This window comes from Heterodontus francisci, chromosome 2 (genome assembly GCF_036365525.1).
Source record: "Heterodontus francisci isolate sHetFra1 chromosome 2, sHetFra1.hap1, whole genome shotgun sequence".
Classification (NCBI taxonomy): Eukaryota; Metazoa; Chordata; class Chondrichthyes; order Heterodontiformes; family Heterodontidae; genus Heterodontus; species Heterodontus francisci.
The window spans coordinates 211734378-212022735 of NC_090372.1; the positions used below are offsets into that span (position 1 = coordinate 211734378).

Here is a 288358-nt window from a genome sequence, read left to right on the forward strand (position 1 = left end):
AAAGGTAACAGGGTTGTAGTGGTGAGTGATTTTAACTTCCCCAATATTGACTGGGACTCACTTAGTGCTAGGGGCTTGGATGGGGCAGAATTTGTGAGGAGCATCCAGGAGGGCTTCTTGAAACAATATGTAGATAGTCCAACTAGGGATGGGGCCATTTTGGACCTGGTATTGGGGAATGAGCCCGGCCAGGTGGTCGAAGTTTCAGTGGGGGAGAATTTCGGGAGCAGTAACCATAATTCCATAAGTTTTAAGGTACTTGTGGATAAGGATAAGAGTAGTCCTCGGGCGAAGGTGCTAAATTGGGGGAAGGCTAATTATAACAATATTAGGCAGGAACTGAAGAATTTAGATTGGGGGCGGCTGTTTGAGGGTAAATCAACATCTGACATGTGGGAGTCTTTCAAACGTCAGCTGATTAGAATCCAGGACCAGCATGTTCCTGTGAGGAAGAAAGACAAGTTTGGCAAGTTTCGGGAAGCTTGGATAACATGGGATATTGTGAGCCTAGTCAAAAAGAAAAAGGAAGCATTTGTAAGGGCTGGAAGGCTAGGAACAGATGAAGCACTTGAGGGATATAAAGACAGTAGGAAGGAACTTAAGCAAGGAGTCAGGAGGGCTAAAAGGGGTCATGAAAAGTCATTGGCAAACAGGATTAAGGAAAATCCCAAGGCTTTTTATACATATATAAAGAGCAAGAGGGTAAACAGGGAAAGGGTTGGTCCATTCAAGGACAGAGATGGGAATCTATGCGTGGAGCCAGAGGAAATGGGCAAGGTGCTAAATGAATACTTTGCATCATTATTCACCAAGGAGAAGGACTTGGTGGATGATGAGCCTAGGGAAGGGAGTGCAGATAGTCTCAGTCACCTCATTATCAAAAAGGAGGAGGTGTTGGGTGTCTTGCAAAGTATTAAGGTAGATAAGTCCCCAGGGCCTGATGGGATCTACCCTAGAATACTGAGGGAGGCAAGGGAAGAAATTTCTGGGGCCTTGACAGAAATCGTTGCATCCTCATTGGCTACAGGTGAGGTCCCATGGACTGGAGAATAGCCAATGTTGTTCCTTTGTTTAAGAAGGGTGGCAAGGATAATCCAGGAAATTATAGGCCAGTGAGCCTTACGTCAGTGGTAGGGAAATTATTAGAGAGGATTCTTCGGGACAGGATTTACTCCCATTTGGAAACAAACGAACTTATTAGTGAGAGACAGCATGGTTTTGTGAAGGGGAGGTCGTGTCTTACTAATTTGATTGAGTTTTTTGAGGAAGTGACGAAGATGATTGATGAGGGAAGGGCGGTGGATGTTGTCTATATGGACTTTAGTAAAGCCTTTGACAAGGTCCCGCATGGCAGACTGGTGTAAAAGGTGAAGTCACATGGGATCAGAGGTGAGCTGGCAAGATGGATGCAGAACTGGCTCGGTCACAGGATACAGAGGGTAACAGTGGATGGGTGTTTTTCTGAATGGAGGGATGTGACTAGTGGTGTTCCGCAGGGATCAGTGCTGGGACCTTTCCTGTTTGTAATATATATAAATGATTTGGAGGAAAATGTAGCTGGTCTGATTAGTAAGTTTGCGGACGACACAAAGGTTGGTGAAGTTGCGGATAGTGATGAGGATTGTCAGAGGATACAGCAGGATATAGATCGGTTGGAGACTTGGGCGGAGAAATGGCAGATGGTGTTTAATCCGGACAAATGTGAGGTAATGCATTTTGGAAGGTCTAATGCAGGTGGGAGGTCTACAGTAAATGGCAGAACCCTTAGGAGTATTGACAGGCAGAGAGATCTGGGCGTACAGGTCCACAGGTCACTGAAAGTGGCAACGCAGGTGGATAAGGTAGTCAAGAAGGCATTCGGCATGCTTGCCTTCATCAGTCGGGGCATAGAGTATAAAAATTGGCAAGTCATGTTGCAGCTGTACAGAACCTTAGTTAGGCCACACTTAGAATATTGCATGCAATTCTGGTCGCCACACTATCAGAAGGACGTGGAGGCTTTGGAGAGGGTACAGAGGAGGTTTACCAGGATGTTGCCCGGTCTGGAGGGCATTAGCTATGAGGAGAGGTTGGAAAAACTCAGATTGTTTTCACTGGAACGACGGAGGTGGAGGGGCGACATGATAGAGGTTAACAAAGTTATGAGCGGCATGGACAGAGTGGATAGTCAGAAGCTTTTTCCCAGGGTGGAAGAGTCAGTTACTAGGGGACATAGGTTTAAGGTACGAAGGGCAAAGTTTAGAGGGGATGTGCGAGGCAAGTTTTTTTACACAGAGGGTGGTGAGTGACATAGAACATAGAACAGTACAGCACAGTACAGGCCCTTCGGCCCACGATGTTGTGCCGAACCTTTAACCTACTCTAAAGGTTCGGCACAACATTGCGGGCCGAAGGGCCTGAACTGTGCTGTCCTGTTCTATGTTCTATGTGCCTGGAACTTGCTGCCGGGGAGGTGGTGGAAGCAGATACGATAGCGACGTTTAAGAGACATCTTGACAAATATATGAATAGGAAGGGAATAGAGGGATATGGGCCCCAGAAGTGCAGAAGGTGTTAGTTTTGGCAGGCATCAAGATCGGCGCAGGCTTGGAGGGCTGAATGGCCTGTTCCTGTGCTGTACTGTTCTTTGAATGCACTGCCTGAGAGTGTGGTAGATGCCTTCAAAAGGGATTTGGATAAGCACCCCAGGAGAAAAAAATTGCGGCAGAGTGCTTATTCTTGCAGAGAGCTTGCACCACATGTAGAACCAAAAGGCCTTCTTCTGTTCTGTAACCATTCTAAGATTTAGTGTCCAGGACATTCTTGGAAGGTTGGTAACCAAGGGAGTTACAGTAGAATTCCCCTTGGAGCTGCCCAAGGCGCAGGTAATACACAATCGGCACCGATAGTCCTCCAAGGTGGCGGCGCTATGAGAATCCTGATGAGGGACGCTCTTGTTATTTCCCTCGCTCGTTGTTTGAGTGTCGCACCAAACCGTCTGATTGGTCGGATGGGATCATGTGATGCTGTCCGTGCCTATAAAAGCCGGTGTGGCGAGCAGGTTGGTCTTTCTTGGTTTGCGGCTGGTAAGTGAGTTTTGTTATGTGGCAGTTCCGAATTCAGGCTCAGTCTCCGGCCACGTGGAGCCGTTATTTTCCCGCCCGAGCCGATGGTACCACACGGGGTGGGCTCGGCGCGCTTTTTGTTTGTCTGTACGTCGTTGTGAATTTGTCTCGGTTTACTGTCCCTCTACTGATCCTGATTTGTCTAATGGAGCTGGGGAGGCGACGGGTCATTAACCGACCGATCTGCTGCAAACTGCGGCATTGGCTAGTTGCGCGTTCTCTTCTGGGGGATTGGCTGGCCGGGGTGGGAACACCCGGCGGTGCCGCGGGATTCGCTGGCTGAGGGAGGGGGCGGGGGGCGATGGTGCCTGGTGCCGCGGGATTGGCGGGGTGGGGGCGCGCGATGGTGCCGCGGGATTGGCTGGCTGGGTTGGGCGGAGTGGTGCCGCGGGGGTCATGGCGCGGGATTGGCTGGTGGGGCGATGGCACGGGATTGGTTGGGCTGGGGGGCGGTGGGGCCTGGTGCCGCGGGATACCCTGGGTGGGGGGCGGTGGGGCCTGGTGCCGCGGGATTGGCCGGGTGTGTTGGCGCATTGGCTAGTTGGAAGCGCCCGCTCAAGCGGAACCCACGTTTTTGGCAATGCAAGTCACAGCTGAACAGATCTCCCTGTGATCTGTATCTTCCTATTACTTGCTAGATGAATGGTGAGGGGAGAGTTTGAGGCCTTCTTCCGCTTAAAGAACAAGGTTATAAAAACCTCACACATTTTTGCTGTTGATTTTACAGCTGAGAGCTTTAAAGTTCTCTTCCCATTAAATGTACAAATTGCTCTTGTTACAGGGTTGGGTACAGTGAACACTGGTGACTGCAGCAGATGTTTTGCACCTCTGGACAGAAGGAATGTTTGTATTCAGAATCATCATTTTAAAAAGCTTTTGGCAGTCCCACATGGCAGACTTAAAAAAAAATCCCATGGGATCCAGGGAAATGCAGCATGGTACATATAAAATTGGTTCAATGGCAGGAAACAAAGGGTAATTGGCAGCTGTTAGCAGTGGTGTTCCACAGGGCTCAGTGCTGGGTCCCCTGCTTTTTTGTGGCATGTTAATGATTTGGATATAAATGTAGGGGGCATGATCAAGAAGCTTGCAGATGATGCAAAGATTGGCCATATGATTGATAGTGAGGAGGATAGCTGCAGGAAGATATTTATTTATTTAGAGATAAAGCACTGAAACAGGCCCTTTGGCCCACTGAGTCTGTGCTGACCAAGAACCACCCGTTTATACTAACCCTACAGTAATCCCATATTCCCTACCACCTACCTGCACTAGGGGCCATTTACCTGTCATCTGCAAGTCTTTGGCGGTGGGAGGAAACCGGATCACCTGGTGAAAACCCACACGGTCACAGGGAGAACTTGCAAACTCTGCACAGGCAGTACCCAGAATTGAACCTGGGTCCCTGGAGCTCTGAGGCTGTGGTGCTAACCACTGTGCCATCCATCCCATATTGATCTGGTCAGATGGGCAGCAAACTGGCAAATGCAATTAACTTGGAAAAGTGAGTGTTTGGGGAGGTCAAACATGGCAAAGGAATACACAATTAATGGAAATTACTGAGGTGTAGAGGAAGTGAGGGACCTTGCAGTGAATGTCCACAGATCTCTGAAGGTAGCAGGCCAGGTGAATAAGATGGTTAAGGCATTTGGAATCCTTTCCTTTTATCTGAGGTATAGAATGTAAGAACAAAGATGTTATGCTGGAACTGTATAACTCTGTTTGGCCACAGCTTGAGTACTTTGTTCAGCTCTGGTCACCATTACAGAAAGGATGTAATTGTACTAGAGGGTACAGAGATTTGAGGATGTTGCCAGGACTAGAAAAATGCAGCTGAGGAAAGAATGGATAGACTGGGGTTCTCCTTTGAACAGAAGGGTGATCTGATTGAAATGTGCAAAATTGAGGGGGCCTGGATAGTGGATGTGAAGGGTCTTTTCACCTTAGCAGAGAGGTCAGTGATGAGGGGGCATAGATTTAATGATTGTTAGATAAATTAGAGGAGATGAGAGTTTTTCCACCAGAGTGGCAGGGACTGGAACTCTGCCTGAAAGGGTAGTTGAGGCAGAAACCCTCTTCATTTGAAAGGATTCTGGATATGCAAATGCTGGAAGGTGGGATTAGAGTAGGTGGTTTGTTTTTTGGACAGTGCAGACATGATGGGCCAAGTGGCCTCTTTCTGTCATAAATTTTTGCTATGATTGTAATCATTTTGCTACATTCATTCTGGTTTCTAGCTGCTTCTGCAACTGGGATCATGCTAATTGATTACAGTTAACTGGAGAATTGTCTGGTATATGTAGGAGCGGTAGCATTTCTTTTGTCAGTGGGATCTTTGGGCTTCTGTGGTAGCCTTTGTACATTGCTATTAGCCTGCAAACCACTGGGTTTATTGATGTGGTTACCAATGCTGTTCCTTTGTCTGTCCTGAGACTGCCTTGTGTGGTTTGAATCTAAATGATGTGCTTGGAGTTCTGCAGATGTTTCACTTGTATTGATTGCAGCTTCCTGTAGCTTTGTATTGCTGTCTGCATGCTTCAACTGATTTCTGTCCCTTTGCTCTCATTTTTCTTTACCTACTTGCTCCTTTGCTTCCAGTTTTATAAATTGGCTCAAGTCCTGTCTTTTCTGACTTTTTGGTCACCCCTCTGGCTCTTTGCTTATCTTTCTCTTGTACACTCCCTCCCCTGGAATGGATTAGAGATGGGGAGGGGTAAGGCTGTGGAGGGATTTGAAACCAAGGATGAGAATTTTAAAAATCAAGACCTTGTTTGATCAAGTTAATATAGGTCAGCAAGCACAGGGCTGATTGGGGAACAGGACTTGGTATGTGTTAAGATAGTCAATTTTAGATGCCCTCAAGTTTACAGGCTCAAATGTGACCAACCAGGAGTGCATTTGAATAGTGATGAGATAATAAAGGAAATCACCAAGTAGTTATGAACTCCTTTTTACTGGTCATTGCATTCTGTCCCAGTCACCCATCCTCTGACCTAGACCACCTTTTTAAATTCATTCTCTGGATGAGTGTCACTGGCAAGCATAGCATCCATTGCCAATGAGTTGGTGAACTGCCTTCTGAACTGCTGCAGTACATGTGGTGTAGGTAGACCCACAGTGAGAGTTCCAGGATTTTGAGCCAGCAACAGCAGCAATTAGGTGGGGGGGGGGGGGGAAATGGGAGCAGAGGTTATGGTTGCAATCAGTCCAGAAAGTGTAACAAAGATGAGGTGCTGTTCCTCCTGCTTTGTTGGAGCAGTATAGAAGTGCAAGTTGGGGCAGAGAATTAAAATGCCAAGCTAATGAAAGCTCAGTTCATGTTCGTGAACTGAAGAGATGGGATTGTAGTTTCCTTTTGATGTAAAGGAGATCACAGGAATGAAATGGAAATCTTGTAGGTCAAGGGGCTCATCAGTAAATTTTTAGTACTGATGTTCTTCATGCTGATCATAGAGTACAGTAGGCCTGGACTAAAAATCCAGAGTGCAAGACCCAGTCTGCTATGGGCAGAGAACTTGACTTTAGTTTCTAAATTCAGTAAGTGACCATCTCAATTGCCATTTTAAAAACTCAACTTTCACTAATTTTCCTTGATGGAAAAATCTTACCCAGACTGGCCATGTGACTCCAGTCCCACACTGTCATACCAACATACCACTATCATTCACCCTGACTCCATATAAATAAATGCAGTGGCCTCAATGCAGAGATTAACCATTTACTGCTATCAATTAGGTGTAGGTTAGAGGTGGATTTTCTGGGTAGATGGCTGAATAGCTTCCGTACAAGTGCAGCATTTTGAGATGAGGTCCTTTATTGGAAAGGTATCAGCCAACATTGGAGTAGCACCTGGCAGGTTTAACTTGGATACTGCACTTTTCCCATGATGTAACATTTTTGGGGGGCAGGGGGAGAAATTTGTATTTTCAATGATTCTAACCACTACCATTTTTAGAATAAAAGTTGGTATGATTCACCCAGAAACAAAATCTCAAGTTGGAATTTGTTTACAATTTACTATAATTGTCTAATTTTTTAGTGGTTTTCACAAGTGCTTTAATGTAAATATAATTGTGTTGAATAAATTACTTACAGCAGTTTGTCTGGTGTTTTTGCTCTATGCATGCTTCATCTCCCTGTGAATAAATGTTGCTTTTGCCATCTTGACCATGGTGTACTTTCTGCAATCCTACTACAGTTTGGCTTCTTTGGAGGAGGCACCTTCAGACACTCAATACAGCAAAATTGATTTTAGTTGCATTGAGTAACTCCCAATAGCATTGGGTGAAGAATTGCACAAATGCAAATGTGAACTCTCATGATTGGTATTCAGCTGCTCCAGTGGGCAGTCTAGTGGATGCTATGCCACATGCACAGTGGAGCCTGTATGGATTGTTGCTTCAACAAAGTCATGGTTCTGGCATTAACAGCAACTTCTCCCAATAAAAGCAGTGCAGTTTCCAGCAAGGTGTAAGTGATTTTATGCAAATGTAACTGTTTGCCAATGGGATGATTGTTGGTGTTCCTTCACATGGACAGTTGTCCTAATTTTCTCAAGCTGTCCTGTTCCCAAGCATGTTAACCACTGGAATTAAGGCAAGTGACACAGGGGCATCTTGGTGACGGACAGGAATGCACTGCTGCCATGACCCTGTACATTCTTATGTTTCTGATCTAATTTCCTTTCAAATGCCTTGATTGGACCTGCCTGCACCACAGTCAGTGCATTCTTGACCTTGTTAGCTCACTGCATGACAACAGTTTTCTTAATTGCTTTTGGTACTGAGCAAAACTACATAGTACTCCAGTTATGGTCGCACCAAAGCCATATACAGTTGCAGTAACAGTTCCTTTACTTCTGTAATCCATGGTCAACTATCTCTCTGGCCCCATTGTCTTGAGACAATGGGTAAATGCCTAGAGGTGATTTGTGGAGTGGCAATTAAGGTTGATTCTAGTAATAGACTCTTCCACAGGCGCTGCAGATAAAATTGGTTGGCAGGGCTGTTAGACAGTTGGCTCTCTGTCTCTGCCTTTATGGCTATCTGCCAGTTCTGCTGATGGCTGGCAACTGACTCCCACGACTTGTGGTTGCTGTCACAGGACTTCATGTCGCGTTCGCAGCTGTCTTTAAAGCAGAGACATGGACAACCCGTGAGATCAGTGACAAGCTTGCTGTACAAAATGCATCCTTGGAGATCCTGCCATCTTCCATGCAGCTCACATGGCTGAGCCATCTTGAGTGCCACTGGCTCAGGGTGTATATGCTGGAGCTGTTGGCTGCATTGGAGATACAGTGCTGCCACCTGATGTCAAGGATTCTCCAGAGGCAGTGTAGGTTTGGACAGGTGTGTTGCATATTCCCCTGTTTATAGCCGTTCAGATAATATTTTGCCTTCCTGTTTTTGCTACCAAAGTGGATAACCTCACATTTATCCACATTATATTGCATCAGCCATGCAACAAGACCTGGGTGTTCTGGTACGCAAGTCGTGGAAGGTAAGCATGCAGGTGCAACAGGCAGTAAAAAAGGCAAATGGTATGTTGGCCTTCATATCAAGAGGATGCGAGTACAGGAGCAGGGATAACTTGCTGCAATTATACAGGGCCTTCGTGAGGCCACACCTGGAATATTGTGTGCAGTTTTAGCCTCCTTATCTGAGGAAGGATGTTCTTGTAATAGAGGGAATGCAGCGAAGGTTTAGCAGACTGGTTCCTGGGATGGTGGGAATGCTGTATGAGGAGAGATTGAGTCGGTTAGGATTATATTCGCTGAAGTTCAGAAGAGTTAGGGGGGACCTCATAGGAACCTATAAAATTCTAACAGGACATGAAATGGTAGATGCAGGAAGGATGTTCCCGATTGTGGGGGGAGAAAGAGTCCAGAACCAAGGATCATAAGGATATGGGATAAACCATTCAGGACTGAGATGAGAAATTTCTTCAGAGTGGTGAGCCTGTGGAATTTGTGACCACAGAAAGCAGTTGAGGCCATAACATTGTATGTTTTCAAGGAGTTAAATATAGCTCTTGGAGCGAAAGGGATCAAAGGATATGGGGCAAAAGCGGGAACAGGTTACTGAGTTGGATGATCATAATGAATGGTGGAGCAGGTTCGAAGGGACGAATGGCCTACTATTTTCTATGTTTCTATATCTCATCTGGGATGAGGAGTACTTGCTGAGATACTTCAGGACGCTATGATTGTGACTATTCAAGAAGGGAGATGAGACAGATTGTGGCAACGACAGAGGAATCCCCCTGCTGTCTGCCGAGGTGAGATCATTGCAAGGATTGTCCTCAATCACCTCCCGTTGGCTGAAGAGCTGTTTCCAGAGTCAGTGTGGTTTTTTCCTGAGAGGCACCACCGACACGATCTTCATTGCACAGCAAATCCAAGAGAAATGCAGGGAATGCCATGTACAGTTGCAGTAACAGTTCCTTCACTTTTGTAATCCATGGTCAACTATCTCTCTGGCCCCCTTGTCTTGTGACAATGGGTAAATGCCTAGAGGTGATTTGTGCTGCACATGGCCTTTCTCAACCTCACAAAAGCCTTTGACTCTGTCAATTGTAAAGACTTAGAGAACATCCTGCTCAAAATTGGCTGCCCTCAAAAGTTTGTCACCACCAACACAAGTAGACAGGGTGGTGAAGAAGGCGTATGGCATGCTTGCCTTCATTGGCCGAGGCACTTGAGTACAAAAGTTGGGACGTCATGTTTCAGTTGTACATAACGTTGGTTAGTCTACATTTGGAGTACTGTGTGCAGTTCTGGTCGCTGCACTACAGGAAAAAAGTGATTAAGCTAGAGAGGGTGCAGAAAAGATTCACAAGGATGTTGCCTGGTTTGGAGGGCTTGAGTTATAAAGAGAGATGGGATAGGCTGGGTCTGTTTCCCCTGGAGCGAAGGAAGCTGAGAGGGGACATAACAGAGGTATATAAAATTGAGAGAGGTAGATAGGCAGAGTCTGTTTCCCATGGTAGGGGTGACTAAAACTAAAGAGCTTGGATTTAAGGTGAGAGGGAGGAGGTTCAAAGGGGTAAATTTTTCACACAAAGAATAGTAGGTATCTGGAATGAGCTGCCTGAGGAGGTGGTGGAGGCAGGAACAGTAATGACATTTAAGAGGCATCTGGACAGGTACTTGAATGAGCAAGGCATAGAGGGATATGGAATTAATGCAGGCAGGTGGGATTAGTATAGATAGGCATTATGGTCGGCATAGAGACGGTGGGCCGAATGGCCTGTCTCTATGCTGTATGACTCTATCTGTGGAGGGTGTTTAACTGGGATATCAGTGTGGAGGGTGTTTAACTGGGATATCAGTGTGGAGGGTGTTTAGAACAAAGAAAATTACAGCACAGGAACAGGCCCTTCGGCCCTCCAAGCCATGGATCCCTGTGGAACACCACTGGTCACACGTCTCCATTTTGAGAAACTCCCTTCTACTGCTACTCTCTGTCTCCTGTTGCCCAGCCAGTTCTTTATCCATCTAGCTAGTACACCTTGGACCCCAAGCGCCTTCACTTTCTCCATCAGCCTGCCATGGGGAACCTTATCAAACGCCTTACTGAAGTCCATGTATATGACATCGACAGCCCTTCCCTCATCAATCAACTTTGTCACTTCCTCAAAGAATTCTATTAAGTTGGTAAGACATGACCTTCCCTGCACAAAACCATGTTGCCTATCACTGATGAGCCCATTTTCTTCCAAATGGGAATAGATCCTATCCCTCAGTATCTTCTCCAGCAGCTTCCCTACCACTGACGTCAGGCTCACCGGTCTATAATTACCTGGATTATCCCTTCTACCCTTCTTAAACAAGGGGACAACATTAGCAATTCTCCAGTCCTCCGGGACCTCACCCGTGTTTAAGGATGCTGCAAAGATATCTGTTAAGGCCCCAGCTATTTCCTCTCTCGCTTCCCTCAGTAACCTGGGATAGATCCCATCCGGACCTGGGGACTTGTCCACCTTAATGCCCTTTAGAATACCCAACACTTCCTCCCTCCTTATGCCGACTTGACCTAGAGTAATCAAACATCTGTTCCTAACCTCAACATCCGTCATGTCCCTCTCCTCGGTGAATACCGATGCAAAGTACTCGTTTAGAATCTCACCCATTTTCTCTGAGTCCAAGCATAACATTCCTCCTTTGTCCTTTAGTGGGCCAATCCTTTCTCTAGTTACCCTCTTGCTCCTTATATATGAATAAAAGGCTTTGGGATTTTCCTTAACCCTGTTTGCTAAAGATATTTCATGACCCCTTTTAGCCCTCTTAATTCCTCGTTTCAGATTGGTCCTACATTCCCGATATTCTTTCAAAGCTTTGTCTTTCATCAGCCGCCTAGACCTTATGTATACTTCCTTTTTCCTCTTAGCTAGTCTCACAATTTCACCTGTCATCCATGGTTCCCTAATCTTGCCATTCCTATCCCTCATTTTCACAGGAACATGTCTCTCCTGCACGCTAATCAACCTCTCTTTAAAAGCCTCCCACATATCACATGTGGATTTACCTTCAAACAGCTGCTCCCAATCTACATTTCCCAGCTCCTGCCGAATTTTGGTATAGTTGGCCTTCCCCCAATTTAGCACTCTTCCTTTAGGACCACTCTCGTCTTTGTCCATGAGTATTTTAAAGCTTACGGAATTGTGATCACTATTCCCAAAGTAGTCCCCTACTGAAACTTCAACAACCTGGCCGGGCTCATTCCCCAACACCAGGTCCAGTATGGCCCCTTCCCGAGTTGGACTATTTACATACTGCTCTAGAAAACCCTCCTGGATGCTCCTTACAAATTCTGCTCCATCTGGACCTCTAACACTAAGCGAATCCCAGTCAATGTTGGGAAAATTAAAATCTCCTATCACCACCACCCTGTTGCTCCTACATCTTTCCATAATCTGTTTACATATTTGTACCTCTATCTCACGCTCGCTGTTGGGAGGCCTGTAGTACAGCCCCAACATTGTTACTGCACCCTTCCTATTTCTGAGTTCTGTCCATATTGCCTCACTGCTCGAGTCCTCCATAGTGCCCTCCTTCAGCACAGCTGTGATATCCTCTTTGACCAGTAATGCACCCCTTTTACCTCCCTCTCTATCCCGCCTGAAGCATCGATATCCTGGGATATTTAGTTGCCAATCATGCCCTTCCCTCAACCAAGTCTCAGTAATAGCAATATCATACTCCCAGGTACTAATCCAAGCCCTAAGTTCATCTGCCTTACCTACTACACTTCTTGCATTAAAACAAATGCACCTCAGACCACCAGTCCCTTTATATTCATCATCTGCTCCCTGCCTGCTCTTCCCCTTAGTCACACTGACTTCATTATCTAGTTCCTTACAGGCTTTTGTTACTACCTCCTTACTGTCAACTGACCTCAATTGGTTCCCATCCCCCTGCCACATTAGTTTAAACCCTCCCCAACAGCGTTAGCAAAAGCACCTCCAAGGACATTGGTTCCAGTCCGGCCCAGGTGTAGACCGTCCAATTTGTAATAGTCCCACCTCCCCCAGAACCGGTCCCAATGTCCCAAAAATCTGAACCCCTCCTTCCTGCACCATCTCTCAAGCCACGCATTCATCCTGACTATTCTTTCATTTTTACTCTGACTGTCACGTGGCACTGGTAGTAATCCTGAGATTACTACCTCTGAGGTCCTACTTTTTAACTTGGCTCCTAACTCCCTAAACTCTGCTTGTAGGACCTCATCCCGTTTTTTACCTATATCATTAGTGCCTATGTGCACAATGACAACTGGCTGTTCACCCTCCCCCTTTAGAATGTTCTGCAGCCGATCTGAGACATCCCTGACCCGTGCACCTGGGAGGCAACATACCATTCGGGAGCCTCGTTTTCGACCACAAAACCGCCTATCTACTCCCCTTACAATCGAATCCCCTACGACTATAGCCCTTCCACTCTTTTTCCCGCCCTTCTGAACAGCAGAGCCAGCCACGGTGCCATGGACCTGGCTACTGCTGCCTTCCCCTGGTGAGCCATCTCCCTCAACAGTATCCAAAACGGTATACTTGTTTTGGAGGGAGATGACCGCAGGGGACTCCTGCGCTGCCTTCCTGCTCTTTCTCTGCCTTTTGGTCACCCATTCCCTTTCTCCCTCAGCAATCCTAATCTGCGGTGTGACCAATTCACTAAACGTGCTATCCACGACCTCCTCAGCATCGTGCATGCTCCAAAGTGAGTCCATCCGCAGCTCGAGAGCCGTCATGCGGTCTAACAAGAGCTGCAGTTGGACACACTTCCTGCACGTGAAGGAGTCAGGGACATCAGCCATGTCCCTGAGCTCCCACATTGAGCAAGAGGAGCATGACACGGGTCTGAGATCTCCTGCCATTTTTAATCTTAAGCTGAACTTAGTTAAATGAAAAAGGAACGAAAAGTTTTTACCAATCACAATAAAACCAGAGAAATCGAAAAAGCCTTACCTTAGAAACACCCCACCGAGTCCTTTCTTTTTGGTTAGAGGAGGAGGGCGGGTGGGAGACACGACAAGTGTGGTGTCTCGGGTTCAGAAACCGCCCAAATATATAGTGTTTTACTTACCCAGCAGCCCCCTGGCCTCCGCCGAAAAACAAAAGGAAATTAAATTTACTTTCAAACTGACCTTCCCAGCTGCTCACTCGCTCACACTCTGCTCCCGAAAAAGCTGCTGCAATGAAAGGAAAGTTATTTTAAACCGCCCAAATATATAGTGTTTTACTTACCCAGCAGCCCCCTGGCCTCCGCCGAAAAACAAAAGGAAATTAAATTTACTTTCAAACTGACCTTCCCAGCTGCTCACTCGCTCACACTCTGCTCCCGAAAAAGCTGCTGCAATGAAAGGAAAGTTATTTTAAACTGCCTAAATATATAGTGTTTTACTTACCCAGCAGCCCCCTGGCCTCCGCCGAAAAACAAAAGGAATTTAAATTTACTTTCAAACTGACCTTCCCAGCTACTCACTCGCTCACACTCTGCTCCCGAAAAAGCTGCTGCAATGAAAGGAAAGTTATTTTAAACCACCCAAATATATAGTGTTTTACTTACCCAGCAGCCCCCTGGCCTCCGCCGAAAAACAAAAGGAAATTAAATTTACTTTCAAACTGACCTTCCCAGCTGCTCACTCGCTCACACTCTGCTCCCGAAAAAGCTGCTGCAATGAAAGGAAAGTTATTTTAAACCGCCCAAATATATAGTGTTTTACTTACCCAGCAGCCCCCTGGCCTCCGCCGAAAAACAAAAGGAAATTAAATTTACTTTCAAACTGACCTTCCCAGCTGCTCACTCGCTCACACTCTGCTCCCGAAAAAGCTGCTGCAATGAAAGGAACGTTATTTTAAACCGCCCAAATATATAGTGTTTTACTTACCCAGCAGCCCCCTGGCCTCCGCCGAAAAACAAAAGGAAATTAAATTTACTTTCAAACTGACCTTCCTAGCTGCTCACTCGCTCACACTCTGCTCCCGAAAAAGCTGCTGCAATGAAAGGAACGTTATTTTAAACCACCCAAATATATAGTGTTTTACTTACCCAGCAGCCCCCTGGCCTCCGCCGAAAAACAAAAGGAAATTAAATTTACTTTCAAACTGACCTTCCCAGCTGCTCACTCGCTCACACTCTGCTCCCGAAAAAGCTGCTGCAATGAAAGGAAAGTTATTTTAAACCGCCCAAATATATAGTGTTTTACTTACCCAGCAGCCCCCTGGCCTCCGCCGAAAAACAAAAGGAAATTAAATTTACTTTCAAACTGACCTTCCCAGCTGCTCACTCGCTCACACTCTGCTCCCGAAAAAGCTGCTGCAATGAAAGGAAAGTTATTTTAAACCGCCCAAATATATAGTGTTTTACTTACCCAGCAGCCCCCTGGCCTCCGCCGAAAAACAAAAGGAAATTAAATTTACTTTCAAACTGACCTTCCCAGCTGCTCACTCGCTCACACTCTGCTCCCGAAAAAGCTGCTGCAATGAAAGGAAAGTTATTTTAAACTGCCCAAATATATAGTGTTTTACTTACCCAGCAGCCCCCTGGCCTCCGCCGAAAAACAAAAGGAAATTAAATTTACTTTCAAACTGACCTTCCCAGCTGCTCACTCGCTCACACTCTGCTCCCGAAAAAGCTGCTGCAATGAAAGGAAAGTTATTTTAAACCGCCCAAATATATAGTGTTTTACTTACCCAGCAGCCCCCTGGCCTCCGCCGAAAAACAAAAGGAAATTAAATTTACTTTCAAACTGACCTTCCCAGCTGCTCACTCGCTCACACTCTGCTCCCGAAAAAGCTGCTGCAATGAAAGGAAAGTTATTTTAAACCGCCCAAATATATAGTGTTTTACTTACCCAGCAGCCCCCTGGCCTCCGCCGAAAAACAAAAGGAAATTAAATTTACTTTCAAACTGACCTTCCCAGCTGCTCACTCGCTCACACTCTGCTCCCGAAAAAGCTGCTGCAATGGTTCCAGTCCGGCCCTGGTACAGACTGTCCAATTTGTAATAGTCCCACCTCCCCCAGAACCGGTCCCAATTTCCCAAAAATCTGAACCCCTCCCTCCTGCACCATCTCTCAAGCCACGCATTCATCCTGACTATTCTTTCATTTCTACTGTGACTAGCAAGTGGCACTGGTAGCAATCCTGAGATTACTACCTCTGAGGTCCTACTTTTTAACTTGGCTCCTAACTCCCTAAATTCTGCTTGTAGGACCTCATCCCGTTTTTTACCTATATCATTGGTGCCTATGTGCACAACGACAACTGGCTGTTCACCCTCCCCTTTCAGAATGTTCTGCAGCCAATCTGAGACATCCCTGACCCGTGCACCTGGGAGGCAACATACCATTCGGGAGTCTCGTTTTCGACCACAGAACCGCCTATCTACTCCCCTTACAATCGACTCCCCTATGACTAGAGCCCTTCCATTCTTTTTCCCGCCCTTCCGAGCAGCAGAGCCAGCCACGGTGCCATGAACCTGGCTACTGCTGCCTTCCCCTGGTGAGCCATCTCCCTCAACAGTATCCAAAACGGTATACCTGTTGTGGAGGGAGATGACCGTAGGGGACACCTGCGCTGCCTTCCTGCTCTTTCTCTGCCTTTTGGTCACCCATTCCCTTTCACCCTCAGCAATCCTAATCTGCGGTGTGACCAATTCGCTAAACGTGCTATCCACGACCTCCTCAGCATTGCGGATGCTCCAAAGTGAGTCCATCCGCAGCTCCAGAGCCGTCATGCGGTCTAACAAGAGCTGCAGCTGGACACACTTCCAGCACGTGAAGGAGTCAGGGACATCAGCCGTGTCCCTGAGCTCCCACATTGAGCAAGAGGAGCATAACACGGGTCTGAGATCTCCTGCCATTTTTAATCTTAAGCTTAAGTTAGTCTTAACTTAGATAAATGAAAAAGGAACGAAAAGTTTTTACCAATCACACGAAAAAAAAAGAAATGGAAAAAGCCTTACCTTATCTGCACACCACCGAGTCCTTTTTTTTTCGTTAGAGGAGGAGGGCGGGTGGGAGACACTACAGGTGTCGTGTCTCGGGTTCAGCCACTGCCCTAATATATAGTACTTACTTACCCAGCTGCCACCTCACTCTCCCTGTCGCCGCTGCAAAAAGAAACCGCCAAAACAAAAAGGTAAGTTTATATAAGTTGTAAACTCACTTACCCAGTTTAACCGGATATCTGTGGATGGTGCTTAACTGGGATATCTGTGGATGGTGTTTAACTGGGATATCTGTGGATGGTGTTTAACTGGGATATCAGTGTGAATGGTGTATAACTGGATATCTGTGCGTGGTGTTTAACTGGGATATCAGTGTGAATGGTGTATAACTGGATATCTGTGCGTGGTGTTTAACTGGGATATCAGTGTGAATGGTGTATAACTGGATATCTGTGCGTGGTGTTTAACTGGGATATCAGTGTGAATGGTGTATAACTGGATATCTGTGCGTGGTGTTTAACTGGGATATCTGTGGATGGTGTTTAACTGGGATATCAGTGTGAATGGTGTATAACTGGATATCTGTGCATGGTGTTTAACTGGGATATCAGTGTGAATGGTGTTTAACTGGATATCTGTGCATGGTGTTTAACTGGGATATCTGTGGATGGTGTTTAACTGGGATATCAGTGTGAATGGTGTTTAACTGGATATCTGTGCATGGTGTTTAACTGGGATATCTGTGGATGGTGTTTAACTGGGATATCAGTGTGAATGGTGTTTAACTGGGATATCTGTGAATGGTGTTTAACTGGGATATCTGTGAATGGTGTTTAACTGGGATATCTGTGAATGGTGTTTAACTGGGATATCTGTGAATGGTGTTTAACTGGGATATCTGTGAATGGTGTTTAACTGGGATATCTGTGTATGGTGTTTAACTGGGATATCAGTGTGAATGGTGTTTAACTGGATATCTGTGTATGGTGTTTAACTGGGATATCAGTGTGAATGGTGTTTAACTGGATATCTGTGCATGGTGTTTAACTGGGATGTTGGTGGATGTTGTTTAACTGGGATATCAGTGAATGGTATTTAACTGGGATGTCTGTGTGCATGGTGTTTAACTGGGATATCTGTGTGAATGGTGTTTAACTGGGATATCTGTGAATGGTGTTTAACTGGGATATCTGTGAATGGTGTTTAACTGGGATATCTGTGTATGGTGTTTAACTGGGATATCAGTGTGAATGGTGTTTAACTGGATATCTGTGTATGGTGTTTAACTGGGATATCAGTGTGAATGGTGTTTAACTGGATATCTGTGCATGGTGTTTAACTGGGATGTTGGTGGATGTTGTTTAACTGGGATATCAGTGAATGGTATTTAACTGGGATGTCTGTGTGCATGGTGTTTAACTGGGATATCTGTGTGAATGGTGTTTAACTGGGATATCAGTGTGGATGGTGTTTAACTGGGATATCAGTGTGGATGGTGTTTAACTGGGATATCAGTGTGGATGGTGTTTAACTGGGATGTCTGTGTGAATGGTGTTTAACTGGGATATCAGTGTGAATGGTGTTTAACTGGGATATCAGTGTGAATGGTGTTTAACTGGGATATCAGTGTGAATGGTGTTTAACTGGGATATCTGTGAATGGTGTTTAACTGGGATATCAGTGTGAATGGTGTTTAACTGGGATATCAGTGTGAATGGTGTTTAACTGGGATATCAGTGTGAATGGTGTTTAACTGGGATATCAGTGTGGATGGTGTTGAACTGGGATATGTGTGGATGGTGTTTAACTGGGATATCTGTGAATGGTGTTTAACTGGGATATCAGTGTGGATGGTGTTTAATTGGGATATCTGGGGATGGTGTTTAACTGGGATATCTGTGAATGGTGTTGAACTGGGATATGTGTGGATGGTGTTTAACTGGGATATCTGTTGTGAGAATAAAAAATACTGAAATGTTGTTTCTACAGCTTGTGGAAAATTACCAAGAAGTCATTTCTACACAACATAATGAAATCACTGAAAAAGAGAACTGATAAGGGTATGTAAGTAAAGACCTTGAGACAGTACAGCAGTTAAAAATTGTGCTTAGGCAGAGAAAAGAGAAACAGCAAGAGTTAGAACAAAGGATGTAGTGAATAAGAAACTGCCCCACTAAGATAAAGGCTGACAGCTGCAAGTTAAAACACACAATGGAGAGCCAAATAAGGTAAAACAACAACAAGAGTTAGGAGCTAGAAAGTTAGAGTAGGGGGAGAAGTAAACAGAGGGGGAGACTGTAGCAACTATAGGATAGGTTAGTGTCATAATATGTCATAACCAATAATGTAAACTAAAGGCGTGGAAAAATGGATTTGTATTGTATGAACTGAATATGTTGATGGGTATGCCTGCTTGTAGGACACCCGATCTTGCAAGAACGTTAAATAAACTTACTTCTTCAGAGTTTGACTTGGTGTAAATTATTATTAAGTGGGCTACGTTTCTCACAATTGGGGGCTCGTCCGGGATCTCTTCATCATTGCCGGGACCGCGGCCGACGACAGACGAGAAGACGCATCCCGTTAATTTAAAAACGGTCTCGTTTCTCTCGTTGGTAGCGGACCCGAGCAATCGACTGAAAACGATCCTAGGGAAGTCACTCTGAACGAGTATTTAGTGCGGCAGGTACACACGTGAAGTCAGGCAACTCCGTGCACGGACGAAGGTAAGAAAAACGACTTTTAAGTATTATCTTGGTGACTTATGGTTAACTGTAGGATAAGACCTTCTAAGTACTAAAAGTCCTTGAGGAGTGAATTTTATAGTCCTGCAGTATAAGACCCTTCAGCTAGGAGGTGAGTACTGTATGGTATACCGTAGGGTACAAGACCCTTCAGTTAGGAGGTGAATACTGTGGGGCAGTATAAGACCCTTCAGCTAGGAGGTGAGTACTGTTTGGTATAAGACCCTTCAGTTAGGAGGTGAATACCGTAAGGTATAAGACCCTTCAGCTAGGAGGTGAATACCGTAGGGTACAAGACCCTTCAGTTAGGAGGTGAATACTGTGGGGCAGTATAAGACCCTTCAGCTAGGAGGTGAATACCGTAAGGTATAAGACCCTTCAGTTAGGAGGTGAATACTGGTTAACTGTAGGATAAGACCTTCTAAGTACTAAAAGTCCTTGAGGAGTGAATTTTACAGTCCTGCAGTATAAGACCCTTCAGCTAGGAGGTGAGTACCGTAGGGTATAAGACCCTTCAGCTAGGAGGTGAATACCGTAGGGTACAAGACCCTTCAGTTAGGAGGTGAATACTGTGGGGCAGTATAAGACCCTTCAGCTAGGAGGTGAGTACCGTAAGGTATAAGACCCTTCAGTTAGGAGGTGAATACCGTAAGGTATAAGACCCTTCAGCTAGGAGGTGAATACCGTAGGGTACAAGACCCTTCAGTTAGGAGGTGAATACTGTCGGGTATAAGACCCTTCAGCTAGGAGGTGAATACCGTAGGGTACAAGACCCTTCAGTTAGGAGGTGAATACTGTGGGGCAGTATAAGACCCTTCAGCTAGGAGGTGAGTACTGTATGGTATAAGACCCTTCAGTTAGGAGGTGAATACCGTAAGGTATAAGACCCTTCAGCTAGGAGGTGAATACCGTAGGGTACAAGACCCTTCAGTTTACCATGGGAAATAAATCGTCTAAAAAGGAAGACGATGGGAGACAAGGAAAGTCTGCCGGCAACATCCCTCCAGAAAGTCCATTGGGACGGATGTTGGAGTATTGGGATTTAGAGTCAAAAGCCAAGGAGAAAAAGACCCAAATATGATCTAAGGACAGCAAGAAGGACCACCCCTAAACCCGACGATAACGACGACGATAGAGACAGAGAGTCTCCTAAGACAATGATGCCCTTGAGAGAGGTACCAATAGGAAATAATGAAATTGGATTTGTTAGTGCACCATTAACGTCAGGAGAGGTAAGAGTGTTTAAAAAGGAAATGAAAGTCCTCGTAGAAGACCCCTGAAAATTTGGGAAAGAGAAAACCCTCCCGGGGTAGGGGGAAACGAACCAGCCGAACAAAAATACCCTAATCAAGACCCGCAGTGGCAGAACAATAACGTCGGCCATAGGGGCCAGATGAAAGACCTTAGAAATCTGATAGTAAAAGGCATTAGGGAATCTGTCCCGAAATCACAAAATTTGAATAAGGCCTTCGAAGTAAGACAGGAAAAGGATGAGACTCCCTCAAATTTCTTACAGAGATTACGGGACACAATGAGGAAATATTCAGGTTTAGATCCAGAAGACTCGGTTGCCCAAGGACTCCTTCGAGTCCATTTTGTAACAAAATCATGGCCAGACATCCAAAAGAAAATTCAAAAGATAGATGGATGGAGTGAAAAACAATTGGATGAACTGCTCAGAGAAGCGCAGAAAGTTTTCGTTAATAGAGATGAAGCCAGAGAAAAACAGTGAAGCTTAAATGAGATGGTAATTGTACAAGTGTTCCACCCTTTTATGTTGTAAACAAGTAGTTGAAGCCCCTGCAAAACTTATGCCTTTACAGAGTTCCCGCAGGCCCCTCTTATGGCACAAGCAGGCGGCGTATTGAGTGTGACCCCTCTGGGTGTTGAAGGCTGTTTCTAGACAAATAGAGACCATTAAAGGCACCTAGGTGGGATCAAGGGAATGATTTTTAAAAATGTTTTGAAGAATCAAAGGGGGGACTGTGAGAACAGAATTTAGATTTTAGAATTTTTAAGAACAGAATTACATGGGAACATTTAAGATGAAACAATTAATCAGTCATGTATTGCTAACAAGCTAGCTTCAGTGCTGCAGGGAGGGACAGCTCATCAGAAATGACTTCATAACTTCAGGGCTGCAGAGGCAACTTGGCCTTGCAGCTGGTACAGCGAGAGAGAGAGAGAGAGAGAGAGACATTGTACTTCAACAGCACTCTTCTTATCACCCAGACATGACAATCCTAGGGGAAAGTTAGAATGAAAAACACACCGACCAGGCTAATACACGCCCCCTTGTTAGAGGGTGGCTCAGCCTACCCTTCTGATTCAGCAGTTGCTGAGTTTTTTATATTTGCTTTTATATTATACTGTTTAAATGTTATTTGAGTAAATAGATCCACATAATCCTAGTGAATATATATAATCATAAATAAGTTGATCAGTGGAGAGAAGGTTATCATAGAATGATAAAAGGGGGGAATGTGGAAGTGAGCAGAAAGGCATGGCACTGGTACTTGAAACAAGGTTACCCTGGACCAAATGTTTACCTATAACGATACTCAGAATTCGGACAGCCCCTAGAAAAGATGTGGGACTGTCCCCCTATGAAATGCTATTCGGATTACCCTATATGGGAACCAGGGGCGAGATGCCAACCTTAGAAACTAAAGATTCGTTTCTAAAGAACTATATACTGCTGTTGTCTTCCTCATTGTCATTCCTCAGGAAGCAAGGCCTGTTAGTACAGACCCCACCTCTCGAATTTGCAGTGCACAAGATCCAACCAGGAGATTGGGTTCTGGTGAAATCGTGGAAAGAGACTAAACTACAACCGAACTGGGAAGGACCATACCAGACTCTCCTAACCACTGAAACAACCATAAGAACGGCAGAAAGAGGTTGGACCCACGACACAAGAATCAAGGGGCCGGTACAACCCCCCCGGCCGAGGAAGGAACTTGGACAACCGAATTAACAGAAGAACCATTGAAAATAAAGCTAAAAAGACTTTGAGTAACGAACTTTTTTATATAGCGGCGCGAGCGCGGAAATACTGTCTGTAATATTGTGTGCCTTTTCTCTTTCTCTCTTTCTTTTCAAAAGTAGCCAGGAAATAAAATGGGTTGGATGTTTTTGTATGCAGTATTAGTCATCCCAGTAATGGGAAAAATAACAATGTGGGACGGAACTGACGGGGACAACGGTACACGAATTGAAATCCCCAAGAGCCAGGACCCTCAGGTGGTAGAAGTAGACTTATGTTTCCTAATCCCATGTGGGGGCATACATAACCAAAGAAATTATTATGTGGAGTCCCTCCATTATTATGGGGATGGACTACTAACAGGAGACCCACTCCCACCGATTATATCCATTCACCAGAGCCCCATAAAACCAGGCCCAGATTGTCCAGATAAGGAATGCAACCCTATTTGACGATAAAAAGAACCGAGTGGACAGAAACGCCTGGTGGAATATCCATCCAACGCCAGCGGAATGGCTCAATAACAGAAGAACGACAAATCAAAAGTACCCACTTCCAATTAGACAACAAGGTGTTTGGAGTAACAGTTAGAGAAGGGAAAAAGAAAGGTGAATTAAAATGTTGTTTTCAGGTAACAATAGATAAGACTGGTAAACCATCTAACAAACTAAAAGGGACCTCTCATAATGACCCTAACATAGTAAAAATAATAGAGGTAAAAGACTTGAGAAAGACAATTGAGATAGAAACCGGTTACGGGGACACAAATGCCTGGGTCGAATGGATAAAATTACCTGTAAAAAGTTTGAACAAAAACAATTGCTATGCTTGTGCATCTGGTAGACCGATAGCTCAAGTAGTACTTTTCCCACTGGGGTGGGAGCGTGACCGAAAGGGCATGGAATGCATGTTAGCCCTATATCAGGATAAGACGGCTTGGGGTATTCAAACTTGCATATCCTTGTCATTAATGTTCCCTCCCCTAGAGAAAAAAGATTCAAGGACTCCCCCTTCATTTTTAGCCACCGGTGTGAATCACACATCATGCGTAAGTCGACACGGTGCGGAGCTAACCAGAAATATGGGAGAGTTGAAGTCATGCATAGAGACTGAGGACGTAACTGGAAGAGTCAGGGGAGGGAACTACTCATCATTGAATGTCCCAAGAGTGGATTTATGGTGGTATTGCGGAGGAAAAATCCTGAGACAGACCCTACCCTCCCAGTGGAAGGGGACGTGCGCAATTGTTCAATTGGCAATACCATTCACCTTGGCATTTGAGAAACAAAAGATAATAACGAGGGAAAGGGGTAAAAGGGAAGCGATAGCGAACTCTTTTGACGACCAGGTATACATGGATTTCATAGGGGTCCCAAGAGGGGTACCTGATGAACTCAAGGCCCGAAACCAAATAACCGCCGGTTTCGAGTCTTTGTTTTGGTGGGTCACGATTAACAAAAATGTAGATTGGATAAATTATATTTAAAACAACCAACAAAGATTTATAAATTATACTAGAGATGCGGTAAAAGGTATAGCTGAACAATTAGATGCCACTAGTAGAATGGCTTGGGAAAATCGACTGGCTCTAGATATGATCTTAGCAGAAAAAGGAGGCGTGTGTATAATGTTAGGAGGGAAATGTTGCACATTTATCCCAAATAACACAGCACCCGATGGTTCAATCACCCGAGCACTGCAAGGGTTAACAACTTTAGCAGAGGAGATGGCCGAAAATTCAGGAGCAGACACTTCCCTGACGGGGTGGCTTGAATCCTGGTTTGGAAAATGGAAAGGCATGATAATCTCGGTTTTTACCTCCCTGATCACGGTTGTCGGAATACTAATAGCCATCGGGTGTTGTATTATTCCTTGTGTAAAAGGGCTGACACAGCGATTGATTGAGACAGCTTTGACGAAGCAGATGTCAATACAAAGAGGCCAGGAAGAGAGTATGTACCTGTTAGGTAATGACAAAGTGGATAGTATCAACGGAAATACAGACATTGAAAAGGCGGCTGAAATAATGCTCAGAGAATTTGAGAGGACATATGAGAACCCTCCGCAGTATGTAGAAAACAACAAGGATTAAGTAAAAGAAAAGGGGGAATTGTGAGAATAAGAAATACTGAAATGTTGTTTCTACAGCTTGTGGAAAATTACCAAGAAGTCATTTCTACACAACATAATGAAATCACTGAAAAAGAGAACTGATAAGGGTATGTAAGTAAAGACCTTGAGACAGTACAGCAGTTAAAAATTGTGCTTAGGCAGAGAAAAGAGAAACAGCAAGAGTTAGAACAAAGGATGTAGTGAATAAGAAACTGCCCCACTAAGATAAATGCTGACAGCTGCAAGTTAAAACACACAATGGAGAGCCAAATAAGGTAAAACAACAACAAGAGTTAGGGGCTAGAAAGTTAGAGTAGGGGGAGAAGTAAACAGAGGAGGAGACTGTAGCAACTATAGGATAGGTTAGTGTCATAATACGTTATAACCAATAATGTAAACTAAAGGCGTGGAAAAATGGATTTGTATTGTATAAACATGAACTGAATATGTTGATGGGTGAGCCTGCTTGTAGGACACCCGATCTTGCAAGAACGTTAAATAAACTTACTTCTTCAGAGTTTGACTTGGTGTAAATTATTATTAAGTGGGCTACGTTTCTCACATCTGTGAATGGTGTTTAACTGGGATATCTGTGGATGGTGTTTAACTGGGATATCAGTGTGGATGGTGTTTAACTGGGATGTCTGTGTGGATGGTGTTTAACTGGGATGTCTGTGTGGATGGTGTTTAACTGGGATATCAGTGTGGATGGTGTTTAACTGGGATGTCTGTGTGGATGGTGTTTAACTGGGATGTTGGTGGATGTTGTTTAACTGGGATATCAGTGTGGATGGTGTTTAACTGGGATATCAGTGTGAATGGTGTTTAACTGGGATATCAGTGTGGATGGTGTTTAACTGGGATATCAGTGTGGATGGTGTTTAACTGGGATGTTGGTGGATGTTGTTTAACTGGGATATCAGTGTGAATGGTGTTTAACTGGGATATCAGTGTGGATGTTGTTTAACTGGGATATCAGTGTGGATGGTGTTTAACTGGGATATCAGTGTGGATGGTATTTAACTGGGATGTTGTTTAACTGGGATATCAGTGTGGATGGTGTTTAACTGGGAGATCAGTGTGGATGGTGTTTAACTGGGATGTCTGTGTGAATGGTGTTTAACTGGGATATCAGTGTGGATGGTGTTTAACTGGGATATCAGTGTGGATGGTGTTTAACTGGGATATCTGGGGATGGTATTTAACTGGGATATCAGTGTGGATGGTGTTTAACTGGGATATCAGTGTGAATGGTGTTTAACTGGGATATCTGGGGATGGTATTTAACTGGGATATCAGTGTGGATGGTGTTTAACTGGGATATCAGTGTGGATGGTGTTTAACTGGGATGTTGGTGGATATTGTTTAACTGGGATATCAGTGTGGATGGTGTTTAACTGGGATATCAGTGTGGATGGTGTTTAACTGGGATGTTGGTGGATGTTGTTTAACTGGGATATCAGTGTGGATGGTGTTTAACTGGGATATCAGTGTGGATGGTATTTAACTGGGATGTTGTTTAACTGGGATATCAGTGTGGATGGTGTTTAACTGGGATATCTGTGTGGATGGTGTTTAACTGGGATATCTGGGGATGGTATTTAACTGGGATATCTGGGGATGGTATTTAACTGGGATATCAGTGTGGATGGTGTTTAACTGGGATATCAGTGTGGATGTTGTTTAACTGGGATATCAGTGTGGATGGTGTTTAACTGGGATGTTGGTGGATGTTGTTTAACTGGGATATCAGTGTGGATGGTGTTTAACTGGGATATCAGTGTGGATGGTGTTGAACTGGGATATCTGGGGATGTTGTTTAACTGGGATATCAGTGTGGATGGTGTTTAACTGGGATATCAGTGTGGATGGTGTTTAACTGGGATGTTGGTGGATGTTGTTTAACTGGGATATCAGTGTGGATGGTGTTTAACTGGGATATCAGTGTGGATGGTGTTTAACTGGGATATCAGTGTGGATGGTGTTTAACTGGGATGTTGGTGGATGTTGTTTAACTGGGATATCAGTGTGGATGGTGTTTAACTGGGATGTTGGTGGATGTTGTTTAACTGGGATATCAGTGTGGATGGTGTTTAACTGGGATATCAGTGTGGATGGTGTTTAACTGGGATATCAGTGTGGATGGTGTTGAACTGGGATATCAGTGTGGATGGTGTTGAACTGGGATATCTGGGGATGGCTGGTTCTGATTCCGGGTTTGCTGTTGAGATGCGTCACGTGACGGGAAAATGTAGCAAAATCAAGAAATACAGAGAGAGAAACCGGGATCAATAAACACATCGAGATCCAGAGGAAGTTCACCCCTCTCCGTCTCTCGGTCTGACATGCTCCGGCTCCAGGTCTTGTCCCGTCACCTGTCCCCGGGACCCGGGCAGCTGCAGCAGCAGAGTCCGGGGCCGGGACAGGGGGAGGCCGGCCGCCTGCAGCAGGAGGTGGTACTGGTTCACGGAGTGAGGACAGCGATCGGCAGGGCCAAGAGAGGAAGCTTCAAGGTAACGGAGAGAGGGGAGGGTGGTGGTAGTGGAGTGTGATATGGTTGGAGTTGTTACTGCTTTGAAATATTTAAGGTGCTCAGTTGTTCAATGGCAGTTCCCGGGAGATCCATGCAGCATTCCAGGGATTAGTAATTCAAGCTGATTTGCTGTAGGATAATTCTCAATTCTGGTTCCCTCCAGAAGTTAGCTGTCTTTTGAGCAGACACTGTCTGCTTGACTGGGATTTTTTTTCTTAATTTATCCCACACTAGTCTTTAAATGAAAGACTTCCTCCCTTTTCCCGAATAATTTCCCCAGGAACCATTCCTCCCCGAGCTGTATTTGGAAATAGAATTGTTTATTGGATGCTCTCCCACTTGTAGCTGTAATTTTTATTTAATCAGGGCCATATTGAGGGGAGTATTTCTTGACAATATTTCCCGCATAGTTATTCCTTCACCTTTCATGTGTTTCTGACTTAACTCTGGTGGACCAGTAACTTCTGTGCTTCTTGCAGGACACAACACCAGATGAGTTGCTGTCCGCTGTCTTGCTGGCTGTGCTCAAGGATGTCAAACTAAACCCTCGCGAGCTGGGGGACATATGTGTTGGTGAGTGAAAACTTTCTTTTTGAAAAGTTCCTTTATTATCCATCTTTAACCCAATTCAGATCCAGAGTGAAATTTCACAGTAAGTACTATCATTGAGGATTTGGTTCTAAGATCCTCAGTACAAGGTTGAGGGAGTGCTCCACTTCAGTGGCCAATGAAGTACTCTTTAACATAGGGCCTATTGTAATGTAGCTTATTTGCACATTGCAACGTGATAAATGACCAGATAATCTGTTTTCCTGCTGAGGGATTAAGTATTAATTATGAATCTGGGGCGAACTCCCCTGCTCCTCTTCAAAATAGTGCCCTGGAATTATTTACGTGTACCTGAGGGGGCAGATGGTTTTATGTCTCATCTGAAAGATGGCACCTCCTTCAGTACTGCACTGGGTAGGTCAGCCTAGATTCAGTACTCGAGTCTCTGGAGTGGGGCTTGAAGCCACAATCTGCTGACTCAAAGGCGAGAGTGCTACCCAGAGTCACGGCCACATTGGGTGTCTCCAGTTCCACTCCTTTCACCGGCCTGTTAATCTGAATGCATTTTCAATTGTACAGAAGTAGTTTCAAACCCGAGCAGGTTCTGAATTGTTCACCTTAACAAAGCACAGGTGAGCGCATCACTGGTCTCACAGCTGCTCATTTAGGGGTTAGCACTGTGACAGAATAGCTGCTGTATTGTCAGAAACAATCCCTGGCCAAAAGTCATTGACAGTGTGAAATGGTTTGAGAATTTTCTTCGATGTACAAAGACAAAATGCAGGCCTCTTTCACCATCACAATGAGCATTCATTTGATCTTCCGTTAGGGAATGTCTTGCAGCCGGGTGCTGGAGCATTGATGGCGAGGATAGCTCAGTTCTTGAGGTACTCGTTTTCATTCTGCTTCTCTCCAAATTGTCTTAACTCACAGACTCTGTCCTGTTGGTCACTTCAATCCGTTTATTGTTTCTCCTTCCCAGCGGTATTCCCGAATCTGTCCCTGTGTACTGTGTCAACAGACAGTGTTCCTCTGGGTTACAGGCTTTCATCAACATAGCAGGTCAGTGCTTTGTCTCATAATGGAAATATTCTCTTGCTGTAACTGTTGTTCATGTCGGGTCTGGAGTATGGGAGCTGTTACCTCATTAACCATCCATGATATAGAAAGAAAGACTTGCATTTATATAGCGCCTTTCACAACCTCAGCATGTCCCAAAATGCTTCACAGCCAATGAAGTACTTTTTTGAATTGTAGTCACTGTTGTAATGTGGCAGCCAATAGGAACACAGCAAGCTCCCACAAACGCAATGTGATAATGCCCAGATACTCCTTTTTGGTTGGTTGAGGGATAAATATTGGCCAGGACGCCAGGGAGAACTCCCCTGCTCTTCTTTGAAATAGTGCCACGGGATCTTTTACGTTCACCCGAGCAGGCAGAAGGAGCCTCAGTTTAATGTCTCATCTAAAAGACGGCACCTTCAACAATGCAGCACTCCCTCAGTACTGCACTGCAGTGTCAGCCTGGTCTTTCTGCTCAAAGGTCTGGAGTTGGACTTGAACTCGTGACATTCTGATTCAGAGAAAAAATGCTACAAACTGTGCCAGGACTGACAGAAGCTAAGAAACACTAAACATATAAGATCCTAAGGGGTCTTGACGGGGTGGATGTGGAAAGGATGTTTCCTTTTGTGGGAGAATCTAGAACTAGGGGTCACTGTTTAAAAAAAAACCCATTTATGACAGAGATGAGGAGAAATTTTTTTCTCTGAGGGTCGTGAGTCTTTGGAATTCTCTTCCTCAAAAGGCAGTGGAAACAGCCTTTGAATATTTTTAAGGCTGAGGGAGATAGATTCTTGATAAGCAAGGGGGTAAAAGGTTATCGGGGTAGGCAGGAATGTGGAGTTGAGGTTACAATCAGATCAGCCATGATCTTGTTGAATGGTGGAGCAGGCTTGAGGGGCTGAGTGGCCTACTCCTGCTCCATTACGTATGTATGTAAATCAATCAAAGAGGGAGGCAACTATATGAAAAGGCTTGTGTTATGTGTGTACTGGGAAGAGATGAGAAAGCAAGGCCATAACCGAGACCCATGGTTTCTGGTTAGTGAGTACAATAAACATAATGCATGGACTCGGTTAACCAGATGTAGGGAGAAGCATATAAAATATACAACAAGCTTACAACTTAAGAACAATCGGGATATATGACATTCAATAACCCAAAAACTGTTTTCCAACAGATTGATTACAGATCCGCGGTAATACCAGGTACCTCTTGGCATTGGAACATCGCCATAGACATTGGATTTGTCTGGGTGGGAGGGGGAGGGAAAGATTTATATTATGGAACCTCCACCAGTGAAAGCAGCTGCACTGAGTGTTGAGGACATTGTTGCACTGGATTTTCCCCATTCACACTAAAATGCTAAACAACATCAGGTACAAAGCTGCCCTGTGCCAGAAGGTTCCGAGTCCACCGTGCCCGCTAAGATTCCTGTGCTACTAGACACAGCCATTTTGTGTTCAAGCCCTGTTTATACTTTGCCTCCAGACACAGCTTGGAAGCCCACTTTACCCTGTCAGATAGGCCACACTTGTCATGACACACAATACTTGGACTGTAACGGAAATGGGAACTAGAACTCATCTGTTCCCTGAATCTGGCAAGGCTGGCATTTATTGCCCGTTCTCAGTTGCCTTGAGAAGGTGGCAGTGGACCTTCTTGAACCACTGGTAGTGGTTTTAATAAAACTGAGTGGCTGGCTTGCTAGAACAGTTCAGAGGGCAGTTGGGGTGAGACTGGAGTCACTTACAGGCCAGACAAAGGTGAGAACAGCAGCTTTCCTCCCCTAAATGGTCAAGAAATAGGAGCAGGAGTAGGCCATTCAGCCCCTCAAACCTGCTCCACCATTCAGTAAGATCATGCGTAATCTGATTGTGGCCTTAACTCCACTTTCTTGCCAGTCCCCCATGACCCTTGACTCCCTTGTAGATCAAAAATCTGTCTAACTCGGCCTTGATCCAGTGACCCAGCCTCCACTGCTCTGAGGTAGAGAATTCCAAAGATTAACAACCCTCTGAGAGAAGAAATTCCTCCTCATCTCCGTCTTCAATGGGAGAGTCCTTAATTTGAAACTGAAACTGTGCCCCCTAGTTCTGGATTCCCCCATGAGGGGAGACATCCTCTCAGCATCGGTAAACCAGTTAGTTTTTTGTGACAATCCAACAGCTTCATGACCCTGACTTTTTAATAGCGGTCTGGTAATCATTGAGGGCTGTCTTCACTGTCAGGAGTCTTTTTTTAAATATCCTGTGACGTGGGACAGTTTAACACTGATTGTATTTTTATATAAGTTTTATTATTGTATGAAAGGAGTCAGCAAATAAACGAGCTTCATACTGCTGTGAAAATTGCAGTTGGCCCCAAACATTCTGTCATTTTCCACTTGTTTTGAAAGTGTTTATTGATATTGGCTGTGTGGATTCAGACTTTGGATGAAGGGCAATGTTTGAGGCTGAGCTCGTGGGTCACTGTACTCTGGAGACTCTTGGCCTTTAGTAGCTGCTCGCAGATAAATGCTATGGACTATGGACCTGTCTTCTAAGTCAATAATTAAAAAAAAAAAGACAAACATTTATATAGCTCCTTTGTCCCAAAGCGCTTTACAGCCAATGAAGTACTTTTGAAGTGATGTAGGAATCACGGCAGCCAGTCTGCGCACAGCAGAGTGATAGAGATAACCTGTTTTAGTGATGTTGATCGAGGGATAAATACTGGCCAGGTCACCGGAGAGAACTCCCCCGCTCCTCTTCGAAATAACTCCATGGGATCTTTTTTATGCCCACCTGAGAGGACAGATGGGGTCTCGGTTTAACATCTCACCCAGAAGACTTCACCTCCAACACTGCAGTACCCCCTCAGTACTGGACGGGAGCGTCAGCCTTGAGTTTTGTGCTAATTGGATAGAGTCATTACAACACGGAAGGAGGCCATTCGGTCCATCGACTCCATGATGGTCTGTAGAGCCATCCAGTCAGCCCCACTCTCCTGCTGTATCCCCATTGCCCATCCAATTTCCTTTTGAAATCATTGATCGTCTCCTCATCCATCAGCCTCATAAGCAGCGAGTTTCTTTCAAAGAGCTGGCACAGGTGTGATGGGCCAAATGGCTTTCTGTGCTGTGGCCTATTAATATGAAGGATTAAAGTGCAGTCACTTCAAGTGTAAATTGCTGTGTTTTTAAATGAATATAATTTACTTGTACTTTAAACAGTAAATGTGTGTGCAGTCTGTGATGAACTGACTGAAGCAATGTGTTCCTTTCCAGGTGGGATCAGGAATGGTTCCTACGACATCGGGCTGGCTTGTGGGTAGGTTTGTTGTTGAACAGAACGTTCTGCAGCAGTTTTATTTCTCTGCCGTGTTGCCCCACAGTCATCCAAAGGCAGTGGTTGCTGCTGAGATGCGGCTGTAAGGTTTGCCTGCGTCCCTCGGTACCTCTGCACGAATACAGCTGTTCTTTGCAAGCCGACTGCTGGTTTCCTTGCTTGCAGTTTGAATGGGATCCACGAATGGGGCTGGTTGTACAGAATCTGTGGCAGGAACTGACGGGCTGAGCAGCTGTTTCGTCTTCCGCCTTTGGCGTGAGAGTCTGGGCGGTGGACGCTAGCAGGCTGCTTGACCGTATGTGGGGGCGATTGTATTAGAGCCTAATCCGATCAGATGCACCCAGCTACAAATACCTGTGGAGAGTCAACAATCGGTCCTGGAGGGATGTTTGTTTTTGCCCACCCAACCGAGATGAACTAGCTTGCTAGTATGAACAAGAATTTCCCCACCGTGTTGATTCTTAACAATACATTGATGGGTCACGTTCCTCCTACATTGTGCTGGTTGAGAGATGGCTACTCCATGTGTGACTCTAGCTGTGGCCCAATGACTAAGGCCCTTCAGCCCATCGAATCCCATCCTGCCCCTCTTTTCTAGTGTATAGTAGTCGTAAATGTTTGCCTCAGATTCTCCGGGAGTATGTTCCAGTTTTTCTAATTCCAGTGGGGCCTTAAAAATCCACAACTTCTGCCTGAAGTGGACTCATGGCATCGACAGTGATTTAAGTCTGTTCAGTTTTAACCTCTCAGTTCTTGTATTTAAAAAAAAAAGTCTCTCTTGATTCATCTACAACAGACCCAGAAATAAGACCCAGTTTGGAGAGCTTTAGGACCCAGATGTCCAATGTCACCTGTTCCTCCCAAGCAGGCTACACTCCTGACACAATGATGTCTCACATCATTCAACTGTGTCGCGCCATCGTGTGAGAGTGGTTTATGATGTGCTCTGAATCTATGTATAGATCACTGGCTCTAAGTTCACTCACCTGTTTGTCGTTTTTTCAACTGGGATTTCATTAAAGTAGAATGGTGGGTCTGTGAAATTTTCACATGGTGTCCACATCAACTGTGGAAAAACGCCCACAATTGGGTTGTGCGTGGAGAGAGTATGCTGAGCTCTAGAACACCAGAGGGAAGTGCTGAGGTCTGTCACTCAAGGTTATGGCAGGTGACAGTTTTAAGTGATAAACTAAGAGCACCACCTAATACTAATTGGTTAATAAACTGGTAAAATTTAGTGTCATTCTTTCCGCCCTGAATTGGTACCAAGTGTGTAAATCAGCCTGGAGAGATTTAAAAAATGTTAACTTTTCTTTCAAATTATTACAGCGCAGAAGGAGGGCATTCGGCCTGTCCTGGCTCTGCTGGCCCTTTGAAAGTTCCACTCTCCCTTCTCTTTTCGTCAGAGCCCTGTAAAATTTTAACCTTTCAAGTATTTATCCAATTACCTTTTGAAAGTTACTATTCAATGCGCTTCCACTGCCCTTTCAGGCAGTGCATTCCAGATCGCAACAACACGCTGTGTTTATTAAAAAAAAAGCTTCTCATCTCCCCTCTGATTCTTTAGCCAATTACCTTAAGTCTGGGTCCTCTGATTACTGACCCTTCTGCCAGTGGAAACCGCCTCCTCATTTACTCTATCAAGGCATTTGTGATTTTGAACGCCTCTATTAGAGCTCACCTTAACCTTCTCTGTTCTAAGGAGAACAGTCCCAGCTTCTCCAGTCTCTCCACATTAACTGAAGTCCCTCATCCCTGGTACCATTCTAGTAAATCCCCTCTGCGCCTTCTCCAAGGCCTCGACATCCTTCTGGAGGTGTGGTGCCCAGAATTGGATGCAATACTCCACCTAAGGCTGAGCCAGAAAAGTAAATAGATGATGATTTAAATTATTTTAAAGGACAGTGTACTGATTTGTTTGATGCAGAGTTGAGAGCATGAGTCGAAGGAGTGCAAGTGATCCTGGCAGCTTGGGGGATATTAGCAGTCGGATGATGGACAATGAGAAGGCCAGGGATTGCTTGATTCCCATGGGGTAACACACTCTATTCTCTTCCTACTTCAGTGTTGTATGTGAACCGTAATTGACTGGCTCCTTCATTACTCATTAACATTTTGATATAAGAACCTGCTCGAGTCTCCTGTCGCTAAACTGACAAGTGTGCTTTTTGTCATGACATTGATATCAATATTGTTTACAGCTGCCTTTTTATTTAAAATATAAAGGGTAAGTGGTTAAGATTCATGAGGTACTGCTGCTGCAGGTAGACCTGGGAACTGAAAGCCTTGTGACTAATTGATTGGAATTGGCTGCACTTGATATTATGACAGTATTGGCATAGTGAGAAGCTATTAGAGTTAGAGTTAGATTAGGGCCAATCAAGGATAGTAGTGGGAAGTTGTGTGTGGAATCAGAGGAGATAGGGGAAGTGTTAAATGAATATTTTGCGTCAGTATTTACTGTAGAGAAAGAAAATGTTGTTGAGAATACTGAGATTCAGACTACTAGGCTAGATGGGATTGAGGTTCACAAGGAGGAGGTGTTAGCAATTTTGGAAAGTGTGAAAATAGATAAGTCCCCTGGGCCAGATGGGATTTATCCTAGGATTCTCTGGGAAGCTAGGGAGGAGATTGCAGAGCCTTTGTCCTTGATCTTTATGTCGTCATTGTCGACAGGAATAGTGCCGGAAGTCTGGAGGATAGCAAATGTTGTCCCCTTGTTCAAGAAGGGGAGTAGAGACAGCCCTGGTAATTATAGACCTGTGAGCCTTACTTCGGTTGTGGGTAAAATGTTGGAAAAGGTTATAAGAGACAGGATTTATAATCATCTTGAAAAGAATAAGTACATTAGAGATAGTCAGCACGGTTTTGTGACGGGTAGGTCGTGCCTCACAAACCTTATTGAGTTTTTCGAGAAGGTGACCAAACAGGTGGATGAGGGTAAAGCAGTGGATGTGGTGTATATGGATTTCAGTAAGACGTTTGATAAGGTTCCCCACGGTAGGCTATTGCAGAAAATACGCAAGTATGAGGTTGAAGGTGATTTAGAGCTTTGGATCAGAAATTGGCTAGCTGAAAGAAGACAGAGGGTGGTGGTTGATGGCAAATGTTCATCCTGGAGTTTAGTTACTAGTGGTGTACCGCAAGGATCTGTTTTGGGGCCACTGCTGTTTGTCATTTTTATAAATGACCTGGAAGAGGGTGTAGAAGGGTGGGTTAGTAAATTTGCAGATGACACTAAGGTCGGTGGAGTTGTGGATAGTGCCGAAGGATGTTGTCGGATACAGAGAGACATAGATAGGCTGCAGAGCTGGGCTGAGAGATGGCAAATGGAGTTTAATGCGGAAAAGTGTGAGGTGATTCACTTTGGAAGGAGTAACAGGAATGCAGAGTACTGGGCTAATGGGAGGATTCTTGGTACTGTCGATGAACAGAGAGATCTTGGTGTCCAGGTGCATAAATCCCTGAAGGTTGCTAACCAGGTTAATAGGGCTGTTAAGAAGGCATATGGTGTGTTAGCTTTTATTAGTAGGGGGGTCGAGTTTCGGAGCCACGAGGTCATGCTGCAGCTGTACAAAACTCTGGTGAGACCGCACCTGGAGTATTGCGTGCAGTTCTGGTCACCGCATTATAGGAAGGATGTGGAAGCTATGGAAAGGGGGCAGAGGAGATTTACTAGGATGTTGCCTGGTATGGAGGAAAGGCTGAGGGACTTGAGGTTGTTTTCGTTAGAGAGAAGGAGGAGGAGAGGTGACTTAATAGAGACATATAAGATAATCAGAGGGTTAGATAGGGTGGATAGTGAGCGTCTTTTTCCTCGGATGGTGATGGCAAACACGAGGGGACATAGCTTCAAGTTGAGGGGTGATAGATATAGGACAGATGTGAGAGGTAGTTTCTTTACTCAGTGAGTAGTAGGGGCGTGGAACGCCCTGCCTGCAGCAGTAGTAGATTCGCCAACTTTAAGGGCATTTAAGTGGACATTGGATAGACACATGGATGAAAATGGAATAGTGTAGGTCAGATGGTTTCACAGGTCGGCGCAACATCGAGGGCCGAAGGGCCTGTACTGCGCTGTAATGTTCTAATTCTAAATCTAATTCTAATTACGATATCCCAATATATAATCATTAACCAGGAGAACTAATTCTTCAAATACTGAGCATGTGAAAAAAGAGACTTGCATTTATATAGCTCCTTTCACCTCCTCAGCATTGTCCCCAAGTGCTTTATAACCAGTGAAATACCTTTTGAAGTGTAGCTATTGTTTTAATATAGGTAGCCAGTTTGCACATCGCTGATTTCTCACTGTTGATAACTGATGTGTCCCAGACTGACCCAACTGCTGATTGTTTTGCAGGATAACGTCGGAGAACGTGGCCGAGAGGTTTGGAATCTCCCGAGAGAAGCAGGACGCCTTTGCACTTGCCTCTCAGCAAAAGTATGTTCCTCCTGCCCCGCCCCTGCCATTTCAGTATGTATTCCGATCAGACTAATAGAACAGAAGGATTTTTACTACATGGCCCCTGACCGTTCGGCCCTTCATGTCACTGCTAGAGCAATCCGAAACCTAATCCCACATCGCTGCTCTCATTTCCCCCGATGGCCATGCATCATTTCACTGCTTCAAATAGATACCCAGTTTCGTCAGTCACTTAATGGCAAAACATTCCACACTCCAACAGCCTTCTGGTTAATTAAATAAAAGAATATTCTGCTAACGTCTCTCTCCTCACTATGACAATTTTACTTTGATCCCCCCAACAAGATGACTTTAGTGAATCAGATTGGTTCTAATGACAGTCCGGTAGTTATATAGTCACGGGTACTGAGACTGGCTTTTTAATTCCAGGCTTTATTTAATTAATTGAACTTAAATTCCCCAGTTGCCTTGGTGGGGTTTGAACTCATGTCTGCAGATCGTTTGTGCAGGTCTCTGGACTACTAGTACAGTAACATAACCACCATGTTACTGTACCCATTTATTGTGTGTTTAATGTACATACATGTGTGTGTGCGTCTATACCTATATCTGAACCTATCTATCTACATTTTTTTTTGATTTGCATTGCAGAGCAGCCAAAGCCCAGAGCACGGGCATATTCGAGGCTGAGATCACACCGGTAAAAACCACCATCCTCGACGAGGCTGGCAATGAGAAAACCATCACGGTCACCCAGGACGATGGGATCCGAGCCAGTACGACCCTGGCTGGCCTCAGCAAACTGCGGCCCGTCTTCATGGAGAAGGGCACTACGACTGCAGGTACAGGCCCCACTGCCAAAAGTCACTAGTATTTACCAATTCCAGGGGCAGTGGTTTCTCCCTACTACCTTAATGGACCTCCCCCAGTGCACTAGCTGTATTCATATTAATCTTCCCCATCCTGGCAAATCAACTGTCTTTTGAAGTTGAGAAGGTTGCTGGAAAAGCCTACGAGATCCTTGACTTTATAAATAGAGGCATAGAGTACAAAAGCAAGGAAGGTTTGCTGAACCTTTATAAAATATTGGTTAGCTGGAGTATTGCGTCCAATTCCGAGAACCACAGTTGAAGAAGGGTGTTCAGGCCTTCGAGAGGGTGCAGAGGAGATTTACCAGGGCTGAGGAACTTTTGGTATGTGGAGGGACTAGAGAAGCTGGGATTGTTTTGCTTGGAGGAGGGAAGGTTAGGAGGAGATTTAATATTAATATGCTTAAAATTATGATGGGTTTTGATAGAGTAGATAGGGAGAAACTGTTTCCATTGGCAGGAGGGGCAAGATGAATTTTTATGCAGCGAGTTGTTGTGATCTGGAACGCGCTGCCTGAAAGGGCGATGGAACCAGATTCGATAGTTACTTTCAAAAAGGAATTGGATAAATACTTTGAAAAGGGCTAAGGGAAAACGGCAGAGGTGTGGGATGAATTAGATCGCTCTTCCAATGAGATGGCACTGGCATAATGGGCCGAATGGCCTCCTCCAATGCTTATATCATTCTATGAATGATTGTCACCTTGTATTGCATTGTGGTCCGATTGGGGAATGTCGGTGATGGAAAATAGGGAAGCTCCTTGATTTATCTCCTCTCTTGCTCTTTTCAACCCTGGCAGCCTCCTACGCTGTTACAGCACAGAAACAGGCCCTTCGGCCCATCGTGTCTGTGCCGGCCATCAAGCACCCAACTATTCTAATCCCATATTCCTGCAATAGAGACCCACAACTTTTGAATTAACCTTTGTTAACCTGAGATCTTGCGTAACATTTCACAGTGCAATTCGTTGCCTGGAATGGATCTAGAAAAGGCTGTGCACAAGATGCACTCCAGGCTGTAAAAACGTGTAAAGCAGGTCAGGACTTTAATGAAGGTTGTACCCATGATTTCCTTTTATAATGTATTGCTAAGTAAAGTGTAAATGAGAAGGCCACTCTCTGTACTGTCCTGCAGTCTTCTCAACCCATTACATCTGTTACCAATCTACCTTCAACACCTGATGTACCTCAGTTTTCACATATCTGTGCATTTTAAATGTAAACGTTGACGACATTCTTGGTGTTGACAGGGAACTCGAGCCAAGTTAGTGACGGTGCTGCCGCAGTTCTGGTGGCGAGACACTCCAAGGCCATCGAGCTTGGCCTTCCCATCCTGGGTGTTTTGAGGTCTTATGCAGTAGTTGGAGTCCCACCTGACATCATGGGAGTAGGACCCGCCTACGCCATCCCAGTAGCACTGGAGAAGGCAGGTAAGATGAGCGGGTGTTTGGGTTGGTAAGTAACCTATTACTTCAAAGTGTAATGGCTGTTCCACTCTGGCTGTGTTCCAACATGACTGTGCATCCCAACACGTATAACAACCTGCATTTGTATAGCACCAAAGCGCTTCACAGGAATGTTTACAAATGAAATTTGACTCCAAGCCATATAAGGTATTTGGACAGATGATCAAAAGCTTGGTGAAAGCAGTAGGTTTTAAGAAGCCTCTTAAAAGAGGAGAGCGAGATGGAGAGGTTTAGGGAGGGAATTCCAGAGCTTAGAGCCCAGGCAGCTGAAGGCATGGTCACCATTGGTGAATTGATGAAAATCAGAAAGGGGTAAGGGGCCAGAATTAGAGGAGTGCAGATGTCTGAGTGTTGTAGGGCTGAGGAGGTTACAGAGATGGTGAGGGGGTCAGTCCATGGGGAGATTTGCAATTGATGATGAGAATTTTAAAATTGTGACATTTCTGGGCCATTGGTGCAGAGCAAAAGCCACCAGCAGTTCTGTATATGAAGGGGACCCAGCAGGAGCCTGGCACTTGGCCCATCTACCTGGCACCTGGCCACCATCAGAGTGGAGGTGTTCCAGTCCCTCTTCCCCACCATCCCCACTTGCGCACACCATCTTCTAAGTAAGGCAACTGATCTGAAATGTCTTTCCTTTTGGTTGCCCTGGGCAGTTCCCTTTCCCCAGACCTTCATCCCCACCAAGTGGACCATCACCCAACCAGAGGCCAGTACTCTTCAGTTATAAAAATAAATGAGGAATACAACTTGTTAAAACATGGACTCCTCACTACCCTAACCTCTCAAAGCTAACACAAAGGCAAAATACTGCGGCTGCTGGAAATCTGAAATAAATACAGAAAGTGCTGGAAATACTCAGCAGGTCGGGCAGCATCTGTGGAGAGAGAAACAGAGTTAACGTTTCAGGTCGATGACCTTTTTTGTCAGAAATTGCTTCAAACCTGTCACATCTCTTAACTTTTTCCAATTCCAGTTAACCTGAACATTGATTCTTCTTTCTCCCTCCGTGGAAGATGCCTGACCTGCTGAGCATTTCCGGCATTTTCTGTTCTTGTCTCAGAGCTTAAGCTGGTTTTAGAAACACAAATGGCTGCTTGCTGCTGCTGCTGCTGAGAGAAAAACGCTTGCCTTCTGTCTGAGTAAGAACCCTCTTGGGACTGCCTCCCAAAGTCTTTGAGATTGGGGGAAATGGGATGGCAGGGGGAGTGCTCAGCCACTGGACCACCTTCCCCTCCCCCACCCCGAGGTGAACGCCTACCTTTTGACTTGTGAGCAGGAGGTGCTTTGGGGATGGGATGGAATGGTACCTGACCCCCTTGCAGCTCAGTAACCTACTCACAGTGGCCTCAAGTGTTTGAGTTTATCCATATGATCCTAACTCTGTACAACTTTATATTTTTGAAATATCGAGGAGTTGAGGGCTATGAGGAGCTGGCATGAAAGAGGTCTGGGGCAGATCAACCATGATCTTATTGAATGTCAGGGCAGGCTTGAGGGGCTGAATGGCCTACTCCTGCTCCTATTTCTTATGTTCTAACTAATAACTTTGTGAGCTCAAATTAACTTTCTGTCTAATACAAAAGCAAAATAATGCCGATGCTGGAAATACTGGCAGCATCTGTGGAGCAAAAAACAGATTTAATGTTTCAGGTCTGTGACTTTTCATCAGAACAGATGCAGCTGACCTGCTGAGTATTGCCAGCATTTTCTATTTTTGTTAACTTTCCATTTGCTGGCTTATGTTTTATTTATTTATTTAGAGATACAGCACCGAAACAGGCCCTTCGGCCCACCGAGTCTGTGCTAACCATCAACCACCCATTTATACTAATCCTACATTAATCCCATATTCCTACCACATCCCCACCTTCCCCCTATCACCTACCTATACTAGGGGCAATTTACAATGGCCAATTTACCTATTAACCTGCAAGTCTTTGGCTGTGGGAGGAAACAGGAGCACCCGGCGAAAGCCCACACGGTCACAGGGAGAACTTGCAAACTCCGCACAGGCAGTACCCAGAACTGAACCCGGGTCGCTGGAGCTGTGAGGCTGCGATGCTAACCACTGTGCCACTGTGTTGAAGAGGGGGGATAAAATTGCTCAATCTTGCAACACAGAAATACAAAGTTAATTTCAAACAAGTCTACTTCAGTGACCCAGAAAGGAAAACTGTCACATTTGGGGTTCAACTCTGATTTAACCTGCCACTCCCTCCCCAGGAATAATTGAATTCCCTGCTTAATGCTCATCAGCTGATAAAGAAGAAATGGCCGCTTGGTTGAGCTACCAGACGGTGAGCAGTATTCAGGAACTGTACCCCAGTGTGTCAGCACTTTTAGGACAGGAAGGGGAGTTATCAATGGAGGAGGATATAGCAATCAGACTGTTGGTACGGAGTTTAGCCAGCCGAAATTTAGGAGAATCTTCTTTGAATCTTTTGGGATTTAACTTGCAGACAAAAATGTTCTGACAAAAATGAGTTCCAAGTTTTGTTCATCGTACGAACGTACAAACTAGGAGCAGGAGTAGGCCATTCGGCCCCTTGAGCCTGCTCTGCCATTCTATAAGATCATGGCTGATCTGTTTGTGGACTCAATTCCACTTTCCTGCCTATCCCTGATTACCCTTTGACTCCCATATTTGTCAAGAACCTGTCTACCTCTGCCTTAAAAACATTCAATGTCCCTGCCTTCACCATTCTCCGGAGAACAGAGTTCCACAGACTCACGACCTTCAGAGAAAATATTTCTCCTCATCCCTGTCTTAAATGGGAGACCCATTATTTTTAAACTGTGCCCCTAGTTTTAGTCTCTTCCCACAAGGGGAAACATCCTTTCAGCATCCACCCTGTCAAGTCCCCTCAGGATCTTTTATATGTCTCAATAAGATCACCTCTCATCCTGCTAAACTCCAATGAATACAGACCCAACCTGTCTAACCTTTCCTCCTAAGATAACCCTCTCATCCCAGGAATCAGTCAAGTGAACCTTCTCTGAACTGCTTTCAATGCAATTATATCCTTTCTCAAGTAAGTAGACCAAAAGTGTATACAATGCTCTAGATGTGATCTCACCAATGCCCTGTACAACTGTAGCAAAACATCACTATACTTTTATATTCCAGTCTCCTTGCAATAAACAACAACATTGCATTTGCCTTCTTAATCACTTGCTGTACCTGCATACTAACCTTTTGTAAAAGCAAAATACTGCAGATGCTGGAAATCTGAAATTTAAAAACAAAAAATGCTGGAAATACTCAGGTCTGGCAGCACCTATGGCGAGAGAAGCAGAGTTAATCTTTCAGGTCAGAAGTTCTGATGAAAGGTCACTGACCTAGAACGTTAACTCTACTTCTCTGTCCACAGATGCTACCAGACCTGCTAAGTATTTCCAGCATTTTTTGTTTTTATTACTAACTTTTTCATGTTTTGTGTATTAGGACACCCAGATCCCTCTGCATCTCAGAGTTCTGCGATCTTTCTCCATTTAAATAATATGTTTCTTTTCTATCTTTCCAGCCAAAGTGGACAAGTTCACACTTTCCCAGATTATACTCCATCTGCCAGATCTTTGCCCACTCACTTAACCTATCTATATCCCTTTGCAGACTCCTTATGTCTTTTCACAACTTACTCTCCTACCTATCTTTGTGTCATCAGGAAATTTAGCAACCATACATTCTGTCATTGATATAGATTGTAAATAGTTGAGGCCCAGCACAGATCCCTGTGACACTCCACTAGTTACAGCTTGCCAACTTGAAAACGACCCTCTGTTTCCTGTTCTATTTCTGTTTCAATCCTCTATCCATGCTAATATGTTAACACGGGCTCTTATTTTGTTTCGTAACCTTTTGATGTGGCATCTTGCCAGATGCCTACTGGAAATCCAAGTACACCACATTCACACGTTCCCCTTTATCCACATTGCTTGTTACTTTCTCAAAGAACTCTAATAAATTTGTTAAACACGATTTCCCGTTCCCAAAATCATGTTGACTCTGCCTGATTGGATTGAGATTTTCTAAATGACCTCCTTAATATTAGATCCCAGCATTTTCCCTAAGACAGATGTTGAGCTGACTGGCCTGTAGTTTCCTGCTTTTTGTCTTCCTCCTTTCTTGAATAGCGGAATTACATTCGCTATTTTCCAATCTGATGGAGCCTTTCCAGAATCTAGAGAATTTTGGAAAATTAAAACCAATGCATCCACTATCTCAGCAGCCACTTCTTTGAAGACGCTAGGATGAAGTCCATCAGGACCTGGGGACTTGTCAGCTTTTAGTTCTAATAATTTTCTCAGTACCTTTTCCCTGGTGATAACTGTTTTCAGTTTCCCCCCCTCCCTTTCAACTCTTGATTCACAGTTATTTCTGGGATGTTATTTGTATCCTCTACAGTCAAGACATTTCCTTATTTTTCATTATTAAATCCCCAGACTCTCTCTCTAGATGACCAACACTCACTTTACTTACTCGTTTCCTTTTTTAAATACCTGTAGAAGTTCTTACTGTCCATTTTTATATTTCTAGCTAGCTTTCTCTCATACTCTTTCATACTCTTAATTTCTCTCTCATTCTTTTAGTCATTCTTTGCTTTTTTTATATCCTGTCCAATTTTCTGACCTTCCATTTCTCTCCTCTGAATTGTTTGCGTTTTCTTTCAGTTTGATACTATTTTTAACTTCCTCAGTTAGCTGTGTGTTTCACCCTCTGATCACCTTGTGGCCAAAATCACATGATAGAGTTTAATGGCACCAGTTGTACACTTAACACGGGAATTACCAGGCGATTTTAAAAGACAAAGATCTGTTTGTCTCCCCTTCTATCCTCCTTGTAGTCACATGATACAATGATAGCAATCAATAGCTGTGAATGGTGGTGGACAATTAAACAACTAACTGGAGGAGGTGGCTCCACAAATATCCCCATCCTCAATGATGGGGGAGCCCAGCACGTCAGTGCGAAAATTAAGGCTGAAGCAAAACTAAGGTCATTGGGAATCAGGGAGAAAACCCTCTGCTGGCTGGAGTCATACCTAGCGCAGAGGAAGATGGTTGTTGGAGGTCAATCATCTGAGCTCCAGGACATCACTGCAGGGGTTCCTCAGGGTAGTGTCCTAGGCCAACCATCTTCAGCTGCTTCGTCAATGACCTTTCTTCAATCATAAGGTCTGAAGTGGGGATGTTCGCTGACGATTGCACAATGTTCAGCACCGTTCGTGACTCCTCAGATACTGAAGCAGTCCGTGTAGAAATGCAGCAAGACCTGGACAATATCCAGGCTTGGGCTGATAAGTGGCAAGTAACATTCGTGCCACACAAGTGCCAGGCAATGACCATCTCCAACAAGAGAGAATCTAACCATCTCCCCTTGACATTCAACGGCATTACCATCACTGAATCTCCCTCTATCAACATCCTAGGGACTACCATTGACCAGAAACTAAACTGGAGTAGCCATATAAATACCGTGGCTACAAAAGCAGGTCAGAGGCTAGGAATCCTGAGGCGAGTAGCTCACCTCCTGACTCCCCAAAGCCTGTCCACCATCTACAAGGCACAAGTCAGGAGTGTGATGGAATACTCTCCATTGCCTGGATGGGTGCAGCTCCAACAACACTCAAGAAGCTCAACACCATCCAGGACAAAGCAGCCCGCTTGATTGGCACACCATCTACAAACATTCACTCCCTCCACCACTGACGCACAGTGGCAGCAGTGTGTACCATCTACAAGATGCACTGCAGCAATGCACCAAGACTCTATCGACAGCACCTTCCAAACCCGCGACCTCTACCAACTAGAAGCACAAGGGCAGCAAATACATGGGAACAACACCACCTGCAAGTTCCTGTCCAAGTCACACACCATCCTGACTTGGAACTATATCGCCGTTCCTTCACTGTCGCTGGGTCAAAATCCTGGAACTCCCTTCCTAACAGCACTGTGGGTATACCTACCCCAAATGGACTGCAGCGGTTCAAGAAGGCAGCTCACCACTACCTTCTCGAGGGCAATTAGGGATGGGCAATAAATGCTGCCCTGGCCAGTGGCGCCCACATCCCATGAATGAATAAAAAAAAAATCTCTGTTCATTAATCTACAACAGGCCCATATAGGTGGGAAAACCCTCAGTGGTAGAGAGCTTTGGTCCAAAATCGCCTGTTCCTCCCACGCATGTTACACTCATCACATGTCATATCTCAAATTATTCATATACTTTATTCCAAAATGTTAATTTCCAAAATAAATCTCTAATTTGCATTGTGTGAATCAATACTAGCAGCTTCCAGCATCTCCCTCAGGAGCCTATTCCATAGATTGACCACTCTCACTCACTGAAATATTGTTTTCACAGGTTAGTCTCTAATTGAAATGCAGGCTGCGTCCTCTGTTTCTACTGTTCTGCACCAGCTGGAATAGTTTATCATGGTCGATTATTATCGAGTCTTTTAGAATCTGAAAAACAGCAATCATGATGGCCGGAATTCCATCCCCCACAACTTTTCAGCTGGCGGGCAGTGCTACCGCCTTGATATTAAATTCCGGCCCGTGTCCCACTCTTAGCTTTTTCAGTTAGAGCATGCCTGATTTACATAATCGTTGCTCATAATCCAATCCCTCCATCCCTGCCATCGTTCCACTTGCTCTTTGTATTCTTTCAATGGGCAGCACAGTGGCGCAGTGGTTAGCACCGCAGCCTCACAGCTCCAGGGACCTGGGTTCGATTCTGGGTACTGCCTGTGTGGAGTTTGCAAGTTCTCCCTGTGTCTGCGTGGGTTTTCTCCGGGTGCTCCAGTTTCCTCCCACAGCCAAAGACTTGCAGGTGATAGGTAAATTGGCCATTGTAAATTGTCCTTAGTGTAGGTAGGTGGTAGGGAATATGGGCTTACTGTAGGGTTAGTATAAATGGGTGGTTGTTGGTCGGCACAGACTCGGTGGGCCGAAGGGCCTGTTTCAGTGCTGTATCTCTAAATAAATAAAATAAATATCCTTTCTGTACCGTGGTGACCAGAACCAAACACAATATTCTATTTAATTGGCACAAGACCCAGGGGAGGGGCGGATGAGAATTGTTTTACACAGCGAATTATGATGATCTGGAATGCAGGAGAGAATGAGCAGGGAACAGTACACGAAGGTCCATTGTTCCCTGAAGGTGGCAACGCAGGTCAATAGAGTGGTCAAGAAGGCATACGGCATGCTTTCCTTCATCGGATGGGGTATTGAGTACAAGAGTTGGCAGGTCATGTTACAGTTGTATAAGACTTTGGTTTGGCCACATTTGGAATACTGCGTGCAGTTCTGGTCGCCACATTACCAAAAGGATGTAGATGCTTTGGAGAGGGTGCAGAGGAGGTTCACCAGGATGTTGCCTGGTATGGAGGGCACTAGCTACGAAGAGAGGTTGAGTAGATTAGGATTATTTTCATTAGAAAGACGGAGGTTGAGGGCGGACCTGATTGAGCTGTACAAAATCATGAGAGGTATAGACAGGGTGGATAGCAAGAAGCTTTTTCCCCAGAGTGGGGGATTCAATTACTAGGGGTCACGAGTTCAAAGTGAGAGGGGAAAAGTTTAGGAGGGATATGCGTGGAAAGTTCTTTACGCAGAGGGTGGTGGGTGACTGGAACGCGTTGCCAGCGGAGGTGGTAGACGCGGGCACGATAGCGTCTTTTAAGATGGATCTAGCCAGATACATGAATGGGCAGGAAGCAAAGAGATACAGACCCTTAGAAAATAGGCGACATGTTTAGATAGAGGATCTGGATCGGCGCAGGCTTGGAGGGCCGAAGGGCCTGTTCCTGTGCTTTAATTTTCTTTGTTCTTTGATAGTCAAGGCAGTGGATGCAGAGTCATTGCAGATTCAATAATAACTTTCAAAAGGAAATTGGATTTCTACTTGAAGGAGCAAAATGTGCGGGGCTGTGGGGAAAGTGCAGGGGAGTGAGAGTAATTGGATAGTTCATTCAAAGAGCTGGCACAGACATGATGGGTGGAATGGCTTCTTGTATCATTCTGCGTACCTCCCTCCTTTTGACCAAAGCTACGCTGTGACTTCATTAATGCCTAAGGACCGTGTTTGATTTGATTTTACGTTTAAATTTTTTTTTCCCTCCTTCAGGACTTACAATCAATGACATCGATGTGTTTGAAATAAATGAAGCGTTTGCTAGTCAGGTGAGAAACATTTTTAAAAAGAGCTGCCTTGAATGTGGGAAATCTAAAACAAAGACTGGATGAAGAGTTGCATCTGAGTTTGTCCATGTTTCTTCTTTCAGATGTAGCTATTAATCCTCAGGGTTTCCATCATTGTGATTTCTAAACTTTGTAACTCATATTGAGTAAATAAGTGAAAAAATGCAAGTTCCCATTCAAGTCACACACCATCTTAACTTGGAACTAAATTGCCTTTCCTCACTATCGCTGGGTCAAAATCCTGGAACTCTCTCCCTAACAGCAATATGGGAGCACCTTCACGAGACGAGCTCACCACCACCACCTCGAGGGCAATTAGGGATGGTCAATAAATGCTGGCTTTACCAGTGATGTCTACAGTTAGTATTTGGACTGGGCTGAACAGTGGCTGACTGCTGTCTCTGTTTTCTTCCTCCTCTCAGGCTCTGTACTGTGTTGAGAAGCTGGGTATCCCCATGGAGAAGGTGAACCCAAATGGTGGTGCCATAGCACTGGGACATCCATTGGGCTGCACTGGGACTCGGCAGATCGTTACTCTGCTGAATGAGCTGAAACGCAGGGGAAGGAGGTGAGTGTGACTGTACAGCCCACCTCCATGCAGCAAGAAATTTTAACCAATAACGTGGTTCTACTCGGTAGAATTCACACACTGCAGACGAGTAGGATTTCTGTTCATTAGGGACATCTAACAGCTCAGTATAACAGTCGCCACTCCCCACTGATATCTGGATTGTGGAGATGGGGGGGGGAACAAACATTTTAAACACTTAACATGGGAAAAATCCAAGGATGAGAAAAGGCTGTTCAGCCCATTGAAGCTCATCCTAGTGAAATCTTTTTTTTTAGAGATACAGCACTGAAACAGGCCCTTCGGCCCATCGAGTCTGTGCCAACCATCAACCACCCATTTATACTAATTCCATATCACTACCACATCCCCACCTGTCCCTATATTTCCCGACCACCTATCTATACTAGGGGCAATTGCTAATGGCCAATTTACCTGCCAACTGCAAGTCTTTGGCATGTGGGAGGAAACCGGAGCACCCGGAGGAAACCCACGCAGACACAGGGAGAACTTGCAAACTCCACACAGGCAGTACCCAGAATTGAACCCGGGACGCTGGAGCTGTGAGGCTGCGGTGCTAACCACTGCGCCACTTGAACTCACAATTCTGTCTCTGAGGTAAAGAGTACTACCCACTGAACCATGGCTGACACAAGTTCATTGATTCCTCCATCATGGCATGTAATTGTATTTTGAATAACCCCAATGTTTTCTCCCTCCATTTCTCACTCTTTGGAGTAAATCTTCTCCTGGTGTTAGCCACCAAGTTTATTTTTCACTCAATCCCGTTGATGTCCTCTGGTTCTGCTGTCTAGTAGGAGACTGCTGGGTTTTTAACGACTTTGTACTTGTGTTCCAGATCCTATGGCGTAGTATCCATGTGCATTGGGACAGGAATGGGAGCTGCTGCCGTGTTTGAGTACCCTGCAAACTGAGATCTTCAGAAAGAGCATGGGGAGAAAAACTGCTTGACCATCAATAGCAGCAAGCACGTAATACTGAGCCCATTATCCTCTAATTGACTGTTCTTCGTGTCTTGTTCCCTGCTCATTCTCTCCCTAATTCAGGTTCCCTTTTTGCTGCAATGTTGCCCCGCTCAACACAAGGGCATAACCTTCTCAGCTAACTGCCCAAGTCTAATGGAATGGGTTGATTTTTCTATTGATACCTCATCTGGACTCTTCCTCTTCATGGTGGGGTGCTGTCTTACTGGCAGCAAGAATTTGTTGTTTGGGGAATTGGAAAGCCACTCGAATAACTGGGACAGGACATCCGTATTCCATTAGACTAGGAATTCCACTATATGATGAAATGGAAAATGTGAATTTTGTTTTAGTTGCAAGAATTAACCTCAGTGATTCAAAACAGGGGGAATAGTGGTGGCTGGTGAGTGCATGCAGCCCATTATAAATTCAGCTGCCTTGCTTGATCTGTAGTCAACTGAACAAGTCCACTAGCCTAGCTGCATTTACACTCCTAAATAGTCAACCTTTAACCTGCAACTTCTGAAGCCTAGACTCATTGCATGATCTCCTCACTCTCAAAACTGCACAACTCCTCACCCCCCACCACGGTCTTCCCTTCCTATTACTGTCTGCAGACTTTTAAAACCAACATTTATGGCATCCCTATTCAGCTGGTCCTCCTCATCTCTCCTATTCTCTTCAGCTTTGGGGGCCTGTATTACGGAACCGTTCCTTCACCAAGGTCTGTCAGTAGAAAGGTTGGATGCCACTCAACTGGCCTGGAATGGATGCATGAAATACTTGAGAAGGAATCTTTTCATTCTTCCCTTCTCCTGACTCAAAAACCACTTACAGCAATAATTAATGTACTTCGACTGTAAACCATGAACATATTCGTGTTCTGGTGAAAGGTCACTGACCTGAAATGTTAACTCTGCTTCTTTCTCCACAGATGCTGCCAGACCTGCTGAGTATTTCCAACATTTTTTGTTTCAAATACCCCATCCTACCTACTCTCCTTCCTCCTTGCACTGATGATTAAGTCTCACTCAACCATAACCTACTCTAACCCATTCTTTTCCTCTAAATGCTGAATTCCTTATTTTCAAATTTGCCTCCACTTAAAAGACTTTTTAAGCACAGGCTTCCTTATCCACTGCTTAATCAATCTCCTTGTATCTTTACATAGTCAAATACTGCGGATGCGGGAAATTGGAAACTTAAACCGGTCAGGCAGCACCTGTGGAGAAAGAAACTGAGTTAACGTTTCAGGTCGATGACCTTTTGCCAGACCTGCTCAGTGTTTCCAGCATTTTCTTTTTAAAAATAGGAAGCGATACGAAGATAATATAAACTTGATAGCTGGGCCTCAACTGAACAGATTATTTTGAAATTGTGCCTATCGTCTGATGGCAGGGATTTGTGGGTGTCTGTTAACCTGAAGGCTGACTGTCGAACATGAGCAGTAAAAACCGTTTTCACATACCAGAAGGCCTCTCTATTACATTTCAAGAACAAAAACATGGTGCAGTGGGTCAGAACACTATTCTTTCATCTTACTCTGGGTTCAAATCTGGCCTCTTGGCACCAGTGACATCCCTACTTGCCTAGTGAGCCATAGCACATCATAAAATGGCGTTACTTCTATTCCAAATGGGCAGTATTTCCCCCAGAGACATAGCTGATTTATGGCACTGAGGACTATTTGGCCCATCTTTTCCAATGTTAGCCCCTTCCCCCAGGGAGATTTAGTTTAATCCCATCTCAATTTTTTCTCCATATCTGTTAAATTAATTGATCTAATGAGGTTGGGATTCAGGTATTTTTGTTAGGGCTGAGTGTTGGTACTTGGGATGGGAAAGTTGCCCTTTCCATGCACTGATTCGCCTTCCCTTAACCAAAAAAAAAATTAGCATTAACTTTCAGTCATCTGGATGTGTTTGGCAGTATGATTTTCCTAAATAACCTATAGAGATACACTGGGTTGCCCCAGGGATATCAACTAAAAACCAGATAAACGTAACCCCCCCCCCCCCTTTATAAAAAAAAAGGGGCACAATTACTAACAGAACTTAATCACAAGAAGAGAAAAAAGGAAACTTATCAGAATAACTGACAATGCTATTCTGGTTGTCCAGCTCGTCCCCATGGTGCCCACTAGTTATGGAAGGCCTGAGGTGTACTGGCAGACACCACATGCTCCTTCTCCAGGGCCACCCAGGCGGGGACACAGCAGTGGAAGAGAGGCAGACAACCAGAGCAACCTCCCTCGCCCTTGGGCCACATCCAACCTGGACCTGTTGGTGGCTGCCTTGGAGCTAATCCTCCGACTTGCCTACTCCCTCTCTACACCGACTGCCAAAGGTCAGGAGTGTGGGACTGCAGTGCAGCCAGAAATTGAGTCGCAGCCTTTTCAAATAACTGGGCAGGGGCTGCAGCTGCTCTCATTCAATAAAAATATGGACTTACTCATCCAGGCCATTCGGCAGTATGTGCTATAAATCGCTGTCACTGCCCTCCATTTCAGCAACAGGTTACATTATAAACTGAACATCTTATTAAACCTGATTAAAACTGGGATGCTTTGGTAACTTATAAATGAGAGGAAACATCTTTCCCGAGTGCTCAACAGAGAGGGGATTGTTTTGCCAGTGTATTCTGTTTCGTGACTAAAATTGTTTTTTTCTTAAAAACAACTTATGGTGATTGATCTCAATCTTTCTAATAAAGATGTTATTTTTAAAAATAGCATTGGTTTGAGTCTCCGTTGACTGACTCCTCAATTCATTATCCTCTTAAGATTTGAGGAAATGTGCTGATCTCCTATTAGTATCCATGCCTACAATAACAACTTATATTTATATAGCATCTTTAATGTAATAAAACATCCCAAGGCGCTTCACAGGAGCATTATAAAACATTACACTGAGCCACATAAGGAGATATTAGGTCAGATAACCAAAAACTTGGTCAAAGGGTTAAGTTTAAGGAGTGTCTTAAAGAAGGATAGTGAGGCGGAGAGATGTAGGGACAGAATTCCAGAGCTTAGGTCCTCGACAGCTGAAGGCATGGCCACCAATGGCACAGTGATTAAAATCAGGGATTCTCAAGAGTCCAGAAATAGAAGAGCGTAGATAACTTGTAGGGTTGTGGGCTGGAGGAAATGAGAGAGAGAGAGGGAGGGGCGAGGCCATGGAGGGATTTCAAAACAAGGATGAGAATTTTAAAATTGAAATGTTGCAGGTCAGCAAGCACGGGTGATAGGTGAGCAGGACTTGGTATGAGTTAAGACGTGTGTAGCAGAGTTTTGGAGATGGAGGTTAGAATGTGGGAGACCAGCCAGGAGTGTGTTGGAGTAGTCAAAAATGTAGAATGAGGGTTTCAGCAGCAGATGAGCTGAGACAGGAGTGACATCAGACCATGTTACAGAAGTGGAAATAGGCGGTCTTAGTGATGCACATTTTGCGGTCAGGAGCTCATCTTGGGGTCAAATGTGACACTGGGGTTGTGAACAGACTGGTTCAGTCTCAGACTGATAGGGAGAGGGATGGAGTCAGTAGTTAGGGACCAGAGTTTGGAGCAGAGACTGAAAGCAATGGCTTTGGTCTTCTCAATATTTAATTGGAGGAAATTTCTGCTTATCCGGTACTGGATGTCATAATCAATCTGATCGAGCAATAGTGGAGGAGGCGACAAAGGTAGTGGTGAGGTAGAGCTGAGTGTCATCAGTATACATGTGAAAACTAAAGCTGTGCTTTTGATGATGTCGCTGAGGGGTAGCATGTATAAGAAATAGGAGGGGGCCAAGGATGGATTCTTGGGGGACACTAGAGGTAATGGTGTGGGAGCAGGAAGAGAAGCCATTGCAAATGATGCTCTGGAGATCATTAGATAGGAATGGAACCAGGGTAGAAATTCTGCTGTCCTTACCTGGTCTGGACATAGATGTGACTCCAGTCTCACACCAACATATTAACTCTTAACTGTCCTCTGAAGTGGCCTCTCGAGTCACTGTTGTATCAGCCGTGATCTAATTGAATGGCGGAGCAGATTCGTAGGGGGCTGAATGGCTTCCTCCTGTTCCCATTTTTCTAAATGAAGACATTCAAAACCCTGGAGACATGACCGAGAAGAGCCATGCGACTGGTGGTGACTTATGAAGAAAGAACGGAGCGGCACAGTGGTTAGCACCGCAGACTCACAGCTCCAGCGACCCGGGTTCAATTCTGGGTACTGCCTGTGTGGAGTTTGCAAGTTCTCCCTGTGTCTGCGTGGGTTTCCTCCGGGTGCTCCGGTTTCCTCCCACAGACAAAAGACTTGCAGGTTGATAGGTAAATTGGCCATTATAAATTGCCCCTAGTATAGGTAGGTGGTAGGGGAATATAGGGATAGGTGAGGATGTGGTAGGAATATGGGATTAGTGTAGGATTAGTATAAATGGGTGGTTAATGGTCGGCACAGACTCGGTGGGCCGAAGGGCCTGTTTCAGTGCTGTATCTCTAAATCTAAAATCTAAATCTAAAACCTTTACAGCCATGAAGGAAAGTGTCTTAAAGAGGCATGTAAGTCAGTAAATGGTATGGAAAAGGTAAATTCAGAAAATTACTTCAAACTGAACAGAGCAGGAAAAGTGGACACAGGTACAAACTAGTCAAAGGCAAATTTAGGACTGATACCAGTAAGTTGTTCCAACACTGGGGACAGTGAAGATGAAAACCCTTAAGTTATTTAACAAAGCAATTGGACGTGGCCATGGGGAAGGGACAGTGAGGTCTTGCTGGACTGGGGAACAATGGTTATCATTTGACTTTGCCTTGTAAGATTGTTACTGATGAACATCCAGTTGGGTGTTATTCTTCAGGAATATTCTAGTGGAGGGGAGGGTTGAAGGGAGACGAACAGCAATATGAACAATTCTAATTAATAACAAGCCATGGAGGTAATTTTACTTTCATCCGCCCATCAAAAACAGATGCAACAGCAGCTTTACACTTTACCCAATATTACTGTCTGTTGAGCATACATATGTACAAATTAGGAGCAGAGGTAGGCCATTCAGCCCCTCTAGCCTGCTCCACCATTAAATAAGATTATGGCTGATCTGTTTGTGTCTCAAATTCCACACTCCCATCTACCCCCGATAATCTTTGATTCCCTTGCCTAACAAGAATCTACCTCCACCTTAAAAATATTCAATATCCACCACCTTCTGAGGCAGAGAGTTCCAAAGTCGCACAACCCTCTGAGAGAAAAGATTTCTCCTCGTCTCTGTCCTAAAAGGACGACCCCTAATCTTAAAACAGTGCCCCCTAGTTTTGGACTCACCCACAAGAGGAAACATCCTTTCCATATCCACCTTGTCAAGACCGTTCAGGATCTTACATACTTAATCAAGTCTCACCTCACTCTTCTCAACTTCAGGTGTAAATAAGCCCAGTCTGTCCAACATTTCCTTATAAGACAACCCACTCATTCCAGGTATCAATGTGATAAACCTCTAAACCACCTCCAACGCATTTATATCCTTCCTTAAATAAGGAGACCAAAACTGCACGCAGTATTCGAGATCTGGTCTCACCAATGCCCTGTATAACTGAAGCATAACATCAAATTACATGTTGATGTAAAGGGAGAACAATATTGGGCAGTATAGAATCAGCATTTCACCCGATCCTGTGGGTTTCTCATGTGGTGAGTTAAGTTAAAATAAACCCCCATCTAAAGAAGTTAAAGACACTGCTGCAAGCCTTTCACATAAGGAACTAGTCTCCGTCACTAGAAATTTAGATTTAATAGAAAAAAAATGTTCAGAGTTTAGGGAGATGATAAAATGTTAACATTTAAATTGACAGATTTGTTATAAGGTAGAGACACTGTGCATTTTCAATTTCTGCTTTCGCTACTGTGTGTACATAGCTTCGTATTTTTCATCAACCGATCCTCTTCCTTGGACTGAGAATGTTATGGGTTTCTCTCCCAGTATTCCTTGGATAGTGATGCTTGTTTTATATACTTTACTGCCTCTGTGGTGAAGCAAAAGAAAACTGAAGTTACTTCATCTGCAGAAGGAGTGGACATTGGAAAACCGGCAAGAACTTTTAGCAGCAAAGAAAATGTTGGTCTGAAGAGATCAACCCTCATTCAGACATCAACCCCACCTTCTCACCCTCCCCCTCCCTCCGGAAACTCATCCAACAGTCTCTTGATCAGCACCCTCCCCATTCCTTTAATTACAAAATTACACCACAAGATTATGCTACTCCTCTTTAATGGCAATACCATCCTTGAATCTCCAATCATCAACATCCTGGGGGTTACCACTGACCAGGAGCTTAACTGGGCCAGCCACATAAATACTATAGCTACAAGAGCAGGTCAGAGGCTATCAACATCCTTGGGGCTACCATTGACCAGAAACTGAACTGGAGTAGCCATATAAATATCGTGGCTACAAGAGCAGGTCAGAGGCTGGGAATCCTGCGGTGGTAACTCACCACCTGACTCCCCAAAGCCTGTCCACCATCTACAAGGCACAAGTCAGGAGTGTCATGGAATACTCTCCACTTTCCTGGATGGGTGCAGCTCCAACAACACTCAAGAAGCTTATCCAGGACAAAGCAGTCCACTGATTGGCACCTCATCCAACACCGAAACATTCACTTCCTCCACCAATAGCGCACAGTGGCAGCAGTGTGTACCATCTACAAGATGCACTGCAGCAACTCAACAAGGCTCCTTCAACAGCACCTTCCAAAGCTAGAACCTTTACCACCCAGAAAAACAAGGGCAGCAGATGCACAGGAACACCACCACCTGCAAGGTCCCCTCCACATCACACACTATCCTGACTTGGAACAATATCGCAGTTCCCTTCATCATTGCTGAGTCAAAATCCTGGAACTCCATCCCTAACAACACGCAGGTGAACCTACCCCACATGGACTGCATTGGTACAAGAAGATGGCTCATCACCACCTTCTCAAGGCCAAATCGGGACGCCCACATCCTGTGAGCGAATAAATAAAAAGGTGGCCATTCTGCCCATTGGACCTAAACGACTGCTAGCTCTTTAACCAGAGTTAGTGCCTCCAATCCCATTTCCCAGCCCTTTCCCGGTAAAGTTAAGGGAATACAACCAAGTTTATGCAACCTTGCCTCATAATTTAACCCTTTAAGCCCCAGTATTATTCTGGTAAATTTGTGCTGTACCCACTTCAGGGCCAATATATCCTTCTTGAGTTGCAGTGCCTAGACTGAAGGTAGTACTCCAGATGGGTGCTACCAAGGCTCTGTACAATGAGCCATCCTTTCCTCCCCTTTGTATCCTAGCCCCCTTGATATGAAGACCCACATTACATCAGCCATTTTGTATCTGTGCACTTATTTTGAGTGATTTGTGCACATGGACATCCAAATGCCTTTTGCTTCTTGACAATTTCTATTTGGAAAATATTTGATGTCTTTTTCTTGGATCATGTTTCCCAACATTTTTGCCAAATTACTGTCTATGCTCCTTCGTAATTTTCTGTTCCCATCTACTCATGCACTTCCTACTTTACCGTTTTTCTTTGATTGAGAGGTATATGTTGGCCAGGACATTGGGGAGAACACTCCTGCTGTTCTTCAAAATAATGTCATGGGATCTTTTACGTCCATCTGAGAGGGCAGACAGGATCTCAGTTTAACATCTCATCTGAAAAACGGCAAAACTGACATGCCTTGCTACTGCAGTTAAGCTCCACTCCAGGACCTAAGCATCTAATTTGGCTGCCTTTCAGAGTGCATTTCAGAGGTGCCATCTTTTGTTAAGCTGAAGTCCTGCCTATTCTGATGGTTCAGTGAATGTTAAAGCCTCCTTGGCATTAAAAGGCAGATCATGCTTGACTAATCATTTGAATTTTTTGATGAAGTAACGGAGAAGATTGATGAAAATGCAGTGGATGTTGTTTACCTGGATTTTTAAGAAAGCGTTTGATAAGGTACCACATAAAAGGCTGGTTAACAAAATTGAGGGTCCTGGAATTGGAGGGGGAGTGTCCAATTGGGTAAAAAATTGGCTTAAGGACAGAAAACGAGTCGTAGTAAATGGTTGCTTTTCAGACTGGAGGATGGTAGCCATAGTGTTCCCCAAGTGTCAGTGCTGGGACCAGTGCTTTTATTTTGCTAGATATAAATGACTTGGATCTTGGAATAGAGTAGAATGTCAATATTTGCCAAGGACACTAAACTTGGAGGTGTGGCAAACAGTGAGGATGATATAAACCGCCTGCAACAGGACATAGATAGGCTAGCAGAATGGGCAGAAAGGTGGCAGATGGAATTTAATACTGACAAGTGTGAGGTGATGCATTTTGGCAGAAGGAATAGGGAGAGTCAATGTAGTGCAGGAACAGAGGAACCTGGGAGTGCATCGATCTTTGAAGGTGGTAGGACACATTGAGAGAGTGGTTAGTAAAGCATATGGGATCTTGGGTTCATAAACAGAGGCATTGAGTACAAAAGCAGGGAAGTTATGGTGACCCTTGATAAAGCTCTGGTTAGGCTCCAACTAGAGTATTGCATCTAGTTCTGGTCACCACATATTAGGAATGATGTGAGGGATGACGAATTTTAGTTACAAGGTTAGGTTGGGTAAACTAGGGTTGTTCTCTTAGAACAAAGGATATTGAGGGGAAATTTAATAGAAATGTGCAAGATTATGACAGAATTAGATAAGTCAGACAAGGAAAAACTGTTCCCATTGACTGATGGTACAAGGACTAGGGGACACAGATTGAAGGTTTTGGACAAGAGATGCAGGAGAATATGAGGAAGAATTTTTTTTTTACATAGCAAGTGGTAATGACCTGGAACTTGCTGCTCACAAGGGGGTGGAACTGGAGAGAATCAATGACTTCAAAAGGAAATTGGATGGCCACTTGAAGGAAATAGACTTGCAGGGTTATGGAAGTCGAGTGGGGGAGTGGGACTGACTGAACAGCTCTGTGGAGAGCTGGCATGGACCTGATGGGCTGAATGGCCTCCTTCTGTGCCATTACCAACTCTGTGATGCTATGACAGCAGGCAGCTCTTCCTGTATCCTGGGATCTTTCTGTGTGCAAAATGGCTGCACAATTGACTACAAAAACAACAGTGATTTTATTCAAAGCAATTCAATGTATGGAAACTGACTTGGGATGTTTGAGGGATGCAATAAGAGATTATATAGAAATACAACAATTCTCCTTTATAAATCAAGTAAAGTCCAGTTATGGAGTTGGTGGCACCATGATGTTATCTGTTGTTACTGTTTTTTCTTTGTTCATTCTTGAGATGTGGACATCCCTGCATCTATTGCCCATCCCTAGTTGCCCTGGAACAGGTCTTGTATTATTTGTAGCAGCTTGCTAGGCCACCTTAGAGAGCAATTAAGAGTTAATCAATTTGGCGTGGAGCTGGAGTTACATATAGGCAGGTAAGACCCGTAGGTTTCCTTCCCTAAAGGACATTAGTTGGGTTTTTACGACAATCGTCAGTTTCTTGGTAACTTTTATTGACACTGGCTATTTTTGCTGACATTTAAAAACTAAATTTGCATTCGCAAACTGCCCATGATTGGGATTTGAACCCACCTTCTCTGGATTACTATACCAGCAACTTGACCATTACATTACTGATGATGGCAACCTGATGTCCCAGTGCATCTCAGTGTAACAGGGACTCGAGAGCCCCTCGTGGTTACCTGGCGGTGAAGTTGATCTGTAATGCTTCTCGGCTTGTTGATAGATGGATGGAGTGCGCCTCCAGAACCCCATGTGTGGGACAAATTTCAAACACACCCTGGTGCTCCTGGCTTTCACTCGGATCTGTAGATAGACAATAGGAATTCAATACTAAGTGATACTATCCATTCAATCTGGCAACCATTTCCTTTTGGATAGAAAGAACCTGAGGGCTCAACAGTGCTGAAAAGTGAGGGAGAGGAATGAAGCACTTTCAAAGCACTGATACGTAGCGTCAATACTGACTACTCCCCAGGTCAAGTATAGCACCCTGGAATGCTCCCTCCATTGTGCTTCAGTGGGTGGCACAGTGGCACACACTGCAGCCTCACAGCTCCAGCAACAAGGGTTCAGTTCTGGGTACTGCCTGTGCGGAGTTTGAAAGTTCTCCCTGTGTCTGTGTGGGTTTTCGCCGGGTGCTCCGGTTTCCTCCCACAGCCAAAGATTTGCAGGTTGATAGGTAAACTGGCCATTGTAAATTTCTATGTAGGTAGGTGGTAGGGGAATGGTGGGGCTTTGGTAGAGAATATGGGGTTAATGTAGGATTAGTATAAATGAGTCTTTGTTGGTCAGCACAGACTCGGTGGGCCGCCGGGCCTGTTTGAGTGCTGTATCAATAAATAAATAAAAGGAGGCCATTTGGCCCATTGCCCTCTGTGCTGGCTCTCTTAATAAGCTTTCTACTTTTATGTGAAAAGGTGCTTCCTGACAACTCCAAAATGGCAGAGCTCAAATTTTAAGATTATGTCCCCTTGTTCTGGATTCCCTCACCACAGAAAATATATCATACTGCTTTCTCACAGCTTAATTTTTATAAAATTTTAATAATGTGGTTCAGTGGCTTAGTGGGTATGTTACTGGCCTAATAATCCAGAGATCTGAACTAATGATCCAGAAATATGAGTTTAAATCCCACCATAGCAGCTGGGGAATTTAAAAATTCAATTAATTAAATTTTCAATAAATCTGGAACAAAAAGCTAGTCTCAGTAATGGTGATCATGAAACTACTGGATCATCGTTAAAAACCCATCGGGTTCACTAATGCCCTTTACAGAAGGAAATCTGCTGTCCTTACATGGTCTAGCATGTATGTGACTCCAGACCCACAGCAATGTGGCTGACTCTTAACTGCCCTCTGAATGGACTCACAAGCCAACTAGTTATGTTCAAGAAGGCAGTTGGGCAATAAAGGCTGGCCTTGCCAGTGACGCCCATGTCCAGGGAATGAATTAAAAAAAAAGATTCTCATTGGCAGACTATGAGGAGAGTCACTGGTCTGCTTTTGGTAACTAAAGGCAGTAAGAAAATCTGGAGTACAAACAGACACTTTGGACTATTAAGCCCGTGTCACCCAGAGTCTGTGTGTGCATCATGGATTTCCCTGTTACACGAGGATTAGATCCTTGGATCTAATCCAACTGACAAAACCCTAAATTTATAAAAGGGACCAAAGCTTGAAATTATGCTGCTTACTATTAGCAGTGGAGTCAATAACACATAGGTAGCAAGTTCATCACAAAGGCTGAGATAACGTGCCACACAAAACACTGTGCCTGGTCCACCCATTTGTACAATCTATTACAGAGGTCGTTGGATTATAAAATCGATGGCTGCCTCGCCTCAGTGAGGCATTTGGAGACTCACCAGTCACTGCGTTCCAGTAACTCTTTGATTCTGTCCTGTTCAGGAGGAAGATCTCCTTTCTCCTGGCTTGTCCAACCAAGCAGGTACCAAAATCGACGTTATCAGTGGAGAGCTCAAAAAACGGCAGGGCGAAGTAAGCATGGAGGGGAATGAGCTGTAAGGAGGAATCCAGGTTTTCAATCACAATCTGCTTAATAGCATAAATATTTCATAAATATAGATTGCAGTATTTCAGGAGTCTTTGGTATGATCTAAATTGAGCTCATCAATATGCTCCACGTGAATTGGAAAGGATTCAAATACCAGGAAACATGTTAAAATGAAGACTAAAAAGGCAATTCAGTGACAACTATTTCACATAAAGAAAAATAGTTCATGGGAACATGTCATCAGGAAAGCCTCTGAACATTGTAAACGGGGTCCCTTTAATTTCTGCAGCTCTTTTAAAGTCCATTTCCATAGCTAGCCTAGCCAATGTTTGTGTCTGAAGAATGTAGATTCTGCCTCATTTCCTTGGTTTTAATCTCCATCCCAACCTCCTTTGAGAAGGTGGTGGTGAGCCACCTTCTTGAACCACTGCAGTCCGTGTGGTGTAGTAACACCCACAGCGCTGTTAGGAAGGGAGTTCCAGGATTTTGACAATGACGGAACAGCGATATATTTCTAAGTCAATATTCATGTCATCTCCTGGATCTTTCCATCTCCCTTGGCCTCTCTACTCCCATACTCTCGATCACGGACAAGGCCATCTCTGACCATTTCCTGAATGCTCCTACCCATCCACCTCTTTCAACCCCACTTCTTTCTGTGTTGCAGGCAGGGGAGGCGGTGGCGTAATGGTATTGTCACTGGACTAGTAACCCAGAGACCCAGGGTATTCCTCTGGGGACATGGGTTCAAATCCCACCACAGCAGAAGGTGGAATTTGAATTCAATGAATAAAAAATCTGGAATTAAAAAGCTAGTCTAATGATCGCCATCAAACCATTGTTGTAAAAACCCATCTGGTTCACTAATGTCCTTTAGGGAAGGAAATCTGCTGTCCTACATGTGACTTCAGACCCACAGCAATGTAATTGACTCTTACATGCCCTCTGAAATGGCCTAGCAAGCCATTCAGTTGTATCTAACCGCTACGAAGTCAATAAAAAGGAATGAAACCGGACGGACCACCCGTCATCGGCCGAGGCACCGGAAACGACAACGACAATCCCAGCCCTGTCGACCCTGCAAAGTCCTCCTGACTAACATCTGGGGGCTTGTGCCAAAATTGGGAGAGCTGTCCCACAGACTAGTCAAGCAACAGCCTGACATAGTCATACTCACAGAATCATACCTTACAGACAATGTCCCAGACACTGCCATCACTATCCCCGGGTATGTCCTGTCCCACCAGCAGGAAAGACCCACCAGAGGTGGCGGCACATTGGTATTTAGAAGGGAGGGAGTTGCCTTGGGAGTCCTCAACATCTACTCAGGACCCCATGAAGTCTCATGGCATCTGAACAATCATGCACAAGGAAACCTCCTGCTGATTACCACCTACCGCCCTCCCTCAGCTGATGACTCAGTACTCCTCCATGTTGAACTGCACTTGGAGGAAGCACTGACGGTGGTGAGGGCACAGAATGTACTCTGGGTGGGGGACTTCAATGTCCATCACCAAGAGTGGCTCGGTAGCACCACTACTGACCGAGCTGGCCGAGTCCTAAAGGACATATCTGCTAGAGAGGGTATACGGCAGGTGGTGAGGGAACCAACAAGAGGGGAAAACATACTTGACCTCTTCCTCACCAATCAGCCTGCCAGAGATGCATCTGTCCATGACAGTATTGGTAGGAGTGACCACCGCACAGTCCTTGTGGAGACGAAGTTCTGCCTTCACAGTGAGGATATCCTCCATCGTGTTGTGTGGCACTATCACCGTGCTAAATGGGATAGATTTCGAACAGATCTAGCTATGCAAAACTGGGCATCCATGAGGCGCTGTGGGCCATCAGCAGCAGCAGAATTGTACTCAACCACAATCTGTAACCTCATGGCCCGGCATCTCCCCCACTCTACCATTACCATCAAGCCAGAAGACCAAACCTGGTTCAATGAAGAGTGCAGGAGGGCATGCCAGGAGCAGCACCAGGCATACCTCAAAATGAGGTTTCAACCTGGTGAAGCTACAACACAGGACTATCTGCATGCCAAACTGCGTAAGCAGCATGCGATAGACAGAGCTAAGCGATCCCATAACCAACGGATCAGATCTAAGCTCTGCAGTCCTGCCACATCCAGCTGTGAATAGTGGTGGACAATTAAACAACTAACTGGAGGAGGTGGCTTCACAAATATCCCCATCTTCAATGATGGGGGAGCCCAGCACATCAGTGCGAAAGATAAGGCTGAAGCATTTGCAAAAATCTTCAGCCAGAAGTGCCGAGTTGATGATCCATCTCGGCCTCCTCCTGAAGTCCCCAGCATCACAGATGCCAGACTTCAGCCAATTCGATTCACTCCGCGTGATATCAAGAAACGACCGAAGGCACTGGATACTGCAAAGGCTATGGGCCCTGACAATATTCCGTCAATAGTACTGAAGACGTGTGCTCCAGAACTTGCCGCGCCCCTAGCCAAGCTGTTCCAGTACAGCTATAACACTGGCATCTACCCTGCAAAATGGAAAATTGCCCAGGTATGTCCTGTACACAAAAAGCAGGACAAGTCCAACCTGGCCAATTACCGCCCCATCAGCCTACTCTCAATCATCAGTAAAGTGATGGACGGTGTCATCAACAGTGCCATCAAGTGACACTTGCTTAGCGATAACCTGCTCAGTGACGCTCAGTTTGGGTTCCACCAGGGCCACTCAGCTCCTGACCTCATTACAGTCTTGGTTCAAAGAAGGACAAAAGAGCTGAACTCAAGAGGTGAGGTGAGAGTGACTGCTCTTGACATCAAGGCAGCATTTGACCGAGTATGGCATCAAGGAGCCCTAGCAAAACTAAGGTCAATGGGAATCAGGGGGAAAACCCTCTGCTGGCTGGAGTCTAACCTAGCACAAAGGAAAATGGTTGTGGTTGTTGGAGGTCAATCATCTGAGCTCCAGGACATCACTGCAGGAGTTCCTCAGGGTAGTGTCCTCGGCCAACCATCTTCAGCTGCTTCATCAATGACTTCCTTCAATCATAAGGTCAGAAGTGGGGATGCTCGCTGACGATTGCACAATGTTCAGCACCGTTCGTGACTCCTCAGATACTGAAGCAGTCCATGTCAAAATGCAGCAAGACCTGGACAATATCCAGGCTTGGGCTAATAAGTGACAAGTAACATTCGCGCCACACAAGTGCCAGGCAATGACCATAGAACATAGAACATTACAGCGCAGTACAGGCCCTTAGGCCCTCGATGTTGCGCCGACCTGTGAAACCATCTGACCTACACTATTCCATTTTCATCCATATGTCTATCCAATGACCACTTAAATGCCCTTAAAGTTGGCGAGTCTACTACTTTTGTAGGCAGGGCGTTCCATGCCCCTACTACTCTCTGAGTAAAGAAACTACCTCTGACATTTGTCCTATATCTATCACCCCTCAACTTAAAGCTATGTCCCCTCGTGTTTGCCATCACCATCCGAAGAAAAAGACTCTCACTATCCACCCTATCTAACCCTCTTATATGTCTCTATTAAGTCACCTCTCCTCCTCCTTCTCTCTAACGAAAACAACCTCAAGTCCCTCAGCCTTTCCTCGTAAGACCTTCCCTCCATACCAGGCAACATCCTAGTAAATCTCCTCTGCACCCTTTCCAAAGCTTCCACATCCTTCCTATAATGCGGTGACCAGAACTGCACGCAATACTCCAGGTGCGGCCGCACCAGAGTTTTGTACAGCTGCAGCATGACCTCGTGGCTCCGAAACTTGATCCCCCTACTAATAAAAGCTAACACACCATATGCCTTCTTAACAGCCCTATTAACCTGGGTGGCAACTTTCAGGGATTTATGTACCTGGACACCAAGATCTCTCTGCTCATCTACACTACCAAGAATCTTCCCATTAGCCCAGTACTCTGCATTCCTGTTACTCCTTCCAAAGTGAATCACCTCACACTTTTCCGCATTAAACTCCATTTGTCATCTTTCAGCCCAGCTCTGCAGCCTATCTATGTCCCTCTGTAACCTACAACATCCTTCGGCACTATCCACAACTCCACCGACCTTCGTGTCATCCGCAAATTTACTAACCCACTCTTCTACACCCTCATCCAGGTCATTTCCAACAAGAGAGTATCTAACCATCTCCACTTGACATTCAATGGCATTACCATCGCTGAATCCCCCACTATCAACATCCTAGGGCCTACCATTGACCAGAAACTGAACTGGAGTAGCCATATAAATACAGTGGCTACAAGAGCAGGTCAGAGGCTATGAATCCTGAGGCGAGTAACTCACCTCCTGACTCCCCAAAGCCTGTCCACCATCTACAAGGCACAAGTCAGGAGTGTGATGGAATAATCTCCACTTGCCTGGATGGGTGCAGCTCCAACAACATTCAAGAAGCTTGACACCATCCAGGACAAAGCAGCCCACTTGATTGGCACCCCATCTACAAACATTCACTCCCTCCACCACCGACACACAGTAGCATCTACAAGATGCACTGCAGCAATGCACCAAGGCTCCTTGGACAGCACCTTCCAAACCCTCGACCTCTACCAACTAGAAGGGCAAGGGCAGCAAATGCATGGGAACACCACCACCTGAAAGTTCCCCTCCAAGTCACACACCATCCTGACTTGGAACTATATCGCCGTTCCTTCACTGTCGCTTGGTCAAAATCCTGGAACTCCCTTCCTAACAGCACTGTGGGTGTACCTACCCCACATGGACTGCAGCGGTTCAAGAAGGCAGCTCACCACCATCTTCTCAAGGGCAATTAGGGATGGGCAATAAATGCTGGCCTGGCCAGCGATGCCCACATCCTATGAATGAATTAAAAAAAGGCAGAAAATACTGTCCCCACGGCATTTACAACGGCACTTCAAGTTGACTGGGTTTTGGCCCTCCATTCGTTATGTTACTTGCACAGCCGTCAATATGTTTGACCAGCTTTTAGCAGGGAATAAGGTCATCTGAGGTGGAGGTACCCCACCCCACCCCACAAAAAACTTTTACTGTCTCCCATTCCAGTCTTTCCCAATCTTCGCTTGATCAAGTCCAAGTGGTGCAGACTTGAGTGTATCTGGAATACAACTGGCTTAGTATTCATCACTAGATCTGTGCGGACCACTATCAGGCCACACTCCCTTCTGCCAAAACTGTTCACTATTCCAGGAGCATCCTGGAATGCAGAGACAAGCCCTGGCTTCTTTTCTACACAATTCAATGTAGCTGTCTCCTTAAAGCCCTCTTCTCTGACTCCTTCTACCCTCATCACCAGTACCAAGGGGAGGGAGCACATGTTCTTAATTGTCACTATGATTGACCATATTATTTAGCCTGAAATAGTAAGTGAGGAAAGGGGATGGACCAGAGAAGTAGCTCCTTTACTGGAACAATTACCAGCCTCAACCATTCATCACTCTTTTGTAATCTACCAGCAGAAAATACTGGATTTTCCAAAATATGATTAAGTAACAGTAGCAAAGGCAATGAATGCAGCTGTGCCATCATCCCAAAATGAAAAAAACACACACACGCAACTTACAAGATGAAATCTCTCCCTGGTTTCCTTTTTTAGAAATTTCCAAACACCTTTCTCAAAAATCACACCATGAGACAAAACCTGCTATGGAATACCAGCAGAATTCTGCTTCTATTTTTAGACGCCTCAACAAGAGGACAGAGAACATGATGCAAAGGCTTTGAACGTGGCTCTGTGCAGGAATCCACCCTTCCCTTACCTGGGTAGTCTTGTTGTTGTACTCAATCACAAGGTCCTGGTTAAACTCCAATTTTCGTTGTGTCCTCCGACACCAATTCTCCTGGGATTTCAACAACTGCACAGAAGTGCAAAATGCAATGGTGACCTGCAAAGATATACCAAGAAACATGAGCCACACACAGCACTGAGCACCTGTTACTGTATTAGAGCACTGCTGTGAAATCGACATTCAAAATGCATAGCAATTCACATATAAAGAAAAGACTGGCACGAATACAGCAGATTTCACTACCTCAGGACACCCAACACACTTTATAGGAAGATCCTCAGGAGGAACAGGTTAGGTTGGAGTTCTGCCCTCTATACAAAGATGGCCTTTAGGTTGGCAATACAATATTGAGCAATGTTTTCACTCCCTCACAGTGTGCAATATTTCCCATTCTATGGTGTAAAGCATTCAGGCAATGTAAATTCATCCTTTAAAATATGTCAATTTGCAAAATCACATTTATTCCTGTAACATCAGCAGTTAACATCTACAACACAGTTACATACAAAATAAAAATTACAAGCATTTTACCTGAGCTCAGCACTCTTGTCCCTTTTCCTCCTATTTTAATTTTATAGTTTTAAATATACTTATTTTCTTTTTCTAGTTTATAGAACATCTATCCTCACTTTGTATTCTCTTAACTTTTTGTGTCTTTAATTTCCAGTCCCCTCAGCCTACCGGCTCCTAATGTTTTCAGTTGATGGCAACTCTGCAAAAATGGCCTATCTGATTAGCTAAGGGACTGTTCCAAAGACCAATTTCCCAGCACCAAAACCAGGAAGGAATGTGTACCTATCAGTGGGCCCTGCAGCCCAATGGTAAACATGTCCAATGTTTTTGTTTCTATTGCATTAACCTCCATGTTGTGTACTGATCATCTCTCAACTGTTCCTTATGCCTCTAGCTCAAGCACTCTGCACTCATTTATTTATGGCATCCATTGCATATAGATTTTATCTATTAGATTGTAGAGCAAGGAGTAGGTGAGGTGATTAGCATAGTTGCATTTAAGGGGAAGCCAGATAAGTACACAAGGGAGAAAGGAATAGAAGGATATGTTGATAACGTGAGATGAAGTAGGGTGGGAGGAGGCTCATATGGAGCATAAACACTGGCATGGTCCAGTTGGGCTGAATGGCCTGTTTCTGTCCTGTACATTCTAATATATAGGTTTTTTAAAACTATATTGGTATCTTCGCCAACATTTATTCCTTAGTCAACACCCCAAAAAGAGATTAACTGGTTATTTATTGCTTTACTGTTTGTGGACCTTCCTGTGTGTAAATTGGCTGCTATGTTTGTCTATAAAAACAACACTGATTCCACTTCAGAAGCAATCCTTTGGCTGTCAAGTGCTTTGGGACATCCTGAAAAAGGGGAAGATGCTACATAAATGCACTTTACTGCACTCTTGGTATTTTGTGATGTCTCACTAGTTCTATGCATGATTCAACCTGTAAATGAATATTAGCTTTATGGGATGATATTTTCAAACAAGGCAGGAGAATGTGGTGGGCATCCCACGTGATTACTAGCATACTAAATGCTCTAACAAGGGGTAACTGTTCACCCTGGGTGTACTATTTCACATTTGCAGCATGTATAAGGGCACAGGCATTGGTACGTGGATGATTCGGCATTTGGAAACCGTGGCCGAGAACTGCTCCTGTTTCATTGCTGTAACTTTGTCTAAGTGGAACAGAAATGCCTTGTGTGTGTAAACAGGGTTTTTGCTACACTGCTGGTAAAGTTACGGTAGAGGAGCAGAAGGAAATTCCTCAATTACGATTCTGCTATGACCTTAAGGCAAAGGTAATGGTGGGGAGAAAGCACAAACTATATCATAGTCCAGAGTCTGGTTTGAAGAGAATTTTGTACTCAACTCCCATTCCCCCATTACCCAATTTGAAGAGAACACTGTACACCCCTGAAACATACATGCATGTGTTGCTGTGGGTTTAACACCAGCATTTTCATATTCTCCTCCCGGTCACTGTTTGAAGATTTCAGGCTGTCTTTGGGATCTACATTCAAGATACAGAAGGGTCTTTGCAGCAAAAACTGAAAGTAGAGAGGGGTCTCAGTGGGGTTCATCAGCTTCAAGCCACGTGTCGTCAGCATTTCTCTTTGCATCTGATGGAGATAAGGGTGGGAAGAGAAAAGCATTACATAGTTCCTCTGTTAGAGAAAGAGAGAATAAGCAGTGTGCATTACGCAGTGTGGTTATGATCTGAATGCACTGCTTGATAGGGTGGTGGAAGCAGATTCAATAGCAGCCTTCAAAAGGGAATTGGATAAATACTTGAAGGAGAAAAAATGCAGGAATATGGAGAAAGAGCAGGGAATTGGGACTAAATAGATTGCTCTTTGAGAGGGTTGATGCAGACTCACTGGGCTGAATGGCCTCCTTCTGTGTTATGCTATTCTATGATTCTCTGAAACCAGTGGAATTTCAGCCTCTCATTGATTAACCTCATACAGAGAGGCTAACCACTTGTGTGAGGTACGGAAGGAAATCCTCTGCCTATGCAACTGTACACCAGTGAGAATCTGCTGCCTTCTGCACAGGAGGGAGAAAAAGAACAAAAATATTGGTTTCAAGCATGTTTTTAAAAGTAAGAAGAGAAGCAGCAAGGTGAAGGGTTGTTGGGCCATGATGGTTAAAAGCTCTGCCAGTGATGGTAAAGCAGAGGAAGGGGCATAAACAGGAGGTCAGAGGCAGAAGACTAATGGAGATGGAATGTGACGCAGGGCTAGAGGAAACATGGAGGGGTGAGGCATTGGAGGAAGTTGTAATTGCGGATGGAGATGTTAAATCTTGAAAGGTTGGCAAGGACAGAGTGATGAATGAGCAGGTCTGGATATGGAGTTTATAAAGGCCAGAACATGGGGAGTGGCATGTTAGAAGCAGAGCGTGGAGGAGGTGACAAAAGTGTGGACAAGGAATGGAAGGTCTGTGCTGGGTTAACAGAGTAGGGGTTGTTGGGGAGAGAGAAATGCAGCCAAGGTTCTTGCTCATGGTCACTATCCAGTGACTTCTTCTGGAAAGTGCATGTATTAGCATTGTGTGAGGGCACAATCGGCCTCAGCTCCAATCCCATGGATAAAAAGGCTTCTGCCAATCAGTCTAGAATCACAAGTCAAAACAAGGCCACTTGGCCAAGATAATGGAGACCTTCCCCCCCAGCACTCACTGAACTGTATCTCAGCAACAAATCATGGCCTTTGATGGGAAGGGAGAATCTTTTTAAAAACTTGTCCGAGTCAATGTTGGACTTTTACTCACCCCACCTTTCAGTCCATCTGGGAACAAGTCACTTGCAGCTGCATTAAAGGAAAGGTCTTCATCGTCATCATCCATCTCCACTCTTAACCTGGGCATAGAAAACTTGTGAGTACAAGAACAACCTCGTTGTTTTCTGCTGCCCTTTAATCATGTCCTGTGAGGCCCATGAATTTCGTGTTCCCCTCATACACTGTGCATCCCTCATGTCCCTTGTACCCACTCTCGTTTTCAATATTCCTTATCTCCTGTATGCCCCTGTGTTCTGTGCACCCGCCTCCTTGCAGTCTGTATAGTTTACATTCCACAACTTAAAGAGCTGGTGGTAAACTCCAGCACAGCAAGCTTCTGACTGAAAGTGCATCAGAGTGTCAGACAGGGGTTTCACTGGAAGGAAGGAGTTAATAAAGGAAGAGGAGAGCTGCTCTCCCCAAGGGCTCAGTGGGTAAAAATACCATCCATGTGACAACTGACACCTGAGCCCTGTGGACCAGGGTGGGCTCACTTTACTGATCGCAACAGGACATGAAAGGCGGTAAGGTCATTACAAGATTAATTTTGTATAAAATGGTACTGGAGGTTCCAATTGATTTCAGTGTGTTGGAAAAATCAGCCAATCAGCCAGGGATCCTACTCCTGATCACTAACCGGTGACCTTGACTGGAAAGTACAAGTATGTGGACATCAGGTGAGGAATGGAGCGGGCTCTGCTGTGATATTCCCCTGTTATCAGGGCTCATACACACAGGGGGCTCCTCCTGTCTGAGGAAATAATACTTCAGGAAAGGAAAAGGGAGATAAATGGGGCAGGATGGTGAAACGAGCGACAGGCAAAACTTATCCCACGGTTGTTCTCATACACCTCCTGAGAAGCAGACTTGGTACAATACCCGCTTGCTCACAGATGCTGAATGTGTAAGGAGACTCAAGAAGTAATAGAGGAGAAAGAAGCTGGGAAAAGCCAGAGTGTTGTACTCACAAAGCAGGTTTTACAACAGCCTTGAAGTCTAGACGTAAAGCCTCTCTATCATATCCTTGGGCTCGACTCACCTTTCCAGGTACTCCAACTGCCATCTGGGGAAAGTGCACGAGAAATACAGGAAGGTTATTTGACTGATTAAAAATAACTACACTATACAGCGCTTTTACATTGGGATGTTTTACTACATTAATCAGATAAAACGTGACACCGAACCACAAAAGCAGATTTTATGACAGATGACCAAAAGCTTGGTCAAAGAAGTAGGTTTTAAGGAGCATCTTAAAGGAAGAGAAAGTGACAAAGAGGTATGGAGAGGGAATCCCAGAGCTTATGGCTCAAGCTGCTGAAGGCATAGCTGCCAATGGCGCAGCAATTAAAATGGGGGAAGTGTAAGAGGCCAGTATTGGAGGAATGCAGCTATCTCAGAGAGTTGTAGGGCTGAAGGAGGTTACAGAGATAGTGAAGGGCAAGGCCAGGTGTGTGTTGGAATAGTCGAGTCTGAAGGTAACAAAGGCATGGTTGAGGGTTTCAGCAGAAGGCAGGCTCTCTTCTCCTAGAGTCCATTCCACACATGTACTATCCTGGAGCAAGCCTTTAGTGGTAGTATTCACACCTCTGAGCCAGGAGGTGCAGCACCAGAACCCTGGTCCAGACAGTCACGGCGAGCAGGGACTGCAGCTTCTGCTCTGAATTCGGGGTTAGCATCCATCGGGAGTGGGAATGGATTGCTCCCACTCCCACCCTCATCGTGTGGATGGTGGGAGTCCATAAAAGCTTTCTGCCAATATAGAACTAACCAACATACTGGCTGGTATAAAGATGGTTACCACAACGGAAGAAATGTTAACGTAGTGGCATGTCATATTGTTAATCAGCCTGTGAGTTCTTCCACTACTTCACACTCTCCACGGGAAGAACATGATGTGATAATAACAACCACCTGCTAATCCATTGGAAAACAAGTTTTACTAATCTTTCATACTGCTCGAAGTCTGAATTTTATTTAAAAACAGAAAATGTTGGAAATAGTCAGCAGGTCAGGCAGCATCAGTGGACAGAGAAACAGAATCAACTTTTCAGGTCGCTAACCTTTCATTAGAAGTGGACAAAGTTAGAAATATAATAGGTTTTAAGCAAGTGAAAGGGGGAGGGTGGGAAGAAGAACAAAATGGAAGGTCTCCGATAGGGTGGAAGTCAGGAGACAAAAGGATTGGTGGTGCAAGGCCAAAGGGAGTTGGGAATGTGACAAGTAAAGAAACAAAAGATTTGTCTAGAGGAAGTGTGAATGGCAGAATTTTATATTTGTGTCTTTCATCCTTTTCGTCAGAACTCAGCTTTTAATGAACTCAGCTTTTCAGATGTTGACAGACCTTCTGTGGATTTCTACCATTTACAGTTTGTCTTTTTGGCTTGGGATTGTATTATTAGGAGAAGAAAAAGCTCTGGAGTTACACTGCATGAATATAATCCTACAAATGCTTAACTCACTCTCAGTTATTTTATTTTATGGCTGAAGGAATTTCATGATAAACGCTGGGATGCCGATATCTGCACAGCATAATTTCAGGGCTCTGTTATGCTCTCTGTAGTTCTTAGCATATGAACACTTTATGTGCAGTTCTCTATCTTAATGGAGATGATACATCACCTGATCGTCTAGACTGAGATATCCAAAAGCAAAGCCCTCGCATTCTACACTTTTTGTCACTCCAGTCAGTGTGAGCGGGGTGAAGGAGACATTGATGGTGACAAATCCACCAGTGGGGATCACCTGGGAACCAAGACAATTAAAAATAAATCATCATCATTCATGAACATGAGCACTGGGGCTGCAAACAATAAGTAAACAGGCTGACGTTCTGCATGTCAGCTAACTGTCTGTCCCAGTTGCTGCACTTCCTCATATACCATATGTCAGAATTTTCCAACAAACCTCGAGTCACCTTACTGATGAGTACCTTCTGAAAATCAACATGCACTATATCTACTGTGTTCCCTCTATCAATCCCATTGGTCACTTCTTCAAAGAACTCAATTGAGACTGTTATCATGGCTTTCCTTTAACAATTCTCCGTTGGCTGGGTCATTGATTATTCTGAGCTACTAAATGGTCACTAATTTTATCTCAAATTGTGAAGTCTCAATTTTAATATAAGCTGCTCAGTGGTTGGGGTTGGTTGGGGAGATGGGGGCAATAGTGCCATTCGGGTTGAATGCTGATTTACACCCTACCAGATTTTACAATCCACAGGCAGCATGTAAAATTTGCTGTTCCATTTCTGCTGGGCAAGTTAGGTTAATATTGGGATTTACAACTTTGCCCGCAACTGATGGTAGACTAATTGGATTATAGTTACCCAGTTTTTCCTTCTCTACATTCTTGAGTAAGGAGGATGTTACACTGGCTACTTTCCAGTCCAAAAGCACAATTGGCAAATTTAAGGAACATTGGAAAATTGTGACCTGACTCTCTGACACGCCTCTCTGACGTCTTTCAACAGCCTAGGATGTGCAATCAGGGCTGGTGATGGATGGAGTTCTGCTCATTTATTTTCAGAACCAATTGCTTTTCTATAACTACCTCTACCAATAGTTGTTCTAAAAGAACCATTAGAGATGAGTGACCATAATACGATAGAATTTTACATGATGCTTGAAAGTGAGGTAGTTCAATCTGAAGCCAGGGGTGTTAAATTTGAACAAAGGAAATTGTAAAGGTATGAGGGGCAAATTGGCAGAGGTGGATTGGGAAAATACATTAAAGGGTATGACAGTACATAGGCAATGGATAGTCTTTGAAGTATTACATAGCTTACAGCAACTATACATTCCTTCAAGGCACAAAAAACTCAAAAGTAAAGGCAGTCAACCGTAGAAGTTAAGGATTGTATAAGATTAAAAGAAAAGGCCTATGAAGTTGCCAGAAATAGTAGTAAAACTGACGATTGGGAGGATTTTAGAATACAGTAAAGGAGGACCAAGAAACTGATAAAGGGAGAATAGAATGGGCGGCACAGTGGCGCAGTGGTTAGCACCGCAGCCTCACAGCTCCAGGGACCCGGGTTTGATTCTGGGTACTGCCTGTGCGGAGTTTGCAAGTTCTCCCTGTGTCTGCGTGGGTTTTCGCTGGGTGCTCCGGTTTCCTCCCACATCCAAAAGACTTGCTGGTGATAGGTAAATTGGCCATTGTAAATTGCCCCTAGTGTAGGGAGGTGATAGGGAATATGGGATTACTGTAGGGTTAGTATAAATGGGTGGTTGTTGGTCGGCACAGACTCGGTGGGCCGAAGGGCCTGTTTCAGTGCTGTATCTCGAAATAAATAAATAAAAGAATATGAATGGAAGCTAGCAAAAAATATAAAAATAGACTGAAAAGCTTCTACAGGTACGTAAAAAGGAAACATTTGGCTAAGACAAATGTGGGTCTATTAAAGGCAGAGTCAGGAGAATTTATAATGGGGAATAGAGAAATGGCAGAGAAGCTAAATGATTACTTTGTGATTGTCTTCACTGAGGAAGATACAAGAAATCCCCCAAAATTAGAGATCCAAGGGATTAGGGGGAATGAGGAATTGAAGAAAATTAGTATTAGTAAGAAGGTTGTAGTGGAGAAATTAATGGGGCTGAAGGTTGATAAGTCCCCAGGACCTGATATTCCACATCCCAGAGAGTTGAAAGAGGTAGCTATGGAGATAGTGGATGCATTGGTGATCATCTTCCAAAATTCTACAGATTCTGGAGTGGTTCCTGCAGATTGGAAGGTCGCAAATGTCACCCCACAATTTAAGAAGGGAGGGAGAGAGAAAACGGAATTACAGACCTGTTGGCCTTACATCAGTCATTGAGAAAATGCTAGAATCTATTCTAAAGGATGTGATAAATGGACACTTGGATAATAATGATCTGATTGGGCAGAGTCAACATGGATTTATGAATGGGAAATCATGTTTGACGAACCTGTTGGAGTTTTTTGAGGATGTTACTAACAGAATTGATGAGGGGGAGGCAGTGGACATAGTAGACTTAGATTTTCAGAAGGCTTTTGATAAAGTCCCCCACAGGAGGTTGGTTAGCAAAATTAATGCACATGGGATAGGAGGTAATATACTGGCATGGATTAAGGACTGGTTAACAGGCAGAAAGCAGAGAGTAGGAATAAACAAGTCATTCTTATGTTGGCAGGCTGTGACTAGTGGGGTACTGCAGGGATCAGTGCTTGGGCCCTAGCTGTTCACAATATATATCAATGATTTAGATGTGGGGACTAAATGTAGTATTTTCAAGTTCGCGGATGACACAAAACTAGTTGGGAATGTGTGCTGTGAGGAAGATGCAAAGCAGCTTCAAGGGGATTTGGACAGACTTAGTGAGTGGGAAAGAATGTGGCAGATGGAATATAATGTGGAAAAATGTGAGGTTATCCACTTTAGTAGCAGGAACAGATGTGCAGTGTATTTCTTAAATGGTAAGAGATTAGAAAGTGTAGACGTACAAAGGGACCTGGGTGTCCTTGTCAATAAGTCACTGAAAGCTAACATACAGGTGCAGCAAGCAATTAGGAAGGCTAATGGTATGTTAGCCTTTATCACAAAAGGATTTGAGTACAGAAGTAGTGAAGTCTTGCTTCAATTGTATACAACCTTGGTTAGACCACACCTGGAGTACTGTGTGCAGTTTTGGTCCCCTTACCTTAGGAAGGATATTACTGCCATAGAGGGAGCACAACAAAGGTTCACCAGACTTGTTCCCAGATTGTGGGACTGTCCTATGAAGAGAGATTGGGGAAACTGGGCCTGTAGTTGCTAGAGTTTCAAAGAATGATAAGTGATCTCATTGAAATCTACAAAATACTTAAAGGGATGGACAAGGTAGATGCAGCTAAGATGTTTCCCCTGGTTGGGGAGTCTAGATCCAGGGGACACAATTTCAAAATACGGGGGAAGCCACTTAGGACACAGATGAGGAGAAATTTCTTTACTCAGAGCGTTGTGAATCTTTGGAATTTTCTACCCCAGAGGACTGTCATTGAGTATGTTTAAAACGGAGATTGACAGATTTCCAAATACAAATGACATAAGGGGATCTGAGGATAGTGTGGGAAAAAGGACTGAAGTAGATGATCAGCCATGATCATATCGAATGGCAGGGCAGGCTTGATGGGCTGAATGGCCTAATCCAGCTCCTGTGTTCCCTTTCCTGCCCTAGAACTCCCATGCTCTCACTTCCAGCATTCTTTGTCTCCATGATTGAGATAAAGAATTCTGAGGGGAGGGGAAAGGGAGTCAAATTGTCAACCCATTACCGACATGACATTGGTGCTCCCTCACCACCCTGCGCTGCTGTCTTTGATGGGCTCCAATGGCATCAATAGCCACTCACCGTCTGTCTTGGGGTCACATAATATGGATAGTCTGCCACAACGCCCTCGTGAATCCGTAGAACCACAGAAATTATAGAGTTTGTTGACAACTCTTTTTCTTCCTCCTCTGACTCCTCCTCTTCCTCTTCCAGATCCTAAAAATGATAACAATTAAAGAAAGGAAACCAGTTTTTGTGAAGTGCTGTGAGAAGTTATGAAATGTAATGTTTCTATCATATTTTTGCACTCAACTCCCAGTTCAGGTAAAAATGGGCTTGGTTTCAAGAGTCCTTCTACTGGAGCCCCATTTAGGAATAGGCAAAGCTCATTAAGCCAAACCTGAGAAATGAAGCTGTGCAATATTTGCCACTCAAAATTGGGATCTGAAACTTAGCTTGAGTTCAAACAGGACCAAAAATGCACATCAGCACAAATGTTCAGCCAGAAAGGGAGATAAAAAAGAAAGATAAAAGGTACAAATATTCTGCTGGCAGCAGATGATGGTGAGTTCAGTCTTGTCAGTTGTGATATGGTGTTGAACGTGCACCGGTGAGATCTGTTAAAGGTTTGTTTTGTTGCACGGGGAAGAGCAACAAGACAAATCTGTTAGTGTTAGTGCTGTGTGTTGTCTGAACCCGGCAGTGTTAGCGCTGTGCATTGTCTGACTTTTTTTCATTTGTTCGTGGGATGTGGGCATCGCTGGCTATGCCAGCAATTATTGCCCATCCCTAATTGCCCTTGAGAAGGGCATTCTTGAACTGCTGCTGTCCTTATGATGTAGTTACACCCACAGTGCTGTTAGGAAGGGAGTTCCAGGATTTTGACCCAGTGACAGTGAAGGAACGGTGATATAGTTCCAAGTCAGGATGGTGTGTGATTTGGAGGGGAACTTGCAGGTGGTGGTGTTCCCATGCATCTGCTTCCCCTGTCCTTCAGGTGGTAGAGGTCAAGGGTTTGTGCTGTTGAAGGAACCTTGGTGAGTTGCTGCAGTGCATCTTGCAGATGGTACACACTGCTGCCACTTTGCGTCGGTGGTGAAGGGAGTGAATGTTGAAGGTGGTGGATGGGGTGTCAATCAAACGGGCTGCTTTGTCCTGGATGGATTCAAGCTTCTTGAGTGTTGTTGGAGCTGCACCCATCCAGACAAGTGGACAATATTCCATCACACTGCTGAATTGTGCCTTGTAGATGGGGACAGAAACTGGGGAGACAAGAGGTGAGTTACTCCAAGCCTCTGACCTGCTCTTGTAGCCACAGCATTTATGTGGCTGGTCCAGTTCAGTTTCTGGTCAATGGTAATCCCCCAGGATGTTGATAGTGGGGGATTCAGCAATGGTAATACTATTGAAGATCAAGGGGAGATGTTAGATTCTCTCTTTGTGATGGTCATTGCATGGCACTTGTGTGGTACAAATGTAACTTGCCACTTATCAGCCAAACATGGATGTTGTCGAGGTCTCTCGTGTCTGGAAACGGACTGCTTCAGTATCTGAGGAGTTGCAAATGGTGCTGAAAACTGTGCAATCATCAGCAAACATCCCCACTTCTGACATTATGTTGGAGGGAAAGTTATTGATGAAGCAGCTGAAGATGGTTGGGCCTTGGACACTACCCTGAGGCACTCCTGCAGTGATGTCCAGGGATTGAGATGATTGACCTCCAACAACCACAGCCATCTTCCTTTGTGCTCGGTATGACTCCAACCAATGGAGAGTTTTCCCCCCTGACTCCCATTGACTCCAGTTTTGCTAGGGCTCCTTGGTGCCATACTCGGTCAAATGCTGCCTTGATGTCATGGGCTCACGTCACCTCTGGAGTTCAGCTGTTTTGTCCATGTTTGGACCAAGGCTGTAATGAGGTCAAGAGTTGATTGGCCCTGGCGGAACCCAAACTGAGTGTCAGTCAGCAGATTATTGCTGAGCAAGTGCCGCTTGATAGCATAGTCGACAACCCCTTCCATCACTTTTCTGATGATCGGGAGTAGATTGATAGGGCATTAATTGGCTGCATTGGACTTGTCCTGCTTCTTGTGTACAGGACATAACTGGGCAATTTTCCACATTGCCAGGTAGATGCCAGTGATGTCGCTGTACTGGAACAGCTTGGCTTGGGCGCGGCTAGTTCTAGAGTACAGGTCTTCAGTATGATTGCCGGAACGTTGTCACGGCCCATAGCCTTTGCAGTATCCAGTGCCTTCAGTCGTTTCTTGATATCACGTGGAGTGAATCGGATAGGCTGAAGACCGGCATCTGTGATACTGGGGACCTCAGGTGAAATCAAGACATGGCTGAAGGCACTGGATACTGTAGAGGCTGTGGGATCTGACAACATTCCAGTAATAGTACTGAAGACTTGCGTTCCATAACTAGCTGCACCAGAGCCAAGCTCTTCCAGTACAGCTACAACACTGGCATCTACCCGACAATGTGGAAAATTGCCCAGGTATGTCTTGTCCACAAAAAGCAGACAAATCCAATCCAGCCAATTACTGCCCTATCAGTCTACTCTCGATCATTGGCAAAGTGATGGAAGGTGTCATCAACAATGCTATCAAGCAGCACTTACACAGCAATAACCTGCTTGCCAATGCTCAGTTTGGGTTCCGCCAGGGCTCCAGATATTATCTGAAAAGGAAGAATGTGAAAGACTATGGGGAGAAGGCAGAGGAGTGGCACTGGATGAATTACTCCTTCAGAGAGCCAACACAGACAAGAAGGGCCGAATTACCTCCTTCTGTGCCGTACCATTTGATGATTCTTTTGCGCTCTTGTGGAAGGGTAGCATAATTGTTATGTTACTGGACTAGTAATCCAGAGGCCTGGACTAATGATCTGGAAACATGGGTTAAATCACACTATGGCAGCTGGGAATTTAAATTCAGTTAATTAAATAAATCTGGAATAAAAAGCTTGTCTCAGTCTTATAAAGGTTCAGATGAGTTAGACAAGGAAAAGCTGTTCCCATTAACTGATGGTACAAGGACTAGGGGACACAGATTGAAGGCAAGAGATGCAGGGGGGATGTGAGGAAGATCTTTTTTACATGGTGAGTGGTAATGACCTGGAACTCGCTTCCCACGAAGGTGGTGGTAGCAGAGACAATCAACAATTTCAAAAGGAAACTGGATGGGCACTTTAAGGAAATAAACTTGCAGAGCTACGAGGATTGAGCAGGGGAGTGGGACTAAATGGATTGCTCCGCAGACAGCCGGCATGGACTCGATGGGTCAAATGGCCTTCTTCTATGCCGTATATGATTCTATGACCTCATTACTGCATTGGTCCAAACATGGAGCTCAATTCAAGAAGTGAGGTGAAAGTGAATGCCTTTGACATTAAGGCAGCATTTGACTGAGTGTGACATCAAGGAGCCCGAGCAAAATTGAAGTCAATGGGAACTGAGAGAAAACTCTCCGCTGGTTGAAGTCATACCTAGCACAAAGGAAGATGGTTGTGGTTGTTGGAGGTCAATCATCTCAGCCCCAGAACATCACTGCAGAGTTGCTCAGGACAGTGTCATAGGCCCAACCATCTTCAGCTGCTTCATCAATGATTTTCATATGGTCAGAAATAGGATGTTCGCTGATGATTGCACAGTATTCATTCTATTCGCAACTTCTCAGATGCTGAAGCAGTCTGTGCCCCTTGTAGCAAGACCTGGATGACATTCAGGCTTGGGATGATAAGTGGCAAGTATCATTCATGCCATCCAAGTGCCAGGCAACGAACATCTCGAACAAGACAGAATCTGACCATCTCCCATTGACACTAAATGACATTACATGTTATTGCTATTACTGAGACTTGGTTGAGGGAAGGGCACGATTGGCAACTAAATATCCCAGGATATCGATGCTTCAGGCGGGATAGAGAGGGAGGTAAAAGGGGTGGAGGAGTTGCATTACTGGTCAAAGAGGATATCACAGCTGTGCTGAAGGAGGGCACTATGGAGGACTCGAGCAGTGAGGCAATATGGACAGAACTCAGAAATAGGAAGGGTGCGGTAACAATGTTGGGGCTGTACTACAGGCCTCCCAACAGCGAGCGTGAGATAGAGGTACAAATATGTAAACAGATTATGGAAAGATGTAGGAGCAACAGGGTGGTGGTGATAGGAGATTTTAATTTTCCCAACATTGACTGGGATTCACTTAGTGTTAGAGGTCTAGATGGAGCAGAATTTGTAAGGAGCATCCAGGAGGGTTTTCTAGAGCAGTATGTAAATAGTCCAACTCGGGAAGGGGCCATACTGGACCTGGTGTTGGGGAATGAGCCCAGCCAGGTGGTTGAAGTTTCAGTAGGGGACTACTTTGGGAATAGTGTTCACAATTCCGTAAGTTTTAGAATACTCATGGACAAAGACGAGAGTGCTAAAGGAAGAGTGCTAAATTGGGGGAAGGCTAACTATACCAAAATTCGGCAGGAGCTGGGGAATGTAGATTGGGAGCAGCTCTTTGAAGGTAAATCCACATTTGATATGTGGGAGGCTTTTAAAGAGAGGTTGATTAGCGTGCAGGAGAGATATGTTCCTGTGAAAATGAGGGATAGAAATGGCAAGATTAGGGAACCATGGATGACAGGTGAAATTGTGAGACTAGCTAAGAGGAAAAAGGAAGCATACATAAGGTCTAGGCGGCTGAAGAAAGACGAAGCTTTGGAAGAATATCGGGAATGTAGGACCAATCTGAAACGAGGAATTAAGAGGGCTAAAAGGGGTCATGAAATATCTTTAGCAAACAGGGTTAAGGAAAATCCCAAAGCCTTTTATTCATATATAAGGAGCAAGAGGGTAACTGGAGAAAGGATTGGCCCACTCAAGGACAAAGGAGGAAAGTTATGCGTGGAGTCAGAGAAAATGGGTGAGATTTTAAACGAGTACTTTGCATCGGTATTCACTGAGGAGAGGGACATGACGGATGTTGAGGTTAGGGACAGATGTTTGATTACTCTAGGTCAAGTCGGCATAAGGAGGGAGGAAGTGTTGGGTATTCTAAAAGGCATTAAGGTGGACAAGTCCCCAGGTCCGGATGGGATCTATCCCAGGTTACTGAGGGAAGCGAGAGAGGAAATAGCTGGGGCCTTAACAGATATCTTTGTAGCATCCTTAAACATGGGTGAGGTCCCGGAGGACTGGAGAATTGCTAATGTTGTCCCCTTGTTTAAGAAGGGTAGCAGGGATAATCCAGGTAATTATAGACCGGTGAGCCTGACGTCAGTGGTAGGGAAGCTGCTGGAGAAGATACTGAGGGATAGGATCTATTCCCATTTGGAAGAAAATGGGCTTATCAGTGATAGGCAACATGGTTTTGTGCAGGGAAGGTCATGTCTTACCAAATTAATAGAATTCTTTGAGGAAGTGACAAAGTTGATTGATGAGGGAAGGACTGTAGATGTCATATACATGGACTTCAGTAAGGCGTTTGATAAGGTTCCCCATGGTAGGCTGGTGGAGAAAGTGAAGTCGCATGGGGTCCAGGGTGTACTAGCTAGATGGATAAAGAACTGGCTGGGCAACAGGAGACAGAGAGTAGTAGTGGAAGGGAGTTTCTCAAAATGGAGACGTGTGACCAGTGGTGTTCCACAGGGATCCATGCTGGGACCACTGTTTGTGATATACATAAATGATTTGGAGGAAAATGTAGGTGGTCTGATTAGCAAGTTTGCAGACGACACTAAGATTGGTGGAGTAGCAGATAGTGAAGGGGACTGTCAGAGAATACAGCAGAATATAGATAGATTGGAGAGTTGGGCAGAGAAATGGCAGATGGAGTTCAATCCGGGCAAATGCGAGGTGATGCATTTTGGAAGATCCAATTCAAGAGTGAACTATACAGTAAATGGAAAAGTCCTGGGGAAAATTGATGTCCAGAGAGATTTGGGTGTTCAGGTCCATTGTTCCCTGAAGGTGGCAACGCAGGTCAATAGAGTGGTCAAGAAGGCATACGGCATGCTTTCCTTCATCGGATGGGGTATTGAGTACAAGAGTTGGCAGGTCATGTTACAGTTGTATAAGACTTTGTTTCGGCCACATTTGGAATACTGCGTGCAGTTCTGGTCGCCACATTACCAAAAGGATGTAGATGCTTTGGAGAGGGTGCAGAGGAGGTTCACCAGGATGTTGCCTGGTATGGAGGGCGCTAGCTATGAAGAGAGGTTGAATAGATTAGGATTATTTTCATTAGAAAGACTGAGGTTGAGGGGGGACCTGATTGAGGTGTACAAAATCATGAGAGGTATAGACAGGGTGGATAGCAAGAAGCTTTTTCCCAGAGTGGGGGATTCAATTACTAGGGGTCACGAGTTCAAAGTGAGAGGGGAAAAGTTTAGGGGGGATATGTGTGGAAAGCTCTTTACGCAGAGGGTGGTGGGTGCCTGGAATGCGTTGCCAGCGGAGGTGGTAGACGCGGGCACGATAGCGTCTTTTAAGATGTATCTGGACAGATACATGAATGGGCAGGAAGCAAAGAGATACAGACCCTTAGAAAATAGGCGATATGTTTAGCTAGAGGATCTGGATCGGCGCAGGCTTGGAGGGCCGAAGGGCCTGTTCCTGTGCTGTAATTTTCTTTGTTCTTTGTTCTTTATTACCATCACTGAATCCCCCATCATCAACATCCTGGAGGTCATCATTGACCAGAATCTTCACTGGATCAGCCACATAAATATTGTGGCTACAAGAGCAGGTCTGAGGCTGGAAATTCATGTCTTGACTCCCCAAAGTCTTTACACCATCTACAAGACACAAGTCAGAAATATGATGGAATACTCTCCACTTGCCCGGATGAGTGCTGCTCCAACAACACTCAGGAAACTTGACCATCCAGGACAAAGCAACGCACTTGATTGTCACTCTATTCACCACCATAAACCTTCACTGCCTCCACCACTGCCGCACAGTGGCAGCAGTGTGTACCATCTGCAAGATGCACTGCAGTAATGCCAAGGCTTCTTCAACAGCACCTACCAAACCCACGATCTCTACCACTTAGAAGAACAAATGCTGCAGATGCATGAGAACACCACCTCTTCAAGGTCACACACAGTCCTGACCTCGAAATATATTGCCGCTCCTTCAATGTTGCTGGGTCAATATCCTGGAACTCCCTACTTAACAGCACTGTGGGTGTGCCTACACCACACTACTGCAGCTGTTTAAGAAGGTGAGTCACCTCCACCTTCTCAAGGGCAAATTAGGGATGGACAATAAATTCCAGTGACATCCAGATCCCATGAATGAATAAAAAAAAACTGGTAGCGCAGTGCCTGGTTTGAACTCGGGAATCTTAGTGCTTTGTCTGATCTCAGGATTATTAATGGTGTGCATTGTGAATTCGGGAGCACTAACATTGTGCCTTGTCTGAACTCAGGAGTGGTAGTGCTGTCCATTGTTTGAACTCAGCAATGTAAAGGGCATCCATGTAGCCTGTCTACAGCCTACCACTTACAGAATTAATTTACACATTCCATAAAGAATGCTGGGTAAGTTTTGCTATTCAGTTCAAGAGTAGGTGCAACATTTGCCATTAAATATGTCCCAAAAAGAAAATCAGGTCTTCCTGCATGGGTGGCCTTCGAATCTGGCAAGATCTGGCCAGGGTTGCTGCCGGCTGAGATGAGAACAAAATGTTGTGAGGCCATGGCACCAATATCCCGATAATCCAACATAAAACATCAATCTTTCACTCCAACCCATCCCACTGATCCAGTGGTTGAAACCTAGGTTGTAAATAATGAAATTTCTTACACATTCTGTTGTCTGGAGTGCCAAAGAGCTGCTCTCTAAACTATTAGGAATAGCATCCCAGTCCAAGCCGAGATCGCTCTCGCTGGGTGGGATGCTGGTTTCGATTATCTCGTTACCGCTTTCATCCTTCAGTGGGAACTGCTGCCCATACGAAATGATCAGATCCACCAACTGCAAATCATCCTTCTCTTGGTTATATGTCTCCCAGTCTAATCGAATATCTAGGAATTTTAATTGAAAGAAGGATCTTTAACCTAAAGTGACTTTGGGTCAATTTGTTGAAAGTGCATCGCGCGTAATTTCTTACTGAATAACGTTGATGCTGGTGGACACCAAACTGGTTTGACACAACTCCAGGCCATTATACTGTGTGGGTGGTCAAGTGTGGGCTTGTGCACTCAATGAACCACATGTCCACCTGCGCTGGGGAGGCCGAACAGTGACACAGAAGGTCATTCTTGCGTCCCTCCAAGCAGAGAGACTCCAGCAGAGGACCCACTTTCCCACCATTCCACTGATCACTAATGGAGAGCTAGGAGAAAATTTTAGTTCCGCCTACTTAATTGCATGCATATCCCACAGCAGTACCCCACAGGGTTCTTTTTTAAAATTTATTTAGAGATACAGCACTGAAACAGGCCCTTCGGCCCACCGAGTCTGTGCTGACCAAGAACCACCCATTTATACTAACCCTACAGTAATCCCATATTCCCTACCACCTCCCTACACTAGGGGCAATTTACAATGGCCAATTTACCTATCACCTGCAAGTCTTTGGTGGTGGGAGGAAACCGGAGCACCTGGCGAAAACCCATGCGGTCACAGGGAGAACTTGCAAACTCCGCACAGGCTGTACCCAGAATTGAACCCGGGTCCCTGGAGCTGTGAGGCTGCGGTGCTAACCACTGCACCGCCCTGTTCTGTTCTGGGATCATTGCCTCAAGGATTTTGGGAGAGGGCTAAAGGGAGTGGTATCCAAATTTAGAGAGTATCCTAAAATAGGTGGCACAGTAAATAATTCTGAGGACCCAATAAAGCTGCAAGAGAATACTAATAAGATGGTGAAATGGGCTAAAAAGTGCCAGATGGAATTCAATGTCAATAAATGTGAGTGTGATGCATAATATCTTTATAAAAATTGATAATCATACTTTGCATGAGGGAGAGAAGGGCAGAGGGACTTGGGGTCCAGGTTAATAAAACAAGAGAAGCGGTATCTCAAGTAAGTAAGGCCCTTCAAACAAAATAATGGAATACTGAGTTTCATGGCAAGAGGTAAGGAATGTAAAAAGCACAATGTAATGGTGAATCTACCTAACAACAATAAAAACTTGCATTTATATAGTGCCTTTAACAGAGTAAATCATTCTAAGGTACTTCACCGAACTGTTGTCAAAGAAAATTTGGCATGTAAGATATCAGGTCATGGGAGGTAGATTTTAAGAGTGTCTTAAAGGAGAGAGAGGAAGAGAGAATTCTAGAGCTTAGAGCCCAGGCGTTGAAGGCCTAGTCCTCAATGGTCAAGTACTTTTTAAATGTTATGAGGGTTTCTGCCTCTACCACCCTTGTAGGCAGTGAGTTCCGGATCTCCACTACCCTCTGCGCGAAATGATTTCCTCTTGAATCCCCTCTAAACCCTATCTCTTACCCTAAATCTATGCCCCCTGGTTATGGATCCCTCCAACAAGGAGAATAAGTCCTTCCTATCCACTCCACCTAGACCTCTCATAATTCTATACACTTCAATTAGATCTTCCCTCAGCCTCCTCTATTCCAAAGAAACAATTTTAGCCTATCCAATCTTTACTCATAATTAAAATCCTCCAGTCCAGGCAACATCCTCAAAAACCTCCTTTATACCCACTCCACTGCAATCACATCTTTCCTATACTATGGAAACCAGGGGCTGAATTTTATTCGGATACCATGCTCCGCAGCGGTGCCCTTTGAGCTCGGTGAAGTGCCCACATTCAGTGGCCGCCGAGGAGCCCCCACGATGTTTCACGCAGGGACTCATTTAAATAGTGGGGACAGCCTCCGTGGCCCGGCAACGGTGTCCGGCGCCACTGCGCAGGTGCCATTTTTGAAGGGCTTTAAGCTCTTCCAATTAATTTTAATTTTTAAAGACAAAACATAATGGGATTTTATTAAATATAAAAGTCAGTGATGGAGGCCCTTTCTCAACCCCCCCAAATGGTCATGTCATTGCCTGAAATGACCATCAATTGATTTTTCAAATACCCGAATTTTCCCCCCAACCTTCAATCTTTGGCTCTTCAACCCCTTCCCACTATCCCCACACCCAATAAAAATTGATTTTCCTGCTGCTCCACCCCTCCCGCCCTGAAATTTTTATTACTCCCCCTTCCCCACCAGGTTCTCACCTTGGAACTCCGTGTGGAGTTCCAAAGGCGCACGAAGGCCGAATGGAGGCCATAAAATCAGCATGGGATGGCAGGTAAGTTATTTTGCATATATTTAGTGGCAATCTACATATGGAGATGAAGGGCCCGCCACCATGTGGCAGGGTGGGGGGGGGGGGGTGGAGCCGCACTGAGATCCCCCCGCCGCCAGTAATTTGTGACGGGCCCTTCTGGACGTCACGGGTCAAGGCGGGCCTCTCCCCACAAAATTTTACCGGCACCCGCGCCACGACCCATGGTGTCAAGGGGCCGGTAAAATTCAGCCCCAGAACTGCACACAGTATGCCCACTGTGGCCTTACCAGTGTTTTATTCACTTGTAGCATAACCTCCCAGCTGTTATATTCTATGCCTTGGCTAATAAAGGCAAGTATCCCGTATGCCTTCTTGACCACCTTATCTACCTGTTCAGCCACCTTCAGGGATCTGTGGACACATACTCCAATGCCCCTCTGTTCCTCTATACTTCTCAGTATCCTGCCATTTATTGTGTATTCCCTTGCCTTGTTAGCCTTCCTCAATTGCATTACTGCACACTTCTCCGGATTGAACTCCATTTGCCACTGTTCCGCACACTTGACTACTCCATTGATATCTTCCTGCAGTCTATAGCTTTCTTTTGCATTAGCAACCAAACGGCCAATTTTTGTATCATCTGCAAATTTCTTAATCATGCCCCCTATAGTCAAGTCTAAATCATTGATACCACAAAAAGTAGAACCCCACTGGAAACAGCCTTCTAGTCACAAAAACACCATTGACCATTACCCTTTGCTTCCTGCCTCTGAGCCAATTTTGGATCCAACTTGCCACTTTGCCTTGGATCACATGGGCTTTTACTTTCATGACAAGTCTGCCATGTGGGACCTTATCAAAAGCCTTGATCAAATGCACTGCCCTCATCAACCCTCCTTGTTACCACCTCAAAAAATTTGATCATGTTAGTCAGACACGACCTTCCCTTAACAAATCCATGCCAACTGTCTTTGATTAATCTGTGCCTTTCTAAATGAAGATTTATTCTGTCCTCCAGAATTTTTCCACCACCGAGGTTAGGATGACTGGCTTGTCATTACTTGGTCTATACCTTTCTCACTTTTTAAACAATGGTACAATGTTAGCTGTCCTCCAGTCCTCTGGCACCACACCAGCAGTCAGAGAGGATTGGAAAATGAAGGTCAGAGCCTCCGCTATTTTCCTCTTGCTCTTCTCTTGGATAGTTATAATGGGGGACTTTAATTATCCAAACATAGACTGGGATAATAGTAGTGTAAAGGGCAGTGAGGGGCAAGAGTTCCTAGAGCGTGTTCAGGAAAATTTTCTACAATAGTATGTTGCTAGTCCAACTGCGAGACCTGGGTCTTGGGAATGAGATGAGCCAAGTGGATCAGGTATCAGTAGGAGAGCATTTAGGGAATAGTGACCATTGTATCATAAGGTTTAGGCTGTCTATGGAAAAGGACAAAGAGCAATCCAGGGTAAGAATAATTAACTGGGGGAAGGCCAATTTCAGTGGGGTAAGAATGAAGCTGGGGCAAATAAATTGGAGGCAAAAGCTGGCAGGAATACCGGTAGATGAACAATGGGTTACCTTCAAAGGAGAGATAGTTTGGGCACAGTCAAGGTATGTTCCCTCGAAGGGGAAAAGCAGGGCAAACAAATCCAGAGCTCCCTGGATGACAAAAGAGGTAGAGATTAAGATAAAGAAGAAACAGTGTGCTTATGACAGATGCCAGGTAGAAAATACTAATGAGAACCAGGCTGAATATAGAAGGTGCTGAGGGAAAGTGAAAAAAACAAATAAGAGAAGCAAAACTGGCAGCTAGCACTAAAGGAAATCCCAAAGTTTTCTATAGGCATATAAATAGTAAAAGGGTGGTAAAAGGAGGACTGGGGCTGATTAGGGACCAGAAAGGGGATTTACATATCGAGGCAGAGGGCAGAGCTGCGGTATTAAATGAATACTTTGCATCTGTCTTTACGAAGGAAAAAGATGCAACCCAGGCAATGTTGTAAGAGGAGGTAAATCAAACACTAGAGGGATTTAAAATTGGTAAAGAGGTAGTATTAGATAGGCTATCTGCACTTAAAGTTGATAAAACACCAGGACCAGATGAAATGCATCCAAGGATACTGAGGGAAATGAGGGTGGAAATTGCAGAGGCACTAGCCATAATTTTTCAGTCTTCCTTAGACTCAAGGTGTGGCACCAAAGGACTGGAGAATTGCAAATGTTACACCCTTGTTCAAAAAAGGGTGTAAAGATAAGCACAGCAACTACAGACCAGTCAGTTTAACTTTGGTGGTGGGAAAACTTCTAGAAAAAATAATTTGGGACAAAAATCAATAGTCACATGGACAAATGCGAGTTAATTAAGGAAAGCTAGCATGGATTTCATAAGGGAAAATCATGTTTAACTAACTTGCTGGAGTTTTTTGAGGAGGTAACAGAGAGGGTTGATGAGGAAAATGCTGTTGATGTGGTGTACATGGACTTTCAAAAGGCATTTGATACAGTGTCACACAACAGACTTGTGTGCAAACTTGTAGCTCGTGGAATAAAATGGAAGGTAGCAACATGGATACGAAATTAGCTGAGTGACAGGGAACAAAGAGTAGCGGTTAATGGATGTTTTTCGGCTGGAGGAAGGTTTGGTAGTGGACTTCCCCAGGGATCAGTGTTGGGACCCTTGCTTTTCCTGATATATCTTAATGACCTAGACCTTGGTGTACAGGGCACAATTTCAAAGTTTGCAGATGATACGAAACTTGGAAGCATTGTGAACTGTGAGGAGGATAGTGTAGAACTTCAAAAGGACATAGACAAGTTGGTGGAATGGGCAGACGGGTGGCAGATGAAGTTCAATGCAGAGAAATGTGAAGTGATTCATTTTGGTAGGAAGAACACGGAGGGACAATATAGAATAAAGGGTACAATTCTAAAGGGGGCGCAGGAGTAGAGGGACGTAGGTGTATATGTGCATAGGTCATTGAAGGTGGCAGGGCACGTTGAGAGAGAGGTTAATAAAGCAAACAGTATCCTGGACTTTATTAATAGAGGCATAGAGTATAAGAGAAAGGAAGTTATGTTGAACTTGTATAAGACACTAGTTCAGCCTCAGCTGGAGTATTGCGTTGTTCTGGGCGCTGCACTTTAGGAAAGACGTGACGGCATTGGAGAGACTTAAGAAAAGATTCACGAGAAAAGTTCCAGGGATGAGGAATTTCGGTTATGAAGTTAGATTGGAGAAGTTAGGACTGTTTTCTTTGACGAGAAGGCTAAGAGGTGATTTGATGGAGGTATCCAAAATCATGAGAAGCTGGATAGAGCAGATAAAGAGAAAGTGTTCCCACTCGTGAAAGGATCGAGAATGAGAGGGCACAGATTTCAAGTATTTGGTAAGAGAAGCAAAAGTGTCATGAGAAAAAACTTTTTCACACAGCGAGTGGTTAAAGTCTGGAATGCGCTGCCTGAGAATGTGGTGGAGGCACTCAGAAGGGAATTAGACAGTTATATGAAAAGGAAGAATGTGCAGGGTTATGGGGAGAAGGCAGGGGAATAGAACTGAGGGAATTGCTCTGTCAGAGAGCCAGTGCGGACACGATGGGCTGAATGGTCTCCTTCTGCACTGTAACGATGCTGTGATTCCCTTAACAACCAAGGATACATTTCATCTGGGCTGGGGGATTTATCCATTTTCTAAGATGTTAAATTCCTTAATACTTTCTCTCTCACGATGTTAATTTCATAAAATATTTCACACGTCTCCTCCGTGATTGCAATGTATGTATCATCCCTCTCCTTTGTGAAAACAGACTCAAAGCACTCATTAAGACCCATCTCCACATCCTCCAACTCCACTCACAGATTACCCTAACAGGCCTTATTCTTTCTTTAGTTATCCTCTTGCTCTTTATGTATTAATAAAAAAAAATCTTTGGGTTTTTCTTGTTTTTACTTGCCAATATTTTTTATGCCCTCTTTTTGCTTTCCTAATTTTTAATTTTCCCCCTGCACATTTTATACTCCTCTGGGTTTTCTACAGTATTGAACCCTGAGTATCTGTCATAAGCTTCCTTTTTTTTTCTTTATCCTCTGCTTTAAGCCCCTTGACATCCAGGAGACTCTGGATTTGTTCGTCCCACCCTTTTTCTTTAAGGGAATATACTTGCTCTGAAGCCTCACTATCTCTTCCTTAAATGCTCCCAACTGATCTGGTACTGATTTACCTTCAAGTAGCTGTTTCTAGTCTACTTCAGCTAAATCACATCTCAACTTAATAAAACAAGCTTTTCACCAATTGAAACTTTTATTCCTGATCTATCTTTGTCCTTTTCCATAATTACCCTAAATCTAATGGAATAGTGATCACTTCCACCAAGGTGCTCCCCAACTGATGCCCCTTCCAACTATCCAGCTTCATTCCCTAAAACTAAGTCCAGAACTGCCCCCTTTCTTGTTGAGCTTACGATGTACTGGCTAAAAATGTTCTCCTATATGCATTTAAGAATTCTGCTCTCTCTGTGCCTTTCACACTAATTCTATCCCAGGGTAGTTGGAATCCCCCACTGTTACTGCCCTATTGTTTTTGCTTTTCTCAGAGATTTGCCTACATATTTGCTCTTCTATCTTCCTCTGACTGTTTGGGGGTCTATAGTATACTCCAAGTAATGTGATTACCTTTTTTTTGTTCTTCAGTTCAACCCATATGATCCTTCTACCATCTCTTCCCTCCTCACATCTATAATAATTTCTTCAATCAATATTGCAACCTCCCCTCTCTATCTCATCTGAAAACCCTGTAACCAGGAATCGTGAGCTGTTGTTCCTACCCTTCTTTTAGCCATGTCTCAGTAATAGCTATAATATCATACCCCCATCTTTCAATCTGTGCTCTTAGTTCATGTGCCTTATTTCTTAGACTTCTTGCATTGAAGTATATACCATTTAACACGATCAAACACCTTGTTGTCTACTTTCTAGCCTTTATCTCCAATGCCTTCTAAATACACTTAGTAATTTTCTGACTTCCATTTCCAACTTTTCTTCTCTCCCTTTTGAATCTACTCTCAGGTTCACATCACCCTGCCAAGCTAGTTTAAACCCTCTCCAACATCACTCGCAAAATGACCTGTGAGGATATAGGTCCAGCCATGTTGAGGCTTGTACAGGTCCCACCTACCGCTAGACCCCTAGAAGTGGTCACAATGCCTCAGGAATCTAAACCCCTCCCTGCTGCACCATCTCTCCAGCCACATATTCATGAGCTCTATCGTACTATTTCTGTACTCACTAGCATTTGACACCAGCAGTAATCTGGAGATTACTACCTTTGATGTCCTGCTTTTCAATTTCTCACCTAGCTCCCTAAACTCCCTAAATGAAAGGGTACACAGAGATTCACCAGGGTGCTGCCTGGTATGAAGAAATGCAAATACAAAGAAAGCCTTGGAAAACCAGATCGGCTTTTATTAGAAGAGAGGAGGTCACGGGATGATTTGAAAATGGTGTTTAAAATGACAAACCAATGGGACAGAGTAGATGGAAACAGACTGTTTCTAATGATTGAGGGATCCAGAAGGAGGGGAGAAAGATTCTGAAGGGGCTTGACAGGGTAGACACTGGTTGTTTCCCCTGGCTGAGGAGTCTAGAACATGGGGGCACAGTCTCAGGAATAGAGGTCAATCGTTTAGGACTGAGAAGAGGAGAAACTTCTTCACTCAAAGGGTTGTGAATCTTTGGAATTCTCTACACCACAGGGTTGTGGATGCTCCATCGTTGAGTATATTTGAGGCTAAGAAAGACAGATTTTTGGTCTCTCAGGCAATCAAGCGATATGGGGAGTGGGCAGGAAGGTGAAGTTGAGGCAGAAGATCAGCCATGATGATATTGAACGGCAGAGCAGGCTTGAGGGTCCGTATTGTCTACCCTTGTTCCTATTTCTTATGTTATTATATAGGATTAAATGTATGTGATTCATGACATCGAGCGGAGAAACTTTTCGGTTACACAGAAGATTGTAAGGCTGAGGAATGTCACCAGTGTTATTAATTGAGGCAGAGACCCTCTTCACATTTATGAAATGTTTAGATAGATGATTGAAGGAAATGGGGATAAAGGGAACAGGACACACACACATTGGATTAGGACCACTGTTCATGTGCTGGATAAACATCAACATGGACTGGTAAAACAGCTTGTTTCCACGTTGTAATTTCTTTGAAATTCAGTAACTGAGCCATCTACACTAGCTTCATTAAGACAGCTATCAAAACCTGCCCTTATTAACTCAACCATCTACACACTGACCTTGCCAACTTAAACCATCTATCAGCCCAACTTATTATTAACTGGCCCACCTACACCTGCCCTTGTGAACTCAGCTGTCTCCCCACCAACTGAGCCAAGTATCTGGCCTTACCACTGAACCAGCAGGAGAGCTACAATTTCAGATTCCCAAGCCTGCTGATGCTGCCACTGAACAAGCTCATGTAACTGACCCCGTGGAGGAAAGTGTCACGCAGACCCCACCTACCAAGAATGAGGTATATTAATTTTGTCATATGAACATTGATTTTAAACTGCTGCTGGAGTGAAGAAATGACTTGTTTGAAGATCACTAGACACTGGACTGGAAGGACATTTGCATATTAAGATAAGCTGCTTGTGGAAACAAAGGACTATTCCCTGCTCCAATTAACCCAAATGGAGTTTGATCACTAGACATTGAAGGGGTAGATTAGATTAGAGATACAGCACTGAAACAGGCCCTTCCGCCCACCGAGTCTGTGCCGACCATCAACTACCCATTTATACTAATCCTACACTAATCCCATATTCCTACCACATCCCCACCTGACCCTATATTTCCCTACCACCTACCTATACTAGTGACAATTTATAATGGCCAATTTACCTACCAACCTGCAAGTCTTTTGGCTTGTGGGAGGAAACCGGAGCACCCGGAGAAAACCCACGCAGACACAGGGAGAACTTGCAAACTCCACACAGGCAGTACCCAGAATCGAACCCGGGTCCCTGCAGCTGTGAGGCTGCAGTGCTAACCACTGCGCCACTGTAAGGTAAGGAAGCGCATTCCAGGGCCTGCTAAAATGATACAATCCACAAAGCCAGGACTGGTTAAACCAGCTGATCACAAGACTAAAATAAAAGCAAAATACTGCGGATGCTGGAAATCTGAAAAAAACAAGAAATGCTGGATTCACTCAGCAGGTCTGGCAGCATCTGTGGAAAGAGAAGCAGAGTTAACGTTTCGGGTCAGTGACCCTTCTTCGGAACACAAGATCACAAGACTAACTGGCTGGTCCAGGTTTTTTTTGAACTAGCCGCAGGATAGTTTGAATGGAGAAGGCAGTGTGCAACTGACGCTGGAACAAGGAAGCAGCTCTCTCTCTCGCTTTCTCCCCAAGCCACGGGACCCACAGAAGACACGTTAACCTCAAGAGAGAAAAGACTCCTTTTAGTTTTAGTTTTAGAGATACAGCACTGAAACAGGCCCTTCGGCCCACCGAGTCTGTGCCGACCATCAACCACCCATTTATACTAAACCTACACTAATCCCATATCCCCACCTATATATTTCCCTAACACCTACCAATACTCCTACATCGGAACAAGTTGAAGCGTGAACTGGACCCCAATGAATTGCAAGACTTACCGGCAACCAAAGACTCCACATTGAACTCAAAGGACTGTAACTACCAGATATTGCCTCAAACTCTTCCCCTTTATTCCTTCTACTTTTTGTGTCTCTATCTGCATGTGTGTTTATCACGTATGTATGCTGGCGTGGTCACATCGCATATTCGTAGTCATTAACCAGATTAGAGTTTAAGATTAATAAACTTCTACCTTTCTTGTTTAAATCTAAGGAAACCTGTTTGATTTCTTTGCCTTACAATTGCAGCAGTGAACAAGGATTCATTAACGGGGAGCTAAAAACAGTGTTTCTAAAATTAAACCCTGTTAAGGTTAAAACAGGCAAAGGCTGAGAGGGAACCCCTAGACCCCTTCTCACCTGGTCGCAACAAAAGAAATGACAAGTTACAAGACCTACCGCAGGGACCTGTATTGATCAGCCGTAGGGAACGGAAGACCGTATCACCTCCAGAGATATGAGTACCAAATCTGGAAAACAAAATATTATGTCATGCCCTTCTCACAGTAGGATATTAGCTGTCAGATACGTGCTAATAAAGCTATGCCACGCGGAAGATGTTTAACTCTTTCTTATTTTATTATCCACTGATATAGTGCAAGCTGAATATTTGCATAGAAGTAAGTACATGGTAGCTACAACACGGAGATGGGCCATTTGGCCCAAACAGCCCACGTCAGAGTATGCCCTCCATGTGAACAAATTATTCTGATCACATTTAACCTCCCCATTCCAATGATCCTTCAACCCTTTTTCATTCATCCACCTAACCTTGAATATTGTCATAGTTTTTGCCACACCTTAGACGTGAATTTTACAGCTTCACAACTGTGTTCAAAAGTTTTTCTTGCTCTCTCTTCTAAATCTCTTACATTTAACTTTGTACCTATGGCCCGATGGGTGGCCTCTGCCTGTGGGAAGGGGACACTGACAATTGAGCATAGGCCATCTCTGCTGCAGCCTGACCTATCTGACAGCACCTCCATTGCTCCTTTTCTTCATCCTCCAAGAAAAAAGTAAAGGGAAATCCCCATTGGAAAACCCATTTTCCCAATATAGAACAAAGAGAACAAAGATAATTACAGCACAGGAACAGGCCCTTCGGCCCTCCAAGCCTGCGCCGATCCAGATCCTCTCTCTAAACATGTCGCCTATTTTCTAAGGTTCTGTATCTCTTTTCTTCCTGCCCATTCATGTATCTGTCTAGATACATCTTAAAAGACTCCATCGTGCCCGCGTCTACCACCTCCGCTGGCAACGCGTTCCAGGTGCCCACCACCCTCTGCGTAAAGAACTTTCCACGCATATCCCCCCGAAACATTTCCCCTTTCACTTTGAACTCGTGTCCTCTAGTAATTGAAACCCCAACTCTGGGAAAAAGCCTCTTGCTGTCCACCCTGTCTATACCTCTCATGATTTTGTACACCTCAATCAGGTCCCCTCTCAACCTCCGTCTTTCTAATGAAAATAATCCTAATCTACTCAACCTCTCTTCATAGCTAGCGCCCTCCATACCAGGCAACATCCTGGTGAACCTCCTCTGCACCCTCTCCAAAGCATCCACATCCTTTTGATAATGTGGCGACCAGAACTGTACGCAGTATTCCAAATGTGGCCGAACCAAAGTCCTATACAACTGTAACATGACCTGCCAACTCTTGTACTCAATGCCCCGTCCGATGAAGGAAAGCATGCCGTATGCCTTCTTGACCACTCTATTTACCTGCGTTGCCACCTTCAGGGAACAGTGGACCTGAACACCCAAATCTCTCTGGACATCAATTTTCCCCAGGACATTTCCATTTACTGTATAGTTCACTCTTGAATTGGATCTTCCAAAATGCATCACCTCGCATTTGCCCTGATTGAACTCCATCTGCCATTTCTCTGCCCAACTCTCTAATCTATCTATATTCTGCTGTATTCTCTGGCAGTCCCCTTCACTATCTGCTACTCCACCAATCTTAGTGTCGTCTGCAAACTTGCTAATCAGTCCACCTATACTTTCCTCCAAATCATTAATGTATATCACAAACAACAGTGGTCCCAGCACGGATCCCTGTGGAACACCACTGGTCACACGTCTCCATTTTGAGAAACTCCCCTCTACTGCTACTCTCTGTCTCCTGTTGCCCAGCCAGTTCTTTATCCATCTAGCTAGTACACCTTGGACCCCAAGCGCCTTCACTTTCTCCATCAGCCTGCCATGGGGAACCTTATCAAACGCCTTACTGAAGTCCATGTATATGACATCGACAGCCCTTCCCTCATCAATCAACTTTGTCACTTCCTCAAAGAATTCTATTAAGTTGGTAAGACATGACCTTCCCTGCACAAAACCATGTTGCCTATCACTGATGAGCCCATTTTCTTCCAAATGGGAATAGATCCTATCCCTCAGTATCTTCTCCAGCAGCTTCCCTACCACTGACGTCAGGCTCACCGGTCTATAATTACCTGGATTATCCCTGCTACCCTTCTTAAACAAGGGGACAACATTAGCAATTCTCCAGTCCTCCGGGACCTCACCCGTGTTTAAGGATGCTGCAAAGATATCTGTTAAGGCCCCAGCTATTTCCTCTCTCGCTTCCCTCAGTAACCTGGGATAGATCCCATCCGGACCTGGGGACTTGTCCACCTTAATGCCCTTTAGAATACCCAACACTTCCTCCCTCCTTATGCCGACTTGACCTAGAGTAATCAAACATCTGTTCCTAACCTCGACATCCGTCATGTCCCTCTCCTCGGTGAATACCGATGCAAAGTACTCGTTTAGAATCTCACCCATTTTCTCTGAGTCCAAGCATAACATTCCTCCTTTGTCCTTTAGTGGGCCAATCCTTTCTCTAGTTACCCTCTTTCTCCTTATATATGAATAAAAAGCTTTGGGATTTTCCTTAACCCTGTTTGCTAAAGATATTTCATGACCCCTTTTAGCCCTCTTAATTCCTCGTTTCAGATTGGTCCTACATTCCCGATATTCTTTCAAAGCTTCGTCTTTCTTCAGCCGCCTAGACGTTATGTATGCTTCCTTTTTCCTCTTCGCTAGTCTCACAATTTCACCTGTCATCCATGGTTCCCTAATCTTGCCATTTCTATCCCTCATTTTCACAGGAACATGTCTCTCCTGAACGCTAATCAACCTCTCTTTAAAAGCCTCCCACATATCACATGTGGATTTACCTTCAAACAGCTGCTCCCAATCTACATTTCCCAGCTCCTGCCGAATTTTGGTATAGTTAGCCTTCCCCCAATTTAGCACTCTTCCTTTAGGACCACTCTCGTCTTTGTCCATGAGTATTTTAAAGCTTACGGAATTGTGATCACTATTCCCAAAGTAGTCCCCTACTGAAACTTCAACAACCTGGCCGGGCTCATTCCCCAACACCAGGTCCAGTATGGCCCCTTCCCGAGTTGGACTATTTACATACTGCTCTAGAAAACCCTCCTGGATGCTCCTTACAAATTCTGCTCCATCTGGACCTCTAACACTAAGCGAATCCCAGTCAATGTTGGGAAAATTAAAATCTCCTATCACCACCACCCTGTTGCTCCTACATCTTTCCATAATCTGTTTACATATTTGTACCTCTATCTCATGCTCGCTGTTGGGAGGCCTGTAGTACAGCCCCAACATTGTTACCGCACCCTTCCTATTTCTGAGTTCTGTCCATATTGCCTCACTGCTCGAGTCCTCCATAGTGCCCTCCTTCAGCACAGCTGTGATATCCTCTTTGACCAGTAATGCAACTCCTCCACCCCTTTTACCTCCCTCTCTATCCCACCTGAAGCATCGATATCCTGGGATATTTAGTTGCCAATCATGCCCTTCCCTCAACCAAGTCTCAGTAATAGCAATAACATCATACTCCCAGGTACTAATCCAAGCCCTAAGTTCATCTGCCTTACCTACTACACTTCTTGCATTAAAACAAATGCACCTCAGACCATCAGTCCCTTTATATTCATCATCTGCTCCCTGCCTGTTCTTCCCCTTAGTCACACTGACTTCATTATCTAGTTCATTACAGGCTTTTGTTACTACCTCCTTACTGTCAACTGACCTCAATTGGTTCCCATCCCCCTGCCACATTAGTTTAAACCCTCCCCAACAGCGTTAGCAAAAGCACCTCCAAGGACATTGGTTCCAGTCCGGCCCAGGTGTAGACCGTCCAATTTGTAATAGTCCCACCTCCCCCAGAACCGGTCCCAATGTCCCAAAAATCTGAACCCCTCCTTCCTGCACCATCTCTCAAGCCACGCATTCATCCTGACTATTCTTTCATTTTTACTCTGACTATCACGTGGCACTGGTAGTAATCCTGAGATTACTACCTCTGAGGTCCTACTTTTTAACTTGGCTCCTAACTCCCTGAACTCTGCTTGTAGGACCTCATCCCGTTTTTTACCTATATCATTAGTGCCTATGTGCACAATGACAACTGGCTGTTCACCCTCCCCCTTTAGAATGTTCTGCAGCCGATCTGAGACATCCCTGACCCGTGCACCTGGGAGGCAACATACCATTCGGGAGCCTCGTTTTCGACCACAGAACCGCCTATCTACTCCCCTTACAATCGAATCCCCTACGACTATAGCCCTTCCACTCTTTTTCCCGCCCTTCTGAACAGCAGAGCCAGCCACGGTGCCATGGACCTGGCTACTGCTGCCTTCCCCTGGTGAGCCATCTCCCCCAACAGTATCCAAAACGGTATACTTGTTTTGGAGGGAGATGACCGCAGGGGACTCCTGCGCTGCCTTCCTGCTCTTTCTCTGCCTTTTGGTCACCCATTCCCTTTCTCCATCAGCAATCCTAATCTGCGGTGTGACCAATTCACTAAACGTGCTATCCACGACCTCCTCAGCATCGCGCATGCTCCAAAGTGAGTCCATCCGCAGCTCCAGAGCCGTCATGCGGTCTAACAAGAGCTGCAGTTGGACACACTTCCTGCACGTGAAGGAGTCAGGGACATCAGCCATGTCCCTGAGCTCCCACATTGAGCAAGAGGAGCATGACACGGGTCTGAGATCTCCTGCCATTTTTAATCTTAAGCTTAACTTAGTTAAATGAAAAAGGAACGAAAAGTTTTTACCAATCACAATAAAACCAGAGAAATCGAAAAAGCCTTACCTTATAAACACCCCACCGAGTCCTTTTTTTTTTGGTTAGAGGAGGAGGGCGGGTGGGAGACACGACAAGTGTGGTGTCTCAGGTTCAGAAACCGCCCAAATATATAGTGTTTTACTTACCCAGCAGCCCCCTGGCCTCCGCCGAAAAACAAAAGGAAATTAAATTTACTTTCAAACTGACCTTCCCAGCTGCTCACTCGCTCCTCCCGAAAAAGCTGCTGCAATGAAAGGGACGTATCAAAATAATACATTCAAGAATCCTTTTACCTGACTACAGGGCCTTGCATTTGGTTGTCCTTCTGAGGTCCTAAAACCTTGAAATAGAGTGGTACGCCTTTAACAGACAATTGCATGGAGACATAGGAAGGCTCGAGCTCTCCGACCTAACAGAACAATGGATAGCAATGGTCTATTACACGCATACTGTATATAAATACAAAATATACAGCAAGTTCACAGTGCACCTCCAAAGTCTCGCAGCCTCACAGCTCCAGTGACCCGGGTTCAATTCTGGGAACTGCCTGTGTGGAGTTTGCAAGTTCTCCCTGTGTTTGCGTGGGTTTCCTCCGGGTGCTCCGGTTTCCTCCCACATGCCAAAGACTTGCAGGTTGATAGGTAAATTGGCCATTAGCAATAGGGACAGGTGGGGATGTGGTAGGAATATGGGATTAGTGTAGCATTAGTATAAATGGGTGGTTGATGGTCGGCACAGACTCGGTTGGCTGAAGGGCCTGTTTCAGTGCTGTATCTCTAAACTAAACAACTAAAATAACTGAAATATTAATTAATAATATAAATATACTTAAGCTGGTCTCAATTCATTCCATCTGCGCTGCCTCCGGAGAATACTTGGCATCAGGTGGCAGGACCGTATCTCCAACACAGAAGTCCTCGAGGCGGCCAACATCCCCAGCTTATACACACTACTGAGTCAGCGGCGCTTGAGATGGCTTGGCCATGTGAGCCGCATGGAAGATGGCAGGATCCCCAAAGACACATTGTACAGCGAGCTCGCCACTGGTATCAGACCCATCGGCCATCCATGTCTCCGCTTTAAAGACGTCTGCAAACGCGACATGAAATCCTGTGACATTGATCACAAGTCGTGGGAGTCAGTTGCCAGAGTTCGCCAGAGCTGGCGGGCAGCCATAAAGACGGGGCTAAAGTGTGGCGAGTCGAAGAGACTTAGTAGTTGGCAGGAAAAAAGACAGAGGCGCAAGGGGAGAGCCAACTGTATAACAGCCCCGACAAATAAATTTCTCTGCAGCACCTGTGGAAGAGCCTGTCACTCTAGAATTGGCCTTTATAGCCACTCCAGGCACTGCTTCACAAACCGCTGACCACCTCCAGGCGCTTATCCATTGTCTCTCGAGATAAGGAGGCCAAAGAAGAAGACTTAAACTGGTAGACTCAGATTTTCCCTCCACACTTCCTACTACAGAGCTGATTGATTACTAATCTGAGTTAGTTAACTGAGCCAATTGGTGGCAGGTCATGCGAGAACTGTCCTCAGCACCCTGGGCTAGGGAAGTCAGTTTCTTTTGCCCCTAATTGCAATCTGGGGATGCTGCTGGAAAGGGTGCACAAGGGAACATTTCCAGCTTCTCCATACTGTCAAATAGCCTCTGATATACACTGTTTTGGGATCTGTGTCAGTGCTAGTGGACTTGCACCTCAGCCTGGACCTTCAAGAGAGAAAGAGAGAGAAATTGGAAGGGTAGAAGACTACAGACTCTTTAACAGATCCCTTTCTTTGAAATGGATGATAATAATTGTTAGAATGACATCCTCTGATTGGTTACCCTCCCATACACTAGAGGCTGCAAGGGATATTAAAGATATAGTCAGCGGAAAAGCCCCTGGGAAGGACAGCATTACCCCTGAAATAATCAAGAGTGCCAAGCCTGCTATACTCTCAGCACTACATGAACTGTTATGCCTGTGCTGGGACGAGGGAGCAGTACCCCAGGACATGCGCGATGCCAATATCATCACCCTCTATAAAAACAAAGGTGACCGCGGTGACTGCAACAACTACCGTGGAATCTCCCTGCTCAGCATAGTGGGGAAAGTCTTTGCTCGAGTCGCTCTGAACAGGCTCCAGAAGCTGGCCGAGCGCGTCTACCCTGAGGCACAGTGTGGCTTTCGTGCAGAGAGATCGACTATTGACATGCTGTTCTCCCTTCGTCAGATACAGGAGAAATGCCGTGAACAACAGATGCCCCTCTACATTGCTTTCATTGATCTCACCAAAGCCTTTGACCTCGTCAGCAGACGTGGTCTCTTCAGACTACTAGAAAAGATCGGATGTCCACCAAAGCTACTAAGTATCATCACCTCATTCCATGACAATATGAAAGGCACAATTCAACATGGTGGCTCCTCATCAGAGCCCTTTCCTATCCTGAGTGGTGTGAAACAGGGCTGTGTTCTCGCACCCACACTTTTTGGGATTTTCTTCTCCCTGCTGCTTTCACATGCGTTCAAATCCTCTGAAGAAGGAATTTTCCTCCACACAAGATCAGGGGGCAGGTTGTTCAACCTTGCCCGTCTAAGAGCGAAGTCCAAAGTACGGAAAGTCCTCATCAGAGAACTCCTCTTTGCTGACGATGCTGCTTTAACATCTCACACTGAAGAATGCCTGCAGAGTCTCATCGACAGGTTTGCGTCTGCCTGCAATGAATTTGGCCTAACCATCAGCCTCAAGAAAACGAACATCATGGGGCAGGATGTCAGAAATGCTCCATCCATCAATATTGGCGACCACGCTCTGGAAGTGGTTCAAGAGTTCACCTACCTAGGCTCAACTATCACCAGTAACCTGTCTCTAGATGCAGAAATCAACAAGCGCATGGGTAAGGCTTCCACTGCTATGTCCAGACTGGCCAAGAGAGTGTGGGAAAATGGCGCACTGACACGGAACACAAAAGTCCGAGTGTATCAGGCCTGTGTCCTCAGTACCTTGCTCTACGGCAGCGAGGCCTGGACAACGTATGCCAGCCAAGAGCGACGTCTCAATTCATTCCATCTTCGCTGCCTTCGGAGAATACTTGGCATCAGGTGGCAGGACTATATCTCCAACACAGAAGTCCTTGAAGCGGCCAACACCCCCAGCTTATACACACTACTGAGTCAGCGGCGCTTGAGATGGCTTGGCCATGTGAGCCGCATGGAAGATGGCAGGATCCCCAAAGACACATTGTACAGCGAGCTCGCCACTGGTATCAGACCCACCGGCCGTCCATGTCTCCGTTATAAAGACGTCTGCAAACGCGACATGAAATCGTGTGACATTGATCACAAGTCGTGGGAGTCAGTTGCCAGCATTCGCCAGAGCTGGCGGGCAGCCATAAAGACAGGGCTAAATTGTGGCGAGTCGAAGAGACTTAGTAGTTGGCAGGAAAAAAGACAGAGGCGCAAGGGGAGAGCCAACTGTGCAACAGCCCCAACAAACAAATTTCTCTGCAGCACCTGTGGAAGAGCCTGTCACTCCAGAATTGGCCTTTATAGCCACTCCAGGCGCTGCTTCACAAACCACTGACCACCTCCAGGCGCGTATCCATTGTCTCTCGAGATAAGGAGGCCCAAAAGAAAGAAGAAGTCAGCACTTGGAGCTGTACAGCACCTCCACTTTATGCTATCACTTACATCACTTTCTTTGGCCTCCTTGACTCGAGAGACAATGGGTAAGCGCCTAGAGGTGGTCAGTGGTTTGTAGAGAAGCGCCTGGAGTGGCTATAAAGGCCAATTCTACAGTGACAGACACTTCCACAGGCGCTGCAGATAAAATTGGTTGTCGGGGCTGTTACACAGTTGGCTTTCTCCTTACACTTCTGTCTCTTTTCCTGCCAACTACTAAGTCTCTTTGACTCGCCTCTCTTGAGCCCCACTTTTATAGCTGTCCGCCAGCTCTGGTAATCACTGACAACTGACCCCCACGACAATGCCGCAGGACTTCATGTTGCATTTGCAGCCGTCTTTAAAGCGGAGACATGGATGGCCGGTGGGTCTGATACCAATGATGAGCTCGCTGTACAATGTGTCTTTGGGGATCCTGCCATCTTTCATGCGGCTCACATGGCCAAGCCATCTCAAGCGCCGCTGGCTCAGTAGGGCGTATATGCTGGGGATGTTGGCCGCCTCGAAGACTTCTGCGTTGGAGATACGGTCCTGCCACCTTATGCCAAGGATTCTCCAGAGGCAGCGAAGATGGAATGCGCTGAGACATCACTCTTGGCTGACATACGTTGTCCAGGCCTCGCTGCCGTCGAGCAAGGTACTGAGGACACTGGCTTGAAACACTCGGACTTTTGTGTTCCGTGTCAGTGCGCCATTTTCCCACACCCTCTTGGCCAGTCTGGACATAGCTGCGGACGCCTTTCCCTTGCGCTTGTTGATTTCTGCAACGAGAGACAGGTTACTGGTGATAGTTGAGCCTAGGTAGGTGAACTCTTGAACCACTTCCAGAGTGTGGTCGCCGATATTTATGGATGGAGCATTTCTGACGTCCTGTCCCATGATGTTCGTTTTCTTAAGGCTGATGGTTAAGCCAAATTTGGTGCAGGCAGCCACAATCCTATCGATGAGTGTCTGCAGACACTCTTCTGTGTGGGATGTTAATGCAGCATGGTCAGCAAAGAGAAGTTCCCTGATGAGGACTTTCCGTACTTTGGTCTTCGCTCTAAGACGGGCAAGGTTGAACAATCTGCCATCTGATCTTGTGTGGAGGAAAATTCCTTCTTCTGAAGACTTGAACGCATGTGAGAACAGCAGTGAGAAGAAGAAACCAAACAGTGTAGGTGCGAGAACACAGCCCTGTTTCACGCCACTCAGGATAGGAAAGGGGTCTGATGAGGCACCGCTATGCTGAATTGTACCATTCATATTGTCATGGAATGAGGTGATGATACTTAGTAGCTTTGGTGGACATCCGATCTTTGCTAGTAGTCTGAAGAGACCACGTCTGCTGACAAGGTCAAAGGCTTAGGTGAGATCTATGAAGGCAACGTAGAGGGGCATCTGATGTTCACGGCATTTCTCCTGTAGCTGGCGAAGGGAGAACAGCATGTCAATGGTGGATCTCTCTGCTCGAAAGCCACACTGTGCCTCAGGGTAGACATGCTCAGCCAGCTTCTGGAGTCTGTTTAAAACAACTCGAGCAAAGGCTTTCCCCACTATGCTGAGCAGGGAGATTCCATGGTAGTTGTTGCAGTCGCCCTTGTTCTTATAAAGGATTGCGCATGTCCTATGTACTGCTCCCTTATCCCAGCACAGGCAAAGCAGTTCATGGAATGCTGAAAGTATAGCAGGCTTGGCACTCTTGATTATTTCAGGGGTAATACCGTCCTTTCCAGGGGCTTTTCCACTGGCTAGAGAATCGATGGCATTACTGAGTGCCGATTTTGTTGGCTGTTCGTCCAGCTCATCCACGACTGGCAGAGACTGGGCTGCATTGAGGGCGGTATCAGTGACATCATTTTCCCTGGAGTACAGTTCGAGGTAGTGCTCCACCCAGCAGTCCATTGGCTTGCTTTGGTCAGTGATCGTTTCCCCTGATTTAGACTTGAGGGGGGCGATCTTCTTGATGGTTGGCCCAAAAGCTCTCTTAATGCCATCATACATTCCTCTGATGTTTCCAGTGTCTGAGGCCAGCTGAATACGACTGCATAGGTGTTGCCAGTCATTTGCACAGCGCCTGGCTGTTCTTTGCGCGATGCTTCTGGCAGCTTTAAATGCTAAGGATGTTCACTTGCTGGGGGCTTTCTTGTAGTTCAGCAGTGCAGTGCGCTTCGCGGCTCTGACTGGTTCCATCTCTTCAGAGTGAGATTGAAACCAGTCTGCATTCTGCTTCTCACGTTTGTCAAAGGTGGCCATTGTTGAGTCATAGATGGCGTCTCTGATGTGGGCCCACTTGGTCTCTGCATCCCCTGCAGGAGTGTTTTGAAGGGCATTTTCCAAGGGAATTAAGAAACTTTTGTGACAGCTATGGGTAAGAAATTTTGTTATTGTTGATGCGCGGGTGGACCTTCTGCTTGGAGTGATGTAGTTTCTTTGGTTTGAGTCTAACTTTGCTGCACGCCAGGGAGTGGTCGGTGTCGCAGTCTGCACTTTGGAAGCCGCGTGTGATTTGAACACTATTTATGGAGGCTCGACTTGTGATGATGAGGTCCAGATGGTGCCAACTACGTGATCTTGGGTGTCTCCATGAAACCTGGTGACAGGGTTTAGTTCGAAAGAGCGAGTTGGTGATGCAGAGGCTGTGATAGGTACACAACTCCAGCAGTCTCTGTCCATTCTCATTCATCCTTCCAATGTCATAGCACCCAAGGCAGGAGGTCCATGAGTCATGGTCAGCCCCAACCCTGGCGTTAAAGTCCCCTAGCAGGAACAAATGCTCGGTATTAGGAATGCTGCTAATGATATTATGGAGTTCCTCGTAGAACTGGTTAACTTTAGGTGGGGAGCAGAGTTTTGGAGCATAGATGCTGAGTAGGTGTACTGGACCAGAAGTGGTGAGCAGTTAGATGGATAGTATACGTTCGGAGACATTTGTAGATGGCTCTATCATGCTGAACAAAGAGTTTCTGATGGTGAAGCCCACTCCATGCTGTCTTGGTTCTTCTGGATCCCTACCCTGCCAGTAGAAAGTGCAGTCTTGCTCTCTTAGTGATCTGCTCGCAAGGAGGCGTGTCTCCTGAAGTGCTGCAATGTCTACATTGAGTCTACTGAGCTCGTTGTTAATGATGGCAGTCTTCCGAGTGTCGTCGATTTGTGTAAGATCTTCCAATGAGCCAGGACACATAGTTCTGACTTTCCAGCTTGCAAAACAAAGGGCTGGTACCTTCTTTCCTTTTTTTGTCATGCTGTTTGGTGCAGCACTACAGTCCACTTGTTAGGCGATGACCCTGAGCTCCAAGCACCCATTGAAGCAGGTGGACTGTGGTGGGACAGAACCTTTCTGACCGGGGGCTGCCTGGTTTGAGGCAGGCGGTTGCTGTCCAGTGAGATGCGATGACCTCTCCCACCAATAAAGGCAACCCGTGGCGCCCAATCTCTACGTCAATTGAGCTGGACTTAAAACCCATAACTGCTGCCTTCCATGTTGTTTTGGTCGCTGTGAGGTGACTATGGAGTGATCTGTCCAAGGCGCATGCCTGTGCAGAATGTATGGAGGTTGTGAGTTACCCAAGCGTCAAAACCCCCCTCTCGGCCTTCCTAGTGGGGTCCAAAGGAGTGCAGAGCACGATGTTTGGCACCGGTATGGCTGCAGGAACTGCCGGAAACATGCCAAAGATGACACATGACCGCCTTAAGGGTTCTGCTCCGGATTTTCTGTTAGTGTTTACTCCCTTAGCCTTAGTCTCTCCCGAGACACCTACAAGGAAGTGGGGTTGTTAGCTTGTATCCCTGAGCAGGGTCCCTAAAAAGTAAACTGTGCGATTTCATGGAGGGAGAGGGAAGGGGGGAGGGGGTGCGAGGTGGGAGGGGGTGCGAGGGCGGAGGGGGTGGGGGTGAGAGGGGGTGGGGGGGGAAGGAGGTGCGAGGAAGTTGGGGGAAGGTGGTGTGGTTGGGGGGGAAGGGGGTGTGAGGGAGGGGAGGGGGTGGGGGGGAAGGGGTGCAGGGGTGGGGGGAATGGGGTGCGGGGGTGGGAAGGGAAGGGGGTGCGAGTGGGGGAGGGGGTGGGGGAAGTGGGTGCGGGGAGGTGTAATTGCGTGCATGTGGAGCCATCCACATGTGGACCGTCCCCCATCCGAGAACAGGAAAGCCATGCGCTCATCGTTGCCCCAGTCCGGGCACTGCGGCTCCAGCTCCGACACAACTCCGTAGCAGCTCCAGCCGCTGGTGACGCTGATCCTGAAGGTCCGGCGGCACCAAGTCCAGTGTTAACCCTTCAGTGTACTCCGCCTGCAGCAGCCCCAGGTAAGCCTCCCACTTGTTGCCCACAACCTTGCCACAAGTGAAGCACTGGACTGGGATAATCATCTTGCACTGACCCAGAGGGTAAGGGTCATACTCTATCCTTAAAATATAACCCCATCTCAACTGGATGAATGTAATATTTCCATTCTCCACACCTTGTGTCCTCTCACATACATCACTATTGGTCCCTTAAAAACATGGCTGACAAATGACCCTACCAGGAAAGTTTGAACATGCTGGGGCTCTTTTGCTCTAAAAAGTGAAGGGTGAGGAGTGATAGGGTTTAATAGGATAGAGAAGAAGGTGGGAGTCCAAAACAAAGGGCATAAATATAAGATAGTCACTGATAAATCCAATAAGGAATTCTGGAGAAAAACTGCTTTACCAAGAGAGTAGGTGGAATGTGGAATATGCTACCACAAGGAGTGATTGAGACAAATAGTACTGATGCATTTTAAGGGGAAGTTAGATAGGTGCACGAGGAAGAAAGTAATAGAAGGGTTTGCTGATGGGATGAGAGAAGGCTCACGTGGAGCACAAACACCGGCATTGACACTTTGGGCCAAATGGACTGTTTCTGTAAATTCTATCTAAAGAACAAAGAAGAAAAGAAACACAAACTCTGCAAATGAGATAATCGTTGTAGTCTCCCCACATATTGGCGAAAGCTGTGACTTCAATTGCCTGCTGCTGGAATGGCCCCAGGTTTCCCGTCATTGGCTGGACAACAAACGCTGCGCCCTTCCTGTGACAGAGCAGTGCATCCGTAAGCTCTGTTGGGGTGGGGAGGGGAGAGGAAGAAAACAAAAAGTTAAAAGATCTGGAAAATAGTGTGCAGCAAATGTTTCCATGACAGATCCATCCCAGGCTTGACTACATCATCGAAGCTGACACTCCCCGTACAGCACGGAGGATGCGTTGCACTGTCAAAAGTGAGACTTTAAACCAAGGCCGTGTGTATCCTCTCAAGTGGATGTAAAAGATTCCACTGTACTTCTTTGAAGAAGAGCAGAATTTAGAGTCTCACCCGAAAATTGGCAATGCCAACTGTACAGCACTCCATCAGTACTGCAGTGAAGTGTCAGCCTAGATTTTTGTGCTCAAGACTATCGAGTGGCATTTGAACCCATGCCCTTGAGACCCAGAGGCAAGAGCACTACCCTCTGAGCCACGGCTGACACCTGGACAGCAGGTCAAGTATCACATGCCTTGAGTGGGTGCAGCATCATAGTGCTGAATTCCACCAGGGCCACTCAGCTCCTGACCTCATTACAGTCTTGGTTCCAACATGAACAAAAGAGCTGAACTCGAGAGATGAGGTGAGAGTGACATCAAGGCAGCATTTGACCGAGTAAGGCATCAAGGAGCCCTAGCAAAACTGGAGCCAATGGGCATCAGGGGGGAAAACTCTCCACCAGTTGGAGTCATACCTAGCGCAAAGGAAGATGGTTGTGGTTGTTGGAGGTCATTCATCTCAGTCCCAGGACATCACTGCAGGAGTTCCTCAGGGTGGTGTCCTAGGCCCAACCATCTTCAACTGCTTCATCAATGACCTTCCCTCAATCATAAGGTCAGAAGTGGGGATGTTTGCTGATGATTGCACAATGTTCAGCACCATTCGTGACTCCTCAGATACTGAAGCAGTCCATGTAGAAATGCAGCAAGACCTGGACAATATCCAGGCTTGGGCTGATAATTGGTAAGTAACATTTGCACCACACAAGTGCCAGGCAATGACCACCTCCAATAAGAGAGAATCAACCACCTCCCCATGACATTCAATGGCATTATGATTGCTGAATCGCCCAGTATCAACATCCTGGGGGGGGTTACCATTGACCAGAAACTGAACTGGAGTAGCCATATAAATACCGTGTCTAAAAAAGCAGGTCAGAGGCTAGGAATCCTGCGGCGAGTCACTCACCCCTTGACTCCCCAAAGCCTGTCCACCATCTACAAGGCACAAGTCAGAGTGTGATGGAATACTCTCCACTTGCCTGGATGGTGCAGCTCCAACAACACTCAAGAAGCTCGACATCATCCAGGATAAAGCAGCCCGTTTGATTGGCACCCCATCCACAAACATTCACTCCCTCCACCACCGATGCACAGTGGCAGCAGTGTGTACCATCTACAAGATGCACTGCAGCAACGCACCAAGGCTCTTTCGACAGCACCTTCCAAACCCGCGACCTCTACCATCTAGAAGCCCAAGGGCAGCAGATGCATGGGAACACCACCACCTGCAAGTTCCCCTCCAAGCTACACACCATCCTGACTTGGAACTATTTCGCCGTTCCTTCACTGTCACTGGGTCAAAATCCTGGAACTCCCTTCCTAACAGCACTGTTGGTGTCCCTACCCAACATGGACTGCAGCGGTTCAAGAAGGCAGCTCACCACCACCTTCTCAAGGGAAATTAGGGATGGGCAATAAATGCTGGCCTGGCCAGCGATGCCCACATCCCGTGAATGAATAAAAAAAATTCCCAGCACCGTGGAAGTGGGTATGGAGATGGGGTGGGGGAGGGTGGTGCTGGGAAAATAGGAAGAAGCCGTCTCAGGAGGGCTTTCTGACACCTTCCCACCTCTGAGGGAATTTCCCAGGTGTGGGATAGGAACAAAGTCGGCAGCCTGTTCCACAGAGATGGGCAGCCGACTAGGACAATTAAGGCCCTGCTTAGGCACCATTTTTTCAAGCTGACGGCAGTTTCCTGCAATCAGGGCAGCCCCCTGCTGAGTGTGGAGCCTAGCAGCTCCTTCCATGTCCCAGTGACGGAGCCACCAGGATAAAAGACCAAAGCTGCAGCTAAAACTGATCCTGTGGAGGGGCCCCCCGCTCCACACCAATGGCCCTTCCAACAAAGGGCCTCTTCATTCCCAAATTTGTCGAAGGTGTCTGAGAGCACCTCCATGTTTAGGTGCCTTCACAAGTGCCTCTCTGCCTCAGCGGTGTTCACCTGTCCTGGTGGGGCTGCCAGCTGGCCTGTGCTGCTGGCTCTCTAATCGGGCTTACCAACTCGGGATCCCCGCCTGCTGTCCTTAATAGGACGGCTAAAGAGGAGGCAGCCAATTAGGAGGTCGCCTCTCGGAAGGTTGCACCAGCAGGCGCCCTGATGACATTTCTGGCCTTGGGAGTCTCTCATTATCCTGATGTCAGGGTCCTCACACGTGGCAGAAAATTCAGCCCATAGAGTTTTACCTTCACAGAAGCTTTAATTAGAACCTGCAGTTTTGTTGCCAAAGTGAGGATCACAGATGGTGAATCTATTTTAGAATATAAATACTTTGTGTGGCAATGACATGTTACATCTGAGAGAAACAGAGAATATGGAGCATTAACAAGCTTATCTTCAAAATAGTATGCAGGATCTTTTTACATCCACCTGAGAGGGCAGTCAGGTCCTTGGTCTCAAGTCTCGTCCAAAAGATGGCACCTCTGACTGTGCAGCATTTCCTCAATGCCAGCCTAGATTATATGCTCAAGGTAGTCACTGCGTCAGCTTAGCTCAGATGGTACTGCTCTCAGTTCTGGGTAAGGAGGTTGTAGAGTTAAGTCCCACACAAAGGACTTGAACATATAAATTTGGCTGCCACTCCAGCACAAAACTGAGGGAATATTGTTTTGTTGAAGTGTGTGCTTCACAGGAATTGGAGACAATCACTGACTTCAAGAGGAAGTTAGATGGGCACCTGAGAGAAATAGACTTTCAGGGCTACGAGCCAGGGTGTGGGGCTGACTGTATAGCTCTGTGGAGAGCCAGCATGGACTCGATAGGCTGAACGGCCTCCTTCTGTGCCGTAAATGACTCCATAACTCAATGTCTCTAAGGTCCTGTCTGCCTGTTCAGGTGTATGTTAAAGATTCCATAGTACTATTTAAAGAACAAGCAGATCCCCTGGTGTTCTGGCTAATTTCCTCCCTCAAGCAACACCACCAAGAACAGATCAACTGGTTACTGCTGTTTGCGCAGAACTGTATCGAATCTTGCAGCACAGAAGGAGGGCATTCAGCCCATTGTGCCTGCACTGGCTCTCTGACAGAGATAGCAATTAGTTCCAGAATGGCTGCCAAATCTGGCTGCATAACAGTCACTGCATTTCAAAATAATTTCATTCTGATAAAGCAAGAGGTACTTCTTTGTTTTTCTGTTTACAGACTATAGTATATTCAGAGACTGGTTTTATCCTGAGATACAAGGAAGCTCCCAATTCTGTTTAATTGTCACACTTGCAGTGAGGATATAAAGCCTTGTGTTCTTACCACGCTGTAGTTGGTTCTGTGACTTGCTTGGACCTTCTGTAAGACTCACTGTTCTCTTAAGAAGAGGTGCTCTAGGGCTTTAATACGAGAACAGAATACAGAGTTATCCTTCCAACATGCAATAGAGAATAACAATTATTGGGAATTATAGAAGTATTAATGGGCCAATGGGGCAAATAGCCTCCTTCTGTGCTGTAATGACTCTCTGGGTAGAATTTTACAATGGGTGGGAGATGGCAGACCATGAAAAATGGTAACAGGCGGCGTCGGGAGGGGAGCTTCCTGCTGTCATGGGATATTGTCAACAGCAGGAATGGCAGCAGTGCTGCCGCCCATTGACTGGAGGTGTACGGCCAATTATTTCAATTAACTGGCCAATTAACAGCCAATTCCAGCCCCTTGCTGGCATTTTACCGCTGTCAGGACAGGCCCCCACCACAGGGGAGACCATCAGGTATACTGAGGTAGCCTCTTACAGGTTTGGGGATGGGGCATGGTGGGGCGCAGGGGGGACCTTCCTTTATGGCCAAGCCCAAGGAGGGAGCACCCGGCGGCAACGGCTTACCCCTCCAATCGCTGGGGACGGCCCTTCTGGCCCCAGCACATTAAAGAAAAAAAAACTTACCTGGCCTCAAGGGCACCTCAACATGAGGCACCCTCTTCTTCTCCCTGCAGCCTCAGCAGCAGCTTCCTCTATCAGTAGTGCTGCCAAGGTTGCCGAGCTGCTGGCCCTCTGATTCAGCTGGCAGCTCTCAGAGGTGGATGGCGGTCTCAACAGCAGCCCCTTAATTGGCCGCCACCGGTAAAATTCTGCCTGGAGACTCGCTGTTGCCCGTGTGGGTTCGGGACCCACTTTCAGCCCCGGTGGTGGGACTACCTGGATTTTGGGAAAATCCATGCTAATGACTATATGGCATATGGGATAAAAACATACGAATTAGGAGCAGGAGTAGACCACTTGGCCCTTCGAGCCTGCTCCACCATTCAATGAGGTCATGGCTGAACTGATTACTCCACATTCCCACCTACCCCCGATAACCTTCTATCCCCTATATTTTGGTCACCTGTCCTAATAGCTCCTTATGTGGTTCGGCATCAAATTTGGTTTGATAACGCTCTTGTGAAGCACCAGGGGACATTTTACTCCATTAAAGGTAGTATATAAATGCAAGTTGTAGTTATCGTTGGAGCCTGAGGTAGTAGTGGGTTGCATTTCAATCCTTAAGTTCCAACACCAACACAAACTGGCTACAGACCAGGTGCTGGAAGATGGGATTAGATTGGGCGACTAGTATTTTTAGGCTGGCGCAGACACGATGGGCTGATTGGCCTCCTTCTGTGCCGTAATTTTTCTATGGTTCTATAACAGCAGACATTTATAATATAGGAAAATGGCCTAAGGTGAGTCACAGAAGCATGAAGGAAAAAGCAGTGGACATCAGGCCAAAAAAGGAAGAGCAACTAAAACCTCGGCCAGCAAGGTAGGTGTTGAAGAAGGTCTTAAAGGAGCAGACATAAATGGAGAGACGGATGGGCTTTGGGAGGGAATTACAGAAGGCGCCAATGGTGGAGGAAATACAGGGCAGATACACAATAGGCTGAAGTCACAGAAAGGAAGGGTTTCGTGAGGGAGTCGGGGGTGGGTGGGGTAGTGGGATTGTAGAACTGGAGGATGTTACAGAGATAGGAAGCGGTGAGACTATCAAAAAATGTTATTTTGGAGGACAAAAATATAGGTCAGTAAGGACAAAGGTAATGAGCAAGTGCGACACAGAATGCTGACCAGAGTTTTGGATAAGCTCAAATTTACAGAGGAGGGCAAAATGTGAAGTCAGCCAAGAAACCAGTGGATAGCTGCATCCGCAGATGACAAAGGCATAAATGAGGATTTCACAGTGGTTGGGCTGAGGTAGAGGTGGAAATGGGGATTTTACAGAGTTGAATACAATGCTGTAGTTGCAAAGTGCAGTCTGTGACTGACTATGGAAGGGGATAGAACCAGTGGTAAGGATATAAAGTTTGTAATGGGGGCTCAGTCTGCCTAATGTTTAGCTGGAGTAATATCCAGCTTATCCAAGATTAGATGTTGAACAAGCGTTATGACAACATACAGGCAGCAGAGGAATCAAGCAAGAGCTGGGCTAAAGCTGAGCCCATATCTGCAGATAATGCCATCAAAAGACAGTGCTTAGATGAGGAAGCGGAGGGGGCACAGTTTGATCTTTGCAGCATTCCTGAGGTCATGTCATAAGGACAGGAACAGAAGCCATTGCAAGGAATGCTATAGCTACATTTGGACAGGTAAGACAGCTAAGGCAGTTCCCTCGCATATCTCTGAGTTGGACGACAAAGGAGAGGCATTGGAGGTGGATGATCTGGTTGTCTGTGTCCAAGGCTGCAGGGAGGTCAAGAAGGATAAGGACAATACACTGTGATCACAGCCACAGAGAATGTCGTTTGTGATTTTGTTCAGGACTATTTCAATACTGTGGGAGAGCTGGGAACTTGATTTGAAAGATTTAAATGGGGAGTTGGGGGATAGGTGGATGTGGATCTGGGAGATGACAACATGTTCAAGAAGCTGGAGAGGAAAGGGCGGATAGTGATGGCTCTTAGCTTGCAAGGACAGAGGAGTTGAGGATGAGGCGAAGGTTTGTGACAGTGGTTTTGAAGAAGGGAGGGTCAGTCCCTAAAAAAATGGAGCCATTTACAATATCAGCTAGTATGGGAGCCAGGAAGGGAAGTTTGGCGTTTGGGAGCATAGTGGAAATGGGGCCAAAGAAGCAGAAGGGAGATCTCAAAATTGAGGTGAACTTGGAAAGGGAGCTAATAGTTGATATCAATCCTGGATAAGAGTTCTAGAAGCAACTAATTCAAAAACAGAAAATTCATTAACTTTAGGTGTGTTACAGTGTTGGAGTGATGAAAATCAGACATACGCAAGAGGCCAGGAGCACTGAGATCTCAAAGGGTTATATAGATTATATGAGATTAAATGTGAGAGATTTAGGACAGACAGCAGAGAAAACTTTTTTCTTTTTACACAGAGGGCTGTGGAGTTTAGTGATTGAAGCAGAAACCATGTTAATACTGCAGCTTGTATGGAAGATAAATACCAGCACAGATTGGTTGGGCCAAGTGGCCTGCATCTGTGTTGTGATTTCTGTGTAATTCTATATCATTAATTAGATGTGTCTAATTCTGGATGAGCAGCACAGGAAATAAGAGCAACTTAGACCCTGGATCTGTGACTGCGCTACTTACTGACTGCTCGATTGATTGACCGTCAGCCTGCTGACTGAAGGGGGCATTGGAGGGCAGCTGCTGAAGTACTCCACTTCCAGGTTGAATGTTGCTGGAATGGCAGTGTTGTTGGTGATCAGCAGCTGTCTCTTCACTGTGCTGTGCACCATCATGTCCCTGAAATCCAGAAGCAGCATGTCACTGTGAAAAGAAGACACAGTGAGGTTAAGATCAGTAAAACAAAAGCCGAATACCGCAGATGCTGGAAATCCGAAATAAAAAGAAAATGCTGGAAATACTCAGCATCTGTGGAGAGAGAAGCAGAGTTAGTGTTTCAGGTCTGTGACCTTTCATCAGAACTGAACAGAGGTTAAGATCAGACTGTGCAAAATTTTACGCACTAGGCAATTCGTATGAAATTTCTTTGTCGATGTTTTAATGAACCATTTGTTACCGGGCAGTGTGGCAGTTATCAACCCTCCAGCATTGTCCTGGAGTCTCGAGGAATTAAAGGTTAATCTCCAGGGCACTGCTGCAAACAGCCCAAGGGGGCATTAAAAACAAACTTAGTTCTAAAACTAAATCAGTAAAAGTAAGTAGCACAAAGTTCTGTTCGACTGAGTGCTGTACGACAGAGTGCTTAACTTGGGAATTTGGTAAGTGTGGGAATTAGGTGCAGTGAGGGAGGAGGTGCTGTTCTGTTTTGCAGAACAAGCAGTGATCCAAGAGAGGGAGCCAGAAACAGTGAGAGCTGAGAGCTAAAGACCAGAGGCATTAATGAGGTGAGCAGCTAGGTGATCGGCTGGTGAGCTTTAAGGTTTGTTTTCCTTTCTAAACTGGGGCAGTAGTTTAAACTGATACTGAGGGGATATAAATATTGTATTAAATTTGTAGCGTAACTAGTTAAATGGCTTAATATAACTATGAATTATCAATGATATTTCTAAACTCGAAACTTAATTAGTTAAATAAAGCACAATAGAGATGGCAGGCCAGGTGATGTGCAGCTGTAGCATTTGGGAACTGGTGGACACAGTGTGATCCTCTGCGACCACATCAGCAGTAAGTGTCTGCAGCTCGAGGAACTTTGGCTCAGAGTCCATGATTTGGACACTACGATGTATCAGGGAGGGTAAAGTTACATGGACACTTTGTTCCAGGAGGCAGTCACACCCCTTAGGCTAGTTACTTCAGATTTTGTCTGTTCTCAGGGACAGGAGGATGTGACTACGAGTGAGACAGGTATGGGAATCCAGAAGGTAGCTATGGAGGATCCTCAGCCCTTGCACTTATCCAACAGGTTTGAGGTTTTTGCAGCTTGTGTAGATGAGAGCAGTGACTGCAGGGAGGATGAGCAAACTGACCACAGCACCATGGTACAGGAGGCCATTCAAGTGGGGGCTGTAAAAAGGAATCTAGTGGCAGTATGGGGCAGTATAGTTAGGGGGATAGATACTGTTCATGCAGCTGAGAGTATGAGTCCTGAAGGCTGTGTTGCCTGCCCGGTGCCAGGGTTAAGGACATCTCCTTGAGGCTGGAGAGGAACTTGCATTGGGAAGGGAAGAATCCAGCTGTCGTGGTCCACGTGGGTACCAATAACATAGGTAGGACTGAGGGGCACGAGCAACTAGGGGCTTAGCTAAAAAGCAGAACCACAAAGATAATTTCTGGATTACTACCTGAGCCACAAGCAAATTGGTATAGGGTAAATAAGATCAGTGAGTTGAATGCGTGGCTCAAAGATTTGTGTGGGAGAAATGGGTTTCAATTCATGGGGCACTGGCACCAGTACTGGGGAAAGAGGGAGCTGTACCGTTGGAACAGCCTTCACCTGAAACGCGCCGGAACCAGTATCCTGGTGAATCATATAACTGGGGCTGTAAAGCAGGCTCTAAACTAAATAGTGGAAACTAAAAATTAGAAAGTTAACGAGAAAGGACAAGACAATAATGCAGAGAAGTGAAACGAGTAATGACAACCAGAGTGTGACAGGAAGCGACAGAGCATACAAACACAAGAGTGCACCAGCAAACAAGGTAAGAGTAGGAAAAAATTGTAAAAAGACAGAATTAAAGGCACTTTATCTCAATGCATGCAGCATTCGTTAAAAGATGGATGAATTGATAGCACAAATAAAAATAAAAGGGTATGATAAGATAGCCATTACAGAGATGTAGTTCCAAAGTGACCAAGGCTGAGAACTGAATATTCAAGGGTACTTGACATTTCAGAAGGACATGAAGAAAGGAAGGGGAGGTGGGGTAGCTCTGTTAATAAAGGATGAGATCAGTAGTGAGAAATGACCTTAGCTCAGAAGATCAAGATGTGGGATCAGTTTAGGTGGAGATAAATAGCAAAGGAAATAAGTTACTAGTGGGAGTAGTTTATAGTAGAGGCCTGCTCAGGTCGGGAAAAAAGAACCCGACTCAAACCCGACCGAACCACAGCGGACCCGAGCCCGACCCGGCCTGGGTCCGTCCGATTTTGCCCCGACCTGAACCCGCCCCGACTCGACCCGCCCCGACCATCCGTTTACTTACCTTCCTGATACCGAACCTGCAAGAAGCTGCAGCGCATGCGTGATGACATCATAATGACGTCACTCGCTCACAGAGCAGACTCAGTTTCGTTCCGGACTCCCAGCTCAGGTAAGTTTTTTATTTTTAATACTTACCAGCAGAGCACTTACTGCGTGTGTCCTGCCCGACCCGAGCCTGAAAGCTGGACCCTGAAGAGAGGCCCGACCTGACCCGAACCCAACCCGACATATGTCGTCGTCCCATCTGGTTCGGGTCGGGTAGCAGGCCTCTAGTTTATAGGCTCCCTAAAAGTAGCTACATTGTAGGACAGAACATAAATCAAGAAATAATGGGAGCTTGTTATTAGCGAGAGGCAGCATGGTTTTGTGAAGGGGAGGTGACGAAGATGATTGATGAAGGAAGGGCAGTGGATGTTATCTATATGGACTTCAGTAAAGCCTTTGACAAGGTCCCTCATGGCAGACTGATACAAAAGGTGAAGTCACATGGGATCAGAGGTGAGCTGGCAGGATGGATACAGAACTGGCTCTGTCATAGAAGACAGAGGGTAGCAGTGGAAGGGTGCTTTTCTGAATGGAGGGATGTGACTAGTGGTGTTCCGCAGGGATCAGTGCTGGGACCTTTGCTCTTTTTAGTATATATAAATGATTTGGAGGAAAATGTAGCTGGTCTGATTAGTAAGTTTGTGGACGACACAAAGGTTGGAGGAGTTGCGGATAGTGATAAGGATCGTCAGAGGATACAGCAGGATATAGATCGGTTGGAGACTTGGGCGGAGAAATGGCAGATGGAGTTTAATCCGGACAAATGTGAGGTAATGCATTTTGGAAGGTCTAATACAGGTGGGAAGTATACAGTAAATGGCAGAACCCTTAGGAGTATTGACAGGCAGAGAGATCTGGGCGTACAGGTCCACAGGTCACTGAAAGTGGCAATGCAGGTGGATAAGGTAGTCAAGAAGGCATATGGCATGCTTGCCTTCATCGGTCAGGGCATAGAGTATAACAATTGGCAAGTCATGCTGCTGTTGTACAGAACTTTAGTTCGGCCACACTTAGAATATTGCGTGCAATTCTGGTCGCCACACTACCAGAAGGACGTGGAGGCTTTGGAGAGGGTACAGAAGAGGTTTACCAGGATGTTGCCTGGTCTGGAGGGCATTAGCTATGAGGAGAGGTTGGATAAACTCGGATTGTTTTCACTGCAACGACAGAGGTGGAGGGGCGACATGATAGAGGTTTACAAAGTTATGAGCGGCATGGACAGAGTGGATAGTCAGAAGCTTTTTCCCAGGGTGCCAGAGTCAGTTACTAGGTTTAAGGTGAGAGGGGCAAAGTTTAGAGGGGATGTGCGAGGCAAGTTCTTTACACAGAGGGTGGTGTGTGCCTGGAACTTGCTGCCGGGGGAGGTGGTGGAAGCAGGTACGATAGCAATGTTTAAGAGGCATCTTGACAAATACAAGAATAGGATGGGAATAGAGGGATACGGTCCCCGGAAGTGCAGAAGGTTTTAGTTTAGGCAAGCATCATGATCAGCGCAGGCTTGGAGGGCCGAATGGCCTGTTCCTGTGCTGTACTGTTCTTTGTTCTTGTAGGAAAGGTACTTCAATAATCATGGGTGATTTTAATCTTCATATAGATTGGACTAATCAAATTGGTAAAGGTAGCCTGGGGAATGAGTTCACAGAGTGCATTAGGGACAATTTCTTAGAACAATATGTTCTGGAACCAACCTGGCAACAGGCTATTTTAGATCTGGTAATGTGTAATGAGACGGGATTAACGAATGACCTCATAGTAAAGGATTGTCTAGGAAAGAGTGATCATAACATTATAGAATTTCACATTCAGTTTGAGTGAAATGTTTGGATCTGAAACTAGTTTCTTAACTTAAATAAAGGCAATTACGAGGGTATGAAGACAGAGTTGGCTAAAGTACTGTGGGAAGTTAAAAGGTAAGACAGTAGAGAAGCAGTGGCAGACATCTAAGGAGATATTTCATAACTCTCAAGGATATATTCCATTGAGAAATACTCTATGAGAAGGATGCACCATCCATAGCTAACTAAGGAAGTTAAGGATGGTATCAAATTGAAAGAAAAGGCATACAATGCTGCAAAGATTAGTGGCAGGCCAGAAGATTGGGAAAATTTTAGAAACCAGCAGAGGATGACTGAAAAAAGGGAGAAATTAGAGTATGAGTGTAAACAAGCAATATAAAAACAGACAGTAAAAGCTTCTACAAATATATAAAAAGGAAAAGAGTAGCTAAAGTGAACATTGGTCCCTTAGAGGGTGAGACTGGAGAATTAATAATGGGAAACAAGGTAATGGCAGAGACTTTGAACGAGTATTTTGTATCCACCTTCACAGTAGAAGACACAAAAAGCATCCCAAGAACAGCATAAAATCAACAGGCAAAAGGGAGGGAGGGACTTAAAACAATCACTGTCACTAAAGAAAAAGTACTGGGAAAACTAATTGGACTAAAGGCTGTCAAGTTCCCCGGACCTGATGGCCTGCATCCTGGGGTCTTAAAAGAAGTGACTTCAGAGATGGTTGGAGGCATTGGTTGTAATCTTCCAAAATTCCCTAGATTCTGGAAAGGTCCCAGCGCATTTGAAAATCGCAAATACAATACCTCTATTCAAGAAAGGAGGGAGACAGAAAGCAGGAAACTATAGGCCAGTTAGCCTAGCATCTGTCATTGGGAAAATGCCAAATCCATTATTAAGGAAGTAGTAGCAGGACATTTAGAAAATCATAATGCAATCAGGCAAAGTCAGCATGGTTTTATGAAAGGAAAATTGTGTTTAACAAATTTATTAGAGTTCTTTGGGGGTAAAATATTAGCATGAATAGAGGATTAGCTAACTAATAGGAAACAGAGAGTAGGGATAAATGTGTCATTTTCAGGTTGGCAAGCTCCAATAGCGGAGTGCCATAGGGATCAGTGCTGGGCCTCAACTATTTACAATCTAAATTCATGACTTGGATGAAGGGACCAAGTGTGCATTGTAGCCAAACTTGCAGACGATACAAAGATAATAGGAAAGCAAGACGTGAGGAGGACACAAAGGCTGGCATTTTATCTGGGCGATCGGGATCTCGACGTCTGGAAAACGCGGCGCTGAGAGCTCTGCATCGCCTCTTTCATTGGGGGCTCGCTGAACCTAGGCAGCTTTCACTGAGCAGTGCCACCACAGAGGCTGTGGCTGCTGCGGGTAGCGCACCCACCTGAGGCCCAGGAGCAGGGCTGGACCCAAGCCACAGGTAGGTCAAAGTGGAGGCGTCTCGCGGGGTGGTGGTTGCGAGTGTGGTGGGGGCAGTGGTGTGGTGGGGGGGGGGGAAGTTGGTAGCAAGGGCAGGGGTGTAGCTCTCAGAGGTCACCCCCTACCCGATGCTGGGTCCCTCATTCATGCACTGTGACTTTTAACGAGGGACCCCTCACCCACTCACCTCCACCCTCAGGGGCCGGCAAGCAGCCCGCACGGTTTTTTGTGCCATGCTTCCTGTGCGGTCGCAGGGCCGCAGGCTGCATGGCTAATTGCTACAACATAGCACCAAACAGCAGAAGCAGCATGCGACAGACAGGACTAAGCGATCCCACAGCCAATGGATCAGATCTAAGCTCTGCAGTCCTGCCGCATCCGGTCATGAATGGTGATGGACAATTAAACAACTAACAGGAGGAGGTGGTTCCACAAATATCCCCATCCTCAATGATGGGAGAGCCCAGCACATCAGTGAAAAAGACAAGGCTGAAGCATTTGCATCCATCTTCAACCAGAAGTGCCAAGTGGATGATCCATCTTGGCCTCCTCCTGAGGTCCCCAACATCAGAGATGACAGTCTTCAGCCAATCCAATTCACTCCACATGATATCAAGATACGGCTGAAGGCACTGGATATTGCAAAGGCTGTGGGCCCTGACAACATTCAGGAAATAGTACTGAAGACGTGTGCTCCAGAACTAGCCGTGCCCGTAGACAAGTAGTTCCAGTACAGGTACAACACTGGTATTTACCTGGCAATGTGGAAAATTGCCCAGGTATGTCCTGGTCCATAAAAAGCAGGACAAATCCAACCTAGCCAATTACCGCCCAATCAGTCTACTTTCGATCATCAGCAAAGTGATGGAAGGGTTCGTCGACAGTGCTATCAAGTGGCACTTGCTCAGCAACAACCTGCTCATTGACACTCAGTTTGGGTTCTGCCAAAACCACTCAGCTTCCGACCTCATTACAGTCTTGGTCCAAACATGCACAAAACAGCTGAACTCTACAGGTGATATGAGAGTGACTGCCCTTGAAATCAAGGCAGCACTTGACTGTGTAAAGCATCAAGGAACCCTAGCAAAACTGGAGTCAATGGGAATCAGGGAGAAAACTCTCCACTGGTTGAAGTCATACCTAGCACAAAGGTAGATTGTTGTGGTAATTGGAGGCCAATCATCTCAGTACCAGGACATTACTGCAGGAGTTCCTCAGGGTAGTGTCCTAGGACCAACCATCTTCAGATGCTTCATCAATGACCTTCCCTCCATCATTAGGTCAGAAGTGGGGATGTTTGCACAATGTTCAGCACCATTCGTGACTCCTCAAATACTGAAGCAGTCTGAGTCCAGATGCAGCAAGACCCGGACAACATCCAGACTTGGACTGATAAGTGGCAAGTAACATTCCTGCCACACAGGTGCCAGGCAATGACCATCTCCAACAAGACATAATCTAACCATTTCCCCTTGATGTTCAATAGAATTACCATCACTGAATCCCCCACTATCAACATCCTGGGGTGGGTCACCATTGACCAGAAACTGAACTGGACTGGCCACATAAATACTGTGGCTACAAGAGCAGGTCAGAGGCTCAGAATTCTGCAGTGAGTAACTCACCTCCTGTTTCCCCAAAACCTGTCCACCATTTACAAGGCACAAGTCAGGAGTGTGATGGAATACTCTCCACTTGCCTGGATGGGTGCAGCTCCAACAACATTCAAGAAGCTCGAATCTATCCAGGACAAAGCAGCCCGCTTGATTGGCACCCAATCCATCATTCAATACCTCCACCACCAATGCCTAGGGGCAGTGGTGCGTACCATCTACAAGATGCATGCAGCAACTCACCAAAGCTCCTTCAACAGCACCTTCCAAACCTGCGACCTCTACCAACTAGAAGGACAAGGGCAGAATATGCATAGGAACACCACCATCTGCAAGTTCCCCTCCAATTCACACACCATCCTGACTTGGAATTATAACGCCATTCCTTCACTGTCGCTGGGTCGAAATACTCCCTTCCTAACACCCTATGGGTGTACCTACATCTCAGGAACTGCAGCAGTTCAAGAAGGCAGCTCACCAGCACTTTCTCAAAGTCAATTAGGTATGGGCAATAAATGCTGACCTAGCCAGCAATGCCCACACCCCATGAAAGAATTTTTAAAAATGAGGCCCTTAATTGGATATTAATTTCCCATTTAAGGGCCTCAAATGGCAGTGGTGCAGGAGGGACATTCACAGGCCTTTCTGCCCTGGACTTAATTTTGGTGGTGGCAGGGTTCGCCCCCCGACTCCGTCAGACACCCGGCCACCCTCCCACCAGATTATATGCTCTCCTCGCCTCCAAACCCACCAAGGGGGACAGCATAAAATTCCCCCCAAATGCCTGCAAAGAGATATAGATTGGTTAAGTGACTGGGCAGAAAGTTGGCAGATGGAGTATAATGTGGGAAAACATGAGGTTGTCCACTTTGGCAGGAAAAGTAGAAAAACAGAATATTATTTACATGGAGAGAGATTGCAGAATGCTGTGGTACAGAGTGATCTGGGTGTCCTTGTATATGAATCACAAAAAGTTAGCATGCAGGTACTTAGGAAGGCAAATGGAATGTTGGCCTTCATTGCAAGGGGGATGGAATATAAGGGGGGGCCCATAGAATCGTGACAGGTGGCAGATGAGGTGGGGAGGGCACATCGCCGCCCTGTCGCCAAGTGATCTTCCCGGGGGCGGGATAGGCCAACGACGGCCTTCCCGCCGAGAGGCTAATTGAGACCCTTGAGTGGCCTATTAATGGCCAAATAAGGATCTCTTCCCACCTCTGCTGGGATCTTACCAGTAGCAGGGGTCGTCTCCGCCACACGGGGAGGACGCCTTGTAAAATGAGGCGCCCTCCCTGCAGGCTTGAGGGTGGAGGGTCTCTCCTTCGTGGGCAATCTGTAGCCCACAGAGGACTCCTACCGGGAACCACCTCTCCATGGATTGCACGACCACAACCCTGCCCACCCTCGCCGGGGCCTTCCAGACTGGCCTCAGTGATCCCACTGCGCTGAGCCTGGGTCTGAGCCACTACACACACTGGCAATGGCCACCGCTGACAGTGGCACTGCCGATATTGATGACAGACCAGCCCTCTTTTTGTCTGGCAGCTCTTGGGATCCCCATCTTTAAAGGGATGGGAATCCCGGCTCATGAAACTTACAGGTTAAAAGGCTGGAGGATCGCTCGTTGGATGAGGCCCAGCGCCGGGACCCCCCACCTCCTCCACAAATCCAGCCCCTAGAGTACTACATACATTTTTGGTCTCCTTACTTAAGGAGGGACATACTTGCATTGGAAGCAGTTCAGAGGAGGTTCACTAGGCTGATTCCTAGGACAAAGACGTTCTCTGGGATAAAGAGGTTGGTGGAGTTGCGGACAGTGATGAGGATTGTCAGAGGCTACAGCAGGATATAGATCGGTTGGAGACTTGGGCGGAGAAATGGCAGATGGAGTTTAATCCGGACAAATGTGAGGTAATGCATTTTGGAAGGTCTAATACAGGTGGGAAGTATACAGTAAATGGCAGAACCCTTAGGAGTATTGACAAGCAGAGAGATCTGGGCGTACAGGTCCACAGGTCACTGAAAGTGGCAATGCAGGTGGATAAGGTAGTCAAGAAGGCAAACGGCATGCTTGCCTACATCGGTCGGGGCATAGAGTATAAAAATTGGCAAGTCATGCTGCAGCTGTACAGAACCTTAGTTAGGCCACACTTGGAATATTGCGTACAATTCTGGTCGCCACACTACCAGAAGGAAGTGGAGGCTTTGGAGAGGGTACAGAAGAGGTTTACCAGGATGTTGCCTGGTCTGGAGGGTATTAGCTATGAGGAGAGGTTGGATAAACTCGGACTGTTTTCACTGGAACGACGGAGGTGGAGGGGCGACCTGATAGAGGTTTACAAAATTATGAGTGGCATGGACAGAGTGGATAGTCAGAAGTTTTTTCCCAAGGTGGAAGAGTCAGTTACTAGGGTTCATAGGTTTAAGGCGCGAAGAGCAAAGTTTAGAGGGGATGTGCGAGGCAGGTTTTTTGACACAGAGGGTGGTGAGTGCCTGGAACCTGCTGCCGGGGGAGGTGGTGGAAGCAGGTACGATAGCGACGTTTAAGAGGCATCTTGACAAATATATGAATAGGATGGGAATAGAGGGATACGGTCCCCGGAAGTGCAGAAGGTTTTAGTTTAGACAGGCATCAAGATCAGCGCAGGCTTGGAGGGCCAAATGGCCTGTTCCTGTGCTGTACTGCTCTTTGTTCTTTTGAGGAAAGGTTGAGCAGGTTGGGCCTCTACTCATTGGAGTTCAGAAGAACAAGAGGTGATTGTGGGGAATCATATCAGATTTTGAGGGGGCTTGAGAAGGTAGATGCTGAGTGGATGTTTCTCCTTGTGAGGAAATCTAGAACTAGGAGCCACAGTTTCAAAATAAGGGGTCTCCCTTTCAAAACGGAGATGAGGAGGAATTTCTTCTCTCAGAGGGTGAATCTTTGGAATTCTCATCCCCAGAGAGCAGTGGAGGCTGGGTCGTTGAATATATTCAAGGCTGAGTTAGACACATATTTGATCTACAAGGGTTATGGAGGGTAGGCAGGAACGTGGATCAGATCAGCCATGATCTTATTGAATGGTGGAGAAGCCAAGAGGGGTCTCTATTTCTAGTCCAGTAACATAACTACTATGCTACTGTACCCCTCATTTTACAGCAGGGGAGCTTCGGACAGCAATCAGGACCGAGAATCCTATCGAGAGGGGTGCTACTCCAGTGGAAAACAACAAACTCAACTCAGGCAATGGCCCTTCCTGATCTGTATGTCTCAGGCAGTGCATTAACCCACTGAATTACATACTCCAGCACAGAAACAGGCCATTCTGTCCGAATCATAGAATGGTTACAGCATAGAAGGAGGCCATTTGTCCATCGTGTCCGTGCCGGTTCTCTAAGACAGCTAGTACGAGAGCTAGTCCCACTCTGCTGCCTTTTCACCATACCCCTGCAATTACTTTTTCAGATAATTATCTAATTCCCTTTTGTAAGCCAGGATTGAATGTGCCTCCACCACACTCTCAGACAATGCATTTCAGATCCTAACCACTCGCTGCGTAAAGAGGTTTATCCTCATGTCGCCTTTGGTTCTTTTGCCAATCACCATAAATCGATGTCCTCTTGTTCTTGACTCGTCCGCCAATAGGAACAGTTTCTCTCTATCTACTCTGTCCAGACCCCTCATGACTTTAAACACCTCTATCAAATCTCCACTCAACCTTTTCGTCGCCAAAGAGAACAAATCCAGCTTCACCAATCAATCTCATAATTGAAGTCCCCCTACCCTGGGACCATTCTCATAAATCATTTCTGCACCCTCTCTAATGCCTTAACATCCTTCCTAAAGTGTGGTGCCTAGAACTGGACACAATACTCCAATTGAGGCCAAACTAGTGTTTTATAAAGATTCACCATAACTTCCTTACTTTGTGCTCTATGCATAAAACCTCGGATCCTGTATGCCTTATTAACCCCTTTCTCAAATTGCCCTGCCACCTTCAATGATTTGTGCACATATACCCAAGGTCCCTCCACTCCTGCGCCCTCTTTAGAATTGTATCCTTTATTTTGTATTGCCTCTCCTCATTCTTCCTACCAAAATGTATAACTTCACACTTCCCTGCATTAAATTTCATCTGCCACATGTCCACCCATTCCACCAGCCAGTCTACGTCCTCTTGAAGGCTATCACTATCCTCCTCACAGTTCACAATACTTCCCAGTTTTGTGTCATCTACAAATTTTGGAAGTTGTGCCCTGCACCCCCAAGTCTAGGTCATTAATATAGATCAAGAAAAAAAACATGAGTCCTAACACCAACCCTGGGGAACATCACTGTATATCTTTCCAGTCCAAAAAAACAACAGTTCACTACTATTCTGTTTCCGTCAATCAGCCAACATCATATCTATGCTGCCACTGTCCCCTTTATTCCATGGGCTTCAACTTTGCTGTCATGCCTGTTATGTGGCACTTGATCAAATGCCTTTTGGAAGTCCATATACACATTAACCACATTACCCTCATCAACCTTCATCAACTTCATCATCAACCTTCATCAAAAAACTCAAGCAAATTGGTTAAACACAATTTTCCCTCAACAAATCCATGTTGGCTTTTCTTAATTAATCCACATTTGTCCAAGTGACTGTTAATTTTGTCCCAGATTATCGTTTCTAAAAGCTTTCCCCCTACCGAGGTTAAGCTGACTGGCCTCTAGTTACTGGATTTATCTTTCCACATATTTTGGAACAAGGGTGTAATATTTGCAATTCTCCTGTTCTCTGGCACCACCCCTGTATCTAAAGAGGATTGGAAGATTAAGACCAATACCTCTGCAATTTCCACCCTTCCCTCAGTATCATCGGATGCATTTGCTCCAGTTCTGGTGACTAATCAACTTTAAATATAGGCAACCTTTCTAATACTTCCTTTTTATTAATTTTTAGCCCATCCAGTATCTCAACTACCTCCTTTATCACTACGACTTTGGCAGCATCTTCTTCCTTAGCAAAGACAGATGCAAAGTAGTCATTTAGTACCTCAGCTGTGCCCTCTGCTTCCATGCATAAATCCCCTTTTTAGTCCCTAATTGGCCCCACTCTTCCTTTTACTATTTATATGCCTCTAGAAGGCTTCTGAATTCCCTTTTATGTTAGTTGCAGTCTCTTCTCATACTCTCTCTTTGCTGCTCTTATTTATTTTTCATTTCCCCTCTGATTTTTCTATATTCACCCTGGTTCTCATCTGTATTATCCATCTAACATGTGTCCTACACGCCCTTTTTCTGCTTCACCTTACTCTTTTGTCATTCAGGGAGCCCTGGCTTTGTTTGACCTACCTTTCCCAGTCGTGAGATTGTACCTCGACTGTACCCGAGCTACCTCCTCTTTAAAGGCAGCCCATTTTTCAATTATAGTGTTGCCTGCCAATCTTTGATTCCAATTTACCTGGGCAAGATCTGTTCTCATCCGAAATGTTCTATGCCAGTGTTTTATTCTCCACAGAGCCTCATCCCACCCTACTCACCTAACCCTATCAGCAGGTCCTTCTATTCTGTTCTCTCTCATATAATTATCTAGCTTCCGCTTAAATGCACCTATACTACTCACATCGAAAGTAATGAGAGGTGCTATTTAGAGGCTTTCAAATATATTAGATTGTGAACAGATATATTTTGTAGGGCAATAGGGAAAGAGCAGGGGGAGTGGCAATAATTGAATAGCTTTTTCTTAAAAGAGTGGACCAGTTGTGCTCCATCTGTGCTACATGGTTCTATGATGATTCTACATGAACAATAAAGCAGTACTGATGGGGTTGCAGTCATGTATATAGGGTTTACCTCTCCTCGTAGCCATCAGCGGGTATGCTGTAAGTGACGCTCAGGTCCTTTGGTTTAGCCAGTATCTCCAGCAAAAGTGGCTCTTTCATCTCCTCTACTGTACATGAGAGTGTCACACCACACAGTTCATGCTGAAAGGAAGCATTACATTACTGAAAGGCAACAGCGTAATAGCTGGAGGCTGAAGACGTATACCAGAAAATCCACAATTGCATTTAAACCTAATTCCATCCAATTATATATGTACCGTAAAATCCAACAGACAGGTTTCTCCATAATGGGATTTTATAGCCTGTAAACCTGATGTTATATAGAGGGTTGACAATCTTCCAGAATTGTCCTGGAGTCTCCAAGAATTGAAGATTAATCTCCAGGATACTGCTGGGTGCAACATCCAGGAGAAAAATCACAGGGGGATTTTAAAAAATCTTTCAACCCTTTTGTTTATTAGTTATAAAAATGTTGGAGTTGGGCGAAGAAAGGCTGTGTGACTGACACTCAAGATTCATCCAATGGGCTAATGAAGAGTCTACTCACTTTACAATTGGCCGTGGGAAGGCACTGCGCCGTGAGAATGGACATATCGGGTGGGGGAAGCATGAGTGGGTGGGGTAGTTGGAGGAAGGAGGTCATGTGACATTATTCCAGCACTACATCTGGAGGGAGTGGGACTCTTTGGATAACTCTTTCAAAGAGCCAGCACAGGCACAATTGCAACATTATAATTCCTTATTATAAAAGGTCAAGTTGTCAGTATTTGCTGATGTTCTAGTGCACTCACCGTGCTAAAAGCTGTTAATTCCACAAACACCACCGCCTCTTCATTTGGTCCCAAAGTGCAGCTTGCTGGGGTGGCAGTGACTCTACATTGATGCGCTTTGCTTTCATGCACCTTATTAACAAAGACAAACAAACGGATATTATTAAGACAACAACTTTCATTTATATAAATCTTCTCATGTAGAAGAATATTTCAGAGTGGTTGGCTGGAAACTGCAAGGGTTGGGGAGGGTGGTTGGACTGAAAGTTGGGTAAAAGAGACAGGCTCTTAAGAAAGGGAGAGAGGTAGTAAAGGTTAAGTGGTTGTGTAAGAGTTTCAAAGGATCGAAACTCAGTGACTGAAAGATTGGCATAGAAAGTCCAACCTGAAACTTATGGTTCGGTGAAGGTTGGACAAGAGGGATTGAAACAAAGATAGGCGATCTTAAAACTAATGTGCTGCATGGATGAGGCAGCTGGTGGTGCTTGATAAGTACAACGATGGTATGGAGGAGCTTGTGTGCAGTGTGGACAACACCAACAACTTGCATTTAAATAGCACCTTTAACATAGTAAAACGTCCCAAGGTTTTTCACAGGAGTGTTAGCAAACAAAAATTGACACTGAATAACATAAGGAGTTATTAGGTAGATGACAAAAAGCTTGGTCAAAGAGGTAAGTTTTAAGGAGGAAAGAGAGGTAAAGAGGGGTAAAGGTTTAGGGAGGGAATTCCAGAGCTCAGATACTTGACAGCTGAAGCCACAGCCACTGATGACGGAGTACAGATATTTCAGAGGGTGTAGGGCTGAAAGAGGTTACAGAGATAGGGAAGGGTGAGGCATTGAAGGGACCTGAAAACAAGAATAAGAATTTTAAAATCGAGGGAACCAATATCGGACAGTGAGCACAGAGGTGACGGGTGAATGGGATTTGGTGCAAGTTAGGATCTGAGTTTTGGATGATCTTAAGTTATACAGAACTTTCTTTGAAGAACTGTCCTTCAGAGTACTGAATATTTACATTCAGGGTAAATCATAGTGAATTATCTGCTAATTCATAACTGACTAGGTTTGAGTAGAGGATGAGAATTTTCAGGTAACTCATCACAGTAAAAGGGTAAATTCAGAAGGTAACTATGGTCAAGGTCATTCAAGCCATCTTAGTTCACCCACCTAGAATGACCATGGCAACAAGAATAACTTACCTGCACCCAACAATCAACTAGCCCAAAACAATACAATAGAGCGTAACACCCTATTTGTTCCTGTTTGCAGCCTCGTAGCTGGAAGAGGGTATGGCTTCTTGAGGTCAAAGGTAAATGGATATGATAAGCTGGATATATTGCACATATAGAAAGGAAGCTTTGGCGATAATATGCATAATAACTGAAAGCAGTGTCCAGTCAGGAGTGGATGTGAACCGCTTGATGAGATGGTTCCAGCCTATCTATGCACCCCTCTGACAAACATGCACTGTACTGAGACTGCACAAAATGTATGTGTGGATGCATTTTCCTGAGGAATGTATTGTTGGATTATACTGCAATTGTTTGCCTCTGCGCACAGGGATTTTCTCAGACCTACCTTTCCCCAGGTGTATTTTGCCGGCAGTAGCGTCTGGTTGAAGAGTTTCACCGGCTCCTGTGCTGGAATCCCGATGTAGACATCTTTGAAAACGACAGTACAGGGCAGCAGGCAAACCTGCACTTCCTGGACTTCAGCCTGCACTGCGAGGTAACTAGAGAGGAAAATGGCAGTTACCAGATCTAGTTCCTGTTTAGTCCTACATTTGTGCCTAAGTGCCATCTTTTGGTAAGACCTTATATCGAGGCCCCATCTGCCCTCTCAGGTGGATGAACAAGATCCCACAGCATTATTTCAAAGAGGAGCAGGGGAGTTCTCTCTGGTGTTCTCCCTGCCAATATCTATCCCTCAACCAACATCTCTAAAAATAGATTATTTAGTCATTATTACTTTGCTCTTTGTGGGAGCTTGCTATGCGCAAACTGGCTGCCGCATTTCCAACATTACAACAGTGACTACGCTTCAAAAATTATTTCATTGGCTATAAAGTGCTTTTGGACATCCTGTGGTCGTGAAATTTGCAATGTAAATGCAAGTTGGCTCTTCCTTTTTTATCAAATTTTTTTTGCTTTCTTGTGTAGTTATTTTTATGAGTTTTGTTGCTTTGTGAAGGTGAGTGATGCGATTGCTGGAATGAAACACAACCCCATTTCTGAAATTCAGTAGTAGCATCAGGTACTTGTAGGTCAGGTACAGCACCATTTAGACACAGAGTAAAGCTCCCAAAAACATGCCTAAGCTCCAGTCTCAGATGAGTGCTCGCCACCCCCACCCCACCATAAACCTCCATCCCCTACTGCACCAGGTGGCATCTTCTAATTTCTCACACAAGTCAAACTTATAAAGAAGTTACAACAAACAACAAGCCAATCAGTCCAAATGTGCCAGTCAGCCTCCTCTCAGTGCTGTGAACAAGGCTTGGAATGCAAAAATGGCCAGTGTTGCCGCCGGTATTTTGGTTCCCAACCTCAGCAAGGCCCAAACATTCAACACTCAATGTCTACCATATCAAATCCCTCCATTATGTCACACCCCAATTTAGTGACAATTTGTGTAAAATTCAAATCACTGAATCATAGAAAGTAACAGCACAGAAGGAGGCCATTCACCCATCGTGCCTGTGTTAGCTCTTTGAAACAGCAATCATGTTTTGTCACACATTCCTGCTTTTTGTCTATAACGCTGTAAGTTCCTCATCCTCAAGTACCTGTTCAACTCCCTTTTAAAATTATTTAAAGAATCAGCTTCCACCACCTTTTTGGGTAGAACATTCCAGGAGTGGAGATCAATGCATGTTAGGAACATAGACAAATAAACTTTGCAAGATTGTTATCAGTACATGGAGCAGAGAATGGAGTGGGGAGGTCAAATTACTCAACTCATGGTGATCAGCGATGTTCCAATCATTTCAATTTGAATTGAACAACCTGAAAATCAGGACTGAACCAGGCACAATCCCAATTCACCTGGCAGCAAGAGTCCATGTGTTTTGCCCCGAGGATTGTTACTGTCCAAATTTACGTCACAGAGGATTCTTACAGGAGCCTTTCACAGAGTCATAGAGTCATTTATGGTACAGAAGGAGGCCATTTGACCCATCAAGTCCATGCTGGCTCTCCACAGAGCTATGCAGTCAGTCCCACTCCCCGGCTCGATCCTCGTAGTCCTGCACATCTATTTCTCTCAGGCAGCCTCTTTCTGTAGCAAGGTTGGATTTCGCAGGTTGTTTCAGAGAAGGCAGTTTATCTAATTACATAGAGTTATACAGAAACAGCAGAAACAGGTCTAACTGGTCTATGCCAGTGTTTATACATGAGTCTCCTCCCACCGTACTACATCTCACCTTATCAACATATCCGTCTATTCATTTCACCCTCGTCTACTCATCTAGCTTCCCCTTGAAGGGATCTACGTTATTCACCTCAATTAGACTCTGTGGTAGTCAGTTCCATGTTCTGGCTGAAGCATTTATCAATGATAATATTTTATTCATGGTCCCTAGTTTTCAACTGCTAGACGAATCAGTGTAGTAGAAAGTTACAACAGTAACTTCTGTTTATATTGCACCTTTAATGTCCCAAGATGCTTCATGGGATGGGGATGGGGAATTGTGGGGGAGGGGCGTGATTCTGTTCCTGAGCAGTAGCTGGGAGAAGTCAGAAAGTGTGGTCACAAAGTAAATTTTGAGGAGATAGTTAAAAATTAAAATGATGCAGCAAGATGCCGGGCTGTGGGGTTTGGATTGCAGAATGTAGGGGGTGTGATGGCTGAAAGCTCTAATGGTGAAGTAGAGGCAGAGACAATGTACAAGCAAGCAAGTTTAAAATCACTGGTTAGGTCTCAGTGGGAGTCCCATTCCGGACCACATTATAGGAAGAATGTCAAGGCCTTGGAGAGGGTGCAGAGGACCAGGGATGAGGGAAAGAATAGAGAAGCTAGGATTGTTCCCTTTATAGCAGAGTAAGGTAAGTAGAGATTTACAAGAGGTTTTTAAATTTATGAAGGATTTTGAGAGAGCACATAGGGAGAAACTGTTGCCACTGGCAGGTGGGTCATTAACTGGAGGACACTGATTTAAGGTAATTGGCAAAAATACCAGAGGGGTGATGAGGAGAGTTTTTTTATGCAGCAAGTTGTTATTATCTGGAATGCATTGCCTGAAAGGGCAGTGGAAGCAGATTCATTAGTAATTTTCAAAAGGGATTTGGATAAATTTACTTGAAAAGGAAAATATTGCAGGGCTGTGAGGAAAGTGTGAGGGGGTGGGACTGATTGGATAGCTCTTTCAAAAAGGTGGCACAGTCATGCCTCTATGTCTGCTGTATCTATGAATAGATTTGAGCTTGTGGTGAAGTCAGCATTGGGGATCATAAGAGTGGGTATGAGGTGGGTGGGGTGGGGTTACAGAAGACTGGAAAGGAGGTTGAGGGGAGCAAGACCTGGCAGGGAAACAGAGGGTTATAGGAATAGCTAGCAAATATCAGAGGAACTTGTCCAGACTGGTAGCCAAGAACCATGACCAACAGCACATCAATTCAGATAACTGAGTTAGCACTGAATGCAGGAAACTGGAAGAGCTGACCGGCCCTGTTTACCTTGTACTTCCATTTTCCACTTTCAACTCAAGAACTGTCTTCAGGCTTTGGCACTTGATTGGTGTAAACACGATGGTCACATAATGCTCAGCCAGTGGTAGTAGCTCCCCACTAGATGGTTCAAAGGTAAACTGTGAGACCTGCAATCAGACAATGGTTCGAGTCACTCTTCTCCAACATCTATTTCTCACGTACACAAACCTGACGACAGTTTTTGCAAGCAAGACACAATTTGCATCTTTTATTATCTGCATTTCATTTTTGGACGAGGTGAGGCAAACCTAAATACTTGAAAAGGAAAAGATTGTAGGGCTATGGGGAAACAGCAGAGAAGTGGGACTAATTCGATAGTTCTTTCAAGGAGGTGGCACAGGCACGATGGGCTGAATAGCCTCCTGTGCTGCAAGATTCCATGAATAGGTTTGAGCTTATGCTGAAGTCAGCATAGGGGAGCTGAACTTGATTTCTTTCCTGTAGCTACCTCCAAACAACTGAGTGGCTTGCTAAGCCATTTCAGAGGGCATTAAGATAGAAAAGAAAGAGTTTACATTTACATCACACCTTTCACAACCTCGGGACATCCCAAAGCACTTTACAGTTAAATAAGTAATTTTGAAGTGTAGGCACATCAATGTTGTAATCTTGGCAAGGCAGCAGCCAATTTGCACACAGCAAGATCCCACAAACAGCAATGTGATAATGACCAGATAATCAGTTTTTTTTTAGTGAAGGCTAAGCCTTAGCCAGGGCACCAGGGAAGAATTTTGCTGCTCTTCTTTGGAATAATGCCATGGGATCTCTTACGGTCACCCGAGAGGGAAGACAGGACCTTGGATTAACATCTCATCCAAAAAAGAGCAGCTCTGACAGTGAAGCACTCCCTCAGTAATGCATTGCAAGTGTTGGCCTAGATTTTGTGCTCAGATCTCTGGAGTGGGGTGTGAACCCTGACTCAGAGTGACACCACTACACCAAGGATGAAGCATGTTGTGTGGACTAAGACTCATGTGTAAACCAGAGCAGGTTTCAGGCTAAGTTCTGTTTACTGCCTCTTTATAACGTTTCTTTCCAATCCAGCATCGCTGTTTTTGATTAAGATTATTTTTTAATCGTTGTCTATACTTACTGTAAACCTAATTATGCGACATGCATTGGCCTCCTAAATGTTTACATACACTCAGGTGAGGTTGCCTCCTTTGTGCTCTGGATCAACAAGCATTCCTGCATTTAATAGGAATTGATCCCACTGACAGGAAATTGCAAATCCGGTTAGACTGCAGATTTCCAGTGATAGGAATGGGAATAGGCCATTTGGCCCATCGGGCGTTTCCTGCCATTCAGTTAGATCATGGCTGATTTGTACCGCAACATCAAGTAATCTTCTTTCCTCCATATCTCTTGATAACCTTACCTAACAAAAATCCATCAATCTCAATTTTGGCATTTTCAGCTGACCCCTTGCATCTACACCATTTTTGGGTACAGAGTTCCGGATTTCCACTACCCTTTGTGTGAACAAGAGCTTCCTGACTTCATTCTTAAGTGGACGAGATCAGGTCAGTTAGCACACACTGGGCATGAAACTTGGAACCTTCCTGGTTTGCATGACTCATAAGCATTGCAGTTAACCACACTGCAATAAATGGAGCTCTGTATGTATTTGGTTTAAAGGAAAGGGAGGGACACACTCTGCAGCAATCCATTTACAACATCTCCTTGTCCATCTGACCTATTGGTTTCAAGACAGATTGCAGACTGTCTTTTTTTGATATTTTAGCAAATTCTTCATGAAGAAAGGTGAAAGAAATATATCTTGGGTACCAAGTCTCTTACATTCCAAAGCTGCACTTACCTCTTCATTCTGCTCCCTTAGGCATGCTGGACTCTCTTGCAAGTGCCACAAAGCTGATAGCTGGCATGTGTTCTTGATCTGGATGCCGGATGTAGCCTTGTTTCCTAGCCTTATCAGGTGAAAATCCAAAGATGGAAGATCAATACAAACCTGGGGACCCTGAAACAGCAACACAAGCATTAAATAACAGATGAATGCTGTGATGAAAGTGGGAATAAAATGGCACTTAAGGGCTCAGTGATGGGTTTATTGTCGTCAGTCAGTCATTGTTTAAGACTAGTATGGTGAAAGCTCATCTATCTCGATACAGTCAGGAACAGTGAGCTGACAGTGAACAGAAAAGAAAAGGCCTTATGGAGACTTTTACCCATCAGAAGCAGCCTTGCTAGTCCTCCATCTTCTCAGTGTAATTAGGGATGTGCAATAAATGAGGCCTTGCCAGCAATGCCCACATCCTGAATAGGGCTGGAGTAGGTTACAGAGATAGAGAGGGACCAGGACACTGAAGGAATTTGAACACGAGGATGAGAATTTTTAAATTTAGATGTTCGGGGAGCAGGAGACAATGTAGGACAGCATGCAGTAGGATGATGGGTGAACGAGAATTGAGTTGGCATGAGTATAAAGTTCCAATGCACGGAGTTGAAAGTCCTACATGAGTACCCCTGCTGGCTGAGTGCTGGGCCCTCCTCTCTTGACGACAGTGTCTCATGCTGGCTTTGGGTTCGAATGTGTCAGAACACCATACTTCATTATTAAGCCTAGATGGTGAGTGTCAACGGGCCTTTGGAGAGCTGAACACAACCAGACATTCTTCCAATTAGGTTGTCAATGAAAAAAGACTTGCATTTCTATATCATCTTTCATGACCTCAAAGCACTGTACAGCCAATGAATTACTTTTTGAAGTATAGTCACTGTTGTAACAGACAGGAAATTAATTAACCACACACACATGTAACAGACTGGAAAAATGGCGGACAATTTGAGTACAGTAAGCTCCCACAAACAACATGATAATGACCAGACAACCTGTGTTCGTGATGTTGGTTGATGTTGCAAGAAGAATTATTTCTCCATATTTGCTCGTAAAAGTAGCTCTCACTTTCTTTTTGAATCCAGTTCTTTGATCAAAGAAGTTGCAAGAGTCAAAGGGAGGACTAAACAAGTGAAGGCTGATTGCCACCTCTTTGTGACTCACATTTTCAACTCTGTGTAAATCAATTGAATCATAGAACCACAGAAAAATTACAGCACAGATGGAAGTCATTCAGCCCAGCGTGTCTGCGACGGCTGAAAAAAACTAGCCGCCCAATCTAATCCCACCTTCCAGCACCTGATCCATAGCATTGCAGGTTACAGCACTTCAAGTGCATGTCCAGGTACCTTTTAAAAGAGTTGAGGGTTTCTGCCTCCACCACCGTTCCTGGCAGTGAATTCCAGATAACCACCAACCTCTGGGTGAAAATGTTTTTCCTCATATCCCCTCTAATCCTTCTACCAATCACCTTAAATCTGTGGCCCCTGGTATTTGACCTCTCCGCTAGGGGAAACAGGTCCTTCCTGTCTACTCTGTCTAGGCCCCTCATAATTTTGTACACCTCAATTAAGTCACGCCTCAGCCTAAAGGCCTGTTACCCGAGCCGAACCCGAACCCGATGGGACTTGACGACGTGTCGGGTTCAGGTCGTACTTCCGGGTCACCACCTCCGATAAGTAACTTTAATGTTAATTTACTTTTTGGACTTTAAAGGTGGTTTCGCTACAGTAATTTTAAGCTTGTGCAGGTAAGGAACAAAGTGAAAAACAGAAGGTAAGTTAACTGATGGTTGGGTCAGGTCGGGCGCAGGAAAAAAATGGAAGGACTCGGGCCTGGTCGTGCTCAGGGTCGGATGGGGTTCTGTCGGGCTCAGGTCGGGTCTCATTTGCAGACCCGAGCAGGCCTTTACGTCGGCCTCCTCTGTTCTAAGGAAAACAACCCCAGCCTATCCAATCTTCCTTCATAGCTGCAACTTTCAAGCCCTGGCAACATTCTTGTAAATCTCCTCTGTATTCTCTCCAGAGTAATTATGTCTTTTCTGTAATGTGGTGACCAGAACTGTACGCAATACTCCAGCTGTGGCCTAACCAGCATTTTATACAGTTCCAGCATTGCATCCCTGCTTTTGTATTTCATACCTTGGCCAATAAAGGAAAGCATTCCCATATGCCTTCTTCACCACTCTATCTACCTGTCCTACCACCTTCAGGGACCTGTGGACATGCACTCCAAGGTCTCTCACTTCTCAATATCCTCCCTTTTATTGTGTATTCCTTTGCTTTGTTTTCCCTCCCCAAATGCATTATCTCACACTTATCCGGATTGAATTCCATTTGTCACTTTGCCACCCACTCAACCAAACCATTGATATCATTCGTGAGTCTGCAGCTGTCCTCTTCACTATCAACTACATGGCCAATTTTTGTGTCATGTGTCTTTCTGTGCCCTCAGCTCATCGGCTTTATTTACTATAATCCTTGCATTTAAATAAATACCTTTTAACACTGCCAAATTCCTGTGCTGCACACTTTTTAACCTTTGCTTCTTCTGTCTTTCAGAGTCACTCGCTAATCACTGATGTAGGTACACTGATTTTCCTGGAGGCTTGCTTCAGATTTCTTGGTCAGTTCTGTTTTTTCACCATCAGGCCAGTTAAAGAATGTTTCCTTCAACTTTTTTTTATTCATTTGTGGGATGTGGGCATCGCTGGCAAGGCCAGCATTTATTGCCCATCCCGAATTGCTCTTGAACTGAGTGGCTTGCCAGGCCATTTCAGAGGGCATTTTAAGGGTCAACCACATTATTGTGGGTCTGGAGTCACATGTAGGCCAGACCAGGTAATGACGGCAGATTTCCTTCCTTAAAGGACATTAGCGAACCATATGGGTTTTTACAACAATCAACGATGGTTTCATGGCTACCATTAGACTAGTGTTTTTTAATTGAATTCAAATTTCACCATCTGCCACGGTGGAATTCGAACCCATGTCCCCCAGAGCATTAGCCTGGGCTCTGGCTAACTAGTCTAGTGACATTACCACTGCACCACCGCCTCCCCTGAAGCATTTTTAAGAAGCAGTGGAAATCAGCAAGATCATGGATACTGTGGCCATGGCCTTCACCCCAGCACAGTATGTTGGCCAGAATACCAGGGAAAACTTCTTTACTCTTCACAGAATCACAGCATCGTAACAGCGCAGAAGGAAGCCATTCGGCCCATCATGTCCTCACCTGATCAAAATAGAGCTTTACGATCTTTTATGTTCACCTGAGAGGGAAGAAGTGGCCTCCGTTTAACATCTCATCTGAAAGATGGCACCTCCGTCAGCGCAGCATTCCCTCAATACATCCTACATTTTGTGCTCACGTCTCTGGAGTGGGACTTGAACCCGTGACTTTCTGATTAAGAAGTGAGTGTGCTACCCACTGAGCCACAGCTGACAGCAATCTAGAGTGGGAACCTTGCCTACTTTTCCTTCCCCCATGCCCAGGAGCCCTGAGACCAATATAGCAGCTCTACTAACACCCCAGCTGAGATAAGGTGACAGCACAAATCATGGGTTGACCCTGGGATCATCCTTGACTGTGTGGTTCAACAGCAACTTGAATTTACATAGCACCTTTAACATAGTAAGACGACCCAAGGCACTTCACAGGAGCGATTATCAAACAAAATTTGCCACTGAGCTACATAAGGAGATATTAGGACTGGTGGTCAAATTATACGTTTTAAGGTACGTCTTAAAGGAGAAGAGAGAGGTAAAAATGTGGAGAGTTTTAGGGAGCGACCTCCAGAGGCAGGGCCACCAATGAAGGGGCGAAGGAAATTGGGGATGTGCAAAAGGCCAGCACACTTGTTCCTTTTGGTTCCACATTCAAATAAATAAGACATCTTTTATGTTCTATTAGTTTGATCCTAGAGTAGGTTAAAGGGTCGGCACAACATCGTGGGCCGAAGGGCCTGTACTGTGCTGTACTGTTCTATGTTCTATGTTCGTTTTACTTACCTGTTGGGTGGCAGCCTCCAGCAGTTCCTGTCAAGAATACTAGTTTTTCAATGTGGACCTTGAGAAAACTGTGGCCAGGATCCAACCAATTTCGGGAATGGTCCTGAAATAGGCATTATGCTCCACAAGAAGTGGAGCATTTGGCCAAAAAGAGATTGAGCAGAATTCATGCTTGTACTTTATAATTTGGTAGTACACTGACCACAAAGATTGCCTCCACGTAAAGGATGACCGGCTCTTCCTGATATCTGATGTGACACTGCAGACGGTAGTTCATTTTCTCGGGTTTACCTCCAGTAAGCAACAGTTCCAGGTCAGAGTAATCATTGGGCTCTGTAAAGAATGCAGAAAGCTCCAGTCAGACTTTTAAAAAAAAACAGTAGCTGTGGAGCTAGTTGAAGATTAAATAACCAAACCATCAAGGTATAAAAGGAAATAACTTGGATTTATATAGCGCCTTTCACAACCATGACTTGGATGAAGGGACAGAAGGTACGGTTGCTAAATTTGCTGATAATACAAAACTAGGTGGGAAAGTAAGTTGTGAAGAGGACATAAGGAGGCTACAAAGGGATACAGATAGGTTAAATGAGTGGGCAAAGATCTGGCAAATGGAGTATAATGTGGGAAAATGTTAAATTGTACATTTTGGCAGGAAGAATAAAAAAGCATACTATCTAAATGGTGAGAGATTGCAGAGCTCTGAGATGCAGAGGGATCTGGGTGTCCTAGTGCATGAATCGCAAAAGGTTAGTATGCAGGTAGGGCAAATAATTAGGAAAGCTAACAGAATAATAGAATGTTATCATTTATTGCAAGGGGAATTGATTAGGTTATGCTACAGTTATACAGGGCATTGGTGAGACCACAGCTGGAGTACTGTGTACAGTATTGATCTCCTTATTTAAGGAAGGACGTAAATGCACTGGAAGCAGCTCAGAGAAGGTTTACTAGACCAATACCTGGATTGGGTGGGTTGTCTTATGAGGAAAGGTTGGACAGGCTAGGCTTGTATCCGCTGGAGTTTAGGAGAGTAAGAGGCGATTTGATTTAAATATATAAGTTCCTGAGAGGTCGTGACAGGGTGGATATGGAAAGGATGCTTCCCCTTGTGGGAGAATTTAGAACTAGGGGGGTCACTGTTGAAAAATAAGGGTAGCCCATTTAAGACAGAGATGAGGAGAATTTTTTTTTCTCTCAGACAGCCATGAGTCTTTGAAACTATCTTCCTCAAAAGTAAGTGGAAGCAGAGTCTTTGAATATTTTAAGGCAGAGGTAGATAAATTCTTGATAAGCAGGGGGTGAAAGGTTATCGGGGGTAGGCGGGAATGTGGAGTTGAGGTTACAATCAGATCAGCCATGATCTTATTGAATGACGGAGCAGGTTCGAGGGGCCGAGTGGCCTACTCCTGCTCCTAATTCGTACATTAACCTCAGGATGTCCCAAAGTACTTCACAGCCAATGAAGTACTTTTGAAGTGTAGGTGCTGTGGTATGTAGGAAACACAGCAGCCAATTTGTGCACAGCCAGCTCCCATAAACAGCAATGGAATAATGACCAGAGCATCTGTTTTAGTGATGTCAGTGCTCTCTTCTGAAATATCTGCCAATAACCTTTGGGTACATTTGTCGCACGATGTGCTAGAAAGTAGCATTATGCACAGAAAATTTCTCCCCATTCTAAACAGGTACTTTTATCATTAGCGATGGCGTAAGATGGGTTATATGGAATAGAATTCAATGGAAAAGAATCCGGTTGGGGTGTATAATGCGCAGCTAATTGAATATCACCCATTTCACACTAATGCCCAAAGTTAAATTCACTCACTTGGTCTTTTTCTAGTTTAAGACCTTGCCCTTGCACCAAAAATAGATATACTGGAGGGTTACAACATGAGAAAACCAATCGAAGATACCAGGAAGGTCCCAGGTTCAATCCGGGTTCGATCCCTAATCTGTGCTGAATCAGCCAATTCCAGCCAGCATGGCTGTATTGATTCATTCAAATGCAAATTAGATAGACTTCCTTCAGAAAATAACATTTTTGGGATACAGTATCTGAGTAATTTGAGACATTATATAGAATCATAGAATGGTTACAGAACAGAAGGAATCCATTTGGCCTGTTGTGTCCATGATGGCTCTCTGTAAGAGCAACTCACCTAGTTCCACTCCCCTGCCCTTTCTCAGTAGCTCTGCAAATTTTTTCTGTTCAGATAATTATCCAATTCCCTTTTGAAAGCCATGACTGAATCTGATACCACCACACTCAGGCAGTGCATTCCAGATCCTAACCACTCGTGAAAAAAGGGTGTCCTCAAGTCGCCTTGGATTCTTTTGCCAAGCACCTTAAGTCTATCAAATCTGCGATCAACCTTCTCTGAGGCCAGCAACCCTAGCTTCTCCAATCTATCCATGTACCTGAAGTCCCTCATCCCTGGAGCCATTCCCATAAATCTTTTCTGCACCCTCTTGAGTGTCTTTACATCCTTCCTGTGGTGCCCAGAATTGGACAAAATACTCCAATTAAGGCTGAACCAGGGTTTTATGAAGGTTCACCATAACTTCCTTGTTTACACAGTCTATGTCTCTTTTTATACAGCCCAGGATCCAATTTCTCATCCTGCTCTGCTACCTTCAACGATTTGTGCACATATACCCCAAGGTTCCTCTGCTCCTGCACCCCCTTTAGAATTGTATCCTTTATTTTTATTGCCTCTCCACATTCCTCCTACCAACATTTATCATTTCACACTTCTCTGCATTAAATTTCATCTGCCACTTGTCCACCCACTCCACCAGCCTGTCTAAGTCCTCTTGAAGTCTATCACTATCCTCCTCACAGTTCACAATACTTCCAAATTCTGTGTCATCTGCAAATTTTGAAATTGTGCCCTGCACATCCAAGTCTGAATCATTAATATAGATTAAGAAAAGAACAAAAACAGTGGTCCTAGTACTGACCACACCACCCCCCCCCCAACACCACTGCTCCCCCCCACCCCCCGGGAACCCCACTGTACACTTCCTCCAGTCTGATTGGTAAATGTAGTGTGCTTGGGAGGAACAGCTGACTTTGGACCTATGGTTCCCAAAATGCTCCCCCAATGGAACAGAGTACTCTGTAAAAATCGCCTCTTCCTATCACATGAATACCCAGCCCCCCACCCCCACTTCCCACCCCCTGTATCTGACATTATCATATTGTGAGAGCCCCACTTCATGTCACATTGAAGAAGACTTGAATTTCTAAAGCGATTCATCACATCTCCCAGATCTATCCCAAACCTCTTCCTGCACACTAAATTATTTTTATTATAATTATAATTATTGGTTGCAGTTGTGCGGGCAAAGATGGCAACTATTTTGCACACAGCAAGATTCCACAAACAGTATGAGATGAATGATGCGTGATAGTGTTGGTTGAGGGACAAATATGGCCCAGATTCCCAAATTTCATGCTCTCCTTCAGATATTGCATCTATCTGAACCGGGCCCAGTCCAATGACTTATCTGAAAGGCAGGACCTCCGATGATGCAGCACTCCCTTGGTACTGCACTGGGTTATGTGATGAAGCTGAACTCCTGAGGTACAGTCAAGTACGTTGCCAAAAGCCCAATGCACCATTACACAAATGCATTGCAGTGGTAACCGAAGACATCAATGCCACTGCCAAAACTTACAAAATGTAAAGGGGAAATCAAATTTATATTATAAAAAACATTTGGGACAAAACCTCAAGGCTGTCATCAACTCTCAGGTTCAGATAGGGTTGCCAGCCCGACAGGATTGTCCTGGAGTCTCCAGGAATTAAAGATTAATCTCCTGGCCACTGCGGTGAAGAACCAAGGACAAGAATGATAGCAGCATTAAGAAAATTATGCATTAATTTCATTTTCTTTGAACACTTTTATTTAGTCGCAGTAAAAATATTAGAGATGGGAAAAGAGGCTGAGTTGGCGAGGCCATTGCCGATATAAGTTATGTGATAAGCCAAACAAAATTTGTCAATCCTAGGTGCAGTTGAAGTTTTCTATCTGCAATTTGACGTCACTCCGGCTCCTCAAACATTTTGTCCCTCAGGGCACATTTCCAAATATTTGTTAATTTCTACGTAGACTGAACCATCACATTCCCAATGAAGCAGCTGGTTGAAGACTTTTAAAAATATTTTACTCGTATCGCACAAAGCTTTATTTTTAAATGCGAGAAACCAAGATGAATGACCAAGACTCACGGGATGACACAACCTGAATTAGGAGAGTAACAGGATAGAAGAAAAGATTCAGGGAATCAGGATCTAGTATTTAGCACGTAACAATTTTGAGTTTCAAGAGCCTAACGATTATAAGAGAGAGGTAAGACTGCAGGTTGCAAGATCCATAGTTTTGAGATCTTAAGAACATAGGAACAGGAGTAGGCCATTCAGTCCTTCGAATCTCTTTTACCGTTCAATTGGATTGTGGCTGATCTGTATCTGAACTCAATTTAGCTGCCTTGGTTCCGTAAGCCATTACCATTGTTTAACAAATATCTGTTAATCTCAGTTTTGAAATTTTCAATTGACCCTGAGCCTCAACAGCTTTCGGGGGAGAAAGTTTCAGATTTCCACCACATTTGTGTGAAGAAGTGCTTCCTGATATCATCCTCCTGAATGGTATAGCTCGAATTTTAAGGTCATGCTCCCTTGTCTGGATTCCTCCACCAAAACAAATAGTTTCTCGCTATCTATGCTATCAAATCCTTTAATCGTCTTAAATACCTTGGCTAGATCATCCCTTAATCTTCTGTACTCAATGGAATACAAGCCTAGTCTATGCAAACAGTCCTAATAATTTAAACTTCTTAGTCCCAATATTATTCTAGTGAACCTGCACGGCTCCTTCTTCAAGGCCAAAATATCGTGCTTGAGATCGGGTGCCCAAAACTGAATGCACAACTCCAGATGTGTTTTAAACTGGGAGACAATGTTCTGAGTCTTGATTTCAAAACGGTGAGGATGCAGGGAGAAGGCAGAGTACAACAGGCAGCATAATTTTAGGTGAGCAGTAACTAGTGAAAAAAGTTCAGAGGAATAGGAACTCTGATAGTGTGGAGGAAAAGCCACAACACAGGGCAGGCAGAGAGAAAGAAGAAAAAAAGATTTGCATTTATATAGCAGCTTTCACAACCTCAGAACATCCAAAAGCAATTTACAGCTGAAGTACTTTTGAAGTGTAGTCACTGTACTAATGCAGCAGCTAATTTGCACACAACAAGATCCCACAAACATCCATATGATATTAGCCAAACAATCTGTTTTAGTGTTGTTGGCTGTGGGATAAATATTGGCCAGGACACCAGGGAGAACTCACGGGCACTTTTTTGAAAAGTGCTGCAGGATCTTTTACATCCACTTGAGAGAGCAGATGGGGCCTCAGTTTAGCATCTCATTCGAAACATGGTATCTGCAACAGTGCAGCACTCCGCTGTACTGAACTGGGGTGTGCTCCAGATTCTGAAGTGGAACTTGAACCGACAACTTTCTAAGCCAGAGCCAAGAGTAATACAACTGAGCTACGGCTGACACTGGAGACAGTGGGCTGGATTTTATGCTCCGTTAGAAGGCAGGTTTTTTGGCGTGGGAGGCCACAAAATCGACACAGAGTTGTCCGCCATAGAACCTGAAGTCGTAATGCCAGTTTCTGATTTTCTCGGAGGCGGAAAAACTCCGTGACAGAACCACTGTCGCAATGCAACAGGATCGTAATTTAAATTTGTTACATACTGTTTTATATGAATTTGTATCTAATTCACCATGCTCTTACCAGGCGTTTGTAATTTTATGCACAATATGCAAGTAACATTTGCACCACACAAGTGCCAGGCAATGACCATCTCAAACAAGAGAGAATCTAACCATCTCTCCTTGATGTTCAATGGTATTACCATCACTGATCCCCCCCAATATCAACATCCTGGGGGTCACCATTGACCAGAAACTGAACTGGACCAGCCACATAAATAGTGTGGCTACAAGAGCAGGTCAAAGGCTGGGAATTCTGCGACATGTAACTCATCTCCTGTTTCCCCACTGCCTATCCACCAATTACAAGGCACAAGTCAGGAGTGTGATGGAATACTCTCCACTTTCCTGGATGGGTGCAGCTCCAACAACACAGGATGTTTCCTCTTGTGGGTTAGTCCAGAACTAGGGGGCATTATTTTAAAATTAGGGGTTGCCCTTTTAGGACAGAGATGAAGAGAATTTTTTTCTCTCAGAGGGTCGTGACTTTGGAACACTCTGTCTCAGAAGGTGGTGGAGGCAGAGACATTGAATATTTTTAAGGTGGAGGTAGATAGATTCTTGTTAGGCAAGGGAATCAAAGATTATCGGGGATAGATGGGAGTGTGGAATTCGAGACAGAAACAGATCAGCCATGATCTTATTGAATGGTGGAGCAGGCTCAAGGGGTCAAATGGCCTACTTCTGCTCCTAATTTGTATGGTCCTATGGACAAAGCAGCCTGTTTGATTGGCACCCCATCCACCACCTTCAACATTCACTCCCTCCACCACCGACACAAAGTGGCAGCAGCGTGTACCATAAGGGGAGGCAGTGGCTTAGTGGTATTGTCACTGGACTAGTAACCCAGAGACCCAGGGTATTGCTCTGTGGACTTGGGTTTGAATCCCACCACAGCAGAAGGTGGAATTTGAATTCAATTAATAAATCTGGAATTTAAAAAGAAGCTAGTCTAATGATGGCCATGAAACCATTGTCGATTGTTGTAAAAACCCATCTGATTCACTAATGTCCTTTAGGGAAGGAAAGCTGATGTCCTTACCTGGTCTGGCCTACATGTGACTCCAGACCCACAGCAATGTGGTTGACTCTTACATGCCCTCTGAAGTGGCCTAGCAAGCCACTCAGTTGTATCTAACCGCTAGCACTGTGGGTCTACCTACCCCACATGGACTGCAGCGGTACAAGAAGGCAGCTCACCACCACCTTCTCAAGGGCAATTAGTGATGGACAATAAATGCTGGCCGAGCCAGCGACGCCACATCCCACAAACGAATATAAAAAAACTCACATGCCTTCACTTCCCCGTCTTTGAAAAGCTGGCACCACCAAGGCAAGAGTCATTGGTGCCTGCAAAGGTTAGGTAAGTTATCCATTGTTATCTTGTGGAATTTTTTTTTCACATTGGACATTGCTGTTGAGCTCAATCTGCAGATGTGAGGGAAGGAGGGACCGCTGCAAGTGCATACCATTGGGGGGGAGAAAGAGTGAACTCTGCAAGTGCATACTGTTGGGAGGGAAAGGAGGGAACTCTGCGAGTGGATACTGTCGGGGAGGAAAGAGTGAACTCCGCAAGTGGATACTGTTGGGTGGTAAAGGAGAGAACTCTGCAAGTGGATACTGTTGGGGGGGTGGGGGGGGGGGGGGGGGGGGAAGGAGGGAACTCTGCAAATGGATACTGTTGTGGGGGAAAGGAGAGAACTCTGCAAGTGGATACTGTTGGGGAGGAAAAAAGGGAACTCTTCAAGTGGATACTGTTGGGGGGGAAAGGAAGGAACTCAAGTGGATACTGCTGGGGAGGAAAGGAGGGAACTCTTCAAGTGGATACTGTTGGGGAGGAAAGGAGGGAACTCTTCAAGTGGATACTGTTGGGGAGGAAAGGAGGGAACTCCTCAAGTGGATACTGTTGGGGAGGAAAGGAGCGAACTCCTCAAGTGGATACTGTTGGGGAAAAAAGGAGGGAACTCTTCAAGTGGATACTGTTGGGGAAAAAAGGAGGGAACTCTTCAAGTGCATACTGTTGTGGGGGAAGGAAGGAACTCTGCAAGTGGATACTGTTGGGGGGGGAAGGGATGGAACTCTGCAAGTGGATACTGTTGGGGGGAAAACAGGGAACTCTGCAAGTGGATGCTGTTGGGGGAGGGGGAAGGGAGGGAACTCTTCAAGTGGAAACTGTTGGGGGAAAGGGAGGGAACCTCCTTAGTGCAAATAGTTTGGATGGAGCAGTTTTTGTCAGGTGTGTCCAGGAAGGATTCCTGACTCAATATGTAGATAGGCCGACTAGAGGGGAGGCTATGTTGGATTTGGTGCTTGGCAACGAACCAGGTCAGGTGGCAGATCTCTCGGTGGGAGAGCATTTCGGTGATAGTGATCACAACTCCCTGACCTTTACTATAGTCAGGGAGAGGGACAGGAGCAGACGGGATAGGAAAATATTGAATTGGGGGAGGGGAAATTACAATGCTATTAGGCAGGAACTGGGGAGCATAAATTGGGAACAGATGTTCTCAGGGAAATGCACGACAGAAATGTGGAGGTTGTTTAGGGAGCACTTGCTGCGACTGCTGGATAGGTTTGTCCCGATGAGGCAAGGAAGGGATGGTAGGGTGAAGGAACCTTGGATGACAAGAGATGTGGAACAGCTAGTCAAGAGGAAGAAGGAAGCTTACTTAAAGTTGAGGAAGCAAGGATCAGACAGGGCTCTAGAGGGTTACAAGGTAGCCAGGAAGGAACTGAAGAATGGACTTAGGAGAGCTAGAAGGGGACATGAAAAAGTCTTGGCGGGTAGGATTAAGGAAAATCCCAAGGCGTTCTACACTTCTGTGAGGAACAAGAGGATGGCCAGAGTGAGGGTAGGGCCGATCAGGGATAGTGGAGGGAACTTGTGCCTGGAGTCGGAGGAGGTAGGGGAGGTCCTTAATGAATACTTTGCTTCAGTATTCACCAGTGAGAGGGACCTGGTCGTTTGTGAGGACAGCGTGAAACAGGCAGATATGCTCGAACAGGTTGATGTTAAGAGGGAGGATGTGCTGGAAATTTTGAAAGACATGAGGACAGATAAGTCCCTGGGGCCAGACGGGATATACCTAAGGATATTACGGGAAGCGAGGGAAGAGATTTCCGCACCTTTGGCGATGATCTTTGCGTCCTCACTGTCCACTGGAGTAGTACCAGATGATTGGAGGGTGGCAAATGTTATTCCCTTGTTCAAGAAAGGGAATAGGGATAACCCTGGGAATTATAGACCAGTCAGTCTTACGTCGGTAGTGGGCAAATTATTGAAGAGGATTCTGAGAGGCAGGATTTATGATTATTTGGAAAAGCATAGTTTATTTAGAGACAGTCAGCATGGCTTTGTGAGGGGCAAGTCATGCCTCACAAGCCTTATTGAATTCTTTGAAGATGTGACAAAACACGTTGATGAAGGAAGAGCAGTGGATGTGGTGTATGTGGATTTTAGCAATGGATTTTAGCAAGGCGTTTGATAAGGTTCCCCGTGGTAGGCTCATTCAGAAAGTAAGGAGGCTTAGGATACTGGGAAAGTTGGCTGGCCCATAGAAGACAGAGGGTGGTAGTAGATGGAAAGTATTCAGCCTGGAGCTCGGTGACCAGTGGTGTTCCGCAGGGATCTGTTCTGGGACCTCTGCTCTTTGTGATTTTTATAAATGACTTGGATGAGGAAGTGGAAGGCTGGGTTAGCAAGTTTGCCGATGACACGAAGGTTGCTGGAGTTGTGGATAGTGTGGAAGGCTGTTGTAGGTTGCAACGGGACATTGACAGGATGCAGAGCTGGGCTGAGAAGTGGCAGATGGAGTTCAACCTGGAAAAGTGTGAAGTGATTCATTTTGGAAGGTTGAATTTGAATGCAGAATACAGGCTTAAAGACAGGATTCTTGGCAGTGTGGAGGAACAGAGGGATCTTGGGGTCCATGTCCATAGATCGCTCAAAGTTGCCACCCAAGTTGATAGGGTTGTTAAGAAAGCGTATGGTGTGTTGGCTTTCATTAACAGGGGGATTGAGTTTAAGAGCTGCGAGGTTATGCTGCAGCTCTATAAAGCCCTGGTTAGACCACACTTGGAATATTGTGTTCAGTTCTGGTCGCCTCATTATAGGAAGGATGTGGAAGCTTTAGAGAGGGTGCAGAGGAGATTTACCAGGATGCTGCCTGGACTGGAGGGCATGTCTTATCAAGAAAGGTTGAGGGAGCTAGGGCTTTTCTCATTGGAGCGAAGAAGGATGAGAGGTGACTTGATAGAGGGGTACAAGATGATGAGAGGCATAGATAGAGTGGATAGTCAGAGACTTTTTCACAGGGTGGAAAGGGCTATCACCAGGGGGCATAATTTTAAGGTGATTGGAGGAAGGTTTCGGGGAGATGTCAGAGGTAGGTTCTTTACACAGAGAGTGGTGGGTGCGTGGAATGCACTGCCAGCGGTGGTAGTAGAAGCAGATACATTAGGGACATTTAAGCGACTCTTGGATAGGTACATGGATGATAGTAGTATGAAGCGTATGTAGGTAGTTTGATCCGAGAGTAGGTTAAAGGTTCGGCACAACATGGTGGGCCGAAGGGCCTGTACTGTGCTGTACTGTTCTATGTCTATGTTAAGTGGATACTGTTGAGGGGGGAAGGGATGGAACACTGCAAGTGGGTACTGTTGGGAGGGAAGGAGAGAACTCTGCAATCTAACATCAGGCGGCGCCGTCAACAGCATCGCCATTGCCGCCCTCGCCATGTGATTAGGAGGGACAGCCGCTGTCATTATGTTAAATGACCGCCCGCCATGAAATCACAGCGGCGCGGCCACTAACCTCACGGGCAGGACCGCCACCATTTTATGCAGATAATAAAATCCAGTCCAAAGGGTATACTTTCTCATAGGAACGTAAGAAATAGGAGCAGGGGTAGGCTCTACGGCCCCCTTGAGCCTGCTCTGCCATTCAATACGGTCATGGCTCATCTGCCTCAAATTCACTTTCCCATCCTCTCCTCATTCTATGAGTGACCAAAAATTTGTCTATCTCAGCCTTCAATATGCTTAACAATGCAGCATCCATAACTCTCTAGGGTAGAGAATTCCAGAGATTCAAACCCTCCTCATGATAGTTCAAATGATCTACTTATCCTAAGACTATGCCCCCATGTTCTAGATTCTCCAGTCAGGGGAAAGAACCTCCTTGTCAAGCCCATTCAGAATCTTGCACATTTCAATGAGATCATCTCTCATTCTTCTAAACTCCAGAGTGTACAGGCCCAATTTACTCAGCCTCTCATCTTAGGGCCCAGCACTGATCCTTGCGGCACTCTACCAGTTACAGCCTGCCAACTTGAAAATGAACCATTTACCATGAAGTCTCATGGCATCAGGTCAAACATGGGCAAGGTAACCTCCTACTGATTACCACCTACCGCCCTCCCTCAGCTGATGACTCAGTACTCCTCCATGTGGAACACCACTTGGAGGAAGCACTGAGGGTGGCAAGGGCACAAAATGTACTCTGGGTGGGGGACTTCACTGTCCATCACCAAGAGTGGCTCGGTAGCACCACTACTGACCGAGCTGGCCGAGTCCTAAAGGACATAGCTGCTAGACTGGGTCTGCGGCAGGTGGTGAGGGAACCAACACGAGGGAAGAACATACTTGCCCTCGTCCTCACCAATCTGCCTGTCGCAGATGCATCTGTCCATGACAGTATTGGTAGGAATGGCCACCGTACAGTCCTTGTGGAGACGAAGTCCCACCTTCACATTGAGGATACCGTCCATCTTGTTGTGTGGCACTATCACCGTGCTAAATGGGATAGATTTCGAACAGATCTAGCAATGCAAAACTGGGCATCCATGAGGCGCTGTGGGCCATCAGCAGCAACAGAATTGTACTCAACCACAATCTGTAACCTCATGGCCCAGCATATCCCCCACTCTACCATTACCATCAAGCCAGGCGACCAACACTGGTTCAATGAAGAGTGCAGGAGGGCATGCCAGGAGCAGCACCAGGCATACCAGGTGAAGCTACAACCCAGGACTACTTGCATACCAAACTGCGTAAGCAGCATGCGATAGACAGAGCTAAGCGATCCCATAACCAACAGATCAGATCTAAGCTCTGCAGTCCTGCCACATCCAGCTGTGAATGGTGGTGGACAATTAAACAACTAACTGGAGGAGGTGGCTCCACAAATATCCCCATCCTCAATGATGGGAGAGCCCAGCACATCAGTGCGAAAGATAAGGCTGAAGCATTTGCAACAATCTTCAGCCAGAAGTGCCAAGTTGATGATCCATCTCGGCCTCCTTTTGAAGTCCCCAGCATCACAGATGCCAGACTTCAGCCAATTCGATTCACTCCGCGTGATATCAAGAAACGACCGAAGGCACTGGATACTGCAAAAGCTATGGGGCGTGACAATATTCCGGCAATAGTACTGAAGACGTGTGCTCCAGAACTTGCTACGCCCCTAGCCAAGCTGTTCCAGTACAGCTACAACACTGGCATCTACCCTGCAATGTGGAAAATTGCCCAGGTATGTCCTGTACACAAAAAGCAGGACAAGTCCAACCCGGCCAACTACCACCCCATCAGCCTACTCTCAATCATCAGTAAAGTGATGGAAGGTGTCATCAACAATGCCATCAAGCGGCACTTCCTAAGCAATAACCTGCTCAGTGACGTTCAGTTTGGGTTCCGCCAGGGCCACTCAGCTCCTGACCTCATTACAGCCTTGGTTCAAACATGGACAAAAGAGCTGAACTCAAGAGGTGAGGTGAGAGTGACTGCCCCTGACATCAAGGCAGCATTTGACTGAGTATGGCATCAAGGAGCCCTAGCAAAACTGAGGTCAATGGGAATCAGGGGGAAAACCCTCCGCTGGCTGGAGTCATACCTAGCACAAAGGAAGATGGTTGTGGTTGCTGGAGGTCAATCATCTGAGGTCCAGGACATCATTGCAGGAGTTCCTCAGGGTAGTGTCCTAGGCCCAACCATCTTCAGCTGCTTCATCAATGACCTTCCTTCAATCATAAGGTCAGAAGTGGGGATGTTCACTGATGATTGCACAATGTTCAGCACCATTCGTGACTCCTCAGATACTGAAGCAGTCCGAGTAGAAATGTAGCAAGACCTGGACAATATCCAGGCTTGGGCTGATAAGTGGCAAGTAACCTTTCTGTCACACAAGTGCCAGGCAACGACCATCTCCAACAAGAGAGAATCTAACCATCTCCCCTTGGCATTCAATGGCATTACCATTGCTGGATTCCCCCACTATAAACATCCTAGGGGTTACCATTGACTAGAAACTGAACTGGAGTAGCCATATAAATACCGTGGCTACAAGAGCAGGTCAGAGGCTAGGAATCCTGAGGCGAGTAACTCACCTCCTGACTCCCCAAAGCCTGTCCACTATTTACAAGGCATAAGTCAGGAGTGTGATGGAATACTCTCGACTTGCCTGGATGGGTTCAGCTCCAAAAACACTCAAGAAGCTCAACACCATCCAGGACAAAGCAGCCTGCTTGATTGGCACCCCATCTACAAACATTCACTCCCTCCACCACCGATGCACAGTGGCAGCAGTGTGTACCATCTACAAGATGCACTGCAGCAATGCACCAAGGCTCCGTAGACAGCACCTTCCAAACCCGCGACCTCTACCAACTAGAAGGACAAGAGCAGCATATACATGGGAACACCACCACCTGCAAGTTCCCCTCCAAGTCACACACCATCCTGACTTGGAACTATATCACCGTTCCTTCACTGTCGCTGGGTCAAAATCCTGGAACTCCCTTCCGAACAGCACTGTGCGTGTACCTACCCCACATGGACTGCAGCGGTTCAAGAAGGCACCACCATCTTCTCAAGGGCAATTAGGGATGGGCAATAAATGCTGGCCTGGCCAGCGATGCCCACATCCCATGAATGTATAATAAAAACCCCTACTGCTTCTTGTCTGTTAACCAATCCTCTATCCATGCTAATATATAACCAGCGACTCCATGAGCCCTTATCTTGCGTTTTAAGCTCTTGTGTTGCACCTTATTGAATGCCTTTTGGAAATCCAAGTATACTACATCGATTGGCTTCCTTTTATCTCCCCTACTGGTTACGTCCTCAGAAAACCTTAATAAAATTGTCAAACTGAATTTTTCTTTCGAAAAACGGTGTTGACTCTGATTGTACTATGATTTTTTAAGTACATTGTTAAGACTTCCTTAATAAAATATTCCAGCACTTTTCCAACGGCTGATGTCAAACTAACTGGCCTGTGGTTCCGTTTTCTCTTTTCCTCCTTTTTTGAATAGAGGTGTTAGATTTTCAAAGGAACACAAAGTATTTTCTCCATAACATGGTATTACCTATTGTTCCAGAAGATGGCAGTACTTCCAAGATGTGATTGTCGTGCACACTCTCCCACTCATAGTAGATGGTAGATTTGCTGTTATTCCACATCTGCAGATAACAGCACACAAGACAACTGAACGCATTTGTTCTGAATTACCTAGTACGGTACAGACAGGATTGTTTCAAGTCATTCATGTTTTTCTTTCTAAAATACTTTCTGATTAAATTGATGGGCCATTTAGGATACCACCAACATGTGGAATATAGAATGGCACAGAGGAGACCATTCGGCCAATAGAGTCTGTGCCAATCAAGGAGTAACATTCTGCCTAATCCTACTTCCCAGCTCTTGGTCTGTAGCTCTGTAGGTTACAGCACTTCGTTAACATATCTCAGTATTTTTTAAAAAATGATGAGGGTTTCTGCCTCTACCACCCTTTCAGGCAGTGAGTTCCAGAACCCCAACACCCTCTGTGTGAAAAAAAGTCTCTTCGACTCCCCTCTAATACTTCTGCCAATTACTTTAAGTCTATGGCCCCTGATTATTGACTTCTTTGCTAATGGCAATAGATCCTTCTTATCCACTCTATCTAGGCCCCTCATAATTTTGTACACCTAAATTAAATCTCCCCTCAGCCTCCTCTGTGCCAAAGAAGACAAACCCAGCCTGCACATTCAATGCTGAGTCCCAGTCTCTTCTGGCATCATAGAAGAGCAGCAAGCTGAAGGCAGAGGGAGGTCAAAGAGGGTAAGCGAGCAGTCACCCTCGGAGGCTTTCGCATGCCAAGAGGGAGGCCGGCAAGGAATGGCTGGATGCAGTCCACACACCCTGCGGCACCTCACTGAATTGGTTATTCTTCACATGTGACTCAGTGGGCTAATCAACTGTGGAAAGCATTGGAACTGAGCTCGATGCTGTCCTCAACTGATGTTCACAAATGTGCATTTTCCCACAAGGTGTCACTGGTCAGCAATTAAGTCAGCTTATTTTGTCTCTCCTTTGCACCCATCTACACATTGTTCTCATCAATGCTCTCCACCTCTCAATGCTGCTGGAGTGGGCGGCCTTGCACAACTTGGAAATTCAGAAAGAAAGAGCTTGTATTTACATAACAGCTTTCACATCCCAAATCATCTTGCAGTCAGTGTATGACTTTTGAAGTGCAATCAACTTGCACACAGCAGTCAGAGAAATGACCATCTTAATCTGTTTTGTAGTGATGTTGGTTGAGGGATAAATGTTAGCCAGGATACCAGAGAGAACTCTGCTGCACTTCTTCGTAATAGTGTCATGGGACCTTTTACACCCAACTAAAACACGGCTCTGCCTGAACTTAATGTCTCATTGGAAAGACAAAGCAGCACTCCTTCAGCACTAAAGCATCAGCCGAGATTATGTGCTTCATCCTAGAGGAGAGCTTGAATCCAGGACCATTTAACTCAGAGGTGAGAGTGTTAGTGCTGAGCCAAGACTGGCACTCAGGCTGACGGGTCAGTTAGTGGCAGGCATTCCCCTGCTGAGGAAGGGACACGGACCTGAAGGGTCAACCTTAAACCTTTTTCCTTTCTCCTCAGACGCTGTCTGACTTGCTCAGTGTTTCCAGCATTTTCTGTTTTACTACCACCACCAGTGCAGCCTGATAAAATATTGATATTTATTCTCAGAATATTTACTGATTAATTGTAATCGCTTTGACAGGGAAACCTATTTACTCAATTACATAGAATTTGCAGCACATTAACAGGCCATTCGGCCCAACTGGTCAATGTTGGTGTTTATGCTCCACACAAGCCTCCTCTCCCACCTTCATCTAACCATTTTCAACATATTCTTCCATTCCTTTTTCCCTCATGTACTTATCTAGCTTCCCCTTAAATACAGCTATGCTATTACCTCAATTACTCCATGATAGCAAGTTCTGCATTTTTACCACTTTCTGGGTAAAGACTTTTTTCCTGAATTCCTTATTGGATGTATTAATGACTATCTTATATTTGTGGTTCTTAGTTTTGGACTCCTCCATGTGGAAATATCTTCTCTATATCTACCCTTTCAAACCCCTTCATGATTTTAAAAACCTCTATCAATTCACCCCCCCAGCCTTCTCTTTTCTAGTGAAGAGGCCCAGCATATTAAGCCTTTCCTGATAAGTATAACTTCTCAGTTTTAGTAACATTCTTGTAAATCATTCGTGCACCTTCTCCAGAGCCTCTATATCCATTTATAACATGGAGGCCAGAACAGTGTGCAGTACTCCAAGTGTGATATACTCAAGGTTCTATACAAATTTATCACTGCTATTCCAATTCTATCTCTCTAGAAATGAACCCCATTGCTTGGTTTGCCTTTTTAACACAATGACATTCAAATTCAGACCTCAAAATACTTTTTCAGAGTCGTGTTCATGTAGTTCTCGCCTGGGATGAGAATGGCATAAGGTTTCAACAGGACTTGAAATGGGTCGGTGTAACCTTTAACCTCCAGCTCCGTGCCTATGATGTTACTAAGTGCTGCGGAAGCGGTTTTCATTGATCTTTCCAAGCTATTTTTCCTGAAATTTATAAGGAAAGAAAAGGATTTAGTTTGGAAGGAATGTACTTTTGGCTTGGAACATAGGACAGGAGTAGACCATTCAGCCCATCGAGCCTGCCCCGCCATTCAATACGATCATGGCTGATTGTCCACTTCAATGCCTTTTTCCCACACTATCCTCAAATGCCTTTATGTCATTGGTATTTAGAAATCTGTCAGTCTCTGCTTTAAACATACTCAAAGAACAAAGAACAAAGAAAATTACAGCACAGGAACAGGCCCTTCGGCCCTCCAAGCCTGCGCCGATCCAGATCCTCTATCTAAACATGTCGCCTATTTTCTTAGGGTCTGTATCTCTTTGCTTCCTGCCCATTCATGTATCTGGCTAGATACATCTTAAAAGACGCTATCGTGCCCGCGTCTACCACCTCCGCTGGCAACGTGTTCCAGGCACCCACCACCCTCTGCGTAAAGAACTTTCCACGCATATCCCCCCTAAACTTTTCCCCTCTCACTTTGAACTCGTGACCCCTAGTAATTGAATCCCCCACTCTAGGAAAAAGCTTCTTGCTATCCACCCTGTCTATACCTCTCATGATTTTGTATACCTCAATCAGGTCCCCCCTCAACCTCCATCTTTCTAATGAAAATAATCCTAATCTGCTCAACCTCTCTTCATAGCTAGCGCCCTCCATACCAGGCAACATCCTGGTGAACCTCCTCTGCACCCTCTCCAAAGCATCTACATCCTTTTGGTAATGTGGCGACCAGAACTGCACGCAGTATTCCAAATGTGGCCGAACCAAAGTCTTATACAACTGTAACATGACCTGCCAACCCTTGTACTCAATACCCCGTCCGATGAAGGAAAGCATGCCGTATGCCTTCTTGACCACTCTATTGACCTGCGTTGCCACCTTCAGGGAACAATGGACCTGAACACCCAAGTCTCTCTGTACATCAATTTTCCCCAGGACTTTTCCATTTATTGTATAATTCACTCTTGAATTGGATCTTCCAAAATGCATCACCTCGCATTTGCCCTGATTGAACTCCATCTGCCATTTTTTTGCCCAACTCTCCAATCTATTTATATTCTGCTGTATTCTCTGACAGTCCCCTTCACTATCTGCTACTCCACCAATCTTAGTGTCGTCTGCAAACTTGCTAATCAGACCACCTATACTTTCCTCCAAATCATTTATGTATATCACAAACAACAGTGGTCCCAGCACGGATCCCTGTGGAACACCACTGGTCACACGTCTCCATTTTGAGAAACTCCCTTCCAATGCTACTCTCTGTCTCCTGTTGCCCAGCCAGTTCTTTATCCATCTAGCTAGCTACTCAATGACTGAGCTTCCACAGCCCTCTGGGGTAGAAAATTCCAGAAGATTCACAATCCTCTGAGTAAACAAATTTCTCCTCATCTCTGTCCTAAGTGGTTTTCCCCTTATTTTGAAATTGTGCCCCCTGGTTCTAGACTGCCAAACCAGGGGAAACATCTTAGCTGCATCTACGTTGTCTATCCCTTTAAGTATTTTGTAGGTTTCAATGAGATCACTTCTCATTCGTTGAAACTCTAGAGAATACAGGCCCAGTTTCCCCAATCTCTCTTCATAGGACAGTCCGCCATCTTGGAAACAAGTCTGGTGAACCTTCGTTGCACTCCCTTTATGGCAATAATATCCTTCCTAAGGTAAGGGGACCAAAAATGCACACTGTACTCCAGGTGCAGTCTGACCAAGGTTCTATACAATTGAAGCAAGACTTCACTACTTCTGTACTCAAATCCTCTTGCGATAAAGGCTAATATACCATTAGCCTTCTTAATTGCTTCTACACCTGCATGTTAGCTTTCAGTGACTTACTGACAAGGACACCCAGGTCCCTTTGTACATCTAGACTTTCTAATCTCTTACCATTTAAGAATTACTTTACACATCTATTTCACTTACCAAAGTGGATAACTTCACATTTTTCCACATTATATTCCATCTGCCACGTTCTTGCCCACTCACTAAGTCTGTCCAAATCCCCTTGAAGCCGCTTTGCATCTTCCTCACAACACACATTCCCACCTAGTTTTGTGTCATCCGCGAACTTGGAAATATTACATTTGGTCCCCACATCCAAATTGATATATATTGTGAACAGCTGGGGCCCAAGCACTGATCCCTGCGTACCCCACGAGTCACAACCTGCCAACGTGAGAATGACCCGTTTATTCCTACTCTGCTTTCTGCCTGTTAACCAATCCTTAATCTATGCCAGTCTTTCTTTCTTTGACCTCCTTGTCTCGAGAGTCAATGGGTAAGTGCCTAGGGGTGGTCAGTGGTTTGTGGAGCAGCGCCTAGAGTGGCTATAAAGACCAATTCTAGAGTGACAGACTCTTTCACAGGCGCTGCAGATACAATTGGTTTCCGGGGCTGTTGCACAGTTGGCTCTCTCCTTGCACTTCTGTCTTTTTTCCTGCCAACTGCTAAGTCTCTTCGATTCACCACTCTTTAGCCCCGCCTTTATGGCTGTCCGCCAGCTCTGGTGATCATTGGCAACTGACTCCCACGACTTGTGGTCAATGTCACAGGACTTCATGTCGCGTTTGCAGACGTCTTTAAAGCGGAGACATGGCAGTATAATACCTCATATGCTTTATAACCAGCCTCCTGTGGGGGACTTTATCAAAAGCCTTCTGAATCTCCAAGTTTACCACATGCACCAACTCCCCTTTATCAATTCTGTTAGTAACATCCTCAAAAAATTCCCAACAGGTTCGTCAAACACGATTTCCCATTTATAAATCCATGTTGACTATGCCCAATCAGATCATTATTATCCAAGTGTCCATTTATCACATGCTTTAGAATAGATGTTAGTATTTTCCGAACTACTAATGTAAGGGTAACATGTCTGTAATTCCCTGTTTTCTCTCTCCCTCCCTTCTTAAATAGTGGGGTGATATTTGTGACCTTCCAATCTGCAGGAACCATTCCAGAATCTATAGAATTTTGGAAAATGATCACCTATGCATCCAGTATCGCCATAGCTACCTCTTTCTATAGTCTGGACTTGGTATAATTTGATTTTATTTTGTACCCAATAGATAAACATAAGGATTATCTTCCCTATGTTTTGGTTTATTCAATGGAGATTGACCCCTGGCAAAGGGCACAGCTGGCAAAGGGCACATTTATTTCCCAACCCAAGGGGTGCCCTGAGAAGATGCTTGTGGGCCCTCCTGCAAGCAATGGCTCTTGTAAGGGCACTGTGGTGTGGGATGGATGGCGTTTGGAGCATACAGGAGATAGGTCCCAGATTCCCTTCTCTGAAGGTCATTCAGTGGGTTCTTGGCAACGATCCTGCAGCTTTCAATTGTTTTTTTGATTCTGGTGATATTTTGCAGAAAGGTGGGAGACTGACAGTGCACGACTGGACTCAAAAGGTACACTTACGTTACAGGAGTGCTGCCAACTCCCATTGGTAGCACTGCTAAAAGTAACTGAAACCGAGTTTCGTAAATCCAGTGGTTTTGCTGGTTCTCCCGATATGCTGTCGGTCCCCAGATTCTTTGTAGCGAATGCACTGTCAGATTTGGTGCATCTCTGGTCTAACATTATGACAATGACGGATGCTGCCTGTCCTGACAGCACTGTTGGTGTACCTACACCCCAAGGACTGCAGCGGTTCAAGAAGGCAGCTCACCACCACCTTCTCAAGGGCAATTATGGATGGGCAATAAATGCTGGTTTAGCCAGTGACGCCCACATCCCCCAAACAAATAATAAAGAAAAAAAGGAGAAAAAAAACATGGTGTAACGTGGGTGGTTCCCTACTGTTCACTTCTCCACCTGACTGCAGCAAGTGTATTGGTATTACAAGTTTAGCCTGTTGGGGTTTTATTTTCCAAATAAACAGACAGCGACATGTTTTCTTGTAGGTTCGTAAGAAGGGTTACAGTAAACCTGTTGAATTCTCTTCAGACTCGAGTTCTAGATGGTTGCAGGCCTGAGATGATTGTAGATTTATCTCTTAATTGAAGGCTCTGAAGATGGTGGGTTACTACTAGCTCTCTCTGCTGTAGATATTGGATTTTTTTCAGCAGGGCATGTGCTTTCTGGCTTGCTGGAATACCAGCTATTATAAGTAGCTTCACCTTCTGAGTCTGTCTCTCTGGCTGTCTTTGTTTTAAGGTAATACTGTATCACCTCTCAACACCTATTCGGAAATATTCTGGTTTCTTACCCATGGTGATCACACAATGGCCCAGGACATGGCTACTTTTCACTACCTTTGTTTTAGAAGAAGACATTCAATTCTGGAATATTTTTAGGATGGGTGTGAGATGGGTTTCATTAGTACCCTTTGGCTTTGAAGATTTGTCCTTTGTCTTTGTCAGACTGTTTGAATACACATAAGGCTAATCTCCTTTTTCTTTGGTGGCCATTTTGGATCATTGTTCATTTTTTAAAATAAAGGTTCATTTTTTTAAAGACAAAGTTTATTTTTTCATAACTCTTCCGAACATTGGATCATTCTGATGTGCGTAACACCTCGGATATCATTTTTACTTTGTTTTCTGGGCTTAAAAAGGTAAAAGAAACTGTAAGACAATTACACATTCATCTCATTCACTCCTCCGGCTTCCAGCCAATGTTTTTTCCATCACCCTTCCTTTGAATGAGGTACCATCAAACATTTCATTTCTTTTGGTTACGTATTGTCACATGGTGTTGTAGTTTCTCTCACATCAGTTTGTTCTACTTTATGAATATTAATCTCCAGGACAATGTGATTGTTCGTGAAGCTTGTAGTATGCAAAATTCTGTTACAGCTTGTAGCAAGATTCTCTGTTTGTACAAGCTTTAACCCTTTGACTACTGCTCCCACAATACATGGTGTTAACCATTCAGGTTCTGGCACATTGATAGTTCTTATTTCTAGGGTGATAGTGGGTGATCCATTGTTTTTTTAGCCCCTGCGTGGTATCTGGGATTCTTTCCTGCCCCTGTTCTTGCTGAGTTCTGACTCTAAATTGTTAAGTTTGATTAGTTTTGAATTTGCAACCTGATCGTGTGATTCTTCAGTGAGTAGATCCACACTGACTTCACTTTTAGTTCTCTTGTGATTTTCACAAGTGTGGGTCACTTTAGGGTATGTTAGATCCCTTTTACTTCAGCAATAGGTGTTTCCCTAATTTGTCCCACATCCTCTGGGACACTACTGCTCGCAGCTTCCATTGTATGCCCCCATGCCACTTCAACTAGGTGGGACATTTCCCTCAGTCTTGGCTTTCCTGTTTGGGAACATTCCTTGTCCCTGTTTAAATCTTTTAAAAAAGTTTCAGCTAACCATACCTCGGTTGCCTTTCCCCCCCAGTTTTTCAGCTTTCATCGTAGCTTCACCTTCTGGGTCAGTCTCTTTCTCTCCGGCTGTCTTTGTTTTAAGGTAAAACTGCGTCACCTCTTACGCTTGTTAGGAGACACTCTGGTTTCTTTCCCATGATGATCACACAAGGGCCCAGAATGTGGGTACTTCACACCGCCTTTGTTTTAGAAGAAGACATCCAATTCTAGAATATTTTTAGAATAGGGCGGCACAGTGGCGCAGTGGTTAGCACCGCAGCCTCACAGCTCCAGGGACCCGGGTTCGATTCTGGGTACTGCCTGTGTGGAGTTTGCAAGTTCTCCCTGTGTCTGCGTGGGTTTTCTCCGGGTGCTCCGGTTTCCTCCCACAAGCCAAAAGACTTGCAGGTTGATAGGTAAATTGGCCATTATAAATTGTCACTAGTATAGGTAGGTGGTAGGGAAATATAGGGACAGGTGGGGATGTTTGGTAGGAATATGGGATTAGTGTAGGATTAGTATAAATGGGTGGTTGATGTTCGGCACAGACTCGGTGGGCCGAAGGGCCTGTTTCAGTGCTGTATATCTAATCTAGGTGTAAGATGGGTTTCATTACACCTTTTGGCTTTGAAGATTTGTTGTTTGTCTTTATCAGACTGTTTGAATACACAAAAGGCTTATCCTTTTTTTCTTCAGTGGCCATTTTGGACCATTGTTCACTTTTTAAAATAAAGGTTCATTTTTTAAATACAAAATTTGTTTTTTCATAACTCTTCAGAGTTATCCCCTGAATGTTGGATCATCGCACTTCCATTGTGTGTGACATCATTAAGATGGGTCTCCATTCCCTTTGCAGTGTTTCAGGGTTTCTTAGGTGAGGGTGGATGGAGGGGGAGGGTGGGATGGGATTGGAAGGTCTGGACTTGTGCCTGCAATATATGCACTGCCAAGGTAATGAGGCAACATAGAGTGCTTCCAGTCCCCCCATCTCTATCTTCCAGTACAAAATCGTGGAAACATGCAAATACACAGGTTGCCCAGAATCCTGGCAGCAGGGCTTACAGGTTGGAAGGTCCAAGGGAGCCCACAGAAAATTGAAGACTGGCATCTTCTTTTAACTTTCAGATCACTTTTTTTTCAGGATGGGACATCTGGATGTTTCTATCTCGTCCATGCTGGTGTTTTGCTCCACATGAGCCTCCTCCCACACCTCTTCATCACACCCTATCAGCATAACCTTCTATTTCATTCTCCCTCGTGTGCTTATCTGGTATCCCCTTAAATGCTGAAGAGTGCTGGATCTAGGCCACTGGCCTACGTACCTAACATCAAGTCCTAGGGGTAGAAATCCACCTCGCCACCAATCCGTTGCTAGTACGAGCGCTGATCAAGTGGTGTGGCATGAGACAGGGGCAACAGCACACACGTAACTTACCTACTGGTGTTACATTCATTGACATTCGAAGGTTCTGGAATATCTCGCAATACAAGGTAAAACACACTGTGATAGTCCTTCAGCTGCAAAGGGAAACAAAATTTCATTCAAAGTAGAGATTAAAGTAGAAAACATCATAAATACATGCATATGTCAGCATCTCTGAACAGACAAGGTAGTTCAGACACTTTGTGTGAAAGAGGGTCTTTTCCCTTCAAAGATGCTGATGGGTCTGTACGTATTATTTATCTTTTAAGCCTTATCTAAACAGGCACACAGGTCCTCAGTTTAACACCTCAGCTGAAAAATGATACTCCCTGGAATTTCAACCTGGATCATGTGCTCAAGTCTCTGGAGTGGAACCTGAAGTCGTGACCTCCTGACTTAGTGACTAGAGTGCAACCACTGAGCCAAAGCTGATATTATTGGAAAAAAAAGTGTATATTGCCGAAGAATGGAATCAAATAGGCTGAAAGAGACTGCTTCATCCAAACTGATTGTGTGAGATAGAAACCAGTGCTAACAGATGGGGTAGGATGTATTCACCTTCCACACAGTGAGGATCAGGAATCAATAAATAACCTGTTAAATAATGGGATAGAATCATAAACTCTTACAGAACAGAAGGAGACCATTCAGTCCATCACACATGTGCTGTCTCTTTGAAAGAGCTACCAAATAGTTCCACTCCCCTGCTCATTCCCTATTACCCTGTATTTATCCAATTCCCTTTTGAAAGTTACTATTGAATCTGCTTCTACCAGCCTTTCAGGCAATACATTCCAGATCACAACACCAGCACATGTATTCTGGAGCTGACCTTTGTGAGTTAAAGGTGTCTACCAGATTCAGGCTCCTGTACCTGTCATGCTTGATTGCTACTGAACAAAATATTGAAACAATTACACGATTTCCATCCTTTTCTTGATGGTATTTCCACTCCTCTGGGCTACCAGGAGGCAAAGACACAGTAATCGGGAAACTGTAGCAAAGTGTGGTAAAGTCTGACCAACGATTTGGAAATTTTAGACCTGCAGACAGACAAATGCTTCTCACCTCTTGAGGGAAATAACTGAGGATGAACTCGTGATCCCGGTGGGGCTCCAAAACTCCGTTATCTGGACAGATGTGAAAGGCTGGTTTTAAATCCTGAACATAATCCAGGTTGGTGGGTTGGATAGACTCTCCAGGAATAGTACACATCAGATTAGGCTTTAGTATTTGCCAGCAAAAGGAAAGTTCCACGTGCCTAGAAACAAGAGTGGATTACAGCAACTACAAACTCTTCACATTACTAAACAGGACTTGTTTTACGGCTGTGAGATGATTTAGCTGTACCTCACGACCTGAACAAAAAAACAAAATCCCTTTCCTCTCCTAACTCATACTGGGGTACGAATCCAAAGGCCCCAAGGCACCCCCTCATACTTCACGAAAAAAGACATTGTTCACATGAGCTTTGAATATGTTAGAGGGCTGTTTTCACAGAATCTTACAGCACAGGAAGAGGCCATTTGGCCCATCGTGCCTGTGCCAGCTTTTTGAAAGAGCTTTCCAATTAGTCCCATTCCACACCTACCCCCACCCCCACCCCCGGCTCTTTCCCTGCAAATATTTCAATTTCAAGTATATATCCACTTCCTTTTTGAAAGTTACTACTGAATTGGCTTCCATCACCCTTTCAGGCAGTGCATTCCAGATTATAAGAACTCACTGAGTAGAAGAACATTCCCATCTCCCCTCTGGTTCTTCAGCCAATTATTTTAAATCTGTGTCCTCTGGTTACCAACCCTTCTGCCACGGGAAACAGTTTTTCATTACTTAGGCTAACAAAATCCGTCATAATTATAAACACCTCTATTAGATCTTCCCTTAGCCTTCCCTGCTCTAAGGAGAACAACCCTAACCTCTCTGGAGTCTCCACGTATCAGAAGGTCCTCATCCCTGGCAACATTCTAGTAAATCTCCTCTGCACCCTCTCCAAGGTCTAGATATCCTTGTTCAAGTGTGATGCCCAGAATTGGACACAATCCTCCAGCTGGGGGCTCACCAGTGTCTTATAAAGGTTTAGCTTCCTTGCTTTTGTACTCTATCCATCTGTTTATAAAATTATGGATCCTATATGTGTTAACCTGCACCAACAGGTTCTATCACTTTCAAAGATTTATCTATGTAGACCCTCGGGTTTCTCTGTTCCTGCACATGGTTTTAAATTGCACTTTATTAGCCTGCCACATGGCTGACGTGCTGACACAAATTGCCCAGGAGAAAGGAGGTGCCTGGTCATTAAAAGCACCCCTCTCTCGTCTTAAGAGTCATAGAGTTATACAGCACAGAACCTTCTGAACTGCTCCCCATCTAGTTTCTGCGGGCGGAGGGGCAAGGCTTAAAATGTCCCACTTCTATATCTGGGTAAAATAGAACATGCAAGGACATTGATCAGAGGCACAGTATTGATAGGGGAAGTCTATACAACGTAAGTGAATAGCAAATGGATTATCCATTGGAATTCTAAATATTGAGAACAAATAAAAAGTGATTTGGCTCTCTGAAATTCTGTACATTGAGAGCGAATGGGAAGTGGATTAGTTCACTGGAGTTCTATACATTTGGAGTGAATGGGAAGTGGATTAGTTCATTAGAATTCTATACATTGGGAATGAATGGGAACTGAAATGTAACAACAATAACATTAGCAAATGGATCATTGGCTCAGAATCAAATTTTGTTTCACAATTCTCCTCTGAAGCACCTTGGGACGTTTTATCATATTGGAGGTGTTATGTAATCTGTGAAGTTGTATAAATGCAAGTTGCTGTTGTGGCTGTATTATTACAATCCATCAACATCTGGCAATAGACCTCCCCAGTTTCAATACTAGGATCATTAGCACAAATTCAGCTCCTGTAGCTGAATCCTTTCAAAATGTTGTTTCTCATCTGTTACCATATCTTTACTAAACATTTTGCTCTGTCTGCAGCAGGGCTGACCTCAGCCTTATTCATCAACAGGAGTTTCATTTTTTAATCCTCCTTTTATTCTCTTTTAGCCTCCCTTGTATAGAATCATAGAACGGTTATAGCACAGGAGGAGACCATTTAGCCCATCATGTCCATGCTGGCTCTCTGCAAGAGCAACTCACCTAGTCCCACTGCCTGGCATTTTCCCCGGAGTCCTGTAAATGTTTCTCTTCAGATAATTATCCAATTCTCTTTTGAAAACCTCAATTAAATACGCCACCAACACATTCTCAGACAGTGCATTCCAGATTCTAACCACTTGCTGCGTAAAAAAGTTTTCCCTCATGTTACCGTTGCTTCTTTTGCCAATCACCTTAAATCGATGCCCTCTGGTTCTCCATCCTTCAGCCAATGGGAACAGTTTCTCCCTATCTATTCTGTCCAGACTCCTCATGTCTTTGAACACCTTTATCAAATCTCCTCTAAATCTTCTCTTCTCCAAAGAGAACAGACTCAGCTTCTACAACCGATCCATGTAACTGAACTTCCTCATCCCTGGAACCATTCTTGTGAATCTTTTCTGCACCGTCTTGAATGCCTTCACATCCTTCCTAAAGTGAACTGTCCAGAACTGGACACGATACTCCAGTTGAGGCTGAACCAGTGTTCTATACAGGCTTATCATAACTTCCTTGTTTTTGTACTCTATGCCTCTATTTATAAAGCCCAGGATGCTTTATTAACTGCTTTCTCAGCCTGCCCTGCCACCTTTAATGATTTGTACACCTATACCCCAGGTCCCTCTGCTCCTGTACCCTTTAATTTATACTGCCTCTCCTCATTCTTCCGACCTAAGTGTATCATTTCACACTGCTCTGCATTAAACTTCATTTGCCACTTGTCTGCCCATTACATCATCCTGTCTATGATCTCTTGAAGTTTATCCCGATTCTCCTCACAGTTCACAATATTTCCAAGTGTTGTCTCATCCGCAAATTCTGAAACTCGCCACGCAAGTCTGTGTTATTAATATACATCAAGAAAAGCAAGGGTCCTAACACTGATGCCTGGGGAGTCAGAATTATAGAGTCATTTACGGCACAGAGGAAGGCCTTTCAGCCCATCAAGTCCATGCCAGCTCTCTACGGAGCTACACAGTCAGTCCTACTCCCTGGCTTGATCCTGCAGGTCTATTTCTTTCAGGTGGCCATCCAACTTCCTCTTGAAGTCATTGATCATCTCCTCTTCCACCACCCTTGTGGGCAGCAAGTTACAGGTCATTACCACCCGCTGCGTAAAAAAGTGCTTCCTCATATTCCCCCTGCATCTTTTGCCCAAAACTTTCAATCTGTGTCCCCTAGTCCTTGTACCATTAGTTAATGGGAACAGTTTTTCCTTGTCTAACTTATCTAAGCCTGTCATAATCTTATACACTTCTATTAAATCTCCCCTCAATCTCCTTTGTTCTAAGGAGAACAAAACCAGCTTTTCCAAACTAACCTTGTGACTAAAATCCTCCACCTCGGGAACCATTCTAGTAAGTCTCCTCTGCACCCTCTCAAAAGGTTCAGCCTAACTTCCCTGCTTTTGTACTCATTGCCACTATTAATAAAACCCCAGGTCCCATTTGCTTTACTAACCACCCTCTCGATATGTCCTGCCACCTTCAAAGATCGATGCACATCTGCCACCTTTCTGCTCATTCTGCTAGCCTAACTATGTCCTGTTGCAGTCGGTTCATATCATCCTCACTGTTTGCCATACCTCCAAGTTTGGTTCATCAGCAAATTTTGAGATTCTCCTCTGTATTCCAAGATCCAAGTCATTCATATATCGCAAAGAAAAAGTGGTCCCAGCACTGACCCTTGGGGAACACCACTGTCTACCATCCTCCATTCTGAAAAACAACCATTTACTACGACTCACTGATTTCTGTCCTTAAGCCAATTTTTTTATCTAATTGAACACCGACCCTCCAATTCCATGAGTGTCAATTTTGTTAATCAGCCTTTTATGTGGTACCTTATCACATGCTTTCTTAAAATCCATATAAACAACATCCACTGCATTCCCTTCATCAACCTTCTCTGTTATTTCATTAAAAAATTCAATTAGATTCATCAAGCATGATCTGTCTTTTACAAATCTATGCTGTCTATCCTTAATTAACTCAAACCTCTCTAAGTGTCCATTGATATTTTCACTGATTTTTGTTTCTAAAACCTTACCAACCGCTGATGTTAAACTAACTGGCATATAGTGAACGCACCACAGTCTCACAAACTTTTTTTTTGCTTTTTTGTTTTGCAGCGGCAACAGGGAGAGCGAGGTGGCAGCTGGGTAAGTGAGTTTACAACTTATATAAACTTACCTTTTTGTTTCGGCAGTTTCTTTTTGCAGCGGCGACAGGGAGAGTGAGGTGGCAGCTGGGTAAGTAAGTCCTATATATTTGGGCAGCAGCTGAACCCGAGACACTACACTTGTAGTGTCTCCCACCCGCCCTCCTCCTCTAACCAAAAAAAAAGGACTCGGTGGTGTGTAGATAAGGTAAGGCTTTTTCTATTTATTTATTTTTTTCCGTGTGATTGGTAAAAACTTTTTGTTCCTTTTTCATTTATCAAAGTTAAGACTAAGTTAAGCTTAAGATTAAAAATGGCAGGAGATCTCAGACCCGTGTTATGCTCCTCTTGCTCAATGTGGGAGCTCAGGGACACGGCTGATGTCCCTGACTCCTTCACGTGCTGGAAGTGTGTCCAGCTGCAGCTCTTGTTCGACCGCATGACGGCTCTGGAGCTGCGGATGGACTCACTTTGGAGCATCCGCGATGCTGAGGAGGTCGTGGATAGCACGTTTAGCGAATTGGTCACACTGCAGATTAATATTGCTGAGGGAATAAGGGAATGGGTGACCAAAAGGCAGATCAAGAGCAGGAAGGCAACGCAGGTGTCCCCTGCGGCCATCTCCCTCCAAAACAGGTATACCGTTTTGACTACTTTTGAGGGAGATGGCTCACCAGGGGAAGGCAGCAGTAGCCAGGTTCATGGCACCGTGGCTGGCTCTGCTGTTCAGAAGGGCGGGAAAAAGAGTGGAAGGGCTATAGTCATCGGGGATTCAATTGTAAGGGGAGTAGATAGACGGTTCTGTGGTCGAAAACGAGACTCCCGAATGGTATGTTGCCTCCCAGGTGCACGGGTCAGGGATGTCACAGATCGGCTGCAGAACATTCTGAAAGGGGAGGGTGAACAGCCAGTTGTCGTTGTGCACATAGGCACCAATGATATAGGTAAAAAACGGGATGAGGTCCTACAAGCAGAATTTAGGGAGTTAGGAGCCAAGTTAAAAAGTAGGACCTCAGAGGTAGTAATCTCAGGATTGCTACCAGTGCCACATGATAATCAGAGCAGAAATGAAAGAATAGTCAGGATGAATGCATGGCTTGAGAGATGGTGCAGGAGGGAGGGGTTCAGATTTTTGGGAAATTGGGACCGGTTCTGGGGGAGGTGGGACTATTACAAATTGGACGGTCTACACCTGGGCCGGACTGGAACCAATGTCCTTGGGGGTGCTTTTGCTAACGCTGTTGGGGAGGGTTTAAACTAATGTGGCAGGGGGATGGGAACCAAATGAGGAGATCAGTGGACAGTAAGGAGGTAGTAACTAAAGCCTGTAAGGAACTAGATAATGAAGTCAGCGTGACTAAGGGAAAGAGTAGACAGCGAGCAGATGATGAACGCAAAGGGACTGGTGGTTTGAGGTGCATTTGTTTTAATGCAAGAAGTGTAGTAGGTAAGGCAGATGAACTTAGGGCTTCGATTAGTACCTGGGAGTATGATGTTATTGCTATTACTGAGACTTGGTTGAGGGAAGGGCATGATTGGCAACTAAATATCCTAGGATATTGATGCTTCAGGCGGGATAGAGAGGGAGGTAAAAGGGGTGGAGGAGTTGCAGTACTGGTCAAAGAGGATATCACAGCAGTGCTGAAGGAGGGCACTATGGAGGACTCGAGCAGTGAGGCAATATGGGCAGAACTCAGAAATAGGAAGGGTGCGGTAACAATGTTGGGGCTGTACTACAGGCCTCCCAACAGCGAGCGTGAGATAGAGGTACAAATATGTAAACAGATTATGGAAAGATGTAGGAGCAACAGGGTGGTGGTGATAGGAAATTTTAATTTTCCCAACATTGACTGGGATTCACTTAGTGTTAGAGGTCTAGATGGAGCAGAATTTGTAAGGAGCATCCAGGAGGGTTTTCTAGAGCAGTATGTAAATAGTCCAACTCGGGAAGGGGCCATACTGGACCTGGTGTTGGGGAATGAGCCCGGCCAGGTGGTTGAAGTTTCAGTAGGGGACTACTTTGGGAATAGTGATCACAATTCCGTAAGTTTTAGAATACTCATGGACAAAGACGAGAGTGGTCCTAAAGGAAGAGTGCTAAATTGGGGGAAGGCCAACTATACCAAAATTCGGCAGGAGCTGGGGAATGTAGATTGGGAGCAGCTCTTTGAAGGTAAATCCACATTTGATATGTGGGAGGCTTTTAAAGAGAGGTTGATTAGCGTGCAGGAGAGACATGTTCCTGTGAAAATGAGGGATAGAAATGGCAAGATTAGGGAACCATGGATGACAGGTGAAATTGTGAGACTAGCTAAGAGGAAAAAGGAAGCATACATAAGGTCTAGGAGGCTGAAGAAAGATGAGGCTTTGGAAGAATATCGGGAATGTAGGACCAATCTGAAACGAGGAATTAAGAGGGCTAAAAGGGGTCATGAAATATCTTTAGCAAACAGGGTTAAGGAAAATCCCAAAGCCTTTTATTCATATATAAGGAGCAAGAGGGTAACTAGAGAAAGGATTGGCCCACTCAAGGACAAAGGAGGAAAATTATGCGTAGAGTCAGAGAAAATGGGTGAGATTCTAAACGAGTACTTTGCATCGGTATTCACCGAGGAGAGGGACATTACGGATGTTGAGGTTAGGGACAGATGTTTGATTACTCTAGGTCAAGTCGGCATAAGGAGGGAGGAAGTGTTGGGTATTCTAAAAGGCATTAAGGTGGACAAGTCCCCAGGTCTGGATGGGATCTATCCCAGGTTACTGAGGGAAGCGAGAGAGGAAATAGCTGGGGCCTTAACAGATATCTTTGCAGCATCCTTAAACACGGGTGAGGTTCCGGAGGACTGGAGAATTGCTAATGTTGTCCCCTTGTTTAAGAAGGGTAGCAGGGATAATCCAGGTAATTATAGACCGGTGAGCCTGACGTCAGTGGTAGGGAAGCTGCTGGAGAAGATACTGAGGGATAGGATCTATTCTCATTTGGAAGAAAATGGGCTTATCAGTGATAGGCAACATGGTTTTGTGCAGGGAAGGTCATGTCTTACCAACTTAATAGAATTCTTTGAGGAAGTGACAAAGTTGATTGATGAGGGAAGGGCTGTAGATGTCATATACATGGACTTCAGTAAGGCGTTTGATAAGGTTCCCCATGGTAGGCTGATGGAGAAAGCGAAGTCGCATGGGGTCCAGGGTGTACTAGCTAGATGGATAAAGAACTGGCTGGGCAACAGGAGACAGAGAGTAGCAGTGGAAGGGAGTTTCTCAAAATGGAGACGTGTGACCAGTGGTGTTCCACAGGGATCCCTGCTGGGACCACTGTTGTTTGTGATATACATAAATGATTTGGAGGAAGGTATTGGTGGTCTGATTAGCAAGTTTGCAGACGACACTAAGATTGGTGGAGTAGCAGATAGTGAAGGGGACTGTCAGAGAATACAGCAGAATATAGATAGATTGGAGAGTTGGGCAGAGAAATGGCAGATGGAGTTCAATCAGGGCAAATGCGAGGTGATGCATTTTGGAAGATCCAATTCAAGAGTGAACTATCCAGTAAATGGAAAAGTCCTGGGGAAAATTGATGTACAGAGAGATTTGGGTGTTCAGGTCCATTGTTCCCTGAAGGTGGCAACGCAGGTCAATAGAGTGGTCAAGAAGGCATACGGCATGCTTTCCTTCATCGGACGGGGTATTGAGTACAAGAGTTGGCAGGTCATGTTACAGTTGTATAAGACTTTGGTTCGGCCACATTTGGAATACTGCGTGCAGTTCTGGTCGCCACATTACCAAAAGGATGTAGATGCTTTGGAGAGGGTGCAGAGGAGGTTCACCAGGATGTTGCCTGGTATGGAGGGTGCTAGCTATGAAGAGAGGTTGAGTAGATTAGGATTATTTTCATTAGAAAGACGGAGGTTGAGGGGGGACCTGATTGAGGTGTACAAAATCATGAGAGGTATCGACAGGGTGGATAGCAAGAAGCTTTTTCCCCCAGAGTGGGGGATTCAATTACTAGGGGTCACGAGTTCAAAGTGAGAGGGGTAAAGTTTAGGGAGGATATGCGTGGAAAGTTCTTTACGCAGAGGGTGGTGGGTGCCTGGAACACGTTGCCAGCGGAGGTGGTAGACGCGGGCACAATAGCGTCTTTAAGATGTGTCTAGACAGATACATGAATGGGCAGGAAGCAAAGAGATACAGACCCTTAGAAAATAGGCGACATGTTTAGATAGAGGATCTGGATCGGCGCAGGCTTGGAGGGCCGAAGGGCCTGTTCCTGTGCTGTAATTTTCTTTGTTCTTTGTTTAAACAGCAAATAAAATAAATGGTCCAGTGATCTGTTTTGGTGGTGTTGAAAGAGGAATGAATGTTGACCAGGACACCTGGAGAACTCCAGTTCTTCTTCAGATAGTACTATCGGATCTTTTACGTCCACCTGAACAGGTAAATGACCCCTGGATCATCTGAAAGACAGAACCTCGACAATACAGCACTCCCTAGGCAAAATGTTACGCTAGAGCGGGCTTGTCCAACATACGGCCCACGGGCCAGGGTGCGACCCTCTGAACGTTTCCTTCCAGCCTGCGGATGTAAACTGCTCCTGGGGCCGTTACTCATCCTCACCGTGACTGGAGATGAGAAATTTCCCTTTGTCAGTCCGGTTTTTAAACTGTGGTGCTGTCAGTTTCACAGGTGACAGCTGCTGACTCTCACACAGTTGCAGAGAGTTGAATGCTCTTTTTAAGTTCCTTTAAAAGTCAATTCTTTTAAAAACGATCGTGGTCATTTTCAGAGCCGACAGCCACTGACATCGGGAACAGCCGTTTCTCAACAGACTCAGGTTTTCCCGGCAGGTGTGTTTTAAAAAAAAAAGGTCTGAACCCGCCGGAACCCCAAGTCTGTTAAGAAACGGCTGTTCCCGATGTCAGTGGCTGTCGGCTCTGATCTGAACACGATCTTTTTTAAAAGAACTGACTTTTAAAAGAACTTTAAAAGAGCGTTCCATTCTCTGAAACTGTGAGAGAGAGACAGGGAGATGGAGGAACAGAGAGGGGGGAGGGAGAGAGACAGAGGTGGGGACAGAGAGAGAGAGAGATAGAGGGGGAGGGGACAGAGAGAGAAAGGGGAGAGGGGGGAAGAGACACAGACAGAGGGGTAACAGAAGTGGGGGGGACGGGGACGGAGAGTCCAGGTAACACTGAGCAGGGAGTGGGGAACATTGGAGATATGGGGGTGGAGAGAGGGGAGGGGGAGAGATACAGAGAGAAGGGGGGGTGGAGAGGGACAGAGAGAGGGGGGGGGAGGAAGACAAAGAGAGGGGGGAAAGGGAGACAGAGATACAGACAGAGGAGGGAGAGAGAGAGCAACAGAGAGGGGAGGGGGGGGGAAAAGAGAGAGTCAAAGAGTCATTTACTTACAGCACAGAAGGAGGCCGTTCAGTCCATCGAACCCATGCCGGCTCTCCATGCAGCTATGCAGTCAGTCCCACTTCCTAGCTCAATCCCCGTAGCCCTGCAAGTCTATTCTTTCAGGTGGCCATCCAACTTCCTCTTGAAGTAATTGATCGTCTCCACTTCCACCACCTTTGTGGGCAGCGGGTTTCAAATTGCTCCCACCCACTGTGTAAAAAAGTGCTTCCTCATATTCCCCTGCATTTTTTGCACAAAACTTTCAATCTGTGTCCCCTAGTCCTTGAGGGGAGCGAAGAGAGAACAAGACACACACACACACACACACTCAGAGCAAGGGGAGAGGGGGAAGAGAGATCAAGTTTTCTCTTGAAAAGTGGACATCTATCCAGAATACTCTGCATCGCTACGTCAAATGTGTGGGCAGAGATTGACTCCTTATTAAAGCAAAAACAATGCCAGGTATGTCACTAAATCAGTTTTCAATATAATGATGAGAAAGTAAGTCAATAAATTAGTCTCCTCATTTAAAGCTTCTTCACAAAAATGCACATTTGTTGTTTTTATTAGTAAGATACATTTTTAATACCTTTATCTTTTGAAATTTTCTCACCAATCCCCATTGCCGAGTAAAAATCACAATGCAGCCCTCTGCCCGAAAAGGTTGGACAACCCTGCCCTAGAACATGTCTCAAGATTGGAAAGGGGCTTGAACCTATGATGCTATATTTGAGGTGACTACCTGTTGAGCCAAGTTGTCACTCAAGAATGACAGTGGAGAAGAAATGCTGGGCAATGGTGACATACATATGAAAGTTTCAACCATGCTTGCAGGTAATGTTGCTAGGAGTATATATGAATAAGGTCCAAGGGTTGAATTGTGAGCTCACCAGAGGTGACCATGCGGCCCTCGAGTGCTTCAATATCCTTTTGTAGTGTGAAAAGAAAAGACTTGCATTTATATAGCATCTTTCACAATGTCGCAAAGCGCTCCACAGCCAATGAAATGCTTTTGAGATCTAGTTACTGTTGTAATGTAGGGAAATGTTGAAGCCAATTAGCAAGAAGCAAGGTCACAAACAGCAATGAAATAATGACCCGTTAATCTGTGTTTTAACAAGATTGGTTAAGGAATAAATATTGCCCAGGACACTGAGGAGAACTCAACTGCTGTTTATTGAATAGCGTCGTCATAGAATATTTTATGTCCACCTGAGAGGGCAGATGGGCCCTCAGTTTAACATCTCATCTGAAACACGGCACCTTCAACATGCAGCACACTCTCAATACTGCACTGGAGTGTCAACCTAGATTATGTGCTCAAGTCTCTGGAGTGTGACCTGAACCCACAACCTTTTTCATTCAGAGGCAAGAATGCTTCCACTGAACCAAGGAGACCAGAACTGCCCACAGTACTCCAATTGTTGTTTCATTTAACCTTAGCTCCCTGCTTTTGTCATCTATTTCTCTGGAAATGAACTCCAAGAACTTTGCATTCTATATGCTGTTATCAACATTTTCTTTGGCTTGTAAGGAAAATATACTTTAATTTTAATTTGAAACGGTCAAAGGCAAGTGACATGGACCTTGGTCTTTTTTTGGCCAATAGTTCCTATAAAAACAGTTTTGAACTGTGTGCGTGTGGTGTTTGTGCATTTGGGAAGGGGAAGGAAGGGAAGAGTCTTTTACTTTCGAAGGCTAAAGGCCACAAGATCCACCAGTTGATTCACTAATGCTTTTATATGTGTGAAATTAATCTTTATTAAGAAGCCTAAGGGAAAGGCCAAAGGATACTACAGATGTTGAAAAGAGTCAGAGAAAAGACAAGATAAATCAAGTGGTATTCATTAAATATCAGCCCAGTTCCTAATGAGTTCAGGACTCCCGTCTTGTGAGCGAGTAAACAAAGGTTTTACTTGATCTGGAGTACTTGATACTCAGCACAGTTCACCTCTTTAATCCAATACTCTTAGGATACCAGTCAAGTTATAAAGCCTGCCTTAACTAGAGTATAAGAGCTAAATTTTGATGCTTGCAGATGCACACAAACACTGAGAATACAACAGCTGCCATATTGATTACAATCTTAAAGTTACGCTGTTCCTCTATACATTGTGTTCATTCCCCCACTTCCGCAATTCTCACTGACTCTTCTGAAAACTGGTGTTCCCCAGATACCAGCAGCCTTTCCCTGTATCATCAAAGTGGCCATTTTGCATGAGTGAGCCTTGACATTAACTGTCGGAAGGCTGTTCAACTGAGAGAGGTATCACTATCGCATCCAATTATGTCCTCATCTGAAGTCTACATGTACAGGATCACCATGTGTCAATGAGGAGAAAAAACCCAGGCAAAACCCTGGTATGAGGTGGGCGAAGTTGATCAAATATCAGTGGGAGAACATTTAGGGGACAGTGATCAGGTTTAGAGTTTAGGTTTGCTACGGGACAGGACAAAGAACAATCGAGAGTAAGAATAATTAACTGGGATAAGAATAGATCTGGACAGAATTTTTTTTTTTTTTATTCGTTCATGGGATGTGGGCATCACTGGCTAGGCCAGCATTTATTGCCCATTCCTAATTTCCCTTGAGAAGGCGGTGGTGAGCTGCTTTCTTAAACCGTTGTAATCTCTGGGGTGTAGGTACACCAACAGTGCTGTTAGGAAGGGAGTTCCAGGATTGTGACCCAGCGACAGTGAAGGAACTGCGATATAGTTCCAAGTCAGGCTTGGAGGAGAACTTGCAGGTGGTGGTGTTCCCATGTATCTGCTGCCCTTGTCCTTCTAGGTGCTAGAGGCCGTGGGTTTGGAAGGTGCTTTGGAAGGAGCCTTGGTGAGTTGCTGTAGTGAATCTTGTACATAGTACACACTGCTGCCACTGTGTGTCGGTGGTAAAGGGAGTGAATGTTGAAGGTGGTGGATGGGGTGCCAATCAAGTGGGCTGCTTTGAACTGGATGGTGTTGAGCTTCTTGAGTGTTGTTGGAGCTGCACACATCCAGTTAAGTGCACAGTATTCCATCACACTCCTAACTTGTGTTTTGTAGATGGTGGACAGGCATTCGGGAGTCAGGGGGTGAGTTACTCGTCACAGAATTCCCAGCCTCTGACCTGCTATTTATATGGCTGGTCCAGTTCAGTTTCTGCTCAATGGTAACCCCTAGGATGCTGATAGTGGGGGATTCTGCGATGGAAATGCCATTGAATGTCAAGGGAAGATGGTTAGATTCTCTCTTGTTTGAGATGATCATTGCCTGGCACTTGTGTGGCACAAAGGTTACTTGTCACTTATCAGCCCAAGCCTGGATATTGTCCAGGTCTTGCTGCACCTGGACATGGGCTGCTTCAGTATCTGAGGAGTTGCGAATGGTGCTGAACATTGTGCAATCATCAGTGAACATCCCCACTTCTGACCTCATGATGGAGGAAAGGTTATTGATGAAGCAGCTGAAGATGGTTGGGCCTAGGACACTACCCTGAGAAACTCCTGCAGTGATGTCCTGGGACAGAGATGATTGACCTCCAACAACCACAACCATCTTCCTTTGTGCTTGGTATGACCCCAACCAGTGGAGAGTCTTTCCCCGATTCTCATTGGCTCCAGTTTTTCTCGGGATCCTTGCTATCATACTTCGTCAAATGCTTCCTTGATGTCAAGGGTAGTCACTCTCGCCTCACCTCTGGAGTTCAGCTCTTTTGCCCATGTTTGGACCAAGGCTGTAGCGAGGTCAGGAGCTCAGGGCCCTGGTAGAACCCAAACTGAGCGTCACTGATCAGGTTATTGCTAAGCAAGTGCCGCTTGATAGCACTGTCAACGACCCCTTCCATCACGTTGCTGATAATTCAGAGTAGACTGATCGGGCGGTATTTGGCCAGGTTGGATTTGTCCTCTTTTTTGTGTGCAGGATATATTTGGGCACATTGCCGGTTAGATGCCAGTGTTGTAGCTATACTGGAACAGCTTGGGTAGTGGGTGCGGCTAGTTCTGGAGCACAAGTCTTCCGTACTATCCACATCAATCACGGGAGGTGTAATACCTGCCCTTTTATCTCCTCTCTGCTCACCATCCAAGGCCCCAAACACCAGGTGAAGCAGTGATTTACTTGTACTTCTTTCAATTTAGTATACCGTATTCGCTGCTCACAATGCTCACTCCTTTACACTGGGAGACCAAATGCAGATTGGGTGACCGCTTTGCAGAACACCTCTGCTCAGTCCGAAAGCATGACCCCGAGCTTTTGGTTGCTTGCCATTTCAACTCACCACCTTGCTCTCATGCCCACATTTCTGTCCTTGGCCTGCTGCAGTGTTCCAAAGAACATCAATGCAAGCTCAAGGAGCAGCAACTCATCTTTCAATTAGGCACGCTGCAGCCTTCCGGACTCAACATTGAGTTCAACAATTTCAGAGCATGACCGGCCCTATTTTAATTTTTATAAAATTATTTTGTTTTATTTTTAAACTTGGTTTTTCATGTTGTGCTTTTGGACAGAGCTGCTCATTATTCTGCTATTAACACTCTCTCTGGACTAATGCTTTGTCTTTCACCACACTCTCTTTGCCTTTGTCCCATTACATCTTTGTTATTTAATCTCACCTGCCCTCTGCCTATCACCCACCTTCCCTTTTGTTTTCTTCCCCGCCAACTCCCCCCACCCCACCTTCACTTGCTTAAAACCTCCTGCTTGTCTACCATTTGCCAGTTCTGATGAAAGGTCACAGACCTGAAATGTTAACTCTGCTTCTCTCTTCACAGATGCTGCCTGACCTGTTGAGTATTTCCAGCACTTAGTTTTTATTTCAGATTTCCAGCATCTTCAGAACTATTGCTGTAATGTTGTCAGGGCCCATAGCCTTTGCAGTATCGAGTGCCTTCAGGTGTTTCTTGTTATCATGTGGAGTGAATCAGATTGGCTGAAGACTGGCATCTGTGATACTGGGGACTTCAGGAGGAGGCCAAGATGGATCATCCACTCAGCAATTCTGGCTTAAGATGGATGCAAATGCTTCAGCCTTGTCTTTTGCACTGATGTGCTGGGCTCCCCTATCATTAAGGATGGGGATATTTGTGGAGCCTCTTCCTCCTGTTAGTTGTTTAATTGTCCACCACCATTCATGACTGGATGTGGCAGGACTGCAGAGCTTAGATTTGATCCGTTGGTTGTGGGATCGCTTAGCCCCGTCCATCGCATGCTGCATCCACTGTTTGGCATGCTGTGTTGTAGCTTCACCAGGCTGACACCTCATTTTTAGGAATGCCTGGTGCTTCTCCTGGCATGCCCTCCTGCATACTTCACTGAACCGGGGTTGGTCCCCCGACTTGATGATAATGGTAGAGTGGGAGATATGCCGGGCCATGAGATTACAGATTGTGGTTGAATGCAATTCTGCTGCTGCTGATGGCCGACAGCACTTCATGGATGCCCAGTTTCGAGTTGCTAGATCTGTTCAAAATTTATCCCATTTGGCACGGTGTTAGTGCCACACAACACGATGGTGGGTATCTTCAATGCGAAGATGGGACTTAGTCTCTGCAAGGACTGTATGGTGATCACTCCGACAAAAACTGCCTTGGAGAGACTTATCTGCGCCAGGTAGATTGGTGAGGACCGAGGTCAAGTAGTTTTTCCCTTTTGTTGGTTCCCTCACCACCTGCTGCAGATCCAGTCTAGCAACTATGTCCTTTAGGACTCGGCCAGCTCGGTCAGTAGTGTTGATACTGAGTCACTCTTGGTGATGGACATTAAAGTCCCCCACCCAGAGTACATTCTGTGCCCTTGCTATCCTCGGTACTTCTTCCAATTGGTGTTCAACGTGGAGAAGCACTGATTCATCAGCCAAGGACTGAATAATTACAGGCCAGTCAGTCTAACCTCAGTAGTGAGCAAATTATTGGAATAATAACTGTCACTTAGAACGGCACAGGTTAATCAAGGATAGTCAGCATAGATTTGTTAAGGAGAGATCTTGTTTGACCAGCTTGATCGAATATTTTGAAGAAGTAACAAGGAAGATAGATGAGGGTAGTGCAGTTGATGTGGTCTACATGGATTTTAGCAAGGCTTTTGACAAGGTCCCACATGGCAGACTGATTAAAAAAATAAAATCCCATGGGATCCAGGGAAATGCAGTAAGGTGGATACTAAATTGGCTCAGCGGCAGGAAAAAAAAGGGTAATTGTTGACAGGTGTTTATGCGACTGAAGGGCTGCTTCCAGTAATGTTCCACAGTACTGGGTCCCCTGTCTTTTGTGGTATATATTAACGATTTGGACGTAAATTTAGGGGCCATGATCAAGAAGTTTGCAGACGACACAAAGATTGGTCATGTGGTAGATAGCGAGGAGAATGGCTGTTGGCTGCCGGAAGGTATTGATGGTCTGGTCAGATGGGCAGAAAAGTGGCAAATGGAATTCAACCCAGAGAAGTGTGAGGTGATGCACTAGGGGAGGTCAAACCAGGCAAAGGAATATGTGATTAATGGGAAAATACTGAGAAGTGTAGAGGAAGTGAGGGACCTTGGAATAAATGTCCACAGATCCCTGAAGATAGCAGGACAGGTTGATAAGATGGTGAAGAAGCTATATGGAATCCTTTCCTTTATTAGCCCAGGTATAGAATACAAGAGCAAGGAGGTAATGCTGAAATTGTATAACTCATTGGTTAGGCCACAGCTTGAGTATAGTGTGCAGTTCTGGCCACCACATTACAGAAAGGATGTAATTGCACTAGAAAGGCTACAGTGGAGATTTACGAGGACGTAGCCAGGACTGGAAAAATACAGCGATGAGGAAAGATTGGATAGGCTGGGGTTGTTCTCCTAGGAACAGAGAAGGCTGAGGGGAGATCTGATTGAAATGTATAAAATTTTGAGGGGTCTGGATAGAGTGGGGTGATGGGCCCATTCACCTTAGCAGAGAGGGCAGTGACTAGGGGGACATAGATTTAAAGTGATTGGTAGAAAAATTAGAGGGGAGATGAGGAAAAAATTTTTCACCCAAAGGGTGGTGGGGATCTGGAACTCACTGCCTGAAAGGGTAGTTGAGGCAGAAACACTCAAGTCATTCAAAAGGAATCTGGATATGTACCTTAACTGCTGTAATCTGCAGGGCTACGGACCAAATGCTGGAAGGAGGGATTAGAATGGGTGGATTGTTTTTTGGCCGGCACAGACACAATGGGCCAAGTGGTCTTTCCATGTCTTAAACTTTCTATGATTCTATGAAGGGGAGCGGTAGGTGATAATCAGCAGGAGGTTTCCTTGCCCATGTTTGACCTGATGCCATGAGACTTCATTGGGTCCAGAGTCAATGTTGAGGACACCCATGGGTACTCCCTCCCAACTGTATACCACTGTGCTGCCACCTCTGGTGGGTCTGTCCTGCCAGTGGGACAGGACATACCCAGGGATGGTGATGGTGGCTGGGACATTGTCTATAAGGTATGATTCCATGAGAAGGACTATGTCAGGCTGTTGCTTGACTAGTCTGTGGGACAGCTCTCCCAATTTTGGCACAAGATCCCAGATGTTAGTAAGGAGGACTTTGCAGGGTTGGCAGGGCTGGGTTTGCTGCTGTCATTTCCAATGCCTAGGTCGATGCCGGGTGGTCCGTCTGGTTTCATTCCTTTTCTTCAACTTTATAGCGGTTTTGATGCAACTGAGTGGCTTGCTAGGCCATTTCAGAGGGCAGTTAAGAGTCAACCACATTGCTGTGGGTCTGAAGTCACATGTAGACCAGACCAGGTAAGGACAGCAGATTTCCTTCCCTATAGAACATTAGAGAACCAGATGGGTTTTTAGAACAATCGACAATAGTTTCATGGTCACAACTGGAATAGCTTTTAATTCCAGATTTTTTATTAATCGAATGTCCTAGGCCCAACCAGCTTAAGCTGCTTCATCAATGACCTTCCTTCAATCATAAGGTCAGAAGTAGGGATGTTCGCTGATGATCGCACAATGTTCAGTACCATTCATGACTCCTCAGATACTGAAGCAGTCCGTGTAGAAATGCAGCAAGACCTGGACAATATCCAGGCTTGGGCTGATAAGTGGCAAGTAATGACCATCTCCAACAAGAGAGAATCTAACCATGTCCCCTTGACATTCAACGGCATTATGATCGCTGAATCCCCCACTATCAACATCCTGGGGGGTTACCATTGACCAGAAACTGAACTGGACCAGCCACATAAATACTGTGACTACAAGAGTAGGTCAGAGGCTAGCAATCCTGTGGCGAGCAACTCACCTCCTGACTCCCCAAAGATTGTCTACCATCTACAAGGCACAAGTCAGGAATGTGATGGAATACTCTCCACTTGCATGGATGGGTGCAGCTCCAACAACACTCAAGAAGCCCGACACCATCCAAAGCAGCCTGCTTGATTGGGACCCCACCCACCACCTTAAATATTCACTCCCTCCACATCCGATGCACAGTGGCAGCAGTGTGTACCACCCACAAGATGCACTGCAGGAACGTGCCAAGCCACCTTCAACAGCACCTTCCAAACCCACGACCTAGCCATCTAGAAGGACAAGGACAGCAGATACATGGGGAACGCCAACGCCTGCAAGTTTCCCTCCAAGTCACACACCATCCTGACTTGGAAATATAATGCCATTCCTTCACTGTTGCTGGGTCAAAGCCCTGGAACTCCTTCCCTAACAGCATTGTGGGCATACCTACACCACATGGCCTGCAGTGGTTCAAGAAAGCAGCACCCCATCACCTTCTCAAAGACAATTATGGATGGGCAATAATTGCTGACCTTGCCAGCAACAGTCACATCCCATGAGCAGAAAAAAAAACTTATAGCAGTTTTTCAGCCTATCTTGCCAACAGGAATACATGCCCAAACTTCCTGCTCAGTTTATTTGCTGACGCCAGAATGCAATAGCCACAAATGCAATTGCAAATGCAGTGCCATCAGTAATCAACCAGGGTGGTGTTCTGTCATGGAATGTTTCTGAGGAAATGTGTGCATGACGGAGTTACACCAGAGTTATGTTGAAACATCACTGTGCTCTCTATCAAGGAACATCGCCAGGACCTTCAACCACTCATTTACATAGCTCCACCACCATGCAAAAGACCAGTTCTCTCAGAGCCTCTTGCCTCTGTTGCTCCTTGCCTTTTCCCATTATTATGTGTTAAAGGGGTGCACTCATTGGGAAGGCCATTCCAGATGCTTAGTCCTTCTGAACAAATTGGGTGCACTGAGACTGACAACACTTAAGTGGTTTACATAAAGTGCAAGTCTCAGTAAAACATTTTTTCTAATTCACTAAAAAAATTAATATCAAATTCCAGGAATTTCAGTTATTCCAAGATCAGGTGACTTCAGGTTACACTGCACCTACATTTTTGGGGGCATCGCTACTCCAGCGCATTAATCAGGAAAAATGTGCGAGCTGGTCTTTTGCTTGGCTGTGGAGCTCTCTGTAAATGAATGCACAGACGTTTCTGGCGGATTTGCCTTGGAAGCTGTGCAAACTATCAAGGAGATTCGCCATAAGTCAGTTAATACGCAAATTTCCTCCAAATAGGTGCAGTAATAATGGGATAAACATCCACAGGACAACTCTTCTCAACAGCAGTTTGTTGATTCAAGCATGAAGCTGCTGGTAACACTGGGGCCTAGTGCCCAACTTTTAACTGTTCTGTTATTGAGACATTAGATAAACAGAGACCATTATACTTACGTAGCGTTACGGAGGGTAAGCAACTTCTGAGAATAAACACATGGGTTGGTAGCATCAAAGCGCACAAAGTGTTCCGCTGTTACATCTCTACATTCCCCTGGGGCAGTTAAGCTCTCTCCACCAGAGATAGAGATAAAATCCAGAGCAACCTGCTGGCCAGTGCCTAGGATAAGAGGAAAATAAACAGAGAAAAGTTGGGTATGTTGGTTGACAGTCGACTGAGACAAGCAATCCACTTATAATTTTTACCCTTTCCAAATTCTCACCAAAATACTACTTCAATCTGTTTGCAAAGATGGTGGATGAACAGTCTAAGCCATAGGTTAAGACCCCATTTATTTTTCCCTTACTCTCCAAAGGCAAGTTGTGCATGAATTTAGTTCCAAAGATCCATTCCAAGGACTGATTACTCTCTGTGAGGAAGAGCTAACCAACACATCCAGAGACCGTGTACAATCTGACCCACTCTTCCAGAGACCGCGTACAATCTGACCCACTCTTCCAGAGACCGCGTACAATCTGACCCACTCTTCCAGAGACCGCGTACAATCTGATCCACTTCTTCCATCGACCGCGTACAATCTGACCCACTCTTCCAGACACCGTGTACAATCTGACACATTCTTCCAGACACCGTGTACAATCTGACCCACTCTTCCAAAGACAGTGTACAATCTGACCCACTCTTCCAGACACCGTGTACAATCTGACCCACTCTTCCAAAGACAGTGTACAATCTGACCCACTCTTCCAAAGACAGTGTGCAATCTGACCCACTCTTCCACAGTCAGTGTGCAATCTGACCCACTCTTCCACAGTCAGTGTGCAATCTGACCCACTCTTCCACAGTCAGTGTGCAATCTGACCCACTCTTCCACAGTCAGTGTGCAATCTGACCCACTCTTCCACAGTCAGTGTGCAATCTGACCCACTCTTCCACAGTCAGTGTGCAATCTGACCCACTCTTCCACAGTCAGTGTGCAATCTGACCCACTCTTCCACAGTCAGTGTGCAATCTGACCCACTCTTCCACAGTCAGTGTGCAATCTGACCCACTCTTCCACAGTCAGTGTGCAATCTGACCCACTCTTCCACAGTCAGTGTGCAATCTGACCCACTCTTCCACAGTCAGTGTGCAATCTGACCCACTCTTCCACAGTCAGTGTGCAATCTGACCCACTCTTCCACAGTCAGTGTGCAATCTGACCCACTCTTCCACAGTCAGTGTGCAATCTGACCCACTCTTCCACAGTCAGTGTGCAATCTGACCCACTCTTCCACAGTCAGTGTGCAATCTGACCCACTCTTCCACAGTCAGTGTGCAATCTGACCCACTCTTCCACAGTCAGTGTGCAATCTGACCCACTCTTCCACAGTCAGTGTGCAATCTGACCCACTCTTCCACAGTCAGTGTGCAATCTGACCCACTCTTCCACAGTCAGTGTGCAATCTGACCCACTCTTCCACAGTCAGTGTGCAATCTGACCCACTCTTCCACAGTCAGTGTGCAATCTGACCCACTCTTCCACAGTCAGTGTGCAATCTGACCCACTCTTCCACAGTCAGTGTGCAATCTGACCCACTCTTCCACAGTCAGTGTGCAATCTGACCCACTCTTCCACAGTCAGTGTGCAATCTGACCCACTCTTCCACAGTCAGTGTGCAATCTGACCCACTCTTCCACAGTCAGTGTACAATCTGACCCACTCTTCCACAGTCAGTGTACAATCTGACCCACTCTTCCACAGTCAGTGTACAATCTGACCCACTCTTCCACAGTCAGTGTACAATCTGACCCACTCTTCCACAGTCAGTGTACAATCTGACCCACTCTTCCACAGTCAGTGTACAATCTGACCCACTATTCCCCAGTCCGTGTACAATCTGACCCACTCTTCCATAGACAGTGTACAAGCTGGCTCACTCTTCCACAGACCCTGTACAAGCTGACCCATTCTTCCACAGACCCTGTGCAAGTTGTAAAATCTGACCCATTCTTCCACAGACCCTGTACAAGCTGACCCACTCCTCCATCGACGCTGTACAAGCTGCAGAATCTGACCCAACCTTCCACAGTCCCTGTCCAAGTTGTAGAATCTGACCCACTCTTCCAAAGACCCTGGACAAGTTGTAGAATCTGACCCACTCTTCCAAAGACCATGCACAATCTGACCCACTATTCAAAGAACAAAGAACAGTACAGCACAGGAACAGGCCATTCGGCCCTCCAAGCCTGCACCGATCTTGATGCCTGCCTAAACTAAAACCTTCTGCACTTCCGGGGACCGTATCCCTCTATTCCCATCCTATTCATGTATTTGTCAAGATGCCTCTTAAACGTCGCTATCGTACCTGCTTCCACCACCTCGCCCGGCAGCAAGTTCCAGGCACTCATCACCCTCTGTGTAAAGAACTTGCCTCGCACATCCCCTCCAAACTTTGCCCCTCTCACCTTAAACCTATGTCCCCTAGTAACTGACTCTTCCACCCTGGGAAAAAGCTTCTGACTATCCACTCTGTCCATGCAGCTCATAACTTTGTAAACTTCTATCATGTCACCCCTCCACCTCCGTTGTTCCAGTGAAAACAATCCGAGTTTATCCAACCTCTCCTCATAGCTAATGCCCTCCAGACCAGGCAACATCCTGGTAAACCTCTTCTGTACCCTCTCCAAAGCCTCTACATCCTTCTGGTAGTGTGGCGACCAGAATTGCACGCAATATTCTAAGTGTGGCCTAACTAAAGTTCTGTACAGCTGCAGCATGACTTGCCAATTTTTATACTCTATGCCCCGACTGATGAAGGCAAGCATGCTTTATGCCTTCTTGACTACCTTATCCACCGGCGTTGCCACTTTCAGAGACCTGTGGACCTGTACGCCCAGATCTCTCTGCCTGTCAATACTCCCAAGGGTTCTGCCATTTACTGTATACTTCCCACCTGTATTAGACCTTTCAAAATGCATTACCTCACATTTGTCCGGATTAAACTCCATCTGCCATTTCTCCGCCCAAGTCTCCAACCGATCTACATCCTGCTGTATCCTCTGACAATCCTCATCACTATCTGCAACTCCACCAACCTTTGTGTCGTCTGCAAACTTACTAATCAGACCAGCTACATTTTCCTCCAAATCATTTATATATACTACAAACAGCAAAGGTCCCGCAGGCATCCCTGCGGAACACCACTAGTCACATCCCTCCATTCAGAAAAGCCCCCTTCCAATGCTACCCTCTGTCTTCTATGACTGAGCTAGTTCTGTAGCCATCTTGCCAGCTCACCTCTGATCCCATGTGACTTCACCTTTTGTACCAGTCTGCCATGAGGGACCTTGTCAAAGGCTTTACTGAAGTCCATATAGATAACATCCACTGCCCTTCCTTCATCAATCATCTTCGTCACTTCCTCAAAAAACTCAATCAAATTAGTGAGACACAATCTCCCCTTCCCAAAACCATGCTGCCTCTCGCTAATAAGTTTGTTTGTTTCCAAATGGGAGTAAATCCTGTCCTGAAGAATCCTCTCTAATAATTTCCATACCACTGACGTAAGGCTCACCGGCCTGGATTATCCTTGCTACCCTTCTTAAACAAAGGAACAACATTGGCTATTCTCCAGTCCTCTGGGACCTCACCTGTAGCCAATGAGGATGCAAAGATTTCTGTCAAGGCCCCACCAATTTCTTCCTTTGCCTCCCTCAGTATTCTGGGGTAGATCCCATCAGGCCCTGGGGACTTATCTACCTTAATGCTTTGCAAAACACCCAACACCTCCTCCTTTTTGATAATGAGATGACTGAGACTATCTACACTCCTTTCCCTCGGCTCATCATCCACCAAGTCCTTCTCTTTGGTGAATACTGATGCGAAGTACTTATTTAGTACCTCACCCATTTCCTCTGGCTCCACACATAGATTCCCTTCCCTGTCCTTGAGCGGGCCAACCCTTTCCCTAGTTACCCTCTTGCTCTTCATATACGTATAAAAAGCCTTGGGATTTTCCTTAATCCTGTTTGCCAATGACTTTTCATGACCCCTTTTAGCCCTCCTGACTCCTTGCTTAAGTTCCTTCCTACTGTCTTAAATTCCTCAAGGGATTCATCTGTTCCTAGCCTTCCAGCCCTTACAAATGCTTCCTTTTTCTTTTTGACTTGGCTCACAATATCCCGCGTTATCCAAGGTTCCCGAAACTTGCCAAACTTATCCTTCTTCCTCACAGGAACATGCTGGTCCTGGATTCTAATCAACTGACATTTGAAAGACTCCCACATGTCAAATGTTGATTTACCCTCAAACAGCCGCCCCCAATTTAAATTCTTCAGTTCCTGCCTAATATTGTTATAATTAGCCTTCCCCCAATTTAGCACCTTCACCCGAGGACTACTCTTATCCCTATCCACAAGTACCTTAAAATTTATGGAATTATGGTCACTGTTCCCGAAATGCTCCCCTACTGAAACTTCAACCACCTGGCTGGGCTCATTCCCCAATACCAGGTCCAGTACGGCCCCATTCCTAGTTGGACTATCTACATATTGTTTCAAGAAGCCCTCCTGGATGCTCCTTACAAATTCTGCCCCATCCAAGCCCCTAACACTAAGTGAGTCCCAGTCAATATAGGGGAAGTTAAAATCACCCACCACTACAACCCTGTTACCTTTACATCTTTCCAAAATCTGTCTACATATCTGCTCCTCTACCTCCCTCTGGCAGTTGGGAGGCCTGTAGAAAACCCCCAACATCGTGACTGCACCCTTCCTATTCCTGAGCTCCACCCATATTGCCTCCCTGCACAACCCCTCTGAGGTGTTCTCCCGCAGTACAGCTGTGATATTCTCCTTAACCAGTAATGCAACTCCCCCATCCCTTTTACATCCCCCTCTATCCCGCCTGAAGCTTCTAAATCCTGGAACATTTAGCTGCCAATCCTGTCCTTCCCTCAACCAAGTCTCTGTAATAGCAACAACATCATAGTTCCAAGTACTAATCTAAGCTCTAAGTTCATCTGCCTTACCTGTTATACTTCTCGCATTGAAACAAATGCACTTCAGACCACCAGTCCCGCTGTGCTCTGCAACATCTCTCTGCCTGCTCTTCCTCTTAGTCTTACTGGCCTTATTTACTACTTCCCCCTCATTTATTTCACTTGCTGTCCTACTGCTCTGGTTCCCACCCCCCTGCCACACTAGTCTAAACCCTCCCGAATGACGCTAGCAAACCTCGCAGCCAGGATATTTGTGCCCCTCCAGTTTAGATGCAACCCGTCCTTCTTGTACAGGTCCCATCTGCCCCTGAAGAGATCCCAATGGTCCAGATATCTGAAACCCTCCCTTCTACACCAGCTGTTCAGCCACGTGTTTAGCTGCACTATCTTCCTATTTCTAGCCTCACTGGCACATGGCACAGGGAGTAATCCAGAGATTAGAACCCTTGAGGTCCTGTCTTTTAACTTTCTACCTAACTCCCTGAACTCCCCCTGCAGGACCTCATCACTCTTCCTGCCTATGTCGTTGGTACCGATGTGTACCACAACCTCTGGCTGTTCACCCTCCCCCTTCAGAATGCCCCCTGTCCGTTCAGAGACATCCTTGACCCTGGCACCAGGGAGGCAACATACCATCCTGGAGTCTCTTTCACGTCCACAGAAGTGCCTATCTGTGCCCCTGACTATAGCATCCCCTATAAATATTGCTCTTCTGCGCTTTGTCCCTCCCTGCTGAACAACAGTGCCAGCCGTGGTGCCACTGCTCTGGCTGCTGCTGTTTTCCCCTGATCGGCCACCCCCCCCCCCCCCCCCCCAACAGTATCCAAAACGGTATACTTCCATAGACCATGTCCAACCTAACCTACTGTCCCACAGACTGTGTACAATTGAACCCATCGTTCCAATCGTGCACAATTTAATCTACTCTTCCATGGGCCATACAGTCTAACTCATCCTTGCTTTGACTGTGTACCATCTAACCAACTCATCCTATAACTGTATACAATCTAACCCACTCTTTCCACCAACCTTTCACAATGTAACACACAGGTGATGCTGACACTAAATGGCTCTCCTGAAACCAAACGGCAAGGCTGATAATTTAAAAGAAGATACACCTTATCCATTGGTTCTCATCCCACGTTTGAAGATATTTGTTGGTGTGTATGGCAGGTGGATGTTGGGGGCAGATATAAATGCAGATATTACTGATCACCAACTCTAATTGATCTTCAGATTGTTACCTGTTAGTACAAAGTCTTTCACTTGGCAGTTGTCACACACCATGGTAACAGTTTGGGAGAAGGTTTCTGAAGCAGGTGGAAGGAAGGCAACCTACAAATTTAAAATGTAGATGCAACATATTATCAAAATGTAATTATGCGGTTCTCCCAAACAGTCAATAGGTAGGGGACTGTATAGTTAGGAGGATACTGTTCTCTACAGCTGAGAGCGCGAGTCCCAAAAACTGTGATGCCTGCCCAGTGTCAGGATTAAGGACATCTCCTCAGCAAAGAGAGGACCTAGGAGTGGAGGGAAAAGATCCAATTGTCATGTTTCCGCCATTACAACATTTAGTGCACTTCAGAAGTACTTCATTGGCTGTGAAGCACTTTGAGATGTCCTGAGCTCATGAAAGATGCGATATAAATGAAAGTTCTTTATCATAACATCTTGAAGTGCCTTGCCACATCTTACTACGTTAAAGGCACAACGTAAATGTCGGTCATTAGTGTTGCTATAAATCAGAACTTGGTTTGTCAATGCTTGTTTCTTGTAAACTGAGATCTGTGTATCTATATCTGATTTCCATTTTTTTTTTTGTGTTAAAGCTAAAAATCCACCTTTCTTCTTTTTTTCTCTGTTGTTATTTGCTCCAGTACAGGTCGGACATCCAAAGTCCGGCACCCTCAGAACCGAGACCATGTCAGATTTTGGATTTTCCCGGAATTTAGAAAACAAAAGAACCGGCGCTCCCTGGCCCTCGCTGCTGCCCAGCCCTTACTGCTCCCACCACACCCCACCGCTTCCCTACCCTCACTGCACCCTCCGCCATCGCTGTTCCCCTTCTCCCCCTAGCTCTTTAAGAAGGAAACGATAAAAAGCTGTGTCTTCAGTCTTTTCAAGTAATTATGATCAATTGACACTAAACTTCTTGTATCTGAATATTTTCAAAAATGTCCGGTTTCCGGACAATTCAGGTTTTCAGACAACCGGATTTTGGATGTTCAAACTGTACAAACTGTTTCCACTCAGTTCTTCAGAAGGATCAGAACATTTCCCACTCTGATCCCCCCCTCTCCTCCATGTGCTAGAAACATGAGCCTGTGCCAGCCACTGGCAATGGGAGCACGACTCTCAGGTCAAGTGGTGGTGAGGAGCAACATTCTCCGCAGGAAGGGGAATCAGGAGGGTAGCGGAGAGGGACAAGGGGCAGGAAAGCCACAGAGGTCATACCCCCTGCATAGAATCTACTGGCGAAGAAGCAGCTACCTTGAGATAACGAAGAACAAGTGCCGCATGAGACTGTGACTCCTCAGGTTGATGTTCACAGAGATTTGTGCCTTCGTGGCAGGAGACTTCACACCTTGCAGCACTGCTCACCATGCCCTGCCAGTAGCCATCAAAGTCACTGTAGCCTTAAACTTCTTAGCCCCTGGCTCCTTTCAAGAATCAGCTGCAGACCCTGGTGGCATCTCATAAACGGCTGCACACTACTACATCTCGCAGGTCACTGATGCCCTTTTATCAAAAGCTGAACGGTACTTCAATTCTAGACAGATGGAACCTTTTTAGCACAAAGGGTTTCACCTCCATTGCTGGCTTCCCCCAGGGCAGGGCATAATCGAATGCACCCACGTGGCCAGGGCACCCAGTGACTGGCCAATGGGATTCATCAATAGAAAGGGCTTCCACTCCCTCAACATTCAACTGGTCAATGATAACCACAGGAACTTCCTCCATGTGTGTGCTCACTTTCCTGGCAGCTGTCATGAGTCCTGTGTTGTAGCTTCACCAGGCTGACACTTCATTTTTAGGTATGCCTGGTGCTGTTCCTGGCATGGCCTCCTGCACTCTTCATTGAACCAGCGTTAGTCCCCCAGCTTAATGGCAATGGTAGAGTGGGGGATATGCCGGGCCATGAGTTACAGATTGTGGTTGAATACAATTCTGCTGCTGTTGATGGCCCACAGCGCATCATGAATGCCCAGTTTTGAGCTGCTAGATCTGTTCGAAATCTATCCCATTTGGCATGGTGGTAGTGCCACACAACACGATGATGGGTACCCTCAGTGTGAAGACGGAACTTCAACTCCACAAAGACTATACAGTGCTTACTCCTACCAATACTGTCATGGACAGATGCATCTATGACAGGTAGATTGTTGAGATCAAGGTCAAGTAGGTTTTTACCTCTTATTGGTTCCCTCACCAGCTGCTGCAGACCCAGTCTAGCAGCTATGTCCTTTAGGACTCGGCCAGCTCAGTCAGTAGTGGTGTTACCGAGCCACTCTTGGTGATGGACATTGAAGTTCCCCAACCAGAGCACATTTTGTGTGCCTCTTCCAATTGGTGTTCAACATGGAGAAGCACTGATTCATCAGCCGGGGTTTCCTTGCATGGGGTCCGGAGTCAATGTTGAGGACTCCCAGGGCAACTCCCTCACAACTGTATACCACTGTGCCGCCATGTCTGGTGGGTCTGTCCTGCTGTTGGAACAAGACATACCTGGGAATGGTGGCTGTCTAGGACATTGTCTGCAAGGTATGATTCCGTGCGTATGACTATGTCAGGCTGTTGCTTAACTAGTTTGTGGAACAGCTTTCCCAACTTTGGCACAAGCCCCCAGGTGTTAGTAAGGAGGACTTGGCAGGGTCGACAGGGCTGGGTTTGCCGTTGTCGTTTCCGGCGCCTATGTCGATGTCGGGTGGCCCATCCAGTTTCATCCCTTCTCTTCGACTTTGTAACGTTTTAATACAACTGAGTGGCTTGCTAGGCCATTTCAGAGGGCATTTAAGAGTCAACCACATTGCTGTGGGTCTGGAGTCACATGTAGGCCAGACCAGGTAAGGACAGCAGATAATGTTCCTAAAGAACATTAGTGAATCAGATGGGTTTTTACAACAATCGACAATGGTTTCATGATCATCTTTTTAATTCCAGATTTTTTAACTGAATTAAAACCATGTCCCCAGAGCATTAGCCTGGGGCTCTGTTACTAGTCTAGTGACATTACCATTACGCTACCGCCTCTCCTTGGGATAAGGGGTTTCCCATTTAAGACAGAGATGAGGAGGAAATTCTTTTCTCAGAGTGTCGTGAATCTTCGTAATTCTTTACCAGAGAGTGCTATGGAGGCTGAGTCATTGAATATATTCAAGGCTGAGAAAGACAGATTCTTGAACTATAGGGGAGTCAAGGGTTATGGGGAATAGGCAGGAAAGTGGAGTTGGAGCCAAGATCAGATCAGCCCTGATTCTATTGATGGCGAAGCAGGCTCGAGGGGCAGTATGGCCTACTCCTGCTCCTATTTCCTATCTTCTTATGCTCTTAAGTCAGCGAGATAAAAGCCTATGTTATTGAAGTTTAAGATACATTAGAAAATTGCAATACAGTATGAAACATTGGTATAGTAATTGCTGTAGATACATCTCAACATTTATATAGTGTCTTTAATGTAGTAAAAACATTCTGAGGTGCTTCACAGGAGCTACTATCAAACAGATTTGGACATCGAGCTGGATGATGAGATCTTAGGATGGGTGCCCAAAAGCTTGGTCAAAGTTAGGCAGATCTTAAGGAGCAAAGCGGATCAGTTTGCGGAGGAAACCTTGGAATTTTGAGTTCAGGCAGCTGAAGAAAATGGAGTGATGAAAATCGGGGATGGTCAACTGGACAAATTTAGAGGAGTGCAGAGATCCCAGAGTGTGCTGGAGCTGAAGGAGGTTACAGAGTTAGGGAGGAGCGAGGCCTGGAGGATTTGAACACCAAGATGCGAATTTTAAAATGGAGGCATTGCCGGTACAGGGGCTAATGTAGGTCAGCAAGCAAAGGAGTGATGGGTGAACGAGACTTGGTGTGAGTTAGGATATTGGCAGCAAATATTTTGGATGAGCTCAAGTTTATGAAGGATGAAACATGGGGGGGCGGGTGGCAACTAGGAAAGTGTTGGAATATTCAAGTGCTACCAATTGAACCAACCTGATATTTATCAGGCCCATTGTGTCTTTGCTGATACTAACAACACACTGCAGGTCCCACTTCTCTGCTCTTCCCCAAATTCTTTCATATTTAAAATATTCACCTGCCAGCTGTAAATGAATTAGCTTCACTGTATGGGCCAGAGCTCAAGGTGAGAGACAGATTTTATTCACTAACCTCCAGGATCAGGGCCTGGCCTGGATGCAGCTCAAACACAGCAGGCCTGATTGCAAATGGAGTTACATCGAGAAAGCCAGCAGCTGCCACACTCTTATGAAATGAAAAGAAAAGAGACTGGTCAAATCCTGAGTGTCAGCAGAATTGTGCTTATATCAAGCAATAATATTTTTAATTTTCGTAAAGACAACTGGCGATCATGATTCTGTTATATTATTTGAGTCTGCAACTGAATCCAAGCAGCAACATGTAGTTCCTTCAATTCTATGATTTACTGCTCATTCCTGAAACCAATGGCAGTAGGAAGTCCTCCCCTGTATTGCGCAGTCACAGTTCAAAACAGGTATAGGATGGTATAAATAATGAGTAAAGCTCTCTTTGTTCTGTTCATTGAAGTCTGTAAAGGTCATTGTCAGAAATAGGGATATTGCCATTTTCCACACAAGCCATCATTAGGAGTGAAGTTGCTAACTCTGTGCTATAGCCTCATGCCCATGACAGACTGGGTAAAGCTATTTCCAAAATCACTTAAGCAAGAACCTTTACAGTCAGATTATCATAAAACCTTACATTACAGGAGTCAGCCAATCAGCCTGTGCTGGCTCTTTTAAAGAGCTATCCAATTAGTCCTACTACCCTGTTCTTTCCCCATAGCCTTGCAAATTTTCTCCCCTTCAAGTATTTGTCCAACTTACTTTGAAAGCCACAATTGAATCTGCTTTCACTGTCATATCAGGCTGTGCTTTCCAGATCATAACAAGTTGCTGAGCAAAAAAAATTTCCTCATCTCCCCTCTGGTCTTTTTGCCAATTACATTAAATTGGTGAAACAGGCTTGAGCGGCGAAATGGTCTACTCCTGTTCCTATGTTCCTATCTTTGTTCTTTGGTTACCGACCCTCTCCCAGGAGGAAACAGTTTCTCCCTAATTTATTCAATTGAAACCATTCATGTTTAAAGGAGGTAATTTCTGAAATAAAAGCAAAATACTGCGGATGAATTTCTGAGCTGGGTTCACCTAAGGTGCCTGAGGGTGAAAGGACTGCTTGCTAACTTGTGGCTCTACCCAGCACCTTCAGTGACCAATCTGTCCTAGTAGAGGCCATAAAACCATTTCTTTTGCTCACAACCTATGCACGTTTGTCAAAATCTAGCAAACTGGTTGGTTCAGAGTCTAAACCTGCATTTTGTAAATCAGGTCAAAACAAAAATGCAGTCGTCCGCCCAGATACTTTAAAGTTAAAAGGGGTTGATTATTTATTTATTTAGAGATACAGCACTGAAACAGGCCCTGTGCCGACCAACAACCACCCATTTATACTAATCCTAAATTAACCCCATATTCCCTACCATATCCCCACCATTCTCCTACCTACACTAGGGGCAATTTACAATGGCCAATTTACCTACCAACCTGCAAGTCTTTGGCTGTGGGAGGAAACCGGAGCACCCAGTGGAAACCCACGCGGTCACAGGGAGAACTTGCAAACTCCACACAGGCAGTACCCAGAATTGAACCCGGGTCGCTGGAGCTGTGAGGCTGCGGTGCTAACCACTGCGCCACTGTAGCAGAGGAAAAGGAATCTCAATGCAACAGGCACAGTACTTAATAGAGCACCCTAAATGGTTAGATACAGTTGGATGTGGGAACAATACGGCCAATTCAACTGCCCAATACCATGCTTCCAGCACAGAGCCATGCGCACAAGAAGTCACAGGCGTGCAGACCATAATTTCTCTTCCATTAAAAAAGATTCCGTCCTCACAATGGAGAAAAAAGTAAAAGTCGAAAGCGTTCGCCCAAATGTTTAGTTTACAATTTCAACAAGATTTGGCTCTTTAAACTACTAGCTGGGAAGTGGTGTTGGAAACTTGCTTAGTATACTGTAGTGGGGTGCCAATCACTACATTTTTTTTGCCTTGCTCACGAGCCACATAAAGGATATTTCCAGATGCTGAAGGGTCGATAACCCGTGACTGAAGGTGATAGGCAAACAACCCAAAAGTGACATAAGGAAAAAGTTTTTTTTTTTTACACAATGAGTGGTTTGGATTTGGAATGCACTACCCAACAGGGTGGTGAAAACAGGTTCAATAGTTGGCTTCACAAGGGAATTTGATAAATACTAGAAGGAGAAATAATTGCAAGGATATGGGGAAAGAGAGGGACTAATAGGATTGCTCTTTGAAAGAGCTGTCGCAGATTCAATGGGCCGAATGGCCTCCTTCTTTGCTGTGTTAGTCTATGATTCTATCTTGCTGATTATTCATGAAACAAAGCACAGAAAGGAGTGCCCAACTTTCTATGCCTCCATCCTGTGATCCCAAGCTCCTGATTCACTGAAACCATACAGAATTCTCACCCTGAAGTTTGTAGTTGGCCACATTTTCTTAGGCATCACGCAGAAACAGCCAGAGTTATACCCATCATTTCTGCACAGGAATTCTGTCATCTTCACTCCACCCACCAAGCAGTATCCACAGTCTAAGGTACCAGGTACTGCAGGTCACAGACAGGAAAAAACAATTTACTCTTAATGTCCATTCATTATACAACAAATGTCAAAGTTCTCAGTAGTGTTTCAATATCTATGACTTTTAGTGCTCAGGTTAGAGGGTGTTTTTTGATTGCACTAAATCCACATCCCTCTTTTTTCTTGCCTTTGTATCATGTCTCTTAGAAACTTCCTAAAGTGCTTCACACACAATGAATTATTTTAAAAATCCGTGGCTGTTTTATAGGTCGACTAGAGTAGATATAGTACTGGAAGACAGACACACTGAATGCTGTTTATGTAACGCTGCTCAGGTAAGTAAAATCTTCTTTGAAGAAAGCTTATTTGACAGAAATCTATCATGCAAAACATCCATCCATTCGTTGCCCTGGAGCACACATGAGATTCTTGAGCCACTTATTAGGGAATAGAAGCTGATCGTTTCTTCTTGCCTTCCCAAAGGTTTTTATCTTCAGAGTACTTTCTGCTAGGTGGGCAGCAACTAGGACTAAGGGGCCCAACTACCCTTTATGAAGGGGTCAGCCACCCACACACAATGAACGATGGTACCCCTGCTGGACGTCAATCCAGTATTCAGAGCTGGCATTCCAGTGTCTGTTATCTCCGGAGTGGGGTTCAAAAGCAACACTTCTGTCACAGAGACAGGAACACTACCACTCAGCCTAGCCCAAAGTCAAGTCTAGATGTCAACCTGTTATTTAGACAGAATCACAGAATCGTTACAGTGCAGAAGGAGGCCATTCAGCCCATTGTGTCCGCACTGGCTCTCTGAAAGAGCAATTTCCTCAGTTCCATCCCCCAGCCTTCTCCCTGTCACCCTGCACACTCTTCCTTTTTATATAACTGTATAATTCTGTTTTGAATGCTTCAATTGAACCTGCCTCCACCATGTTCTCAGGCAGCACATTCCAGACCTTAACCACTCGCTGCCTAAAAAAGTTTTTCCTCATGTCAGTTTTGCATCTCTTACCAAATACTTTAAATACATTCCCTCTCATTCTCGATCCTTTCACAAGTGGGAACAGTTTCTCTCCATCTACTCTGGCCAGACCCCTCATGATTTTGAATACCTCTATCAAATCACCTTTCAGCCTTCTCTTCTCCAAGGTAAACAGAAGTAACTTCTCCAATCTATCTTCATAACTGAAGTTCCTCATCCCTGGAACCATTCTCGTGAATCTTTTCTGTACTCTCTCCAATGCCCTCACATCTTTCCTAAAGTACGGCGCCCAGAAATGGACACAATACTGCAGCTGAGGCCGAACTAGTGTCTTAGACAAGTGCAACATAACTTTCTTGCTCTTGTACTTTTACTGTGTTAGATAGATTTCAAACAGATCTAGCAATGCAAAACTGGGCATCCATGAGGCGCTGTGGGCCATCAGCAGCAGCAGAATTGTACTCAACCACAATCTGTAACCTCATGGCCCAGCATATTCCCCCACTCTACCATTACCATTAAGCCAGGAGACCAACCCTGGTTCAATGAAGAGTGCAGGAGGGCATGCCAGGAGCAGCACCAGGCATACCTCAAAATGAGGTGTCAACCTGGTGAAGCTACAACCCACGACTACTTGCATGCCAAACTGCGTAAGCAGCATGCAATAGACAGAGCTAAGCGATCCCACAACCAACGGATCAAATCTAAGCTCTGCAGTCCTGCCACATCCAGCCGTGAATGGTGGTGGACAATTAAACAACTAACTGGAGGAGGTGGCTCCACAAATATCCCCATCCTCAATGATGGGGGAGCCCAGCAGTGCGAAAGATAAGGCTGAAGCATTTGCAACAATCTTCAGCCAGAAGTGCCGAGTTGATAATCCATCTCGGTCTCCTCCTGAAGTCCCCAACATCACAGATGCCAGACTTCAGCCAATTCGATTCACTCCGCGTGATATCAAGAAACGACTGAAAGCACTGGATACTGCAAAAGCTATGGGCCCTGACAATATTCCGGCAACAGTACTGAAGACCTGTGCTCCAGAACTTGCCGCGCCCCTAGCCAAGCTGTTCCAGTACAGCTCCAACACTGGCATCTACCCTGCAATGTGGAAAATTGCCCAGGTATGCCCTGTACACAAAAAGCAGGACAAGTCCAACCCTGCCAATTACCGCCCCATCAGCCTACTCTCAATCATCAGTAAAGTGATGGAAGGTGTCATCAACAGTGCCATCAAGCGGAACTTGCTGAGCAAGTCACCTGCTCAGTGACGCTCAGTTTGGGTTCTGCCAGGGCCACTCAGCTCCTGACCTCATTACAGCCTTGGTTCAAACATGCACAAAAGAGCTGAACTCAAGGGGTGAGGTGAGAGTGACTGCCCTTGACATCAAAGCAGCATTTGACTGAGTATGGCATCAAGGAGCCCTAGCAAAACTGAGGTCAATGGGAATCAAGGGGAAAACCTTCCGCTGGCTGGAGTCATACCTAGCACAAAGGAAGATGGTTGTGCTTGTTGGAGGTCAATCATCTGAGCTCCAGGACATCACTGCAGGAGTTCCTCAGAGTAGTGTCCTAGGCCCAACCATCTTCAGCTGCTTCATCAATGACCTTCCTTCAATCATAAGGTCAGAAGTAGGGATGTTCGCTGATGATTGCACAATGTTCAGCACCATTTGTGACTCCTCAGATACTGAAGCAGTCCGTGCAGAAATGCAGCAAGACCTGGACAATATCCAGGCTTGGGGTGATAAGTGGCAAGTAACATTTGCGCTACACAAGTACCAGGCAATGACCATCTCCAACAAGAGAGAATCTAACCATCTCTCCTTGACATTCAACGGCATTACCATCGCTGAATCCCCCACTATCAACATCCTGGGGGTTACCATTGACCAGAAACTGAACTGGAGTAGCCATATAAATACCGTGGCTACAAGAGCAGGTCAGAAGCTAGGAATCCTGAGGTGAGTAACTCACCTCCTGATTCCCCAAAGCCTGTCCACCATCTACAAGGCACAAGTCAGGAGTGTGATGGAATACTCTCCACTTGCCTGGATGGATGCAGCTCCAACAACACTCAAGAAGCTTGACACCATCCAGGACAAAGCAGCCCCCTTGATTGGCTGCAAACATTCACTCCCTCCACCACCATAGTGGCAGCAGTGTGTACCATCTACAAGATGCACTGCAGCAATGCACCAAGGCTCCTTAGAAAGCAACTTCCAAACCCGTGACCTCTACCAACTAGAAGGACAAGGGCAGCAAATACATGGGAACACCACCACCTGCAGGTTCCACTCCAAGTCACACACCATTCTGACTTGGAACTACATCGCCGTTCCTTCACTGTCGCTGGGTCAAAATCCTGGAACTCCCTTCCTAACAGCACTGTGGGTGTACCTACCCCACATGGACTGCAGCGGTTCAAGAAGGCAGCTCACCACCACCACCTTCTCAAGGGCAATTAGGGATGGGCAATAAATGCTGGCCTAGCCAGCGACGCCCGCATCCCATGAATGAATAAAAAAAAAAAGATGCTTCACCAGAGGGTTACAAAGCAAGGTTTGACACAGAGCCACACAAGGCTATATTAGGGCCGATGGCCAAAAACTTGGTCAAAGTGGGGTTTTAAAGGAGATAGGAGGTAGCGAGGCAGAGAGGTTTAGGGAAGGGATCCCAGAGTTTAGGGGCTGTTAAAGCACGGCCACCAAGGTGGAGCAATTAAAATTGGGGATCCTCAAGAGGTCAAAAATAGAGGAGCACAGATAGCTCATAGGGTTGTGGTGTTGGAGGAGAGACAAAGAAATACTTCTGAAAACATACCAGGTAAATTTGGTACTGCTGATTTGACTGAGAAGTTATAGCCAGCTCGGACATTCCACTGTGGAGCAGAGCCAAGCACATGCTGGTCGAGTCCCCATAGCAAAGGAAGGGCAGGGCATAATTCCAGAAGCCGATCTCATGCACCTCCTAGCAGATGAATTATGATCATTACTAGTATAGCTTGGCTCATCTGGTAGCACAGGATCAGAGGCTGTGAACCTGAACTCCATGCCAAGACCGAGCACATGAACTGGTTTGACACTCCAGTGTAGTACTGAGGGATTGCTGCATTGTCAGACTTCAGATGATGTGTTAAATCTCAGTTCAAGTGGGCATTATTCAAATTATACAATTCCAGGACACTGAAGAAAAGCAGTCCTAGTGCCTTGGCCAGCATTCCTCCGTCAACCAAATCAATTAGAAATACCAACCCATTGGTCATTCATCTCATTGCTATTTACCTTGAACAGTAGCTAAGCTTACCTATATAATGGCAGACACTGCATTTCAAAACAAACACAACGTGCCAAAGAACTTTGATGTATTTCACTATGCTAAGACCTTGGATAAAGCATCAATTTACTGGAAGAAGGACTGAGAGCAGTGAGCATGCCCACCCTCTTGATTATGGTTGGCATGGGAGAGACAAGAAAGAGGAAGGGACAAAAATAAGGAAACAACAACTTTCTTGTGAAATAAAAGGGGAATTTCCATTGAGGTTCTCCTGCTTGTCTGTTGTAACAGCAATTTCGGCTATTTTTCTAGGGTTTTCCCACAAAGTCACTGAATGGCATCTGCAAATTCTTTGTTTTTTGTTGATATTGAATTGCACCATATTCCAACACAACCACCCCCCACCCCCCACCACAACCCCTTCAGAAGAAAGCCAATTGCATACAGGTTAGTATAGGAGGAGGTCTTCTGGCTTCAATGGGGACCACAAGTGGATATGGCGTCTGTGTCTCCACTATTAGGAAATCCTCATAGTCAGCCGGAGAATCAGGAGCAAATCGGACTGTGTACAGGCAGCTCATCCCTGGAGCGACGATTCCACCCTCTCCTGGAAATTTACCTGTTTGGAAACACAGAAAGAAACACAGAAAGCAATGAAAATGGTGCTTCAACAGCATTTATCGTCACAAGGGAAATATTAATCATAGAATGATACGCCACAGAAGGCGGCCATGTGGCCCATCGTGCCTATGCTGGCTGTTTGAAAGAGCCACCAATTAACCCCATTCCCGGCTCTTTCTCCATAGCCCTGCAACTTTTTTCCTTCTCAAGTATTTATCCAATTCCCACCTGAAAGGGCCAAATGGTCTCCTTCTGTGCTGTAATGACACTATGAAAGTTACTATTGAAAGTGCTTCCACCACCCTTGCAGGCAGTGTTTCAGTCCTCATCTCCTTCCCTGGCTTTTTTGCCAATTATTTTAAATCTGTGTCCCTTGGTTACCAACCCTCGTGCCAGTGAAAACTGTTTCTCCTTATTTACTCTATTGTCACACTCACAGAGGAACAGTGATGAAATATGAAATGAACTGGAGGAATTATGAAATAAAAGTAAGCTACAAGAAAATGGGCACTTTGCTACCCGGCAACATGGTGGGAGAGGTCAGGTGATCCCCTCCTGTACTGCCAATCAACATGTTTGACTGTTGAAGACGGGACCATTACTAACAGCTGGAATTGCCTTGAGGAGGCACGCTATGTAAAACTGCCCATTCCATGCTAACGACTCCTATTATCAAAAATTGGGCTAGCAAAGGCTTTTTCAGACAGACTGACTCTGAAGCCAAGGGCAAAATAGGCGTTATTTCATACCTATTATTTATCAAAATGGACCATATTCAGGTGCCATTATGTTACATTGGTCCCAACATCCTGGGATATTTTATGAACACCCCAGGGGAGAGCATCTTGAGTCACCTGAATGAAACCAAAACCTGATAAGTTTTTTACCTTAAAAGAAGTAACTGCTCTGAGAGGAGGAGTCAGGAAAGCCATTGCAGCCAGAGAAGCTGTGAGATCGAATCCAGCTAAGCAATAAGCCCTGCCAACACCAGCTTTAAACTACTGAGGCAGAGATCATAAAGGTGACCTGAAAAACACCCCATCTGAGAAACTGAATCAGGACTTCCTCCACCAACTCCGGACTGAGTTTTAACTGGTGGCACAGTGGTGCAGTGGTTAGCACCGCAGCCTCACAGCTCCAGCTACCCGGGTTCGATTCTGGGTACTGCCTGTGTGGAGTTTGCAAGTTCTCCCTGTGACCGCGTGGGTTTTCGCTGGGTGCTCCGGTTTCCTCCCACAGCCAAAGACTTGCAGGTTGATAGGTAAATTGGCCATTATAAATTGCCCCTAGTATAGGTAGGTGGTAGGGAAATTGAGGGAAGGTAAGGATGTGAGAGGATAATGGGATTAATGTAGGATTAGTATAAATGGGTGGTTGAAGGTCGGCACAAACTCGGTGGGCCGAAGGGCCTGTTTCAATGCTGTATCTCTAAATAAATAAATTAAAAACTAAAGGAGTCGGTGATGCTTCATCAATTCCACGTCAAGGAACATCAGGCCTGGAACACCATTATAAGATTTCCTCCCGGAAAAACTCTTCAGGTTTCAAACAATGAACTCTTTTCCAGCAATTGGACACTGATTACATGCTACCCTCTACTCTCTATCTTTTCTTGTGTGTATGAATGCATCAGTGGGTGAGGTTGCGAACATATTTGGGTATTGTTTAAATAAATTGTTCTCTTTCTTTTTAAACCGATGAGAAAACCTGTCGTTTATCTGTTTATTTTACCTTTAAACACTCAGGGACTAAAATATGATTTTTTTTTTTAAAAACACTATCTGCAGACAGTTGAGAGATGAAAAGTGGAAGCCACCCACACCATTCTCCATCTGATCGTAACACTATCATGATGGGCCTCCTTCTAGTCGCTTGCTACCAATGTTCCCACTAAGCTGCGCAGTCGCGCGGCAACACATAAGTTCCTGTGCAGGCTAAGCACAAGTCATGGAACACAGGAACACAGTTAAGCACTTTAAGTCTCTCCATGTGTGCAGCCACACAAAAAATATGTAAAGGCCCTGCGCATTTAAATGAATAGGCCATGCACAGCAAAACAAAATTAGAGGAGATAGAAACATAAAAAATAGGAGCAGGAGTAGGCCATTCAGCCTTTCGAGCCTGCTCCGAGATTCATTATGATCATGCCTGATCATCCAACTCTGTAACCTGTGCCCACTTTCCCCTCATATCCTTTGATCCCTTTAAACCCAAGAGCTATATCTAACTCCTTCTTGAAAACATACAATGTTTTGGCCTCAACTGCTTTCTGTGGTAGTGAATTCCGCAGGATCACCACTCTCTGGGTGAATAAATTTCTCCTCATCTCAGTCCTGAATGGTTTACCCCTTATCCTTAGACTATGACCCCTGGTTCTGGACTCCCCCACCATCGGGAACATCCTTCCTGCATCTACCCTGTCAAGTCCTGTCAGAATTTTATCGGTTTCTGTGAGAGCCCCCCTCACTCTTCTGAACTCTAGCGAATATAATCCTAACCGACTCAATCTGTCCTCATACGTCAGTCCTGCCATCCCAGGAATCAGCCTGGTAAACCTTCGCTGCACTCCCTCTATAGCATGAACATCCCTCCTCAGATAAGGAGACCAAAATTGCACACAATATTCCAGGTGCGGCCTCATCAAATGCCCTGTATAATTGCAGCAAGACATCCCTGCTCCTGTACTCGAATCCTCTTGCTATGAAGGCCAACATACCATTTGCCTTTTTTACCCGCCTGTTGGACCTGCATGCTTACCTTCAGCGACTGGTGTACGAGAACACCCAGGTCTCATTGCATATTCCCCTCTCTCAGTTTATAGCCGTTCAGATAACAATCTGCCTTCCTGTTTTTGCTACAAGGGACCTACATTAGTCTTCACTAATCTTTTTCTCTTCACATACCTATAGAAACTTTTACAGTCAGTTTTTATGTTCCCCGCAAGCTTGCTCTCGTACTCTATTTTCCCCTTCTTAATCAATCCCTTGGTCCTCCTTTGCTGAATTCTGAGATGTTGCTTGCTAGGTCATTTCAGTCAACCATATAGCATGTGACTGAAATCCCATGTAGGCCAGACCTGATAAGGTGACAGTTTTCCTTTCCTGAAGGATGTTAGTAAAGTAAATTGTGATTTTACAGCAACCTAGCTGCCATCATGGTAATTTACCTTGCTTCCAGCTCACACATTACCAAATGTATTATATTCAATTTCAAAAGTTGCTACAGTGGGATTCGCATTCATGACCTGGGTTTAAATTACACAACCATAACCAGGACACTACTGTACCCTTTATTCTCCATTGGAGGCCCTACAGCTGATAGAGGGCATGTTGTCTGCTATACACTTTGGATGGTTTAATGGGGTGGTGCTATTACCGTACTCTGCTACTGAACTAGAATGCATGAGATCAGTACTGAATACGTTATTAGTCAGTGTTCAGTGCAATCTGTAACCCTACACTATTTAGAGAAGATTAAGCATACAAGATGCAATATTTAGACATTAACCAAGTATTGTCTACTTATGTTTGTTTTGCATTCAGCCCACCTTAATGAGGTGCAAACTACTAAGCATGTATAGGTATTTCTGCCAAAATACACAAAGCATTAAAAGCACTGTAAGTGACAACTCTGAAATTGGCTTTAGTGCAAACAACAACAACTTGCATTTATATAGCGCTTTTAATGCTGTAAACTGTCCCAACTTGCTTCACAAGAGCATAATCAAACAAAATTTGACACTGAAGGAGATTATTAGGATAGACGACCAAAAGTTTGGTCAGAGAGAAGGCTGGAAATACTCAGCAGGTCTGGCAGCAACCTTGGTGAAAGAAAACTTTCAACTTTTATTTCCAGCATTTTCTGTTTTTCTTTCAGATTTACAGTATCTGCAATATTTTACTTTGGTTTAGTCAAACTGTTTGGTTTGAAGGAGTGTCTTAAAGAAGGAGACAGAAGTAGAGTGGTGGAGATGTTTAGGGATGGAATTCCAGAGCTTTGGGACAAAGCACTTGAACATGTGTCCACTCTTGGTTGAGTGATTAAAATCGAAGACACGCAAGTGGCCAGAATTGCAGGAGCGCAGTGATATCGGAGGGTTGTAGAGCTGATAACGGGTAGTGTTTTCTGGTTGATTAAAGAAATTGCCTGATTTAAACACGGGCTGTACAAGATGCTGGCAAGCAAGGCTCCACAAAGGGAATTTTTTTTATTCATTCATGGGAAGTGGGCGTCACTGGCTAGGCCAGCATTTATTGCCCATCCCTAATTGCCCTTGAGAAGATGGTGGTGAGCTGCCTTCTTGAACCGCTGCAGTCCATGTGGGGTAGGTACACCCACAGTGCTGTTAGGAAGGGAGTTCCAGGATTTTGACCAAGCGTCGGTGAAGGAACAGTGATATAGTTCCAAGTCAGGATGGTGTGTGATTTAGAGGGGAATTTGCAGGTGGTGGTGTTCTCGTGCATCTGCTGCCCTTGTCCTTCTAGGTTGTAGAGGTCGCGGGTTTGGTGCGTTGCTGCAGTGCATCTTGTAGATGGTACACACTGCTGCCACTGTGCGTTTGTGGTGCAGGGAGTGAATGTTTGTAGATGGGGTACCAATCAAGCGGGCTGCTTTGTCCCAGATGGTGTAGAGCTTCTTGAGTGTTGTTGGAGTTGCACCATCCAGGCAAGTGGAGAGTATTCCATCACACTCCTGAATTGTGCCTTGTAGATGGTGGATAGGTTTTGGGGAGTCAGGTGGTGAGTTACTGGCTGCAGGATTCCGAGCCTCTGACCTGCTTTTGTACTCACAGTATTTATATGGCTACTCCAGTTCAGTTTCTGGTCAATGGTAACCACCAGAATGTTGATAGTGGGGGATTCAGTTGATTGTAATGCTGTTGAATGTCAAGGGGAGATGGTTAGACTCTCTCTTGTTTGAGATAGTCATTGCCTGGCACTTGCGTAGCGCGAGCGTTACTTGTCACTTATCAGCCCAAGCCCAGATATTGTCCAGGTCTTGCTACATTTCTACACGGACTGCTTCAGTATCTGAGGAGTTGCGAATGGTGCTGAACATTGTGCAATCATCAGTGAACAGTCCCACTTCTGACCTTATGATTGAAGGAAGGTCATTGATGAAGCAGCTGAAGATGGTTGGGCCTAGGACACTACCCTGAGGAACTCCTGCAGTGATGTCCTGGAGCAGAGATGATTAACCTCCAACAACCACTTTCTCCTTTTCAAGTATAGGTTCAATTCCCCTTGAATGTCACTACTGAATCTGCTTCCAGTACCCAATGCACTCAGAGTTGAACATAATGGTTCTTGACAGGCCATCTCCATGTAACAACTCCTTCCAGACTCTGAGTGAACAGGAAGGAAGTGTTCTTGTGGAAGATACTGACAATAGTTTTAGTGGTGTCTTAATGGCTCAAAGCAATGCCCATCTATTTGGTTTAAGTGAGATAATGCAGGTTTCTGATCTTACACAGAAATCTCTGGCAAAAATACTACATTTGTTCATCAAGTTTGAATGCAACCCCAAGACATCTGTCACAAAGAACCTTACATAGCATCAGGTCTGCCATAGTCCAAGGCTCAATTCCTGGCCTGTGCTGAGTGAGTTGATCTCAGCCAGGGAGTCAAACCCACCTGTGGGCTAGGGAGTGGAAAAATCAAACATCTTTACGTGGCATGCAGTGACTTCAGCTGGCAGGTATGAGAGTGTCGGGCTCAATTTGATCTAATCATAAGCACTAAAATATGACATTCATACCCTACCATAAATGCAGAGAACTGATCAAACTGCATAATATCTAGATCCAGTTCTATGAATGGCCTCCCCTGTCAAATAAGGATCCATATCCCTAGTCTCCTTACTTATTTCCTTCAAATCAGACTGCTACCCATACAAGGAACTTAGTTATGCGTAGTCAGGTTTTAAAGCATTCAGGAAGAAAGATGAATATAAAAGTATCTCTGGCATCTATTCCCCACCTGATAGATATCGAGGTACCTATCATGATTATGTTTACAGTAAATAGCATCTTCTGAGGTAAGTAAACAGCAAGTCTCAGCATATCAGCACAGAAATATTTAGCATCTGATCCATATTCTTTACATTCCTGCACATCTTGAAGGATGATCGGAATGTATAACTGAGCACTTTTTTACATGACAGAACTTGTTTTACAGACGTTTAGCACAGGAATACATTTATCTATATCCTCTGTTACATATTAAGGATTCAGCAAGGCATCGTAGGCCTCTGTAAAACAGAATGTGTTGCAATATATATAGCAGTCCATGCTTCCATAAACCAGAGCTTGTTATAACATAATACTATATACCTCCATAAAACAGAAATTATAACAAAAACAAAATACTGCGGTTGCTGGAAATCTGATATATAAACAGAAAATGATGGAAATACTCAGCAGGTGGGGCAGCATTGGTGGAGAGAGAAACAGTGAATATTTGAGGTCGCTGACCTTTAATCAGCACTGGGAAGATGTTATAGATGAACAGCTTTTAAGCAAGTGCAATAAGGGGTCAAAGAAAGAAACAAAAGGAGCTCGGTGATAGGATCGGGTTGGTTGGGGGAGAGGGCAGAAGTGATTAAATAACAAGAGGGATGGTAGTGCAAGGCAAAATTTGAAACAAAACCTGACTCGGGATAAAAGAAAATGTAAGATGGTCAACTGAGGAAAGGCTCTAATTTTGAAGAGGAACTGTTCACAGACTGACAACAAAGACACTCAGTGGATAGATTATGTAATTACAGTGTGACATGTTTACATAGGCATTTTCCATTTTAAATGTGGACACAGGAATTTATAATGGCAAAGTTGACATTAAAGTGCCGATATTAACCCTGGCCACCCAGTAAAAAATAGGTGGAGGGCAGTTAAACTGGCCACAGTGATTTCTACCCTCTCTGACCCTGCTACCTTCCAGATACCTACAATTTTAACCTGCCCTTTTGAGCAGGCAAATAGGTCAACCCTCAGGAAAACAACGGGTCCTTCTTAAAATTGTCATCGGCACCCAATAACAATTTTAACCCAAACTAGATCCAGCATCAGTAGAGCCCCAGGAAGGTAAGTTAGTATTGATCTTTTATTTTTCTTGCTTGTATGCCAGGCGGAACAGAAATGCTCCACAAGGAAAGAGATCTCCCTTACTGCAAGCTGAGGGTTGTTGAATGCTGATGATGCTGGTAAAGGTCAGGGAGAGGTGGTTAGGCTTTCTCTTGTTGGAGATGGTCATTGCCTCTGCACTTAAGTAGCACTGATGTTACCTTGCCACTTGTTATCCTAAGTCTAGACATTGTTCAAGTACTGCTATAAGCTCATGACCTAATTAGATAACATTAAAACTCTGCTTAAGGTTAACCAATGTAAGAAAACACTTCCAGTCTATTCAGATACTTAAGGAGTTAATACTACATACATTTGTATGGTATGACCACTTTAAGTGTATGGTCCTGTGTGGTGAATTTCATTGTGCCTACTGTATTGATGTGAAAGGTACGCTGAAAAAAACTAAAAGCTTTTTGAAGTGAAAACAGGCTTTCAGCTTGCTCAAGCATTTGAAAAGTTAATTCCTTTATTTATTATTTTTTCTTAGGCTACATTTATTACCCATTCCCAGTTGCTCTGACATCATTCAGAATCAAGCAACATAGTATGGGACACACTTCCTTTCAGTGTCACATTTACATCCTGTAACAGTTCCTTATCACACTTTGTCATGAACATAATTCAACATATTTAGTCATAATAAGTCAATGACACCAACAACAATGCATTGACTGTTACATGGACAAACACCACTAGTGGTAGAAATAGCATATCCTCCAACTCCTATCCGCAACACCATGTGAGATTATATAGACACAGACATAGTGAGATTATATATAGACACAGCTAAATATTGGCAGATAAGCAGACGAGAGCCTGCATTTCCCATATACTTTGCCAATGGAGGCTTCCTCCACACCACAGATCCATAAAATTACACAGATATACAACTTGCAATTTCATCGCACCTTTAATGTAGTTAGATGTCCCAAGGAGCTTCACTGGAACTTTACCAAACAAAATTTGACACCAATTCACACAAGGAGATAATAAGACAGGTGACCAAAATCTTGGTTTTAATGTGGGGGGAGGAAAAAGGGGTAGAGGTTTAGGAAGAGAATTTCAGAGCTTAGGGCCTCGGCAGCTGAAGGCATGGCCACCAATGGTGGGGCAAAGGGAATGGGGAATGCACAAGATGTTCATAGTTAAAATATATACAGTCAGATCTAAGTATATTACGACAGTCACAAAAACATGAAGTAAAAGGGTCTACTTACCCAGCCCGATGGAAAAGAACGAAGTGCTAGGTGGGATGACTCTGAGGTGACGGCTGCTGGAAGTCAGATTCCGCAGCTCAACATTTGTCTGGAAAAAGATAACAGGACGTAACAAGATGCTTTGTTTAGCTGAATATGAGAGTGACAGTAAAGAAAAAAAATCAACGATTTATCAGTACTGTAGATTTGCATTTTTCTGGAGACAGTGTACTTATATCATATTGACAAATCCACCCATGACATTGCACATAGTATATATACTGTTTTACCAAGAACAAGAGCATCATACCACCTTAATGCACAATGTATTATTCTGCTATTAATGTGAAGAAATATTTAACGTGTGGGTCCCTCTAAGGCAACAATTGCTATAAGTAGGCACTTTCCGACATCAGATCAAGGGTATTTTCCACTGCTGGGAAAGTTTCTCTGCAGATTGACAACAATTTAAAATCCACACTGCAGCCTGAATTGTAGCTACCTGCAGAGCCTGGCCATGAGGTTACGCATAGTAGGTTGTTTGATGTTGTGCTTTCAGGGTTTGCTAGGCATTCCCAAGAGGGTTTGCAGGTGTTGTGCTGGGAAGGCCTGGGTGTGAATGCCCATATGTTTTATTTGGATCTTGAGTGGAACCACCGAGTTCTGATGAAAGGTCATTGTCAATTTTGTTTCTCTCCTTGCACAAACCCTGCCTGGCCTGCTGAGTGTTTCCTGCATTTTCGGTTTTATTTCACCTAGTTTGTGGTTAAGCATTGGATACAGTGACCACATATTGGTTATTGTAATAAAAGTGCAATTTCACTTATGCAAACTGTTAGGAGAGTGTTAGCGGTGTCGTTGGGTTCAAATTGTTTGGGCATAGCCAAATTTGAGTCAAAATTGTAAATCTTTTACTGTCATATCATTATTTTGTTTCTTTACCTATGTAATCAGTTTTCTATCTTACCTGGCTATAGGTTATTTATGAACGGTGTAGGGTATGGGAGAAAGGGGGGAGGAAGGGCTTTTGATGTACTAATGTTGGAGGGTGGGGTCTAGAAGCAGGGAGTGAATGAAGAAGAGTTAAGCTTGGTATTTCACAAGGTAGTCAGTGACTCCGCCCACTGGCTGGAAAGCTGAGGGCGAGCCTGCCTCCGCCAGCTCTGGAAGCCAGGACTGTGTTTTACAGTCCTCAGGCAATTAATTGTCCCTCCTCCAAGAGATGCCAGCCAATCAGAGTGCTGGCAGCACTTCTTGTCCCAGCAGCGCCACCAAGAGCAGTAGCCACTGCTGGGACTGCACCCAGCAAGAAGAGCCACCATGGACGCCGACCTCAGAACAGGAAAGTGGGATCAGGACTCACTGGGGCCAATTGGCAGGCCCTGGAAAGGGGGAGTGGGGAATGTCGATTGTGAGGACGGGGGGTGGGGGGGGGTATTCCAGCAGTGGTGGCCCATCATGGGGCACAGGGTGTTGTGGGACCACCTTAAGAGGGGACCACCTTAAGAGCTGTAAGTGAAGGTCACTGGAGCACATGATCATGGAGTTGTGGGTGTAGCCCGACAGTATTTACATCTGGCTCGTGTATGTTCCAGTTAAGTTATAATAAAACACACATTTTCTTTGGATATTACTTGTAGTCCTCTGAGTCTTACAATAGTTCACATATCAAAGGAACAAGTAATATTACACAGGGTGTCTCATCAGGAGGCCCCCCCAACTCCCCACAGCCTGCAAGGAGGCTGCCAGGTATTATTGGGCAGCCTCCTCAGGTGAAGTGGCCATCCACTGCTGGTAAAATACCAGCAGCAGCAGGCAGAGAGCCTTAAGTAGCCATTAATTGGCCATGTAAGGGCTTTAATTGGCCTAAGGGTGGGCAGGCTGCTAGCCACTGTCCCCACCGCTGGTAAGATACCAGTGGGAGGAGGTAGGCGGTGGGCATGGTGTCCCTGCCATCCTGCACAATTTTACGACCCCTCCAAGCCTGCCTCCCAGACCACTCAAGGGGGCGGGGGGGGGGGGGGGGGGGGGGGCGGGGGAGTGCGTAAAATTCCAGCCTCAGTTTTAGTGAATTCTGGCTCTTGCCCGGGAGTTTTAGAAAAGTGTTTTCCCTCGTCTTATAATCACATTCCACGCCATATCCCGGGAACCGGCTTTCAGTTCTTTACAGTGCTTACTGCCCATTACTGCCTTACCAATTTAAAGCCAGTTCCCAGGCCATAGCTGGGAATACAGCAAAAGGCTTCTGAGCATGTGGATATCAAGTTGCAACAGGGTCAACTTAGCGGTGATGTCACTAGTAGTCAGACTGTCAGCAGTCACTGCCAAACACTGAGAAAAAATCCAGAGAGATTCTGGTACAATGAGTAAAAACCCAGCAAAGAGTCAATGGCTTCAGGAGGAAAGGGCAGAGAGGAGATTTGGTAAGAAAAGACAATTGATAAAGGAACAATACTAAATGTTAGAAGGGCAAAGAAAATCAACTATTCTATCAAAATATCTTGACTACTTTGTCATTTGTGGAATGCAACTGTGCAGGACTGAATCATAGCGTGTGATATTAGACTGATGCCCAAATTTCTATGCCTCAGTTACCAAGGGGAGCCTGGACAAAAAAATTCACTGTGGATTTTAATCTCCCACAGAGATTAAATAATTTGCAATCAGTTGAAATAAGTTGTATTGACAAGCTAAGTAGCCTAGATTTAGCATCACATTTTTTTTTTTTTATAAGTACCTGTATTTTATTTGTATATATGGGAAAGATGGATATGCCAGATAAATCTTTGAAATTATGTTATGGGATAACAGTGTAAGAATGCTTAATATGCTTATCTAATATTCTCACGTCCACTGATTCTATGGTGCAATAATCCACTTATTTAAAAAACAAAACAACTTTTTAAACTGTACAAGTGAGCAGTCCTTAAAGAGCCACTTAAAGGCAGCTAGTCACATAGATGGGCACTTTTCTTTAGCTTTTACAAAGGCTGTAAATATATTAAATGTGTATTTCAGCCTTTATAAGAAAGATTTAGAAAAAGAATGACTTGCATTTATATAGCACCTTTCACAACCTCAGAACGTCCCAAAGCGCTTTCCAGCCAATTAAGTAGTTTTGAAGTGTAGTCACTGTCGTAATGCAGGAAACACAGCAGCAATTTGAGTATAGCAGTCTCAGAAACAGCAATGTGATAATGACCAAATAAACTGTTTTTGTGATGTTGATTGAGGGATAAATATTGACCAGGTCACTGGAGATAACTACCCTGCTCTTCTTCGAATAGTGCTATGGGATCTTTTACGTCGACCTGAGAGGACAGATAGGGGCCTCGGTTTCATATCTCGTCTGAAAGACAGCACCTCCAACAGTGCAGCACTTCCTCAGTACTGAACTGGAGAGTCAGTTAAGATTTTGTGTTCAAGCTTCTAGAGTGGGGGGCTGAACACACCACCTTTGAACTCAGAGGCGAGAGCACTACCCACTGAGCCATGGCCAACATTGGATTTTTTGCAGCAATCAAAAAAGGTAAAATCGGAGCCTGTGGGTAAATAAGGGATATAACACTTGAAGCAGAAAAGATCCTGAGGGGTCTTGACAGGGTGGATGTGGAAAGGATGGGTCTTCTTGTGAGAGAATTTAGAACTAGGGGTCACTGTTTAAAAATAAGGGGTCGCCTATTTAAGACAGAGATGAAGAGAAATTTTTTCTCTCAGAGGGTCATGAGTCTTTGGAACTCGTTTCCTCAAAAGGTGGTGGAAGCAGAGTCTTTGAATATTTTTAAGGCAGGGGTAGATAAATTCTTGATAAGCAAGGGGGTGAAAGGTTATCAGGGGTAGGCGGGAATGTGGAGTTGAGGTTACAATCAGATCAGCCATGATCTTGTTGAATGGCAGAGCAGGCTCGAGGAGCCGAGCGGCCTACTCCTGCTCCTAATTCGTAGGTTCGTATGTCCTGTTTGGCAGCTGTTGAAGTCAATGTGCTACTTCATAAGGCTCATGTGAGGAAGGCTGCCCTGACTGTCACTCCAGGACACAGCCCCCTGAGCCAAGTGGTGCAAAATGCTTGGCAGGGGGTGGTAAAGAAAACAGACCAGGGAGGAGGTGATTTTGACTGTTCCGGGTGGAATATGTTGGCTGCAGGCATCCTTGCAGCAGACAGCACAGGTTTATAAATGGCCCTGTGCTGATTTGGAGCCCACAGAGCCAGTATTTTACCATATTAAAAAACAGAAAATGTTGGAAATACTCAGCATGTCTGACTTTTCATCAGTACTGAAAAAGTACAGAGGCAGGGAAAGCAGAGGGAGGACGGGGGCTGGGTGTCGCAGGGTGGGATAGGAGGGGAGGAAGGAACGAACACAAGGCAAGGTCTGTGATAGCGTGGAAGGCAGGAGTGACCAAATGACAAAAGGGATGCTGGTGCAAGGGGATGGTAATGGGGCAAGTAAAAAAACAAAAAGGTGGGTTTAGAGGAGATGTAAATGGCAACAACAGAGTCATTACCAGTGCAGTTAAAGGAAAATAGGAACCGCCATTCAATTAGATCATGGCTGATCTGTATCTTAACTCTATTGTGAGGTAGTAAGCCAGAATCTAAAGATACAGTTGGTGGCATAATGCCAAGTGTAGGCAGTCTGTCTCTGATGCTTGCTAGTCTCCCTAGCTCGCCCTCTCTCATCCCATACTTCAGCCACGAAACACTGCAAATGGGACACTTTAAAAATCAATGCCCGCCACTAATTCGAGCTTGCCCTGCCGACCGACAAGCATACTGTGGTAGACACTTAGATGCTGTGCACTACCTGAGAACCCCCAATGAAGGTTTTTGTTGTAAAAGCCCTTTTCATGTTCATTTTTCTTCACTGCCTTCCAGTGCTGCTGATATCTTGCAAGCGTCTTGTAAGACTACTTTCTGGTGAATTGGGAGGCCTCTTTAGGCTTCACATAAACATGAAATGCAGTTTGGATAAAGAAAAGTCTTCAATTAAAAAAAAAAGCTGGAAAAAATTTAATTAAACTGACAACAAAGAAATAGTAACAGAATCCATACTACAAGCCTAAGAGTCAAAAATATGGCATAAAAGCCTCAGGTCCTTTCATAGCTTCATCGTTCATAGATAAAAGGAGTATCCAGCTCAATCTTAATCTGGACAGATGGAAAATGGAGCTTGCCTTCATTTAAATGCATTCTGTAACAATTAAATAAAGCTATGGCTTCTTATTTAAATAATACTATGGCTACTCGGCTGGAAATAAAGTGCTTGGTGTAAAGTGGGACCGATCGGGCTCTCTGCATCTTAGGCTGATTTTCCATCATCTTCCCCATGCCTATTATCACCTCCTGTATCACCAGTCTCGAGGATCAGAAAATCTATGCTTTTAATGTTCAAATCTCATTATTTGAAACAGGATGGATCTCTGTTTTTGTATTCGTTGTTGGGGGGGGGGATGGGGTGGAGGCAGGGGAGGGAGAGGGAGGGATGCAGGAGGGAACATAAATAAATTTAATTTAAGCATTTTTACACCCCTTTGAAATTACTGCCACCACGCATACTTACCTCATAGACATGTCCCACTTTGTAGTCCATAAAGAGAATAATTGGTGGATTTGCCAGAAAAACAGGAATAGGTTCATTGGGGTCACTATACCACAAAAAAGAAACAATATTATACATCAACCACCCAAAAACCATCCAAATTTTTGTCCCCAATGCTTTGCTATTTTTGATATTGAGGGATCTAGTCAAAGAGACAAATACTACACCTTAGACACTGTTCCTGCTCTTAATATTTTCAACTTATTAAAGTCTAGTACTTCTGTTGTCACTCATCCTTTCTCAAGCACTCCAGCTGTGAAGCTCCTTGGCTTCCTTCAGCCCTGCCATCCACCTATAATCTTCAGCCTTTTAAAAGCCCAAGCTTGGCATCACTAACGTTTTGATCTCTGATCTACACTGCTACTCTTTCCAGACTTGGTGCTGTCCTGCATTGTTGAACTTGGCCCTTCAGAAAGGAATTGTTCCCATGCAGGCATTATTTTTAGACACGTATCATCATTAAAAATATGTGGAAGGTGCCCTCCTTCTATCCACAAACTTTATTTCCTGCCCCAACCTTTGGTCAAGCTTTTGTGTCAACGTTTTCTATTGTAAACAGCTATGTCAACATTTCCTACTGAGTTTTTCTGTGAAAACTGTCATAATGTATTTGTGGTGTCTTGCTACTTGGTGGCCATGTAGAGCACCATTTTGAAGTCTCTCTCTCCCAACTCAGTTTTTAAATTTTCAATTGACTCCCAGTGTCCACAGCCTTTTGTGGAAAAGAAGCCCTGATTTCCACTACTCTTTGTATGAAAAAGTGCTTCCCTATTTCACTGTTAAATAGTTTAGCTCTACTTTTAAGATTGTGCCTCATTGTTTTGGACTCCTTCACTAGAGGAAATAGTTTCTCTGTATATACCCTATACCAGTATAATTTTAAAAATCAGGATTTGATCACCCCTCAACCTTCTAAACTCTACAGAATATCACAGAATCACAGAATAATACAGTGCAGAAGAGGCCCTTCAGCCCATCGAGTCTGTACCGATGCATTAAAGACACCTGACCTGTCTACCTAATCCCATTTGCCAGCACTTGGCCCATAGCCTTGAATGTAATGACGTGCCAAGTGCTCATCCAGGTACTTTTTTAAAAATGTGAGGCAACCCGCCTCTACCACCCTCCGAAGCAGGGCATTCCAGACCGTCACCACCCTCTGGGTAAAAAAGTTCTTCCTCAAATCCCCCTTAAACCTCCCGCCCCTCACCTTAAACTTGTGACCCCGCGTAACTGACCCTTCAACTAAGGGGAATAGCTGCTCCCTATCCACCCTGTCCATGCCCCTCATAATCGTGTACACCTCGATCAGGTCATCCCTCAGTCTTCTCTGCTCCAGCGAAAACAACCCACACCTATCCAACCTCTCTTCATAGCTTAAATGTTACATCCCAGGCAACATCCTGGTGAATCGCCTCTGCACCCCCTCCAATGCAATCACATCCTTCCTATAATGTGGCGACCAGAATTGCACACAGTACTCCAGCTGTGGCCTTACCAAAGTTCTGTCCAACTCCAACTCCAACAACTCCTGCTTTTGTAATCTGTGCCTCAATTGATAAAGGCAAGTGTCCCATATGCTTATCACTTATCACCACCCTATTAACCTGCTCTTCTGCCTTCAGAGATCTATGAACAAACACGCCAAGGTCCCTTTGTCCCTCGGAACTTCCCAGTGTCAGGCCATTCATTGAATACTTCCGTGTCACATTACTCCTTCCAAAGTGCATCACCTCACACTTCTCAGCGTTAAATTCCATCTGCCACTTTTCTACCCATTTGACCATCCCATTTCTGCCCATTTGACCATATAAAGCATGTTTATGTGATCTGCCCTTATAATTTAACCCTTTAAAAGCAAATATAATTTTGATGAATCTACACTGTAATCCCTCCTCGTGTACACTACCACGGCGACCAGTTGCTACAGCAGCTTGGCAACAGCCGCTAACGTCAAAAACAACAACTCAATGTCATTTGGCAGCTTCACGTGCAGCACTTATGGCAGAACCTGCCTCTCAAGGATTGGCCTTCAAAGCCATCAATACAGGTGCACCAAGAGAAGACACCCCACCTAAAAGGATTGTTTGCTGCATGTCCATCATCTTTCATAGATGGAAAGATGCCAACCAAACCCCTCCAAGGCCAATATATTCATCCTGAGATTTGAGGCCCAAAATCTAATGCAGTTCTCCATATGGGGTCTGACAAAGGCTCTGCACAACTAAAGCATAACTTCCTCATTTTTGCATTACCACTGCATCTGTGTTTCTCTGTTTCACAGCTTGCTAATTAAAATTGTAGCCGGATGGCTAACAGCTAAGCATCTGCAAAGCATGAAGGGGAAAATAGCCATCCTTACACAAGGACAAGGATTGTGAAACAGCTGCAATGCAGTTTAACAAACCCAGCCTGTTAAATAGGCAGTGTGTGATAAGGTGTGCTCCGAATGAGACTGTAAGCGGTTGCGAATGTTGCTAGACAAGGATAGATAAGAAGAACAAGGCCAGCATATGTATCTAATTTTGCTTTGCAACTAGCACTGACTCCAAGTCATGGGTGTACTCGATGCTGACAGCAACTGGATAAAAAGTGGAGGCTAGGAGCCTCCGAAGAAGACCACCTGCGGGAACAACCATCACGGAAGGGAACCCTGAGTCTTGTGATTTATCGGGAGGGAGACTGATCACCTCACCTTGCAAAGGGTAGTATTTAAGTCCAAGCCATGAGTCTTGTGATTTATTGTATCAAGTAACAAGTAGTTTAACAAGTGAAATAATGAGTAGCAATAAAAGTGTTCATACGAGGTATCTCGTGTAGGTGTCTTTTGTCCGCCACGTCAGTTGACACCCTAGTTTGAGGATCAACAAAATGGTTCAATACAACATTTCTCCCACCCAACTTTATCTAACCCAATCAGCATATCCTTCTATTCCTTTCTCCTCCATGGCTTTATCTAGCTTCCCCTTAAAGGCAAGTGTGGATTCTTCAGGAAGTTGTGGCATCTCTCAATTGGTCACACACAGCTCATCCCTCCAGATATCTATACTAGTCCCCTCAACTACTCCATGTGGTAGCAAGTTCCATATTCTTGCCACTTTTTGGGTAAAGAAATTGCTCCTGAACTCCAAGTGGATTTATTAATAATTATCTTGTATTTATGGACCCCAGTTCTGGTCTCGCCTGCAAGTGAAAAAAATCTTTTCAACATCTATCCTATTGAATCACTTCATGATTTTTAAAACAAACGAACAAAGAACAGTACAGCACAGGAATAGGCCATTTGGCCCTCCAAGCCTGCGCCGATCTTGATGCCTGCCGAAACTAAAACCTTCTGCACTTCCGGGGACCGTATCCCTCTATTCCCATCCTATTCATGTATTTGTCAAGATGCCTCTTAAACGTCGCTATCGTACCTGCTTCCACCACCTCCCACGGCAGCAAGTTCCAGGCACTCACCACCCTCTGTGTAAAGAACTTGCCTCGCACATCCCCTCTAAACTTTGTCCCTCTCACCTTAAACCTATGTCCCCTAGTAACTGACTCTTCCACCCTGGGAAAAAGCTTCTGATTATCCACTCTGTCCATGCCCACTCATAACTTTGTAAACCTCCATCATGTCGCCCCTCCACCTCCGTCATTCCAGTGAAAACAATCCGAGTTTATCCAACCTCTCCTCATAGCTAATGCCCTCCAGACCAGGCAACATCCTGGTAAACCTCTTCTGTACCCTCTCCAAAGCCTCCACGTCTTTGTGGCGACCAGAATTGCACCTATCATGTCACCCTGAGTCTTTTTTTTCCCCAAAGAATCCCAGCCTTTTCAACCTTTCCTGATAGGTAATGCCTCTCAGTTCTAGCATCATTCTAGTTTTCTCCAGTGCCTTTATATTATATGGAGACCAGAACAGTCTACAGTACTCCGAGCGTAATCTAACCAAGATTCTATTCAAGTTTAACATAACATCTCTATTCAATTCTAATCCTCTAGAAATGAACCCCAGTGCTAAAATGGGCACTTTATACCTTTGGTCTACAAATATGCTTCTTCCGGCCACTTTCTTCACTACCTTCTTTTTAGGAATGATGAGTGATTTGCCTCCTTCTTGAGGAGGCAGGTAGCGCGGGTTCTTCAGGAAGTTGTGGCATCTCTCGATCTTCGCCATATCCAACCGCTCCTGGATTCGATCAGTCACATGCAACTCTTCCCTCCAGAGGTGCTTCTTAGACTTCTCTTCCTTTCAAAAAGAGGAATTTACAATTCGGTACGGACTTAAAACTGACGTCTTTGCTGCTTACTCTACCATCGTGCCTTGCCTATCCGAACTGACGGGGTTTATAACCTAGAAGGAACTGCAGATGAAAGACTGTTGAAACTTGCATGCGAGTCATGGCATCAGGAGGTAATTTTCAGATAAGGAGGAGCTAGAATCTGTGATTAGCTGAAGCAATGGGAAAAGCAGAACTGGTAAAACAAATGATCCCTGATTATATTAACCATCCGGTCTGTGAGTGAGATATCTCATTCTTCAGAGGTACCATGTAGGACAGCACAGGTCAACTTTCAGAACAGCCAAGTCAGAAAGCAGACAGTATATGGCACAGTCTGATGAGGGAAGATGACCGGGAAGGTGATAACCACAATAGTTTTGATGGTTCAGGGTTATGTGTGTGAAAGTGGTCTGAAAACACAGATGAAGCAGCACCGAGTACAAAGAGCACCAGTGAAGGACATTAAACTGCTGAAAAGAACGTTACAATCTCTGCCCAGGGACAGAATGATAAATACGGTTCAGATCTCCATATATATTCTTTCTTAGACATTGTTAAATGTTGGGATTGGAAATCAATACAGAGCGCACTATTGGTGTCAAGCCTGAATCTATCTTATAAAATGACACCATGTTCTGATGAGGCTGTGGAATTTACTTCCAGTGTTAGTGATTGAGTCAGAAATGATGTTAACATGCAAGACTAGGCTGGATTGGTGGATAAAGGAAAAGGGGTTGGAAGGAATATGGGAAGAGGATGAGTAAATGCAATTAGAACTATTTGCTCATGTGGAGGGAAAGTGATACTTAGGTTCACTGGGCCAAGTGACCTGCTTCCATGTTGTAGCTTCTAAATTTAACTATGAATCTTGTCCTCATCCAACATCCATAAACACCCACCTCCAAGAAGGGTCTTTGGATGGCAATCAGAAGCCACACTTGGCTTTTCTTCTCCCTTGTTAAAGGGAATGGAGGCTCAATGTAGAACCTCATCTACTGGTGAGCTGAAATATGCCACATCAGCACAAACCAGGAATTGAACTTGGGATCTTCCGGGTACTTCTCAGTTACACACTGACTTTACCAATTAAACCACTTTCTAAGCCTTACAGTGGATAAACTTTTCTCTTATTTACAGCCCAGGCTAAATGATCAGTAATGCTGTTTTTCAAAAACAGAACAATAACTGTAAGCAGAGCGCTTCAGTTCCTAATGACATCACGCACATGGATTTGAAGACATACCTGGGGTTTGGATTTCGTCAGACTTATGGATTCATCAGAAGCTGAGAGCAAAGTTAAAGATGAGTTGAACTCCAGCGATATACCGGGAGGCTTAAGTGCGTTCATGTCTGTATATCCATTATCTACTGGGCTATTAGAAATGCGTTTCTTGAAGCTCGTTGTTAGTTTTGGAATATAGATCTGAGGTTTTCCTGAACAAGAGTAATAAAAGAAATATAGTCCTCACTGTAACCATCATTTTAATTACATTTTTTTCTTTCTGGCATCTGTGAGCCACTCACCAATAGCAGCTAAAGATATGGACAGGCTGTGAGAGCTGTAGCTCAGTTGGTAGCAGTCTCACCTCTGAGTCACAAGGTAGTGACTTCAAGTACCACTCTAGAGGCTCGAGGACAAAGGCTAGTATGCTCATGCAGTACTGAGGGAGTGCTCCACTGTTAAAGGTGCCATCTTTTAGATGAGATATTAAACAGGGACCCTGCCTGCTATCTAAGGTATCTTCAGCTGCTTTGTCAATGACCTTCCCTCCATCACAAGGTCAGAAGTGGGGATGTTTGCTGATGTTTGCACAATGTTCAGCACCATTCGCGACTCGTCAGATACTGAAGCAGCCCATGTCCAGAATCAGCAAGACCTGGACAACATCCAGACTTGGGCTGATAAGTGGTGAGTAAAATTCACGCCACACAAGTGCCAGGCAATAACCATCTCAAACAAGAGAGAATCTAACCATCTCCAATTGATGTTCAATGGCATTACCATTGCTGAATCCCCCGCTATCACCATCCTGGGGGCCACTATTGACCAGAAACTGAACTGGACCAGGCACATAAATACTGTGGCCACAAAAGCAGGTCAGAGGCTGGGAATTCAGCAGCAAGTAACCCATCTCCTGTCTCCCCAAAGCCTGTCCACCATTTACAAGGCCCAAGTCAGGAGTGTGATGGAATACTCTCCACTTGCCTGGATGAGTGCAGCTCCAACAACACTCAAGAAGCTCGACACCATCCAGGAGAAAGCAACCCGCTTGATTGGCACCCCATCCACCACCTTCAATATTCACTCCCTCCACCTCCAATGCACAGTGGCAGCAGTGATAACCATCTACAAGATACACTGCAGCAACTCACCAGGGCTCCTTTGACAGCACCTTCCAAACTCGCGACCTCTACCACCTAGAAGGACAAGGGTAGCACCACTACCTGCAAGTTCCACTCCAAGCCACACACCATCCTGACTTGGAACTATATCGCCATTTCTTCATTGTCGCTGAGTCAAAATCCTGGAACTCCCTTCCTAACAACACTGTGGGTGTACCTATCCCACATGGACTGCAGCAGTTCAACAAGGTAGCATACCACCACCTTCTCTAAGGCAATTAGGGATGTGTAATAATTGCTGGCCTAGCCAGTGACGCCCACATCCCACGAATGAATAAAAAAAAACCCATGGTACTATGTTGAAGAAGAGCAGGGAAGTTATCCTCAGTATTCTGGCCAATATTTATCCCTCAATCAAACATCATTGAAACAGATTATCTGGTCATTATCACATTGTGGGATTTTGCTGTGTGCAAATTGGATGCTGCACTTCCCACATTATAGCAGTGACTATACTTCAAAAAAAGTACTTCATTGGCTGTGAAGTGCTTTATGGACATCCTGAGGTCATGAAAGATGCTATATAAATGCAAGTCTTCTTGTCCTGAAACCAGTTCCCTGGAAATCCTCAGGAGAAAAGGTTGATTTGCTCTCCAATTTTCCATGCTTTATTTGGCACCTATAATGCCATGATTGAATTTGAAAAAGCAAAATTGCAAGTGTAAGCCAATTCCTTGGTATAGCTCTTTGCAGCCATAAAGTACTATGCTCTTTCGGCCTCATTTTCTCTTCCTCCAAGTCTACCCTTGCCATGCAAGATGCACTGGATGAACATATAATCCACTTCGGGTGTTATTTTTTGACCAACCACAAGGTGTGAGGAAGTGTCCCAAGTTATTTCAAACTCTGAATTTTCTCACCTTCCTTGGGGGAAGCAGCTTTCTCAACAAATGGGCTGAACCAGAAACTCATTATGAAAATGACATCAAACCTGAGTTAACAAGTATTACAAAGTATCTACAGCAGAGAAATGGACCATTCGGCCCCACAGGTTAATGCTGGTTTTAATGCTCCACGTGAGCATCCTCCCACCCTCTTCATCTAATGCCAGAAACATATCCTGCTGTACTTTTCTCCCTCATGTGTGCTTATCTAGCTTTCCCTTAAATGCATTCATGCTATTTGCCTCAACTAGTCCATGTTCCACATTCACACCACTCTCTGGATAAAGAAGTTCTTCCTGAATTCCCTATTGGATTTATTAGTGACTACCTTATATTTATGGCCTCTAGCTCTGGTCTCTCCCGCAAGTGGAAACAATTTTTCTATGTCAACCTTATCAAATTCTTCCATAATCTTGATATTGGGTCACCCCTCAGTCTTCTCCTTTTAGAAAAAAAAAAGAGTCCCAGCCTGTTCACTTTTTCTTGATAAATACAACTTAGTGCCTCTATATCTTTTTTATAATATGGAGACCACAATACTCCAAGTGTGACCTAAACCAAGGTTCTGTACAAGTTTATATTAACTTCTCTGTTTCTCAATTCTATCTCTTTAGAAATGAACATGAGTGCTTTGTTTGCCTTTTTTATTGACTTATTAACCATTGTTGCTACTTTTAGTAATTTGTCTATCTGTGCCCAGTGTTCCTCTACCCCATTTAGACACTGGTTTTCCATGGAGCATGTGGCCTCCTTATGCTTCCTACCAAAATGTATTACGTCACACTTATTGAGATTGAAGTTCATTTGCCCATGCGTCAAGTATATTAATGTCCCCCTGTATTTTATCGCAGTCCTCCACTGTGTTAATTATACCCCCCAATTTGGTGTCATCCACAAATTTTGAAATTGTACTTCCAATTTCCAAGTCCAAATCATTTATACAAGAGGTGAACTATGGTTTAGTACCAATCCCAGTGGAACACCACTTCCCACCATTTGCCAATCTGAGCAACTATCTTTAACCCCTACTCTCCTTTTCCTGTTTTGTAGCCAGCTTGCTATCCATTCTGCTACTTGGCCTGACTCATTTTAAGATCGGGACACGGACATCAGGTGCATTTCTGGCCCAGCATCTACCTTTACGCCCAATGCGATTTTTAACAAGCAGGCAAATTAATGGCCTGAGTGCACGCTCACCATCCAATTAAGTAGAGCGGGTGGGCTCCTGAGGCTGGAAAGCCAATAGGAGGTCCTCCAGCACTGAAAGAGATGTAACCCCACCATCAAAAGTGGGCACTTCCAATGTAGATAGGAAAGAGAGGGCACCTCATGATGGAGGCGCCCTATGAAGAGTTTTTATAAATCTTTAAATTCAAAAAGGCCATAGCTGCCAGTCTGTCATTGTACAGGGGCAGCCCCTTCACTGGAAGGTCAGAGGCGACAGCTGTGATCTTATAGCTATATCAGGTGAGCCGGTGGTGGGGGGGGGTCTCCGTGCACGTTGGAGCACTACCCCTCCCCAACCCCACCCCAGTCTGCCACCAGGAGGCCGCCCTTGGATTTGAGCAGTGTTATTGAGCTGTAAGATGGATTGATATGCAACGTGGATATTTTGGCAGTGGAGAAGGTTGGGAGGAGGTGGAAAGAAGAAGGAACAAAGAACTGCATTAGCTGCAGTTATAACAAAATCAAGGGCTTGGATCAGACTGGCTTGTGTACATACAGTCTCACGGAGACATCATCAGAAAGGATGGAACATAAATGGATCTTGCTACCAGCTAGAGCAGTTGAGGCCAACAGCACATGAGGGAAAAAGGAATAGAAGGATACATTGATAGGATTAGATGACATGCGCGATGCCAATATCATCACCCTCTATAAAAACAAAGGTGACCGCGGTGACTGCAACAACTACCGTGGAATCTCCCTGCTCAGCATAGTGGGGAAAGTCTTTGCTCGAGTCGCTCTGAACAGGCTCCAGAAGCTGGCCGAGCACGTCTACCCTGAGGCACAGTGTGGCTTTCGTGCAGAGAGATCGACCGTTGACATGCTGTTCTCCCTTCGTCAGATACAGGAGAAATGCCGTGAACAACAGATGCCCCTCTACATTGCTTTCATTGATCTCACCAAAGCCTTTGACCTCGTCAGCAGACGTGGTCTCTTCAGACTACTAGAAAAGATTGGATGCCCACCAAAGCTACTAAGTATCATCACCTCATTCCATGACAATATGAAAGGCACAATTCAACATGGTGGCTCCTCATCAGAGCCCTTTCCTATCCTGAGTGGCGTGAAACAGGGCTGTGTTCTCGCACCCACACTTTTTGGGATTTTCTTCTCCCTGCTGCTTTCACATGCGTTCAAGTCCTCCGAAGAAGGAATTTTCCTCCACACAAGATTAGGGGGCAGGTTGTTCAACCTTGCCCGTCTAAGAGCGAAGTCCAAAGTACGGAAAGTCCTCATCAGGGAACTCCTCTTTGCTGACGATGCTGCTTTAACATCTCACACTGAAGAGTGCCTGCAGAGTCTCATCGACAGGTTTGCGGCTGCCTGCAATGAATTTGGCCTAACCATCTGCCTCAAGAAAACGAACATCATGGGGCAGGACGTCAGAAATGCTCCATCCATCAATATTGGCGACCACGCTCTGGAAGTGGTTCAAAAGTTCACCTACCTAGGCTCAACTATCACCAGTAACCTGTCTCTAGATGCAGAAATCAACAAGCGCATGGGAAAGGCTTCCACTGCTATGTCCAGACTGGCCAAGAGAGTGTGGGAAAATGGCGCACTGACACGGAACACAAAAGTCCGAGTGTATCAGGCCTGTGTCCTCAGTACCTTGCTCTATGGCAGCGAGGCCTGGACAAGGTATGTCAGCCAAGAGCGACGTCTCAATTCATTCCATCTTCGCTGCCTCCGGAGAATACTTGGCATCAGGTGGCAGGACCGTATCTCCAACACAGAAGTCCTCGAGGCGGCCAACATCCCCAGCTTGTACACACTACTGAGTCAGCGGCGCTTGAGATGGCTTGGCCATGTGAGCTGCATGGAAGATGGCAGGATCCCCAAAGACACATTGTACAGCGAGCTCGTCACTGGTATCAGACCCACCGGCCGTCCATGTCTCCGCTTTAAAGACGTCTGCAAACGCGACATGAAATCCTGTGACATTGATCACAAGTCGTGGGAGTCAGTTGCCAGCGCTCGCCAGAGCTGGCGGGCAGCAATAAAGACGGGGCTAAAATGTGGCGAGTCGAAGAGACTTAGTAGCTGGCAGGAAAAAAGACAGAGGCGCAAGGGGAGAGCCAACTGTGCAACAGCCCCGACAAACAAATTTCTCTGCAGCACCTGTGGAAGAGCCTGTTACTCTAGAATTGGCCTTTATAGCCACTCCAGGCGCTGCTTCACAAACCACTGACCACCTCCAGGCGCGTATCCATTGTCTCTCGAGATAAGGAGGCCAAAGAAGACATCAAATTCTGCACAAACTAATATCATGGCATCTCGTTGAAATGGATTTAGCTCACCTTTGTAAAAAGGAATTCAAGAAGCATTTCATATCATGACTATCCTCATCACTCAGTGGTAAACATGAAAGTGACCTTCTGCAGCAATACCTTGCAACATGACTGCACTCTAACCTATCTTGGACTGAAGCTGGATTGCACGCTAACCTTCCACAAATACTTGGAGGTGGCACAGAAGGTGAAGTCAAAGGTCAACCTGGTCCAGAAATTGGCAAGCACAAACAGGGGAGCAAGATCAGTGCTTTGACATCAGCAATGGCTGCGTATTTTGTGCACTGGTATGGACCAAAAGTAGCTGGGTGACTGTGGTCAACCAGAACAGATCACTGAATATCTAACCACCTGAACATAAAATTATAATGTTGCTGTATATCTACAGCAACAAGAAAGTGGGAGGGGCTTGTGTGGAGCATAAACACCGGCACAGTCCAGTTGGGCTGAATGGCCTGCATCTGTGCTGTAACTACAATGTATGGTTTTAGCAGTAGATTGCTGTACTCCTTCTTTCAGGTAGCCCAGGTTCCAAATTCAGTATCAAATGCCATCTGCAGACTTTAATTCCCTCAGTAGGCATGGCTCCTATCTTGGACAGGCTGCAAAACAAAGCAGCATGTGAGAGCCGAACTACTTAACATGGGACCACCAGCAGCTCCCCCCACCTACTTCACAACCTAAAGAAAGCACGCCTATGTCAGCAATAAGGAGAATCTGTTTCTACTGGTGACAAGTAACAAGATTTGTTATTTAAGGTAATTGCCAAAGAACCAAGGTGAGATGAGAGAAATTTTTTAATGTATTGAATGCATTGCCTGACAGGGAAGCAGATTCAATTGCAACTTTCAAAAGGAAATATAATATATACTTGAAAAGGAAGAAATTTGCAGGGCTATGGGGAAAGAGTGGGGCAGTGGACTGAAAATTAAATGGCCTCAACATTCTTCCTAAAGTGTGGTGTCCAAAATTGGAGACAACATTGCAGCTCAGCATAACCAGTACTTTATAAAGATTTGTCAGAACACTAGTACAAACACAGGAATTGCTATCATTCTGACTTGTAAATGTTATAAGTGACACCAAGAGGACTTCTATGCTATAAATTATTTTAATCGTCAAGACAGTATCCACTTGGCACCTTTTTGCTGGTACAATGTGGCATTCTGATGCCCACTTGCTTAAAGAGGCTTATACAATCAAAGGCTAGAAAATTCTCAGTTGGTCGACAGCAAGAGCAGTTTCTGTGAAACGTGGCCAGTCATTTGTGGCTGTTGACATCCCTCTCGTCATAATAGCTCATTTTCAATTTGCCATATATTGCTCAATTGTTTAATCAATTCTGAAAGCAACCAAAAACTGGACACACCCAATAAATCTAACCTCATTCTCTATTTTCAGTCATGTATTATTTTACTGAGGGTTTGTTTTCTGAATGTTGTAAATTTAACTCCTGCCTACATTATTAGTTACTGATTTTAAATACATGAGGGGTTATCAATTATAAAATTTATAACAAAGATTTACGTCTATTTAGCATCTTAAGGAATCTCTTTAGTTTATGAGACTGAGTATGGGGATTCTCTTCAGATTGATCTTGTGTGCACTTAACACATTGGAGAGCACCAGGGGATTGGCACTTAAACTATATAACAGTAGGAATAGACTGCAAGTTGGGCATTTTTTCTTTTCCTAAAGTGTAGGGAACCTCCGAAATACATTGCCAGTTACTGTGGTGGTTCTGCATTGTCTTTAAGAGGGAGCTAGACTGGTTCTTGGCTGGGGCAAAGATCGCATCATATGGAAAGTAAGGGTCTTTATGGAGAACACTTGTTCCATGTGATCGCCTGGACTGGTTTCAATCGCCTGAGGGGATCGGAGAGGAATTTTTCAGAGCAGTTTTCCCTTATTGTCCCAGCAGAAATACAATATGGCGGCAGGAGGGGTGCATGAGGTGGGGGGGGGGGGGGGGGTATGAGGTGGGAGGATAGGGGTGAAAAATCAAGTAGGTATTTAGTCAAGATGCTCCAAGCAACAATGGTCTGAAGCAGGCTTGATGGACCAGTTGGATTTTTTTTGCCCATCAATTTTGTATGTTCATAAGTGTAGAAAATGAGGCATCAGGAGCAACCTTCTTGAATAAGTACATAAATCACACTGCTGCCATGCCTCCAGAGTAATTTTTTCTCAGTCTTGGTGGTAGTGCTGTGAACAATGCTGAAATTCACAATCACCATTGATTTTATTAAGGGTGCACAGAGTTATGATAATTAGCTGTTCAACTCTATTGGTGAGGGTCACTATAGAGCAGTGCGAAAATCCAAGCAAATTATGGTGCAAGTCACAGGGACCATAATTTCTTGGAATTTCTGCTGCATACAACGTAGATAGGCCCTTATTACACTGCAAGTTTTCAACAAGTTTGGATCAAACTATTTTGGCAGGCCTGCCACCAAAACTAAGACAGAGCAGCACCCAAGTACAGCACATCAAACAGAATGAAGGGGGTAACAGAGTCAGGGCCCAGCTTTGAAAATACTTTCTTTGCATCAGATGAACTGTATAGGTCAGTCCCACGGAAAAACATTGTACTTGGACTTTACCTGTAGCCAACGGTGCTTTGCTGCTCACAGGCTTCTCAGTAATATAATCCTCGGGAACGATTAAGTTGTGCTTCTTAAGTAGCTCACTGTCAATGCAGTCCCTGAATGTAGACTTCACTGCAAGGAGACAGATGGGCAGAAAAGATTATCAGTGTATATCATGTCTGATTTAATCATGGCTGCCCATATTGCATCACCCTCACTTACTGCGAAAGGAGCCAGCAGCCCGTGTTTTCTCAATCTCAATCAACTCTGTTCCCACCAAGAACTCCATTGCAGCAACTAACTTAATGCAACGCAAAGGCTTTACTGCAGATTTACAGCCAGTGAAATACTTTTAAAGAACAGTCACTGTTGTAAAATAGGAAACACAGCATCCAAATTGCACATGGCAAACTCCCACAAACAGCAATGTGACAATCGGTTTTAGTGGTGTTGGTTAAGGGATAAATATTGGCGAGGACACCGGAGAGAACTCTCCTGCTGTTCTTCAAAATAGTGCCACAGGATGTTTTATATCTGCAGATGGTGTCTCGGTTTAATATCTCGTCTGAAGGATGGCACATCTGACAATGCTGCATGCTCTCAGTCCTGCACTAGAGAGTAAATAGTGGAATTTGTGGGACACTAAATTTTGCCCCCAGTATCCTGTCATTTGCAAACATGCACTGCTCTGGGAGTGGGCACATCTTCAGCCAGCATCTGGACATACAGGAATTAAGCATGATTTTAGAATAGATGTAATCCCACTGCTGCTGACTTAAACACCACGTTCTGTTCCCCTATGCCAGAACTTGCACCCAAATAGAAAAATCTGAACTTCGCACCCTTACTGCCTAGGGTCACAGACAAAGTTCTGAATGGGGGCCTGACTGCCGTGGAATGGCATGTCAGCAAATCAGCCACTTCGGGAAAGTGGGAGAGAAGAGGGTTGAATTAAAAACGCAACTCAAAAACTGCAATTGTCAACATTTTACACGCCTTCTGAACCTTTCAGTGCGTTCCCACATTACATATAATAGTCATGAGTTGTGGCTCAGTAGTTGTAGTAGTGCTGCTGCATCAGCTCTATTCCTCTCTTCTCCAATTATTTCCGGAACCAACCCTCCCCCACCACCTATCTTCCCCCCACCGACCCTTAAGAGAGATGGGGAGATAATTGAAAAGAAAAATAAATCCTTTTTATAATTGGTTGCATCATCCAGTCACCATGGTCTCCTGAATCAGGTTCCTTTTGGGGACCAGAAAAGAGTTTCTGACTGCTTTTTTCTAAATTGGTCTATGGTCTGGATTTTCGCATCTCCCAGGAAACTGTGTGGCTGCATATGTAGGGAGTGGGACAGAGGAGCTGGCATGCTAAAGTTACATCATGCTAGGATAGGACATGTTTGATGAACCAGTTGGTCTTTGCCTGTTCTTTTTTGTACGTTGAATACACTACACCACCGTGTTGTTTTATTTATAGAGGCAAGATTTCATGTTCTGTGATTCAAATCAGTGCGGCTGTGGTTTCTCTTTGAAGTTCAATATAAAGCTGGACTCCTGCCAGTAACAATTCACTGTTACTGATTTTGATAATATGCAAATATAACCACATTTCAGTTATACCAAAGGAAAGCATCAGCAAAATATCAGGTACAATCTTTGCCTTCATTATTAATTATTTCTGGGGATTAGGCAAAGAAGCAGTTGTTCAGTATTTAAAGCTTTTCCAGCCTGTCAACTTCACAGTCCAGTCAATCCCCGCTATGCTCTCGCCTTGTTGATCCTGGAAAGTTTCAGACAGCTCAGGAAACCCAAGCACTGGCAGTTAAAGCCAGAATACAGAGTTAAATCTTCAATCACTTTGCATGTGATAATCATCGACCACCTGTCCCTCAGAGGTTACCACATACCTCAAGACAGGCATCAATCAAATCTAGAAATCAGCGGGATCATTTAAGCCCCTGCATGCACTGATACCCGCAACCCATCCCCTCACCACAGCAGATTAAAACTCCTCCCATGATCTCTGAGCACAGCTCCTTATGGATCATAACTGAATAAAAGGAAAACATACAAAGATAAAAGCATCTAACAGTGTTTCATTTTTAGTACAATGACATCCACAAACCAGAACAGCCACTTGGTGAAGCACCAGAGGATGAGTGAAGCGAAAGTCAACTTATTGAGGACAAGTAGGAGAGACAATGGGCTGAATTTTATTAGCTCACCGCCATTCTTGGCTTGAAAGAAGGCACAGCACACGCACGGCTTGTGTGCCGCTGAGCCCCTGCGCAGCTGCTCATTTAAATGGAGAGGGCGGAACGTCCGCCCCCAATGACGTAGAGGGGACGGCCGCTCCATCCCCGGCAACAGCATCCGGCACCACCACGCAGGCGCCAGTGTCATTTTTAAAGGGCTTCAGTCCAATTTATATTTTTAAAGATACATTGATTTGACATTGAGTTTAAAAAATTACACAAAAGCTGGAAGCTAACACCAACCACCGCCCCCCCCCTCCCCCCAACAAAATGACCACACATTTTATTTTTGGACCTTTCCCGCCCAAAAAAAAGCTTTATTCCCAACCTAAACTTTCCCACTCCAAACTTCGTCACCTTTGCCCTTCAACCCCTTCCCACCATCCCTTCAGCCAATGGAAACAGTTTGCCCTGCTCCCGCCCTGAAAATCTCACCCCTCCTCCCTCCCCACCAGTTTCATGCTTCTGATCTCCAAATGGAGATCCGAAGGCGCGGGACTTCCGGCAACTGGCCAGAATATCGGCCTGGGATGGCCATCGATACCAGGTAAGTGTTCATTCATCTATTTTAATATCATTAACATATTTAGATTAAGACTCCGCTGCCGAGTGGCAGAGGACTGCCCTGAGACCTCGCTGCTGCCGGTAGAATGTGGCGGAGCCTTCCCAGTGTCGAGGCCCTTGGTAGGCCTCTCCAAGAAGGATTTTCCAGGCCCCCCCCTGCCACGACCCTTGACATTGGAGGGCTGGTAAATTCAGCTCAATAAGACTGAGGGCTTTGTTTCTAAATTTCTGAACCCCCTGAGTATAAGGGCTCCAGTGCTGTGTACTATTTCTACCACTAACATACGCTTTACCTGATGGCAATCCCAGTGATTGATAATCCAGTGACTGATAACCATTTCTACCCTCCTTTTCTCTATTCAGAGCCTTCTCCTCTGCTGCTGTTGCTCGTGCCCGGGCCTGGATGATGTGCTTTTCAACTGTGTCAGCCTCTGCAATTCGTCTGTCATACTCTGTGTGAATCTATTAAATGATAGACAAAATTAATTGATTTAAATTGATACAAAAAGTTTAAAAACAATAAGCGTAACTTCTCATGTAGTTCAATGCTGATGGAGGATCCCTGTGCAAAACGTTAACCTATCTACCGCCTCTAGATGCTGACTGACCTATTGAGCCTTGCCAACATCTTCTGTGACTTAGAAATATGAGTGTAATCCCCCGGTTTTAGTCTGACACTGAACGCGTGCACACTGAGGTACAGCAGCTTTGTGGTCGATCTTGGATGGAGGTTTACAACCCCAGCTATTCACCACGTAGACATCTTCCAACTTAAGCTCTGTAAGGAATGAGGTACAATATAAAATTTGCTCCCTCGAGTTATTTTTGGGACTCTCATTGCAGATACTCAGAGGAGACCAAATGAGTACGAAAGAAAACCTGAAAAAATAGAGAGGGAAATGACTCCTAATATTCAGCTGGTAAAGCAAATGTGTAGCTAAAATACAAAAGCAAAATACTACTCGTGCTGGAAGTCTGAAACAAAAACAAAACATGCTGAAAACCCGCAGGAGGTCAGGCAACATCTGTTGGAGCGAGAAACAGAGTCAATGGGCTGGACTTTTATATCTGTTCCGGGTCCAGATCAGAGGTGGGTAGGCACGCCATTTGGCAATGCCAACTTCTGTGCCAGTTCACCGCCACGATCCCGACCCTGAACTATTTTGAATGAGGCGAATTATTGGAAATTATGGAGCCTATTAAAGCTCCGTTCCAGCGCCAATTGAAATTGCCAATCAGCAATGTGGGCAGCCCATGTCAGCCTGGAGAGGTCCAGGCCAACGTGGTGGGCTCAGGGCTGGAGGTGAGGGGGGCTAATGAAGCATGCGAGGGGAACCCCCCCCCTCACCAACCTCATAACGGCCGCCAAGCCACAGCTGTGGCAGCTGGCAGTCCTCTGGAGGACCCCTTCAGGATCACGGCCGGGCAGCTGTGGCTTTTTAAGCAATCAAAAAAAACTTACCTGGCCTTCTCCCTCTCTCTCTCTCTCCATCTTCAGATCAGCAGCCCCCAACTCAGCCAGTGGGGCTGTTAATCACTGGGTGCTGGAGGGCCTCCCATTGGCCCTCCAGTGGCGGGACCTCACCCGCCGTCTCTGATTGGATGATAAGCCTGCTCCCTGGCCTTTAATTGGCTGAGGATTTGAAAACCCCAGTGGGCGTGCTTAAAGCACACTTTGCGGAGTTGGGAGACCTGGAACCAGCGCCCCCCCCATTTCCGGTTCCTGACCCCTGCTTGAAAACCCAGCCCAATATTTCAAGTCAATGACTTTTCATCAGAACTGGAGGATGTTAGTGATGAACAGCTTTAAAGCAGAGCCTGGGGAAAGGGGGAGCAAGAAAATAACAAAAGTGAGATGTCTGTGATAAAGTAGAGGGCAGCAGTGATTAAATGACAAAAGGGATTATGGTGCAAGGCAAAATCAGGTAATAATGATTATAGAAACAATAGATGGGTCCAAAGGAAATGGAAGATAGCAGAGAGGAAGGGAACCATGCCCCGGGAATGTGGCGAAAGAAAGGCAGGTGCCGGCAACCCTGTTGGCGGTGTGTCAATTGGGGATCCTCACCCGCAAGTCCAGCCCACACCACCTCCACTCATAGTGGCTATGTAATAAGATATAAAGACCATAAGGTCCCAGATTTAATCCCCATTATATGTTCTCAGCTAGGCTTGTACAGGGTCCACCAATGGTATCAGTTTCCAGGCTGTAGGATGGAAAATTAACCAGGGTTCCTGCTCCGGTGAATATCCGGTGATCCTAGCCTGGAAAGTATGAATGTTTTGGATAGCAGAGAGAATAGGACTGGGCTCAGCTGAAGCCTCTCACTTTTAGTTATCTTGCTGACACTCACAGCCTCAGCATCCAATGGCCTGCACCGAGGCAAGGGTGAACACCTTCAGGAGAGAAAGGGAAGGGAGAAAAGGGGATGAATTTTATTCAGGCCCCGCGCTCTGCAGCGGCACCCTTTGAACTCAATGGGGTGCTCGCATTCAGCAGCCACCGCAGAGCCCCCGCGATATTTCATACGGCGGCTGATTTAATAGCGGCGGGGCAGAACACCCGCCTCCAATGACGTGTAGGGGCAGCCTCCGCGTCCTCGGCAATGGCGTCCGGTGCCATCGCGCAGGTGCTGGTGCCATTTTTAAAGGGCTTTAAGCCCTTACAATGACTTTAATTTTTTAATTTGGCAGCAGTATTAAATTTTTATTAAACAGTAAGAAATATGTGGATGGCCCTTCCTCAACCCCCCAATGGTCATTTCAATGCCCGAAATGAACAACACGTTCCTTTTTCCCCACCTGAACTTTACCCCCTAAATTTACAACATTTGGCCTATAACCCCTTCCCACCATCCCCACATCCATTAAAAATTGATTTCCCTGCCCCCACCCCTCCCGCCCTGAAATTTTTATTACTCCTCCCTCCCCCACCAGGTTTTCGAAGGCCGAACGGAGGCCGTACAATCGGCATGGGACGGCAGGTCAGTTCATTTGAATATCATTACTGTCAATTTAAATATGCACCGCCAGGCAGTGGAGAGGCTGCACTGAGGTCCCCCGCCGCCGGTAATATGCGGCGGGCCCTTCTCGCATCGCGGGTTGAGGCAGGCCTCTCCGCACAACTGGCAGCATCGAGGGGCCAGTAAAATTCAGCCCAAGGAGTGCAAACTGGCAAAAAAAAGTCTTTAAAAAAACAGCTTCAATCACAATATACAACTTGGATAATTGTTGACACTAAAAAGGCAAAGCAAGAAAGGAGAAAAAGCAAAAGAAGGTAGTACCTCTTGTAGCTGTTGCACAAATCTTTCATGGTATTCATTGTCTCCACCACGTGACCTCACAAGGTTCTTTATTACATCCTTTCCAATAACTTCTCCAGTGTAAAGGTCCTTGAAGATACTTGCCAATAAAAAAGATATGTCCTAATGGCAAAAAAAATTGAAATATATTGTCAGATCCCACATTTGTTCAGTAACCTGACTTAATTGAACTCAGCTAAGGTGGTAGTAGACCCATTACAATTGGCCTCAGCACCCCTGGGTTGGAGAAGGGAAATCTGCCAGGGTCCCAGATCCTGTTTACTATCCAGGGTTCCCCTGCTCGAAGTGCACATATGTAAGTTTTGGGTGAGAGGGAATCAAGCTCTCCTCTAATGTCTGCCATGATAAAATTGGATTATCTATTGACACCACTGTGTCAGCCAATGAATTGGAGGTGGGACGGCAAGGCTCACAGCAAGCAATCTATTTTAGAACAAACCAAGCTTACTACTCAGCAAACAGTAATGCAAACAAAGCTTACCTAAACAGCACACTTTAACAGTCTATACAGTCTATTTAACCAGTCTCTACAAACTCGAGAAAACAGCACTCATGACTAAAACTACAGCAACTTCTCTTCATAAAAGCAGGATTATTTAGTCATAGAGTCATAGTACTATACAGCACAGAAGACAGCCATTCAGTCTATTGTGCATGTACCAGCTCTTTGTAAGAGCTATTCAATTAATTCCATTCTCCTGCTGTTTCCCCATAACACTGCAATTTTTTTTCCTTTTCAAGCATATATCAAATTCTCTTTTGAAAGTTACTACTGAATCTGATTCCTCCACCCTTTCAGGTACTGCATTCCAGATTAATCCCTAAACAGTGAAGATGCAGAGAGAGCAAACAGACAGTAGGACGAAGTATTAAGAGATTAGAAGAAGCAACAAAGTTCACAGTAGGAAAACAATAAAAATGGATAACAGGAAAGCAGCAATAGTTGGAGGCGAGAGTGACAGAAGGATCACCAAACAAATGACAAGCTCTTTCTTGTACTCTGCTCTACAAGAGCACTTATTTGGTCAGCTGATGAACCGGTTGCCCTACTGGCTGACAACAAAACAGAATTACACAGAAGTTTCACCACATTTGATGCTGGACATAACCTAAAGCTCTAATGAGTAGTTAGTGCATCAATGGAATCAGGAAAACAATATTAGCAAGTGTCGGTCTGGTTCTTGGCACCAAAAGCATCTTTGGATAGACGTTACCCAATTCACTTAACTTTATGTCAGATGAACCACATCTAATGTAGTTTTAAGTTCTTTCCAAATAAAAAAGGCCCTGACTGGCTTGGTTGACTGTACTAACTTGATTTTTTTTACCTGCGTTTTTTCTGATGTTGGCCGGTGTCTGTACATAAACGGTTCTGAAGAGGCCGTCTGGTCATTATCATTTTCATACAGCTTGCAGACATCCTGTCAACAGCAGCAAAACAATTAAATAACAAGCAGGAAAAAATCTTTCAATGACTAAATAATGTAATCTCCAATGTTTGTAAAAGAAACTTTGAGGTGAATTTATTGACATTCGCTACATTATTCAGAGAATGATCAAAACTGTATGCTATGATTAAATGTTCCAATTCATTGGCCGTTAGGCACTTTGGGATGTCCTGAGGTCATGAAAGACGCTATATAGATCCTATATAAAACGTGACTACCAAGTCATTGTCTATTGTCTACGTTGTGACAGTTGAACTCTTGGTCCATATTTTTGCTTCCTTGTAGACCAAGGGTTAAAGCTGCGCAACACCTCTCCTAGTTATAGATTCCTCTGGCTGCATCCTCTGTTATGCCATTTATTAAGCAAAATTTAAATATCTATAAATAAACAACAACTTGCATTCACACACCAATATTAACATACAAGATGTGTGCTATCAAGTGGCATTTACTTCCCATTAATCTGCTCGCCAATGCCAGTTTTGGATCTTCCAAGACCACTAAGCTCCAGACATCATTACAGCCATTGCCCAAACATGGAAAAATTAGTTGAATTAGAAGTAATGTGAAAGTAACTGCCCTTGACATCAAGGCAGCATTTGACCAAGGAACTCTCATAAAAATGAAGTCAATGGGGATTGGGAGAAAACTCTCCAGTGGCTTGAACCATACATGGCACAAACGAAGATAGCTGAGTTTGTTGGAGGCCAATCATCTCAGCCCCAATGTTGCAGGAGTTCCTCAGGGTAGTGTCCTAGGCCCAATTGTCTCCAGTTTCTTCACCAATGACCTTCCGTCCACCATAAGATCAGAACTGAGGATGTTTGTTGTTGATTGCATAATGTTCAGCTCCATTTATAATTTCTCTGATAATGAAGCAGTCCAAGCTCACATGCAGCAAGACCCAAACAACATCCAGGCTTGGGCTGATAAGAGGCAAGTAACATTCACGCCATAGAATTGTCAATCAATGGCCATCTCCAGTAAGAGTGAGTTTAACCAACTTCAACATCCTGTGAGTCACTACTGACCAGAAACTGAACTGGAGCAGCCACTTAAATGCTGTGCCTTCTGGAGCAGGTAAGAGGCTGGGCATGCTGCCATATGTGGCTGCAAAGCTTTGGAACATCCTGAGGTTGTAAAAGGTGCTGTATAAATGCAAGTTCTTTCTTTCTTCTTTTTTAAGGTATAATTACAGTGTGACACATTTATTATTGTGGAGGAAGTCAAAGCTATGACAAGAAAATGACAGCTGAAAGGAAGGCTCTGTTTCCTGGAAATGTAAGCAGTCGTTAGATTTTTAATATTTTACAAATGTATCGGTGAAGGGGACAAATTTATTTGATAATCTATTGCAAAAGGTAAGGAAAACATAATTCAATTATTTTCCAGGAACTGACCAAAAACAGTTCACTATTTAGAATCATAGAAAGTTTAAGGCACAGAAAGAGGCCATTTGACCCATCGTGTCTGATGGGTATTTGTGAGGGGATTGCTTACAAATCTCCTGTCAAATTGTTGCAGCTGAAACACGTACAAATCCCCCCTCCCACATCCCACCCAACTCAGCATGAGCAATTCCGCAAGAGGTAAACTAGAAAAGGAAAAAATATTTTAGATATACCAGTCATAATTTATATAAAAGCAAAATACTGCAAATGATGGAAATCCGAAATAATATTTTATATAAAGTTCAAAGGCTGTTAGACTAATATCTGAGGCCATTTTACCTCTGTTATTTCTGAAACTGGCTTTTGTAGATTTGGGGACTGCGACAAAGGGCTATTTTGTTCCAGTGAAGAGGGGTCATTCTTTTCCACAGTCTCTTCTTTGTTCATTTCACAAATGTTCTGTCAGGAACCTAATCAAAAAAAAAGAAGTTTGTCTTGATTGTTAAGGAAAGGAGGAAGGAAAGTAATAGGAAAATAAAGAATGCTGCTGACTCAGCATGGACCTGATGGGCCGAATGGCCTCCTTCTGTGCCGTAATAACTCTAGGTAGGGTGGCCAGTGGTGGAGGCCAGGGATACCACACACAGACCCCGCACCCCTGGCCCACCAACCTCCACACACACGCACATGCAAAAATGGCTACGAGCTCAAGACCTGCCAATATATTTAATTACGAGTATGGAGAACTGCAATTGCATTTTTACTCAGAGTCACGTTATTTATTCAGTTCAAGTAATAGCTACCAATAATAACCATACTAATTACAAACATATGTACTATAATAACTAATCTATAATAAGTAATATCAAAAATTTAAAGCCAATGTAGCCACCATGAACATTTTGAATTGATGAATGATGGTGGGTGTGTTGATGAGGACAATGCTAGGATCATTTTTCACAGGCACTTACTGACCTGGAAATGATTTTCAATGACTGACACTAATATTTGCAAATGAGGCTGGTAGAACAATATCGCGTAACATTGAGGGCAGTGTTATAAGGATAAAGAACAGGTCTGATAGGACCTTTCTTCGCAGGCACTCGCCAACCTGGATATGATTTCATGACCGACATTTAACCAATGAGGCTGGTAGGGTGACCATTTGGAACTGTCCAGCCTTAATTGGTTGATTTTGATATCATTCATTTAAAATCATCTCCACATAGATGGGCACGTGCCCACAAATGAACAGACCTTCCACTCAGGCTGAGCCCCAGCACTGCGAACTTCAAAGATATAAGGAAGCGGTGAAATCTGGATTGTCTGGTGCAAAACCCAATGAATGGCCACCCTAACTCTATGACTCTCCTTTTTCACTTCCTCTCGTCAGTGGGGGACATGGGAGCGTAGTGGTAATGTCACTGTGATCCAGGCTAATGCCCTAGGGACATGGGTTCAAATCCCACCATGGCAGCTGGTGGAATTTAAATCCAATTAATTCATTTTTAAAAATCGGAATTGAAAGCTAGTCTCAGCGATGATGCCTTGAAACTATCATCGATTGTCGTAAAAACCCATCTGGTTCACTAATGTCCTTTAGGGAAGGGTTGTGTTGTTCTTACCTGGTCTGGCCTACATGTGACTCCAGACCCACAGCCATGTGCTTGCTTGACTCTTAACTGCCCTCTGAAATGGCCTAGCAAGCCATTCAGTTATCAAGGACAATTACAATTAAGGATGAGCAACAAATAGTGGCCTTGCCAATGATGCCCACATCCCAAAAAAGAATAAAAGAAATATCTCCTCATGCTGTGGAGATTCCTAAATAAAACTTTCCTGGTCTGCTGAGTGAGTGTTTATGTGCTGAGACTTTCAGTGATGCTTGCTTTTTAAAACAAATATTTGAAGGTAAGCATGCAGGTGTAAAAGGCGGTAAAAAAGGCAAATGGTATGTTGGCCTTCATAGCAAGAGGATTCGAGTACAGGAGCAGGGATGTCTTGCTGCAATTATACAGGGCCTTGGTGAGGCCACACCTGGAATATTGTGTGCAGTTTTGGTCTCCTTATCTGAGGAAGGATGTTCTTGCTATAGAGGGAGTGCAGCGATGGTTTACAGACTGATTCCTGGGATGGTGGGACTGACATATGAGGAGAGATTGAGTCAGTTAGGATCATATTCGCTGGAATTCAGAAGAGTGAGGAGAGATCTCATAGAAACCTATAAAATTCTAACAGGACTTGACAGGGTAGATGCAGGAAGGATGTTCCCGATGGTGGGGGAGTCCAGAACCAGGGGTCATAGTCTAAGGATACGGGGTAAACCATTCAGGACTGAGATGAGGAGAAATTACTTCACCCAGGGAGTGGTGAGCCTGTGGAATTCACTACCACAGAAAGCAGTTGAGGCCAAAACATTGTATGTTTTCAAAAAGGAGCTAAATATAGCTCTTGGGACGAAAGGGATCAAAGGATATGGGGGGAAAGTGGGAACAGGTTACGGAGTTGGATGATCAGCCATGATCATAATGAATGGCGGAGCAGGCTCAAAGGGCCGAATGGCCTACTCCTGTTCCTATTTTCTATGTTTCTATGACACAGGAAAGGCCGCATTTATTACCCACCTAATTGCACTTTACCGTCGCTGGGTTAGAATCCCTGAACCATAGAAAGATTACTGCACAGAAGGAGGCCGTTCAGCCGGTCATGTCTGTGCTGGCCGAAAAAAACTAGACGCCCAATCTAATCCCACCTTCCAGCACCTGGTCCATAGCCTTGCCGGTTTCAGCACTTCAGGTGCAAGTCCAGGTACCTTTTAAAAGAATTGAGGGTTTCTGTCTCCACCACCGTTTCTGGCAGTGGACTTCCTAACTAACAGCATTGTAGAAGCACCTGAACCTTATAGGCTGCACAAGTTCAACAAGAAGGCTCACTGCCACTCTTCAATGGCAATGGGATAGGCAATAAATGCCGGCCTTGCCAGCAACACCCACATAGCGGGACTGAATACTGAAAATAATAAAGTGCACTCCGCATAAGACCTCAAACATCTGTTTAGACATCTTCCCCTGGTTTCAAATAGCTTCAGAGTTCAATAATATGATTATGGACTGAATGAAATAAACTCATTGAAGGTTTATCAGTGAACACAGACACCCCCCTCCCACCCCACCCCACCCTCTCCATCAACCTCTCTATCCCCTCTTCTGCCTTTCCATTCCTCTTCCCATCTTCCTCTCTGCCTTCCTCCTCTCATCACCCTCCTTCACCTCACACATACCCCTTCTTCACCCGACATCCCTCCTCTCTCCTGCACCCCCTTCCCACTCTCCTTATCTTCACTCCGCTCCTTTCTCCTTTTTGTAGCCTTTCACCCCTGAATTTATGATGAAAATATAAAATTGAGGACAGAATGTTTGATTTTAAAGGACAGACTGAATTACATCAAGATGTCATGGTCTAATTATCCCCCAGCCTTCAATCACATTTTATCAGGTCTTGACTCACATGTGCAAAGCCAGAGAGATCAGCTAGTTATTAAAATATCTTTACATTCCTATTATTTGCTAGTTCTGAAGAAGGGTCACTGACCTGAAACGTTAACTCTGCTTCTCTCTCCACAGATGCTGCCAGACCTGCTGAGTATTTCCAGCATTTCTTGTTTTTATTTCAGATTTCCAGCATCTGCAGTATTTTGCTTTTATATTAAAATACTTTAACTATTATATATAGCCTATTATTAAGTCGCATATAGCCTACAACAGCAGGTTAGAGGCATGGGAATTCTGTGGCGAGTAACTCACCTCCTGACTCCCTAAAACCTGTCCACCATCTACAAAGCACAAGTCAGGAGTGTGATGGAATACTCTCCACTTGCCTGGATGAGTCCAGTTCCAACAACACTCAAGAAGCTCGACATCTCATCCATCACCTTAAACATTCATTCCCTCCACCACTGGTGCACAGTGTACCATCTACAAGATGCACTGCAACAACTCAACAAGGCTCCTTCGACAGCACCTTCCAAACCCACGACCTTTAGCACCTAGAAGGGCAAGGGTTGCAGAAGCATGGGAACGCCCACCACCTGAAAGTCCCCCTTCAAATCACACACACTCATCCTGAATTAGAAATATGTTGCCATTCATTCATTATTGCTGGATCAAAATTCTGGAACTCCCTACCTAACAGCACTGTGGGAATATCTTCTCCAAATGGACTGCGGCGGTTTAAGAAGGCGTCTCACCACCACCTTCTCAAGGGCAATTATGGCTGGGCAATAAATTCTGGCCTTTCCAGCAACACCCAAATCCTGTGAATGTAAAATAAAATGTAAGAAAAAGTATGCACCGGAAATAGTTATTGAAAGAAAGCATGCATAAAACATTTACAACACAGAAGGAGGTCATTCAGCTCATTGTGTCTGTGTCAGCCAAAAAAGACCTATCCAACGTAATCTTACTTTCCAACTCTTAGTCCATAGCCCTGTAGGTTACAGTACCTCAACAGCATAACCAAGTATTTTTGAAGTGCGATGAGGGTTTCTGCCTCCACCAGCTTTTCAAGCAGTGAGTTCCAGACCCCCACCCCACTCTGGGTGAAATTGCTTCTTCTCAAATCCCCTCTAATCCTCCTACCAATTACTTTAAATCTATGCCCCCTGATTATTGATCTCTCTGCTAATGACTCCATTTAGTCCAAAGAAAACAACCCCAGCCTATCCAATCTTTTCTCATAGCTAGATTTCTTAATTCATGGCAACATCCTTGTAAATCTACTCTGTACCCTCTCTAACGCAATCACATCCTTCCTGTAATGCGGTGACCGGAACTGTACGCAGTACTCTAGCTGCAACCTAACTAGTGTTTTAGTTCTAGCATAACCTCCCTGCTCTTATACTCTATGTCTCGGTTAATAAAGGAAGGTATCTTGTATGTCTTCTTAACCACTTTATCTACCTGTCCTGCTACCTTCAGGGATCTGTGAACATGTACTCAAGGTCCCTCAGTTCCTCTACACTTTTCAGTATCCTACCATTTATTATGTATCCCCATGCCTTGTTTGCCCAAATACATTACCTCACACTTCTCCAGAATTCCATTTGCCACTTTTCTGCTCACCTGACCAGTCCATTGATATCTTCCTACAGTCTACACTATCAACCAGACATCCAACCTTTGTATCATCTGCAAAATTCTTAATCATGTCCCCTCCATTTAAGTTTAAATCATTGATATATATCACAAACAGTACTGAGCCCTGCGGAACCCCGTTGGAAACAGCCTTCCATTCACAAAAACATATGCCGACCATAAATTTTTGCTTCCTGCCACTGAGCCAATTTTGGATCCAACTTGCCGCTTTCCCTTGGATCCTTTGAGCTTTTAGTTTTCTGACCAGTCTGCCATGTGGGACCTTGCTAAAATCCCTGTAGACTATATCAAATGCACAACGCTCAATGACCATCCTTGTTACCTCCCTAAAAAGAACAATCAAACTAGTCAGACATAACATAAAAACAGAAAGTGCTGGAAACACTCAGCCGGTCAGGCAGCATCTGTGGAGAGAGAAGCAGAGTTAACGTTTCAGATCTGTGACCTTTCATCAGAACAGATGCTGCCTGACCTGCTGAGTATTTCCAGCACTTTCTTGTTCTTATTACTGTCCAATCTCTTGTTGGGCTTGCTATGTACTGGCCAAATAAGCTCCCCTAAATGCATTAAAAAATTCTGCACACTCTTTACCTTTTACATTGAATTTATTCCAGTTAACATCAAGGTAGTTGAAACATCTACTATTACTGCCCTATTGTTTCTGCACTTCCCAGCAATTTGTCAACATATTTGCTCTTCAATCTCCCTCTGACTATTCTGGGGGTCTATACTCCCAGCAGTTGATTGCCTTTTTTTGTTCCTCTAGTCAACCCATATGGCCTCCTTTGATGCTCCTTCTAGCTCCTTGCAACGGTAATTGTTTCTTTAGCCAATAAGGAGACCCCCTTTCTTTTGTATCCCCTTCTCTATCCTATCTGAAAACACTGCAAACATTGCATTATTTTAACAATCGTGATAATGTTACAATTTGCTATTAAAAAGTTGTAACAAGAATGTAATTAGCTATTTAACCATTAGTAAAAGATTTGAACTTTTGCACGATGCTCCACGCCGAGTCTGTGGTGGACATATTACATCCACACAGTAATGCCTGTCTCTCCAAACCCCATGAAGAATTTATAAGTGATGCCCCGTACGCAGTTTGCAGAGCGCGAATGGTTAGAGGCTCCCCAGGTGCGTTCTCTCTCTCCCACTCGTAAGCCAGCTCAAGGAAAACCCCCTCACTTCAACCCGGTAGCGCCATCTTGTCTGTTTGTCAGCGGTTGCCGCGGCAACCGGCCCTGCCGAGGGGACGACCAATAAGAATGAGCGAGTGAAGGAGGCCTTCTTGTCACTGGATGCTGCGGGGACCGGCCTGACCGAAAGATGACCAATGAGAATGAAGGAATGGGAGACGCCGTCTTGTCATTGGGTGTAACGGAAATCGTCCTGACTGACGGGCCACCAATGAAAGCTTCGGAATGAGGGCGAAGAGGACGCCATCTTGGGAAAGGAGAATCGGCTGCTGCATTCTGAGGCAAATGTGCAAGTTATGATGAGTATCTATCATTAATAACATGCGAGGGGTCTCCAGCTGCGGCCGTGATGAACCATAGCTTGTTATAACTATATGTAAGATTAATAGTGAGACCGTGCTGATGAATCCATTAGTTCTTCCAGGTCAGACGGCGGTTTTCCTCACCCGCTTAAAGGGGATCTTGTAGTGTATAAACCAGCCGATCAAAAATAACGTACCTCGATGTTAAGATAGGTTTACGTCATAGCTTGTCTCCATAACCACCATTCCTGATCTGGCGGTGCTTGACAGAGGGCACTTCATATAGAAAGTTAGAGAATTTACTGTATAGAAAGTGGCCATTCAGCCCATCGTGACGGTGCAATTAGAAGATGAGCAATTCAGCCTGAACTCACTTTTCTGCTCTTGGTCCATAGCCTTGTATTTACAGCACTTAAAGTGCATGTCCAAATGTATTTTTTAGGAGCCGTGAGGGTTTCTCCCTCAACCCCTACCCTTTCAGGCAGAGTTCCAGACCTCACCACCCACTGGATCAACAAATTTCTCCACAATAGCCCTCTACTCCTTCTGCCAATTACTTCAAATCAATGTCCCCCCCCCCCCCCCCCAGTTGTTGACGTCTCTGTTCCAGTATATTGTTATGAAATTGCTTCTATAATTCATGTTTAAAAATTGTGGAAATTGATTCATTTAAAAGACTGACGAGATTCCATAGATGTTGGACTTTGTTTTTTAGGGAAAAAAGGTCACTGGAAGGACTTGAGACTTTGTTTAAAAACAAACCCTTACTGGAAGTCATATGTCTTAAGCTAAGTCAATCGCAGAAGCCTGGACAACTAGGAGAGTTGTTTACAGAGAGGTGACATGTCAAGATTTATGGTAGTCAAGTGTTGGTTTCATTTTGAATATTGTTTTGCGTCATTTGGAGGTAAGCCTGCTAAGAGAGAGGCCATCGGCTTATCCTTTTTCCGCCTCTGTGAGAAACCCTGAGAATCCAGTGTGGGAAATAGAGAAACTGATGCCACGTTTCTCCTGAAAAGCCTGCCCAACTAATTCTCAATGTCCCCTGAAGAGAACTGCTCCAAAAAGATCCCAGTGACAGCTGTCTACATGTATCGGGATGCCAATCCAAAGGACATTCCCTATCTTATCCTTTTTTTCTTCATGAATTAACAAGTATTTGGCCAAAGTATTTTTTTTTGTTTTTGTTTTGTAAAGGGATCTCTGCAGAGAAAACTTCTTTATGTCTTCCTTAACTGGTGTGTGTGCATGTGTGTTGGGGTTATTTTAGAAGTGAACTTTCATATTTCAATCTGTGTGCTAATAAGCCTTGCATCTTTATTGAATAAGTCTTGTTTTTAATAAATTAATAATTTTGTTGTTTATTAAAGAAACCTGGTTGGTGAATTTTATTCTGAAACTAAAATAGATAAAGTATATAATCAGTAACTGGGTAAAACATTTAAATATATGTTGTGACTCATGGTGAAGTGGAACTAGAGAAAGACAGTGCCACTCCACCAGCCTCGGTTGCAACAATATTTAGGCCCCTCATCATTTTGTACACCTCAATTATAAGCAAGGGGGTGGAAGGTTATCAGGGGTGGTGGAAATTTGGAGTAATCAGTTCAGCCATGAACTTATTGAATGGCGGAGCAGGCTTGAAGGGCTGAGTGGCCTACTCCTACCCCTAATTCATACGATCATATGTTCAATTAAATCCCCACTCAGCCACCTCTTTTAAAGAAAACAACCCCAACCTATCCAATCTCTATAGCTAAATTGCATCAAGTAGCATGCAAGTGTTTGCCCATCTCACATCAATTCTCAACTTTCACTGGGTCAGACTGTCAACAGTTTATGTTACCCCAGCTCTCGCTGGATTTAGGGTTTGGTTCAAGGTTAATGCCTGGTGGGAGTGGTTCTTAAGGAACCATGTTTTTTGTTGAGGTGATTGGTCAGAAAAGTTGGTGGCCATGTCAATGGAACGAATGGAATGAATTTCTTTGGCAGCGAAGATTCATCTTTGCAGATGATCTCTGTGTCGCCAATCAGAAAGATTTTAGGACTGTTAAAGCACCCCAACTAACACCCTGGGCAAGATTTTCCCTGTGGGCTTCTGAACCCCACCATCATGCTAAAATGGAGGTCAGAAACCTGCTTTGCGTGGGAAACAGTCACCAGGGCGGCCAATGAATGATCAGAGGGCAGGCAGGGGCTCTCGAAGCTGGAGGGTCAATCAGATGCCTTCCAACTTGAAAGGAGCAGCAGGCTGTGATGGCAGGTAAGTAAGAGAGAGGGTGCTTCAACAACTTAAAAGTTCAAACTAAAAAATGGGTTTTGTAGCCAGGCCACCACTTTGGGTGGGGATCCCCTTTACTGGGTGGCCTGCGGCTGCTGCAGCACCCAGGCAAGCAGGGAGGGCCTCAAGACCAGCCTGGAATGCTGGCACTCCAGTCTGCTGCCGGGGAGGGGGGCGGGGGCGACTCCAGGCACCTAAACTGCCCTATATTTGAAGGCCAACTGGGAAAACCCCATTCGGCTTCCTGTAATTGGTCTTAATTGGCCCTTAACAAGCCATGTTGGTTACCTGCCACATGTGGGCGGGTTGCCCTGCCACCCCTCTTTCCACCCCCCCCCAATCTTACATCCACAAAAATGGCCCGGGGGCAGGATGGTACTTGGGAATTGGCATGCCAGTCAGTTGGCAGGGCTATTTTAGCTGTCACCCGCCTCCAATCCCTAAAAATCAAGCCTATTATGGAAGTCCTATTGTGCATATTCCCTGAATCCAAAAACTTGCAAGGCATGAGACATATTCCACTTGAAACACTGTCAGAACAAGCAAAAACTCTAGATAACATGGAGAGGTACGATTCTCACACCTTAGAGTTACATTAGACTGAATGTTGACGTTGAAAGACTACATTAAGAAGCTGATAAACCAAATGAACTCCAGAAACTGTGCATTGCAAAATGGGAAACTGATCCTAAGACACACAGAGCAACCTGTCTTACCCTGTGTTACTCATTGACAGAGTATTTTGCTCCATCATGGTTAATGGAACTGTCAATGTGGAGAAAGTGTTAGGATTGGGACTGGCAAAGTCAGTATGAAACATGTAAAACAGATTACCATTTTGAACCAAAATAAAATGATTTGAATGAATTAGACTTGACACCAGGAACCTCTTAATGAAAAGGGTAGTGTTTATTCATTTTAATTTTAGTCTTGTTCCTTTATCTCAAACTTAAGTTGTGCTTTAATGATAGGCGAGCTTTTGCAAGATATTTCAATTGATGGCAGAGAGCCCATGATTCCCACAATGACTGTATGTGAAGGTTTCTTGGTAAAGATGCTTTCTGCCAATGCTAAAAGTTGATGCAGTCTAAATCGTTACGAAACTGGAAAATTGGTTAACATCACTACATTACAACAGTGACTATATTTCAAAAGTACTTAACTGGCTGTTAAGTGCTTTGGTATATCCTGATTTTCCTTCCGGGTTTGGGAAAGGGGCGTCCTGATCCTGTTCCCGGGGGATGGGGGGGGGGGTGGGGGAGCAGTCACCGCCCACGGCCCCCAATTTTCATGGAGGCGCTCTGTTAATTGACTGGAAGGTGGGTTGGGCAGCCAATTAGCAGCTGTGGGGGCAGGAATGGAGGTGGAGCTGAATAAGTGCAGACCCGATTTAAACTGACCGTGGCAGCCATTACTGTGGCTGTCGTTTTAGTGATTTACTTGCTGTATAACTCACGGAGCAAGAAAAGCAGAGGGCTGGAGCCTGGGCCAAGGCTGCCCCTCGCTTTGCCAACATTGATCCGGAGATCCTCCTTAAGGCAGTCATCTCTGATCAGGACATAGTGTGCTTTTGTCTTTGCTTTCAGCCTTGCTAGATTGTAGAGCTTTCCATCTGACCTAGTGTACAAGTAGACTCCTTCCATATCTGCAGGAAAGGCGAAGGTCAGAAGCATGGGGAAGAAGATGCCAAACAGAGTGGAAGCTGGGGCACAACCCTGTTTCTCTCCATTTTTCACTCCAAAACTGTCGTAAATGGTGCCATTAAACTGTACCGTGCAGTGCATATTGTCATGGAAGGAGCGGATGAGACTGAGGAACGTCGGTGGACAGCCAGTCAGTCCTGTTTAGAGAACTCCTCTACGCTGATGATGCTGCGAAAGTTGCTCACACGGAAACACAGCTACCAAGACTCATGGACTGTCTCTCCCATGCCTTTAACTTGTTCTCCTTGACTACAACGAGCTCAGTAGATTCAATGTGGACATTGCAGCACTTCAGGAGACTCGCCTCCCCGCGAGTGGCTCTCTAGCAGAGCAAGACTACACCTTCTTCTGGCAGGGCAGGGATCCTGAAGAACCAAGACAGCATGGAGTGGGCTTCGCCATCAGAAACTCCTTGCTCAGCATGATAGAGCCTCCCTCAAATGGCTCGGAACGCATACTGTCCATCCGACTGCTCACCACCTCTGGTCCAGTACACCTACTCAGCATCTATGCTCCAACACTCTGCTCCGCACCTGAAGCTAAAGACCAGTTCTATGAACAACTCCATAACATCATTAGCAGCATCCCCAACACCGAACACCTATTCCTGCTGGGGGACTTTAATGCCAGGGTTGGGGCCGACCATGACTCATGGCCCTCCTGCCTTGGGTGCTATGGCGTTGGAAGGATGAATGAGAACGGGCAGAGACTGCTTGAGTTGTGTACCTATCATAACCTCTGCATCACCAACTCGTTCTTCCACACTAAACCCTGTCACCAGGTTTCATGGAGGCACCCAAGATCACGTCGTTGGCACCAGCTAGACCTCATTGTCACAAGGCGAGCCGCCTTAAACAGTGTTCAAATCACACGCAGCTTCCACAGTGCGGACTGCGACACCGACCACTCCCTGGTGTGCAGCAAGGTTAGACTCAGACCAAAGAAGTTGCATCATTCCAAGCAGAAGGGCCACCCGCGCATCAACACGAGCAGAATTTCTCACCCACAGCTGTTACAAAAATTTCTAAATTCACTTGTAACAGCCCTTCAAAACACTCCCACAGGGGATGCTGAGACCAAGTGGGCCCACATCAGAGATGCCATCTATGAGTCAGCTTTGACCACCTACGGCAAAAGTGCGAAGAGAAATGCAGACTGGTTTCAATCTCATAATGAAGAGCTGGAACCTGTCATAGCCGCTAAGCGCATTGCACTTTTGAACTACAAGAAAGCCCCCAGCGATTTAACATCCGCAGCACTTAAAGCAGCCAGAAGTACTGCACAAAGAACAGCTAGGCGTTGCGCAAACGACTACTGGCAACACCTATGCAGTCATATTCAGCTGGCCTCAGACACCGGAAACATCAGAGGAATGTATGATGGCATGAAGAGAGCTCTTGGGCCAACCATCAAGAAGATCACCCCCCTCAAATCTAAATCGGAGGACATAATCACTGACCAACGCAAACAGATGGACCGCTGGGTTGAGCACTACCTAGAACTGTACTCCAGGGAGAATGCTGTCACTGAGACTGCCCTCAATGCAGCCCAGCCTCTACCAGTCATGGATGAGCTGGACTTACAGCCAACCAAATCGGAACTCAGTGATGCCATTGATTCCCTAGCCAGCGGAAAAGCCCCTGGGAAGGACAGCATTACCCCTGAAATAATCAAGAGTGCCAAGCCTGCTATACTCTCAGCACTACATGAACTGCTATGCCTGTGCTGGGACGAGGGAGCAGTACCCCAGGACATGCGCGATGCCAACATCATCACCCTCTATAAAAACAAAGGTGACCGCGGTGACTGCAACAACTACCGTGGAATCTCCCTGCTCAGCATAGTGGGGAAAGTCTTTGCTCGAGTCGCTCTGAACAGGCTCCAGAAGCTGGCCGAGCGCGTCTACCCTGAGGCACAGTGTGGCTTTCGTGCAGAGAGATCGACTATTGACATGCTGTTCTCCCTTCGTCAGATACAGGAGAAATGCCGTGAACAACAGATGCCCCTCTACATTGCTTTCATTGATCTCACCAAAGCCTTTGACCTCGTCAGCAGACGTGGTCTCTTCAGACTACTAGAAAAGATCGGATGTCCACCAAAGCTACTAAGTATCATCACCTCATTCCATGACAATATGAAAGGCACAATTCAACATGGTGGCTCCTCATCAGAGCCCTTTCCTATCCTGAGTGGTGTGAAACAGGGCTGTGTTCTCGCACCCACACTTTTTGGGATTTTCTTCTCCCTGCTGCTTTCACATGCGTTCAAATCCTCTGAAGAAGGAATTTTCCTCCACACAAGATCAGGGGGCAGGTTGTTCAACCTTGCCCGTCTAAGAGCGAAGTCCAAAGTACGGAAAGTCCTCATCAGAGAACTCCTCTTTGCTGACGATGCTGCTTTAACATCTCACACTGAAGAATGCCTGCAGAGTCTCATCGACAGGTTTGCGTCTGCCTGCAATGAATTTGGCCTAACCATCAGCCTCAAGAAAACGAACATCATGGGGCAGGATGTCAGAAATGCTCCATCCATCAATATTGGCGACCACGCTCTGGAAGTGGTTCAAGAGTTCACCTACCTAGGCTCAACTATCACCAGTAACCTGTCTCTAGATGCAGAAATCAACAAGCGCATGGGTAAGGCTTCCACTGCTATGTCCAGACTGGCCAAGAGAGTGTGGGAAAATGGCGCACTGACACGGAACACAAAAGTCCGAGTGTATCAGGCCTGTGTCCTCAGTACCTTGCTCTACGGCAGCGAGGCCTGGACAACGTATGCCAGCCAAGAGCAACGTCTCAATTCATTCCATCTTCGCTGCCTTCGGAGAATACTTGGCATCAGGTGGCAGGACTATATCTCCAACACAGAAGTCCTTGAAGCGGCCAACACCCCCAGCTTATACACACTACTGAGTCAGCGGCGCTTGAGATGGCTTGGCCATGTGAGCCGCATGGAAGATGGCAGGATCCCCAAAGACACATTGTACAGCGAGCTCGCCACTGGTATCAGACCCACCGGCCGTCCATGTCTCCGTTATAAAGACGTCTGCAAACGCGACATGAAATCGTGTGACATTGATCACAAGTCGTGGGAGTCAGTTGCCAGCATTCGCCAGAGCTGGCGGGCAGCCATAAAGACAGGGCTAAATTGTGGCGAGTCGAAGAGACTTAGTAGTTGGCAGGAAAAAAGACAGAGGCGCAAGGGGAGAGCCAACTGTGCAACAGCCCCAACAAACAAATTTCTCTGCAGCACCTGTGGAAGAGCCTGTCACTCCAGAATTGGCCTTTATAGCCACTCCAGGCGCTGCTTCACAAACCACTGACCACCTCCAGGCGCGTATCCATTGTCTCTCGAGATAAGGAGGCCCAAAAGAAAAAAGAAAAGAATAACTCACGGAGCAAGAAAAGCAGAGGGCTGGAGCCTGGGCCAAGGCTGCCCCTCGCTTTGCCAACATTGATCCGGAGATCCTCCTTAAGGCAGTCATCTCTGATCAGGACATAGTGTGCTTTTGTCTTCGCTTTCAGCCTTGCTAGATTGTAGAGCTTTCCATCTGACCTAGTGTACAAGTAGACTCCTTCCATATCTGCAGGAAAGGCGAAGGTCAGAAGCATGGGGAAGAAGATGCCAAACAGAGTGGAAGCTGGGGCACAACCCTGTTTCTCTCCATTTTTCACTCCAAAACTGTCGTAAATGTGCCATTAAACTGTACCGTGCAGTGCATATTGTCATGGAAGGAGCGGATGAGACTGAGGAACGTCGGTGGACAGCCAGTCAGTCCTGTTTAGAGAACTCCTCTACGCTGATGATGCTGCGAAAGTTGCTCACACGGAAACACAGCTACCAAGACTCATGGACTGTCTCTCCCATGCCTTTAACTTGTTCTCCTTGACTACAAGCACCAGCGGAATTGTGGTCACGGGACAAAGTGTTGCATCTCCACCCCTGATCACACTAAATAATAACCCACTGGAAGTGGTTACCAAATTCTGCTACCTTGGGTCCACGGTGACAGACAATCTGTCCCTTGCTGCAGAACTTTATACACGTATATGGAAAGTAGCTAGCACCTTTGTCTGACTTGCGAAAAGTGCATTATAACACCAAGCTGACCCTGAGGACCAAGCTGATGGATTATAAGGTCTGTGCTCTCAGCACTTTGCTGTAAGGCTGTGAAACATGGGTGAATTGCAGCTACCAGGAAAAGAAGCTCAATATTTCCATCTTTGCTGTCTGCAGCACATAATGGGTATGTCCTGGCAGGATAAAATCACAAATGCAGCAGTCCTCTCAAAGGCAAAGCTCCCAAGTGTGTTGGCACTAATCAAACAGAGGCGACTTCAGTGGATCGAATACGTCCAAAGGATGGAAAATGGTCACATACCCAAGGAGCATCTGTATGATGAGGTAACTGGGGCCAGATGACCAGTGGGGCGCCCAAAGCTCTGCTTCAAGGATGCTTGCAAGCGTGACACAAAGACATAAATTTCGACTATTGCACCTGGGAGTCACTATCTGGCAAAAAAGGGAAATGGTGACACATCCTATGGACTTGTGTGCACTACCACGATAATTAGTTGCTACAGCAGTTTGGCAACAGGTCAAAAACAACAACTCACAGTGTCACTCAGCAGTTTCACATGCAGCACTTGTGGCAGAACCTGCCTCTCAAGGATTGGCCTTTACAGCGAGCAAAGGTGCACCAAGAGAAGACACCCCACCTAAATGGATTGTTTGCTGCGTGTCCATCATCTTTTGTAGATTGAATGATGCCAACCCAACCTTAAGGCACAGAGGGAGAGGAGGGAGGTTCTCTTTCTGGAGGGTGGCAGAAGAAGGTCACCCTCCCAAACCAAGCAGGACTGAATCAACATGGCGGAGTATGGTCTGGAGAAACTGGATCCAGTGCAGCAAGAGGTTCCATGATCTTATTTCCTCTGGTAAGGAGAGTCCAATGCCAGACCCTCAGGACAGACCTCTGCATATTCAGCCTCCAGGAAGAGCAACGGCATGGTTTGGAACTCACTTTGAACCTGTGAGAACACTTGCATTGAAGACAAAGACTGGAACAGATCAACTCTTACCGCGAATGAAAGATGCACATCTGCATAGAGGTTTCACTGTCACTATTCACAGACCCTTCACCACTTCTTTTCTTGTCCCACCATTAATAAAATGAAGCTTACACATCTGGCTTCATGCGTCAATATTTACATGGTGCTCAAAAAGACAAACAGTGCACAGTTATAGGTGAAAGAAACTCCTCCAGTGACCCAGTCAGTGCCCTGCCCAAAGCGGTGACCTGTGCTCTTCTCTGCAGTGCTCCCTTTGTGGCCTTGGATGAGGTGGAAGCAGCCTGCTTGCATGTCTCAACTTGCAGCTGAGATGCACATGGCGGTTGCCCTCATCAAAGAGGTGTCAGTGAGGGCACCCTCAGGGACTGTTGTGCCAGCATCATTGCAGGGACAGCCTCCATCTCTGGGCCCTGCTGCACAGATGGTCTCTCAGTAGAAGAGGTGATGATGATGGCGCATCATGAGGGGTTGCATCCTCATCCTCTTCGGTCACTGCCTCATCCCAGCTGCCTGGAGGGGACCACCAGTCGGGGCACAACTGGCATCCTCTCCAAACATCTCTGCGCCATCAGTGCCACTGACTGGTCAAGACTACATAGTGCGGCAGGCATTCTAGAACATCAGTACGTAGTTCCGCATGCACACCGTGTCTGTGCATATGGCTCTCCATGAGGTTGCCACTTTCTCAGTAGAGGAGCTCAAAGCCCTGAGCCATGGTGACGCACATGAGCTGAATGGACTCCTCAATTCTCAGCCCATGACCCTGCACTGCCTCAGGGACCTCTGACATATGGGTACACATATGTTGCTGCTGGTCTAAGGAGAGCCTCCTCTCTTCTGACTTTCGAGGCCCTGCATTAGTACCCACCTGAGCAAGATTGTGTCTGTCATCCATCCTCCAAGGGGAAGTGCCCATAGCTGCCTCTGCTTCTGTCACCTCCTCCTATACAGTCGGGACGTGCTCGTCATCTGGTGCCACCCTATCTATGCGCGCAACTGGACCTACCGAGCTGACTATATCTGAGCTGGTGAAGGTACGCTTATAAGGTGTAATGGTACTTGCTCTGAGGTTTCCCAGTGCTTGGCCCGGTGATGGTACAGGAATCAGTCTTTGCACCTCAACATCAGAACCTGCAGGAGACACGAGAAGAGATCATGAGAACTAGCCTTTGAAAGCAGAAGCCTCTTTAATGCTGAAACTTCCCAATGAAGATGAGTCTTTGGCATGTTATCAAAAGGGATGGAGTGCTAGGCACTTTTGAAGGCAAAAGAATGGCTTTCCTTGCAAGATTTTATATAATATTAATATTCACAATATATATTAATGATTTAGATGAGGGAACTAAATGTAATATCTCCAAATTTGCAGATGACACAAAACTGGGTGGGAGGTGAGTTGTGAGGAGGATGCAGAGAGGCTTCAGGGTGATTTGGACAAGTTAAGTGAGTGGGCAAATGCATGGCAGATGCAGTATAATGTGGATAAATGTGAGGTTATCCACTTTTGTAGCAAAAATAGGTAGGCAGATTATTATCTGAATGGCTATAAACTGAGAGAGGGGAATATGCAACAAGACTTGGGTGTTCTCATACACCAGTCGCTGAAGGTAAGCATGCAGGTGCAACAGGAGGTAAAAAAGGCAAATGGTATGTTGGCCTTCATAGCAAGAGGATTCGAGTACAGGAGCAGGGATTTCTTGCTGCAATTATACAGGGCCTTGGTGAGGCCACACCTGGAATATTGTGTGCAGTTTTGGTCTCCTTATCTGAGGAAGGATGTTCTTGCTATAGAGGGAGTGCAGCAAAGGTTTACCAGACTGATTCCTGGGATGGCGGGACTGACGTATGAGGAGAGATTGAGTCACTTAGGATTATATTTGCTGGAGTTCACAGTGGTTAGCACCGCAGCCTCACAGCTCCAGGGACCCGGGTTCGATTCCGGGTACTGCCTGTGTGGAGTTTGCAAGTTCTCCCTGTGTCTGCGTGGGTTTTCTCCGGGTGCTCCGGTTTCCTCCCACAAGCCAAAAAGACTTGCAGGTTGATAGGTAAATTGGCCATTATAAATTGTCACTAGTATAGGTAGGTGGTAGGGAAATATAGGGACAGGTGGGGATGTTTGGTAGGAATATGGGATTAGTGTAGGATTAGTATAAATGGGTGGTTGATGTTCGGCACAGACTCGGTGGGCCGAAGGGCCTGTTTCAGTGCTGTATCTCTAATCTAATCTAATCTATGTTCTAATCTAATCTTCAGAAGAGTGAGGAGGGATCTCATAGAAACCTATAAAATTCTAACAGGACTTGACAGGGTAGATGCAGGAAGGATGTCCCCGATGGTGGGGGAGTCCAGATCCAGGGGTCATAGTCTAAGGAGACGGGGTAGACCTTTCAGGACTGAGATGAGGAGAAATTTCTTCACCCAGGGAGTGGTGAGGCTGTTGAATTCGCTACCACAGAAAGGAGTTCAGGCCAAAACATTGTATGTTTTGAAGAAGGAGTTAGATATAGCTCTTGGGGCGAAAGGGATCAAAGGATATGGGGGGAAAGTGGGAACAGGTTACTGAGTTGGATGATCAGCCATGATCATAATGGATGGCGGAGCAGGCTAGAAGGGCCGAATGGCCTACTCCTCCTATTTTCTATGTTTCTAAGATAATGCTGTTTACTTGAACATGCTTTTTCTGATATCTATTAGATTCTCCTGTTCTAATCTAACTTACTTTATTACAAATGGAGAACAAAAGAACGTTGTCTCTTTTATCCTTTAAAAAGTTGGGATGCTCATAAAAATAGTTCTTGTGAGACTTAAGTATCTTTCTTTCAGTCCATTTACTAAGAATTCAAGATCAGGTTTACTTTTTTTCATATCCTAATCTAGTCCCTTATACTTGGTTGCAACTTGGTTCTATTAATCCCATACTAATTCTCAAAGCTTTTCTACATTCAAAAACAACGGAGGACACTGTAGAAATGATCTAAGTTCTTGGAAAATAAAACTAGTATTGCCAGCTTTTCAACAATCCAAATTTGGAGCGGGACACAGGCCCCATCACTTCTGCAGGTCCGTTCTGTAAAATGCAGAAATTAAAAACCATACCTTTATTGCCCATGTCTCAACATCAACGATGACCCACCTGAAACGGAGCTAGGCTGTTAAAAACAGATAGAGTCACCCTAATGAATGCTGTGCTTCAGAGGTCAGCCTTGGCTTAGTGGTAGTATGCTTTTATTTGAGCCAGAAAGCTCTGTGTTCCCACGCCAGGGACTTGAGCACATAATCTATGCTGACATTTGAGTGCAGTACTGAGGGAGTGCTGCACTGTCAGAGATGCTGTCTTTCAGATGAGACATTAAACTGAGGCCCCGTCTGCCCCTTCGGGTGAATGTAAAAGATCCCATGCTACTCTTCAAAGAGGATCGCTCCTGGTATTCTGGCCAAGATTTATCTGTGTATTAACACCAGCAAAAACAAATTTTAACTGGTCATTTATTTCACTGCTCTTTGTGGGAGCTTGCTGTGTACAGATTAGCTGCTCAGTTTGCCTCCATTACAATCGTAACTGCACTTCAAAATACTTAATTGAATGTAAAGTGCTTTGAAAAGAAAAACTTGCATTTATAATGCGCCATTCACAACCACTGAACGTATCAAAGTGCTTTACGGCCAAAGACGTACTTTTGAAGTGTAACACTGTTGTAATGTAGGAAACATGGCACAGCAAGTTCCTGCAAACAGCATTGCAATAATGACCAAATAATCTGTTTTTGTGATGTTGATTGAGGGATAAATATTGGCCAGGACACTTGGGAATACTCCCCTGCTGTTCTTCGAAATAGTGCTGTGGAATCCTTTATGTTCATCTGAGAGGGGAGGTAGGGCCTCAGTTTAAAATCTCATTCAAAAGGTGATATCTCTGACAATGCAGCACTCTCACAGTACTTCACTGAAATGTCAGCCTTGATTTTTATGCTCAAGTCTCTAGAGTGGGACTTGAACCCACAACCTTCCGACTCAGAAGCAAGTGCCACTGCTGACATCATAAGAAATAGGAGCAGAAGTAGGCCATTCGGCCCCTTCAAGCCTGCCCTGCCATTCAATAAGATCATGACTGATCTGCCTCAGTCCTCAACCCTTTTGTGCCAGCTCCTCACAACCCTCAACTCCCTGATATTTCAAAAATCTATCTACCTCCTCTTTAAATACTTCCAGTGATCTAGCCTCCACAACTCTCTGGGGTAGAGAATTCCTGACATACACTACCCTCTGAGAGTAGACATTCCTTCGCATCTCAGTTTTAAATGAGTGTCCCCTTATTCTGTAACTATGTCCTCTAGTTCAAGATTCCCCCACTAGTGGAAACATCTTCTCAACATCTACCCTGTCAAGCCCCCTTAGAATCTTGTACATTTCAATAAGATCACCCCTCATTCTTCTAAACTCTAAAGAATAAAGGCCGTTCTTGATATGTCAACCCCTTCATCCCAGGAATCAGCCCAGTGAATCTCTTTTGAACTGCCTCCAATGCCAGTATATACTTTCTTAAATACGGGGACCAAAACTGTACACAGTACTCCAGGTGCGGCCTCACCAACACTCTATACAGTTGTAACAGGATTTCCCAATTTTTAAATTCCACCCCCCTAGCAATAAAGGCCAAAATTCCATTTGCCTTCTTAATTACTTGTTGCACCTGCATGCTAACTTTTTGTGTTTCGTGCACAAGAACACCCAGATCCCTCTGTGCTGCACTTCTTTGGAGTCTATCTCCATTTAAATAATAGTCTGCCTTTTGATTCTTTCTACCAAAGTGCATGACCTCACACTTTCCTACATTAAACTCCATCTGCCATGTTTTTGCCCACTCACTCTATCTACCACTATCCCCTTGCAGATTGCTCAACACAACATGCCCTCCCACCTATTTTTGTATTGTCAGCAAATTTGGATATATTACACTCTGCCCCCTCCTCCAAGTCATTGATATAGATAGTAAATAATTGAGGCCCTAGGACTGATCCACAAGTTAAAAAATCAATCCCTGCATCTTTGGGATGTTAAGGTTATACAGGGTGCTGGATAAATGCAAGTTCTTTCTTATTCCTTTATAGGAGATTAAGGAGTTATCCAATTAAGGTGCTTAAGATTATTAAGGGATTTGATAGTACATATAGAGAGAAGCTTTTTTCACTGTTTAGGGAGTCCAGAACAAAGGAGCATAAACTCAAAATTAAAGCTAGGCCATTCAGGGGTGATGCCAGGAAACACTTCTCACATGAAGAGTGGGGGAAACCTGGAACTCTCTCCCCCAAAAAGATATTGAGGCTAGGATTCAATTGAAAATTTCAAAACTGAGAATGATAGATTTTTGTTGGATGAGGCTATTGAGGCATATGGAAGCAAGGCAGTTCAATGGAGCTAAGATACAGATCAGCCATGATCTCATTGAATGGAGGAACAGGCTAGAGGGGATGAATGGTCGACTCCTGTTCCTATCGTCTTAAACCATAATATCAGGACAGATTGTGGGTAGGACAAGGGAGAAGACAAGCAACAGGGGTAAAAAGTAAGAGTGTGCTATTTCAAGGATAAAAGTTCACAAAGCTCCGAAATGGCTGCTGCAAAACCCAAGCTGCTTTGTTTATCTTGCCATGACTCATGCTGCAAAATGTGCACATCAAACAGGGATCAACTTACTTTGCCTAAACCAATCAAGCACTTATTATAGGACACCACACACCTTCCCCTTAATTAAATACAACACAGATTATCAGTCTTTTTTATAACTACTTTGTCAGAACATGATGAGCTCAGACTCACTTCATCTTGGTAAAGCTTGGGTTTTATTCCTAATAATTTATTCCTATGCTGCCTCTGGGGCTGGGTGGTGCAGTCAGTTTGCCCAATGTTTTTTTCCAGCTCTTGGATGCGAGTTCATGTCTAGCCTACATTAATTAGATGAACATTTCTTACTATCAGCATTTTAAGGTGATGGTGAAAAACTGTGTCAGGTGTGCAGCATTTCACAAGACAAATCATCGTTTCTCAATGGGATTGGAGGTTGACAATATGTACCAATCAAAAGTAGATTCAATAAGAACTTACAAAAGAGAATTGGATAAATACTTGAATGGATAAAATTAACAGGGCTATGAAGAAAAAGCTGTGGAGTGGAAGATATTGGAAAACTCTTCCTGTGCTGTAATTTTCTTTGTGCCTGTGCTGGCTTTTGGAAGAACAATGAGCCAAATGGCCTCCATTAGTGCCATATCATTCTATCAATCAGTTCAATTGATGGACACAACCAAAGAACTAATTTATCTTTTACTATTCGCTGTGGAGGAACTTGATGCCAAAGATTTTGAGATGAGCTGATGGCTTCTGAAAGTCACCGATGCAGGTGATTTATTAGGTGTTTTCCCTCCAAAAAGTTGCATGTAACAAATAAGGTGATAAAATGCAGCTTTTAATTTAAAAAAATCAAATTTTCCATTAAGTAAGTTTTTCAGGATATGCCCGGCTGTTGCCTTGTAGGAAGGTTTAGTTGTCCAATTCAAGTTGCAACTGCTTTTATGGGAAACAGATGTTAGATGGGTATCACGGCCAATTGGTGAATCAGCTTGGTGGGAGCTTGGCATCAAGTTCCTCCACAGCGAATAGTAAAAGATAAATTAGTTCTTTGGTTGTGTCCAGCAATTGAACTGATTGATAGAATGATATGGCAAAACACATGAATGCCATCAGCATTTTTGCTGGAACCTGGCTGTGGTCCCAAAATAAATTTGATGATCTTACCAGTGGGGCCAAAGTAAGACAGCCGTCACATTTCTCATACATCCTGCACAGATCATCAAGGATCCACCCTTTGCTTCAGCACTGTCAATCCTCCTTCCTTTCTCACTTGCCAAGGCTCTTAGTAAGTCAGCAGGGAGTTTTACCTTTACTTATACCCTAAAAAACTGCAACTGCCCTCACAACTAATCCTCCCTCTTGACCACAGTTGGTGCTTACTCCTGATCATGCACACGATAATGAACTGTCTCTTACATGTTGAACACCCTTGCCCAGGGCAGATATTAACCCTCTTCCACTCTTCTTGCAGGAGATGTTAGCATACAACAGAAGGGAGACAGCCAACACTGGAGGAGGAGATCCTGCCACTCTACAAACACTGACAGCTGTGGAAGAGTTTGCCATCCACTTCATCAGAAGATACAGAAGAGTCAGTATCAGAGATGGCAGGGCTCTAGACCAGGCACAGCAGCGTGTCTCTTTCTACTTAACTTTTCAGTCACACACTCACAGTCATGTACCATGCGTGACAACCTGGTGTTCTCGCCTTCGCAACTACATCCTAACCCTTGTCTTCTGCCTCTTTTTCTACTGTCAATCGAGCAATTACCAGTCAATCTAATGAGTATAACCCTGAAGACAGTGTACTCTCACTCACTCTTTCAAGTACCAGCACAGAAATAGGCATCCCATGTGACTTAGATAGTGGGTTGTTGTGTGGCTCCTTATCAAATTCTTTTTGAAAATCCAAATACATACAATCCTCACTGGATACAGGCAAGGTGCCGGAGAGTCAAGGTCTGTGAACGTTTTACCATTGTTTAAAAAGAGTGTAAGGGATAGGCCAAGTAAGTCTGACATCGGTGGTGGGTAAATTATTAGAATCAATTCTGAGGGACAGGATAAACTGCCACTTAGAAAGGCACGAATTAATCAGGGATAGTCAGCATGGATTTGTTAAGGGAAAGTCATATATTACTGACTTGATTGAGTTTTTTGAGGAAGAAACAAAGAAGATTGATGAGGGTAGTGCCGTAGATGTGGTCTACATGGATTTTAGTAAGGCATTTGAGAAGATCCTGCATGGCAGACTGGTCAGTAAAATGAAAGCCCATGGGATACAAGGGAATGTGGCAGGTTAGATCCAAAATTGGCTCAGTGACAGGAAACAAAGGGTAGTAGTCGATAGATGTTTTTGTGAATGGAAAGTGGTTTCCAATGGCATTCCACAGGGCTCAGTGTTGGGTCCCTTGCTGTTTGTGGTATATATTAATGATTTGGACTTAAATGTGGGAGCATGATTGGGAAATTTGCTGATGACACAAAAATTGGCCATGTAGTTGATAGCTGTAGACTCCAGAATGATATCAATGGTTTGGTTGAGTGGGTGGAAAAGTGGCAAATGGAATTCAATCCAGAGAAGTGTGAAGTAATGGGGAGGGAAAACAAAGTAAAGGAATACACAATAAACGGGAGGATATTGAGAGGGGTAGAAGAAGTGAGCGACCTTGGAGTGCATGTCCACAGGTCCCTGAAAATGGCAGGACAGGTAGATAGAGTGGTGAAGATGCATATGGAATGCTTTCCTTTATTGGCCGAGGTATAAAATGCAAAAGCAGGGATGTAATGCTGGAACTGTATAAAACGCTAGTTGGGCCACAACTGGAGTATTGCGTACAGTTCTGGTCATCACATTACAGGAAGAACATAATTGCTCTGGAGAGAGTACAGAGGAAATTTATAAGATTGTTACCAGGGTTGAAAGTTGCAGCTATGAGGAAAGATTGGATCAGCTAGGGTTGTTTTCCTTAGAATAGAGAAGGCTGAGGGGTGACTTAATTGAGGTGTACAAAATTATGAGGGGCCTAGATAGAGGGGACAGGAAGGGCCTGTTTCCCCTAGCAGAGAGGTCAATTATCAGGGGGCACAGATTTAAAGTGATTAGTAGAAGGATTAGAGGGGGCATGAGGAAAAACCTTTTCACCCAGAGGGTGGTGGATGTCTGGAATTCACTGCCAGGAATGGTAGTACAGGCAGAAACCCTAAACTCATTTAAAAGATACCTGGACATGCACCTGAAGTGCTGTAACCTGCAAGGCTATAGACCAGGAGATGGAAGGTGGGATTAGATTGGGCAGCTAGTTTTTGTAGCCGGCACAGACACGATGGGCTGAATGGCCTCCTTCTGTGCTGTAATCTTTCTATGGTTCTATTACATCCACTGGTTCCCCCTTATCCAACCTATTAGTTACAGCCTTAAAAAACTCTTAACAGATTTGTCAAAGGCTCCCTCGACAGCACCTTCCAAACCCGCGATCTCTACCACCTAGAAGGATAAGTGCAGTAGATGCATGGAAACACCACCACCACCTGCCAGTTCCTCTCCAAGCTGCACACCATCCTGGCTTGGAACTATATTGCTGTTCCTTCACTGTCACTGGATCAAAATCCTGGAACCCCCTTCCTAACAGCACTGTGGGAGTAACCGCACCAGATGGACTGCAGCAGTTTGAGAAGGTGGCTAACCACAACCTTTTCAAGGGTGATGAGGAATGGGCATCAAATCCTGACCTTGCCAGCGACACCCACATCCCATGAAAGAATAAAAAAACACAAGCTCCCTTTCATAAATCCATGTTGACTCCACTTAATCAAATATTAAGAGTCCTGTTACCATGTCCCCTAATAATAAATTCTAGCATTTTGCCTGCTACTGATGTTACGCTAACTGGCCTATAATTCCCCATTCACTCCCTTCCTCCTTTCTTAAATAGCGGGGTTATGTTTGCCACCGCCAATCCTTGGGAACTAGAATCTAAGGAATTCTGGAAGAATTAGAATTAGGGAGGGAATTCCAGAACTTAGGGCCTTGACAGCTGAAGGCACAGCCACCAATGGTGCAGCCATTAAAATTAGGGATGCTCAAGAGGTCAGAATTAGAGGAGAGGAGATATCTCAGAGCATCGTGTGAATGGAAGAGATTACAGAGGTGTGGACGGATGAGGCTGTGGAGGGATCTAAAAACAACAACGTTGCTTAACCAGAAGCCAATGTACATCAGCGAGCGTAGGAGTGATGGGTAAATGGGACTTGGTGTGAGTTAGGACACAGGCAGCAGAGTTTCAGATGACCTCAGTTTACAGAGGGTATAACATGGGAGGCTGGCCATCTGGAATAGTCAAGTCTCAAGGTACCAAAGACATGGATGAGGGTTTTAGCAGCAGATGAGCTGAGGATTATTGTTACGGAGGGTGGATATTTCACAACTGTACGATTTCACAACTTACCATTGTGGGATTTGAGCACACAAGTGCTGAGATTCTCAACCAGCACCATATTTAACACACTATTGTATCCTGAATAAGCAACTGAGATATTGTGGGAGACAAGCTCTCATTCCATATGGCCTGGAGTCATTGCCGATCTGTTCAATGTCTAAGTAATTTGTATTGAGCCCAGAGATCACACAGAAACTGGTTATATCAAGTGCCCTTATATAGGGCTGGATTTTATTGGGGCCTCAACAACAGGATCCGTGGGTGGAGGGACATGAAGATTGCCCCGGATGAGGCCCACCACAGACTTCGACATTGGAAGGGCCCATCCCGATCTAGGCGACGGCGGCAATGGCTCGTGGCACCCCTCCACCTCCGCCGCTCGGTGACTGGACCGCAATTTAAATATTCAAATAAATTTACTTACCTGCGTTAATAACTTTCCCGTCGCCTCCTGAAGTGCCACCGTGATCTTCATCCCAGCGTCCGGCACTGCCGCACCTTCGAATCCTCGTCCCGGGAAACGAGGTGCAATGCATATGGGGAGGGGGGAGGAGGTAAGTTTCTCCGTATGGGGTGGGGGGAGTAGCAAAAACAAATGCAATTGGTTGTGGGGATGGTGGGAAGGGGTTTAAGATGAAAGGAAAGAAAGTTCGGGGAGGGAAGGTCGTGATCGAAAATTTACTTTTTTGGTGGGCAGAGGACAAATAATGAATAAATTATTCATGGGGGGGGGTGGAAAATGGAATTGGAAGCGTGAATAAAACTTTATTTTACTTTATTTAAAAACCTGTCACTTTAAAATTTTAAATGTAACTGAAGGGCTGGAAGCACTTTAAAAATAGCGCTTGCACCATGTTAATGAGCCACCGTGTATTAGATCATGGCAGCCCCGCAGAGTGAAACCCGCACATGCCGGCCGCCATCTTTTATGGCCACTGTCATGGTCTTCCTTGATTTCAGAACACTTCATTAGAATGTGACTTAGGCCAAAAACTGCCAATCAGATTAGTTAAACAGTGAATGGATAAATGAACAGAAACAATTAGTTAAACAGTGAATGGATAAATGAACAGAAACAATTAGTTAAACAGTGAATGGATAAATGAACAGAAACAATTAGTTAAACAGTGAATGGATAAATGAACAGAAACAATTAGTTAAACAGTGAATGGATAAATGAACAGAAACAATTAGTTAAACAGTGAATGGATAAATGAACAGAAACAATTAGTTAAACAGTGAATGGATAAATGAACAGAAACAATTAGTTAAACAGTGAATGGATAAATGAACAGAAACAATTAGTTAAACAGTGAAAGGATAAATGAACAGAAACAATTAGTTAAACAGTGAATGGATAAATGAACAGAAACAATTAGTTAAACAGTGAATGGATAAATGAACAGAAGCAATAACATTTTCAGTTCGACTTAAAGATGGATATTAACAAGCTATCACATCCTCCACACTAAACTACAGTGTAAAGTGGACTGGCTTAAGGTTGTTGAAAAGTGCAAAAGCAAAATACTGCAGATGCTGGAAATTTGAAATAAAAGCAGAAAATGCTGAAAATAATCAGCAGGTCTAGCAGCATCTGTGGTGGAAGAAGCAGAGTTAATGAGGCTGGATTTTACCAGCCCTTTGGGGACAGGCTGGGAGGCAGGAGAGCCCATAAAATGGCATGGGAAGGCAGGGGGTGACATACCTATCGTCTTCTTGCCAGCATGCCACCTTGCCAACAGTGGGGATGGTGGTGAATGGTCCTCCTGCCCAAAGACCAATTGAGCCACTTAAGTGAGCAATTAAAGGCCTCTTCCTGCCTCCACTGGCATTTAACCAGTGATGAGGCGGGTCCTCCCTGTGTGGGGAGACCGCCAGGTAAACCCTGGTGGCCTCCTGGCAATCTCCAGGGGTGAGGGGAGGGACTCCTTTTCGGGCATTCTTTGTCCCATGGAGAAGATGTCCACCCCCACAGCAACGCCTGTGCTCAGCAACCCACATCCCCCCACACCTGCCGCCCCTTCATCAGGGCCTGCCTGACTGGCCCCGGCTCCCCAAGACCCCACATACCTGGTTGTGAGGGTGCATGTCCTTTGATGTACGTTTCCTCCAAGTGCAGCCCCAGCAGTGACCACCGCTCCCAGTGGCACTGCTGAATTGCTGGCCCTCTGATTGGCCGGCAGCTCTTGGGGGTGGGCAGCCATCCGTAATAGGGGCCACCCCAGCGGCAGCCACCGCTGATAAGATGCAGCCCCGCGTCCCACTGATCTCCAAAGCAGTGTTGTCCCCGCCCCGCCCCCCCCCCCCCCTCCCCGCCAGCTTTTGGACCCAGCAGCAGGCCCCCCTACTGCCCGCAGTAAATTCAGCCCAGTGTTTCATCCTGATGACCTTTCATCAGAATAGTTCTGATGAAAAGTCATCGACCTTAATGTTATCTCTGTTTTTCTCTCCACAAATGCTGCCTGACCTGTTGAGTATTTCCAACATTTTCTGGTTTTATTGTCCCTGAATAGTGTTCTTTTTCTGATGGTCAGTTACTGACCATCCATGGAGTCTCTTTAGCTTATCTATCTCCCTCTGATATCTCGGGGTGAACTACGCAGTTTGATCAAGATAGGCTAAGAAATATATTTTGCTACCACAGGGTGCATCCTGTAATTAAAAAAAAATCTTTCCATTTTCTCCTCTGTAGACCTTCCTATTCTACACCAAGCACTTTTGCTACCTGCTCCTAGCGCTTTACCTTTTGGCCGCCTTCTGGTAGCTAAATACATAGAATGTTACCCCACATTTCTAATATCTGCTAGTTCTGAACAAGGGTCACTGACCTGAAATGTTAACTCTGCTTCTCTCTCCACAGATGCTGCCAGACCTGCTGAGAATTTCCAGCAATTCTTGTTTTTATTTCAGATTTCCAGCATCCGCAGTATTTTGCTTTTATTATGTTACCTCATATAGGCGGTTAACTAATTAGAGGGAAGGATAATTTTTATAGATAAGAAGAATAGATACAGCACATTATATAGGATTTATGGGATGAATCACACTAGCTTTCCAAAAAGATGGCAACTCCACGATAATTCTGTTTAATGCAGATGAATATAGTGCCCCCTTTAATTTGAATCATTAGAACATGCTTTTTCATATACAAATTTTAGGCAAATCTACATGTTAAACAGTTTCTAGGACTTCAGTTGAATGACTAAATGATCTCTGAATCCAGTTGTGAAACAAATATTTGCAAAACACTGACTTTGGATTTGACGACTGCTTAAACAGGCATGCAGCAATTGTGGATTCATTGACAGTGAGCTCAAATAGGACAATTGTAACCCAACAACAGTTTTCTGAAGCTCATAAAATTAAATACTGTCAAATCAGAAATAATGTTTGCAATTATACTGCTTCATCAAGTTTCAAGACTTTTAGCCATTTTTTTTACGGAAAGGTTTCAAATATGAGGTACTTTTAAGTGTTGTGTTTCAAAGCATAGTTTATTCACACAAATTTATTAAAAGCCACTGAGACTTAAAATACTAATGAGCTAGTTTCTTATTTCCCTATTTCTCATTTACCTGCTGCCCCTTGGTGACATCATTCAAAAGCCTGGCGTTAGTTTTCACATGTATGCTAAAGACACTCAGCTGTACCTCACCACACTTCTCCCAACTCCTCCACTGTTACTAAATTATTAGACTGCTTGTCCGACATCCAGTACTGGATGAGCAGAAATTTCCTCCAATTAAATATTGGGAAGACTGAAGCCATTGTTTCCAGCATCTGCAGTATTTTGCTTTTATTTTAGTGTTTAATTCACTGCCACTTCTCTTCCAGGAATGCCAACTTTGAAGAAGTTCTGCTCTTCTCTCCGAGGCTATTTCCATTTGTCTCTTTTTTACCTTGTTCGCCTGCATTGCTTTCCATTTCCCTCCTGTGTTTGATGTTTACCAAAACTCGTTTTCACAGCCAAAGCTCCTTCCTCAGCGACTATCTCCGGCTCTGACTTATTCCACGTGGATTCCAACTGAAGTTTTATCCTTCATGTTTTGAATCCACCCAAGATTACAAGTATCTCCGAGACATACAACGTTCCTCAGACTGCTGTACTCGCCGCATCCTGAGATCCATACTCAACACCATGTGCCGCACATGTACACACTCGACCTCTCTCTCCAGAAGCACCGACTCACTTTATCTCAAAGCTGTCCTGCTCCACAGTTTTATTTCATCCTTCGTCTTATCTGATGCATTAGCAAAAGACCTTTTCTCTTCCTTTCAGGTGTTAAGGAACACAAGCTTCAGAGGGACCAATGCCCCTACAGATCTTTCTTACCCTTCTCTTCCCTCTGGCCCCACCTATTGTTCTAATCTCACCCCTTGCCGCATATTCACAGTACCCACTAACGTTCCTCTCTCTGATGCTGAATGATCTGTACTTAGCAAAGGACTCAGTTTTATCTCCTTAAGCCCCCACCTGAATGAATTTCACGCTCGGCACCACGTTGAGCTCTTCTTCCAACTCCTTTGCCTCCGGGCTCACCTCTTTGACCAGGAGTCCTCCCCCGACGAGCGGACCTATTCACTCGCGTCCAGTATTCTCCCACCACCTGGACCCCTCCCTCCCTCTGGCCTCGTACCCACTGTTGATCTTTTCATTGAGAACGGTTGGCATGACATCAGCTGTCTTAATTTCTCTGCTAACTCACTCACTCTAACCTGTCTCCCACTGAACTTCTACACTCCATTCTCTCAGGTCTAGCCCCAAACTCGCTGACAAGGGTGGTGCTGTTGTTGTCTGGCGTACCGACCTCTACCTTGCAGAGGCTGAATGTCAACTCTCAGTCACTTCTTCCTACCTCCCCCTGGACTATGACCACACCACTGAACATCAAGCTACCGTCTCCAGGACTGTCACTGGCCTCATCTCCTCTGGAGATCTTCCCTCCACAGCTTCCAACCTCATAATGCCGCAACACCGGACTGCCCGCTTCTACCTCCTTCCCAAAATCCACAAACAGGACTGTCCTGGTAGACCCATTGTTTCAACCTGTTCCTGCCCCACTGAACTTATTTCTTCCTATCTTGATTCTATTTTTCTCCGCTGGTCCAGCCTCTTCCCACCTACATCTGTGACTCTTCTGACACCCTATGTCATTTCGACAATTTCCAGTGTCCTGGCCCTAATTGCCTTCTCGTCACCATGGACATCCAATTTCTCTATACCTCCATCCCCCACCAGGACAGTCTGAGGGCTCTCCGCTTCATCCTTGAACAGAGGCCCAACCAGTTCCCATCCACCACCACCCTCCTCCGCCTGGCTGAACTTGTTCTCACATTGTACAACTTCTCCTTCAACTCCACTCACTTCCTCCAAATGAAAGGTGTTGCCATGGATACTCACATGGGTCCTAGTTATGCCTGTCTTTGTGTGGGGTATGTCGAACATTCCCTGTTCCAGTCCTACTTAGGCCCCCTTCCTCAACTCTTTTTCCGGTACATTGATGACTGTATCGATGCCATTCCCTGCTCTTGCCCTGAACTGGAAAACTTCATCAACTTGCTTCCAATTTCCACCCTTCTCTTACCTTCATATGGTCCAACACTTCCCTTCCCTTCATCGACTTCTCTGCCTCTATCTCTGGGGATAGGTTGTCCACTAATATTCATTATAAGCCCACCAACTCCTACAGCCACCTCGACTACACTTCCTCACACCCTGCCTCTTGTAAGGACTCCATTCCATTCTCCCAGTTTCTCCATCTCCGACGCTTCTGCTCTAATGATGCAACCTTCCACAACAGTATTTCTGATATTTTTTCCTTTTTTCTCAACTGAGATCTCTTCCCCACTGTGGTTGATAGGGACCTTGACCTTGGCCAACCCTTTTCCTGCACTTCTGCCCTCACCCCTTCCCCTCTCTCCCTGAACCATGACAGGGTTCCCTTTGTTCTCATTTTCCACCCCAACAGCCTACAAATCCAAAGGATCATCCTCCGCCATTTCTGCCACCTCCAGCATGATGCTAGGACCAAAGACATCTTCCCCTCCCTTTCCTGTCAGCATTCGGAAGGGACCGTTCCCTCCGCGACAAGCTGGTCCATTCCTCCATCATCCCCGACACCTCATCCCTTCCCACGCAATCACAAGAGGTGTAACAGCTGCTCTTTACCTTCCCTCTCCTCACTATCCAAGGCCTCAAACACTCCTTTCAGGTGAAACAGTGATTTATGTATTTCTTTCAATTTAGTACACTGTATTCGCTGCTCACAATGTGGTATCCTCTGAATTGAGGGACCAAATGCAGATTGGGTGACCACTTTGCAGAACACCTCCCTACAGTCTGCAAGCATGACCCTGAGTTTCCAGTTGCTTGCCATTTTAATTCTCCACCCTGCTGTCCTGCCCACATTTCTGACCTTGGCCTGCTACAGTGTTCCAATGAAGATCAACGTAAGCTTGAGGACAGCATCTCATCTTCCAATTAGGCACTCTGCAGCCTTCTGGACTCAACATTGAATTCAACAATTTCAGAGCATATACTTTTTTATTTTACTTTTTAACCATGTGCCTGTATTAAACCTGTTTTTCATGTTTTTGTTTTCAGACAGAGCTGTTCATTATTCTGCCATTAACACTCTCTCTGGACTCATGCTTTGTCTTTTGCTACAACTATTAGCACTCCCTTTGCCTTTTGTTCTGTAACATCTCTTTCATTTAATCTCTCCTGCCCTCCATCCTATCAGACACCTTCCCTTTTGTTCTTCCTACCCCTCCCACCTTTCACTTGTTTTTTTTTAGAGATACAGCACTGAAACAGGCCCTTCGGCCCACCGAGTCTGTGCCGACCAACAACCACCCATTTATACTAACCCTACAATAATCCCATATTCCCTACCTACACTAGGGGCAATTTATAATGGCCAATTTACCTACCAACCTGCAAGTCTTTTGGCTTGTGGGAGGAAACCGGAGCACCCGGCGAAAACCCACGCAGACACAGGGAGAACTTGCAAACTCCACACAGGCAGTACCCAGAATTGAACCCGGGTCCCTGGAGCTGTGAAGCTGCAGTGCTAACCACTGCGCCACTGTGCCGCTCCAAAGCCTATTCCATTTGTTCAAAGCCTATTCCATTTCCAACTTTTGTCAGTTCTGATGAAAGGTCATAGACCTGAAATGTTAATTCTGTTTCTTTCTCCACAGATGCTGCCAGACCTGCTGAGTATTTCCAGCACTTGCTGTTTTTATTCCCTACTGCATTAACACTGTTTGCTTGTCCTTCTAATCCTTTCTCTCTCATTTACTTATCTAGCTTCCCTTTAAATGCATCAATGCGATTTGCCTCAGCTACTCCATGTATCAGAAAGTTCCGCATTCTAACCACTCTCTGAATAAGGAAGTTTCTCTTGAATTTTTTATTGGATTTATTAGTGACTATCTTAGAATTATAGCCCCTGGTTTTGAATTCTGCCACAAATAGAAACATTAAATAAGTCTGTCCACTCAGGTAGATGTAAAGGACTCCATGGCATTGTTTCGAAGAGAGCAGGGGAGTTCTCCCGTGTTTCCTAGCCAATATTTATCCATCAATCAACATCACAAAAATAGATTATCTGGTCATTACCACATTGCTGTTTGTGGGACCTTGCATGTTGGCAAATTGGCTGCTGCATTTGCCTCTGCTTCGGCAGCCTCTCACACTACATAGTTCACTCCAATTGGGCATCGGAGTCCTGAAACAGACATTAGGTTCCTGATTACCATATTACCAAGATGGGTACCCTTGGCACCTAAGAATTGCCCAGAGCGAAACGAGGATTGTCTAACATCAGGAGCAAATCAGTTTTGATAAGGTTCTCCTTTTTATGGCTGAGAAATGGATGAAATGAGGTTGAATTTCCCCCCCAGATACAGAGGCAGTCTGTCAGGTTTTTGTAAAATTGACTATTGCAAAGGCAATTAGGCCCATCAAAACCTGGGAGAGGGTTAGAATACTTTGAAATATTGTGCAATTAATTGGGGGCTAAATTGGATAGGCCCCCCCAAAACAGGTGTGTGGATTGCAAATGCGTGATTAATTCACGACCGTTGATTGAAATGCAGGCAGCACACCAACTTTGTGCTGCCTGCTAATTATAATGATTTCTGCGTGCAGCTAACGCTAACCATATTGTTCATTGGCTGCATACATCAGCAGGGGGCCCAATATCACAATGCCTGGCACCACTTAAAGCTAGCCTGCACGTCATGTAGGGGAAGTGGATTGTGGCTGCAACAGGTGCTGAGAGTCGAACAGGAAGTGAATCTGTCATGGGAAACAGTGAGAAACGTGAGCTTCATGGCCTTTGGATGCTACTCTGGAGGTTTGGTGGAGGAGGTGCAAGGTGAGGACTTTAATGGGGCAACCTACAGAAGAACGCTGATGGGTATGCACAACATGCTTGGTGCATTTGGATGCCTGAAAAAAAGCCTGGGTTGCATTTAATTCTCGTGATGGGGTCCCAGTGGTGGGCCAGAAGGCGGGGTGGAGGCTATCCGTCAGATCCCCCAAAGCCATTTCAGGGCGGGCACGCAATTAACTACCCCCATTGGCGATGCTGTCCCTTGAAGCCAATCAAAAGTCCAGCAGCACCACTGGGAGCAGTGGTGATGACTGGTACTGCAGGAGGCCCTCCAGCAGTGAAGAAAAAGGAGACCTTGGGAAAGCTGAGTGGGGTTCGAGTCACTGGGGCCATCAGGCAGGCACTGACGACGGTGTTGGGGGAGTGTCTTCCCGGGGGGGTGAGGCGATCACTACCGGGGGGCCATCCAGGGACCCTTGATTACCCCCAAAAGAGGGTCAACACCCCTGACCCTGCTAGGAGGCCACCAGTTTTTACCTGATAATGACTCCCCGCAGCGGGAGCCCCCTCCACCTTCAGCAAAATTGAGGTGGAGGCGGGTTGTCCTCAGCCTTTCCCGCCCCGGACAAAATGGCAAGGGGGCTGGGCAATATCGGGACTGACACCCCCTGCCATTTTGCTTCCCCCCTGCTTCCTTGCCTGCCTCCAAGGGCAGAAAAAATTCTGCCCCCTCTGTTCAATGTCAAGGAGGCAGGTGTAGTCCAACAGCAACTTGGCACAAGGCTTGAAGCCCATCCTTTCCAGCATGGAAGTGGCCAACTCTGATCGCAAACTTGCAGACCCAACCATAATGCAGTGTCTGATGCCTGATGTTGCAACTTCCATTCCAGCACAAGCAGTAGCCAACCACTATATTCATTAATGGCTTAGATAGAATAGAAAGTTACTTATCCAAATTTGTCAATGGCACAAAGATAGGTATCATCGTAAGTAGTGTAGATGGAATGGAAGCATAAAATTACAGAGATATCAATAAATTAAGTGAATGGGCAAAGTAGTGGCAAACTATGGCACCTCCACTGAAAGTCAGCAGCCTTCCACTAGGACAGGCAAAGGCACACGGAAGACTAAGTGAATACACAAGAGTGATTAGTTTTAATTTTTATGCAATGTTGCATGATTTCATCTATAAATTTTGTTTGGTTTGCTTATTTTGTGGTGCCTTTTTTGCGTTGTGACCAAGCAGAAACTGTGATGATCAATAGCAGAGGGAAGGGAAGGTGTGGGACTGCTCGTGAATGGCACATTGTTGTTGCGGTGACTAGTATCACAGTGGGATGAATTCTTCACAGACAGCTGGAGCAGAAAGGGGCTGTCTAGGTTTACTCCTCTTTTCCGCTTTTTCCACTTCTTCCTGCTCCTTCTCCTCCTCAGCTGCTCGCCTTATAGCTGGTGGCAAGGGCTGTCCCCTCCTGATGACAAGGTCATGCAGCATGCAGTAGGCCATCACAAATCTTGACACCCACTCTGCTGAGTACTGCACAACTCCTCCAGAGCAGTCCAGGCAGCAGAAGTGTTGTTTTCAGCATGGCATTGCTCTGCATGATCCACTGCCGATGGATGCACACCAACTGGACTTGGAAGAAGTGGAATCTCTTTAAGTTGCAGCATATAGAAGAGTTGATATGAAGTTCCCCCAAAGCAGAGGGAGATTGCAATCCAAGTAAAGCCATGTGCTCGCTCTGCCTGCTGGTCTCTGGCAAGACAGAATAAAACGTATTTAGCTGTCTTTGAATAGGGAACCTCAGTGACCTCCCTTACACAACAGTGGATGGCAAACTACGAGATGTTGCAGATATCTCCAGTTCCAGCCTAGAAGGAGCTGGAAGCGTAAAATTTAATTGCCATGGTCACCTTCACAGCCATTGGCAATGCTGTCTTTGTCCTGCTCTGAGGCTGCAGTTCTGGCTGCAGAAGGTGGCAAATTTCAGTGAGGACCAACCTTGCTGAAGCGTAAACATCACACACCTTGTTCCTTGCTGAGGGCCAGGTTGAAGAATTGCTCCCTGAACACCCTGGGAGGATATAGCTTCCTGCCTAGAGCCCTTCTCCCCTCCTCCCTCTTCTAGCAGCTTGTCCTGTTCTGCATGGCCTCCCAGTCATGCCATAGTCCAAGTGGAATGCCTACTATTGTAGCCATGTCTGGAAGCAGCTGGTTTTTGCAGAAGCCTTGATCAGCAAAAAGTCCTTCAGCTCCTGTCACACCACTCCCTATAACTTTTGCAACTTGAAAGAACTATGAAAAGCACCAAACCCTACAATCATAGCAACAGCTAGAATAAATCAACCAGCAACTAACTGGTAAGTCGTTAATGATTTTTTTAAATAGCACTGGGGGGTGTCCCTTCATGCTGTTTAACATGAGTTCAGTTGTGGGAGGTTAAGAGAGGGTGCTGGCTGGAGCATTGAGTTCCAAAATGGCACTGCTGGCATCAAATCATCATTGCACACTGATTGATGTCATGATCTTCCTGCTCTGTATACATCCGATGGATGTTAACTCGGTGCTCGATAACACCCTCGCCAAGATGTGATGCAGCGCAATTCATGGCAGGTGTGCATGGGTGCATCAATGCCTTTTTTGTCCCTGAACAAGTACTCAGCTCAATTTCCAAGCCCAGTTTGTTGACATTAATCTTGATGGCTCCCTGATGCATAGCACATTCATTATTTTGTATGATTCCACAAAGACAGGTTGTACTAATTAAATTTGATCATAATTATTACTTTGTATGTTCACTCACTGAAATAAAGCAGTTTAACAATTCATATCCAGCCTCATGTCATCAAGTGTTTTCTTTTTCCTCCTTTTGAGAGACTGAAGGAAACATAAATATCTATTTCACATCACAAGAATGGACTATTGTTAAACCTTTGAGATATGCTACAATATCGCTCAAAATTGGGCAGTACAGGCAAATCCTTAAATATAAGATACTCAGACCATTTACAAGGATGACCAGCGCTGCTGTATCCAAATGAGTATAAAGAACAAAAGAATTTGCATTTATATAGCACCTTTCACATCGTCAGGTTGCCCCAAAATGCTTCACGGCCAATGAATTACTATTGTTATGAAGGAAAACAGTGCATCCAATTTGTGCAGAGCAATGACATAAATGGTCAGATAATATGTGAATTGGTATTAGTTGTAACATCAATGTTGATCAGGAGACCAATACGAACATACGAATTAGGAGCAGAAGTAGGCCATTCAGCCCCTCGAGCCTACTTTGTCATTCAATAAGATCATGGCTGATCTGTTTGTGACTCGAATGCCACACTCCCATCTACCCCCGATAACTTCTGATTCCCTTACCTAACAAGAATCTATCTACCACCGCCTTAAAAATATTCAATGACCCCGCCTCCACCACCAGCTGAGGCAGAGTTCCAAAGACACACAACCCTCTGAGAGAAAAAATTTCTCCTCATCTCTGTCCTAAAAGGGCGAACCCCTAATTTTACAACAGTGCCCCCTAGTTCTGGACTCACCCACAAGAGGGAACATCCTTTCCACATCCACCTTGTGAAGACCGTTCAGGATCTTGTACACTTCAATCAAGTCTCCCCTCACTCTTCTAAACTCCAGTGAAAACAAGCCCAGTTTGTCCAACCTTTCCTCATAAGACAACCCGCTCATTCCAGGTATCAATTTAGTAAACTTCCTCTGAACCGACTCCAACATATTCACATCATTCCTTAAATAAGGAGGCCAAAACTGCACACAGTATTTGAAATGTGGTCTCACCAATGCCCTGTATAACTGAAGCATAACATCCTTACTTTTATTTTCAATTCCTCACATAATAAAGGATAACATTCCATTAGCCTTCTTTATTACGTGCTGTACCCGCATATTAACTTTTTGTGAACACCTAGATCCCTCTGCACATCAGAATTCTGCAGTCATTCTCCATTTAAGTAATACTCTGCCTTTTTATTCTTCCTGCCAAAGTGAACAACTTCACATTTTCCCACATTTTCTCCAGCTGCCAGATTTTTGCCCACTCACTCAACTTCCTTATGTCTTCTTCACAACACACTTTCCTACCTATCTTTGTGTCATCTGCAAACTTAGCAACCATGCCATTGCTCCTCTCATCTAAGTCATTGATATAAATTTTAAAAGGTTGAGGCCCCAGCACAGACCCCAGCAGACTCCACTCGTCATATCCTTCCAATCAGAAAAGGACCCATTTATGCATACTCTCTGTTTTCTGCCAGCCAGCCAATCTTCTACCCATGCTAATATGTTTCCCCCTACACCATGAGCTCCTACTTTGTGCAATAACCTTTTATATGGCAACTTGTCAAATGCCTTTTGGAAATCCATGTACAGTACATCAATGGGCTCCCATTTATCCACAGCGCATGTTACTCCTTCAAAGAACTCCAATAAATTGGTTAGACATGATTTCCCTTTCACAAAACCAATATCGAAGACAGTAATCTAAACTTGTAACATTGAATGCCAAATAGCACTTCACACAATTAGGTACCTTTGGAGTGCAGTGGCTCTTATTATTTAGGTGAACGTGACATCAACATCCTAAAAACAGCCATCAGATCAATGGCCAGTTAAACTGATTGTTAAGGTAGTGATAGTTAATGTGAGGAATGATGGCCAGGACTTGTGACCATGGCATCTTCTTTTCCACCGAACCTGCAGTTTAACATCTTGTCTGAAGAACAGCATGACCAATGACACAGCACTTCTTCAATACTGCTCTGGCATGTCAAGCTAGATAATGAGATGAAACACCAACTACAGGTTCAAACAACATTCTGTCCCAGTGGCGAGATTGTTAGCAGCCGAGACAAGCTGACACCCAGTTATTCCTAAGGTGGCCTAGAAACGTTGGTGGATGCAAGTGTCCTATTTTGAGATCATTTTCAGCATAATAAGAGTTGATCTGTCCCTGTTGGAATCTTAGTATACCAGTCAATTTGGCACCAATTTGGCTCAGCATGCCATCATTTCCGATACTCTGCCACACCCCACCTACCTGGCGACGGAGGAAGGTACCAGCTTACACAGTAACTAGTGGGCATTATAATCAGCACACGTATCTCTCACCAGGAACTTAAATGCACTCCATACTTCAGAAGAATGTTCAAAGTGCTCGTGAACAGAGGATGTGTTGGCAATACAGACTGATTACTCTGCCAGCTTCGCTGAAAATCAGAAAATCAGTAATCTGAAAATCAGAACCAAGTCATTTAGGAGAGGCTGGGAAATGCCTCCATGCAAAGGATGGTAGAACTGTGGAACTCTCTCTCACAAAAAGCAGATGATGTTAGTTCAATTAACAATTTTAAATCGGAGATTGATAGATTTTTGCGAGGAAAAGGTTTGAAAAGAAATGGAGCCAAGGCAGGTGGATGGAGTTAGGATAGAGATCAGCCATGATCTGTACCTTATTGTATGGCAGAACATGCTCAAGGGGCTGGATAGCTTACTCCTGTTCCTATGTGCCCTGGTTATCAGGAAGGTAAGGCAGGAAGGTATTGCTAACAACGGAGCTCCTGAGGCAGCAACGCCCCAGATTATTTTTATTGCTGATCCTCCAGGCCCCAATAAAATAATTTCACATGCCTTTGCTGGGCTTCTTCAGCTCAGTCGCCCATGAAACTAATCAGAGAATGCACAGTCTGACTTAAATAGGCAATCTAGCTTCTAGGACCTTGACCTGAAACAGGTGAGCACTTTGGCACAAAGTGGTAGGCCCCTTGCAAAATGTCACCAGTTGCATCTTTGGGACGAAAGAAAAGGATGGTAAGATCACTGATCCCATTTTGAGGCCGTTTCCACCCAGTTTATACCAGGCAAAACAGGTTAGAAGGGATAGGGTCAAAGTGAAGTGAAGGGGAAGAAGGACCTGGAGGCGCGTTGGTACCCATGAGCTGCTGGAGCTTGTGTTCCTCAACACCTGAAAGGAAGAGAAAAAATTTTTGTTAAACATCAGACAAGACGAAGGATGAAATGAAACTGCGGAGCAGAACAGCTTTGAGATCGGGTGAGGCAGTGCTTCCGGAGCGAGAGGTCAAGTATGTACATGTGGCGATGCATAGCATTGAGTGTAGATCTTTTTTTTTAGATCTTAGCACTTGATCTTGCGATTAGGCACTCTACAGCCTCATGGAGTCAACCTTGAGTTCAACTATTTCAGAGCATGACTGGCCTTTTTAATATTTTTCTATATTTTATTTTATTTTTCAACCATGTGCCTGTTTTTTCATGTAGACAGAGCTGATCATTACTCTGCCATTAACACTCTCTCTGGACTAATGCTTTGTCTTTCACCACAAGCATTAACATGCTCTTTGTCTTTGTCCCATGACAGCTTTGTTATTTTTGTCTCTCCTGCCCTCTGCCCTATCACCCACCTTCCCTTTTGTTCCCTTCCCACCAACACCATCACCCCCCCACTTCACTTTTTTTTTATTAATTCACAGGATGTGGGCGTCGCTGGCCAGGCCAGCATTTATTGCCCATCCCTAATTGCCCTTGAGAAGGTGATGGTGAGCTGCCTTCTTGAACCGCTGCAGTCCATGTGGGGTAGGTACACCCACAGTGCTGTTAGGAAGGGAGTTCCAGGATTTTGACCCAGCGACAGTGAAGGAACGGCGATATAGTTCCAAGTCAGGATGATGTGTGACTTGGAGGGGAACCTGCAGGTGGTGGTGTTCCCATGTATTTGCTGCCCTTGTCCTTCTAGTTGGTAGAGGTCGCGGGTTTGGAAGGTGCTGTCGAAGGAGCCTTGGTGCATTGCTGCAGTGCATCTTGTAGATGGTACACACTGCTGCCACTGTGCGTCGGTGGTGGAGGGAGTGAATGCTTGTAGATGGGGTGCCAATCAAGCAGGCCGCTTTGTCCTGGATGGTGTTGAGCTTCTTGAGTGTTGTTGGAGCTGCACCCACCCAGGCAAGTGGAGAGTATTCCATCACACTCCTGACTTGTGCCTTGTAGATTGTGGACAGGCTTTGGGGAGTCAGGTGGTGAGTTACTCGGCTCAGGATTCCTAGCCTCTGATCTGCTCTTGTAGCCACGGTATTTATATGACTACTCCAGTTCAGTGTTCGGTCAATGGTAGCCCCTAGGATGTTGATAGTGGGGGATTCAGCGATGGTAATGCCGTTGAATGTCAAGGGGAGATGGTTAGATTCTCTTTTGTTGGAGATGGTCATTGCCTGGCACTTGTGTGGCGCGAATGTTACTTGCCACTTATCAGCCCAAGCCTGGATATTGTCCAGGTCTTGCTGCATTTCTACACAGACTGCTTCAGTATCTGAGGAGTTGCGAATGGTGCTGAACATTGTGCAATCATCAGCGAACATCCCCACTTCTGACCTTTTGATTGAAGGAAGGTCATTGATGAAGCAGCTGAAGATGGTTGGGCCGAGGACACTACCCTGAGGTACTCCTGCAGTGATGTCCTGGAGCTCAGATGATTGACCTCCAACAACCACAACCATCTTTCTTTGCGCTAGGTATGACTCCAGCCAGCGGAGGGTTTTCCCCCTGATTCCCATTGACCTCAGTTTTGCTAGGGCTCCTTGATGCCATCCTCGGTCAAATGCTGCCTTGATGTCAAGGGCAGTCACTCTCACCTCACCTCTTGAGTTCAGCTCTTTTGTCCATGTTTGAACCAAGGCTGTAATGAGGTCAGGAGCTGAGTGGCCCTGGCGGAACCCAAACTGAGCATCACTGAGCAGGTTGTTGCTAAGCAAGTGCTGCTTGATGGCACTGTTGATGACACCTTCCATCACTTTACTGATGATTGAGAGTAGGCTAATGGGGCGGTAGTTGGCCGGGTTGGATTTGTCCTGCTTTGTGTGTACAGGACATACCTGGGCAATTTTCCACATTGCAGGGTAGATGCCAGTGTTGTAGCTGTACTGGAACAGCTTGGCTAGGGGCGCGGCAAGTTCTGGAGCACAGGTCTTCACTACTATTGCCGGAATATTGTCAGGGCCCATAGCTTTTGCAGTATCCAAATTAAAACCTAATTCATTTCTAACCTTTGAGGAACATCGTGGCGGTGTGCGGGCCGCCATTTATTTCACCCGCTGTCGCTCCTGGCAGCAGGTGCATAATATCCAGCCCCATGAGTCCACACTGTGAAATACGTTCTTCAATGTACAGAAGGTTGTGGAAAGAGGGCCCATGATTTCCAAGCAAGGCTGTACACGAGGAGTATAAATTCAGATATTCAGCCCTTCAGTGTCTGGACTCACATTTAAAGGAAGAGAGGTAATGAAGTGAACATTAGAAGTTATGGAATTGTATCTCAACAGGCCACCCTCAGAATAGATAGTGTTGTCAAACCCCCAGAGTTACCCTACGCTCTCCAGGAATTAAAAAACTCAGCTCCAGGACACTACTGTGAGCAACTCAGGAGAAAAATCATAGGGGCATTTAAAAAATTGTGCTTTGAAAAGAATTTTCTTTAACCACATTGATTTACTAGCTATAGAAATATTGGATATGGGGAGAAAAGACTGTTTGACTGGCAGTCAAGAACCACCCGATAGGTTCATTTTCGGACCAGGTAGGAAGGCAGGGCACCCCAAGGATGGGCATGTATGTCGACCAATGGCCATGTGGGGGTGGGGCAGTAGGAAGCAGGAGGTCATGTGATTAAACCTCCAGGAATATGCCCAACCAGATTTGGCAACCCTAAGGATAGGGAGGGGCAAAGAGGAGAAAACTGAGGAAAGAGGTTTTGTTTTAAAGATCTTTAATGTGTTGTAATTAAATTAGCTGAAATAAACAAACTGAAGCAGAATAAATAGAATAACACCTTCAGAGTACTCAGGACAATTGCAACGTGAAAGAAAACATGTATCAATTTGTTGTCAGTCTTAAATCCAATGCCCACCCTCCCTGAAATGTTTATAAATTCTGCAAGCTTCCACACGAACTAGACTTTCCACATTCCGTCGGCACCCATTCATTACAGATTGCCTCATCTACATTCCTTCATGTTGCTAACCTTGTCTAAATATCAATGAAACATTAGAGCAAAACATTTTTGTTTTCGACAATGGATGTATTGGTAGATCACTGATTCGTTTATCTTAGCATAGCTAAGCAACTACGCACCCAGCTATCTGAACAAGATGCTTTTGGTTCATAATGCCACTTAATGTCCCATTGGCAGCTGAAGAACTCTTTCTCAGGGCAACTGAAGAGCTGGCTTTTATTTTGCTTTCTGCTTGTGGGGAATTATCCCAAGTTATTTGTCACCAGTTGGGTGGGGCTTCTGAAACATAACTAAACTATGCTGCCATGGCAACCTGAATCTGTGAACTTAATGTATTCAACAGTTAAAGCTGGTTATCTCCCTCACCACAAATCAGGATCTCACACAGCCTGAATCCTTTGTTTGTAACAAGGCCACAACACAGAACAACCCACATTTTGGACACCAGGTTGCAAATCTCACTCGGAGAGTAAGCAACAATATCTTAGAATGTTAATGAAGAAGTTGCATTGCTGCAATAATGTGTTCAGTTTAGTTTAGAGATACAGCACTGACACAGGCCCTTCGGCCCACCGAGTCTGTGCCGACCATCAACCACCCATTTATACTAATCCTACACTAATCCCATGTTCCCTACCACATCCCCACCTGTCCCTATATTTCCCTACCACCTACCTATACTAGGGGCAATTTATAATGGCCAATTTACCTACCAACCTGCAAGTCTTTTGGCTTGTGGGAGGAAACCGGAGCACCCGGAGAAAACCCACGCAGACACAGGGAGAACTTGCAAACTCCACACAGGCAGTACCCAGAATTGAACCCGGGTCGCTGGAGCTGTGAGGCTGCGGTGCTAACCACTGCGCCACACACATTTGGTTGGCAAATTAGAGGGAGCTTCGACTGCTATACATGACCTGGGAAGAATTTGGCATGGCCAATGGATGCCAAAATGGGAAAGGTGCCCCATTCATAGGTACCAGCAGGAAAAATGGCACAGGCAGGAGAATGGAATTGATAGTGCTTTCAAAGAGCTAGTACAAGTGCAATGGACTAAATAGCCACCTTCTTTACTGTAAAATTCTGTGGGGGTGATTTTCTACTACCCCAATTTCCAGCGTGAGCAAGGATATAGCAAAAAATCAAGTTAGTGTTGAAATCGCGCCAAAGGCCCGCCTAATTGCAATCTTCAGGAAGGCCTTGAAATAGGCAGCGGCAATCCCACCTGAAACCAGCTAGAGTGTAATATCAATATGTTAGACATGAGCTCCCCCTGACAAAGCCATGCTGACTATCCATGATTAATCCCTGCCTCTCCAAGTGGAGATTAATCCTGTCCCTCAGAATTTTTTCCAATAGTTTCCCTACCACTGACGTTAGACTCGACTTGATTGAATTTTTCAAGGAGGTGACTAGATGTGTAGATGAGGGTAAAGCAGTTGATGTAGTCTACATGGACTTCAGTAAGGCTTTTGATCAGGTCCCGCATGGGAGATTGGTTAAGAAGGTAAGAACCCATGGGATCCAGGGCAATTTGGCAAATTGAATTCAAAATTGGCACAGTGGCAAGAGGCAGAGGGTAATAGTCGAGGGCTGTTTTTACAAGTGGAAGCCTGTGACCAGTGGTGTACCTCAGGGATCGGTGCTGAGATCCTTACTGTTGGAGTGTACATTAATGATTTAGACGTGAATATAGGAGGTATGATCAGTAAGTTCACAGATGACACGAAAATTGGTGGTCGTAAATAGTGAGGAGGAAAGTCTTAGATTACAGGACAATATAGATGAGTTGGTAAGATGGGCAGAGCAGTGGCAAATGAAATTTAATCCTGAGAGGTGTGAGGTGATGCAATTTGGGAGGACTAACAAGGCAAGGGAATATACAATGGATGGTAGGACCCTAGGAAGTACAGAGGGTCAGAGGGACCTTGGTGTACTTGTCCATAGATCACTGAAGGCAGCAGCACAGGTAGATAAGGTGATTAGGAAGGCATAGAGTATACCTGCCTTTATTAGCTGAGACATAGAATATAAGAGCAGGGAGTTTATGATGGAGCTGTATAAAACGCTAGTTAGGCCACAACTGGAGTACTGTGTACAGTTCTGCTCACCACACTATGGGAAGGATGTGATTGCACTGGAAAGGGTGCAGATGTGATTCACCAGGATGTTGCCTGGGCTGGAGCATTTCAGCTATGAAGAGAGACTGTTGTTTTCCTTAGAGCAGAGAAGGCTGAGGGGGGACCTGATAGAGGTATACAAAATTATGAGAGGCATAGATAGGGTAGATAGGAAGAAACTTTTTCCCTTAGCAGACATGTCAATAACCAGGGGGCATAGATTTGAGGTAAGGGGCAGGAGGTTTAGAGGGGATTTGAGGAAAATGTTTTCATCCAGAAGGTGGTTGGAATCTGGAGCGTACTGCCTGAAAGGGTGGTAGAGGCAGGAACCCTCACAACATTTAAGAAGTATTTAGATGAGCACTTGAAACGCCATAGCATACAAGGCTACGGGCCAAGTGCTGGAAAATGGGGTTAGAATAGATAGGTGCTTGATGGCCGGCACGATGGGCCAAAGGGCCTGTTTCTGTGCTGTATAACTCTATGACTCTATGACTCTAATATGCAAGTCAGGGTCCCAAGGTGCCTCACAGGAATATTATCAGACAGTCACCGAGCACATAAGGAGATAATTGGACAGGTGACCGAAAGGTTGGTCAAAAAGGTTATTTGAAGGAGGAGAGAGAGCTAGAGAGACAGAGAGGTTTTGGACGGAAATGAGTTTAGACAGCTCAAAGCACAGCCACCAATAGTTGCGCAAATGAAGTGGGGGATGTCAGGGCCAGAATTGGAGAGGAATGCAGAGTTCTTGGAGGGTTGTAGGCTTGGAAGAGGTTACAGAGATAGGGAGGGGTGAGGTTGTGGAGGGATTTTCCACAAGTTGGGAACTTTAAAACCGAGGCATTGCTGGACTGGGAGCCAATTTCTGTCTGTCAGCACATGGGTGGTGAACGGGACTTGATGTGAGTTAAAATATAGGAAGCAAAGTTTTGGATGAGCTTGGTTCGGGAGTACAGCCAGGCTGAGTAAAGTCAACAATACAGTTATTGAATTGCTACTCTTGACTTATCCTATAAAACAAGTCCTGGTGTTAAACTCATCATTCTCTCTCCACAGATAGTGCCTGACCTGTTGAATGTTTCCACCTTGATTTCTCCTGTTGTCTGTTGTGACGGACACCACACCTGCCAAACGGAAACATATTAATTTTGGCATCTGGACCACTATTTGAATGTTTACTGGACATTGAACATAATTTGTTTAAAAGGACCACAGAGCAGTGGCTGAAAACATGGCTGCACATTTGCATTCTAAGAGACAGTTGCCTAGAGAGACAATGGGAGTGCTCCCTGATTCAATTAGCCAGATGTGTTTTGTCTATAGTGATGATCAAAAGACATTGAGAGCCATTGTCTCTGTAAGAGCCAGCAATCCACACCCCACCCCCACCCACCACTGAGTGTAGAAATCATAGAATCATAGAAAGTTTAAGGCACAGAAATGGGCCACTTGGTCCATCGTGTCTGTGCTGGCCAAAAAGCGATCCACCTATTCTAATCCCACCTTCCAGCATTTGGTCTGTAGCCTTGACGATTACGGCACTTGAGGTGCATATCCAGACTGCTTTTGAATGAGTTGAGGGTTTCTGCCTCAACTACTCTTTCAGGCAGTGAGTTCCAGACCAGCGCCACCCTATGGGGGAAAAAGTATTTCCTCGTCTCCCCTCTAATTTTTCTGCCAATCACTTTAAATCTATGCCCCCTCATCACTGTCCTCTCTGCTAAGGTGAATAGACCCTTCACCTCCACTCTATCCAGGCCCCTCAAAATTTTGTACATTTCAATCAGATCTCCCCTCAGCCTTCTCTGTTCCAAGGAGAACAATCCCAGCCTATCCAATCTTTCCTCATAGCTGTATTTTTCCAGTCTTGGCAACATCCTTATCAATCTCCTCTGTAGCCTCTCTAGTGCAATTATATCCTTTCTGTAATGTGGTGGCCAGAACTGCACACAGTGTGGCCTAACAAATGCGTTATACAGTTCCAGCATAACTTCCCTGCTCTTGTATTCTATACCTGGGCTAATAAAGGAAAGGATTCCATATGCCTTCTTAACCACCTTATCGACCTGTCCTGCTACCTTCAGGGACCTCTGCACATTCACTCCAAGGTCCTTCACTTCCTCTACACTTCTCAGTATTTTCCCATTAATCATGTATTCCTTAGCCTTTGCCTTGTTTGACCTCCCCAAATGCATTACCTCACACTTCTCTGGGTTGAATTCCATTTGCCACTTTTCTGCCCATCCGACCAGGCCATCAATATCTTCCTGCAACCTACATCTATCCTCGTCGCTATCCACCACATGGCCAACTTTTGTATCATGCACAACCTTCTTGATCACGCCCCCTACATTTTCGTCCAAATCGTTAATCTACACCACAAAAAGCAGGGGACACTGTACTGAGCCCTGTGGAACGCCACTGGTAACAGCCCTCCAGTCGCTAAAACAGCCGTCAATAATTACCCTTTTTTTCCTGCCACTGAGCCAATTTTGTATCCACTTTTCTGCATTTCCCTGGATCCCATGGGATTTTATTTTTTTAAACAGTCTGCCATGTGGGACCTTGTCAAAAGCCTTGTTAAAATCCATGTAGACCACATCAACTACACTATCCTCATCTATCTTCCTTGTTACTTCTTCAAAAAATTCGATCAAGTTGGTCAAACAAGATCTTCCCTTAAAAAATCCATGCTGACTATCCTTGATTAACCAGTGCCTTTCTAAGTAACAATTTATCCTGTCTCTCCAAAAAGATTCCAATAATTTGCCCACTATTGAGGTTAGACTGACTGGCCTGTAATTATTCCATCTATCCTTCACTCCCTTTTTAAACAAAGATAAAGTATGTCTAGTAAGCTTTGAAGAATCAACAAACTTTGCAGGCAATGCTAGTCACATGACTAATCTGCTGGCCAACCTGGGAAATGATTGAATTATGCTCACAGAAACGTTTTGAGGCAGACTGCTTTTGAAGACCAAAGAGAAGCAAGGTCTCTCTCTCTCTGTCTCTCTCTCACACACAAAGTTCCAGGGACCCACAGAAGTAATTTAAGCCTCAAGCCAGAAGACCCCTACAGCCTTCTGGTACCAGCAAAACAAGTTTGTAAGTGTGCACTGGGCCCCAACAAGAACGGCAAGACTTAACTTGAATCAAAGACTTCACAGCAAACCTAAAAAAAAGTAACTGAATTCCATCTACTACTTCAAACCTTCCCCCTTTAATTTTTTCTCCTCCTCTGTGTCTACTTATGTGTGTTTATCGCGTATGCATGCTAGCGTGGTTGCGTCATGTATTTTTAGTAGTTTTAACTGAGTTAGAGTTTTAAGGTTAATAAACTTACACCTTTCTTGTTTAAACCTGAGAAAATCTGTCTGGTTGATTCCTTTACAATCACAATTAAAGAGCAGTGAGCAAGGACTCACTGAGGGGAAGCTAAAAACACACTGTGTTTCAAAAGTTAAACCCTGTCACGGCCAAACCAGGAAAGGGCCGAGAGGGGAGCCTGAGACCCCTTCCTCACTTGGTCATAACGCTGTCCTGCTCCCCATCTTCTGCTGAGGTCCTTGGCTTTTTGTTTAGGTTTCTTCGAGAGAGAGGATGAAAAAATTGCTTGACAGTTTTGGCCTCTCCTGCTCCATTGGGGAAAACCCTGCTCCGAAAACTCAGTTGCAGTTACTCCCTTCAAACTGCCCCACCTCTACAATTGTATCACTGTTGCTATCACTGCTAAAGAAGCCCATCGAGCTGATAGGACTGATTCCAGGGGACCAGCAGCCTCACAAAATGTTGAACCATGACATAAAGCTGGCCCCAGATTGGACAGGAGCCAAATGGCTGTAGGGACTATGTACTCAAACAGGCACGTTACAAAACAGGCAAAGTTCTACTCCACGACTGTGTAAATTACTGTGGAACGTAGAGCACATAGTGCCACGAAACAAAATAAACATTTCAGTAAATTAATGCTGCTTTTGTCATCAGGATTCAGCACCCTGTGATATCTAAGAGTGAAACATAAAAGGGTGAACAGTCGAATTAGTGTTGTTCACATCCTGAACAGCCAAAGAAAAAGATTTTCTTTTAAATTCATTCTCAGCAAGGCCGGCATTTTTTGCACATCTCTAGTTGCCCCGAGAAGATGGTGGTAGGCCTTCTTCTTGAAGATACAACTGAATGGCTTCACTAGGCCATGTCGGTGTGAGACTGGAGTAATATATAGGTCAGAGCGGGTAAGACGGCAGGTTTCCTTCCCTAAAGTTTATTAGTGAGCAAGTTGGGTTTTTACGACAATCCAACAGCCTCATTGTCACTTTTACTGATACCAGCTGCTTATTCTTTAACTTCTTTTTAAACCGAATGCATATTCTCAAACTACCACGGTAGGATCTGAATTCCCAGATTATTAGTCCAGGCTTCTGAGTGCTCACAAAATTTTAATCGTGTTCCTCTAGAGAGCAGTGAAAACCTTAGCCCAAAGTGTGATGAGCCTTTTTCCCAGCTCTGAGAGAAATGTTTAGAGAACACAGGCCTCTGAAACTGTAAACTAACCAGGTTCTGAACTAACAACAACAACTGGCATTTATATAGCACCTTTAACATAATAAAAATATCCCAGGGTGCTTCATGTTAGTGTTATGAAACAAAATTTGACACCAAGTCACATAAAGATATATTAAGCTTTGTCAAACAGATTTTACGGAGTATTTTGAAGGAAGAGAGTGAAGTAGGATGAGAGGTTTGGGAAAGGAATACCAGAGCTTAGGACCTCGGCGGCTGAAGACACGGCCACCGATGTTGAGGCAAAATAAGTGGGGAATGCACAAGAGGCCAGAATCGGAGAAGTGCAGAGATCTGACGTTTGTGAGGCTGGGGGAACTTACAGAGATAGGGAAGTGAGGCCATGGAGGGATTTGAGCACAAGAATGAGAAATGTTCAGGATGGAGGACATGCATCGAGGAGAGTACAGTGAGAGATTTAAAGATGAGCACAAGAATTTTGAATTTGAATTTGTAGGGGTGGAGCCAGTGTAGGTCAATGGCGCAATGGGTGAATGGGAATTGGTCTGAGATAGGATATGTTCAGCAGAGTTTTAGATGAGCATTTTTTTATATTCATTCATGGATGTGGCTGTTGCTGACAAGGCCAGTATTTATTGCCCATCCCTAATTACCCTTGAGGCTACTGAGTGACATGAGAACATAACATAAGAAATAGGAGCAGGAGTAGACCATCTGGCCCCTCGAGCCTGCTCCACCATTCAATAAGGTCATGGCTGATCTGATTGTGGCCTTAACTCCACTTTCCTCCTGTCCCCGATAACCCTTGGCTCCTTGAATATATTCAATGACACAGCCTCCACTGCTCACTGGGTAAGAGAATTCCAAAGATTAATGACCCTCTGAGAGAAGAAATTCTTCCACATCTCTGTCTTTAATGGGAGACCCCTTATTTTTAAACTATGCCCCAGTTCTAGATTCCCCCATGAGGGAGTTGAGTCAACCATACTACTGTGGGTCTGGAGTCACATATAGGCCAAACCAGGTAAGGATGGCAGATTTTAAAGGAAGAGAATAAAGTGGAGAAGCAGAGAATTCCAGAGCTTAGGACCCTTCTCTAAAGGACATTGGTGAACCAGATGAGTTTTTACAACAATCCAGTAGTTTCATGGTCACCATTGCTGATGCTAGCTTTTTAATTCCAGATCTGTTTAATTAAACAAAATTAAATTCTCCAGCTGCTGTGGTGGGATTTGAACTCATGTCAGATCATTAGTCCACTATGCTACCACACCCACTAGCTACAGCTGACTTTATTGATGCCAGTAAAATATTGGACAAGTTGGGGGAGAAATTCCCTCACACGCAGCATCATTACACAGACTTGCTTCGTTTCCCTGGGAGCCAGCATCACTCCGGGCCACCCAAGTAACGGCCGGCAGCACTGCCTGCCACCAGGGAATCAACAGAAGCATGCTACACAAAAACAAAATCCCCCTTCATCAAGTCTGGAGGCAACAAGGACATGGATAAGGTTTTCAGCAACAAACTCCCATTCATAGCCTACTAGTGCATAGGAGGAGTTGAGGAAGAACGAGATAACCCACAGACCACTTACAGTACACATGCGAATAAAGCAAAGCTAATATGTTAGATAATAAAGGTAAATCCAGAACAATGCTTCAAGTTAAACTATGACAGCAAAACAAGGGAACAAAGCTCCAAGCAGGGAGGGTATGGGGGAGGAGACAAGTTTAGGGTTGATATTAGAAATTTCTTCACCACTGATCAACACTTGAATGGGCTTCCCAGCAGGGTAGTGCAGTCAAAACCCCTTGGTGTAATTTAAGGAATGGTTGGACGTTGTGATGGGAGATGTAATCATTATAGATGAAACAGCTAGAATAGGTGGAATGGCCATCATACCTGTATATATCTGCTGGATAACACCTGGAATGAGAAACTATAGTTAAGAGGAGAAACTTAAGATGGTGGCACTATTGCCACTGGAGAGCAGAAGTTGCAAAGAGACTTAATGGATGTTCTCAAAATTCTGAAGGTTTTTGACGGAGCGAATATGGAAAGACTAGTTCCTCCAGTTGGGGAGTTGTGATGAAAGATCATCAATTTAAC

At 45.0% G+C, this 288358-nt stretch overlaps 2 protein-coding genes and 1 pseudogene across 7 annotated transcripts; 2 read left to right on the forward strand and 1 right to left on the reverse strand.

Moving 5' to 3' along the window:
• Nucleotides 1–3656: 3656 nt before the first annotated feature.
• On the forward strand, nt 3657–24881 carry LOC137350733 (uncharacterized; annotated as a pseudogene).
• Nucleotides 24882–26597: 1716 nt separating this feature from the next.
• acaa1 (acetyl-CoA acyltransferase 1) lies at nt 26598–51113 on the forward strand. Its single transcript, XM_068015715.1, has 12 exons — nt 26598–26906; nt 27406–27499; nt 28305–28362; nt 28458–28537; nt 31806–31848; nt 33794–33901; nt 36227–36307; nt 36941–37131; nt 38409–38588; nt 46759–46814; nt 47255–47400; nt 48260–51113. The coding sequence occupies exons 1-12, from the start codon at nt 26739–26741 to the stop codon at nt 48333–48335; spliced, it is 1281 nt and encodes a 426-aa protein (XP_067871816.1). The 5' UTR covers nt 26598–26738; the 3' UTR covers nt 48336–51113.
• Nucleotides 51114–51263: 150 nt separating this feature from the next.
• Nucleotides 51264–242776, reverse strand: dlec1 (DLEC1 cilia and flagella associated protein). 6 transcript variants are annotated; one of them, XM_068015718.1, is made up of 41 exons: nt 242690–242776; nt 240624–240751; nt 236779–236909; nt 234929–235021; nt 233562–233702; nt 230571–230739; nt 227471–227587; nt 219306–219496; nt 217817–218028; nt 213753–213837; nt 208213–208300; nt 199697–199870; nt 194883–195019; nt 192522–192614; nt 188387–188477; nt 182157–182319; nt 162809–163001; nt 161753–161835; nt 154820–154994; nt 152457–152550; nt 138510–138640; nt 134262–134420; nt 132410–132549; nt 129315–129468; nt 127754–127864; nt 126973–127103; nt 113749–113928; nt 110485–110561; nt 106843–106994; nt 98569–98684; nt 93571–93641; nt 83071–83291; nt 75348–75482; nt 71617–71739; nt 69966–70060; nt 68990–69077; nt 67642–67836; nt 65671–65796; nt 59773–59926; nt 58087–58210; nt 51264–54388 (listed from the first exon to the last, which is right to left on the reverse strand). In XM_068015718.1, the coding sequence occupies exons 3-41, from the start codon at nt 236884–236886 to the stop codon at nt 54265–54267; spliced, it is 5214 nt and encodes a 1737-aa protein (XP_067871819.1). In that variant the 5' UTR covers nt 236887–236909; nt 240624–240751; nt 242690–242776; the 3' UTR covers nt 51264–54264. The 6 variants fall into 6 exon arrangements, 3 of the variants coding, with proteins under 3 accessions (XP_067871819.1, XP_067871818.1, XP_067871820.1); XM_068015717.1 differs by having other exon boundaries at nt 242184–242756; XM_068015719.1 differs by lacking the exon at nt 71617–71739 and having other exon boundaries at nt 242184–242756.
• Between the last annotated feature and the right edge of the window lie 45582 nt (nt 242777–288358).

Coding starts and splice junctions, on each gene's coding strand:
- acaa1 (XM_068015715.1), top strand. CDS start 26,739: ATGCTCCGGCTCCAGGTCTTGTCCCGTCACCTGTCCCCGGGACCCGGG. Junction 27,500..28,304: donor GCTGGGGGACATATGTGTTG/GTGAGTGAAAAC, acceptor ATCTTCCGTTAG/GGAATGTCTTGCAGCCGGGT. Junction 36,308..36,940: donor GCACTTGCCTCTCAGCAAAA/GTATGTTCCTCC, acceptor TTTGCATTGCAG/AGCAGCCAAAGCCCAGAGCA.
- dlec1 (XM_068015718.1), bottom strand. CDS start 236,886: ATGAACAAAGAAGAGACTGTGGAAAAGAATGACCCCTCTTCACTGGAA. Junction 71,740..75,347: donor ATGTGACCCCAAGACAGACG/GTGAGTGGCTAT, acceptor CTTGGTTCCCAG/GTGATCCCCACTGGTGGATT. Junction 70,061..71,616: donor ATCTCAGTCTAGACGATCAG/GTGATGTATCAT, acceptor CACTTTCCCCAG/ATGGCAGTTGGAGTACCTGG.